General features: G+C 38.2%; 1 protein-coding gene across 4 annotated transcripts; it reads right to left on the bottom strand.

The window, feature by feature from the left end:
• Positions 1-83,960: 83,960 nt before the first annotated feature.
• Positions 83,961-263,888, bottom strand: LOC150076426 (WD repeat domain phosphoinositide-interacting protein 3). Of its 4 annotated transcripts, XM_090388011.1 has the most exons (11): positions 263,698-263,726; positions 240,010-240,084; positions 212,989-213,074; positions 210,037-210,138; positions 162,033-162,120; positions 147,708-147,802; positions 127,953-128,143; positions 123,067-123,152; positions 107,458-107,559; positions 91,108-91,229; positions 83,961-84,778 (listed from the first exon to the last, which is right to left on the bottom strand). In XM_090388011.1, exons 4-11 carry the CDS (start codon positions 210,104-210,106, stop codon positions 84,672-84,674), a joined length of 861 nt encoding a protein of 286 aa, XP_090244137.1. In that variant the 5' UTR covers positions 210,107-210,138; positions 212,989-213,074; positions 240,010-240,084; positions 263,698-263,726; the 3' UTR covers positions 83,961-84,671. The 4 variants fall into 4 exon arrangements, with proteins under 4 accessions (XP_090244137.1, XP_090244135.1, XP_090244138.1 ...); XM_090388009.1 differs by lacking the exon at positions 212,989-213,074 and having other exon boundaries at positions 263,698-263,888; XM_090388012.1 differs by lacking the exons at positions 212,989-213,074; positions 263,698-263,726 and adding an exon at positions 218,159-218,233 and having other exon boundaries at positions 240,010-240,086.
• Positions 263,889-288,358: the final 24,470 nt, after the last annotated feature.

The raw sequence follows: 288,358 nt of genomic DNA, 5'->3' as shown, positions 1-288,358 counted from the left end.
GTAATTCCTGCCTTGGTTGCAATGGCTTTTGGTTACTTTACGGCAGATCCACTTCTGCCTCAGGAATTCCAGGTAAATATTTTAATCGCTGTTTTCATATATGATTACAAAGCATTGCTTGATTATGAATTTATAAAGGTGATTCAAAAGAGTCACAATTTGTTTATAAATGTAAAGATAATTCATAGTTAAAATTATAGTCTCTCTCTCTCTCTCTCTCTCAGAATTTTTTTTTTTTTTTTTTTTTTTAGCCTCGTGTAGGCAGACCAGGTACCTAGTAGTTGATATTTTACTCTGGCAGGCCCTGCCGCCTAGTTACCTGAGATTTCAGTGGATAGGGTCTATACAAAAAAAAAAAAAAAAAAAAAAGTGGGGAAATAATTGCTGAAAAAGGTTTAAGCCGAAAGAGTTTTGCGTGCGCGGTTTGAATTTGAACATGTCTTAATTTTTGACATTGTGTGGGACATGCGCTGGTGTATAGACAGAGTAGGAGAGGGAGACTGAAGACAGGGGGAGAAAGTCAGAAGTATGGGGACAATAGAGTAGGTGTCCTCAAAAAGCAGTGGGGCAGGCCCATGCCCTACCAGGAGTAGAAAAGCAGGGAGTGGCAGGGGAGGGAGGGAACAGGAAACCGTCCCCCCTGCCCGGGGATTGGCGTACCGCAGGTAGTTCCTACATTTATATCCACGCCGGCTTTTTTGTCACTTGGTTTGTTTGCATGCTATTTTCTTTGATCTTTGTATGGTCCTTTGATCCGTTTGTGGCCTCACTTCGGTCGGGATTGTCTTCTTCCATGCGCATTTTGATTTCCTCATACTCTTTTCAGTCTTGTAGGGTGGTCGATTTTCTTCGAGTATGCAGTTTCCTTTCATTCATTGTGGATGGCAATTTCCGTTCTTCTTCGGTTGAAGACTTCTCGTGCAAACCAGCTGAAAGCCACATATTCGTCTTGTGTCCAAGAGATGGTGTTCTTGGTTTTTTGGTATGTATTTTATTTTAGTTATTAGCACGCTTCTGTGTTCCTCATAGTACTCACAGTCATGCATTATACAAAGGGTACTAGGAAAGTTTTGCAATACAGCTTTGTTTATTTAATTTTTTCAAAGTAATTTCCTCTACATTCAATACACCTCTTCATCCTCCGAAACCAATCTTTAAACCGGTTCTGCCAAGTTTCACTAGGGAGTAAAGCACACTCGTTGTCCCAAGCCCGTAGAAGGTCCTCATCACTGGAAAACCGCCTCCCTTTTAGCTTCATTTTCACATGCGGGAACAGTGCAAAGTCGCAGGGAGCAAGGTCGGGACTGTAGGGAGGGTGCTCGAGAAGTTTGTCCTGTCGTGGTCAAATATTCAGTGCAGGCTTTGGCGCGGTGAGCTGTAGCATTATCGTGATGGAGGTACCAGGTGTCCATTCTTGACTTTGGCCGCAGGTTCTTCATAGATCCAATGACTTTAGGCAGGCATTGTTCAGTATACCACTTAGCTGTGACTGTCTTCTGCGTGTCCAAAACGACACGTTCCACAATTCCACTCGATTCGAAAAATACAGCTATCATTTTCTTCTTTACAGATCGGGATTTTCTGACAATTACGGGTGTGTCGTCATCATCAAAGACCCAAACTTTGTTTTGAGCCTTGGTCGGCAGATCGTAATAGTACAGCCAAGTCTCGTCACCTGTCACGATGTTGTTCACATACCGAGATTGTCCCTTATCAAACTTTTTTAACATCTCCCGGCACCAAGTCACACGTCGTGTCGTCTGCTCTTCAGTCAGTTGATGCGGCACCCAGAGAGAACAAAGTTTCTTCACGTGCAAATGATCTTGCAGAATCGAACGAATTGCTGGTGCATTTAGGCCCAAAGTATCCTCTATCTGTTGGTAGGTCACTCGCCTGTTTTCGTCAAGCATTTTCCTCACAGCAGTAACGTTTTCCTCCGTAACTGACGTTCGTGGCCTTCCCGGCATCTCAGAATCCTCCAGAGTGAAATTTCCCCTTTGGAATTCTCTATACCACCTGAATATCGTTGTACGATGTGGACAAGCATCATCTAGTGCAAGAGTCATTTCTTCTAAGCACTGGTCTATGGTTAAACCACGCACGCAGTTATACCACAAAACTGTCCTTATCTCATTTCGTAACCACGATGCCATCTCAAGCACTTGACACTCTCACTACTAATGAATAACTGAGCCCATCGACTTGGCGCGGCGGCTACTATGCACTCAACATTCAGCAACAAGCTTCCTGTGATTCATTGTTGCGTCATATTGCAAAACTTTCCTAGTACCCTTTGTATGGTGCCATGTTTCGGCTGACCGCAGGTGCAAGTTAGCTCCTCCGTTATACCCAGCATGTTCAATTTTGCCTTTAATGGGCCATGGCCCGTTGGTGTGGAGTCTACTAAGGAGGAGAGCTCCTGCCTTAGATGCTGGTAACAATGACAATCCTTGAGTATATGATCAGCAGTTTCAGGCTCTCCACAGTGACACTGTGGTGTCTCTGTTAGGCCCAGCTTGTTTGGCGTTTATACTGCCAAGGCCCGTCATTAGAAAGGAGGCATATAGGCCTGGCGCTACCTATCATTTTTCCTTCTTGATTAGCTTTTGCACGTTCGGGATGTATTGTTTTGCCTTGTTGTTGTTGCTCCCTTTTACGTGATTGTCCAGGTGTTTTGCCATTTCTCCCTAATCACATTCCTTATTCTTGCTCTTTCCGTTTTCTTTTCAGCCTACAGGTCAACAATGATGTCATCAATAGTCGTGGGTATTCCTTTGTTTATTCTGTACTTCAGGTATCTGAATTGTACCTCTAGATTTCCCTAGTAGAGCTTGTAACGCCATTGTTGAAGTTGTTCGGCATGCCCATAACATGGTTAAGAGCGCAAATCTTTGTGCTTGTTCCAGATGTTTGGTTATTATCGCCTTGTTTGCTCTATATCCCCACACACCCGCTCCATAAGTAAGAATAGAATGGAAAACACAGTTATAATATAACCTTAGCATGTGGGCTTTTAGGCCCCATTCTGTTCTGATTATTTGCTTGAGGGCCATCAGGAAGGTCTTGTTCTTTTCTTTTAAGTATTCCATGTGTTCGGGAAGAAGCTGAGTGTTTCAGCCAACATGATGCCGAGGTATCTAGTTGTTTTGTGTATATTTGATCCTTTGATCTTTGTATGAGTGGTGGGCGCCCTCTGTCGAGTTTCCCCTTGATCAGCGTTTGTGTCGGTTTTTTTTTTTTTTTTTTTCGTGGATACCTTCAATTTGTGTTTATCCGCCCATATGGCAAGCTCTTTGAACACCGCTCTGAACCATCAGAGAAGTAATCAGAAAGCAAGGAGAAAAGCGGAGCAGAAATGGCAGCTTCCCTGAAGCTCGCGAGGGCACTCTGCCACCAGAGTGTGTCAAAGGCCCCCTGCAAAGTCCACGAAGATGGCTAGGAGATACTTGGTGTTAGAGTTATCTCTTGTGGCAATCAATTCCGAGATGGCGTCTTCTGTGCTGCGCCCGAGGATGAATCCATACTGCTTTGATGAGTATAGGCCTTTTGTTTTATAAGTGTGAATCAGTCTGGCTGCAATGACCTTTTCCAGAACTTTGCCCATGACCTGGAGGGGGGGGGGGTGGGCTGATATTTAGGTAAAAGTGTTTTAGGTAAAGTATGTTGATAAAGTATGTCAAACGGCACCAGGGGTTACCCCCATCTCCGCGTTGCTTTCATTGTAGGTGAATCAGTTCACTGGGAAGGCCAGATATTTAAAAAGTGTATGGATATTGTAAATGTGTAATGTCATGTACCGTTGAAGAGTTTAGGTACTAAAAAAAAACCCAAACTATTATATTTAGGCCACCCGAATAATTAAATTCATCTGCCGTGCTGTGTCTTATGTCTGTTAATTGTGTGTGTGTTCTATGGTCGATTTCCCTGTTTGCTGGACGAAAAACTCCAGTTTCTGGGGGAAAAAATCTTGCTATCTACACCTGAGACCAACTAACTCAGCCACGGAGTGAAAAAATCCCATTAAAGATCCTCGCGTCATCGAAGGGATTCGAACCCGGGCCTTTTCCACCCAGTATGGGGAGGACGGTGACGAAACCACTATGCTACCTGCACAGACGAAATGTTTAGGTAGTGTAGAGTGTATTTAGTGTCAAGCGGCACCAGGGTTTTTTCCCGTCTCCACGTTGCTTTCATTGTGGGTGTGCAGTTCACTGCAAAGGCCAGAGATTTAAACTGTATGGATATTGTATATGTATAGTGTTTTGTACTGTTGTTCTTCTGGCCATTTAGCCACTGGACCCCTGCTGAGGGCCAACATTGCCCGCACTCAGCCGCGAGGAGGCAGGCCAGGTATACCAGCATTTAATTATTTACTCTGGCAGGTCCTGCCACCTAATTTACTGAGATTTCAGTGGGTAGAACCACTAAAAAAAATTATTTTGCGTGGGGGTTAATAGCGCTAGGATTTGAAAGGCCGAAATTATTGGCAAACAGTAATTTGAACGTGTAGGGCAATCACTTGTGTACAGATAGAGTAGGGGAGGAAGACTAAAGACTGGGGGAAAGAGACAGAAATATGGGATCAATAGGGAAGGCAACCCCAATAGGTGTCATTGGGGCATGCCCATGCCCCACCAGAGGGAAAAAGTGTTTAGGTAGGTGGTACACAGAGTGTTAGGCACATGGATAACTGGACCTAGGGTATCCCAACAGAACACCACCCACATAATGACACCACCGCCACCAGCTTGTTTTCATCCCACGGTGCATCCAGGTGTCATCACTTCCCCAGGTAAACGACGCACACCGACCCGGCCGTCCACATGGTGCAACAGGAAACGTGGTTAATCGAACCAGACGACCTTCTTCCAATCACTCAAGGTCCAGTTTCGATGCTCGCGTGCCCATTGTAGGCGCTGTCGTCAGTGAACCGTGGTTAGCATGGCCACTCAGTGCCCATGCAGCTACGCAGCCCCATTTTCAGCAGGATTCGATGTACTGTGTATTGTGACCCATTACTCCCATCACCAGCATTCCACTTACCGGCGAGTTGCGCCACAGTCACCCTTCTGTTGCCATGTACCATCCAGGAGAGCCCTTGCTCCCCTCAAGCATCAATGAGCCATAGTCGTTCCACACCTCGCCAGCGGTTTGTGGGTTTTTCCTCCTCGGACCACTTTCAGTAGGTACTAACCACGGCTGACCGACAGCATCCCACCAGGCGTGCCGTTTCGGATATGCTCTGATCCAATCGTCTGTCCATTACAATTTGGCCTTTGTCAAACTTGCTTAAGTCTGCTGCCTTTCCCATCTGAAGAACAAGAGTAACACTGATTAACGGAGCTCAGTATCAGGTGTTTTTTATACCGTGTGGTGACCCGCACACGCGGCGTAGTTCACTTGCAGTTGCTTTGATTTGCATAACGACTCGCTGGTCATAAATGTTTTGGCTCATCGGTATACAATTTCAAACAACCTTTTCCGAATGGTTCTACAATCACTTTATCTATACATAAAATCATTCAAAAGGAAAATTTAAATGCAAATGAAAACATTAATTGATGTTGAGCCAAGATCCCGTGTTACAGTACAACAGAGGACCTTTACTAAGCAGGAAATTGCTCAAAACAGCGTACATACATGAAGTCGTAGAACTGGTGCATGCACAGCTTTTATATATAATCAATTTTTTTTTTTTTTTTCAGGACTTTTCTAAAAAAGAAAGCGCCTGTGGTGAATGGGATCGATCCAGTTATATTAAGGGAGATGGCAAAGGAGTAAGCAAACCCTAAGCTATAATTATGAGGGCACCCTTGGAGTCAGGGGAGATCTCTGTTGACTGGAGATGTGCGAATATATCCCCGATTCACAAAGCGGATCAAAAGATGACATGAGTAATTACGGACCCGTTAGCTTTACACCTGTTCAGGGAAAATAATGGAGTCACTGGTTAAAGGAGTCATGTAGGAGATAGGAATGCAATTATATTGCAGTCACAGCATGGATGTGTTAAGGGGCGAACTTTTCTGACGAATCTGATTGAATACTATGATGGAGAAACGCAAAGGAACTGAATGTAAAAAAATAATGTTTACATTATATACATCGATTTCAGGAAGTCTTTCGATACTGTTGCACATAAAGACTACTGTACAAACCGGATCAATGTGGCATTAAGGGCTTTACAGCTACGGATAAAAGGATGGTTGTTGTTGTTGTAGGGTTTTAGGAGCGTAATCAACTAAGGCCATATTGCTCGGTGTATATAAATTGCATGTGTTCTAAAGTTGATTTTCTGTTTTGTTGGACGAAAAACCAGAGTTTCTGGGAAAATAAACCATGCTACTCTCCCCTGAGACCGACTAACTCAGCCACGTTTTGCAAAAGGACCATAACAATTCCTTCCATCATCGATGGGACTCAAACGCAGATCTTTTCCCCCCGGTTGGGGATTACTGCGATTCTACCAACTGTGCTACCCACGAAGGCAAAGGGATGGGTGAGTGGGAGAAGACAATAGTTTTCAATATGCACTTCATGGACTAATGTTATTAGTGGAGTCCCCCAATGTTCATTGTGGCACATTGTTGTTTTCAATATTTATTAATGATGTTGACATAGATATATCAGGCTTAATGTCTGATATATCTACGTCTAAGTTCACAGATGACACAAAGTTGACAGGGTGGTTAATGGCAATCATCAAAGTAAACTACTGCAACAAGGTCTAGAAGAATTATGCCGATGGGCTGAGAAATATCAGTTTAATATTGAGAAATGCAAGGTACTGCATGTGGGTATCAGTAATCCCAGATTAATACACCAACTGTGTGGTATTACACTCAGTTGTATTATACTCAGAGTAGTGGAAAATGAAAAAGACCTGCGGTAAATGCGTAGTCAGATATGAAGTTATCTAAGCAGTGCAAACAGGCTGTCAGAACAGCCCATGGGGTATTGTCAATGATATAGAGGAACTTTGCTAGGGGGGGATAACCAGGGAATTATCCCTTTTTACACGGCCATAATCAGGCAGCATCTCAAGTACTGTATACAGGTTTGCAGGCCTCACTTTAGGAAGAAACGTGCAGAAGGAGAAGAGGCACCTGCAATGAGATCTCATTGAGGTATTTCAGGCCTTAAATGGGTTGATTAAGCTCAATGTTGATGGCATTCTTCCTTTTGCTGAGACTACATACACGAGAAGAAAAATTTTCATTAAGGGAAAATGGTTGCAGGGTTGTTGTAGAGACGTTTTCTTTCTACCAGCAGGTGGTTGATTGTTGGAACCAAACTTCTATCGCTTGTGTACAGATCTGCTGCTGTTGTGAAAGTGGGTAGTTTGAATAAATCCAAGGCATTACGAGACAAATTATCGGTGGAGATGAACAGGTGATGACAGGCGAAGTGGAAAGGGTTTTTTTTTGGCTGATGCTCTATAATTTTGCTTTCTTTCATCATTTATCACCACTACTAATACTCATACCAAGATAATACGATTCAGGAGGGACGTTCTGCATTAGCGATTAACACATTAAAGTTTATTGTCATTGCAATATCGGCACAGCCTCTTTCTATATACAGTTTTGAGCAAAGTGGATTTGGTACTTAATGTATCGTCCTCATTTCGTCATGCCTAGGTATTGCACTACTCTAAACGAAAATCACTGCTCGATGGAGAAGTACTAATGACTATAGTATTAGCAAATGATTCAAGAAAGCAAACTTATATAGCATCAGCCAGAAAAATAAAACAGTTCACCTACCCATTTCCTCCAATTATTTGAATTTATTCAAGATATCCTTCCACAACAACAACAGATGGAAGTTTGTTCCAGTAAACAACCACCTGCTGGTTAAAGGCAAACTTCCACGCGTTTATTCTGCAACCATTCTTCCTCAATTTGAATTCATATCCCCTCATGTATGTAGTCTGAGTAAGAGGAAGAGTCCAGCCAGCATCGAGCTTGCTCAATCCATTCAAAGCTTTAAACACTTCCTTCAGATCACTTAATAGACGCTGCAATTTGGAGAACTGACTTCAATTAACGGCTGCTCTTGGTAAGAGCACCCGTTTATTGAAACTTTGTTGCCCTTACTAACCTGGTCCTTGAGGTTGTCACAGACATTCTCTCAGATATGCCAGACAACTGTACTTGCTACCTGGGAGTCTAAAACGCTGATGGAACTGACATTCGAGTGACACTCAAATCAAGTGGACCCAATTTCGGCGATGTCCGGACGGTCTGTGACAGCCAAATCCTCTACTTACACATTCACGATGGTGGCACTGTTGGTAATCCTGGGTATAACCTCCATGCACAAGTACATGGTGGGTGACCACCCAGGTGTGAACCAACGTAAGCAGGGGTCGAGGTGTGGCGCCCACACCACATGGAGGAACGCTGCCCCTCTTTGTTACCAGGCAGTACTAGGTGGTAGATGACTCTCATCAACGGGCGAAATACCACCACTTTGCTTATTAAAGGCTTGAAGCGGTGGAACCCATGTTTAGTCTCTAGAGCTAAGTTCCGGTCAACCCTTCCCTATCTCTTATATTATGCAGTATGATTGATGACTTTTGAGGTTATGATGAACATCGTGGCGAGATCCAATATTCCTTACATTTCGAGGGTACAGCTATAAAACGGTGTTCGCAGGCCGGCCGCTTGTTAGTACACCAGACCGAACCTATTGGTAACTCTCTAGGAGGCTTCCAGATCAGCTAGTGTATAATCTTGCTACCTCTACTCTGCCAGACAGTGACTGGAGGGAGTCCGAGTAGTGGTGGGGAGCATTGTCGAGGCCACCTTATGTCAAGGATCTGGGTATATTCTTACCACGTGTACACCATATCAAAAAATTTCATTACTTCATACAGCATGTCCCACCCACTTTTTCTTATTATTGAATACACCATGAATTGTCAAACTAATAGAGCAAGCTTATCTGCGAAAAGATCTAAACCTCCCAAGCACTTCCCAATTCATTTCACAAATATACGTGGTCTCAATTCTAATCTCAACGCAGTCCATTTCCACTTGCAGTCTGCCAAACCCCATGTACTTTTTCTGACAGAATCTCAGTTATCGGTTGATTCAACTACTGCTCATCTCAGATGCCCAAATTATTCGCTGTATGATTCTTTTCGTACCAAAGGTGGTACTTGTGCATATGTCCGTTCTGATATTAACTGTCAGAGACGTGGCGATTTGGACTCTCCTCTCTTTGATTTTCTCTGGCTTAATCTCTCTACCTCATTGTGTCAAATTCATCTGTTGTCTCTACCGTTCTCCCAACTCCACTAATCACTTGGAGCTCTTTGACTTCCTCTCTTTACAACTTGACTTTCTTCAGTCCAACTTTCCTAACAGTGAGGTAATTTTCCTTGGTGATTTTAATGTTCACAACTCCAGCTGGCTTCCGTTTTCTAGTCACACCGACCCAGCTGGTCGAGATGCTGAGGCTTTTACAATTACTACTGATCTTGCACAGATTGTTCAATGACCTACAAGAATACCGGACAATCCTAATCATACAGCCAATACGCTTGATCTTTTTCTCACAAACAACCCTTCTAAGTACACGGTCGAAGTGAGAGGTCCTTTAGGCACTGCAGATCACAACTTGGTGATTGTCTCTTCTCCAATGGAACCTTTATCTCATGGCTATTCCCAACCTCGTGTTGTTTGGCATTACAAGAATGCAAAATGGGATGACCTCAGAGACTTCTTTTCTTCTTTTCCTTGGTCGGATTACTGTTTCAAAAGTTCTGATGTCAACGTTTGCTCAGATCGTGTCAGTGGATCGTGTCTTTATCTAAACCTTGGTTTTCCAATAAATGTGCTAAGGCTGCTGAAGAGAAGAATGTTACATATCGTAATTAGCCTGTTTCTAATTCTTCAGTTTCATTTTCTGCCTACACCAAAGCTCGCAACAATTGTAAAGCAGTTATTAATCAGTCCAAACTAGAGTTTGAACAGGCTACGAGTAGAAAACTTGCTTCTTGCCCTAATGGTAGCAGAGCATTCTGGTCTCTTGCCAAAGCTATTGGCCGCAACTTTTGCCCATCTCTGCTCCCACCTCTGTCCAAACAGATGGTTCTGTTGTCACTTCAGCCAAGGATAAAGCTGACCTGCTAGCATCCCATTTTTCTTTCAACTCATGTATTAATGATCTTGGTAAAACACCTCCCACCATTCCAAACACGCTCCATTCAATGCCTCCTGTGGTCTTCCGTCAAAAGGATATCAGAAGGATTTTGATGAATCTTGATACTAAGAAAGCTCCAGGTCCCGATGGTATTTCTCCACTTGTTCTCAAAACCTGTGCCGCCTTTTTTCACTTCCTTATTCCAAAGGTGTTTTTCCTTCTGCTTGGAAATTTGCTCATATCCAGCCAGTTCCTAAAAAGGGTGACAAATCCCTCCCATCCAATTATCGTCCCATTGCAATTACTTCTACTCTTTCTAAAGTAATGGAGAAATCAATTAACCGCCAACTCTTAAACTACCTAGAAACCTTCTGCCTGATCAACGACCGCCAGTATGGATTCCGTCAGTGTGTCGATCCACTGGTGATGTTCTAGCTTATGTTACCCATTTATGGACTAATTCAATGGAAATATTTGGTGAAACACAAGTAGTTGCTCTTGACATCTCAAAGGCTTTCGATCGTGTTTGGCATAAAGGTCTTCTATACAAGCTTCCATCTTATGGTTTGCCAACCGTTTTTAGTAATTGGTTATCCTGTTTTCTCTCTGATTGCTCACTGAGGGTGATGGTTGATGGCTCTCTGTCTTTCAGCTTCTCCACTAATGCTGGTGTCCCTCAAGGTTCAGTTCTTTCCCCCACTCTTTTCCTCTTGTATATTAATGACCTTCTTCCATTGACTGGAAATCCTATCCATAGTTTTGCCGATGATAGCACATCGCATTCCACTTTCCATTTTGAGAAACCTTGTCCTGCTCAATCAGCTTCAACTTCTCGAAAATCTGCTACCAATTCCTTAAATGCCGATCTACAGGTAATTCTCCAGTGGGGCAAAGACAACTTAGTTGATTTCAACCCTTCTAAATCTGTCTTGTCTTATATCTCGCAAAAAGGATTCTTCTGCTCCTATGCTTATCTTTAGTGACACTGCGATTTTTAGGCAAAATGATATATCTCTTTTGGGGATTACCCTGACTTCTAATCTCTCTTGGCACAAGCACATTACAAATATTGCTTCCTCTGCATCTAAAAAACTTGGTTTTCTCTTTCACTCTCGGCGTTACTTTTCTTCCAAACAGCTGCTCACTCTGTATAAATCGCAAATCCGCCCTGCCATGGAATATTGTTCCCACATCTGGGGTGGTGCCCCCAAAACCTCTCTCAGGCTTCTTGATTCCATTCAGAAGAGGGCAGTTAGGTTAATTAATGATTCATCTCTAACAGTCTCTCCCCTCGCTTTCTCATAGACGTACTGTTTCTGCTGCATGCCTTTTCTACAGATACTTCCATGGGCACTGTTCTTCTGAATTGGCTTCTATAATTCCCGCTCTCTTTCAAAACAGTCCGAACACGTGCCGCCACCAGCCAACTTCCATTTACCGTCCAACTTCAAACCCACAGAACCAATTTTTCATCTACCTCATTTATTCATTCAACTGCCGTTTTCTGGAACAACCTTCCTTCTTATGTATTTCCTGAAAATTAGTCTACAGAAGTTCAAGTCCAATGTCAATAAATATCTTCTTTCGTCGTCTCAACCTCCAACCCAAGCATGGTACTAAGTACTATAGGTTCTTTCCTCTCGTGTTTGGGGTTTACATAAAAAAAAAAAAAAAAAGCTATCCTTCCACAACAACAACAACAGATGGAAGTTTGTTCCAGCAAACAACCACCTGCTGGCTAAAGGCAAACTTCTACGCGTTTATTCTGTAACCATTCTTCTTGAATTTGAATTCATACCCCCTCATGTATGTAGTCTGAGTAAGAGGAAGAGTCCAGCCAGCATCGAGCTTGCTCAATCCATTCAAAGCCTTAAACACTTCCTTCAGATCACCTGATAGACGCTGCAATTTGCAGAACTGACTTCAATAAACGGCTGCTCTTGGTAAGAGCACCCGTTTATTGAAACTTTGTTGCCCTTACTAACCTCTGTACTCTGTACCCTTTGCAAGCGCTCACCATCCTTCCTAAAATGAACAATTCAAACCTGTATATTTAGCTTTCTCCTCTTGAGGCTCTCGTCCTGGACTCAACTTAAGTTTATTATTTTAAAAATTGCATTATTCGTATTGTATTTTTGATTGAACTACTTGCATTCCACTGTTTGTTTTGAAAATAAAAATTTCCTTTCATCCTATTTGTTTACTATCGAAATGAGCACATTTTTGCTTGATTATGAATAACTTTTTTGTTTTACGTTTTCTTTTATGTGATTTCACGAAAAGACACTAGAAAACACGAAACTTTCCTCGTTCGATGATATTGATTAACTTAGATTTTTGAAATTTTCTGTTTTAACCAGATATTTGTATTTGCAAATGCAAGCTGGTTCATATATCATGCAGTTTTTGTTTATAAAAGGACTATGAAAAATTATAAATATACTTTAAGTTGGTATATAAAAACAGTTGAAGGCTTACTTTTCTTTGTTATATTAAGATGCTGTTTGTATTCTAAAAATTAAATTGTAACATTTACAATATTGTGAATTTTCGAGATCTCATACTCAGCAACCATAAGATATGCCCTTTTCTGTCTGAAAATGATCTGAACCCTAGCTCCAAATATCAAAGAGAAAATGCATGAAATCCTAGGATTAGTTTCATTGGGCATCAAAAGACAAGTACAGTATATACTAAACAAAGTCAGACTTGCTTTTCAACTGAGGTTGTCGAGGCGAGGCCTGTGTAACAGTTTCACCAAGAAAGGTTTCAGTTCTGCAAATTGCGGCGCCTGGAGACTAAGCAACGTGATTTGATTGATGTGTTTAACGCATTGAACGGATTGAGCAAGCTCAATGCTAATGGCATTCTTTCTCTTGCTCAGACGGTGAGGGGGCATAAATTAAAATTGAGATTGGATAGATTTGTGGAAGTTTTCCCTCAGCTAGTGGGTGGTCGATTGTTTGAACAAACTTCCAACTGTTGTGAAAGTGGGTAGTTTTAATATATTTCTATTCAAATTCTATTCTATTCAATTCAAGGAAGAAATAAACAAATTACTTTAGGGAATGGACAGGTGATGCGAAAATTGTGTTTTTTTTTTTTTTTTTTGATTGATGCTTTATAAGCTTGTATTCTTGCATCATTTGCCACTACCAGTCCTAATACTAACTGAATGCAACACGCGGGATGTTTAACATTGTTAAATTTTATCAAACTATTTCTTGTTTATTTAACAAAGGTTTCCTTCGAAACTTTCGAACTTCCAGCAGATATCTGTGGCAACTTGTCCAGATTTATATGTGAAACATTATTTATCTGAGTGGTTCTCTTCCTGTTTATAGTGATGTAGTGTTAATCTGTAAGCAATGACCCGTTAGATACCTTATAAAAAACTGACCATTTCGAAAGTTTATTTTTCTGTACATACTGTAATTTGTGTTAAAGTCTTACTTCACTTGTTTAAAATACAGGGCGTTTCAAAAGTGATGGTCAATAATTTAAAGGTGAACTGTACAGACTACAATATGCCAAAAACAGCCTAGTAAACATGGGTCCTTAAGTTAATCGTTTTCGAGATATTGCACATTTCTAGTTGGGATCCACCACTGACAAGGTGACAAACTCTACAGAGTTGGGATGCACCACTAACTTGTTTGTTTAGGTTAGGTTATGCTCATTCTCTCCGTTTCCCCTCTCTCAATACTCTGAGAAATAGCAGGCATACTAGTACTTGTCAAAGAGTAGTCAACGTGGAAAGAGGTTACGGCAATGAAGAGTATGCGGACATGCATTTTATGTATGGTAAAGCCAACGGGAGTGCACTCGAGACTGCACGTTTGAACCAAGAAGCATCTCCCTTCCGAAGGCAGCCAAACAGGTGCACATTCATCAGGGTACATCAACGCCTTAGAGAACACGGGCGCTTCGCACATGGTGTACGAGTAGGAAGGCTCAGAAGCATAACAGCTGATGTTGAGGAAAAGGTGTTAGAAAGAACATCCTGTAACATCTGTAAAATCCTGTGGTGTTGAAACCAAATATTAAAAATGTATTATCTTATGTTTAATAAAACCACCCTTACCAAAGGATTCGCAGCAGGATTCATCATCTTAACAGAAAAGGTGTATCTCGAAAACGGTTCATTTGCGGCCCGATGTTCACTGGGACTTTTTTGCTTATTTTACTTTGTACTTTTTACCTTTAAATTATTGACCATCATTTTTGAAACACCCTGTATATTAACTTATCATTTTTAATTAATGTACATTTTGATCTTGATTTTCTAAGGTTAAATGGATTTCTGGACATTTATATAAACTAGGCTTTCATTTTTCAGCCGCGTGGCCCCAAGTGATGCGTAGTCTTGCGAGTAGCCCACTTCGTCCACGTCCTTCGCCGACAGCGGCTTTAGGTGTGGGCTTATGTTTAACTTAGAGACAAATACTATTATCCACGAAAATCTGTCTAGGTTGCTAATATCTTTTTACATTGTATAGCCATCATCTGACCAGGTGAATCCACTATACATTAAAAAAAATCTGAGACTGCTCAGTGCAGCTACTGCAAAGCTACTAGCTCCTTATCAGCTGGCAGGTGGTCTCTATTAACAAACCTATACTGAACTGCGTATCGCATATTTTGTTCCACTGAACAGCTAAGCGGAATATGGAAGTAAAACTTATTTAAACACGTAACAGCTGTTATATGTGCCTATAACTGCTAGAAATGGGATGCGTTTGCCCTGTCAGTAAAATGCTATCAGGAGGGGGGAAGAGTTTGGGAATTTTAATGCAGAAGTTGAAATCAAATAAAATTCGTACATTTTACTGCATTCCATTTTGGATCATTGGGATAATTCTGAACTCACTGAAGGCTGAGGCCGAGTATTGGCGCAATGGCTTGGGCGCTGTTCCATTTAGAAACGAATACCGTCATCCCCATTCTGCCTAAATTGCTACTATCTTTTTAAAATATGTAGCCAAGCACATGTTCAGATAGTGGTTATTTTTTTATTATCTTTACAATTCTTGTTGGTTTCCTAACTTTCACAATTTCAAAATCAAATCCATTTTAATGTATTTATTTTTAATTTTAGGTAGCTCGCCAAAGTTTTATGTCGATTATGATTGCTATGTCGATGGCGTTTGGTCTTCCTTTCTATATTTACACTCTAAACAACCTTGATGAAGCTTGGAGGACTTTAAGAAATGAGAAATACTGCAACAATCGTGCCACTCAAACTCTGTTAGAAAAGGGAAAAACTCACGATGATGACGACGACGACGAGGAGCAGGAGGAATCTGACAGTGCCGAGAATAATGAACGCTCAGGCAGCCATGAGGAAATCTAAGGATGCTGCTCGCACAATTTTTTGACATATTTATATGTACATACATATATACCTTTTTTCTGTTTTTATCCCTGAAAAGTTCTAGCAAAATTAGTGTAAATGCTTTATAATTTTTAAATTCTTTTTAAAAAGTATAAATATGACTTGAACATTACAAAAATTATGCATTATTTGCACAATAAATCGATATCCTAATTTGGTTTTAAATATTTGTTTCTTTTGATGAACTGCAAAAGAACAGCTATAAGCACATGCCCTATTATGAAAATAAACGAGTAGAGAATAGCCATATTCATGGATTTTTTTTTTTTTATGCGCTGTTGCATTAAATTCAAAGTGAGTAACAGAAGATCTAAGTTAGTATATTAATAGTAGCAAATAATGCAAGGAGCACACATATAGCATGACAAAAAAAAAAAAAAAAAAAAACAACCATCTATCCACACCCGTTAATAATTTGTCTAATCCTTCCTTTAAATATATTCAACTCATCCATTTTCAAAATAACAGATCGAAGTTCATTCCCACAAATATTCGCACAATTCGACAACCATCATTTTTCAATTTAAATTTAGGTTCCTTTATGTGAATTATCAGAAAAGGGGCAAAGACGGCATCAGCATTTAGTTTACTGAATCCTTTAAAAACGAAAGAAAACGTCTGTGTAATGAGGAGTGGTGTTGGTTTGTAAGAGATGGATCATTAATTAAACTGACTGCCTTCTTCCACAAAAATTTACAGAGCCCACAGAATTGTCCAGAACAAAATGTAGGGTGCAGTATTCACGGTTCCATGAAGGAACAGGAACCCGGGAGCGAGATTGATGTTGTGGAAAAAAAGACAGCAAGGAATTTTCCTAGCCTGGATTGAGTATCCCTTATTTGGAGTAGGCGCCCATTTCAGCAGACTGGTACACTGCACCCAGAGCCGCCGCAGGTGGGTAGGCGAAGTAAGTTAAAATTACGGGCGGCAGTTCAAGAGGGCGCTGAAATTTTTTTCGATATTGTTTTCTGATTGGTTAACGCTTATCAGTATTCAACATTCAGGGCGGAAAATTTTATTTTGATTATTGGCGGTACACAGAAACGCAGCGCTACTGGGTGGACCTAATGTGTATACTATGAGAAACATTAGTTCCACTCAGTAGCGCTGCGTTCCTATGAGGGATGGGCTGCGTTCCTGTGAATGTTTACTGCCCGAGTGTGTTTAATTACACACTCATGCAGTAAACATTGTCCATTCGCAGTCCATCAGATGGGAAGAGCACGTAGAATGACTTATCGTTATACAGGGCTGATTTTCGCTGAACTACCTTACATCCCCCCCCCTACAAGAATTTATTTTGTTATCAAAGAGATTAGATTAGGTATGAGTTAACTAAAGCCACGAGCTGTCGATATACTATGTCTGTAATTGCGTGCATTCTTCGGTCGGTTTACTGGATAACAAACATGAATATCCGGGAGGGGAAAAGCTCACCTATGCAACCTTTCCTGAAACCGACTAAGACAAAAATTGAAGGGGCAATTCATCATATTATTTACAGGATTCGAACTTCAGAAAAGGCCCGAGTTGGAATCCCAGTGTAGACAATGATTATAACCACTGTACGACCAAGTGCAGATGATATAGCCCCCCCCCATAATTAAAATAATGTCAATTTTTTACTGTTCATAGATTAAAGCTTAATAATAATTCTCTAAACAAACACTGCTTTATCTTCCCTCGCCCTCCTAGAAAATCCTGGGACTGCCACTGGTGCTAGCCACAAGGGCCGATCAAAGACCTGTGGGTCGCGGCTCTTCTGTGAAAATTTATTGCCTGCACCTCTCTACATGTCGTGGAAACATAAACATATACAGATTTACCTGCGGCCACTTTTACCTCCAAACAAATTCACAATGGTGTGATGATCTGATGAGGTGATCAGTTGTCTTAAGATGCACTAGCCCTTAGTATTTTACAATTTACATTTTAATTGGCCATTTCTCGGGCTCAGTATCATCTGTGAACATTCACTTCTTCAGCTTGCTGCCAGTTATCAACTTGAGAATGTGATTTGAGCGCACTTGAATGCAAAATACAGTTGACTCTATTCATTGTCAAAAGGATTAGTTGTAAATTCCTCTGACCATGTATGTGGTCGTGCTGGAGTATACATAGAACAAACATTTCTCTAATTTATTTGACTATCAGTTATTTGTTTTTTATTCTTTTAAAGTTGTACAACGACTTGTTATACAAATTTCTAACAAGTAATATAATGAAAATATCAAAATTTGCAAGTTGTTTTTTTTTTTTTTTAATATAAACATTAAAATAATTTTTTTTTAAACATACAAAAACCAAAATGTACTAGGCTACTAACACTTAAGTTGCTAAGTCCTTTCCATCGCATTGGATACCTGTATCCACTCCAAATGTTTTGGAGTTAATCTCCTGCTATCATCTGTTAATATTCGCTTGTAAGCAGAGAAGGACCTCTCAACATCACAAGATGTGATCGGGGCAAAAATTAAACGCCTTAATCACATCGGGAGCTAGAGGAAGTCCCTCAACGGCCGTATCCTCTAAAACCTGGGAAATTTTGCATATGCGAAAAGCATATCAAAGGAATCTCGTGAGGTACAGAAATGATGAAGGAAAGAAAACGGTACAGAGGGACTTTATTCAAAAATGGCAACATAGCACTGGCTGCCATGATACAGATGCATCACTGCAAAAGGTGAATCTAGCAACATTTGCACGATTAGTTTTATTCAGAACCTTTGATGCAAGGAGATATGATTTAGATGGTTCATCTCAATCAAGCTTTCCAATAATAAAATTAGCTACCGTATAGCCTTCACAATCCCTGGTTTCATCAACTGAACCCCATACACAGCTGCTTTTCTTTACGAATATTGTTTAGACACTGCAAGTAATAAGTAAATAAATAAATTAATTAAAATATAGCCTACACAGCGTTCAGTCTTTTGGATTTTATTAAATAATAAATTATTTAATAAAATCAATGAGAGCATATCGATTTATAGCAGTCCTCAAGGTAATTTTTCCGTAACGTTGATTCGTCAGGAATTTTTCGGAGCAGTATTTTTCCAAGAAGCTTTGAAGACCAGATCGTTCACTTTGTTCCAAGGAATGTTTGCGGCAACTATTGCTTGGCATAAATCGGCAAAGAATGGATCTGGTGTTTTTTGGTTTTCTGCAGTAAACAGCTGCTGTGTAGTACGCACCCATGAAATTCTCCTTCTCCTTACGTTCGCTTCATGCAAAGCAGTAATGTTATGCTGTTGTAATTGGGATACTTTCGTGCATGGAACTTTAAAAATGTATTTATATATTTATTTAAGATTTATAAAAATTATTATTATACGAAAAAACTAAATATGCACGAGTATTAAATTTGGTATGTCCATATATCGAAGCATCCAAAAATAAAAATTATGACAGATCTATTACCAGGTAATTAATTAATTTACTTAAACTAAATGCAACAAGGCATAATATTCAAGAGTTTTAATATTCTATATAATATTGGTGTAGATTTACCAGAGATAACTCTTAAAGAACTACGATAGTAGTATGAAAGGCATCATTTCGTCTGTATCTCATATTGTGCTCTTCCTTCAAAAGGAGTTTCCCATGTATTGCACTACCTCGAATAAGTAACGTTTCACTAATAGAGAAGACTGTTGTTACTTGTCTTACTACCACCCACCGATGAAAATCCAACTAGCATTGAAACGGTGCCGTCTGGGTGATGGTACTCACTGAGAATAAGTAACAATAGTCTTGTCTATTAGTGAAGCGTTGCTTATTTGAGGTAGTGCAATACATAGGCAACTCGTTGTGAAGGAACAGCACAATATGAGATGCAGAAGAAATTATGCCTTTCACGCTACTATCGTAGTTGTTCTTTAAGAGTTATCTATGATGTATCTACACCGATATTATATTTATTATTTAATTTCCGTACCCCTTTATTGCACGCGTTGCAATATTATTTTTCCATCCGTTTGGTATGTTTTTAGACTCTTTCTACAAAAGAAATCCATTTTCTAAAAAAGCTCAATTTTGGCTTCATTTCGCCAACAGCTGAGATTTCTACTGTATAAGATTAAATGAAATTACCACGGTTTTTTAGAAATATCAATTTGAATCAATTTTTTAAATCAATTTGATAAATAACTTGTTGATTATCGTAAGATGAAATATGAAAAAGTTTTATGTCAACAAGTATAAAATATGCTATTAAATATATTTCCTATATTTTTTTTTGAAATTATGACCTAAGTGTAAAATATGATGAAATAATAAACACGCCTCTTTATGATCCTCAGACCATGTAACATGGACACACTAAGTTTCATGCCTTTATGTAAACGAAAAATGAATACGATAATTCTGTACATAAAAATCCGAACCCTAGTGATTACAAACATGGTCAGCTCACGCAGTGCGGAAAGGCCTGATTTCAAATCCAGTTAATTAATGACACAAAGAGCTTTTATGGGCTTTTTTCACACCGTAGACGAGTCGGTCTCACGCAATTGTAGCAAGGTTTCTTCTCCCGGAAATTGCGGTTTTTAATTCCAACAAAATAAGTAAATCGACCAGACGACACCTCCAATTTAAGCACAAATTACACTTAGGGCGCACGAACAACCGATAGGATGGCGTATAACTTAAAAAAGAAAAAAGGTAAAAATGTAGTTTATGGTGCACCCTTCAAAAAGGGGCGAGTAGAAGAAGGGGAAAGCGGTGATTAACGGATTGTGACTTCGTCCACTCACTGCGTTCCCCCTCTTCTTCTCGCCCAGAGAACGTCAAGTGACACGCGGATGGCACGTGGCACAACAACAAATATGGCGGCTGAAAACAGGATAAATTCAATAAATTTAAAAATTCATGTTACAAAAATACGTTTTTCGGGGATCATAAAATGTCACGTGACATTTGAATAAGTCGGATAGGGCCCAAAAGAAGAAAAAAAAAAGGGGGGGGGAGGTAATTTAAAAGGAAATTTCGCGGAAGGAAAGTAGCGGCAAATGAACAATAATTATTAACAATAAAACAAACAAAAATGCACGTTTTTCTTCGCTGTATTTTACGAGCATTAACAATGAGATTGGCTGGGGGGGGGGGAGAAGCAATACGGTAAATTTTAAGGAAATTTCACGATAGAAATGGAACGGCAAATCAAAATTTTTATTGTAGATCAACAATGTGGCAATTCAAAAAGAAAAATAGAACGAACGGAAAATGGCAACTTTTATAAAAATGAAAGTAACAAAAATGCACGTTATTCGGGGATCGCAATATGTCACGAGACATCACAAAAGCTGAGCTGAAATGAAAAAAACGAAAAGGAAAAACTGCAATTTTGTAACAAAAATTCACACGACATGCAACCACTGATTCTTCTCGCTCATACATTACTAGACTATTTCGCAAGCATTAACAACGAGAATTGCTGATGCGAGTCAACACAAATACTTGTTTTTTGTTTTAATTTTTGGTGGGGATGCCGCCCCTACCCCCCGCTTCCCCCGACAAAATCGGAGCTGAAATGAAGAAAAAGAAAAGGCGATATGGCAATTTAAAAAAAAAAAAAATCACACCACGTGCAACCCTGATTCTTCTCTCCCGTACATTACTAGATGGGGGATAGGGGTTCCCGATCCCCTGCTTTTCTGCCCGAAGATTAAAAAACAATTAGCATATTATTTGAAACAAAAATTTTGTTTCAAAATTTTTCAGGACGATTTCACGAGCAATAACACTGAAAATTGCCGATGCCCGTCAACAGAAATACTAAAAGGACAGAAATCACTCACCTTATTAATCGAATTATGTTTTCTAAACGATCAAACACTTTCGCACTAATATTTTGTAGGAATAAATCACCCAGTTGAAGAGACACCTCCACTTAACCAAGGCAAAGCAAAAAGTAAATCACAAGCAATCGAATAATCACTGATAACTACACGATTTCACGCTGAAAATTGCCGATACCCGTCAACAGAAATGCTAAAAAGACAGAAAACCTCATCAATCGATTTATATTTTCTAAACAACTCAACATTTTCGAACTAATATTTCACAGAAAAAAAAAAAAACACACCCAATACAACAGACACCTGTCTCAACCAAGGGAAACTAGAAAGTAAATCACTAGCAATCGAATACGCAAATAGGGGATTTTTTTTTGTGGGGTCTCCGACCCCCACACCCCCGATCAGGGCCGGCCCAAACTAAAGTGGAACCCGATGCAAAGTTTACTTGCGAGGCCTTGATACAAATTTCGTACAACAAAATAATTTATTGCATTTTGATATTTATTACATTGCACAAATTGGTTTAGTAAGGATTACATGAAAATGATAAATAATTAAATTATTTTAATAAAATTAACATTTCAATCACAAAAAAAACTTTAATAAATCAAATAAGAAAAATAACTGCTTCATATACTTATAAAATACAATATGGTATGCGACTTAATCGCATAAGGTCACAATATGTGATTTTGTTTCATTTTCTTACATGTTTTATAGCAAATTCGTTGATAATATCATCATAATTTAGTTTTTTTTTAGCTATTTCGGATTCGTTAGATAAAATGGCTAAGGAGGTAAATCGTTCTTGACTAATGCTAGATCTCAAGTAATTTTTTATTATTTTCAATCTTGAGAAAGATCTTTCTGCAGATGCGACGGTAATTGGTAAGGTTAATATAATTTTCCGAACAGTAACAAAATTTGGATACAATTCAAATAAATTATTTTTCAGCAAATATTGTAATATTGTGATCCTGGAAGGCAATGCAATCAATGTCGTCTTGCAAGGTGGCGTTTAAGTCTTTGCAACATTTAAGAAGATCGTTTTCAGTCAGTTTTTGAATATTATCCGAATTATATAAAAAAAAAACCATATGATGTCTCATGTTCGTGATAAATTTCGAATCTTTTCTTAAAAGAAATAATCGCACTATCGATTATGACTAGAAAATATTGAATTCTGAGATATTCTTCGCCTGATGAAATAGGCTGATCGGTCCCTTCATAACAAAATTGCTTTGTTTTTCGTCCAGTTCTTTGATTCTTAAATTCAGATGGCACTTGTAATTCTTCAGCTATTTCCTTTGAAGTTATTAAAGAAGATTTGAATCCCGATTCACGATACTGTTCAAAAAAATTTAAAAGGCCTTTTAAATGTGAATTTGCAGTACCGATATCTATATTTGAATTTTGAAATATCTTGCTCACAATATTTACTTCATTCAGTATGTCATACCAAATGACCAAACTTAATAAAAATTCAAATGAAGTAAGTTTATTTTCGATTGATTGTATTTCGTTTTCATGTCGCTGGTATGTTTATAAAGGTATTTCAAAGCTAGAGAAAATTGTGGTACATACTTGGTATCTCACAGATTTCACACTTTCGAGCAGTGAAATCTGATTCCCACCTCGTTTCTGACAGTGGTTTTGGAGTAAGATTATTATTATTATTATTAGGCACATGGTGCAAGGAAGCCCGAGGTTTATGCTGCACCAGCCAAAAAAAAAAAAAAATAAAAAAATAAAACAATAATAATAATAATTTCTGAATTACCCTGAGAGAGAGGGAACAAGAGTCAGAAGTAGAACAGAATCATCAAGAAAGAGATGAAGATATGTATATTCCAGCGTATCACAGAACTTGCAAAAATATTATATATGGTTTATAAAGTCCCAAAAAATGAATTTGCAAAAGATGATTTTGAAATGTCTCCAAGAACTAAATTCAAATTGACTTCCGCAGGGCATATACTGTGCTTTGGAATTCTTTTTCAGGATAAGTGCTTGCACGCCTTTATATAAACCTCTCATATGAGCTCCGTTATCGTACCCTTGTCCTCGACAGTTCCCTAAATCTAATTCCTCCTTTTCTAATATGCTTTCAATTTTGGCTGATAACCCTTTTCCTGTCGAGTCTTTTACTGTTTCAAAACAAATAAATCGTTCTTGTATAGTCACATCACTTTCAGAGTTATCTACATTAATATATCTTAAAATAACAGATAATTGTTCTTGATGGCTTACGTCTGGAGTCCAATCTAATAAAATTGTGAAATACTTAGCTTTCCGAACTGTATTTATTATTTCCTTTCTAACTTTTTTAGCCAAAGCAGAAATCAGTTCATCTTGTATTCTATGAGATAAATAGGAACGTGATGCTGATTCTACGCACCGATCCAAATGTTGTTTCATGATTGGGTCAAATCTTGCAAGTAATTCTATGAGACCTAACAAATTACCGTTGTGCGGTTTATTTAAAGCATCGCTACTGCCCCTGAACGCCAAATTATGCTCTGATAAATATAAAATTGCAGCCACTATTCGTTCACAAAAAAATTTTAAACGCTGTGTTTCGTTTTTGATTATTTTTTTCATGTTCCTTGTCAATAGTGTTTCCAAGTTTCAAATTCTTTTCAAGTTGTAACAATTTGTATATAGCTTGTAAATGATATTCTGATCTTTCATGACTTTGTAATCGCGAACTTAAAAATATACCCAATCGTTAAGTCCAGTTAAACACAGAGAAGGTCGCCGTAGCCTAGTGGTCAGGCGCGCGGGTGCATAAGTACACGTGCCTTGAGTGACCGGCGTTCAAGCCCGTGACTACTGAATACGGTGCTGTTTCTTGTATTCTGTCTATCTTGTGAACTCCTCTGACCGTTTGGTCGTCCCGGAGTATAAACAGAAAATTTATTTATTTTAAGTGGTATTTGAAGAGAATAGCTTACACGCATAACACAATGTGTCATCTTTGTACGTTGATTAGAGTAACCACCTTCGTTCTTGACGTTCACCATTCGTTAATTTTCTTAAATAATTTTCAGAAAAACTTCTGTTATTTTTATCTTTCGGAAAATCGTAGTTTTTTACTTGTGTCACGCCATTTTGTACGATAGCCATTCTAAATTTATCAGTTATTATTTCAGGCCAAGTACCAGGTTCATTGATATCGACATTTTCGTCTTCGTCGCTTTGTTGATTCTCTTGAAGATGCGGTCCTCGGAATAATTCATCCTGGTCTTTGTTCGACGCTGACAAAAAATTCTCCATCTGTACGTTTCCCTCTGCTTCATGATCATCTTCCCATTCTACAGTTTTCTTATCATCGCTTTCCTCTTCATTGGGACGTGAGCTGGCTTTATGATGACCAGGATCGTTTTCGTGGATGTCGCACGGCGTAATTTCATTTTCGCGAGTTTGATCTTCCAGTAACTGAATTTTGACATAATATTAACAATGGAGTACGAGATGGATGCATGCGTGACACCGACGCAGCATGGATTGGCGGACACGGTCGAACACATCTGGAGTTTCTATGACAGTAGCAGCAGCGCAGACGAGTCTCGCCACGAGATCCATTTCCGTCTCCGCAGATGATTCTCATACACGATAGATTTGAGGCCCCCCCACAGAAAGGAATCAAGGCTCGATAAATCAGGTGAGCGTGGGGGCCAGGATCGGGTCCACCACGGCCAATCCATTGACGCCCAAAACACCTGTTCAAATGGTCACGAACACACCTTCCATAATGGGCAGGCACCCTGTCATGTTAAAACCAAATGTTGCATCTCACATCTGCTGGAACATCGTCAAGTAACCCTGGTAGAACTTGTTCAAGAAAGATCCGATATTTAGCGGAGTTCATGCGGGATGGTAATAGGTATGGGCCGACTAAGCAGTCACCAACCATACCTGCCCACACATTTATTGCGAAGCAATGTTGTGCCGCATGGAGGCGCACAACGTGTGGGTTGTCGTGAGCCCACACACGAGCATTGTGCTGATTGAATAAGCCTTCCCGAGTGAAATAAGCCTCATCAGTGAACAAAACATAGGCTGCAAAATTCAAGTCTTGAATACTTTCTTGGAGAAACCACTGCGCAAAAGCCACATGTGCAGGATGATCTTGGGGGAGCATAAGGAATCGTCGTGCCAGACACGCTGTACACTGCAACGAGACACTCCTAAGGCAGTGGCAACGGCACGTGTGCTGGTAGTAGGATTATTCTGGACGGCATTCAACACACTTTCTTCCATAGCGGGAGTTCGCGTCGAACGTGGTCTGCCCGCACTACTCCTGTTACCTCTAAATGACCCATAAACGCACAAATTTTGATGCACACGGAACAAAGAAACGGTGGTCCGGTACATGTCTGTCTGGGAAGCGTTCTCCATAAATTCGTTGAGCGGCTCGTCCATTGCCCTCTGATAATCCATACACTAGGTGCATGTCTGCCAGCTCACAGTTCGTATATCGATGCATGCTCTTCGTGCGGCGAATACTGCTTGAATGAGTAAACCAGAAATTTTCCCTCTCGCGAACTGATGAACAGCTCCAGCTACCGACCTACGGTGACGTTTCCGGTTATTGGTTCCTATGCGATTCACATTCCTTTAGATGTTAACTACCTCCCCTAAACGTTTGTACCAATATTTTTGAGACACCCTGTATATATATTCGTATTTGTGGGGAATATTTATTCAATAATTTCAAATGAAACTCCAATAAATTATTATATAATTTATTATATAATTATTATTATATAATTATTATTTTTATTTGTAAGGAGAGATATTTTAATATATTTGAAAGAAAATATATTTTTCTGTGTTCTTTGGAGAATTCTTGGCGGGCTTTCAGATAATGTTAATAACATGATTATTGACATTTTATTTCTTATGTATGTTAAAAATATGGCCATTTTATGGCGATGTCGCTAGATTTTGCGACAGTATTAAAACAAAACAAAAAAAAAAAGCGAAACAATTTTTATTTTGTAAAAATCAGTCAGCGGTGATCCCTTCAGAAACGTGGGGCTTTGTGCGCTCTCACCCCACTCCCCTCGGGCCGGCTCTGTCCCCGATATGCGCATTATTCAGCCTTTTCCAAAACCAAACTTTTATTTTTTTTGTTTTCAATTACGCATCCAGAAAATTAAATAATCGGGCTAATCAAATATTAACACCACGTGACATTTCTAACAGCGAAGTTCATAACCTGAACATATGGAAACATGACACATGTGATACGCAACCGTCAATCACGTCTGTATCGCCGAGTTTAGGTGTGGTCTCCACCCATCAATCACTGCCATGTCAGCGAGTCTAGAGAGTGCACGCCATATACTAAATCTCAGCCATTCGGGGTAATTGTTATTATTATTAGCCATAATGGTACAAGGAAGCCTGAGGCTTATGCTGCACCAGTCAAAAAAAAAAAAAAAAAATCCTGAGTTACCCGCTGAGAAAGAAAGAAGAGAGAGGAGGAGGAGGAGGAGAGAGAGAGAGAGAGAGAGAGAGAGAGAGAGAGAGAGAGAGAGAGAGAGAGAGAAGTACAAAGGAATCACCAAGAAAGAGAAGAATGATGATATCCAGCTCAGGACCCTGGGTTTGCCAAGCCCATACTCACCAGATGTGAGCCCCCGGGGAAATTCGGTGAATACGGTTGAAATAAATTCTTAAACAACCGCTGCCCACCTTTATAGGCTAAATGCCTGCATCAGGCCTGGCGCTAGAGGTGCGCAAGTGAGGCACTTGCCACAGGTGCCGCCTAAATCTGGTCAGGACTGGCCATAAGACTTATCGAGGAAACTCCAGGTGGGCCGGAGGCTGTTGTGATTTTGGCCATAAACGTTAGTATGAGGCCACTACAAGTTTTGCCCGATAAAAATTTTTGACCGCCTCTGGCCCTGGCCTGAATATTTCGTAGTGCTTTCAATTACTTTTTACTTAATAACTGTCATATAAAATAACTTTTACTAGGATAGTGTAATCTTTATGGATAAGTCATATTTATTTTAAGTTTAAGAATGGGGTAATTCGCTTTGATTTGCTTCTCATTTAGTGGCGTATCATTTTATGGTGCAGCGGAAGCAGTGCACTAGGAGGGAGTGAACTCGGGTGGGGAAGTCTAAAATTAAAAAGATCGTAATGATACATCATTGTTCAAGATGGCCCTAATGGAGTGCAGGCACACAGCAGAATATATGATTTTAGGTGCTAATGTGCTATACAGTATAAGTAATAATACCAACAACTCAGCCTGCAAATAGGTCTGTGATAACCATGCAATATAGCCTTACACACTATATGCACACCATACATGAAAGAACTTTAAGTACTGTCCCCACACCAGGTGGAAAAGGCCTGAGACTGAATCTCCTCAATTACACGAGAAATTTTTATGGGCTTTTTTATTTCACAATGTGACTGAGTTGGTTCGGTCTCAGAAAAAGGGTTACATGGTTCTCTTCCTCCTTGAAACTCGGGTTTTTCGTGCAGGAAACACGCAATCGACTACAGAATACGCGAAATTTACCAAAACAATATACCGACTCCTCATAACCTCAGTAACCTTGATGCTTAATACATACTGTTAAGAATATTCAATGTATAATGCTTTTATGCGCAAACTTATGTTTTTGCCTTTCTAGCTATGCATGGAATGCCTGATATGCTGGCTATTAAATGCATATTACAAAAAAAATAAATACAAATAATACTTGTAATTTCAATAACAATGTTTAAAATACTTTAAACCGTTAAGGAGAGCTTAAGCTTCAAAAAAATAACCGCTGAAGCAGAAATAAGGATACATAAAACAAATAATAAAATTACACCGTGGAGCGTACGTGCACAACTCATGATGGCGAAAACCCTACCGATGTCTGAATATGAGTAGATGCGAGCGATTCCTATGATGCCCGATTGATCATGGGGTAATCATATAACCGTCTTGTGGCGGTAGAGTTTTGACATGCAGTTCTGCACATATGTGACCGTAGTTTTAACGTTTTTATTTGAATGTGTACACTATTGCTTGCGCAGTTCTAAAATTCTCAAAAAAAAAAAAAAAAATTTACAGGCGAAAACTCGTACCTCGAGGGTTGCTTGTATAACCAGTGGAAACAATGTGTTTAAATAGCCAAGTCATTATTCTGAAAAATTCTGCGTAATTACCGTGAATACCTTGTTTGTTGATATAAAAACCGTCTCTGGAATTTTTCGATCCTGCCTTGTATGAGTGAAAAATACCAGCAGATATAAAACATGAGTTTACTTTCTGTGATTTCAACGAACTGTGCAGAGTTCGTAAAAGATTACGGCATTTATTAACTTTTTTATGGCTTTCATATTTTGAATGCGTTTATATTCAGTAAGTTTAATTTACTGCAATATTAGAATTGTACTAAACACAATATGAAATGCATTTGCGCTCCTCTCCGTTTTCAGTTTCGAACAGTCGATTTTTTTCAAAATGCCACAAATAGTGTTGGGTTAATTTATAGAGCTGCTAAGAAGAAAGGTAATTAATCTAAAGGATATTATGGTAAATTGTACGTTATGTCATGAAACAGCCCAAATTTAATTATGATTTCATAAGGAACTGCATTCGTAATCGATTAAAAATTATGGTGAATTTCGGACGCATGGTCGACGGCTTGCAGGCGCGAAGATACAAAAGAAAGTCGCAGTCTGTGCGAACGCATAGCATGCTTTTAATAAAAAACGAAAAAGTGTTACCTGAACCATACCAGACAAGATATGGATTGCTGCTTACAGGCCTCTCAGTAGGAGTTGGAATTATAATAGGCGCTCTATCAACAAAATTTGCTTGTTCATCTGTACAAAAATTTTTGCATTCCGTGAAAGATGGATATGACTAGTAAGTACCAGTTTTATCTTGTCCATTGCGTTTCACTTAAAATAGAATTTTATTTTTTAGGCGCTCTCCCGAATATCCGATATTATACAGAATATTCACCAGTACTGAATTTACACTAGCACATCGTTCTTTTATAATATACCCAAAGTTTTCGGTGATATATCGCATCACCATTCCCAATTATTTCAACATTTTATCGCTAGCTGCCGCCATCGTCAGTTTTGTTTATTGTCGAAAACAGAGGTATGGCACCAATTTAAAAACGGAAAGTAAAGTAAATATAGGAAAGTAAAATTAATTTTATTATATTTTAATTTTAAGCTGCCATAAAACTGCAGAAACGGCGTATCCGCATTTAAATTTTAAAGAACGATAACTTAAAAAAATAATCATACTGTAAATTTAAATAAATCACAGTACCACCTAAATGTTATTCTGGGCTCTTCCCTATGTGGCTATAGACCAGACGTGATGATAGTTTCACCACTGCTGGTGATGAAGAAAGCAAACTTATATGGCATCAGCCAAAAGGGGAAAAAAAAAAACCAGCCTTCCCATTTCACCAATCAGGTCACTACAGATATTTATCTAGTTCGACCTTAAATTTATTTAAGCTATTAACTTCGACAACAACAGATGGAAGTCTGTCCCAGCAATCAACTACCTGCTGGCTAAATGCAAACTTCCACACATCTATTCTACAACTACCTTTCCTCAATTTGAATCTATGCCTCCTCAGGTTCTTAATCTGAGCAAGCAGAAGTATCCATTAGCATTCAGCCTGCTCAAACCATTTAAGGCTTAATACACTCAATCAAATCACCATGCAGGTGCCTAGCCACCAGCTGCTGCAACTTGCAGAACTTAAGGCCTCTTTTGGTAAGAGCACCCCTTTGTTCCTCTCACCAATATTGTTGCCCTTCTCTGTACTCATTCTAGCAACTCTATATCCTTCCTAAAATGAGGCATCCAGACCAGTACACAGTACTTAAGATGTGGCATGACCATTGCCTTATACAAAGGGATAATCACCTCCTTCTCTCTGCTAGCAAAATTCCTGTATTTCATTGACAAAACTCCATGACCTGATCTGGCAGCTCGTATACACTACCCAGAAAACTTCATATCTGAATGCACAATTACCCCCAGGTCTTTTTCGTTCTTCAGCTTACTGAGTGTAATAACACAGTTTGTATGCTTCTCTTGGGTTACTGCTACCCATATGCTGTACTTTGTATTTGTCAATATTAAACCTCAGCTGCCACTTCTCAGCCCATCTGCCAAACTTTTCTAGATCCTGTTGCAGTAGTATATTGTCTTTAGTGTCATTAACAACCATGCCAACCTTTGTATCATCTGCAAATTTGGACATTAAGCCTGATACACCTTCATTGATATCATTGATAAATACACAAAACAACAATGGGCCCACCACCGAATCCAGGGGGGACTCACTAATAACACTGGTCAACGTATAGCAGTGTCCATTGCTTACCACTCTGTCTTCTCCCCCTTCAACCACCCCTTTATCCATAGCAGCAATTTACCTCCAATGCCACATGCTCCAATTTGTGCAGCAGTCTTCCATGTGGAACAGTATCAAAAGCCTTTCTGTGATCCAAGTATATAATATCAAAGTTATTCCCTGCATCCAGTTCTTTTGTGACTGCATCATAATATTCAATCAAATTGGTCAGGCAAGACTTCCCCTTAACAAAACCATGCTGTGTCCGAGCTGTAACTGAAGTCTTGTCTAGATGATCCTGCAGTGTTTCTCTAACGAGTGCCTCCATTAATTTTCCTGGAACAGAAGTTAAACTCACAGGTCTATAATTACTTGTGTCAGCCTTTGATCCTCTTTTGTGAATTGGGGTGACATTTGCACATCTCCAGTCTGTGGGTACCTCCCGTGAGTCCAAGGAAGCTCTCATAATTATGGCTAAGGGTTTGCTTACTTCCTTTGCTGTCTCCTTTAATATAACTGGATAGATCCCATCCACCCCAGGTGCCTTTCTTGTGTTTATCTTCAACAATTTCTCCTCCACTTCACTCTCAGTTATTACAAGATTCTCCAGCTTACTGCCAGAGTTCAATACACCTCTGGCATTCCCCTCGCTGAATAACTCCTCATGGGTGAATGTCGATGCAAAATATTCATTTAGTTTGTTAACTACCTGAGCAGGATCATCAACAGTTGACCCATCGAAATCAAGTGGACCAATCTGATTCATCCGCTTCCTTCTAGAGTTTACATAAACAAAGAACTCTTTGCTGTTTTTCTTTGCATCCCTTGCCAAAGATTTCTCGTAATCTACCTTTGCCTGCCTAACCTCCTTTGTAACTTGGTTACAGATCAACTTGTATCTATTATAGGCTTCTGTGTCATGTGTTAATTTATATGTATCCCATGCATTTTTCTTCTCTGCTACATTGTCTCATTGTTCATCTGACATTCCTTTAGGCCTAATCCTTTAACAATATTTCTTAGTTGGTATGTAAAGCTTACTAGCTTCCAAGATAAGTTCTTTGAATGCTCCCCATTTTGAATTTGCTGTTGGTAACATCATCAGTTGGTCCCACTGTATAGAATTTAAATACTGTCTCAGTCCATCGTAGTCGCCTTTACGAAAGCAATAACCCTTCCCTTTACCCCTAATGGTAGTTACCTCTTTGAGTAAATCCCACTTCAGCACACTGTGATCACTGCCACCTAGTGGTTCCTTTATCTGCAGATTCTTAACGCATTAAGAATCACTACTGATAATCAAATCAAGAGTATTACTCCCTCTAGTTGCCTCTCGAACATGCTGCTGTAGAAAACAATCATCCAATAAATCCACCAAAGCCTTGCTAGTGGGCAAGTGACCAAGCCACAAGTTCCAGTCAATATCTGGGAAGTTAAAATCCCCCATTATAAGTCAATCTGATTTACTGGCCCACTCTTATTTCTCTGTATGGTTGTTTGTTGTATTCAGAGTCATCAGGCATAAACACACTCCTACCCCTAATCACAAACTGACTCAACAGTGCACTGACCACCCATGTCAACTGGATGCACTTCCTTAGATTTTGTGTTTCTTAACTAACATCAGCGCCCCTCCTGTCCTTTCTGTACACATTCTACTCCCCAAATTCCAATTCTGCATTCCTTTTCTCTCTGTGACACCATGTCTCTGATATCACAACATCAGCCAGCCTTTGATATCTTCACCAGCACCTCAAATTTATTTACTATACTCTTAGCAGTATTATAACTATTATTAGCTATATGGTGCAAGGAAGCCTGAGGTTTATGCTGCACCAGCCAAAAAAAAAATTCCCAAGTTACCCTGAGAGAGAGAGTCAAAAGGGAATCACCAAGAAAGAGAAGAATGATGATATCCAAGTGAGTCCCTGGGTTAGCATTAGTAGAGGCAAATAATGCAAGAAAGCAAGCTTACACACTATCAGCCAAAAATAAAAATAAAAAACTATTCCCATTTCACTGATCCATTCATTCCAAATGTTTGTCTAGTTCTGCCTTTAATTAATTTAAGCTATCAACTTTCACAATAACAGATGGAAGTTTGTTCCAACAATCAAGTACCCGCTGGCTAAATGCAAACTTTTGCACATCTGTTCTTCAACTATCTTTCCTCAATTTGAATCTATGCCCCCTCAGGTTTCTAATCTGAGCAAGAGGAAAATTCCCATCAGCAAGGAGCCTACTCAATCCATTGAAGGCCTTATACACCTCAATCAGATCACCTCGCAGGTGCCTAGTCTCCAGAAGCTGCAATTTGCAGAATTTAAGCCTTTCTTCATAACAATACCCTGTTGTTCCCTTCACCAGTCTTGTTGCCCTTCTCTGTATTCTTCTAGCGACTCTACATCCTTCTTAAAATGAGGCTTATAGACCTGTACGCAGTACTCAAGGTGTGGCCTGACCACTGCCTTATACAATGGAGATAATCACCTCCTTATCCCTGCTTGCGAAATTCCTGTATATCATTCACAAGACCCAGTGATACTGCGCAATTACTCCCAATTCTCATTCATTCTTCATGAATCTGAGTGTAACACCACATAGTTGGTACATTTCTCTGGGGTTACTGCTACCCATGTGCTGTGCTATGCATTTGTCAATGTTAAACTTCTGTTGCCACTTCTCAGCCCATCTACCCAACTTTTCCAGATACTGTTATTAACAACCATGCCAACCTTTGTATCATCTGCAAACTTTGACATTAAGCTTGATATACCTTCATCAATATCACTGATAAATATACAAAACAACAATGGGCCCAACACGCCTCGGTGGGTAGCACAGTGTGTAGCATACGCTTCTTGATTAGACCGGTGTTCAAGCCCGTGCCCACCAAATACGGAGGATGCGGAAAGGTTAGAGAATGACCACCGCATATCCGCGGAGCAATATGGCCTTTGTTGCTAATGCTCCTATAAAAAAAAAAAATGGGCCCAACACCGAACCCTAAGGGACACCACTAGTAACACTAGTCCAATTAGAGCAGTACCCATTGATCACCACTCTGTCTTCTCCCACACAGCCATTCTTTTATCCATTGTAGCAACTTGCCATTAATGCCATACTGCTCCAATTTGCACAGTATTCTTCCATGTACAACAGTATCAAAAGCTTTCCTGAAATCCAAGTATGTATATGATATCAAAATTATTTTTTTCATCCAGTGCCATTGTGACCACATCATAGTATCCAATCAAATTGGTCAGACAAGACTTTCCCTTGACAAACTCATGCTGTGTCTGAATTATTACTGCTATCTTGTCTAGATGATCCTGCAATGCTTCTTTAATCAGTGACTCCATTATTTTCCCTGGAACGGAAGTCAAACTAATGGGTCTGTAATTACTCCTGTCACCCATTGATCTCCCTTTGTGAATTGGAGATACATCTGCACATCCCCCGTCCATGGATGTTCTCATAATTATGGCTAAGGGTTTGCTTACTATCTTTGCTGCCTCCTTTAATATAACTGGATAGATCCCATCCACCACAAGTGCCCTTCTTATGTTTAACTTCAACAATTTCTCCTCCACTTTGCTTTCAGTTATTACAAAATCATTTCACTACCTGCTAGAGTTTGATAAACATCTGGCACCCCTCCTCCTCCTTGATTAACTCACGTGAATGCAAAATACTCATTTAGTTCAGCAGCTATCTGAGAATGATCATCTACAGTCAAACCATTGATATCAATTGGACCAATCTGATTTTTAGAGTTTATATAAGTAAAGAAGTCTTTGCTGTTTTTCTTTGCATCCTTTGCCAAAGATTTTTTCATAATCTGTCGTCACTTGCCTAACCTCCTTTGTGACTTGATTACAGACTAGCTTGTATCTACCATAGGCTTTTGTGTCACCTGACTATTTATGTGCATCCTGTGCATTTTTCTTCTCTGCAGGGAGTCTCAGTTCATCTGACATCCACTTGGGCCTGAACCCAGAGCAGTATTTCTTAGTTAGAACAAAAAGCCTAGTAGCTTCCAAAATTACTTCCTTGAATGCTTTCCATTGAGAAATTGCTGTTTATAACATCATCATTTGGTCCCACTGTACAGAACCTAAAAAATCTCTGAGACCACTATAATCACCTTTACAAAAGCAAAATCCCCCTTTACCCCTTATGGTAGCTACATCTTTTAGTAAATCCCACATCAGTACACTGTGATCACTGCCACCTAGTAGTTACTTTATGTCCAGATTCTTAATGCATGAATAATCACTGCTGATAATCAGATCAAGAGTATTACTACCTCTTGTTGCTTCTCAAACAGCTGCTGCCGAAAGAAATCATCCAATAAATCCACAAAAGCCTTGCTAATGTGCAAGTGATCAACCCACAAGTCCCAGTCTACACCTGGGAAGTTAAAATCCCCCATTATAACATACAGTACTCTGATTTCTCTGTGTTCATTGTACTCATCAGAGTCATTAAGCCTATAACAAACTCCTATCCTCATTTTTGCTTTCCTAGTGCTTATTTAATGCCAAACTGACTAATCATTGCAATGTCCATCTATGTAAACTGGATGCACTTCCTTAGATTTTTTGTGTTCTTAACTAACAGCATAACCTCTCCTCCCTTCCTATCCTTTATGTATTCCAATTCTGCATCCCTTATATCTGAGTGGCAGCACGTCTCTAATATCCCAATAATATCTGCCAAGGTTGGATGCCTTAACCAGCATTTCAAATTAATCAAATTTATTTACTATACTTCTAGCACTGGTGTACATGCAAGTATACATGCGCCTGTTCTTACTCTTAGTTACTCTAACCCAGCCCATGTATTTACTTGTTTCATGACCCACAGCAGTTCCTGAAATCCCCAGCAACTGGCTTTTTAGCATTAGCATTAGTAGAGGCATTTGATGCAAGAAAGCAAGCTTATGCAGCATGAGCCAAAAAAAAAAAAAAAAAACCACTTCCACTTCACCCCTCTGTTCGTTCAAAATACCTGTCCAGCTGAGCCTTAAACTTATTTAGGCTATCAACTTCCAAGGGATGGAAGTCTGTTCCACCAACCAACCACTCACTGGCTAAAGGCAAATTTTCGCACGTCTATCCTACATCTGTCTTTCCTCAATTTGAATTTATGCCCTCTCAGGTGATTATTCTGAGCGAGAGGAAGAATCCCATGAGCACTGAGCATGCTCAAACCATTCAATGCTTTATACACCTCTATCAGATCACCTCGCTGGTGCCTAGTCCCCAGACAGATTTGCAAAACTTAAGCCTTAATTCGTGAGAGCACCCCTTTATTTCATTCACTAACCTTGTTGCCCTTCTCTGTACTCGTTCCAGCATCTCTACATCCTTCTTGAAATGAGGCCTCCAGACCTGAATACAGTACTCTAGGTGTGGCCTGACCATTGCCTTATACAAGGGAATAATCACCTCCTTATCCCTGCTAGGAAAATTCCTATATATCATCGACAATACACCATGAGCTACTCTTGCAGCCCGTCTGCACTGCGCAGAAAACTTCATATCTGCCTGCACAACCACCCCCAGGTCCCTTTCATTCTCTACCACTGTCAGTGTAGTACCACAGAGTTGATACATTGCTCTGGGGTTGCTGTTTCCCATATGTAGTACTTTACATTTGTCAATGTTAAACTTCATTTGCCACCTCTCAGCCCATCTGCTCAACCTTTCCAGATCCTGTTGCAGCAGCATAGTGTCAGTAGTGTCCTTCACAACCCTGCCAACCTTCGTATCGCCTGCAAACTTGGACATTAAGCTGGATATACCATCATCAATATCATTTATAAATACAGAAAACAATAATGGACCCAACACTGAGCCCTGAGGGACTCCACTAATAATTAGTCCACGATGAGCAGTGTCCATTGATTACCACTCTCTGTCTTCTCCCCCTCAACCACCCCTTTATCCATAGCAGCAATTTGCCTCCAATGTCACACTGCTCCAATTTGTGTAGCAGTCTTCCATGTGCAACAGTATCAAAAGCCTTTCTAAGATCCAAGTATATAATATCAAAGTTATTCCCTGCATCCAGTTCCTTTGTGACTGCATCATAGTATCCAATCAAATTGGTCAGGCAAGACTTCCCCTTAACAAAACCATGCTGTGTCCGAGCTATAACTGAAGTCTTGTCTAAATGATCCTGCAGTGCTTCTTTAACTAGTGCCTCCATTAATTTTCCTAGAAAAGAAGTTAAACTCACAGGTCTATAATTGCTTGTGTCAGCCTTTGATCCTCCTTTGTGAATTGGGTCACATTTGCACATCTCCAGTCTGCGGGTACCTCCTCTGAGTCCAAGGAAGCTCTCATAATTATGGCTAAGGGTTTGCTTACTTCCTCTGCTGCCTCCTTTAATATAACTGGATAGATCCCATCCACCCCAGGTGCCTTTCTTGTGTTTATCTTCAACAGTTTCTTCTCCACTTTACTCTTAGTTATTACAAGATTCTCTAGCTCACTGCTAGAGTTGAATACATCCCTGGCTTTCCCCTCGCTAAATAACTCCTCATGTGTGAATGTCGATGCAAAATATTCATTTAGTTTGTTTGCTACCTGAGCAGGATCATCAACAGTTGACCCATCGATATCAAGTGGACCAATCTGATTCATCCCCTTCCTTCTAGAATTTACATAAGTAAAGAACTCTTTGCTGTTTTTCTTTGCATCCCTTGCCAAAGATTTTTCGTACTCTGCCTTCGCCTGCCTAACATCCTTTGTAACTTGGTTACAGATCAACTTGTATCTATCATAGGCTTCTGTGTCACGTGTTAATTTGTATGTATCCCATGCATGTTTCTTCTCTGCCATATGCCTCATCAGTTCATCTGACATCCATTTAGGCCCAAACCTTGAACAATATTTCTTAGTTGTTATATGTAAAGCCTAGTAGCTTCCAAGATAAGTTCTTTGAATGCTTCCCATTTTGCATTTGCTGTTGGTAACATCATCAGTTGGTCCCACTGTATAGAATTTAAATACTGTCTCAGTCCATCGCAGTCGTCTTTACGAAAGCAATAATCCTTCCCTTTACCCCTAATGGTAGTTACCTCTTTGAGTAAATCCCACTTCAGCACACTGTGATCACTGCCACCTAGTGGTTCATTTATCTGCAGATTCTTAATGCATGAAGAATCACTACTGACAATCAAATCAAGAGTATTACTCCTTCTAGTTGCCTCCCGAACATGCTGATGTAGAAAACAATCATCCAATAAATCCACAAAAGCCTTGCTAGTGTGTGAGTGACCAGCCCCCAAACTCCAGTCAATATCTGGGAAATTAAAATCTCCCATTATAAGACTCTCTGATTTACTGGCCCACTCTATTTCCCTATACAGTTTCTTATTATACTCATCAGAGTCATTAGGCCTATAGCACACTCCTACTCTCAATTTTGATCTCCCAATGCTTATGTCACACCAAACTGACTCGACACTGCACTGTCCAGCGATGTCGACTGGCTTCACTTCCTTGGATTTTATGTATTTCTTAACTAATAGCATAACCCCTCCTCCCTTCCTATCCAGTCTATCCTTTCTGTAGACGTTGTACTCCCCAAATTCCAGTTCTGCATTCCTTATATCTGTGTGACACCAAGTCTCTGATATCCCAACAATATCTGCCTTTGATGTTTTGAGCAATACCTCAAATTCATCAAATTTATTTACTAAACTCCTAGCATTGGTGTACACGCAAGTATACATGCACCTATTCTATTCTTAGCTACCCTAACACAACCCATGTGTTTACTTGTACCGCAATGACTCCCAGCAGTCTCTGAAATATCCTGAATCTTGTTTTTCAGGCTTCTGCTCATTCCAATAGAAGCAGTGCAAGAATCTCTTTCACCTGTGCCATTCCAATAGAAGCAGTGCAAGAATCTCTTTCACCTCTGCCATTCCAATAGAAGCAGTGCAAGAATCATTTTCACCTATGCCTGCGGCTACTGTTAATCGATTAGTCTGTGAATCCCCCAAAGCTAGAGTTTTCAGACGCACCTGACACTGCCTCAATAGCATCAGCAAATATTCTTGTACCCTTTCTATTTAAGTGTGTCCCATTCTTGAAGAAACAATCTCTCTTGTTAACAAGCACAGATCAAGCTGAGAAAAATTTTACTGTATGAGCCTTGCACAATCTCTCCAGGGCCGAATTGCTTGTCAAGGCTCTCATCATATACTCCCTCCTATCGTGTCTGGGCAGGATTGCAGACACTTTCAAATTTAACCCTTACTCGCAACTTTTTTTCAGCATTGACCTGTACTTGCTTAGTAAATCCACAGATCTCCTACACTTAATGTGCAACATGTACGATATCACCTTTTGTGCCTTTAAAAGATATCTGCTCTATGTCATAAACTTTTGCCCCTGACAGACATAGCCTGATATTATATGCACCTGTTCTTATTCTTAGTTACCCTAACACAACCCATGTATTTATTTGTTCCATGATGACTCCCAGCTGTCCTTGAAATCTCCAGTATCTCAACTTCCCAGGCTGCTGCTCATTCCAGTAGAAAGAGTGCAAGAATCACCTTCACCTCTGCCTATGGCTACTGTTAATCTACTAGTTGGTGAATCGACCCAAGATAGCAGTTTTCCAACCCACCTAACACTGACTCAATAGGATCAGCAAATATTCTTGCACATTTACTATTTAAGTATGTCCCATTCCTTTAGAAACACTCCTGTTAACAAGCACAGACCAAGCTGGAAAAATTTTACTGTATGAGCCTTGCACAATCTCTCCAGGGCCGTAATGATTGACAAGGCTCTCATCTTATACTCCTTATTGTGGCTGGGCAGAATTGTAAACACTTTCAAATTTAATCCTAACTCAACTTTTTTCAGCATTGACCCATACTTGTTAAGTAAGTACACAGATCTCCTACTCTTAATGTTATTAGTGCCGTGTAAAATAATATAACCCTTTATGCCCTTAAAAGATGATATCTACTGTACAACCTCATCAACTTTTGCCCTCAGCAGACATACCCCAGTCCTATTCCACCTATCCTTTTTGCACAATATATTTCCCATCTGGTACCTCCGTGGGCAGGAGCAGCAGTGCATAGCACACGCTTCTTGATTAGACCTGGGTTCGAGCCCGTGACCACCAAATATGGAGGATGCGGAAAGGGCAGGGAACCACCGCATATCCCTGCAGCAATATGGCCTTAGCTGCTAATGCTCCTAAAAAAAAAAATTTCCATCTCCCCTGACAATAGTCACCGACAATAACTAGCTCCTGCGGAACCAGTCCATTTTGCCCTGAAGGTTGCCGCTTTGTTGCCTGATGCATGAGTGGCATTGAGTTGGGCAACTCAGAGCTTGATGAGCATGATTTCCATTTAAATACGATGTGATTAGTTAGCAATGAAAATTAATAAGGGTAATAATCTTAATTGATTTCAGTTCTTTCGACGGTATCAAACCGACTCTTCGAACTCTCATAGGTGCACATCAGAACTGAGTTGCTGTGTGGTAGGTGCACACTGTGTACCTAGCATACACAAAGACATCCTCCTTGGCTAGATCATGTCCTGTTCCAGAAAGGCCTGCAAACATTTCACAAGTTGCTCATTTTTTTTTTAGGCTGCGATGCATTGGAGAATCGCTCCCTTCTGTTCGCCCCCAAGCCACAGCAGTCCTGCTACTTTCCACATGTTGCTTTGCTGCTCTAGTCTGGGGGCATGATTTCCATTTAAATACGATGTAATTAGTTAGTAATGAAAATTAATAAGGGTAATAAATTTAATTGATTAATTTACTATACTTGACTACACAATACTATATGAAGCTAATACAGTAATACATATTCCGCTATATAGTTTAAGTTATACCTTAGTTATCAAGCTCGAGATATACGCTATAAAGTTATGCTATACTGTAACGATCACAATGTTTTTGTTAAAAGGTACTGGAAGTTTTAGCTTGCTCAAACCATTCATGCAAGAGAATTGAATGGTTTGAGCAAGCTCAATGCTGATGGGATTCTTCCTCTTGCTCAGATTCCTCACCTGAGGCAACAAATTAAAATTGAGAAAAGACAGTTGTAGAATAGATGTGTCGAAATTTGCCTTTAGTCAGCGGGCAGTTGATAGTTGGAACAATAAGTTCAAGGCAGAACTAGACAAACATTTGCAGTGAATGGATGGGTCAAATGTTTTTTTTTTTTTTTTTTTTTGGTATGCCAGGGGCATATGATCTTGCATCATATGCCTCTATTAATGCTAAAAATGTTTCTCTTTGATTTCACTGAAAAGTTCAGAAATCTCTATTAATTATAACACACACAAGAAGAATGCAGGATCAAGTTTAGCCTATTCTTGATAATTATATGCACATGTTGAAAAAATTAATTTACAATTAGCAGTATCTTTTACACCCTATTACTAAAGTGCATGCTCTTTACATTCCATGGCAGCATATTCAACAGGTAAATTCTCTGACTTTGCATCATGGAAAAGTCTTGCTAGCATCCAAATGTTGAAGTGCACAGGGTTTTTTGATTGACATTTTGCTCAGTGTCACTCAAAGGTAATAAGGGAGATAATAGTCAAAACTCCCAAATAAGAGAGGTGATGAAAAATGTCTAAAGCAGTGAAGAGGATTTTATTTTCAAAAAATTATTTAAAATGTTTTTAATATAAAAATAGATTTTTCACAATTATTCATAATTGATTGAAAATAAAGATGTCAAAAAAGTGAACAATCATAAAACTATTTTTTGCTGATTTTTAAGGTTATAAATGGGATAACTTTTTACCCCATTTAATCAAGAACATGTGTGTGCGCACACACTAGTTCACAAAAACACTGCCACGACCAGTTACAATTTAAAGAGTTTATTATATATCTCTTTACTGTTTTCCGATAACTGCTAACAATGACAAGTAGGGTGAGTATCATTAGCCTTGGAGTGCTGGAAGTTTGGCATTCACTTCTTTACCAAGCATAAGTCTGGATTTCTATTTTGAAATCATTTCAATTTTTATTTTTTTATTTCTCTCTCTCTGCACTTTATATTTTGGCTATTCTATCCACAGTTATTTTTTCAAATACAAAACTATTATAAAGACCAAACAGGCTGGAATATGGGTATAAAATGACCTACTTGTGAATAATTGATGCATATAGCCTGCAGGTGCTACATCAAAGAGAAGAATAATCTTTTACACTAGTAGTAAATGAGGGCAGTTGCATGCTGACTATTCTGGTACAATGTTTTATTGTACCAGATTCTAAAAATTATTAAAGTAGTTCCTTCTTGAATAATTTTTTCTCTTTTCCTTATTTTTTCCCATACTTTACATATATACTGATATTTTCTTTATTAAATTTTCCTATGCTTTTTTTTATATCTGGGCTGATGTGCAGAATATGAAGTCAAGTAATTTGTATCCATAATAAGTTTGACCTCCATATTTGTTTCATATACGAAATGGAACTTTTAATTTAAGAAGGGGGGGGGGGGGAAGGCAATTTTATTAATCTTAAATGCTTTACTACAATGTTCATTTAGCCCATTTTTCAGTTAGAGAATAATAAAAGGAACCAAACAGTGGGTGGCTAAGAACATTCTAACCAAATGATTGCCACAAATTCAGTTTGAAATTGAAGAATCACTTCACAAAACAAGTCCTATTTGTCTGATGGCTTCCCAGTCTTCACATTCCACTTGTTCTATGCTTGATTGTTAACTGTCATTACTTTGCCTCCTCTGACTATCAGGGCTGTGGAGTTGGAGCTAGTAAAAAAAAAAAAAAAAAAAAAACTAGCTCCGTGGCTCCAACTAACTTGGTCAGTCATAATCATGAGGGTGACACATATGCTTTGATGCTTCATGGTGTAGTTTATTTCCCTATTCTTTTTGTTTACTGTTTCTTTTTAATGTCTAAACTAGCAAGTGGTTTTTGAATAATGCACATTTTATTTTTTCAGAAATGATGAACAAAGGATCTGGAACAAAGTTTAATGTATTTAAATACTTCAGACACTGAAGATGATAAATACTATATTTGCACATGCCAAGTGAATGACACTGATCACAAGATTTTGACTTGTGGAGCAAAAATTGGTAGACCTTTGACCAATAAGACCAATGTTTCAACAAGAGCATTCAATTTGAAGCGTCACATAAGTCGTAATCATCCTGCAGTGTTTAAGAGTACAGAAGAGGAAGAGAGACTCAAGCTTAATAAGGCAAGCACTTCTAGTTTTTCATCATCAGTCAAAAGTAAATCAATCAAACATTTTAAAATATTTTGTTAGTCAAAAAGTCAATGTCCATGACAACAGATCAATTCAAAAATTACATTATTGAGTTAGTGGTGAAGAATTCTTTATCCCCAGCGTCTTTTGTAAGCCAGCCATGCTTGGTTTGATAGAAATGGCCCAAAAATTCAAAATCAGTTTGGACAGAGGCAGTATTCGAAGTTTTCTAATAGAGAAAGCAAAGGAAGCAAACTTTGCTCATATAAATGATCTAAAAGGATGTTTTGTATATTTGAAAATGGATGTTTGCACACATTGTAGAATAAACTACTTTGCAATAAACGTTCGATTTGTTGATGCCAACAATAAAATCATTACACATACGTTAGCATTAAGAGAAATTCTCATACCTTACTATAGGAATGCTCTTCAACCACCACTCACCCACAACTTATCCAGTTAATCCATTATGAAAAAAAGATTAAAGTTAGTAACGTGATATTATCCATAAAATTTATTATCAATACATACGGTTTTATTAAAAAAACTACTCTTGTGTTCAATTCCCATTACTATCAATGCTAAGCAAGGAAAAGCGAAGCGTAGGCGATGCACACTGAACCACCCAAGACTAAACCAACTCACAATCACAGACCGGGAATCGAAGACAATTGTAAAATTTTCCTCATTAATTTTAATTAAACTTCTTTGTAAGTTTATTTCGGTTGAAATAAACTTCTTTAAAAAAAAAATCTTTATTTCAGTTGATATCCATGCTCACAAGAAGTAAAATGACAAACTTAACAATTTCCATTCTCTTATAAACCAAATTTAATAACTACCCAGCGTCAAGATTATTTATGTTAACCAATGTTGTTTGTTATTTGGTTTTTAGGACCATTAGCAACTAAGGCCATATTGCTCAGGGGATATGCGGTGGTCATTCCCTGACCTTACCACATCCTCCGTATTTGGTGGCTCATAGGCTAGAACCCCGGTCTAATCAGGAACCGTGTGCTACGCACTGCTGCACCTGGCTACGAAGGCACCATTAACCAATGTAACCTATTCACACATGTGCGTGAAAGTTCAATGAATCCGAAATGATGTATGGTCTACGAACATTTATAGAATTAAAATTTACCTTAATTTCAAGTGTTTCAATTATTAAGAGTTTTATATATTCATTTTGTATATTAATAACTTTAGCTTCATTAAAAAGAAAAACATTGTTCTCAATGATGGCACGAAAGGAAAGTTCAGAAGCACTTGTTCTTTTTTGCCCTCACAAAAAAAAAAAAAAAGGAAAAAAAAATTCAATTCATCTGATTTTTATGTTGAAAGAATCAAGGAATATTTTGGGGGAGGAGGTGAAATAAAGCCAACATTGAGATTTGATCTTGTATAGCCAAAGTAATAAAAGCACATAGGGAACTATTTTATCCACTACACCAGATTCAACTGTTATCTTTTTGGTTATAATATCCTGATTTACAATGTCAGTCATTTGCACAAACATATTAATTACTTTACTTCATATTTAAGAATTAACTCATTAAGTTCTGATTAATTCTCAAATCCTGGTTGAGATTTTTTAAATGATTTATCTTTGTAGATGCATAACTCAGGCCGATAATCATGAAAGAACAGATATTCAAGAACAGTTTTGACAATCTGTTATGCCAAAGAATTACTCTGTCAAACTAAAGTCCAGGTCATATTGTCTGATGGCTTCCCACAGTCTTCATAACACCTCTCTTGCTCTACTGTTAACTCATTCCATATGCCTCAGATCTAGAAGAATCATTCCAAAACTGTCTGAAAACAATGATGACAGAATTTTTCTGACTAATGTGCATATTCTGAATTTTTCAAGTTTCAGTAAAAATATGTCTCCTTTCTGCTGTTGCTGGTTTGGTTTTGGAAATAAAGTGAATCCATATTTCATCACCTGTCACCACATTACACACAACTCTTTTCCTACTGTCTACTGCTAAAGAAGTGAGAGATAAGCTGTAAAACAGATGATAAAATTAGTGCAAAATGTTTCTTGACGCTTCAGTTTACAGTATTCATTAGCAAAAGTGTTAACACTAAAGGAAACTGAAATATGCATAACAAGTAACAACCACCAGGAAGTTGTTTCTTTCCCCCAACACACTTCACACACAATGATGTTACAATAACTATTTTACAAACTGGGTATATTAAATAAAGGATTTAATATGCAAAAATATACTTTTTTTGTCAGTTTAAAATTTCAAAACTGAGATATGTGTTCTGGTAAATTAGAAAAGAAATAATAAAATAAATACTTTATATATTACTTTTGATAAGCATTTAATTTGTTAGCATTATACAATATATCAAAAGTACACAACCATTGAATAGAGTATATAGAAAATGTATCCTTTTCAAATTTGGATGTAGTTAGGCCTAATCTTATTAAAAATGAGAGAAAAGCAATAACATGAAAGGTATACATGCCTTTACAAAAATAAATGTTTGACAAAATAAATAAATGAAGGTTAAATATTTATATAAATAATTATTTATATAACTATTAAATAGTTATATAAATAACTATTTAACCTTCATTTATTTCACTATTTAAAAAAACAGGTTACGGTTTTTGATTCTTTTGAAATATATAAATAACTATTTAACCTTCATTTATTTATTTTGTCAAACATTTATTTTTGTAAAGAAAGGTTTTCCAGCATATATCAATCTCAAGTTTTCACTCCTTAAAGCCTGCATATTTTTTGACATCAATCAGAAATGCTAAAATATTATTGGATGGCTCCTTGATAATTAATTTCTGCAATGTATGTTTCTCATGGGTTGATCATAATCAGGAGTGACAGCTATTATCAGTATAACTGCATGTCACAGACATTCTCTCAGATATGCCAGACAACTGTACTTGCTACCTGGAAGTCTAAAACACTGATGGAACTGATATTCGGGTGACAATCAAGTCAAGTGGACCCAATTTCGGCGAAGTCCGGACGGTCGGTGACAGCCAAATCCTCTGCTTGCACCTTCACGATGGTGGGACCGTTTGTAATCCTGGGTATAACCTCTATGCTCAAGTACATGGTGGGTGGCCACCCAGGTGTGAACCAACGTAAGCAGGGTTGGAGGTGTGTTGCCCACACCACATGGAGGAATGACGCCCCTCTATGTTACCAGGCAGTACTAGGTGGTAGATGACTCATCAACCGGTGCAATACCACCACTTTGCTTATTGGAGGCTTGAAGTGGTGGAAATCATGTTTAGTCTCCAGAGCTAAGTTCTGGTCAATCCTTCCCTATCTCTTCCATCATGCAGTATGATTGATGACTTTTGAGGTTATGATGAACATCGTGGCGAGATCCAATCCAATATTCCTTACATTTCGAGGGTACAGCTCTAAAACGGTGTTCGCAGGCCGGCCGCAAGTTAGTACACTGGACCAAACCTATTGGTAACTCTCTAGGAAGCTTCCAGATCAGCTAGTGTATAATCTTGCTACCTCTACTCTGCCAGATAGTGACTGGAGGGAGTCCGAGTAGTGTGCATGCGGGGAGCATTGTCGAGGCCACATTATGATCTGGGTATATTCTTACGATGTGTACGCCATATCCAAAAATTTCAATACTTCATACAGCATGTCCCACCCACTTTTTCTTACTATTGAATACACCATGAATTGTCAAACTAACAGAACAAGCTTATCTGCAAAAAGATCTAAATCTCCCAAGCACTTCCTAATTCATTTCACAAATATATGTGGTCTCAATTCCAATCTCAACGATGTACATTTCCACTTGCAGTCTGCCAAACCCCATGTACTTCTGACAGAATATCAGTTATCGGTTGATTCAACTACCGCTCATCTCAGATGCCCAAATTATTCGCTGTATGATTCCTTTCGCCTCAAAGGTGGTACTTGTGCATATGTCCATTCTGATATTCCCTGTCAGAGACTTGGCAATTTGAAATCTCCTCTCCTTGATCTTCTCTGGCTTAAAATCTCTCTACCTCATTGTGTCAAATTCATCTGTTGTCTCTACCGTTCTCCCAACTCCACTAATCACTTGGTGCTCTTTGACTTCCTCTCTTTGCAACTTGACTTTCTCCAGTCCAACTTTCCTAGCAGTGAGACAATTTTCCTTGGTGATTTTAATGTTCACAACTCCAGCTGGCTTCCATTTTCTAGTCACACCGACCCAGGACGAAATGCTGAGGCTTTTGCAATTACTAATGACGTTGCACATATTGTTCATTTACCTACAAGAATACCGGACAATCCTAATCATACAGCCAATACGCTTGTTCTTTTTCTCACAAGCAACCCTTCTAAGTACACGGTCGAAGTGAGAGGTCCTTTAGGCACTTCAGATCACAACTTGGTGATTCTCTTCTCCAATGAAACCTTTATCTCATGGCTATTCCCAACTTCGTGTTGTTTGGCATTATAAGAATGCAAAATGGGATGACCTGCGAGATTTCTTTTCTTCTTTTCCTTGGTCGGATTACTGTTTCAAAACTTCTGATGTCAACGTTTGCTCAGATCGAGTCAGTGAAATTATTCTTGGAGGAATGGAATCCTTTACTCCACACTCCACTTTAAAATCTCGTCCTTCATCTAAACCTTGGTTTTCCAATAAATGTGCTAAGGCTGTTCAAGAGAAGAATGTTGCATATCGTAATTGGCTTGTTTCTAATTCTTCAGTTTCATTTTCTGCCTACACCAAAGCTCGCAACAGTTGTAAAGCAGTTATTAATCAGTCCAAACTAGAGTTTGAACAGGCTAAGAGTAGAAAACTTGCTTCTTGCCATTATGGTAGCCGAGCATTCTGGTCCCTTTGCCAAAGCTATTGGCGACAACTTTTGCCCATCTTAGCTCCCACCTCTGTCCAAACCAGATGGTTCTGTTGTTACTTCAGCCAAGGATAAAGCTGACCTGCTAGCATCCCATTTTTCTTCCAACTCATATATTAATGAGCTTGGTAAAACGCCTCCCACTATTCTCAACATGCTCCATTCAATGCCTCCTGTTAACTTCCGTCAAAAGGATGTTAGAAGGATTTTGATGAATCTTGATGCTAAGAAAGCTCCAGGTCCCGATGGTATGTCTCCACTTGTTCTCAAAACCTGTGCTCCTGAACTTACTCCTATTCTTTGCCGCCTTTTTTCACTTTCTTATTCCAAAGGTGTTTTTCCTTCTGCTTGGAAATTTGCTCATATCCAGCCAGTTCCTAAAAAGGGTGACAAATCCCTCCCATCCAATTATCGTCCCATTGCAATTACTTCTACTCTTTCTAAAGTAATGGAGAAATCAATTAACCGCCAACTCTTAAACTACCTAGAAACCTTCCGCCTGATCAACGACCGCCAGTATGGATTCCGTCAGTGTGTCGATCCACTGGTGATGTTCTAGCTTATGTTACCCATTTATGGACTAATTCAATGGAAATATTTGGTGAAACACAAGTAGTTGCTCTTGACATCTCAAAGGCTTTCGATCGTGTTTGGCATAAAGGTCTTCTATACAAGCTTCCATCTTATGGTTTGCCAACCGTTTTTAGTAATTGGTTATCCAGTTTTCTCTCTGATTGCTCACTGAGGGTGATGGTTGATGGCTCTCTGTCTTCTAACTTTTCCACTAATGCTGGCGTTCCCCAAGGTTCAGTTCTTTCCCCCACTCTTTTCTTCTTATATATTAATGACCTTCTTCCATTGACTGGAAATCCTATCCATAGTTTTGCCGATGATAGCATTGCATTCCACTTTCCATTTTGAGAAACCTTGTCCTGTTCAATCAGCTTCAACTTCTCAAATTTCTGCTACCAATTCCCTAAATGCCGATCTTCAAGTAATTCTCCAGTGGGGCAAAGACAACTTAGTTGATTTCAACCCTTCAAAATCGCAGTCTTGTCTTATATCTCGCAAAAAAGGATTCTTATGCTCCCGTGCTTATCTTTAGTGACACTGCAATTTCTAGGCAAAATGGTATATCTCTTTTGGGGATTACCCTGACTTCTAATGTCTCTTGGCACAAGCACATTACAAATATTGCTTCCTCTGCATCTAAAAAAAACTTTGTTTTCTCTTTCGCTCTCGGCGTTACTTTTCTTCCAAACAGCTGCTCATTCTGTATAAATTGCAAATCCCACATCTGGGGTGGTGCCCCCAAAACCTCTCTCAGGCTTCTTGATTCCATTCAGAAGAGGGCAGTTAGGTTAATTAATGATTCATCTCTAACAGTCTCTCCACTCGCTTTCTCATAGACGTACTGTTTCTGCTGCATGCCTCTTCTACAGATACTTCCATGGGCATTGTTCTTCTGAATTGGCTTCTATAATTCCCGCTCTCTCTTTCAAAACAGTCCGAACACGTGCCGCCTCCAGCCAATATCCATTTACTGTCCAACTCACAGAACCAACTTTTCATCTTCCTCATTTATTCATTCAACTGCCGTTTTCTGGAACAACCTTCCTTCATACGTATTTCTTGAAAATTAGTCTACAGAAGTTCAAGTCCAATGTCAACAAATATCTTCTTTCGCCTTCTCAACCTCCAACCCAAGCATGGTACTAAGTACTATAGGTTCTAATACCTCTCATGTTTACACAAAAAAAAAAATAAATAAAAATAAACCAAACTTTAACATTTTAAAAAATGTTTAGAACATTATGCTGTTTCTTTGGCAAATTTATTAATTAAATGAATTTTTGGAATCAAGTTTATTGTAAAACTTACTTTTTCTATATATATATATATACAGTAAACCCCCGCTATTCGCGTGGGTTACGTTTCTGAGAAATGTCACGAATACAGAAAACGCGAATACTGAGTTATGGCTCCCATAGTAATAAAGGGGTTCCGTTCCAAAGTATGAAATATATAAGAAAAACTAGTCTAAAATTTTGTCTATGTATGTATTATATGTACCTTCATAATATGACTATGTACATAGACAGTACATAGTGAAATGCAAGCATATGGCATCGAAATGAAAATAAGAAACAGTTTAATATTAAATGTAATATTTATTAGAAATTTCACACAAATCTTTCAAACCAGCATCTTTGCTAGCTAAAAAACTTACCCTGCCAGTGCTATCACCAGTTTCGCTAAAGTGTTGATAAAGGAGTTTTGCCTTTTCACGAATGATGAGTGAACCTAACAGAATTTTATTTCGAGTTCGGTCTTCTATCCACAGATTTAAAGCTTTTTCAATTTTTTCTAATTTAAAATAACGAGTTACAGAGCAAATTTTTGAAGCAATAAGCGCATTTACACAGACACTACGGCGGATTTTTACTTCCGATTTTTTGATTGATCGTACCGTTGACTCATTGATTTCATAATGTTTTGCCACTGAGGAGACACTTTCACCATTAGAAATTTTGTCTAATAAGTCAATTTTATTCACTAATGTCATCACCTTCTTTCATATTTCTCTTGTTATTCGTAGCCATATTTTTGTATGGGTTAGAAAGAATTTGTGCACAATAAAGTCACTTTCTTCCGTTAACACACTCGAAAAAGTCTGTTTTACACTGCAAAACGGTAGATTTATCACTTTTATAAGCATATCAATTTATAAATTGATAAATTTATTCAATTTATAAGCATATAAATTAAAAGCAAACGACGAAACCTTCCATGACAAGCGCATAACACATACTGAACAAGGATTAGCGAGAAACATCCATGCTCACGATTTTGTCGCCCCTCTCCCCACACTCACTGAGCACTGTTTTGACTGGGAAAGATAATTTTAGCCACGCCCATGTTTTTGTATGGCAAAAAATATTCACAGCGCTTTAAAATTCACATTTTTTAAGGTTTCATTTTATATTAAATCAGCGATCGCAAATACGCGAAAACAGATACCGCGAATAGCGGGGGTTTACTGTATATATATAAAAATGTGGATTATGAAAAGGCATTTGACTCCATACAGCATAAGGCAATGTTTCGGGCACTGTAAAGACAAGGCATAGATACCCCATATATTATGATTTTGAAGAAAATATACGAGAGTGCTACCTCCTTTTATTAGACTAGACAAAGACAGTAGGAAATTTAAAATCGAGAAAGGAGTTCGACAAGGAGACACAATATCTGCAAAGCTATTTACTGCTGCCCTTGAGGAAGCTTTCAGAAGATTAGACTGGTTGCAGAAAGGAGTCAATGTGAACGGAGAGTACCAAAACCATTTACGATTTTCAGATGACATTGTGGTCATAAGCCACGATCCCAAAGAATTAGAGGAAAATCTTAATCAGTTATGCACAGTTAGTAAAAATTTTGGACTAAAGATAAATATGGCTAAAACAAAAGTAATGATGAACAAGTATGCCACAGAAAGGGAAATAATGATTGAAGGAGCAGTAATTGAAAAGGTGGAGTCATATACTTATCTGGGACAAGTTATTAGCTGTAATAACGATAAATGGCTAGAAGTCAAGAGAAAAATAAATTTTGGATGGATAGCATTCAGGAAATATAGTCACATACTGAAGAGTAATATCCCAGTTTGTCTGAAACATAAAATAATGAACCAATGTATACTCCCCACCATGACTTATGGAAGTGAAACTGGGCACTCACCAAAAGAATGGAAGAGACGCTGAGAACTACACAGCGAAGAATGGAACGAATTATATTGGGAATCAGACTGTTAGATAAGAAGAGAAACACATGGATTAGGCAGCAAACTCAAGTAAAGGACATTCTTATCAAAACTAAAGAACTAAAATGGTCTTGGGCAGGACACATAGCTCGAAAACATGACAGATGGACTAAGAAAATAACAGAATGGTACCCAAGAGGAGCTAGAAGAAAACCTGGAAGACAAAGGTGTAGATGGATAGATAAAATTCATGAGTTTTTGGGTAGTAAATTGATGGCCAGTGCTCAAAACAGAAGGAACTGGAAAGTTGCTGGAGAGGCCTTCATCCTGCAGTGCATTGAAAATGGCTGATAATGATGATATAAAAAAGGTGGAAGGAATGAAAGCAATGTAATTAAATTTCACAGAGTATACTGCAATAAAAGAGCTGATTTACAATATTCTGTTTTTGGGAAAGTTGTGGCTTATTGAACTTGATCATGCTGGGCAAGCTCAGTATTCCCCCCCCCCATGTTAATTAGAAATAAAATCTTTATCTTCTCACTGTTTAATACTTCAGCCAATTACCGTAACGTAATATGAAACAGTTTTGTTACAATTTGTTACTTAAGAACGATTTAGGAACAAGAAGGCTAAGAAGCAAAATAGAAATGAACACACACCCAAGTTGGAAAGAAAACTGCTCATTCACCTGAATGTCCATATGTATTTTACTAATTGTCCTTTTTTGTAAGTTTCTCTAACCTATCTGAATGCAACATTTTATTTTTAAAATATATGAATTACTTAATTTTATGCATATAAATGGATGCTGATTACCAATATAACCAACTGCCAAGCATTAATATTTGTACAGCTATTTATTTGTTATTCACTCCTTCAGCAGCATATAAATGTTCATTTCAGTAATTTAAACATTCATGGGTCTGTAACAAAATCACCATGTTGACATTTGGTTATGTCACCCATAGATAAACATATCCAATATTCACAAGTTAGTTATTTGGTTTTTAGGAGCATTAGCAACTAAGGCCATATTGCTCCGGGATATGTGGTGGTCATTCCCTGACCTTTCCGCATCTTCCATATTTGGTGGTGATGGGTTCGAACCCCGGTCTAATCAAAAAGCGTGTGCTACGCACTGCTGCTCCTTCCCACCTGGCTATGGAGGCGCCTATATTCACAAGTAAAGGAATTCTCAGAGAAATTAGTCACATACCACATGAAAATATTTTAGCAATGGTTTGAGAGGATATCCTCATGCCATTGGTTAATTTTACAAAATTACACCAACTTTTGAAATTAGAAAGTCACGTATCACTTGGGATTTTTTTTTTAAATAACAGTAGGATATTATTTGTTATTATATTCTGCACAGAACAAAAGTTAAACTCTACGTATAAAATAAACATGATATCTAACCTGGCAGCGATTGCACACAAAATGTAGCAAAAACAGTGGCAGGCCACCTGACAGGTTCCCAACTTTCTCATTTCTGGAAATTATTTTGGATTTTTTTTAATTCTATTTAAACAATGCTAATAATTTACCTTTTTGTACTGGATTGCAGTAGTTATTGTATATACTTTTTACATTTTAATAAAAAAATTAAAACATGTTACATGTTTTATACCTTTCATTTTCAACAAACAAAAAATCATTAATTCTGATGCAAATTGCAAAAATAAATTTTAGACAAAACAGAAACATCAATCTCTTAGCCTCTTCTAGTTCTCTTAGCCTCCTCTAGTTTTCAGTTTAAAAAAACCATTAAGTGCAAAACATTTCAAATCTGCACAAGTATTTCTCTGCTTATTATGTATATAAATGTAAAAAATTCAAAAACATTGACAGAAGTATTTAATGCTATTAAATACTTCTGTTTTCATAGGTTTATTTCAAATTTTGTGCACTTCACAGTGTGTGAAATTTGAAACTACATATTTTGCTTCCCACAGTATTGTGGCCACATGGAGAATACTGGATTTTATTTTCAAATCCCTATTCTGTGAAAACAGGAATAAATCTTTCAAAAACAACTAAGGTAAGACTGTAAATGTTTACTTAACTAGTGGGAGAAGAAAAACAACTAACCTGAAACTTTAAACAAACACAGTATAAGTGCTTGTTTGGTATCACACTATTCCTCAAGCAAAAAGCCAACAAATATTGTAAAGTTTGACTATGTTTAGGAAGACAGAAAAAATTTTCGATTTTTAATCACTAACAGTTAACATGTGAACATTATTTTCGAAGGTCACCTGTCAAGTGATCTGCCACTCCACCAGGTTAAAGTAATTATGTTCATTCACTGTAACTGAATCAATGATATACCAGTGATCCAGTTAAAATTATCAGATCCACTACCTACATCATCCCAAGCTTCAACATAGGCAAACAGCCTGACTTGATTTGGCAAGAATTTGATTATACTATGGCACACATTGCTCAAATAAAAATTTTTAGAGCATTGAGCACAGTTGAAGTAAATATCAACCACTTTTGTTAAGGCACAAATATCCACTAAATTGACAGAAAGAAAACAATCATTTAGCCCAAGCTTTTCAAATTAGTCCAAAAGAGATTTTGGACAGTTTTCACTTCAGTTAATAGTGAGAGAATTTTCTGGAAAGAAGCACAGACAATTACTAATAAGCATAGTAGGTTGACAACTGACAAAATATCTAAAATCATTTTTCTTAATTTGAATCTAAAAAAAAAAAAAAAATTAAAAAAAAATTTTTTAGTACTTTGTGTTCCTTAGCTTTTTCCTGTACTGCACTATCTAGGCATTGTATTTTTATTATTAGTATTTTGTTATTTCTCTATGCATTAATTACAATGCATAAACAGAATACAAAAAATTGGGAAGTCTTAGAGGAAAACACAGGAAAAGTCCTATTTGTATGAATAATAATAAAAAAAAATTAAAATAAATATTCAATAAAATTTGTAGGTTTACAATGTGGCCATGTTTCTTCATTCAAATATTTAAAAAATGTTAAAGAAAACATGCAATCAATACGAGAAAGATGCAGGGACTGTCTATGGGGAAAGGTCAGACATATAATGGGAAATTATCCACTATTCTAATTTAGAATGATATATTAAAAGTATTTGTGAAGATATCTTTGGATATTTTATTTTCCTATACTTTTATTCCCCCCCCCCCAAAAAAAAACATGAAAGGCTAGATTTGCCCTTGGGAATACCAAATTATTTTTCCAGGGGCATAACAGACAATATGCCTGCTCCAAGCAAAAACTACAAGAACAGTTCACAGCTGAGAATAGTATATGGAGGCTAGCAGTGATGATGAAACTGAAATGGGTTACCACATGTTACCTTGTTGCTATGCTAAATAATGGAATAAATATTTGGTAGGTTTCGATTGGCTAGTAAACAGCAGAATGTCTGAAATACTGCTTTAGTTACCTTTCTTTTAACACTTACAGAAACACAGCCAAATAGTTCAATAATTTTTTTCATTTCACTATTTGATGTGCAGATTGCATCAATAATATAATATACCTAATATTTTCCTAATACCAAGACCAACACAAACCACAAGTTTTTGTTTCACCAAAAATTTCATTTTGTCCACTACATTGAACTGTTCATTTACATTAACTTATTTCTTATCTAGGAAATAAACTCATACACCGACCATTGAAAAAAATTTACTGTAACTAAAATTTTTACAAATAGTATAAAAATATAATATAAAACAAATTATTTACAATAAACTAATGACTGTACATTACGGAATACTAAAAACTGTAATAAAAGATGGTTTACAATAAAATAAGCTAAAATATAAAATTAAAATAAGCTAAAATATAAAAAATTTATATTTTAGCTTATTTTATTGTAAACGATCTTTTATTACAGTTTTTAGTATTCCATAATGTACAGTCATTAGTTTATTGTAAATAATTTGTTTTATATTATATTTTTATACTATTTGTAAAAATTTTAGTTACAGTAAATTTTGTTCAATGGTCGGTGTATGAGTTTATTTCCTAGATATGAGTTTTCCCGACCTCAGAGGCCTCTTTCAGGAACTTATTTCTTTTGGGCAAGTTTTTCTTCCCTCCCCCTCCTTCCCTTTATTTTCCTTCTTTCTTTCTATTCTTTTTTTCTTCCTATATTGAGCATAATTTTGTCAAGATGTTGCATGAAATGATTTTTATTGTGCATCACAAGACAATATGATACTTAATTGATATCACATAATATACTTTAGAGTTAAGAAAGAAACACTGTCTTGAAAGGCACCATTTGTTTATTATATGCTTTTAGCACTATTTTTTTATCAGTTCTTGTTTTTTTATTTTGTTTTTATTGTTCTTTCATTCTCTATTTATTTAGTTCATTAAATATTCTATTTCATTTCCAATTGTGTTTAAGTGAGTGGATGTAAGAACATGTTACTAAAATTAAACATATGAAATGAATATTCCCATCCCACCACCACTTTCCAAATGTAAAGCTCAGACTGGCAACTGATCTCTTATTTTGAGCAATCTTGTAAATGAATAGCAGTCTTAATTATAAGTAACATTTTAATCATTTGATCATTATTTTCAGATTTTTTTTTAAAAAAAAATTACCTGTGTTTATTTTTTTACCTTTTACTTTATTTCACTGATTTCATTAGTTTTGTTTCACTTTTTAAAAAAAATTAAAACGTGTAGGATTTTTAACAGGAATAATATGTGTACATGTTTTTAATATGAAAACTCATTTTTATTATCCCATGATCTTTTCCTTAAAAACTTATAGTAGTAGTTTTCAAACCTTTTTGCCCTGGCAGAATCCTGGTAATTAAATTTCACATCCTGCAGAATCCAAGTAATTAGCCCACTTGTTTGATCACCACAAACTAGAAGGGTATGAGAACCTATAGCACACTTGCCAACTTTTGGTAAGCTAGAGATCAGGTGAATTTAAGTAGGTGAAAAGTAGATTTTTTAAAATCCAGATGTTGGCCTTGAATTTAAATTTTGCTGGCAAATATGCATTTTATATTAAAATGCAATCATAGGATTGTTTACAAGTACAGTATGCTTTAAAACATTAGCTCAGCCAGGATTTTTCTATCTGTGGATTTCTGTTTGGAATGTTCTGTTAGACAACTTATTATGGCTGCTTAAAGAAAAATACTGTTACAGACTTCACCCTCTTCAAAAACATTGAGTCAGGTTTTTTTTTTTTTTTAAACAATGGCTCTGTTGTCTGGACTAGGATGTGAAGAGCATTTCCAAAGTTTCATCAGATAGATGATTTGAACTCCCCCCCCCCGACCCTGGCTGAAAATCTCACACTCGGCAATAATCCTGTTAACATGCCAAGCATTAGTAGAGGCATTTGATGCAAGAAAGCAAGCTTATGCAGCATCAGCCAAAAAAATAAATAAAATAATAATAAATAAATAAATAAATAAAAAATAACCACTTCCACTTCACCCCTCTGTTCGTTCAAAATACCTGTCCAGCTGAGCCTTAAACTTATTTAGGCTATCAACTTCCACGACAAGGGATTGAAGTCTATTCCATCAACCAACCACGCGCTGGCTAAAGGCAAATTTCCTCACGTCTATCCTACATCTGTCTTTCCTCAATTTGAATTTATGCCCTCTCAGGTGATTATTCTGAGCGAGAGGAAGAATCCCATCAGCATTGAGCATGTTCAAACCATTCAAGGCTTTATACACCTCTATCAGATCACCTCACTGGTGCCTAGTCCCCAGACAGATTTGCAAAACTTAAGCCTTTCTTCGTGAGAGCACCCCTTTGTTTCATTCACTAACCTTGTTGCCCTTCTCTGTACTCATTCCAGCATCTCTACATCCTTCTTGAAATGAGGCCTCCAGACCTGTATACAGTACTCTAGGTGTGGCCTGACCATTGCCTTATACAAGGGAATAATCACCTCCTTATCCCTGCTAGGAAAATTCCTATATATCATCGACAATACACCATGAGCTACTCTTGCAGCCCGTCTGCACTGCGCAAAAAACTTCATATCTGCCTGCACAACCACCCCCAGGTCCCTTTCATTCTCTACCACTGTCAGTGTAGTACCCCAGAGTTGATACATTGCTCTGGGGTTGCTGTTTCCCATATGTAGTACTTTACATTTGTCAATGTTAAACTTCATTTGCCACCTCTCAGCCCATCTGCTCAACCTTTCCAGATCCTGTTGCAGCAGCATAGTGTCAGTAGTGTCCTTCACAACCCTGCCAACCTTCGTATCGCCTGCAAACTTGGACATTAAGCTGGATATACCATCATCAATATCATTTATAAATACAGAAAACAATAATGGACAATAATATACTGAACCTTGAGGGACTCCACTAATAACATTAGTCCACGATGAGCAGTGTCCATTGATTACCACTCTCTGTCTTCTTCCCCTCAACCACCCCTTTATCCATAGCAGCAATTTGCCTCCAATGCCACACTGCTCCAATTTGTGCAGCAGTCTTCAATGTGCAACAGTATCAAAAGCCTTTCTAAGATCCAAGTATATAATATCAAAGTTATTCCCTGCATCCAGTTCTTTTGTGACTGCATCATAGTATCCAATCAAATTGGTCAGGCAAGACTTCCCCTTAACAAAACCATGCTGTGTCCGAGCTATAACTGAAGTCTTGTCTAGATGATCCTGGAGTGCTTCTTTAACCAGTGCCTCCATTAATTTTCCTGGGACAGAAGTTAAACTCACAGGTCTATAATTACTTGTGTCAGCCTTTGATCCTCCTTTGTGAATTAGGGTCACATTTGCACATCTCCAGTCCATGGGTACCTCTCCAGAGTCCAAGGAAGCTCTCATAATTATGGCTAAGAGTTTGCTTACTTCCGTTGCTGCCTCCTTTAATATAACTGGATAGATCCCATCCATCCCAGGTGCCTTTCTTGTGTTTATCTTCAACAATTTCTCCTCCACTTTACTCTCAGTTATTACAAGATTATCTAGCTTACTGCCAGAGTTCAATACACCTCTGGCATTCCCCTCGCTGTATAACTCCTCATGTGTGAATGTCGATGCAAAATATTCATTTAGTTTGTTAGCTACCTGAGCAGGATCATCAACAGTTGAACCATCGATATCAAGTGGATCTATCTGATTCATCCCCTTCCTTCTAGAGTTTACATAAGTAAAGAACTCTTTGCTGTTTTTCTCTGCCTCCCTTGCCAAAGGTTTCTCGTAATCTGCCTTCGCCTGCCTAACCTCCTTTGTAACTTGGTTACAGATCAACTTATATCTATCATAGGTTTCTGTGTCACGTGTTAATTTATATGTATCCCATACATTTTTCTTCTCTGTCATATGTTTCATTAGTTCATCTGACATCCATTTAGGCCTAAACCTTGAACAATATTTCTTAGTTGGTATGTAAAGCCTAGTAGCTTCCAAGATAAGTTCTTTGAATGTTTCCCATTTTGAGTTTCCCGTTGGTAACATCATCAGTTGGTCCCACTGTATAGAATTTAAATACTGTCTCAGACCATCCTAGTCACCTTTACGAAAGCAATAACCCTTCCCTTTACCCCTGATGGTAGTTACCTCTTTGAGTAAATCCCACTTCAGCACACTGTGATCACCGCCACCTAGTGGTTCCTCTATCTGCAGTTTTTAATGCATGAAGAATCACTACTGATAATCAAATCAAGAATATTACTCCCTCTAGTTGCCTCCCAAACATGATGTAGAAAACAATCATCCAATAAATCCACAAAAGCCTTGCTAGTGTGTGAGTGACCAACCCACAAATTCCAGTCAATATCTGGGAAATTAAAATCCCCCATTATAAGATACTCTGATTTACTGGCCCACTATTTCCCTGTACAGTTTCTTATTATACTCATCAGAGTCATTAGGCCTATAGCACACTCCTACCCTCACTTTTGATCTCCCAGTGCTTATGTTACACCAAACTGACTCGACACTGCACTGTCCAGCGATGTCGACTGGCTTCACTTCCTTGGATTTTATCTGTTTCTTAACTAATAGCATAACCCCTCCTCCCTGTCTATCCTTTCTGTAGATGTTGTACTCCCCAAATTCCAGTATTGCATTCCTTATATCTGTGTGACACCACGTCTCTGATATCCCAACAATATCTGCCTTTGATGTTTTGAGCAATACCTCAAATTCATCAAATTTATTTACCAAACTCCTAAGCATTGGTGTATACACAAGTATACATGCACCTGTTCTTTTTCTTAGCTACCCTAACACAACTCATGTGTTTACTTGTACTGCATTGACTTCCAGCAGTCTCTGAAATATCCTGCATCTTGTTTTCCAGACTTCTGCTCATTCCAATAGAAGCAGTGCAAGAATTACTTTCACCTCTCCCAGTGGCTACTGTTAATCTATTAGTCCTTGTATCCCCAAGCTAGCAGTTTTCCGACCCACCTAACACTGCCTTGATAGCATCAGGTACCACTTTGTTTCCTTCAACAATCTTGTTGCTCTTCTTTGTACTTGTTCTAGCAACTCTACATCCTTTCTAAAGTGAGGCCTCCAGACCTGTACACAGTACTCTAGGTGTGGTCTGAACATTGCCTTGTACATAAGGTATGTTCGTATCAAATGGCACCTGGGATTTCTCCCAACTCCACGTATGTTTCGCTGTATCGAGGACAGTACACTGTCAAGCCAGAGACTTTAAAGTGCATGGGCCGTGTCTGTGCAGTGTGATATGTTGTGCCCACTGTTTAACTGGATTATTGGCCGCCAGGCCCCTAGTGGGGCCTGACATTGCCCATATCCTGCCACGTGGAGGCTAGCCGGGTGTATCCAGTATCACAACAAATTGCTCTGGCAGGTCCTGCCACCTAGTTTCCTGGGATTTCAGTGGCTAAAACCTTAAAAAAATAAAAATAAAATAAAATAAAATAATTATGCATTTGACATTAGTGCTTAATGGGATTGTTGTTTGGGACTGAACGCTAAAGAGATGTGTTAAAGACCTAATAGGTCAGGCAAAATTTTGATGTTATTAAATTTAGACGATGCTATACGCTAGATAAAAGCTAATAGTGTTTGTTGTCTTAGAGATTTAGACGAAACCAGTGGAATTTAGACGTTGATTAGAATTTCGCGGCATTGTTAAGGGTGTACCTTGATCGATTTAGTGAGAGGGGGGAGAGAGACTGAAGACTGGGGGGAAACAGATAGAAGAATAGGGATGATAGAGTAGGCATCCCAAAAGAGGTCAGGGAGACGAGCCCCACCAGGCGAAGTATGGGGGGGGTAGGCAGGGAGGAGAGGAGATGGAGATCAGTCTCCCCCCCCCTGCCTGGGGATGGGGTTTTAAAGGGAACCAGGTTAGATTATCCAGTTCAGATCGCCAATGCCGTGTTGGCAGCAAAGCCGCAGAATGTCTTCGTCAGTGTCGAATCTGGTATGAAGGTCAAGCTGCCCATCCCGCTCCGGGGGTGGGATATGTTAGCTGGCAGTGGGGAACCCACCAGGCGAGGGGGTGGGAGAGTGAGAGACATTTATTTCATTCATAATCTGCATTCTCACTCTACTTTCATTTTTATATATATATATATATATATAAGGGGAGAATGCAGTGAAAGTGTTTATGTGGTTAGTAAATGTTTGTTAGTACAGTATATGTAAAGTAACGTAAGTTTTTTTTAACTTTGTATTCTTTCGGCCAATTACATTTGCTCTTCCACTCATTCCCATTTACTCTCTCTCTTTCCCTCATGCTAAGTCACTCTTTCTTTCACCAAAACTGCCATTTATTCCCTTTTACCATAATTCCTAGTTCACTCAGTGCCCAGCCTATTCATTCTATCTTTCATTTTCATTCATTCTTCTTTCATTCTACATTGGATCCCCTTGCTACTAGCTTACTGATATTTTTCAGTTAATCTGCTTCCCTGGCTGCCTGTACATCTCCCTCCCTTGCATGGTTACTTATTTGGTGTGGGGCCGTAGGTTCCTACACATGGCAGGGTAGTCCTGGGGAGTTTTGTTATATCAGGTTTCTGTCAGGGTGCAGAATACTGCTGTCCTAATAGTTTTTAAGTCATCATCTGGGCGTGGTGGGAAACTTGGGCAATTTTACTATTGATTATTGTCTAATTGCTGGGGGCTGAATTGCCATTCTTTGGATTGCTCTGCGCATTTGAAATACTTTCTGTGTGAAAGATGTAAAAGCTTTATAATTTTGCTCTTCTATGATGAACAGATGTTCTTCTCCCCAGGGAAGGGGAACAATCTGTGCTATTAGCTCTGTTCTGGGGATGTCATATATTATACATTCATATAGACTGTGCTCAGTCTTCACTTTCGCCACAGGTGGTTTGGGTCATCAGTCAGGCCTAAGGAGGTTAGTTTCGCCTTTAGGGAGTCGTGACTTGTCAATATAAATGTTGTAAAAAGTCCAGGGGCATACCACTTAGGTGGCTCTGGGCTAACCATTGACACCTGTGGCAGAAACCGTTTGGTAACCAGACCTCTGGTTTCCTGCTCCCACTTTGTTTGCCCTAGCTCATGGAGCTTTGTGGCTATTCTTTTTCTTTCATCATTGAAGGTGTTGGTTATGTCAAGGGCTACCCCCAGAAATTCTGTGGGTATGCCCTTTTTAAATCTATAATACAAGCCTCTGTTGGCTACTTCCAGGTAAAGTGGGAGAGTTCCGGCCAGCAACTGTAGTGCAGGTGTGCTTACTGTGCAACATGCTCTGGTAATAGTGAGTAGTATTGTCCTTTGTATTGATTCTAATTTATTCCTATTTCTTACTATGGCCGAGCAGATGAATCACGCACCGGCTCCAAAGGTGATAACAGGTAGGAACATTTCACGGTATATGACTACCAGGGTCCTTCTTTTGAGCCCCCAGTCTGCTCGACTGATCCTGGCAATCATATCTGCATAATTTCTCACTTTCCTCACCAAGTAGATCAAATGGGGGTAAAAAGTTAGTTTTGAATCAAAGATCACTCCAAGATATTTTAGTTCTGTTACCATTTTTATAGTGGTTGTGTTAATTTTGATTTGTGGATGTCTGCTTATGTCCAAATTGCCTTTTAGAAATATTTGTTTGGTTTTTTCAGGCGATATTTTGAGCATGTGCATTTGTGCCCACTCCTGCAGCTGCAAGAGGGCAGCGTTTGCTCTTTGCTATACAATCACTCGTGAATTACGTTTTACAAGGAAAATCATGTCATCTGCAAAGGCCAGGCTTTCCACGGGGCCCAGATGCAAGGACAGAAATTCTTCCAGAACAATTTTCCAAAAGAAAGGGCCAAGGATTGAACCCTGTGGGCAGCCTTTATTCACAGGGCATGTCAATTCCTGGAACCTTGTGCGTATTGAGACACTTCTGTCTATAAGATAGCTGTTTATTACCTTATAGAGGTTTTGTGGGACATTTGCCTGGTGAAGTCTCCTAAGGACACTAGGCCACCAGAGTGAGTCAAATGCCCCAGCAAAGTCAATGGAGATTGCCAGCATATATTTCTCCTCTGTTTTTAACTGTTGTCAGTAGGTGGTCATGGCATCCTCCATGGAATTGCCCTGCTTAAAATCGTACTGATTGTTGGAATGCAAACCTGCTTCTGTGTAATATTGAGCTAATCTGCTATATATTAGTCTTTTCATATATTTTCCCTGGATCAGTAGGGAGTTTTTCAGGGTTTTTGAGAATTAATCTTAACACAGCTTGTTTCCATATTTTTGGGAATATACCTTCTGTCATACAGTTATTATATAGTGCTATTAATTTATCTGGTGCTATTTCTGCTAATTTTTTTATAATCTCAACCTCTAAGAGGTTAAAACCTGGGCATTTATTGTTTTTGGTTTTAGATAGTGCTATTTCTAAGTCTTGTATGGTGAACAGAGGTTCAATATTGGCATTGTCATATTCAGTTGTTGTATTTGGGTTTTCTGGCACAAGGGCCTCTTGGGCCATATTGTGCTTGTTCAATATTTGCTTATCACAAATTTCTCTTGTTATTGTGATCATAGGCTATTATAGAGATTTATCTGTTTCAAATAAGTAAACAGTTCCTCCAAATTTGCGTAATTGCCAAGAATCTGCAATAAGGTTATCGGTTCCTTCAAATGGGACAGGGAGGTAAAGCTTGATTTTCTGGTAGTTGAAAGTTGGGGACATTCAATGAGAATATGATTTATTGTCAACTGCGACTGGCACAACAAACACTGAGGAGGGTTCTCTCCCATAAGCAAATACAGATGAGTTGGATGTGAATGTCCGATGCGGAGCCTTGCTAGAATTACTTCTTGTCGCCTGCTTTTCCTGATACTAGATGTCCACAGTTTGGCTTTTTTTTTTTTTTTTTATCTGCAACAGTTTATTATTTATTTGAGCTTTCCAGAGGTCAGATCATTGCTTTCTACATGATGTTTCAATGATGGATTTGTAGTCTGTGTAGGACACTGTTTGTTGCCTGGAAGTGCTTGAGTCAGGGTGTTTAGCGGTGGCATCCGCTTGTTCATTACCTGGAATGCCTACATGACCAGGTATCCAGCAGAAGGTAACCTTCTGGTTGGCATGGCTTTTTGACAGTAAAATAACTTGGACTGTATCTCTTTAAGAATCGGATGAGAGGGCGACATGGTAGTTTGAATGGCAGTGATTGCGCTTAAGGAGTCTGTGTATATCAGAGATTGCTTTATACAGCTGTTGTGTATTCTATCTAGAGCTAGTTTAATTGCAAATAATTCTGCAGTATAGATGGTGCATTCCGTAGGAAGAGACGCAGCAACTGAGAAGGCGGAAGAAACTGCTGCAGCACCAACGGCTGCATCTGTTTTGGAGCCATCAGTATAGATAGGTACTTTATCTGAGTTTTACAACAAATGAGTTTTATGGAGCTGTTGATAGTTTATATTTGCCAGAGAGGATTTTCCCCATCTTAAAAAGAAATTGTCGCAGAGAGGTGAGAATTCAGTCCAGGGAGTTTCAGGAGTAGCAAGGTCTTGGAATATGTTGTGAAATTTAATATCCCAACTGATCATGAGTTCTTGCAGTTGAATCCCTGCGGGGCAGTTTTCATTAGGCTTATTGTGATATAATTCAGCATATTGGGGATCAAACAGGTACTGCCAGCTGGGGTGGGATGGAATGCTTTTAATTTTTGCTGCATAATTACACAATAAGGATTTTCTCCTGAGATGCAAAGGGGGTTCATTTGCCTCAATATACAGGCTGTGGACCGGAGATGTTCTGAAGGCTCCCACAGCTATCCAAAGAGCACTATGCTGTATGGTGTTCAGACGTAATAGTGAACTTTTCCTAGCGGAGTCATAGACAGGTGATCCATAATCTAAGCGTGATCTTATTAAAGCTCTATACAGATGAAGGAGAGAGCTTCTGTCAGCACCCCAGGACTTAGCAGAGACTGCTCTCAGGGAGTTCAGTTTTTTAAGACATGTAGTTCGAAGGAAAGCAATATGGGAAGCAAAATTAAGTTTGTTATCTAAATATAACCCCAACAGACGGAAATTGTTAGTGACAGGAATCAGATTGTTTTTTAAAAATTTTTTTGGATCCGGGTGAAGTTTACGTTTTTTACAAAAATGAATTGCACTAGATTTCTTTTCTGATAGGGAATAGCCATTCCGCAATGCCCATGATTCAATTTTAGCAATGGAAATTTGAAGTTGTCTTTCAATGGTGTTCATGGTTTGGGATTGACAAGAAACAACGAGGTCATCAGCGAACATATACGATTCTACTGTATTAGGTACATCCTGTGTCATGTTTGTAATTCTTATTGAAAATAATGTCGGACTAAGAATGGACCCCTGAGGAACACCCTCCTCCTGTTCAAATGATTTGGATAAATTGTTCATGTATCTGACCTGAAATGTTCTGTGGCATAGGAAGTTTTGTATAAAGTGGAGTAAATGACCTCTCAAGCCAAAAGAATGAAGATCTTGAAGTACACCGTATCGCCAGGTGTTATCAAAGGCTTTCTCAATATCGGGATTGATCATGACCAGATGTTGTCCCCTTATGAAGGCATTTCGGATGTTTGCTTCTGCTTTTATCATTACATCTAACGTGGACCGGTTCTTTCGAAACCCGTACTGATTGCTATTTTGCAAGTTGTTAGTTTCCAGGAACCACGTTAGCCGCCTGTGAACCATTTTTTCCAGGACTTTGCCTAAGCAGCTGGTCAGTGAAATCGGCCTGTAATTATGTGGAAAGCTGCAATCCTTTCCTGGCTTTGAAAAGGCTAGTATAATTGAGTGACTCCAGGAGTTTGGGTAAGTATTTTCTAGAAATATTTGATTGTAATATTTTAACAATGCCCTTTTTGTTCTGTTGTTTAGTTGGCTTATCATGACGTAGTAGATCCCATCTGGACCAGCAGCACTACTGGAAGTTTTATTGAGCGCCCCTAAAAGTTCTGTTAATATAAATGGCTGGTTGTACGGGTGTGAAACTCTAGTGGAGAAATTGATCTTATGCTGCTCTGTTGATTTTTTAATTTTCTGAAAGATTGGGTTGTAGGTGGATACGCCTGATATACTGGCAAATGATTCGGCTAAGGCATTTGCAATTTCTGCCGGAGAGGACAACTCCTTTACTTTCCAGTTTAATATTGAAGCCGGGGACTGGACATATTTGCCATCAATTGTTTGTATTTTCTTCCAGATGAGTCTGATATCTGTGTCCTTGTTTATACTAGAGGAAAAGCTAATCCATGCTTCTCTTTTTGCTTTCCTTCTTATTTGGCAGAACTTAGCTTTCATTCTTTTAAAACTAATTAGGTTACTGGTTGTGGGGAATTTGCGGAACAAATTCCAAGCCCTATTTTTTTCCTGTTTAACGTATGTACAATCCGGATTCCACCAGTAATTATTGTGTTTGCATTTCCCAGGCAAGAACTTTGGTATTGTAGAGTTAGTAGTTTGTAATATTTGATTATTTATATGTTGTGTGACAATCTATGGGCTGAAGTTGAATTATTTCATCATCTAACTGAACATTTGAAGCATATTCATTCCAGTGTGCCCTACGAAATTTCCATTTGGAGCAACCCGGCAAAGGGGAGTTTACCCGTCTTTGCAGCTTGCAGAGAATTGGAAGATGATCACTATTTAGTGGATTTTCAAGAACAGACCACTCCGTATTAGTACATATGGAGGAAGAGCAGATTGAAAGGTCTATTGCACTCATGGATCCTGTAGAAAAATGTATATAGGTAGGCTCAGCAGTATTCAAAAGGGTAAGTTGACACACATCGAGAAGATTTTCTATTTGTTTACCTCTTTTGTCGATTGTTGGAGATCCCCACAGCAAATGATGAGCATTGAAGTCTCCGAGCAAATAGAAAGGAGGTGGTAGCTGGTCTATTAGATTTTCTAAGGAATTTGGGGGAATATATATAGATGCTATTGTAATAGTCATGCCAATTTCTGCGTGCATTGCGACTACCTCAAAAGGAGTCTGAAGAGCAACAGGTTTAGATGGAATATTATTTCTAACAAGAACCGCCACGCCTCCACAGGCCGGCAAGTTGATACTCCTATCTCTTCTGAACATGGTATAATTTTTAATGGTAGGACACACTTGTGGATTTAAATAGGTTTCTTGTAGGGATATACATGCTGGTTCACAGCGGTTTACGAGATCATGCAAGTCATCTTTTGCATTAAGAAAGCCTCTACAATTCCACTGAAGAATTTTTTCCATTATGCGTTCTTGTTAGTTGTTTTTGCTTCTGACAGTTTTTTGGTTGTAGCTTGTTTATACCTCTCTATTTTTACTTTGTCTTTCTTAGGAAAGAAAGGACATGTCGTGTCCATCTCATCAGTTGCGTGGAGTTCTAAAATTCCATCATCTGAATTTTTCTGCTGATCAATATCCATTTCCATTAAAATCCGTGGATGCACCATTGGGGTTTCTGTAGCTTTTGGTTTCACTGTTGACACATCGGCTGGAATGGAGATTGGAGTATTGCTGGCTTGTTCAGTTGTTTGTTGTAAAGGACAATGTTTGGGAGAAGCGATATGGATCGTGCCCAATTCACGATAGATGTATTAGGAGGAACTGTAACGTCTGTTTGGATACTTACTGATTGCACCTGTTTGGCAGCTGTGGCATACGTACGCTTTGGCTCCATTTTAATTATTTCTCTTCTCGCCTCTGAATAAGTGACTTTGTTCTCCACTTTATATTTCTGTATTTTTTATATAGTTCGCATATTTTGGAGAAAGCTGGGTGATTACCTTTACAATTTGGGCAATGAGGAGTGGTAGCATTGCAATCGGACTGTTAGTGGTCCTTCGATTCGCAGTTAGGACATATTGCCTCACCTCTACATGAAGTCTGAGAGTGGGGTCGGACACGGCAATGGAGATAGCCTGCTTTGACAGATGTTGGTAAGATGGGAGAGCTAAAAGTGAGGATTATGCTCCTTGTTGGAATGAGAGTACCATCTTTACGAGTCATGATTCTCCTGGTTTGGATGACTCTTTGTTCTCGTAGCTCTTTGACTATTTCCTCCTCTGATACGGTTAATAAGTCCCATTCTGCAATTACTCCCTTGGAGGAATTTAAGGTGGCATGGGGAGTGACTTTTATTGGATGTCCGCCAAAAGTTGTCAGATTTAATAACTTTGCAGAATGCTGGGATTTCATGGTCTCTACTAGAAGATCCCCAGACTGGAGTCGCCTTACTGATTTTGGTGAACCTGCGACAGCCTCTAAGCATTTTCACACAAGGAATGGGGACAATTTACTCAAAGGCTGGTCTGATGTAGAGTGCAGTATGAGGAATGCTGGTATCTCCTCTTGAGGATTTGTTTTCAACTTGGTTTGGGAAAAGTCATCATCGGTGTGTTTTGTCGCTAGTTTTGAGCTCGGAGGCTCTAAAGGTGGGAACGTATTGTTATCCATCTTTGCTCCTTTCAGCCCCGGGAGAGTGGATTTCTTCTCCCAGGTTACCTGCCCCGCCACAGGGAAGCAGGAGCAGTGCCGCTAGAGTGACCAAGCAGTATAAAGGTTAGTATATTTGTTTAAATGGAAAAAAGAAAGGTGATTTGCCTTTCTGAAACTTAGTTACAGATCGTAAGTCTAAATTTACTATTATTTAATGAAAACGTAAGAAAACTTTTATAACTGAACAAAAACTGCAGCTTCGAGAAAAACTCTATAGAAATCACTGAGAATCACTTGATCACTATAATGCTTGGCACCCGGGGCCGTCATATTCAGTATTTTCTTTTATAATGTTTAAGCTGGGTGGGGGAATGATTCCCAGTTTCAGTCTGAATGATACTGTCTAGGATGTTATTTACAGAATCCACCCAACACAGGGTTGGGGTTCCATCTGGTTTGACAGTAGTTTCTAAGACATCTCCTCTTGGCAGCTTGTTGGTCACTATTCTGTAGACTACTCCCCAGGGGTTATTGTTTCCAGTAGTTCCCACCAAGTGCTTCCAGCATTCCCTTTTCTTCTCTCTTATGAGGGCTGTATACTGATTCCTGAGAGTTCTATAAGAATCTCTCAGTGCATCCACCTCATTTTGTGGCAAGATGTTCTGGCTCTTTGAAAATGTCTCCTCGCCTGGTGTACCCTACTTCTGATTATAGTCAGTACGAGGCACCACCAGGGAACTGTCTGCTTCCTCGGTTTTTTTCCGTGGGATAGACAGGGTTGCTGTTTTTGTTAAAATGTTTGTCATAGTCAGTGTTTGCTCGTCCGGGTTACAGTTGCCTGATCTAGACCACTCATTTTCCTGTTTTTGCAGCTCAGCTCAGCTGCTGTATGTTCTGCAAAAATCTGCCAGTTTGCCTTTTTAAGGTTATACCTTTTAATATCCAACAGGGAGTGTTGGGTTGTTTGTAATTGCCTGTTTAGTTTGAAGGAAATGGCTCTGTGATCTGATGTGGCCCAGGCTGGCTGGACACACCAGTCTGTGATTTTATAAGCTATTGAATTGGTAGCAAGAGTAACATCAATGTCACTCTCCCACATGGTACTGATAAAAGTTGGGAGGTTATTTGGTTGGTTCAGCACTTGAAAGGGTGAGGTGGCTATATAGTCTGAAAGTATCTGGCCAATGTGTGTGCCTGCTCTGTCTTCCGTATGGCTATGCCATAAGACTGACCGGCAGTTGAAATCAGCACACACACTATGATATTTGCAGTAGGTAGTGAAGTTTGCGACTACTTGTAGGTGTTCAATGGTTGGGTTTATATCTTCCCCTGGTCTGGAATATAGTGAAATAATGTAAAACTGTCCTACAGCACTGGTGATATGGGCACACACTCCCACTGGGGAGCAGAGGTGACCCACCTTTGTGACTGTAAGGTCAGTATTTTTAACTACTATTGCTTTAGAAGGGACACCTGAGGTGTATTTTATTATTTTATAGCCTCTTGGGTATCCTTGAACCCTACCCATGTGTGTAGGGTTCTTGGATATCTATATTTATTGGATATCTTGGATACCAAGATACCTATATTATTTTCTTCCAATTTGAGTTTGATCTGATCTACAGCGGTTCTAAGTCTTCGTTTGTGATTTCTCATTGTTTAGTACCTGTATCCCACAATCAGGCAGGTCCTTCAAGTTAGGATCGTGATCGATATTTTTTTGATTTTTCAGTTTTTTCCTGTGAGCTTTGGTCTTTGCCAGTCATTCTGCTGTTATTATAACGTTTCTTATATCCAGAGGAGTAATTTAAGGTATATTTTATCGTGGGCCTATTAAAACCCAAGATGCAACCTTTTCCAGTTTTGGCGGGAAAACTGTCACACACAAAGAAAGGTATTCTTAAACGCAAGAATATGTTTAATCTATGTGAAATTTACATTTCCCCTCACAAATAACACGTATCCAGCTAATTTCATTAGCTGGATATGTGTTATTTGTGAGGGATAAATTGACAAATTTATCCCAATTTTTGGAATTTTGAGGCGTTGCAGTATCAAAATCGGCAATAATAGGATTGCTAGCACTGTAACAATCGTACTGTGTGTAAACGCATTCAAAAAAGTCAACAATAGCTTTTTTTATTTATTTTTTTTTTTTTGTAGTTGTTGGCTCATCGGCTTCTGTGGCCATAATGCATCTCCCAAGGTTTTTTTTGTAGTACTTTGATCCAAGCCCGAGGCAGGATTCGAACCTGCGACCTTTGGATTGCCAGGCAGGCACTTTACTCACCCGGCTAGCCCAGTCGGCCCAACAATAGCTAAAAACAACTATAACTAACAAGCTTGCGTGAATAATACTAGTTGTTTTCATCTGTACACAGCATGTAGAATCCAAGTTTTATGGTTTTTGAAGTCAGAAAATCCAAGAAATCCTCTCTGCCGCCATCGGTTACTATCCACCATTTACATCAAGTGGAGTGGTGTTCTTGCGGATACGTCCGTTGCCTTGTACAATGGGATAATCAGCTCCCTGTCCCTGCTAGCAAAATTCCTATATATCATTGACAAGACTCCATGACCTGCCCTGGCAGCCCACCTGCATTATTCATCGAACTTCATATTTGACTGCACAATTACCCCCCAGGTCTTTTTCACTTTCCACTTCCCTGAGTAGAGTACCACATAGTTGGTACGTTTCTCTTGGGTTATTGCTGCAAATATACTTTGTACTTTGCATTTGTCAATGTTAAACTTCAGTTGCCACTTCTCAGCCCATTTTCCAAACTTATCTAGATCCAGTTGGAGTAGCATACTGTCTTTACTGTCATTAATAAACCTGCCACCTTTGTATCATCTGCAAACTTGGACATTAATCCTGATATACCTTCATCAATATCAATGATGAATACAAAAAAACAATGGTCCCAGCACCGAACCCTGGGGAACCCCAGTAATAACATTTGTCCACAGAGAGCAGTGTCCACTGATTACCACTCTGTCGTCTCCCACTCAACCATCCCTTTATCCATTATAGCAATACCCTTAATACCATACCTCTCTAATTTGTACAGCAGTCTTCCATGTACAACAGTATCAAAAGCTTCCCTGAAATCGAAGTATATGATATAAAAATTATTTTTGACATTCAGTTCCTTTGTGACCACATCATAGTATCCAATCAAATTGGTCAGACAAAACCTCCCTTTAACAAACCCATGCTATCTTAACTATTACTGCAGCCTTGTCTAGATGATCCTACAATGCTTCTATAACCAGTGACTCCATTATTTTCCCTGGAACACAAGTTAAACTAACAGGTCTATAGTTACTAGTGTCACCTTTTGAACCCACTTTGTGAATTGGTGATACATTTGCACACCTCCAGTCTGGGGACCTTCCCTGAGTCCAAGGAAGCTCTCATAATTATGGCTAATGGTTTGCTTACTTCCTTTGCTGCCTCCTTTAATTTAACTGGCTAGATCCCCGTCCACCCAGGTGCCTTCCTTATGCTTAACTTCAATAATTTTCCCTCCACTTTGCTCTCAGTTTTTACAAAATCACTTAGCTCCCTGTTAGAGTTTGATAAACGTTTGTCCTTCCTCTCATTGAATAGCTCCTCATGTATGAATGTAGATGCAAAATACTCATTCAGTTTATCAGCTACCTGAGCATGATCATCAATAGTCAACCCATCTATGTTAACTGGTCCAATCTGATTCATCTCTTTCCTTCTAGTTTACATAAGTAAAGAACTCTTTGCTCTTTTTCTTTGCATCCTTTCTTTGCCTAACTTCCTTTATGACTTGATTACAGACAAGCTTATATCTGCCATAGGCTTCTGTGTCACCTCATAATTTATATGCATCCCATTATTTTCTGCCATGAGCCTCATTAATTCATCTGACATCCATTTAGGCCTGAACCTTGAACAGTATTTCTCAGTTGGAATGAAAAGCGTAGTAGCCTCCAAGGTTAAGTCCCTGAAGACTTCCCATTTAGAATTCAATGTTGGTAACATCATTAGTTGATCCCACTGAACAGAATTTAAAAACTGTCTGAGACCCCTGTAGTCATCTTTACAAAAGCAAAAGTCCCTTCCCTTCCCTTTAGCCTTGATGGTAGTTACATCTTTAAGTAATTCCCATATCAGTACATTTTGATCGCTGTCACCCAGTGGGTCCTTTATCTGCAAATTCTTAATGCATGAATAATCACTGCTGATAATCAGATCAAGAGTATTACTCCCTCTGGTTGACCTACTCTCATTTTTCCTTTCCCAGTGCTTATGTCACACCAAACAGACTCAACATTGCATTGTCCACCAATATCAATTGGATGCACTTCCTTAGATTTTGTGTTTCTTAATTAACAGCAAAATCCCCCCCCCCCTCCCTTCCTGTCCTGTCTATCCTTTCTGTACATATTGTACTCCCCAAATTCCAATTCTGCACTGCTTATATCTATGTGACACCACATCTCTGATATCCCAACAATATCTGCCTTTGATGTCGTGAATAGCACTTCAAGCTCATCAAATTTATTAACTATACTCCTAGCATTGGTGTACATGCAAGTATGCATGCACCTGTTCCTGCTCCTAGCCACCCTAACACAGCCCATTTATTTATTAGTTCCACTAAGACTCCCAACAGCCCTGGAAATCTCCTAATTTCTTGACACTCTAGAACACACAAAGACATCCTCCTTGGCTAGACCATGTCCTGTTTTAGAAAGTTCAGCAAACATTTCACATTTTGCACATTTTTTTTAGACTGTGATGCATTGGAGAATCGTTCCCTTCATTTCTCCCCCAAGTCACAGTATTCTTGCTAGTCTGTGATCTTTTCTTTGCAGCTCTAGTCTGGGTCATGATTTCCATTTAAATACAGTTTAATTAAGAATGAAATTTAATAAGATTAATAAATATTTTTGATTAATTGATAATACTATACTAAGCAAACAGCTTCCTAATACAGTGCTTCATATTACGTTATATAATTTTAAGTTATACCTTATGCTATCAGTTCAAGATATATATGTTGCGGTACTTCTTATCGATTACAATATGGTGGCTATTTCAACAATATTGGTGCCAACATCAGGAGTCGTAAATTCCAAAGATCACTAGTTAAATTCAAAATAAGAAGCTAAAGAATGCTACTAAACCTATTTAATATAATTTTAAAATATAATGTAGTATGTTAAATTAACGAAAAATATGGCAAAACTATCAAAAATAATCAAACAGCAGCCAAAAATCCACCAACTGTTCTCTTCCGTGACCAGAGCGCCGTCTAAATATTGTGAAAGACCATTACCATCTAAAAATGTAATTACACCCAGAGATTCGGTGGGAACTCCCCACCCCCTGAGAGGGCAAAGAAAGTAAAGGTGTCTTTAGTATGTTTCCTTGTAATTGAAAAATGGAGAATTATTGTCTAAGCTTGGAGATTAAGTCGCTTATCTGAAGAAGTGGCATACTTGTTACTATTTTCTAATAAATTTCTTTGGCTGCTAGTCACCACTTTGTGAAGGAATAACACAAAAGTGTGTTTTTTTTTTCTTCCCCCTGTAAGTCATATTTAAGTTCATTATAAAATTCAAAAGTAGCACACAGTGTTAATATTAAGTGAAGAAGCTCACTTGCAGAAATCAGAGTATAAAGTTATGAAACTAAAGTTTTTATGCATTTATAAAACCAAAAATTTACTCTTTCTTTGTTTCATTAATAATGCTTTGTATAAGCAGAATTATGATTGCATTATATTCATACTGCTTTGGTTCTCAGAATTAAATATTAAATGTCAGTTTCTTTGAAGAAAAAAATAAAAATGAAGAAATTTTCAGATAATTGAATTACTAGATAACCAAAATTGCACTTTCCCTTTTGAAATCACAAGAGTTTCTCAAATTAGCATTAGTAGAGGCATATGATGCAAGAAAGCAAGCTTATGCAGCATCAGTCAAAAAAAAAAAAAAAAAAAACCTCCCATTTTATCCCTCCATTTGTTCCAAATGCCTGTCCAGCTCAGCCTTCAATTTATTTAGGCTATTAGCTTCCACAACAAAAGATGGAAGCCTGTTCCACCAATCAACTACCCGATAGCTAAAGGCAAATTTGTGCACATTTATTCTACAACTACCTTTCCTCAATTTGAAACTGTGCCCCTCAGGATCTTAGTCTGAGCAAGACGAAGAATTACATCAGCATTCAGCTTGCTCAACCCATTCAGGGTTGAGCAAGCTGAATACACCTCAATCAGATCACCTCGCAGGTGCCTACTCTCCAGGCACTGCAATTTACAGAACTTAAGCCTTTCTTGGTAAGAGCACCCCTTTGTTCCCCTCACCAATCTTGTTGCCCTTCTTTGTACTCTTTCTAGTAACTCTACATCCTTCCTAAAATGAGACCTGTACACAGTACTCTAGGTGCGGCCTTGTATAACAGGATTATCACCTCCCATTATATTTAATGTAACTTAATGTATTTAAGTACTGTATTATATAATTAAGTATATAATTCATTATTGGCCAAATTGATAACCATACAGTTTGCAGGACAAAAAAAGCACAATGGGTAAACAAAAAATGGGTCCAACAAAAAATACTGTAATGAATGATGGAAAAGTATGAGAGATGGACAAGAAATGTCCATCTCTCATACTTTGTCATAGAAATGACAAATGGACATTTGGTATCAGATGGATAATACAATTAATAAATGTGCTTCATTTTAATAAATTGGGACAGTGGCATATCTATTGAAATGAATTGCAAACACCATAAAAAACAACATTAATGAATATAAATAAACAAATGAGGAAGTAAAACGCAATCAGCAAAACACTAATGTTGTCAGGGAAATGTAATGCAGACAAATCATACCTGTCCAAGTGCACTGTTGGTAAATGATACCTGTCCAAGTGCACTGTTGGTAAATGATACCTATCTGGCAAGCATACTGTTGGGCAATTGGTGTTATGAAATCATACTGTAATAAGAATGTAATAAGCAAATAGACTTTCAACTCTATCAACTGGGTCTTGCAACTGGAAATCTGAAACCAGCTGTGAATATGAACATTAAAATCACAAAGGAAAATTAGTTCACCACTGAGAAAGTTAGATGAAGGAAGTTGTTTCAAAGAAAGGAAGTCAAAAATGATTTGTAGAGTTAAGAGAATGATAGTGATAAGAGATGAATTTGATAGAATGAGGTAAAGAGATTTTAAATCAGAGGAGATCAAAGAGGAAATTCCAGATCAGGAAGTCTCAGACAAGGGACCACAGAATGGATATATACCGTATTTCCCCATGTATAAGACGCACCTTAATTTTGGGGGCATAAATTTGAAAAAAAAAAAAAATGTATTACATAAAGTTATTGAACTCAAGTTTTATTCATCATAAAATTCATACAACTCATCACTGTCAAAACTCCCATCCATTAGCTTGTCCTCATCTGTGTCTAATGACGAATCACTGTCTTCATATATTGCCTCATCCTCAGTTCCATCTATGGCATTTGAAATGCCACACTTCTTAAATGACTTGACAACGATCTCAATCTTGATATTATCCCAGGATCTTTTCACCCAAGTACAAACTTCTCCTATAGTTGGCTTCTTCACTCTTCCTGCTGGTGTCAAATTGTCCCCAGAAGACTTCGTCCATTGGTTCCATTCATCTCTCATGGCAGCTTTAAAGGGTTTGTTAATGCTATCAAGTGGTTGGACCTGGGATGTCAAGCCTCCAGGTATGACGGCAAGTTTTGTTTTTTGCTTTGCAGCAATCTTCTTTGTATTTTTTGTTATGTGTGCCCTGAACTGATCAAGCACCAATAGGGCAGGTTTGTTTAAGAGCCCATCTGGTCTCCTGCTCCAAACTTTCTCAAACCAGATCTTCATCCCATCCTGATCCATCCAACCCTTGTCATGAACATGGAAAATCACTCCTCGAGGAATGTCTTTTTTTGGCATTGTTTTCTGTTTGAAAATCAGCATAGGAGGCAGCTTGGTTCCGTCGGTGCAACAAGCTAGAACAACTGTATAATGGCTCTTTTCATGTCCACTTGTCTTCACGGTTAGTTTTCACCCCCTTCTTATCAACAGTTCTGTTACTTGGGACATCAAATTGAAGGGGGATTTTGTCCATATTTGCAATCTATCCCAACTCAAACTGATGTGTCTTCCGACATTGAATGACAAAACGATGAAATTTAAGGACCTTCTGCTCATAGCTTTCAGGCATCTTTAGCTGGGGTGTGTACGCATGCTAAGTCTATTCCTTTCATGAACCTGAAGCACCAATTGTGTCCTCCTTTGAAATCAGTAACTTCTTTTTCATCAGCAATTGTTCTTGCCTCATGCTGAACCATCTTTGTGGACACAGGAATTCCAATCGCCCTTTGCTCCTCAATCCATATCTTCAATTCCCTCTCTAAATCAGGCCATTTTGCTGACTTGCCTCTAATGGCCTTCTTCTGCCGTGGCGTTTTCAGTAGGGTTTCTTTTGCCCGTAGCCAGTCTCGGATTGTTTTCTCAGTTGGGGAGGACTAAACTTACGTTCAGCAGCACGATTTCCATTCACTTTTGCAAACTGGATCACTTTTAACTTGAATTCAGCACTACGAAAATCTTTTCTGAGCAGAACGTGGCAAAACGTAACCTAATATACCAGTAACAAGTGCGAAACAATGAGCACAAAGACAACAAGCACGAAAAAGTGGGAAATTAAAGTAAAAAAAAAAAATCTACAACCACTGTATAAGACGCACGCAGTTTTTAAACCCCAAATTTTTCGAAAAAAGGTGCATCTTATACATGGGGAAATATGGTACACAAGTATCCCTATGAAGTGAAGGGAATCATAAAGAGAATAATTAAGGCACCTAAGAGGACTGGTAGTTGAGGCAGCCAGTAACTGAAATTTGGTAAGAAAAAAGTAAGCAGGCCTTAGCACATTGTAGGTAGAGATGGACATAAAAGTGCAACAGAGACCACATATATTTGTTAAAGGAATTAGAAAGTTTTTTGGAGGGTTATTTACAGTCGGACCTCCATATAACGAAATTGTTCGCCTGAAAAAATTCGTTATACAGACATTTCATTAAAGAAATATGACCTTTTCAACAATGAAAAATACTAATTCAACATTCATAAATAGTAAAATATGGGAAATAAATCAGAAATATGTGAGAATGAATAAATTTTCTAACATTTTAAAACAATTAATTTAATGACTACTTGCAGGATGCACACAATATATTAGTACACTTTTAAGAATTATGTTGTAAAATATTTGGTTATTTTTTGTTGTACACTGGATTTTACTGTGCATCATTCATAAAAATGTTCACATTTGTTTAAGCACTCAAATATATTTTCTGGTACATTTTATTCACACTGAAGGCATGATCAGATTTCCCATTAGGCACCATAGGCACAGTGTCCACAAAGGAAGGAAAAAATTTTAAAAAAGCAACAGTTCGCTCTTTTTACTGTGGCTAGTGAAAAACGAGCTGAAAAAAACACGTGCAATCGACTCTAGGAGCTTCAATTCAATACACAATTTACCGACTGTTCTCGAAACTAGAAAAATCGAAGTGATGGTTGCTCCATCAATTGGAGCTGTTTATCATTTATTATAGTTGAATCTTGAGTCACGTTAATTGACGTGATTCGGAGTAAAAGTGTTAAAACAGAAGAAACACTTTATCTCCTTTTTTTTAGCACATTTCAGAATAAAAGTGCCTAGGCACCTATGAACCCCAAAATCTAGCCCTGAAGGCCTTAACACAGTTTCAAATGCTGCCAGAATTTCATGTTTGGAAGGTTTAATATTGCACTCATTGCCCTCATTTTCATCCAACTCATTGTCGATATTGTCACTAGTTCTTTGAATACTCTCCAAAATGTTGGAGTTACTCGGATATTCGGCTACTATGACATCGTTATCAACTCCTAAAGTTCTTCAAGAACAATTTTTCCACTGATCAAACCTCTTGCTTAGAGTTCTTCCCAAGATTGCTCAATGTCTTGTAGCAGTTCACCCCTCTCATCACTGTTAATTGGCGTTTTAGAAAAACCTGCTTTTGTGAAAAAATTCTTATTGTTTCTGTCAACATCTTGACTCCAAACTTTTGCCGACTCTGATATGCACATCTGCAAATCTTTAACAAGATCTATAGGTTGGTTTCTATTCTCAATATAATTTTTTTCAGTATGCGACTTTGATAATGCATTATCAAATTCTTGATAATGCCTTGGTCCATTGGCTGCAGTTTAGACAAGATATTCGGAAGAAAACAAGCTTCACACTTGTAGGTTTCGAAAATGGGCAGGAAAGTTGTCGACAATCAAAGCGATTTTTCTGTGTTCTTTCATATTTCTATCGAAATTTCAAATCCACTGTTCAAAAATTTCAATTATTATTCAAGCTTTTTTTGTTGTAGTCCAACACTAATGACTTTACTCCTTTGAAACATCAGGGTTGTTTACTTTTGCCTATTACCAAAAGCTTCAGTTTTTCATTACCAGTCAAATTTGCACCAACCAAGCCTGTAATTATCTCCTTTTTTTAACTCTGTAATTACCTCCTATTTTTAACATCTACACATTTATGACCTTTAAAAGTCAGTGTCTTGTTCAGCAAACATTCAAAAAATAGACCTGAAAAATAGATTTCATCAACGTTGAATATGTCTTTTGGGCTTGTAGTCATTGGACTGTACCCATTTTTCAATTTGGACTGTACCCATTTTTCAATGGGTACAGTCTTCTTCAATTACAACCCCACTTTCACCAGAAATAACTTATTCGAGTAAGCCATGGTACTTTTTAAATTGGTCCAGCCAACCAGAACTGGCTTGGAATGTTTTATGCCATTTTCTTTTAATAATGGTCCTGTTATCTACATGTTTTGGTCTCGAATCAACTTCACCCACTTAAAAACAGCTTCATCCACATCTTCGTACAGACATAATTTTGCATGCTGCTGACTGGGTCCTGTTTCCTCTAACAGTTTGAGAATCGAAACACGTTTTTTCAGAATGGTTGGCATTTAATGGTTGGAAAATTTTAAAGTGATTTCTTTTTTTCTTTAATGCCCTGATCTACACTATTAAGCACTTCTACTTTTTCCACTACACACAAGGCCTTCCTCTTATATATTGTATAAGGTTACTTGCACAGCAGCAGCTTTTTTTCATTTTTTTTCTATTTTGTTGGCGCATAGGCTTCTGTGGCCATAATGCACCTCCCAAGGTTTTTGCAATACATTGATCCAAGCCTGAGGCAGGAGTCGAACCCGCGACCTTTGGGTTGCCAGGCAGGCACTTTACCCACCCGGCTAGCCCAGTCGACAGCGCACAGCAGCTAAAACAAAACTGGTTTAGGGATCATTTGTAGAAATCTTTGGCGAAATTTAGTGAAAGTGTGGACGACTTATTTCTGTGAAACAGATGAATTTCCAGGATAAAGGAAAATCACTCTCTCCTAATTCTCTAATATGGTGCTTACAATAGAAAACAGGTTGACCAGAGCCAATGTCTGAGTTGGGAATATGCCTTAATCTTTGCCAATAACTGAAAAAAACATAGCAGTTAACCAGCATGAGTTCTCAGTACAGTAATGGCTTTATGGGACAATAAATTGTGGATTGCTCTTAAGAATTAAACCTTTAGCTATTAAAAGATAAAGTGATTAATTCTTATCCTTTTAGCTCCTAATTCATGCTTTCTACAGCGTCAGCTCTATTGCCTAAAGGCCAGAGGTGCAAACAATCTGTACCCAGGTCTCTCGAAATCAGTTGATTATATGGGAATTTTCTTCGTTATACGGAAACTATTTTTAATATAATGACCAAGGGGAAATCAAAAAAGATCGCTACATAGAAAAATTCACTATATGGAAGTTCATTAAAGAGAGGTCCGACTGTATATCTTTTCACAGATAGGTTTTATGTTAGTTTGACTATTCATAATACATTAGTAGACATGAGGTAAAAGTTGGCGGGGAGGATAACGTGTATGAATTGATGACAATTTTTGGATATTGTGTACAACAAAACAAGAATATGCCCAGCTTTGTTCTGGAAACAAAACAGTTTTCACCACTTCCAGCCTCCAATGAGCAAAGTGGTGGTATTGCATCATGTGAAGAGTCACCCACCACCTAATACCCTAATGACACAAATAACTGGCTATTCTTCTGTGTGACATGGAGGCCACACATTGACCTTATGTACGCTGGTTCACAACTGGCTGGCCACTTCCCATATACCAGGTGCAGTTTTTGGACTTTGCAAATGGAGATATAGCATTAGCAGATACATGTGATGCCAAAAATCAAGCTTATACAGCATCAGCAAAAAGGAAAAAAAAAACCCATTTCACACATCCATTAGCTCTAAAAGTTTGTCCAGTTCTTCCTTGAATTTATTTAAATCAAAGAAGAACTGAACTTTAATATCAACTTCCACAACAACAGATGGAAGTTTGTTCCAACAATCAACTACCCGCTAGCTAAAGGCAAATTTCTGCATGTCTATTCTACAACTGTCTTTCCTCAATTTCAATTTGTGCTCCCTCAGGTTCGTAATCTGAGCAAGAAGAAAAAATCCCATCAGCATTGAGCCTGCTCAACTCACATTCAAGGCCTTATACACCTCAATCTAATCATCTTGCAGATGCTTAGTCTTCAGATGCTGTAATTTGCAGAACTTAAGCCTTTCTTGGTAAGAGGACCCCCTCCTCGTTTTAGCAACTCTACATCTTCCTAAAATGAGGCCTCCCGACCTGTACACAGTGCTCAAGGCATGGTCTGACCAGTGCCTTATACAAAAGGATAATCACCTTTTCCCTACTAGCAAAACTCCTGTATATCATTGATAAGACCCCATTGACCTGCTCTGGCAGCCTGTCTGCACTGCTCAGAAAACTTCATATCTGACTGCACAATTACTCCTAGGTCTTTTTCATTCTCTACCACCCAGTTGTTACATTTCTCTGGGGATTACTTCTACTCATATGCAGTTCTTTGCATTTATCAATGTTAAACATTGATAAATGCAAAGGATTATGAGCAGCCAAGGATTATGGTTTGTTTGGTTTTTTTTTTTTTAGGAGCATTAGCAACTAAGGCCATATTGCTCCGGGATATGCGGTGGTCATTCCCTGACCTTTCCGCATCCTCCGTATTTGGTGGTGACAGGCTCGAACCCCGGTCTAATCAAGAAGCGTGTGCTACGCACTGCTGCTCCTTCCCACCTGGCTACGGAGGCGCCCCAAGGATTATGAGCAGCTTCACCATCATAAGGTACAAGAAGAGGATTTGGTTGTTACAGTATAACTAGATTTTTCTGAAAATTCAGCCCACTTAATTCATAAATGAGACAAACAATGCTCAATGCTGATGGGATTCTTCCTCTTGCTCAAAATAATCACCTGAGAGGGCATAAATTGAAATTGAGGAAAGACAGATGATGGATAGACATACGGAAATTTGCCTTTAGCCAGCGGGTGGTGGGTTGGTGGAAGTTGATAGCCTAAATAAATTTAAGGCTCAGCTGGACAGGTATTTCAAACGAACAGAGGGGTGAAGTGGAAGTGGGTTTTTTTTTTTTTTTTTTTTTTTGGCTGATGCTGCATAAGCTTGCTTTCTTGCATCATATGCCTCTACTAATGCTAATGCTAAGATTAGCTCCATCAGAATTTTAAACTCAGTTAGTAGCCTTAGCCATTACAGCTGGATGACTGTTTGCAATAAACCATGGGACAGTACTTGGTTTGATTTTGTTGAATGTAAAATTAATTTGTAAAAGGTATATACTACATAAAAATTAAAAGAAAATATTTTATATTCATAATTTTTATTATGAATATAAATTTGTATATACTATTTAATTTTTAATTTAAAGTTGACATTACTGGCACCTTACTTTGTATTAATAAAGTAAGGTATTTTATAAAAATATATAAGTAATGTATTCATTATTTACCCTCATTTATCTCCATTTAATACAAGTTTTCATAAACATAATTGCAACATGTTTTATTCCGCAATACTTAAATTATAAAATAAAACATGAACGTGACAAATCTTGCACAGATGCATTATACATTTGCATAATGCACAGGCTATTATTATTATTATTATTTTAATTAGCCATATGGTACAAGGAAGCCTGAGGTTTTTGCTACACCAGCCAAAAAAGAATTTCTGAGTTACCCTGAGAGAAAGAGAGAGCAGCAAGAGTCAGAAGTAAAAGGGAATCACCAAGAAAAAGAAGAATGATGATATCCAGCTCAGGAGCCTGGGTGTGCCAAGCCCATACTCACCAGATGTGAGCCCCTGGGAATAAATATTTGCACTAAAGTACAAATACAACCTGCACAATCACTAGCATTACAAAATGCTATGTCACCATAGATATAACAATCTGCTATACCAAAACCAAATAACAGTTGATAAAAGAGTAGCTAATAAAAATTAGCCATGCTAGAATGAGAAATACAGTAATAAATCTTTTGAAAGACAGCTTTTAAGGATACTGTGATACCGTTTTTAAAACAATCTTGTCCTTAAATTACTATTCCATAATAAATGCATAAGGCAGATTCATAAGCTTTCTTACATGCCTCATTCACAAAAGTATCAAAAGGAAGATGTGCAAAAAAAAAGTTGTCATTACTATAAATTACAACATGGAATCAATTAACTTATGACTAGAGTCATAAGTTAAATGTTTTGAGAAAATAGGAAAAGATAATGGGAATTACAGCATTAAGAATTAATTTAGTTTTTTCATCACTTAACATATTTATTAAAGTATTTTAATTAGCTATTTGAGTGTTTACCACCACATTAACACTGAAGCTTCTTTGCAGTGAGTCTTAATATATCAGGATGTAAATATGATTGCATTAAGATACAATTAACTATACAAATAATTTAATTTGAAATTTATCATCTCTGTAATTCATCTCTTTTGTTTAAAAAAGTAATAAAAATACAAATCTTAAATAGAAAAGAGCAGTTTTATAGAAATTTCAATTAATTTTACTTGCAAAAGTGAAGAATTCACATATTACTGTACACTGTGTACTGTACATTCACATATTGCAGTACACTTTTACAGCCCTAATCACACAGTACATAAAGTTAAATGAACTTTGTATATAAAGAGTTAAATCAAATTTTTTGGTGATATGGTTTCACATTGTGATTATTGTTCTTATACAGAAGTAACAAATAAAGTATAAATAACTATCTCGATGTACGATTATGTTAATTCATTAAGCACATCCTATAAACCGAATAATACAGACCTTGTGCAGATACATGGGTATCTATATATATATATATTTTGTAACAAAATCTTTAGATTAAAAGTAATAATTTTAATCTGGCATAAAATTCCCATTTCATGCCAACACAAACTTGATAAAATGTTAGCTTGTATTTAAAGCTAGCGACAGATATTGAAAATTAGGAAAGAAATTGGAAGTGATTAATCAATTACAAAAAATTAATTTTAATGCGGTATACAAGTAACTCTTTGTACTTTTTTTTTGCACTGTAAGCTTTTTTCACTGTATGTAACATTGTACAAGAAAATTCATCAGAACCAAGACAATGATCAAACAATCCTCTTTTTTTTTTCTGACTGCCATAAATGAATTCTTCTCAACTATTACTTAAATAATTTAAAACAATATGTTCATTATACAATGAAATTTCTGTACATGCATGCAACAGGGCAAAGTCACTTTGTTCTTAACGTATGCACACAGGTATGTAAGAACTCTCCATTCAAACTACTCCAACAAAATTATATACAGCCTATATAAAGAACAATTTATTCAAAATATTTTTTTTTTTACGCTTTGATTATAAAACTGAAATATTCAGACACATGCTCCTCACCGGAGTGCACTAATCCTCTGTAGTTGGCATTTAAATTACAGGAGTAGCCTTCTTATTTTTGGCAGTTCACTGTATACTTTGTATACATATCCTTCAAAAAAAACAGCCACTTATACTTTGCTAGTCAGATATTCATAACTTCCAAATCTAGAAATTACCATGCCACACATTGGATTACCTGATAGTTTCCAGCTAACACTTGGTTGATCACTGCTGCTTCATACAAGTTTGTTTTTCAGTTCTTTTGTGGAATGATATTTATGATTTATCATCTGTCATTTCCAGAAATTGTGCATATACATCACGAGTACATTCTCCTTTGGTATTGAATATGAACCTGTAATAGCTTCCATCTGCACAGATTGCTGTGAATCAAAAAAAAAAAAAAAAAAAAAAATTTAAAGATAAATGTTAATATCTTTGCACTTTGCATGTGAAACAAATTTCTTTGATTAAAAGTAGATAAATAAAATAAATGTTTATTGAATGTACCATAGCCAATAAATAACAAGTAAAAGGTACATAATATTCATCATGACAGGAAGCCATGGACTAAGAAGAAGCAAAACTGATGTCTAATACATTGAAAGATTTTTTTTTTTGTAGTTGTTGGCACATCAGCTTCTGTGGCCATAATGCACCTCTCAAGGTTTTTGCAGTACTTTGATCCAAGCCCGAGGCGGGATTTGAACCTGCGACCTTGGGTTGCCAGGCAGGCACTTTACCCACGCGGCTAGCCCGGTCGGCCATTGAAAGATGACTAAAAATATACAAACAAAGATACATACATACAATCTAAGTACACATAAGCTTCAAAAATTATACAAATAATAATCATCTGGTTTATTTAAAAATTTTGTTCCCATGATTAGTTCCCTTCCACTTATTACAATCAATTAGAGGCTCTTGTTATACTCTCCACAATCCTCTGGTCTGTAGATTACTCCCACTCTCATTATACCTTTGCTTCAAACTAACTCTGTGTTGGGTCCATTGTTGTTTTGTATATTTATCAATGATACTGAGAAAGGTATATCGAGCTTAATGTCAAAGTTGGCAGATGATACAATGGTTGGCAGGGTTGTTAATGACAGTGTGCTGCTGCAACAGGATCTGGAAAAGTTGGGTAGATGGCTGAGAAGTGGCAACTGAAATTTAACATTGATAAATACTACACATGGATAGCTGTAACTCCAGAGAAATATACCAACTATGTGGTGTTACACTCAGGGTAGTGGAGAATAAAAGAGACCTTGGGGTAATCGTGCAGTCAAATATGAATTTTTCTGAGCAGTGTACACAGGCTGCCAGAAGTCATGGGTATCTTGTCAATGATATACAGGAATTTTGCGAGCACGAATAAGGAGGCGATTATCCCCTTGTATAAGGCAATGGTCAGGCCACACCTTGAGTACTGCATACAGGTGTGGAAGCCTCATTTTAGGAAAGATGTAGAGTTGCTAGAATGAGTACAGAAAAGGGGTGCACTTACAAAGAAAGGCTTAAGTTCTGCAAGTTGCAGCAGCTGGAGACTAGGCACCTGCGAGCTGATCTGATTGAAGTGTATAAGGCCTTGAATGGTCTGAGCAGGCTCAATGCTAACAGGATACTTCTGCTTGCTCAGATTAAAAGCCTGAGGGGACATAGATTCAAACTGAGGAAAGACAGTTGTAGAACAGATGTGTGGAAGTTTGCCTTTAGCCAGCAGGTAGTTGATTGCTGGAACAAGCTTCCATCTGTTGTTGTTGTGGAAGTTGACAGCTTAAATAAATTCAAGGCAGAACTAGACAAACATTTGGAATGAATGGATCAGTGAAATGGGAAGGGATTTTTTTTTTTTTTTTTTGGTCGATGCTGTATAAGCTTGCTTTCTTGCATTATGTGCCTCCACTAATGCTAAGTCACATCACACAGTTTCTATGATGGTAAGCATAACTTCAAACTCAGCAAGAGCTATTTTTGCAGTCAGGACCACTTTTAATAATAAGCAGGACTCCATCACTACTTCTATCTTCCCTAAATACATTAACATACTCTAATGGAACTTGTCATACCTGATTTCCAGGTGGAAACACATTTCTGTCAGCATTACTTGTCCTAACTAGGAGTTCAAATTTACCCAATTTATTTACATCACTTCTGACATTACTGTAAATACAGTTAAGACTAAGTAATCTTTACAGTTTACTACCCTGACCCACTCCTTTACGTTATTTAGGCTTGTTTCCTTAGTTTTATCTTCTTGCTCATTTCAAACACTGCTACTCTCAGAACATCTTTCCAACTTCAGCTATTGCAGCAACAACAGCGAGATGTGTGCAAGTTTCACCCATATCATCAGGTAAATGTGTCTATATTATCCTTCTCCCTGAACCCTTAAGATATCTTCAATAATATTGGCAAAAACCCATGCACTATCTTTGTTCACAGGAATATCATTTATCTACAAGTGCAGGCCATGACAATAAAAATTTTTACCCTAAAACCCAGAGTAAACCCACAAGGCTTTTACCATATAATCTCTCCATCGTGTCTGAGCAGAATTAAACAAATATCTCTTGTATATTAATGATCTTCTTCCATTGACTGGAAATCCTATCCATAGTTTTGCCGATGATAGCACACTGCATTCCACTTTCCATTTTGAGAAACCTTGTCCTGTTCAATCAGCTTCAACTTCTCGAAAATCTGCTACCAATTCCTTAAATGCCGATCTTCAGGTAATTCTCCAGTGGGGCAAAGACAACTTAGTTGATTTCAATCCTTCTAAAACTCAGTCTTGTCTTATATCTCGCAAAAAGGATTCTTCTGCTCCTATGCTTATCTTTAGTGACACTCCGATTTCTAGGCAAAATGATATATCTCTTTTGGGGATTACCCTGACTTCTAATCTCTCTTGGCACAAGCACATTAGAAATATTGCTTCTTCTGCATCTAAAAAAACTTGGTTTTCTCTTTCACTCTCGGCATTACTTTTCTTCCAAACAGCTGCTCACTCTGTATAAATCACAAATCTGCCCTGCCATGGAATATTGTTTCCACATCTAGGGTGGTGCCCCCAAAACCTCTTTCAGGCTTCTTGATTCCATTCAGAAGAGAGCAGTGAGGTTAATTAATGATTCATCTCTAACAGAGTCTCTGCACTCACTGTCTCATAGACATACTGTTTCTGCTGCATGACTCTTCTACAGATCCATGGGCACTGTTCTTCTGAATTAGCTTCTATAATTCCTGCTCTCTCTTACAAAACAGTACGAACACGTGCCGCCACCAGCCAACATCCATTTACTGTCCAACTTCAAACTCACAGAACCAACTTTTCATCTTCCTCGTTTATTCATTCAACTGCCGTTTTCTGGAACAACCTTCCTTCTTACGTATTTCCTGAAAATTACAGTCTACAGAAGTTTAATGTCAACAAATATTTTCTTTCGTCTTCTCAACCTCCAACCCAAGCACTGTACTAAGTACTGTCGGTTCTAATACCTCTCTGTTTGGGGTTTACATAGGGGAAAAAAAAAAAAAGTAACACTGATTAGCAGAGCTCAGTGTCAGGTGTTTTTTATACTGTGTCCCAACCCGTGCACTCGCTGTAGTTCACCTGCAGCTGCTTCGATTTACATAATGACTCGTGGTCATAATGTTTTGGCTCATTATCAATCCTCTGCAGGATGGAAGGCTCCTCAACGATTAATGTTTAGGGAAATGGACCATAATCTGCCACGCTGGTCCAGTACGGATTGGCAGATTGGCTTTATTTAGCAGTCAGGGGCTTGAACCCCGGCTACTCAAAGAGCATGTACTGCTGCACTCCTGCTCCTAACCACTCAGCTACAGAGTGTCTCCATTGAGGAGGAGTCCACTGATTACTACTCTGTATCTTCTCCCACTCAACCAACCTTTTGTCCATTGTAGCAACTTGCTCTTAATGCCATACTGCTCAATTTGTTTCGTTGTCTTCCATGTGCAACAGTATCAAAATCTTTCCTGAAATCCAAGTATATGATATCAAAATTATTTTTTGCATCCAGTTCCTTTGCGACCACATCATAATATCCAATCAAATTGGTCAGACAAAACTTCCCCTTAATAAACCCATGCTGTGTCTGAATTATTACTGCTGTCTTGTATAGGTGATCCTGCAATGCTTCTTTAACCAGTGACTCCATTATTTCCCCTGGAACAGAAGTCAAACTAACAGGTCTGTAATTATTCGTGTCACCCTTTGTAAACTGGAGCTACATTTGCAATCTCCAGTCTGTGGGGACTTCCCCAGAGTCCAAGGATGCTCTCATAATTATGGCTAAGGATTTGCTTACTACCTTTGCAGCTTCCTTTAATATAACTGGATATATCCCATCTGCCCCAGGTGCCTTTCTTATTTTAACTTCAATTTCTGCTCCACTTTACTCTCAGTTATTACCAAATCATTTAACTCCCTGTTAGAATTTGATAAGCATCTGGCCTTCGCCTCCTTGAATAACTTCTCATGTGTGAATGTAGATGCAAAATACTCTTTTAGTTTGGCAGCTATCTGAGAATGATTATCTACAATCAAACCATTAATATCAAGTGGACCAATCTAATTCATCCCCTTCCTTTTAGAGTTTATAAGTAAAGAAGTCTATGCTGTTTTTCTTTGCATCCTTTGCAAAGATTTCTCATAATCTGCCTTCGCTTGCCTAATCTCCTTTGTGACTTTATTACAGAGTAGGTTATATCTACCATAGGCTTCTGTGTCGCCTAATAATTTATATGCATTCTATGCATTTTCCTTCTCTGCTACGAGCCTGATTAGTTCTTCTGACATCCATTGGGGACTAAACCTAGAACAGTATTTCTTAGTTAGAACAAAAAGCCTAGTAGCTTCCAAGATTAATTCCTTGAATGCTTCAAGGTTTAGAATTTGCTGTTGGTAACATCATCAGTTAGTCCCACTGTATAGAATTAACCTAACCTAATTTTACATCAGTGTCCTGGTATGAACTTGTCCCATTTGTCTCAATGTTGCACAACAATGTTCTTCTGTTGCAAGGCTATTCCACAAACACAAAAAACAACATTTAAACCCACATTGAAACCCCCTTAAGATCACTGGATGTGTTCTAACCATAATCCTGGTATTTTATAGCATGTAGAACGTTAGACATGCTTTCATGTCCACCTGAATGAAACACAGGAACTAATGGAAATTCGTTGTCATTATGAAGCAAAACTGCTTTTAAACTTAATTTTGAGGCATCTATGAATAAATGGTATTCATCTGACTTATGCAAGACACTAGTTCTTTCAGAAGTCCAATAAGATCTTTGCAAAAACACATACTATCCTCTGTAGCAAAATATGTCACAAAGTTGTCTTTTCAAAACACTGAAATCTTTGAAATTGAGTATATTCCACTGCTGTAACCTAACAATTCAGCTTGTTCTTTCAGCAAATTTAAGTCTCAAACCAGCCAGCTCTTACTGGTTGATACCAGAACTTACTGGCTGATAGTCGACATGTTGTGAGGCTTCCAGGGAATCCTCAACTTGGACTCTCGAGGGGCTGATTATGTTTGGATGATAGATTTACAACCCTGAGAACATGTCACGATCAATTAATATGGGAAAACCTTGGCACAGCCTACAAAAATCCTCACCAAAATTGCTGTGTACTCTCTTCAAATTGTAAATTGTTGCTTCGGAATTTAAACCCAAGAGGTAGAAGTCTGATTATGTCTATCACAAGAAAAGAGGCCAGAATCAATTGCTAAAATTAAGAGAATTAATTTATATCTGTTAAAAAAATGAGTATGTCATACATTACTGGCTAGATTATTCAAAATTGGCATATTTTGGTAAAATGTAACTCCCTCTATATTTAAAAAACTGTGATGTTATGTGAAACTATCATAGTGATTTTCGAAATCTATGCATAAAAACTGGTTAAAAACAGCATTTAAGTTCTTGGAGGTAAAAATTGTGTTGGCTAGTGTAATTATTAAACAAACAGCAACTGTACCTTAGGTTGCAGTATGTTGATACTATTTCGCCAAGGCACAAATCAGTTAAAACATTTAGAAAATAGAATTTTTCCAATAGTCAAATTATTTTTTAAGTATTGGATGCTGTTCTAGTTCATTGTATGAATCAGTAAAGTCATACAGATACTTGATTATTTGATTATTAAAAATAAGATAGTTTATTAATGAGCATTCCATTTTTTAAAATTGTGTTGTTTAAAGGTTATATGATAAATTTTTAACACAGAAAACAAAGATGAACTTTCTTGAAAGGTACTGTGAGTTACAGCTAGGTGGGTAATGTGTTGAAGAGCAGGAATGTTTCACATCACTGTAGGCCTGCCAGCCTTCTGAACACCTGCCATATATTTCATATTGCTGATCCAAATTATTTTTATATTAAATGATATTTTCACGTTATCTGTTTCATATAACCAATATTTGGTCTTATCCGTTTTCACGTTAACCAGTTTCCACTTTAATACTGTTTTTTTATATTATATCTAGAACCAACACATTAAAATATAATAAGGTTAAACTTGTAGGGATCAACAACAACAAATATGTAACTTCTGAGAAACACCACAAGAACAGCTATGCGATTATTGCAGACTGTTGATACCCGAGCATCTAAAAATTTGTCATATGCTATTCAATTTGATGGAAGTTTCAAACATGTTATTAACTTACCAATTACAGAATTGGTCTCAGCTCCAAATGCACAGATACAATATGCTCCACTAGGCACTTGAAATTTGGAAAAACTCCATTTTGAACTGAAGTACTTGGGAAGAAAAGATGCAGATGCTAAACTGTAAAATATGCAATTTTTTTTAAATTAAAAAAAAAAAAAAAAAAACAGGAAAATTTTAAATTCATGATCCAATAATTTAAAAAATGTTCTAAATTGTTCTACATCTTTTAGTAACAGATCCTTTAAGCGCAGAGGCTTACACAAGTCAAACTAGTAGAAATGCACTAATAAAATCAATTAGTGTTTAGAAAAACTTTCAGTTTTGGAAAATCCATATCAAAGCAGAACCGAGCAAAGTAAAGGATGACAAGGCTATAACATTAAACCATTCAATCCAATTACACCATCAAAACAAGTTGTACTATGCTGCTGTAACTAATTTAATAATTAAACACATTGACTGTCATTTACCAAATATAACTTAAGATAATTTCATTAATGAATAAATTAATAGCTATTACAATATCTAAAACACTTCAGAACAATATGGTTCCTTAGACTGAGAATAAATAATTAAAAACTTGTTTAGATATCGACACACTGCAGAATCCTCCATTGAAAACTTGCCAGACACAAAGCTAGAGAATAAACAGACAAGTAAGAGACAGACACAAGACAAAGCGGTCATAAAAAATATTTTATTAACAGTCCCCAAGCACATGCTCAAAACTGTACCGAGTTTTTCCATTAAGAAGCCCAAGGGCTTGTATTTGGTTTTTGCATTTTTAAGGTTCTCATGTTCTCCCTAAATAGAAGCCCATGGGCTTCTTAACGGAAACAGGTTTATTTTGAAATAATATTTATTTGATTAATGAAAGGTTATTTTTATTTTAAATATTGCAACAATAGAACAGTATGAAATTAAAAATTATTCTAAAAATTTTAAGAATATACTTATCTTAAAAATATATAAATATATAAGACATATAATAATTGCAAGAAGAGAATTATTTATATTAGTAATTTTCATTCAGAACCTGTTGTATCAGAGCAATCCAAATTAGTAGTGGAAGAATTGTTGTTTTCGTCTTCATCCAATTCCATTAATTCTTCATCACTTCCATCACTAGCAGCCAGATCATCAGATTTAATTTCAAGTCCATGATTGTTTACAAGGATAATTCACAATTTTTGATTTAATATATTGGTCGCTGGTACTTCTTGTCCATTTGCAGCAACACTGCAACATTCAAATACTCTTTGAATTGATTTTGATTGGATTGTATTATAGGCAGAAATAAGCATTTCAACAATCTTTTGGTAAGATAGTCTTTTTCTATATCCTTTTGGAGTAAATTCAGCAGTTTCTTCTCTTACCCAATTATCCCATTCCTTTCTCATAGCAGCTTTGAAACTGGAATTTATGGCAAAATCTAGGGGCTGCGTGTAGTGCTCTATCTTTCCTGGAGTTATTACTGCCTTTGAGCCATAATTTTTAAAAAGATATTTTAAAATTTCTTCTTTCTTATGAGTTCCATAAGAATCCCAAATAATTACTGATGGAGTGTTACTAAAATAAGATCCTCTCTTGCAGAAAACAGTATCCATCCATGTCTTCAGTAGATTTGTGTCCATCGATCTGCTTTTGTTTACAGCAACAACTGCTTTACCACTGGGGATTGTTACTTTGGGAATTTTCTTTAAGCCATGAAAAATAATCATAGGTGGGAGTATGCGTCCATCCAATGATATTGTCAAATAGACAGTGTATCGATTTTTACTGAACCCTGTATCCGCACCATCAACATTTTTGCTCCCAACAAAGTGAAGAGTGCAATCTCTTGCCATGTCAAAGTAACATGGAGTTTCATCCGTATTAAAAACACGATCACTTGTCATTTCTGTTGTAGCTTTATTTACTTGAATTAAGTATTGCTTTACTTGTTCCTGCGTTTCCTTTGGATCACGATTATCCAGTTGTCCATGATGAGTTATTTTACGTGATCTAATCCGATGTCAGAAGATCGGTGGTTATTTCGTTCCTTTTTGAAAAATTCAAATAGTTTTTTTCTCAATTTTGGGATAAAACACCTTCCTTCCTGCGCCCTCAAGACGTTTGTGTTTACGTTTTTTAACCGACAAGAAGCAGAATTCAATAATTCTGCTTCTTTTTGCAACCAACGGCAAAGATTTTTCCTGTCAATGCCTGTTTGTTGCGATATTGAATTTTGACTTTCCCCCACTTTTAAACATGTCACAAACTGTAGTTTTTCCTGGATAGTATACGATTTTAGTTTACTAGAATTTTTATTTTCCATTTTTTAGGGTTAAATATTCTGACAACGAGTAAAGATGCGCAGTTCACGTCTATTGCAATGACATCTCGGGCATGCGCAGAGCCCTGATATACGGGACGTTAAGAGAAAGCGCGTTATTATTTGTCCCCAATAAAAGCCCATGGGCTTCTATTTGGAAAACAAAATCCTAATATAGGCCCAGATGGGCCTATATTTGGGTGGGCCTCTTAACGGAAAAACCCGATAAGTGTATTATGTCCGTAGAAATGCACACGTGTGTAATCAATCAGGCCAATTTGCATGTTTTGTAGGCTGAAACCCTACCCCATCTGCACGAGATTAACTAAGTACAGCCTGGAATTTATTAGCATTAAGTACTATATTCATTTTAGCAAGGACTTATAGTACTATTGTTTATGTCATTAAATTTTTAGCTAGAACTTATGCTTTTATGGTATTCACCTCAATCTGTGTGGTTGAAGATATCAAATTCAAGTGAAGAAAAACAAATTAAAAATTAAAATTAAAGTTAAAAATGGCCCGAGGAAAAAATAAGTGAGAAGAGTGCAACCACTCTTTTGATATCTGAGGTCAGTGTTCAAAGCTTTTGTAATTCTGTAAAGACCAGAGAGTGTGAGTTATTTTGTTGTTTGTATAGTATGGTGTTCGGTTATGTTGGCCTGCTGTTCATTATGCTCTTAGCCACTGGGCCCTGGAAAACCAAGAAACCAATATTACCTGTCCAGTACTGCGAAGTGGGCTGGGTACAGTAGGATAATGTGATTCTCTGGCAGGAAGAACCCCTGCCAGAGAATCACATTACCCGGCATTACCAAGGGCTTGACGGGCAGGAGGGAAAAAAATTTTTATTTGAAACAAGCACAGGGATAACAGTTGGGACAAAAGGTGAAGAGAAACAGAGTGAATGTTAGGAAGGTACAGACAGGATAGACAAGATAGAGCAGGGGGTTAATTAAGAAGTACATCCGGTCAATATGGGATGCCAGTGCAATGTTGAGTCAGCTTAGCGCAACATAAGCACTGAGAAATCAAAAATGAGTGTGTTATAGACCTAATAACCATGATGAGCAAACAAACAAGTTTGTTTACAGATAAAAAGTGGACCAATAAATCAGAATGCCTTATAATGGAGGATCTTCCAGATACAAAGTTTTCTGAGCAGTGCAAACAGGTGGCAAGAGTAGCTCATGGGGAGCTTGTCAATGATATACAGGAATTTTACTAGCAGGGATAAGGAGATCATTATCCCTTTGTATAAGACAATGATCAGGTCACACCTTGAGTACTGCATACAGATCTGGAGGCTTCAATTTAGGATAGATGTAGAGCAGCTGGAATGAGTACAGAGAAGGGCAATGAGATTAGTGCGTGGAACAAAGGGTTGCTGTTACCAAGAAAGGCTTAATTTCTGCAAATTGCAGCATCTGCAGACTAGGCATATACAAGGAGATCTAATTGAGGTGTATAAGGCCTTGAATAGTTTGAGCAAGCTCAGTGCTGATGGGATTCTTCCTCTTGCTCAGATTCCGCATCTGAGGGGACAAATTCAAATTGAGGAAAGACAATTGTAGAATAAATGTGCGGAAATTTGCCTTCAGCCAGCGGGTGGTTAATTGATGGAACCTACTTCCATCTGTCATTGTGGAATTTGACAGCTTAAATAAACACAAGGCTGAACTAGACAAACTTTTGGAGTGAATGGATGGGTGAAACGGGAAGGGTTTTTTTTTTTTTTTTTTGGCTGATGCTATATAAAATTGCTTTTTTGCATCATATTCCTCTGCTAATGTTGTAACAATGCATTTGCACTAAATGTCAGCAGACGCGTAGCTAGGTTTTTGGCGTCCTTGCCAAATTCGTGACTATGCGCCTTTTTACGATAATTAGTAGTCGAGTTGGTCAACTACCATCGTAAAAAGGCGCGTAAATAAAATTATCATAATAAATAATAATAAGTACAGTCTGACCTTTGTTTAACGAACTTCTTTATACCAGATTTTTTTTTTTAGCGAATTTTTTTTAAATTCTCCTTCGCAATTATATTTAAAATAGTGTTTGTAGAACAAAGAAAATTTTCTATATGAGATTATGTGGTTAACGGATTAAGCATTGTTCGCCCCTCTCGTCTTCAAGAAATTTAGGCACCAGTGCTGTTGCTAAGCACAATAACTAATCTCTTTGGCTTAAAAGATTACCATCGGCAACTTAGCGGTACCTGTAAAACCTATCTAACTTCCTGTCCCACATTTGATTGGATACTAAGATGTGGTCACAAAGGAGCTGGAAGCAAAAAATAATTTTGATGTGATATATTTGGATTTCAAGAAAAGCTTTTGATACTGTTGCACATGGAAGACTACTGTAAAAATTGGAGCAGTATGGTATTAAGGGCAAGTTGCTACAATGGATAAAAGGATGGCTGAGTGGAAGACGACAGAGTGGTAACCAATGGATGCTGCTCTTTGTGGAATAATATTATTAGTGGAGTCTCTCAGGGTTCGGTATTGGGCCCAATGTTGTTTTGTATATTTATCAATGATACTGTTGAAGGGACATCAGGCTTATTGTCCAAGTATGCAGATAATACAATGGTTAGCAGAGTTGTTAATGACAGTAATGGCAGTGTGCTACTGCAACAGGATCTAGAAAATTTGGGCAAATGGGTTTAGATGTGGCAACTGAAGTTTAACATTAACAAATGCAAAGTACTGCATATGGATAGAAAAGGAACCCCAGTGAAACGTACCAAATGTGTGGTATGGTTCTTAGGGTGGTAGAAAATGAAAAGGACCTGGGAGTAAATGTGCAATCAATAATGAAGTTTTCTGAACAGTGCTGAGCAGGTCATGGGATCTTGTCAATGATATAAAAGAATTTTGTGAGCAGGGATAAGGAGGTGATTATCCCCTTGTATAAGTCAATGGTCAGATCATATCTTGAGTACTGCATACAGGTCTGGAGACCTCAATTTAGGAAGGATGTAGAGCTGTTGGAGAGAGAAGGGCAACAAGATTGGTGAGGGGAACAAAGGGATTCTCTCTCTTACCAAGAAAGGCTCAAGTTCTGCAAATCGCAGCTTCTGGAGAATAGGCACTTGTGAGAGGGTGATTTGATTGAGGCATATAAGGCACTGAATTGGTTGAGCAGACTTAATTCTGATGGGATTAAGATCCTATTGTTCAGATTACAAGCCTCAGGGAGCATAAACTCAAATTGAGAAAGATTGTTATTAGCATTAGCAAAAGTACAGGCATATGATGCAAGAAAGCAAGCTTATGCAGCATCAGCCAAAAAAAAAAAAAACCACTTCCATTTCACCCCTTCGTTCATTTAAAATAAACTGTCCAGCTGAGCCTTAAATTTATTTAGGCTATCAGCTTCCACAACAAGGGATGGAAGTCTGTTCCACCAACCAACTACCCGCTGGCTAAAGGCAAATTTCCGCACATCTATCCTACATATGTCTTTCCTTAATCTGAATTTATGCCCACTCAGGTGATTATTCTGAGCAAGAATCCCATCAGCATTGAGCATGCTCAAACCTTTCAAGGCTTTATATACCTCTATCAGATCACCTCGCCGGTGCATAGTTTCCAGACACTGTAATTTGCAAAATGTAAGCCTTTCTTCATAAGAGCAACCCTTTGTTCCATTCACTAATCTTGTTGCCCTTCTCTGTTCTCGTTCCAGCAGCTCTACATCCTTCTTGAAATGAGGCCTCCAGACCTGTATACAGTACTCAAGGTGTGGCCTGACCAGTTGCCTTATACAAGGGAATAATCACTTCCTTATCCCTGCTAGAAAAATTCCTGTATATCATTGCCAAGACAACATGAGCTACTCTTGCAGCCCGTCTACACTGCTCAGAGAACATATCTGCCTGCACAATTACTCCCAGGTCCTTTTCATTCTCTACCACTGTCAGCATAGTACCACAGAGTTGATAGGTTGCTCTGGGGTTGCTGTTTCCCCATATGTAGTACTTTACATTTGTCAATGTTAAACTTCATTTGCCACCTCTCAGCCCATCTGCTCAACCTTTCCAGATCCTGTTGCAGCAGCATAGCGTCAGTAGTGTCCTCAACAACCCTGCCAACCTTTGTATCATCTGCAAACTTGAACATTACGCTTGATATGCCATCATCAATATCATTTATAAATACAGAAAACAATAATGGACCCAACACTAAACCCTGAGGGACACCACTAATAACATTAGTCCACAATGAGCAGTGTCCATTGATTAACACTCTCTGTCTTCTCCCCTTCAACCATCCCTTTATCCATAGCAGCAATTTGCCTCCAATGCCACACTGCTCCAATTTGTGCAGCAGTCTTACATGTACAACAGTATCAAAAGCCTTTCTAAGATCCAAATATATAATATCGGAGTTATTCCCTGCATATAGTTCTTTTGTGACTACATCATAGTATCCAATCAAATTGGTCAGGCAAGACTTTCCCTTAACAAAACCATGCTGTGTCCAAGCTATAACTGAAGTCTTGTCTAGATGATCCTGCAGTGCTTCTTTAACCAGTGCCTCCATTAATTTTCCTGGAACAGAAGTTAAACTCACAGGTCTATAATTACTTGTGTCAGCCTTTGACCCTCCTTTGGGTATTGGGGTCACATTTGCACATCTCCAGGCTATGGGTACCTCCCCTTGAGTCCAAAGAATCTCTCGTAATTATGGCTAAGGGTTTCCTTACCTCTTTTGGTGCTTACTATAATATAACTGGATAGATCCCATCCACCCCAGGTGACTATTTTATGTTTACCCTCAACAATTTCTCCTCCACTTTCCTCTCAATTATTACAAAATTATCTAGCTCACTGCCAGAGTTTACTTCACCTCTGGCATTCCCCTTCCTGAATAACTCAGGCGCCTCCATAGCCAGGTGGGAAGGAGCAGCAGTGCATAGCACACGCTCCTTGATTAGCCGGGGTTCGAGCCCGTCACCACCAAATACGGAGGATGCAGAAAGGTCAGGGAATGACCACCGCATATCACGGAGCAATATGGCCTTAGTTGCTAATGCTCCTAAAAAAAAACCAAATAACAAATCCTGAATAACTCCTTATGTGTGAATGTAGATGCAAAATACTCATTTAGTTTGTTAGCCACCTGAGCAGGATCCTCAACTGTTGAACCATCAATATCCAGTGGACCAATCTAATTCATCCCTTTCCTTCTAGAGTTTACATAGGTAAAGAACTCTTTTCTGTTTTTCTTTGCATCCTTTGCCAAGAATTTCTCATAATCTACCTTTGCCTGCCTAATCTCCTTTGTGACTTGGTTACAGACCATCTTATATCTATCATAGACTTCCATGTCACCCATTAATTTATATGTATCCCATGCATTTTTCTTCTCTGCCATATGTCTCATTAGTTCATCTGAAATCCATTTAGGCCTAAACCTTGAACAATATTTCTTAGTTGGTATGTAAAGCCTAGTAGCTTCCAAGATAAGTTCTTTGAATGCTCCCCATTTTGAATTTGCTGTTGGTAACATCATCAGTTGATCCCACTGAATAGAATTTAAATACTGTCTCAGACCACTGTAGTCGCCTTTACGAAAGAAATAACCCTTCCCTTTGCCTCTGATGGTAGTTACCTCTTTGAGTAAATCCCACTTCAGCACACTATGATCACTGCCACCTAGTGGTTCCTTTATCTGCAGATTCTTAATGCATGAAGAATCACTACTGATAATCAGATCAAGAGTATTATCTTGATCTGATTATCTCCCTCTTGTTGCCTCCCAAACATGCTGATGTAGAAAACAATCATCCAATAAATCCACAAAAGCCTTGCTAGTGTATGAGTGACCAACCCACAAATTTCAGTCAATATCTGGGAAATTAAAATCCCCCATTATAAGACTCTCTGATTTACTGACCCACTCTATTTCTCTATACAGTTTCTTATTATACTCATCAGAGTCATTAGGCCTATAGCACACTCCTACTCTCAATTTTGATCTCCCAATTTCTTATGTCACATCAAACATACTCGACGCTGCACTGTCCAGCAATGTCGACTGGCTTCACTTCCTTGGATTTTATGTGTTTCTTAACTAATAGCATAACCCCTCCTCCCTTCCTATCCTGTCCTGTCTATCCTTTCTGTACACATGCACTCCCCAAATTCCATTTCTGCATTCCTTATATCTGTGTGACACCACGTCTCTAATATCCCAACAATCTGCCTTTGATGTTTTGAGCAATACCTCAAATTCATCAAATTTATATACCAAACTCCTAGCATTGGTGTACACGCAAGTATACATGCACCTGTTCCTATTCTTAGCTACTCTAACACAACCCGTGTGTTTACTTGTACCTAATGACTCCCAACAGTCTCTGAAATATCCTGCATCTTGTTTTCCAGGCTGCTGCTCATTCCAATAGAAGCAGTGCAAGAATCACTTTCACCTCTGTCAGTGGCTACTGTTAATCTATTAGTCCTTGTATACCCCCAAGCTAGCAGTTTTCCGACCCACCTAACACTGCCTCGATAGCATCAGCAAATATTCTTGCACCCTTTCTATTTAAGTGTATCCCATCCCCGTAGAAGCAGTCTCTCCTGTTAACATATAAGGCCTTGAATGGGTTGAGCAGGCTTAATTCTGATGGGATTAAGATCATCCTATTGTTCAGATTACAAGCCTGAGGAAGCATAAATTCAAATTCAGAAAGACTGTTATAGAATAAATGTGCAGAAATTTGCCTTAGCCAGCGGACAGTTGATTGCTGAAACAGACTTTCATCTGTTGTCACAGAAATTGATAACTTAAATAAATTCAAGGAGGAACTCGACAAACGTTTAGAGGGAATGAATGTGTGAAATGAGGTTTTTTTTTTTTTTTTTTTGGCTAATGCTACATAAGCTTGCTTTCTTGTATCACATACCTCTACTACTACTACATACTGAGAAGTCTAGTTGGTCCACTAGCCAGTGGGCAGATCAAGGGTATTCCATTCAGACAATAGGCTCTTGTCAATCTTCTACTGTAAGCACCCCGTTAAGAGTTTTATGAGAGTGGTTTTTCTGTACACCAACAAAGGGTGATCTGTTGTTTCGCTGAAGTGAATATCTGAATCGTCTGGAAATTTAGATATTAAGCCTGATATAACTTCATCAATATCATTAATAAATACAGAAAACAAAATGGAACCAACACTAGACCCTGGGAGACTACACTAATAACATTAATCCACAAAGAGCATTGTCCATTGATTACCACTCTATCTTCTCCCACTCAACCATCCCTTTATCCATTCTAGCAACTTGCCCTTAATGCCACACACTGGTAAGGTTTAAGAAATTGATTGAATTGCACATGGAAGACTGCTACACAAATTGGAGCAGTGTGACATTGGAGGCAAATTGCTGCTATGGATAAAGGGGTGGTTGAGGGGGAGAAGACAAAGAGTGGTAATCAATGGACACTGCTCATCGTGGACTAATGTTATTAGTGGAGTCCCTCAGGGCTCAGTGTTGGGTCCATTATTGTTTTCTTTATTTATAAATGATATTGATGATGGTATATTAAGCTTAATGTCCAAGTCTGCAGACGATACAAAGGTTGGCAGGGTTGTCAAGGACACTACTGACACTATGCTGCTGCAACAGGATCTGGAAAGGTTGAGCAGATGGGCTGAGAGGTGGCAAATGAAGTTTAACATTGACAAATGTAAAGTACTACACATGGGAAAAAGCAACCCCAGAGCAACGTATCAACTCTGTGGTACTACACTGACAGTGGTAGAAAATGAAAGGGACTTGGGGATGGTTGTGCAGGCAGATATGAAGTTCTCTGAGCAGTGCAGACGGGCTGCAAGAGTAGCTCATGGAGTATTGTCAATGATATACAGGAATTTTTCCAGCAGGGATAAGGAGGTGATTATTCCATTGTATAAGGCAATGGTCAGGCCACACCAAGAGTACTGTATACAGGTCTGGAGGCCTCATTTCAAGAAGGATGTAGAGCTGCTGGAACGAGTACAGAGAAGGGCAACAAGATTAGTGAATGGAACAAAGGGATGCTCTTACGAAGAAAGGCTTAAGTTTTGCAAATTACAGTGTCTGGAGACTAGGCACCAGCGAGGTGATCTGATAGAGGTGTATAAAGCCTTGAATGGTTTAAGTATGCTCAATGCTGATGGGATTCTTCCTCTAGCTCAGAAAAAGCACCTGAGAGGGCATAAATTCAAATTGAGGAAAGACAGATGTAGGATAGACGTGCGGAAATTTGCCTTTAGCCAGCGGGTGGTTGGTTGGTGGAACAGACTTCCATCCCTTGTGGTGGAGGTTGATAGCCTAAATAAGTTTAAGGCTCAGCTGGACAGGTATTTTGAACGAACAGAGGGGTGAAGTGGAAGTGGTTTTTTTTTTTTTTTTTTTTTTTTTTTGGCTGATGCTGCATAAGCTTGCTTTCTTGCATCAAATGCCTCTACTAATGCTAATGCTAATTGTCTATTTCTGTTTCGAGGGTAAACGTAAGTCTCTCGTGTATCTTGTTGAATGTGTTAAGCTATACATCGATAGTTTCCTTGTTACCAATTAGAAGAACGTCATCCGCATATCTCATGTAAAGTCTAAGATTAGAGGGAAATGGTTGAAGCACTTTTTGTTCGATGGAAGCCAAATAAATTTCAGACAAGAGGGCTGATATACTTAGACCCATAGGGAGACTGTATACCTGTTGGTAAATTTTGTCCAGAAAACAAAATAGTTTTGCTTTAAGTAAGAACGACATCAGTTCCAAAATACTACTAATATTTAAATTAGTCTATTTAAATTAAAGTGTCATCTCTGGTTAGTAATTTCCTTAAGGCTTGTAAAGCACCTTCTATGTGTACGTTTATGTAAAAATATATGTCAAAGGATTGTTTGTTGTTTGTTATTTGGTTTTTAGGAGCATTAGCAACTAAGGCCATATTGCTCCGGGATATGCGGTGGTCATTCCCTGACCCTTCTGCATCCTCTGTATTTGGTGATGACGGGCTTGAACCCCGGTCTAATCAAGAAGCGTGTGCTATGCACTGCTGCTCCTTCCCACCTGGCTACCGAGGTGCCTACGTCAAAGGATGCAAGAATATCGCTGTCTGAAATGGTAATGGAATTGATATATTCATGTGCTTGTTCAGTTTTATATACTCGAAATTTGGAAAACCTCATTAGAGGTGAAATGATTTTCACCAGAAATGCAGATAAATTCGCATATGTGGAACATTTGAATGATACAATGGGCCGTAAAGGATAATCCAATTTATGCAGTTTAACAATACCGAAAATGTGAGGGAGAACATTTTGCATATTCCAATTTGTTGAAGTGCACATAAACAAATTTGCTTTTCACTCCTAAGACTCCTTAGTTTTATGTCTAATTTATTCTTAAGTTTATTAATATTAAAATTGTCATTTATTCTATATGTCGTTGTATCTGAAAGAATGTGTACCATTTTATCTATATACATGATTTTGTCCATAATTACAATGGTGTCTCCTTTATCTGCCTTTTGTATTACGATAATCGGATTCTTTCTTAATGTCCGAATATCAACCAGCTGTTGACTAATGTTAGACTTATTAGTTAATTGGGAGTATTAATCTTTACAAGCCTTAAGGGAATTACTAACCACAGATGACACTTTGATTAAATGGACTAACTTAAATATTAGTAGTATTTTTGAACTCATGTCATTCTTACTTAAAGCAAAACAATTTTGTTTTCAGGAAAAAATTTATGAATAGGTATACGGTCTCCCTATGGGTCTAGGTATATCAGCCCCATTGTCAGAAATTTATTTGACTTCCATCGAACAAAAAGTGCTTTTTGTTCAGTTTAATCAATTTCTTAAACCTTACCATTTATAAAGTGGGCACAAGATTGTGCCTACTTTAAAAATGGTAAATGGATACCAGGATTTACAGAGAAAAAAATACAACCAAGTAAATTTCTACATTTTCATTCACATCATCCTCTATACATTAAAGAAGTGGTTCTTTTTAACCAGATCCATAATGCCATTAAATATAGTTATTCACAGGTTGATTTTGGCATTGAACTTAAAAACCTCATGGAAAAATTCTTAGATAGGAAGTATCCACTACGGTTGATAAATGACACCATTGTCAAGGTTAATAACAGAATTAATAACCCACATCAATGCAACAATCGTTATGACGGGAAACTAGGAACCCAATTCGTTCTCCCTTACCACAGGCAATTTATGAAACGCCTTAGGCAAGTCTTTGCAAACACAAATATAACCATAGTTTTTTTGTCATATAATAAACTAGGTTCCAAATTCAATATATATTAGAATACACAAATACATTACACAGGATTATAATATTATATATCTAATTCAATGCCGAATTGACTGTAATGCCTGTTATATTGGGAGCACCATGCCTAAATTTGGTACTTCCAAAATCTCTAACAAGCACATGTATTATCATTTTAATAGTTTTAAGTCTAACCTATTTAGTACAGCATGTCCATTCCCACAATCATAATCCACTGATTGAGTCAGCTATTACTATAATTAAATTGGAATGTAATTATAAAACTCTCCAAAATGAAGCTTTAGTTATTGAATGGTTTCGTCTACACACATCATTGAACGTATTAAACACAAAACTCCCAATCAACCTCTCCCCTATTTGGGACTTGGCACAAATAAAGTTCCCACATGCTCTGAATTGCATCTTGGATAATAGCTCTGCTTATTAATAATGTTCGCATCCTCTTCTCACAATGCTAACTGAAGACGAACGCTGAATGTTGCTCGTGCACAGCTATTGGTTTTTCATTAATAATTAATCTATTCAAGGTTATTACCATCTTTATGGTTTTAACTGACAACCATGAAATGGAATGTACATTCCCTTTCTTACACGTATATTTTAATGGGTTTAATTAATTTCATGTTTTTATTTCTTAAAATTTAAATTGAACCACGGCTTCAGTAATGATTCAGTACAAGTAAGTCTCTCATTCTTATTAACTATGTGTCTTCTATAATCTCATCACATCCAAGCGGATTCATCAAGAGGTGAGAGCTGAAAATTAAGCGGTGCTACTTTAATATATTTAGTCATTATAACACAGCACATAAGGAGTCCTTAAACTTAAAGTTAGATGGATATACACTTAATAGTTCAAAACAGGAATATATGATAAAGAATTAAAGACCATAAAGTGCTATCAACTGCTTTTCCTTGATGATTTGCACCCTAACATCAAGCTGTTTTTTGCCATCTAACATGATATTCCTCATCCAGCCTAAGGACAAGTCATCTTTTGCAACATTTAAAGCCTATATCTGAGGGCAACATTTAGATAGGCTGTTACGGCAAGAGAAGATGATAGTGGGGGAGTGATGTTAAAGTTTTGGAAAGAATTGAATATTTTAATGTTGTTGTGGGCTTTTTTTTGGCATAAGGGCTACTATAGCCAAATTACACCTGAATATTTTAAAAGATATAAAGAACATTGGTGCTGCCTGGAATGATATTAAAGAACAAATATGAATTGGGTGTAGATGAAATTGAACCCACAATTTACAACTGACTTCAAAAAATTTGAAGAATGTGTGGAGACAGTGACCAACAGCCTGGAACCTTGTAGGCAACTGAATTTTCAAATGGATGTAGCTAAACATTCAGACATTTATAGATAGCCACAGAAAGGAACTCACCAACCAAAAACTGATAACTTCTATCAGAATAGCACGATGACATCAGTCAAGAAGAAAACATGAATGATCAGCTCAAAGGGTTCAAATGCAAGGATATGGCTTAAGATTTTAGGCATGTCCACTTTGAGGAGTGTCTTGACTATGAAAAACAAGATCCCGATGCTGAACACCTTTCCAAGGTTTTTCAAAGGCATTCCATGATGTCCTTGCCTGCTATTGGGCCATATATGTGGAAAAAAAGAGGACAACTGTTCAGACATTCTTTGATGTGTTCTTTAAGAAAATAGTAGCTATAGAATCAGTATTATCTAGATCAGGCTCTACTACTTTTTAAGCCAGAAGCCCAGAAATTGTTTCCTCAGACCCTGATAACTCCAGCCATTACCCTCACTTAGTCTTCTAATTAAACATCCCTCATCATCAAGCAATATTGGACTCGGCAATCAAAAAAAAAGTATTATACAGTAGAACACGGATAAAAAGTTTAAGGGCCTGGAGGTTTAGAACTTCTTACACGGGAAAACGACCTAAGGGTATGAAATATTAACTTTACAAATAAAAATGAAAAGATATACATACATAATTTAAAAATGATTGTTAAGTACTATTTCAGAATTTATAAATATTTTACTTTGCCTATGGGAAATATTTTTAAACTGAGAATTTCTTAACATTCTGTTCATTAAACTCATTACCAAGTTGGAAGAACGAGCTCCTTTGGAGTTTAAATATACTTTAAAAGATCACAATTACAGTAAAACAGAGCAACAATCCACTAAGTAATTCAGAACTGTTCACAACCGTTAACACTTAACGTGGTCAATGTATCCAATTATGGATATTGTTCAAAACAATTGCAATATGTCATTTCCATTGTATCAAATTGTTTATACTAAAAAGGTTTTAGAGCTGAAAGCCTCAGACTACAGAAAATTCACAATCAAACAAGTTAGTGCCAAGCATCATTTTAGTTCATAGTAAACAAACCAAGTAGGTGAAATGGCATCATTTCTGTTATATCTCATATTGTGACTGCCTTTGTGGGTGGTGGTATCTGCCAAGAATCCACTAGCAAAGTGTTGCCTATTCGAGAATCCATTGTCGAAGCGTTGCTCGAGGTAGTTCAATATCGGGGCAACTCATTCTGAAGGCATTCACAATACGAGATACATGAATATCAAAAACTATGCCATGTCACTTACTTCGTTGGTTTACTATGAACTAAAATTATGCTTGGCACTCACTTGTTCGATTACAAAATGTTTATATTGTTTAATATTAAAATAAATAATTTCTATATTTAAAAAACATTAAGTGGGAAAATATCATTATAATAATACACTGTGTATTCTTTATCAGGAACTTTTTATGCTGGAAAACTTTTTATCTGGGAAAATAATACATTACAACACAGAGTTGAAATTGGGACTTAAGAAACTAAACCTAGTGCAAGGGAAAACTTATGCGGGAATTTCTTATCCGGGTTCTACTGTATTTATTGTATAATATAATACATTTTAATAATTTTATATTTTTAACAGATTAATATAATTTTTACTGTAATATTTTTTACAGTATAATATAATTTTAATACAGTAGACGCAGTAAAATTATTAATATAATTATTAATTATATTAATAATTTTACTGTACATTACAATGTACAGTAAAGTACATTACACCGTATATACGGAGCATTTGGTACCGATAAAAGAAATTTAAAAACAATTTAATCTATGAACGAACTCCAGAAATGCATTCAGGTCTGAAGAATGCATCTAAAGAGATGTTACGCTTCTTGGAAGATCCAAATGTCTGACCTCTTCAATTGAGATTAGAGATATCCATATAAGGAGAGACCAAAAAGATGTGGTGCTACAGAGCTGGGAAACTAGGCTTGATTGGGGGTTTCAGATGTACAACACACTAAGGTGGTGGAACCATAGAATTCTCACATCAAAATTGGACACAATCCTAGGAATGTAAATACAAACTATTGGGGGGAAAATATTGTTAGAATGGACTTAAGAAAGTTTACATTTAGTCAGCATGTTATCAACAACTGGGTTTTGAGTGGCTGCTAGTTTGATTCAATCAGACCCAAGATTCATTTTACAAAAATAAAAAAAATTTCCATGACAGCTGCAGGAGCTGTGAGATTCACTTCACATCTACTACACACTCTCCAAATTATAAAATATCAAGCCCACTCACAAAATTTGTATGCTGTTGCCTGGCATCAACAGTTACCTATATATATCTACACAAATAAAGCTTTGTCTATGCAATATACACATAAAAACACCATCCTTACCTGGACTGTCTATTCCTCTTTGAATCTTCAAGATCAAATATATGAACTGTGCCATGGTCACTGGATACACACATATATCTAGAATCATTATTAAAATTGATGCTAGGGAGAAAAAAAAAAAAAATTTTTCTTTTTATTTCGTTTCTGATACTATAATAAAGAAAATTTATGAAAATAAATGAATTTAAGAAAGTAAGAAATTTAGATGATTAAATGAGGTTTAACAGTTACTGGAAAGTAGAAAGAAATAGAAAAAACAGAGGAAGGGAATAAAACCAAGACATTTCTGAGGAATGAAACATCTAAACTGAAAAGTTAAACTAAAGATGTGCGGAAGCTTGCCTTTGGCCAGCGGGTAGTTGATTGCTGGAACAGACGTCCATCTGTTGTTGTGGAAGTTGAAAGCTTAAATAAATTTAAGGCTGAACTAGCAAACATTTGGAGTGACCAAATGGGTAGTTTTCTTTTTTTTTTTTTTTTTTTTTTGCTGATGCTGTATAAGTTGGCTTTTTTGCATTATATGCCTCAACTAATACTAAAGTTAAAATGAACATACACCATTAAAAAAAGATTTAAATAAAAGAATGTGCAAAAGTGAAATTTGCTGCCAGAAAAACCCAAATTTATTAGAGAAATTCAATTTGTTGACTAAAAAATTAATGCATGCACACTGAAATTATTCAATCAACAACTTGCCCTGTGACTATACAAGTAGGTAGAGTGGGTCATTGCACTATGTTTTTTTTTTTTTTTGATAGTTGTTTGTGCATCGGCTTCTGTGGCCATAATGCACCTCCCAAGGTTTTTGCACTACTCTGATCCAAGCCCGAGGCCGGATTCGAACCCGCGACCTTTGGGTTGCCAGGCAGGCACTTTACCCACTCGGCTAGCCCAGTCGGTGCTATTGCACTAGTTTGCCACCTTATGAGACAAGTTGTAAACAACACTGAAAGCACAGGGGAGAACTATTTAAATTTTTCACCACATCACAGGTGTCCTACTCTATCATAAGTTGAAGTGAGCCACTTGATGGGTTATCTACTGATATTACTGAAGTAACACACCTATGGTGTGGTAAATAAATTCAAGCAATTTCTTTTTATATTTTTTTTTATGAAAACCTCAAACATAAGAGGTATTAGAATCTATAGTCCTTAGTACCGTGCATGTGTTGGAGGTTGGGAAGACAAAAGAAGATATTTGTTGACATTAGACTTCAACTTCTGTAGACTGTAATTTTCAGGAAATACATATGAAGGAAGGTTGTTCCAGAAAACGGCAGTTGAATGAATAAACAAGGAAGATGAAAAGTAGGTTCTGTGAGTTTGAAGTTGGACAGTAATGGATGTTAGCTGGTGGCGACACATATTCGGACTGTTTTGAAAGAGAGAGCGGGAATTATAGAAGCCAATTCAGAAGAACAGTTTCCATGGAAGTATCTGTAGAAAAGGCATGCAGCAGAAACAGTATGTCTGTGAGACAGCAAGTGGAGAGACTCTGTTAGAGATGAATCATTAATTAACCTAACTTCTCTGTTCTGAATGGAATCCAGAAGCTTGAGAGAGGTTTTGGTGGCACCAATCCAGGAACAATATTTCCATGGTAGGGCAGATTTGCAATTTGTACAGAGTGAACAGCTGTTTGGAAGAAAAGTAATGCCAAGAGCAAAAGAGAAAACCAAGTTTTTTAGATGCAGAGGAAGCAATATTTGTAATGTGTGCCAAGAAAGATTAGAAGTCGGGGTAATCCCCAAAGGAGATATATCATCTTGTCTATAAATCAGAGCGTCACCAAACATAAGCATTGAAGCAGAAGAATCCTTTTTGCAAGATATAAGACAAGACTGAGTTTTAGAAGGATTGAAATCAACTAAGTTGTCTTTGCTCCACTGGAGAATTACTAGGAGATCGGCACTAAAGGAATTGGTAGCAGATTTTCGAGAAGTTGAAGCTGATTGAGCAGAACAAGTTTTCTCAAAATGGAATGCAACGTGCTATCATCGGCATCACTATGGATAGGATTTCCAGTCAATGGAAGGTCATTAATGTACAAGAGGAAAAGAGTGGAGGAAAGAACTGAACCTCGGGGGAACACCACAATTAATGGATAAATTTAAAGACAGAGCACCATCAATGTTAGTGAGCGATCCGAGAGAAAACTGGATAATCAATTACTAAAAACTGTTGGCAAACCATAAGATGGAAGTTTGACTAGATCTTTATGTCAAATACAATCGAAAGCCTTTGAGATGTCAAGAGCAACTGCTTGTGTTTCACCAAACTTTTCCATTGAATTTGTCTATAAATGGATAACATTAGCCACCATATTACCAGTGGATCGACACTGACGGAATCCATACTGGCGGTTGTTGATCAAATGGAAGGTTTCTAGATAGTTTAAGAGTAAGTGGTTAATTGATTTCTCCATTACCTTAGAAAGAGTAGAAGTAATTGCAATAGGACGATAATTGGATGAGAGGAATTTGTCACCCTTTTTAGGAACTGGCTGAATGGGCAAATTTCCAAGCAGAAGGAAAAACACCTTTGGAATAAGAAAGTGGAAAAATACCATCAGAACCTAGAGCCTTCTTAGCATCAAGATTAATCAAAATCTTTCTAACATCCTTTTGATGGAAGACCACAGAGGCATTGAATGGAGTGCGCTGGGAATGGTGGGAGGTGTTTTACCAAGATCATTAATAATTAATACATGAGTTGGAAGAAAAATCAACCAATTTTATCCTTGGCTGAAGTGACAATAGAATCATCTGGTTTTGACAGAGGTGGGCAAAAGTTGCAGCCAATAGATTTGGCAAGAGACAAGAATGCTCTGCTACCATTAGGGCAAGAAGCAAGTTTTCTACTCTTAGCCTGTTCAAAATCTAGTTTGGACTGATAAATAAATGCTTTACAATTGTTGCGAGCTATGATGTAAGCACAAAATGAAACTGAAGAATTGGAAACAAGCCAATTACGATATGAAACATTCTTCTCTTGAACAGCCTTAGCACATTTATTGGAAAACCAAGGTTTAGATAAAGGACGAGATTTTAAGGTGGAGCGTGGAATAAAGGATCCCATTCCTACAAGAATAATTTCACTGACACAATCTGAGAAAACGTTAACATCAGAAGTTTTGAAACAGTAATCCAACCAAGGAAAAGAAACGAAATCTCACAGGTCATCCCATTTTGCATTCTTGTACAGTAAACCCCCGCTATTCGCGGGGGTTACGTTCCTGAGAAATGTCGCGAATACCGAAAACGCGAATACTGAGTTATGGCTCCCATAGTAATAAAGGGGTTCCGTTCCAAAGTATGAAATATATAAGAAAAACTAGTCTAAAATTTTGTCTATGTATGTATTATATGTACCTTCGTAATATGACTATGTACATAGACAGTACATAGTGAAATGCAAGCATATGGCATCGAAATGAAAATAAGAAACAATTTAATATTAAATTGTAATATTTATTAGAAATTTCAAACAAATCTTTCAAACCAGCGCCTTTGCTTGCTAGCAAAAAAAAACATCACACCAGTGCTATCACCAGTTTCGCTAAAGTGTTGATAAAGGAGTTTTGCCTTTTCGCGAATGATGAGTGAACTTAACGGAATTTTATTTTGAGTTCGGTCTTCTATCAACAGATTTAAAGCTTTTTCAGTTTTTTATAATTTAACATCACGAGTTACAGAGCAAATTTTTGAAGCAATTAGCGCGTTTTCACGGACACTACGGCGGATTTTTCTTCCGATTTCTTGATTGATCGTACCGTTGACTCGTTGATTTTATAATGTTTTGCCACTGAGGAGACACTTTCACCATTAGAAATTTTGTCTAATAACTCAATTTTATTCGCTAATGTCATCACCTTCTTTGATATTTTCACATTTCTCTTTTTATTCGTAGCCATATTTTTGTAGGGGTTAGAACGAACTTGTCCACAATAAAGTCACTTTCTTCGTTAATACACTCGAAAAAGTTTGTTTTACACTGCAAAACGGTAGATTTATCATTTTTGTAAGCTTATAAATTTATAAATTTATTCAATTTATAAACATATAAATTAAAAGCAAACGACGAAACCTTCCATGACAAGCGCATAACACATACTGAGCAAGGATTAGCCAGAAACATCCACGCTCGCGATTTTGTCACCCCTCTCCCCCCCACCCACTGAGCGCTGTTTTGATGGGAAAGATAATTTTAGCCACGCCCATGTTTTTTATGGCGGAAAATATTCACGGCGCTTTAAAATTCACATTTTTTAAGGTTTCATTTTATATTAAATCGGCGATCGCGAATACGCGAAACCGCGAATACAGATACCGCGAATAGCGGGGGTTTACTGTAATGCCAAACAACATAACGTTAGCAATAGCCATTGCAGAAGAGAATCACTAAGTTGTCATCAGAGGTACCTAAAGGACTACTCACTCCGACCATGTGCTTAGAATGGTTGTTTGAGAGAAAGAGATCAGGCATGTTGCCTATATGGTTAGGATTGTCAGGTATTCTGGAAGGTAAATGAACAATCTGCGCAAGGATCATTAGTAATCACAAAAGCCTCAGCATCTCAACCAGCTGTGCCTGTGTGATTAGAAAACAGAAACACTTTTATGAACATTAAAGTCACCAAGGAAAATTATCTCAATGTTAGGAAAGTTGGACTGGATTGTTCTTGTTATGTGAGTTTAATGGCGCATAAGCTACTATGGCTATAATGCGCTTTGTTGGACTGGAGAAAGTCAAGCTGGAAAGAGAGGAAGTCAAAGATTTCCAAGTAGAGACAACATATGAATTTGACAGAATGAGAGAAATAGATTTTAAGACAGAGAAGATTGAAAAGAGATTCCAAATTACCAAGAACTCTGACAGGGAATACCGGATCAGTTTTATGCACAATAACTGAGATTCTGTCAGAAAAATTACATGGGGTTTGGCAGACTGTAAGTGGAAATGGACATCATTTCCACTTACTAAAAAGGAAGGATATGAATCTGATTGGTCCACTTGATATCGATGGTTCCACTGTTCATGATCCTGCTCAGATAGCAAACAAACTGAATGAGTATTTTGCTTCTACATTCACACATTAGGAGTCATTAAGGTTTGAAAATGCCACAAGGTTATCAAATTGTAACAGTTTGCTTAATGATTCTGTAATAACTGAGAACAAAGTGGAGGAGAATTGAAGTTAAACATAAGAAAGGCACCTGGGATGGATGGGATCTATCCAGTTATATTAAAAGGAAGCGGCAAAGGAAGTAAGCAAACCCTCAGCCATAATTATGAGAGCATCCTTGGATTCAAGGGAGGTCCCCATGGACTGGAGTTGTGCAAATGCGTCCCCAATTTATAAAGGGGGATTGAAGGGTGACACGAGTAATTACAGACCAGTTAGTTTAACTTCTGTTCCGGGTAAAATAATGGAGTCACTGGTTAAAGAGCATTGCAGGATCATCTAGACAAGACTGCAGCAATAATTCAGACACAGCATGGGTTTGATAAGGGAAAGTCTTGTCTGATAAATTTCATTGATTATTATGATGTGGTTACAAAGGAACTGGATGCAAAAAATAATTTTGATATCATATACTTGGATTTCAGCAAAGCTTTTGACTCTGTTGCGCATGGAAGACTACTGTACAAATTGGAGCAGAATGGTATTAAGGGTAAGCTGCTACAATGGATAAAAGGATGGTTGAGTGGGAGTAGACAGAAAGTGGTAATCAATGGGTGCGCACCTCTTGGACTAATGTTATTAGTGGAGTCCCGCAGTTTTCGGCGTTGGGTCTACCGTTGTTTTGTATATTTATCAATGATATTGATGAAGGTATATCAGGCTTAGTATAAAAGTTTGCAGATGATACAAAGGTTGGCAGGTTTGTTAATAACAGTTTAACGTTGAAAAATGCAAAGTACTGCATATGGGTAGAAGGAACCCCAGAGAAACATACCAACTGTGTGGTACTACACTTAAGTAGATAGAAAATGAAAAAGACCTGGGAGTAATTGTGCAGTCAGATATAAAGTTTTCTGAGCTATGCAGACAGGCTGCCAGGGCAGGTCATAGGGTGTTGTCAGTGATATACAGGAATTTTGCTAGCAGGGAAAAGGAGTTGATTGTCCCTCTGTATAAGGCAATGGTCAGGCCACGCCTTGAGTACTGCATGCAGATCTAGAGGCCTCATTTTAGGTAGGGTATAGATTTGCTTGAGCGTGTACAGAGAAGGGCAACAAGGTTGGTGAGGAGAATGAAGAGATCCTCTTACCAAGAGACTTAAATTCTGCAAATTGCAGTAGCTGGAGACTGCGTTTGTTTGTTTGTTTGTTATTTGGTTTTTAGGAGCATTAGCAACTAAGGCCATATTGCTCCGGGATATGCGGTGGTCATTCCCTGACCTTTCCGCATCCTTCGTATTTGGTGGTGATGGGCTCGAACCCGGGTCTAATCAAGAAGCGTGTGCTACGCACTGCTGCTCCTTCCCACCTGGCTACGGAGGCGCCTGGAGACTGCGAGGTGATCTGATTGAGGTGTATAAGGCTGAATGGGTTGAATACGCTGAATTCTGATGGGATTCTTCCACTTGTTCAGATTACGAACATAAGGGGGCATAAATTGATATTGAGGAAGTACAGATGTAGAATAGATGTGCAGAAATTTGCCTTTAGCCAGCAGTTGGTTAATTGCTGGAACAAACTTCCATCTGCTGTTGTGGAAGTTGATAGGTTAAATAAATTTAAGGAGGAACTGGACAAACATTTAGAGGGGATTGTTTTGTAATTTTTTTTTTTTTTTTTGGCTGATGCTACATAATACTGATGTAGTAGCTTGCATCACATGCTACTACTACTATCGAGATTAGAACTGAGACCACGTATATTTGTGAAATGAACTACAAGTGTTTGGGAGGTTTAGATCTTTTGGCAGATAAGTTTGCTCTATTAGTTTGACAATTCATGGTGTATTCAATAATAAGAAAAAGTGGGGGGGGGACATGCTGTATGAAGTAATGAAATTTTTGAATATGGCATACACATGGTAAGAATATACCCAGATCCTTGACATAATGCGGCCTCGACAATTTCCCCACATACACATTACTCGGACTCCCTCCAGTCACTATCTGGCGGAGTAGAGGCAGCAAGATCACTAGTGATATGGAAGCCTCCTAGAGAGTTACCAATAGGTTTGGTCCGGTGTACTAAACAGCGGACAGCCTGCAAACGCCATTTTAGAGTTGTACCCTCAAAATGTAACAAAGTTTGGATCTAGCCATGGTGTTCATCATAACCTCAAGACACATCAATCATATTGCATGATGAAAGAGATAGGGAAGGGTTGTCTGGAACTTTGCTCTGGAGAGTAAACATTGGCTCCACCACTTCAGGCCTCCAATAAGCAAAGTGGTTTTATTGCACAGGTTGATGAGTCATCTACCACCACTAGGTGATAGATGACTCATCAACCTGTGCAATAAAACCAAATTGATATGCACACAATCATATGAAAATGCACGTGCCAATATTAATTACAGTGATGGATGGTGAAAATAAATCACATAAAACAATTCGACACAAAATTTGTTGGGTTTTTGCTGGTTATATATTGTTATTTTTGGTTTTTAGGAGCATTAGCAACTAAGGCCATATTGCTCCGGGATATGCGGTGGTCATTCCCTGACCTTTCCGCATTCTCCGTATTTGGTGGTGACGGGTTCGAACCCCGGTCTTATCAAGAAACGTGTGCTACGCACTGCTGCTCCTTCCCACCTGGCTACGGAGGCGCAGTTTTTGCTGGGAAGACATATGAAATACGTATAAGAAAGTGGACATGCGCACATGCATACGAAATCAAACATTCGCACGCGCATACAAAAATGCATATTCAGTGTGCATATTAATTAGTTAATTATTACATTACAGTTGAAAATAAATCACATAAAACAACTCGACAAAATTTGTTCAGTTTTGCTGGGAAGAAATACGAAATGAAAGCAAACATGCACAAGCGCATACGAAAATGCACATGCGTGCGCACGCGCATACATAAATTGATATGCGCACATACAAAAATGCATATGCACGTGCACATATTAATCAAAGTGGTGGATGGGCAGTGCAAACAGGCTGCCAGATCAGGTTATGGAATTTTGTCAATGATATATAGGAATTTTGCTAGCTGAGACAAGGAGGTGATTATACCTCCTTTGCTTGACCTCCTGACCATTGCCTTTGTATAAAAGGCAATGGTCAGGCCATGCCTTGAGTACTGCGTACAGGTATGGAGGCCTCATGTTAGGAAGGATGTAGAGTTGCTAGAACGAGTACAGAGAAGGGCAACAAGCTCGGTGAGAGGAACAAAGGGGTTTCTCTTACTACGAGAGGTTTAAATTCTGTCAGTTGCAGCAACTGGAGACAATGCAACCTGCGAGGTTGGTGTTGTTATTTGGTTTTTAGGAGCATTAGCAACTAAGGCCATATTGCTCCGAGGATATGCAGTGGTCATTCCCTGACCTTTCCGCATCCTCTGTATTTGGTGGTCACAGGCTCGAACCCCAGTCTAAAAAGAAGCGTATGCAATGCACTGCCGCTCCTGCCCACGGAGGCACCTGAAAGACAGTTGTAGAATAGATGTGCGGAAGTTTGTCTTTAGCCAGCAGGTAGTTTTTTGCTGGAACAGGCTTCCATCTGTTGTTATGGAAGTTGATAGCCTAAATAAATTTAAGGCTGAACTAGACAAACATATGGAGTAATCGGATGGGAGAAGGTTTTTTTTTTTTTTTTTTTTTGGCTGATACTCTATAAGCTTGCTTTCTTGCATCATATGCCGCAACTAATGCTAATGATTACCTACCTTGTAGTTCTACACTTACCAGATAATACTATAGAAATCTTTTGAAAAAGTTACGCGTTGAAGGTGAAAAGTCATGGAATGCTAACCAAAGGTGTCTGTCAACTGTCAGACAATGCACCAGCTCACACAGCCATTGCCACCATCAACTTTGTTGCCCAGTGTGGCTTCGAACTACTGCAACACCCACCCTTTTCTCCTCACCAGCACCGTCAGACGTCTTGTTCTGAGAAATGAAGAGACCATTGCGTGGAAGCCACTTTGATTTGTCTTAGGAACTCATCAATGAAGTGGAATTGTGGTTTCAAGCAAAAAAAAAAAGTTTAGACTTCTATGATTAGGCATTAAACAACTGATCCATAGATGGGAGAAATGTGTTACTACACATGGAGAGTACATAGAAAAGGATTAAAGTTCCTGTGAAGTTACCCCTTTCTTGGGCTATTTATTTTTTGGTGTAGGTATGAACTTTTTATCCAGTGCAGTGTCGAGTCAGTTTGGTGTGACATAAGCATTGGGATATCAAAATTGAGAGTAGGAGTGTGCTATAATCCTAATAACTCTGATGAGTATAATAAGAAACTGTACAGGGAAATAGAGTGGGCCAGTAAATCAGAGAGTCTTATAATGGGAGATTTTAATTTCCCAGATATTGACTGGAATTTGGGGGCTGGTCACTCACACACTAGCAGGGCTTTTGTGGATTTATTGGATGATTGTTTTCTACATCAGCATGTTCGGGAGGCAACTAGAGGGAGTAATACTCTTGATTTGATTTTCAGCAGTGATTCTTCATGAATTAAGAATCTGCAGATAAATGAACCACTACGTGGCAGTGATCACAGTGTGCTGAAGTGGGATTTACTCAGAGAGGTAACTACCATTAGGGGTAAAGGGAAGGGTTATTGCTTCCGTAAAGGCGACTACGATGGACTGACACAGTATTTAAATTCTATACAGTGGGACCAACTGATGATGTGACCAACAGCAAATTCAAAATGGGAAGAATTCAAAGAACTTATCTTGGAAGCTACTAGGCTTTACATACCAAAAAAGAAATATTGTTCAAGGTTTAGGCCAAAATGGATGTCAGATGAACTAATGAGGCATATGGCAGAGAAGAAAAATGCATGGGATACTTACAAATTAACACGACACAGAAGCCTATGATAGATACAAGTTGATATGCAACCAAGTTACAAAGGAGGTTAGGCAGGCGAAGGCAGATTACGAGAAATCCTTGGCAAGGGATGCAAAGAAAGACAGCAAAGAGTTCTTTACTTATGTAAACTCTAGAAGGAAGGGGATGAATCAGATTGGTTCACTTGATATTGATGGGTCAATTGTGTTGATGATCCTGCTCAGGTAGCTAACAAACTAAATGAATATTTTGCATCGACATTCACACATGAGGAGTTATTCAGCGAGGGGAATGCCAGAGTTGTATTCAACTCTAACAGTAAGCTACAGAATTTTGAAATAACTGGGAGTTAAGTGGAGGAGAAATTGTTGAAGATAAACACAAGAAAGGCACCCGGGGTGAATGGGATCTATCCAGTTATTAGCATTAGTAGAGGCATTTGATGCAAGAAAGCAAGCTTATGCAGCATCAGCCAAAAAAAAAAAAGAAAACCCACTTCCACTTCACCCCTCTGTTCGTTCAAAATACCTGTCCAGCTGAGCCTTAAACTTATTTAGGCTATCAACCTCCACTACAAGGGATGGAATTCTGTTCCACCAACCAACCACCTGCTGGCTAAAGGCAAATTTCCGCACGTCTATCCTACATCTGTCTTTCCTCAATTTGAATTTATGCCCTCTCAGGTGATTTTTCTGAGCTAGAGGAAGAATCCCATCAGCATTAATCATGCTCATCCGTTCAAGGCTTTATACACCTCTATCAGATCACCTCGCTGGTGCCTAGTCTCCAGACACTGTAATTTGCAAAACTTAAGCCTTTCTTCGTAAGAGCACCCCTTTGTTCCATTCACTAATCTTGTTGCCCTTCTTTGTACTCGTTCCAGCAGCTCTACATCCTTCTTGAAATGAGGCCTCCAGTATACAGTACTCTAGGTGGCCTGACCATTGCCTTATACAAGGGAATAATCACATCCTTATCCCTGCTGGAAAAATTCCTGTATATCATTGACAATACTTCATGACCTACTCTTGCAGCCCGTCTGCACTGCTCAGAGAACTTCATATCTGCCTGCACAACCACCCCCAAGTCCCTTTCATTCTCTACCACTGTCAGTGCAGTACCACAGAGTTGATATGTTGCTCTGGGGTTGCTGTTTCCCATGTGTAGCACTTTACATTTGTCAATGTTAAACTTCATTTGCCACCTCTCAGCCCATCTGCTCAACCTTTCCAGATCCTTTTGCAGTAGCATAGTGTCAGTAGTGTCCTTGACAACCCTGCCAACCTTTGTATCGTCTGCAAACTTGGACATTAAGCTTGATATACCATCATCAATATCATTTATAAATACTTTAAATATATTAAAGGAGGCAGCAAAGGAAGTAAGCAAACCCTTAGCCATAATTATGAGAGCTTCCTTGGACTCAGGGGAGGTACCCATAGACTGGAAATGTGCAAATGTGACCCCAATTCACAAAGGAGTATCAAAGGCTGACACAAGTAATTATAGACCTGTGAGCTTAACTTCTGTTCCAGGAAAATTAATGGAGGCACTGGTTAAAGAAGCACTGCAGGATCATTTAGACAAGACTTCAGTTATAGCTCGGACACAGCATGGTTTTGTTAAGGGGAAGTCTTGCCTGACCAATTTGATTGGATACTATGATGCAGTCACAAAAGAACTGGATGCAGGGAATAGCTTTGATATTATATACTTGGATCTTAGAAAGGCTTTTGATACTGTTGCACATGGAAGACTGCTACACAAATTGGAGCAGTGTGACATGGAGGCAAATTGCTGCTATGGATAAAGAGGTGGTTGAGGGGGAGAAGACAGAGTGGTAATCAATGGACACTGCTCATCGTGGACTAATGTTATTAGCGGAGTCCCTCAGGGCTCAGTGTTGGGTCCATTATTGTTTTCTGTATTTATAAATGATATTGATGATGGTATATCAAGCTTAATGTCCAAGTTTGCAGACGATACAAAGGTTGGCAGGGTTGTCAAGGACACTACTGACACTATGCTGCTGCAACAGGATCTGGAAAGGTTGAGCAGATGGGCTGAAAGGTGGCAAATGAAGTTTAACATTGACAAATGTAAAGTACTACACATGGGAAACAGCAACCCCAGAGCAACGTATCAACTCTGTGGTACTACACTGACAGTGGTAGAGAATGAAAGGGACTTGGGGGTGGTTGTGCAGGCAGATATGAAGTTCTCTGAGCAGTGCAGATGGGCTGCAAGAGTAGCTCATTGAGTATTGTCAATGATATACAGGAATTTTTCCAGCAGGGATAAGGAGGTGATTATTCCCTTGTATAAGGCAATGGTCAGGCCATACCTAGAGTACTGTATACAGGTCTGGAGGCCTCATTTCAAGAAGGATGTAGAGCTGCTGGAACGAGTACAGAGAAGGGCAACAAGATTAGTGAATGGAACAAAGGGTTGCTCTTACGAAGAAAGGCTTAAGTTTTGCAAATTACAGTGTCTGGAGACTAGGCACCAGTGAGGTGATCTGATAGGTGTATAAAGCCTTGAATGGTTTGAGCATGCTCAATGCCGATGGGATTCTTCCTCTAGCTCAGAATAATCACCTGAGAGGCATAAATTCAAATTGAGGAAAGACAGATGTAGGATAGACGTGCGGAAATTTGCCTTTAGCCAGCGGGTGGTTGGTTGGTGGAACAGACTTCCATCCCTTGTCGTGGAGGTTGATAGCCTAAATAAGTTTAAGGCTCAGCTGGACAGGTATTTTGAACGAACAGAGGGGTGAAGTGGAAGTGGAGTTGTTTTTTTTTTTTTTTGGCTGATGCTGCATAAGCTTGCTTTCTTGCATCAAATGCCTCTACTAATGCTAATGTCCCTAAAAACTTGAAAATAATTTTTTGCTTTTATCATATAGCATTCTTGTTTTAGTTAAAGTAATGCATTTGTAATCATAACTCCACTATTCATAAGCACAGGAGCATAATACTTTTAAAAGATGAAGCCAAAATGTGACTTTGAAAGTCCATTTTAATATACATAAAAATATCAATCACAAGCTCAGCGATATTTGAAAAACCCATTAAAAAAAAGTAAACTTTCTGTAAAACTGCAAAACCGACAAAACACCTGTTTTGCATTTGGCAGAAAACTGTGTATAAGATCAAAAGTTCATAAACTAGTATACAGTGAAACTTCCCTTTAACGGACAGCCATGGGGAACGAAAATCTGTCTGTTAGAGAGAAGTGTCCACTAACAAGAAGTCTGAGGGAGAAAAAAAAAAAAGAAAGAAAAATCGTTAAACGTTTAATCTAAAATTAAATTAAAATATATACAGATTTTGAACAATATATTTGTAAATAATATACAATTACATACACAAGAGATAAATAAAAATCGTTAAACGTTTAATGTAAAATTAAATTAAATTATATACAGATTTTGCACAATATTTTTGTAAATAATATACATACAATTGTGCTATGCATATTATGACTTTATCTTAAGAAAAATACATACAGTAATCACTTATTTTCTTCTGCACCTTCTTCCGGCTGATAATTTTGTTTTCAACATTTGTTTGGAGTGAAGAAACTATCGAAAGTCCTTCAGTATCTTCTTCAGCGGCGAAAAACATTTTTAAACAATTGATTTGTATGAGCGCTTCTTCTATTTTCATCGGTGGTTCGTTGTTAATATGTTCTTCAACAGAATGATCTCCTTCCATTTCTTCATCGTCATGAGGAACTTCTTGAAAAATATCGATGATAATGTCGTTGATATCTAGAGCACCATCTTCTGGTTCGAGTCTATATCTTTGTAGCCAGGGTCACTTGTAGCGTAAGTATCGTACATTATCAATAGATGTTGAAGTTCTTGTTCTTCTTGGTGCTCCACATTGCTGTTCACAACTTCAATTTTTGCATTTGAGAAGCCAGACTTTACAAAACAGTTCACGACAGCTTGTTTTCTAATTGCGTTTACTGAAGAGGAAATCCACTGAATCGCATCTAGGATGCTGAGTTTCTTTGCAAGGTCACTCGCACATGTTACATCGTTCATGTTTGCAATGAGATGTCTTAAAACACGTTTTCTGTAGTGAAGTTTAAAAATTTTTATTATCCCTTGATCCAATGTGTTTGGTGGCAGAAAAACGATTTGAATGTTGGACAATTCAATGTGCGGGTGAGATGCAGCATTATCCATGAAAAGAATAATTTTTCTGTTTTGACGAATCATGTTTTGGTTAAAGTGACTTATCCATTCGCCCATGATATCACATGTCATGCACGCTTTTTTATTAGACTTCCAGTCAACATTCAAAAGATTCAACTTTATGCCCTTGAAACAACAAGGATTTTGTGGTTTTCCTATAACAAGAGATTGTTCAAAGTCTCCCAGTATATTTGTACACAATACTATAGTCAAGCGTTCCTTATAAATTTTTTGGCCCTGATACTTTTCGTTTTTTAGACTCATTGTTTTTTCAGGAAGAGCTTTAAAAAACAACCCTGTTTCGTCACAGTTGTAAATATCCTTAGCTTCAAAATCACGACATAAATCTTCCAATTTGACGGTCCACTCTGTTATAACCCCAGTATCGACAGATCCACCTTCACCACTTATGGTTTTCCAAGAAATTTTATGACGAGTTTTGAACTTGTCTAGCCATCCCACAGAAGCTTTGAACTCATTTACTCCCATAGATTTCGCAACCACCAAAGCCTTTTCCTTAATAATAGGCCCATTAATGGGAATTTTTTTAGCACGTGTGCGACAAATTTGAAGTCCAACAGTTTTCGTGAATGATTTTTGAACCTGATCATTTACGTTTTGCCAAAATTGTTTGAGCAGTTAATTTTTTTTTCTTTAGGATGTCGCTTACCTGCGTCTTCCCGATTTTGAATTTTGCAGCGAGACTGCAAACACTATTTTTTTGCCGATCATACACATTAATGAGTTCGACTTTATCTTTTAAAGTTAAATGTTTCCGAGAAGACATTGTGCACTTCACACGACACTGAACAAAACTGAAAACTGAAACTCAAAAGATGAAAGGCCGACAAATTCCCCCCACCCCCTACTGCACACACCGAATTCATCAGAAGTTTTACACGTGCCTTAAAATTCTTGAAAAAGGGTTTAGAACGGCGACATAAACCTTGATAAAATTCAGAGAATCGGAAATAGAAAATAAACACACGATTGAGACAATACGTGAAAGAAACGTTCCTAGAAAAAGGGCCATGAGCTCGCCTGCTGTCCGCTATTGGGAGATGATCGAATTAAGTGCTAATCTAAACGAAACAGTGCAGATTGCCTGTCCACGTCTGTTACAGAGAATGCCCGCTAGACAGAAGCTGACAACACGTTAAAACCAATAGAGGAGAGTTGGGGAATTTGAAAATGTCCGTTGTAGAGAGATGTCCGTTAAAGAGAGGTGTCCGTTAGAAGTTTCACTGTATACCCAAAAAACAGGTGTCATATGGAGACTGAATATCTCATTATTAACTCTTATATAATTAAAATTATAAACAATTCAACTTGAGTTAAATGCTTTTCTTTTATGTAAATAAACTTCGTGCACCACAAAAAATAAAATTAAAATATCATGACTTACCAATAAATATTGGCACTATTTGCTCCTCTCCTCAGCTCATGCAACAAAGTTCCAGATGCTGTGTCAAATACTCTAATTAAAGTACCCTGCCAGAAGGAGGCAAAAATGCAAATTTACAGTTATATGACTATTTGCTACATGTAGACAAAAATCAGTAACTAACTAGTACCTTTATATGTTATAGCTGAATTTCATAACGTTTATCATGTTACTACTTGTTCTATTTAGTGCACTCTTACATTTAATCCTAGTTGTTATCAGTGAAAGGTAAATATACCAAGTAATTCTACTTCTATTTGAAGCTCATTGCTATGATAAGGCCAGCTCAAGTAATGGATAGCATACCATTAAAACTAGGTGTGTCATTCAAGCAATGAGTGCATTACTGAGTCATGAACAAATTAATATAACTACCATTTTTTCCAGACTATAATAAACAAAGCACCTAGATTTCAGAAAGCAAAGTTTGAGAAAAACATTTTATTTAAAATCACAAGGGCCTAGCAAACAAACTATGTGTAGTACAAATTTACTTTTTTAAAATCTCAAAACCTTGGTGTAGTCACACTGATCGTTACCAAAAAAATGATCTGAAATTTCTACTTTTTTCAACAAGTTCGTCTTCAGTGCACTCAAAGGCTTTGCTGATATCATATTTCTTGAAAGATTTCAAGTTTCTAGAAAGAAGCAGAGTTTGATTTTTTTTGGCAATAAAAGGATGAGTTTTAATGAGACATGCAAAATGCTTCACTCAGATATGACAGGCAACAATAAAACAGCCTGATTAAAAAGACTGTATCACTGCATACACCGAATAGACATTCAATATTGCCTAAAAGTGAGTTTTAGGCAATATTTTCCAAGAAAACGTCTTATAGTCGAGAAAATATGGTAATTACCTCTACTATACAAAAAATATACAGAATGCTGCTCTCCTATTCTAAAATTTAACTGTTTAGATATAAAAGACTACTGGCTGAAATCCTATTTTTTGGAAAATTTAACATTAGAAAAAGGCCTTGAGGGTGGCGACAAGCTTTAAGCCTCTATTTTATGTGGATTCAAGTCAGTTTATAGTACATTTCCTTAACATCAGTTTGTTTTCCTGGTTAAAATTCTCTCCAGTATAATGTTCCTGACATTGAAGCAATTTTTCTTGGTGATTTTAATGTTATGGAAAACTTGTTTTGGGAACCCAGCTTAGTTGAGAATCTGAGGGGCCTTTATGAATACTTACAACTTTACATAACTTGTACACTTACCTATTGGAATACCAGACAATACTAACCACAAAACCAACAATCTCGATCTTTTCTTCACCAACCACCTTTTTATGGTTCTCCAGGTACCCCAGATCATAACTTGGTAGTCTGTTCTGCAATGGAGGCCTCCCTCCCTCCCTCTCTCTCTCTCTCTCTCTCTCTCATGGCCATTCTCAGCCGTGTCATTTGGCATTACAGAAATGCAAAATGGGACAATCTGCACAATTGCTATTCTTCTTTCTTTTTGGTTGGATTTAAATTTTAAATCTTCTGATCCCAACATTTGCTCTGATTCTTTAAAATCCTTTATTCTACATTCTCCCCTACAATCTCATTCTTTATCTAAACCTTAGTTTTCAATAAATGTGCTAAAGGCTGTTCATGAAATATGAATGCAGCATATCACAAGTGGCTTGCATCTAAATCTCCAGCTTCATTCTCTGCCTAACACTAATTTTCACAAGAACTGTAAAACAGTTATTAATCAATCAAAACTCAATTCTGAACAGGCTAACTTGCTTCTTGTCCAAATGGTAGTCAGACATTCTCTTCTCTTGCTACAGCTATTCACTCAACTTCTGTCCATCTATACTCCCACCTCTTCCACAACCTAATGGTTCTACTCCATCCTCAGATAAATGTAATGTTGACTTACTTTATATGTTCAGTTCTTTCTCCTATTCTTTTCCTCTAATCAAACCAGATAGATTGCACTCAATTCTACCTATGGTCTTCCAACAGATGTACATTAAAAAAATTCTGAACAATCTTTATGTCAATAAATCTCCAGATGGCATTTTTCCACTTGTTCTCAAAACCTGTGCTCTTGAGCTTGCCCCTGTTGTCTGTTTTTTTTTTTATACTTTCTTATTCCACTTTCTTCTTTTCTTCTGCTTGGAAATTTCCTCATATCCAGCCAATTGTTAAAAAAAGGTAGCAAATCCCTCTAATCCAATTTGCACTCCACCATGCTTACCTCTACTCTTTCCAATTTTGAAATTCCATCAACTGCCAACTTTTAAAAACTATGTCCATCTGATTAATGACTGCCAATGTGGATTCCACTGGTGTTAATCGATTGGTGATATAATAGCCCATATTACTCATCTTTTGACTGAAAATCTCGTGAAACTCATTTGATTGTGTTTAGCATGAAGTTCTCCTAAATAAGCATCCATTTTATGGCCTGCTGGCTGGTTTTTTTTTTTTTTTTTTCCCAATTCGGGTATCCAGTTTTCTCTCTGACCAATCATTGTGGGTGATGATAGATGGCTGTGTCTTCTAGCTTCTCCATTCCCCTAAGTTCAGTTTTCTCTCACTCTTTCCTCTTATACATTAATGTCCTTCCATAGAATAGAAATCGTATCCATAGTTCTGCTGATGGTAGCACACTACATTTCAGCTTCCAGTTTTAGAAACCTTGCCTTTACAGAAGTATAGATTCAGCATAGGCCCCTTTTAACATTCTATATGTTTCTGCTGATATTTTCTTGAAACAAACAAAATCTGAGAGCAGCATACCATTCCCTACATGTCACATCCATTATTAAGTAGGCAAAACTGAACAGGCATAAACTTGACCAACTGCAAAGGTCACACCCTGTGCACGAGTCAAGAAGTACACTTGTTTCTGGAAAATTATGTTCATTCTTTATTGAACTGCCCTCATAATATTGTTTCTACATCCAGGGTGTTGCCCAACCAAAACCTCTTTCAAACTTTTAGACCAATGGTTCTCAAGGTGGAAATGCTTATTTAATAAACATACAGAAGACACTGAAATTTTCAATGCTTTCTTCAAGCCTAAATCAGAGGTATCCGACCTTTTTGTGAATTAGATATATTCAAACTTTTCAGCTAGTGTACAGAGTACAACTTTACTCTAGCTGAAATTGTGCCAGAATGGTATGAATATTTCTTTAATCAAGCTTATGCATTAATTGCTTAAATTAAAAAAAAAATAAAATAAAAAAATTTCAGCAATAAAATGACCAACAGCACCGCCAAAGTAAGTCTGAGCATGGTGTGATCATAGGTGTCAGAGATGCCAGTGCAAATCTCACACTGCCACTCCGCTAGGATGTAGCCTCACAACAGTGTCTGAAGTGTAACAACACACTGTTGTGAGTAAGCAAGAAAATACATGTAAATACAAAATACAATGGCTGTCCTATGACCACACAGCTTATTGATGCAAGGCCACCAGAGAGTGAAAAGAACTATGCAGTCAACCGACAGTCAAATAGTAATACAATCATCACTGGAGTACAATCAGTGCAGTACAACAGTGGTGTGCAAAGGGTTATATCAGAATGCACAACACATTGGACCTTGTCACAGATGGGTATAGTATAGCAGTAGATGACCTAAACAAGTTCTGCTCTTTTTAGCTAAAAACAAGCAGCTACAAATACAGTGGGCATAGAAACACCAACACTGCACATTTCAGGATTTTAACAGGTCACTTGATCTTAAAAATCATGGTTCCAGGATTTACAAGATTAGTACCGTAAAAAAAACCATGGCAATAGCAGCAACATTAATCAATGGACCCACCATGCTAGGTGTCAATATTGTAGGCTGGTTGTGAAAACATGATGGTTAAGTAAATTTTTGGTGGCATATGTTATGTCTTCTGATATCAATATGAATGCTACAGCCTAATTAAACACTCTACTGACCAGGTGCATCTTCATGCTTACCAAGTTTATCCATCTGGTAAGTTATTTCTAGCAGAATATGCCATGTCGCAAAGCATATACTGTTTGGAAATAGTTCTGGAGGCATGAGGGTGACTTTAATATGCATCAGTGGCCTGCAGTCATTACCAGATCTCAACCTGATTGATTGAGCATTTGTAGGATGAAGTGGAATTAGCTGCTCGTGGCAAGGTCTGTTGTCATCCAATCTGGCAGAAATAACAGGATGTGATTCTAGTCTGCATGGGTCATGTGGATTCACAAACAGCCTCAGGATTTAAAGGTATGGAATTTGAAGTTTTCGGCACCTCAATGAGTCTATGATGGCAGCCTGAGGCTGTTAGGGGGAATAAAGAAGCCCTACTTACTATTAGGTCAGTGTACCTAATAAACTGAGCATTCATGCCAGCCTTAATTTTTTATATTTTCCATGACAAAGAACGAAAACTGCTATCTATTTACAAATCACTGTTTGTTCACAAAACAAGAAGCCTGCTGACTGTACACAGTATTAAACTCACAGGCCACAATTTCATTTGTGAACATCTGTTAGTTGAAAGACATGAGTAATTCAAACTTCAATGTACACACAAAGCACAGCTGTGACGCTTTCAAAACAAAGCCACACACTAACTGAAGAGTTTGTCTTCCTAATAATGAAGCCACCCAATGCTTAAGGATGTAGTGTAGTTTGTTCTTTCCTATTAATGCCATCCACTGCTGCCATACAAACGAAAAAAACGGACCTAGAATGGAAAAAAAGAAAAGAAAAATATACTTCTCAAGATTATCCAAGGGATACAGAAAACACCAGGACACCACCACCATTTGTTGAAGGGCATGGAAAATTAAGTCATTCTGTATGCATACATTTTGTACACACCTAAAAAAAAAAAAAAAAAAATCCAGAAAATGAAAGAATTACCTTTTCTGAGGCTGTTGCTAATTTTGTACCAGGCAAGTTCAGAGCTATACAACTTAGAGCTGCTTCATGGGCTGTTATATCTAAGGGAGCTTTCTCTGTGTTTGCAAGGTCTACAATTTGTACATGACCTGTTTTTCGACCAGGAAATGCCAGAAGAGAATTGTTGCTATTTGGACACAAGACGCAGAGACCTACAAATTAAATACATTTATTTAATTTGCTGTACAAAGCAGTGCTTTAATAAAGGCAAACATTATATATTTATAAAAAAAACCATAAGAAATATATATCATATTTGAAGCTGAAACCAATGATAAATTTTGGCAAGCAGATACACTGGTGTTCAAAGAAAGTGCATCACACCTTAAAATTGAATAATGTAAGTATATGGCAATATTTCTTATAGATTGCATCAGATAAGATTGACACACGTAGGTGATGGCGCAATATTGCATCAGCTGTTACTTTCAGCATTATAAGCACAATCTGCAAGAGTTGCAGTCATTCCTTGCTTGTGTCAGGATGGCGAGTTATGTGCAGTTGATGCCAAGAAGAAAGAGTGCTATTGTTGCTTTACATGAGGAAGGATGTTATTCCCAACATATTGCTTATAGAGTGTCTTGTAGAGTGTCAGTCGACAGCTAGTAGATTTCTTTCCAAACTCAAGAATACTGGTTCTGCTGATAAGAAAAAAAGGAACTAGGCGCAAACGAGTCTCTAAACCAAAACAGAGCCGCGCTTTGAAGCGCTTATGCCTTAAAAACTGTAAAGCTTCTTCGTCTGAGCTGAAAAGAGAATAGGAAGAACATACAGGAGTGGTAGCAAATGCAGTAACAGTCAGAAGATGCCTCTTCAAAAATGGACTTATAGCCCATCATCCTAAGAAGGCCCTCCTCACACAAAAAATGAAAAGGGCCCGATTAATTTGGCGTAAAGAGCATGTCAAATGGATCCCCGAGCAGTGGAAGTCAGTTATTTTCTCGGATGAGAAGAAATTCAACCTGCGTGGCTCTTATGGGAGACAAATGATTCGCTGTAGATGTGGTGAAGAATACCATTCAGACTGTATGGTGTCTACAGTGAAATTCCCTGCAGCCAAATGATATGGGGGTGCATTTCGTATCATGGAGTAGGTCACCTGCAGTTTATAAAAGGTTCCGTAAATGCCAATGGATACCTGGCTATATTGGCAAGCAAATTGCTGCCAACCATTAGAGACCATTTCAACCTGCCAAGTAACTGCATATTTCAGGGCAACTCTGCTCCTTGTCATTGGGCGAAAAGTGTAAGTAGGCACTTCTGTAGTTACTTTAGCTTCATTTCTGCATTATAGGTTTGATAATGCATTTACATTTGTTACAGGTGAAAAAAATGGTTGGAAGAATGGTCCATTACAACTCTTAGCTGGCCAGGAAACAGCCAGACCTGAATCCTATAGAGAACTGGAATCTGCAGTTGCCAGAAAGAAACCAAAGACCCTTTGTAAACTTCAAGGAAGCCATAAATTGTGTTTGGAACCATGAACTATCAGTTGATTATCTTCGGAAATTCATCTTGTCAATGCTTCAATGGTGTTCTGCTGTCATCAGGGCCAGAGGTGGTTCAACTATTAGTTTGCACCTGGTAAACTTTTCATTGTTTTCCATTTAAAATAAAGCAAACTAAGGGCTTCTCATAACGTTTAAACCATAATTGTTGTGTTTACGAAAACTGTTGTATAAAGGTTGCAAATGCTCATTTTGGAATATTTTGAGAGCACCTGTCAAATATTACTTAGCTTTTTGCCTTAACTATTAATAAATATCTTTTGTTTATATTTCTGTTTGTGATGCTAGTCATTAATATAATATACCATAGCGAAAAAGGGTTAGAAATGTGAAATTCCTAGGTAATGCACTTTCTTTGAAAACCAGTGTATAAAGAAAAAATATTTTATAAACATTCTCTCTCTCTCTCTCTCTCTCTCTCTCTCTCTCTCTCTCTCTCTCTCTCTCTCTCTCACCCACCTACCTTAAAAATAAATTAAATTACATTTCTTTTATTCTTAAATTTTTATTATAAAAGAATTTATAAGTGGTGATACTTGTGAAACTACTTGGAAGCCCTGCATTTCATTCCATTTGTTTGGTTTTTTTAATTGTGATCTGCTTTATGTTAATTGTTGTTCTAATTGATTTTCGAATCATACTTGCCAGAGTTCGTGTCTTTTGCTGTTTGGCATTATCTTTCCTTACATTTGAGTTTCTTTTTAAATGTCACCTGTAAAACAAAGGACCAAGTCCTCCCTGCTATTGCACTGTTAATATTGTGCCTTAGCACAAAGAAGATTATGATTTACAGAAATAAGTATGCTAAGATCAAGCTCAAAGAAGTCTTTTGGAAAAATCTCAGTTGTGGAGATCACTCCCATATCCATTAATGAACTGGAATTTAGCATTAGTTGAAGAATATGATGAAAGAAAGCAAGCTTATATACAGCATCGGCCAAAAACCACCCTTCCCATTTCAAACATCCGGTCACTCCAAATGTTTGTCTGGTTCAGCCTTAAACTTATTTAAGCTATCAACTTCCACAAGAACAACAGATGGAAGCCTGTTCCAGCAATCAACAACCCGCTGGCTAAATGCAAACCTCCGCACTTTATTCTACAACTGTCTTCCTTCAATTTTAATCTATGCTTCCTCGGGTTCTTAATCTGGGCAAGCGGAAGTACCCCGTCAGCATTGAGCTTGCTCAAACCATTCAAGGCCTTATACACCTCAATCAGATCACCTCGCAGGTGCCTGGTCTCCAGATGCTGCAACTTGCAGAACTTAAGCCTTTCATTGTAAGTGCACCCCTTTGTTCCTCTCACCAATCTTGTTTCCCTTCTCTTTACTCATTCTAGCAACTATATCCTTCCTAAAATGAGGCCTCCAGACCAGTAAGCAGTACTCAAGGTGTGGCCCGACCACTACTTTATATAAAGGAATAATCACCTCACTGTCTCTGCTAGAAAATTCCTATGCAGGCACTCCCTGGCTTACATAATACTTCATTTACGTAAATTCGACTTTACGCAAGTTTTTGCCAGCTGATGCAAACTTAAAAAAAATCATGGAAACGTATTTTGCATCCCATAGGAATTAGCATTAGCATAGCCATATGATGCAAGAAAGCAAGCTTATGCAGCATCAGCCAAAAAAAAAAAAAAAAAACCACTTCCACTTCACAACTCCGTTTGTTTGAAATACCTGTCCAGCTGAGCCTTAAATTTATTTAGGCTATCAACTTCCATGACAAGCGATGGAAGTCTGTTCCACCAACCAACTACCCGCTGGCTAAAAAATTTCCGCATGTCTATCCTCAATTTGAATTTATGCCCTCTCAGGTGATTATTCTGAGCAAGAGGAAGAATCCAATCAGCATTGAGCATGTTCAAGCCATTCAAGGCTTTATACACCTCTATCAGATCACCTCGCCAGTGCTTAAGTCTCCAGACATTGTAATTTGCAAAACTTAAGCCTTTCTTCGTAAGAGCACCCCTTTGTTCCATTCACTAATCTTGTTGCCCTTCTCTGTACTTTTTCCAGCAGCTCTACATCCTTCTTGAAATGAGGCCTCCAGACCTGTAATAGTACTCTAGATGTGGCCTGATCATTGCCTTATATAAGAGAATAATCACCTCCTTATCCCTGCTAGAAAAATTCCTGTATATCATTAACAAGACACCATGAGCTACTCTTGTAGCCCATCTGCACTGCTCAGAGAACTTCATATCTGCCTGCACAATTAACCCCAGGTCCTTTTCATTCTCTACCACTGTCAGTGTAATACCACAGAGTTGATACATTGCTCTGGGGTTGCTGTTTCCCATATGTAGTAGTTTACATTTGCCAATGTTAAACTTCATTTGCCACCTCTCAGCCCATCTGCTCAACCTTTCCAGATCCTGTTGCAGCAGCATAGTGTCAGTAGTGTCCTTCACAACCTTGCCAACCTTCATATCGCCTGCAAACTTGGACATTAAGCTGGATATACCATCATCAATATCATTTATAAATACAGAAAACAATAATGGACAATAATATACTGAACCTTGAGGGACTCCACTAATAACATTAGTCCACGATGAGCAGTGTCCATTGATTACCACTCTCTGTCTTCTCCCCCTCAACCACCCCTTTATCCATAGCAGCAATTTGCCTCCAATGCCACACTGCTCCAATTTGTGCAGCAGTCTTCCATGTGCAACAGTATCAAAAGCCTTTCTAAGATCCAAGTATATAATATCAAAGTTATTCCCTGCATCCAGTTCTTTTGTGACTGCATCATAGTATCCAATCAAATTGGTCAGGCAAGACTTCCCCTTAACAAAACCATGCTGTGTCCGAGCTTAACTGAAGTCTTGTCTAGATGATCCCGCAGTGCTTCTTTAACCAGTGACTCCATTAATTTTCCTGGAACAGAAGTTAAACTCACAGGTCTATAATTACTTGTGTCAGCCTTTAATCCTGCTTTGGGAATTGGGGTCACATTTGCACATCTCCAGTCTGTGGGTACCTCCCCTGATTCCAAGGAAGCTCTCTTAATTATGGCTAAGGGTTTGCTTACTTCCTTTGCTGCCTCCTTTAATATAACTGGATAGATCCCATCCACCCCAGGTGCCTTTCTTGTGTTTACCTTCAACAATTTCTCCTCCACTTTACTCTCAGTTATTACTCTCAGAGGTTGATAGCCTAAATAAGTTTAAGGCTCAGCTGGACAGGTATTTTGAACGAACAGAGGGGTGAAGTGGAAGTGGGTTTTCTTTTTTTTTTTTGGCTGATGCTGCATAAGCTTGCTTTCTTGCATCAAATGCCTCTACTAATGCTAATAACTGGATAGATCCCATTCACCCCGGGTGCCTTTCTTGTGTTTATCTTCAACAATTTCTCCTCCACTTTACTCTGTTATTACAAGATTCTCTAGCTTACTGCCAGAGTTGAATACGTTCCTGGCATTCCTCTCACTGAATAACTCCTCATGTGTGAATGTCGATGCAAAATATTCATTTAATTTGTTAGCTACCTGAGTAGAATCAACAACAGTTGACCCATCGATATCAAGCGGACCAATCTGATTCATCCCCTTCCTTCTAGAGTTTACATAAGTAAAGAACTCTTTGCTGTTTTTCTTTGCATCCCTTGCCAAAGATTTCTCGTTATCTGCCTTCGCCTGTCTAACCTCCTTTGTAACTTGGTTACATATCAACTTGTATCTATCATAGGTTTCTGTGTCACGTGTTAATTTATAGTTATCCCATGCATTTTTCTTCTCTGCCATATGTCTCATTAGTTCATCTGACATCCATTTAGGCCTAAACCTTGAACAATATTTCTTAGTTGGTATGTAAAGCCTAGTAGCTTCCAAGATAAATTCTTTTAATGCTTCCCTTTTTGAATTTGCTGTTGGTAACATCATCAGTTGGTCCCACTGTATAGAATTTAAGTACTGTCTCAGACCATCGTATCGCCTTTACAAAAGCAATAACCCTTCCCTTTACCCCTGATGGTAATTACCTCTTTGAGTAAATCTCACTTCATCACACTGTGATCACTGCCACCTAGTGGTTCCTTTATCTGCAGATTCTTAATGCATGAAGAATCACTACTGATAATCAAATCAAGAATATTACTCCCTCTAGTTGCCTCCCAAACATGATGTAGAAAACAATCATCCAATAAATCCACAAAAGCCTTGCTAGTGTGTGAGTGACCAACCCACAAATTCCAGTCAATATCTGGGAAATTAAAATCCCCCGTTATAAGACTCTCTGATGTACTGGCCCACTCTATTTCCCTGTATAGTTTCTTATTATACTCATCAGAGTCATTAGGCCAATAGCACACTCCTACTCTCAATTTTGATCTCCCAATGCTTATGTCACACCAAACTGACTCGACACTGCACTGTCCAGTGATGTCAACTGGCTTCACTTCCTTGGATTTTATGTGTTTCTTAACTAATAGCATAACCCCTCCTCCCTTCCTATCCTGTCTATCCTTTCTGTAGACATGTACTCCGCAAATTCCATTTCTGCATTCCTTATATCTGTGTGACACCACGTCTCTAATATCCCAACAATATCCGCCTTTGATGCTTTGAGCAATACTTCACATTCACTCAAATAAATGGAGGTATTGTGAAAATATCGTAATGTGAACCCAATAACACAGTGTTTTTTTTTGATAATTAGTTCCAAGACCTTGGAAGTTGAAATTTTCACCATTCAGTATAATTAAGCGATTTATCTCTTTAAAAAGTCATTTTTATAATGGAAATTGCACTACACTTTCATCGTTATCATATGTTCCCTCATAAGAATAAATTTTGAATGTCTTTGTGATATTTTTCTAAAACACAATTCTGGAGGTCACTACCATAAAACAATAAAAATAATTTGCCCTTTCTGTTTTATCAGGCCTTTCTGTTAGCGCACTATATTATAAACAGGTAGTAAACTTGATCTTATTGCATTTGCAATAATACCGATAACTAGAATTCTGTGGGTTTTTACATTACGGTATTATGGTGAAAAGAGTTCCCCTTCACTGAAATCTTCAATCATATAAAAAACAAATCTTCAGAATCTTCTCTTCATTCCTATTTACTTATTACAATGGTGAAGGGAAAGGGACAAACAAGGAAGTTCAAGTGCTGGCAGTGCTAGGAAACTAAACAAAATTGATCTAGAAATAAAGATGATTAATTAAGAAGTATGAAGCATGACAAAGTTTGTCATCTATTTCACAGAATTAGGTCTTGCTGCTTCAACAGTGAATACTATTTTAAGGGACGGCACGCATACAAAAGAACATGTTAAAGGATTAACGTATTTAAGATCAAGTGATCACAAAACAGCATTCAGGTGCTATATCGAAGATGTAAAATCAGATTCAGTAGCTAATGCACCTGAATCCAATGGCCAATTAAGAAAAAGCAAGAACTATTTATGAAGATATTAAGGATAAATACGGCAAGCCCCAAGCCAAGTTCGTGGCAAGCAATGGGTAGTTTAATAGGTTCAAGCATCAGACTAGTTTCCAAAACAATAAAGTATGCAGTGAATTCTCCAGTGCTGATTCTGCAGCTGCAGAGAAATTTTATGGTGTTGGAAAAACCCCTTCTAAATCTCCACAGGTTTCAATTGCACATTGGCATGCTCATCAGCTGGAGAGTTAATTCTGGCAATGATGCCTGAAAGGTAAAACTTGCTGATGTTATGACTATCTCCTCTTTCTTTTTGCAATTTTATTATTTTGAAATTTTTGTAATTGTGTATACTTTTGTAATTTTTCCTGCACGAGACAAAAAAATTGAATGAATAATTCTATTTACATGTTCGTTGAACATTTCTCTTGTGCTTCTATGATATTCAGCACGCATAGTTGAGTGCTGCATAAGCATTTAGGGAAATTCCGACAGGTAAAATTAGACTTATGTAGATTTCTGTGGAATGCAACACTTACGTAAGTCAGGGAGTGCCTGTTATCATTGACAAAACTCCATGACCTGCTCTGGCAGCCCATCTGCATTGCCCAGAGACCTTCATATCTGACTGCAAAATTAACCCCAGGTCTTTTTCATTCTCCACCTCCTTGAGTGTAGTACCAACTGTGTGGTACTACACTCAAGGAGGTGGAGAATCGATATCATTGATAAATACACAAAACAACAATAGGCCCAGTATTTATTCATATTCCCGCTATATTATCAACTAACAGAGTGACTAATAAACTGTTATTTAAACTATGAAAACTTTGGCAAAAAAACAAAACGAAAAAACACCATAGGAAATATTAAAATTGACTGAAACAGCATTATATAAATGAAGCTTTGTCAATGTGCCTCTAGTCTAAAGAAGAATTATCTGAAGGGTTGCTCTTAAGAAGAAAGGCTTAAGTTTTGCAGATTACAGTGTTTGGAGACTAGGCACCTGCAAGGTGATCTGATTGAGGTGCATAAAGCCTTGAATAGTTTGAGCATGCTCAATGCTGATGGGATTCTTCCTCTTGCTCAGAATAATCATCTGAGAGGCAATAAATTAAAATTGAGGAAAGACAGTTGTAGGATAGATGTGCAGAAGTTTGCCTTTAGCCAGCGGGTAGTTGATTGGTGGAACAGCCTTCCATCTTTTGTTTTGGAAGTTGATAGCCTAAATAAATTTAAGGCTGAGCTCGACAGGGATTTGGAACAAATGGAGGGGTGAAATCAGAGCTTGTTTTTTTGGCTGATGCTGCATAAGCTTGCTTTCTTACATCGTGTGCCTCTACTAATGCTAATAAGTGAAGCTGAATTTGAATATGGGGAGTACAAGGTATACAGGAATGACATGCAGGAGAAGAGAGGTGGAAGGGCTCTTAGTTAAGAAGCATATTAAATATAAAGCAGTGCATCAAGGTGACAAGTGCAATGTTGAGTCACTTTGGTGTGATATAAGCACTGGGAAAACAAAACTGAGAATAGGAGAGAGTTGTAAGCCTAATGACTGATGAGTATACCAAGCAGCTATATAGAGAAATAGAGTGGGTCAAAAATGTATCATAAATCAGAATGTCTCATAATGGAGGTTTTAACTTTCCTAATGTTAACTGGAATTTGTGGGTTAGTCACTAACAGACTAGCAAAACATAGATTTCTTGGATGACGGTTTCCTACAGCAGCATGTTACAGACACTACAAGAGGAAACAATACTATTGATCTCATTATTAGCAGTGATTCTTCATGCATTAAAAATCTACAGGTAAAGGACCCACTGAGTGGAAGCGATCACACTAATGTAGTATTTAATTAAAGTACTGTCAAGGGAAAACTTTTGCAAGGATCTCAGAGTATTTATATATTGTGCAGTGGAACCAACTGATGATATTACCAACAGCAAATTCTAAATGAGAAGTATTCTGAGAAGTATCAAAAGAAGCTACTATGCTTTTCATACCAACTAAGAAACTCTGTTCAAAGTTTACACTTAATTGGAAATCAGATGAACTAACGAGATTTGTGGAAGAGAAATGCTTGTGATGCATATCAGGCAATACAGTAGATGTAAATTAGTCATAATCATGTCACGAGAGGTTAGGCAAGCAAAGGCAGATTATGAGAAGTCTCTGGCAAAGAATGCAAAGAAAAATAGCAAAGACTTTATGCTTATATTAACAGTAGAAGGAATGGGTTGAATCACATTGGGCCACTTGAGATATGGGTTAACTGTTGTTTCAGGTTGCAGACAAATCAAACAGGTATTTTGTATCTATATTCACACATGAGGAATTCTTTAGGGAAGGAGATGCCAGAAGATTTTCAAACTCTAATGAGGAGCTAAATGACTTTATGACAACTGAAAAGAAAGTGAAGGAGAAATTGTTGAAGATGGACATAAAAAAGGCACCCGGCATGGATATGAATCTATCCAATTATTTTAAAGGAGGAAGCAAAGGAGGTAAGCAAACCCTTAGCCATAATTATGAAAGCATCCTTGGATTCAGGGGAGGTCCCTATTTACTGGAGATGTATGAATGTATTCCGAAATCATAAGGGGGGATCAAAAGTCGGCACGAGTAATTACATACCTTAGCTTAACATCTGTTCCAGGGAAAATAATGGAATTACTGGCTAAAGAAGTAATGCAGGATATGTGGACAAGTAGGTAATTATACTGCAATCACAGCATGGATTTGTTAAGGGGCAGTCTTGCCTCCGTAGCCGAGTGGGCAGGAGCGGGAGTGTAGTAGCACACGTTCTTTGAGTAGACCGGGGTTCAAGCCCCTGACTGCTGAATACGGTCGATCTGCCAACCCGCACTGGACCAGCGTGGCAGATTACGGTCCATTTCCCTCAGCATGAATTGTTGAGAAGGCTTCCACCCTGCAGTGGGTTGATAATGGCTGCACTTTACTTTTTTTTTTTACTTGTCTACCCAACCAGACAGGTTACTATGATGCAGTGACCAAGGAACTGGATGCAAAAAATAATTTTAACATCATATACTTGGATTTCAGGAATGCTTTTAATACAGTTGCACATAAGAGACTGCTATACAAACTGGAGCAATATGGCATTAAGAGCAAGTTACTGCTATAGATAAAGGGATGGTTAAGTGGTTATCAATGGGCACTGCTCTTGGACTAATGTTATTAGTGGAGTTTCCCAGGATTCAGTGCAGGGTCCATTGTTGTTTTCAATATTTATAAATGTTATCAATGAAGGTATATCAGGCTTAATGTGTAAGTCTGCAGATGATACAAAGGTTGGCAGGGTGGTTAATAACAGTCATCAGGGTAAGCAACTGCAACAAGATCTAGAAAAATTGGGTCAATGGGCTGAGAAATGGCAGTTGAAGTTTAACATTGACAAATGCAAGGTACTGCATATGGGTAGTAGTAATCCCACAGTAACACATCAACCGTGTGATCAACCAAACTCAGGGTAGTGAAGAATGAAAAAAAACTGGGAGTAATTGTGCAGCTAGATATTAGCATTAACATTAGCATTAGTAGAGGCATTTGATGCAAGAAAGCAAGCTTATGCAGCATCAGCCAAAAAAAAATAAAAAATAAAAAATAACCACTTCCACTTCACCCCTCTGTTCATTCAAAATACCTGTCCAGCTGAGCCTTAAACTTATTTAGGCAATCAACTTCCACGACAAGGGATGGAAGTCTGTTCCACCAACCAACCACCCGCTGGCTAATGGCAAATTTCCTCACGTCTATCCTACATCTGTCCTTCCTCAATTTGAATTTATGCCCTCTCAGGTGATTATTCTGAGCAAGAGGAAGAATCCCATGCTCAAACCATTCAAGGCTTTATACACCTCTATCAGATCACCTCGCTGGTGCCTAGTCTTCAGACACTGTAATTTGCAAAACTTAAGCCTTTCTTCGTAAGAGCACCCCTTTGTTCCATTCATTAATCTTGTTGCCCTTCTCTGTACTCGTTGCAGCATCTCTACATCCTTCTTGAAATGAGGCCTCCAGACCTGTATACAGTACTCTAGGTGTGGCCTGACCATTGCCTTATACAAGGGAATAATCACCTCCTTATCCCTGCTGGAAAAATTCCTGTATATCATCGACAATACACCATGAGCTACTCTTGCAGCCCATCTGCACTGCTCAGAAAACTTCATATCTGCCTGCACAACCACCCCCAGGTCCCTTTCATTTTCTACCACTGTCAGTGTTGTACCACAGAGTTGATACGTTGCTCTGGGGTTGCTGTTTCCCCATATGTAGTACTTTACATTTGTCAATGTTAAACTTCATTTGCCGCCTCTCAGCCCATCTGCTCAACCTTTCCAGATCCTGTTGCAGTAGCATAGTGTCGGTAGTGTCCTTGACAACCCTGCCAACCTTCGTATCATCTGCAAACTTGGACATTAAGCTTGATATACCATCATCAATATCATTTATAAATACAGAAAACAATAATGGACCCAATACTGAACCCTGAGGGACTCCACTAATAACATTAGTCCATGATGAGCAGTGTCCACTGATTACCACTCTCTATCTTCTTCCCCTCAACCACCCCTTTATCCATAGCAGCAATTTGCCTCCAATGCCGCACTGCTCCAATTTGTGCAGCAGTCTTCCATGTGCAACAGTATCAAAAGCCTTTCTAAGATCCAAGTATATAATATCAAAGTTATTCCCTGCATCCAGTTCTTTTGTGACTGCATCATAGCATCCAGTTAAATTGGTCAGGCAAGACTTCCCCTTAACAAAACCATGCTGTGTCCGAGCTATAACTGAAGTCTTGTCTAGATGATCCCGCAGTGCTTCTTTAACCAGTGACTCCATTAATTTTCCGGGAACAGAAGTTAAACTAACAGGTCTATAATTATTTGTGTTGCCCTTTGATCCTCCTTTGTGAATTGGGGTCACATTTGCACATCTCCAGTCAATGGGTACTTCCCCCGAGTCCAAGGAAGCTCTCATAATTATGGCTAAGAGTTTGCTTACTTCCTTTGCTGCCTCCTTTAATATAACTGGATAGATCCCTTCCACCCCAGGTGCCTTCCTTGTATTTATCTTCAACAATTTCTCCTCCACTTTATTCTCAGTTATTACAAGATTCTCTAGCTTACTGCCAGAGTTGAATACACCTCTGGCATTCCCTTCGCTGAATAACTCCTCATGTGTGAATGTCTATGTAAAATATTCATTTAGTTTGCTAGCTACCTGAGCAGGATCATCAACAGTTGACCCATCGATATGAAGTTCTCTGGGCAATGGAGACAGACTGCCAGGACAGCTCATGGAGTTTTGTCTATGATATATACAGTAACTTTGCTAGCAGGGATACGAATGTGGTTATCCCTCTGTATAAGGTCATGGTCAGGCCTCATCTCGGGTTCTATATACAGCACTCCAAGTAACAAAACATTTGAGCTAATGGTACATTAAGATCGAATGTTTACACACGGTGCAGATGTCTTGCAGTGACGGAAAAAAGAAAGCGGAAAGTCATGTGATTGCTGTATTTGTTTATGTCCACCATTTTTAAAGTGAATGCTGTACTGATATCACGGATTACCGCTGTTTTACATTTATTTTAAATTAAAAACTCCTCACTATAGCTCCTAAAGTTAATACACCTCATACAGAGAAGAAAAGAAGAACAACATTACAGTTTAGTGACAAATTTGATATAATCCAAACTATTACATTAATGTCACCTGGAAAGTTAATTCATATATCCATATGTATTGTGTAAATTGCATGTGTTCTCTGGTCGACTGTGTTTTGCTGAACGCAAAACCCCAGTTTCTGGGGGGGAAAACCTTGCTATCTACCTGAGACCAGTTAACTCAGCCACAGGGTGTAAAAAGACCAAAACAAAGTTCTTCATGTCATCTATGGAATTCAAATCCGGGCCTTTTCCACCAGGGGTGGGGAAGACCGACGATATCACTGTGCTACTGCGCATATAATATAATATAGAAATAATAATAAAGAAAATAGAACGGGGTGTAAGCGAGAGTGTATTGAATCCAGAAAATAACATTAGATCTTCAACATGTTTATGTTTTTATGTGCAGTTAATAAAATTGCATTATTAATCTTGCTGTTTTTTTATTTAGTCTCATTATTTCTGCATTAAATATATTAAAAATAAAACTTTCTAGATAACAAGAAAATCTAAATAACAGCACCCTGAATCTCCAACTGTGCCATTATTCTGAAAGTCTACTGTACAGGAAAATAACGGAAAAGTACAGGGCTGGAGGCCTCTTTAGGAAGGATGTACATCTGCTGGAATGAGTGCAGAGAAGGGCAACTAGATTGAAGGGAACAAAAGGGTACTTTTACCTAGAAAGGCTTCAGTTCTGCAAATTGCACTGTCTCGAGAGTAAGCACCTGCAGACAGAATTGAAGTGTTAAAGCTTTGAATGGATTGAGTAAGCTATATGATAATGGCATTCTTCCACTTGCTGAGACTGCACACACGAAGGGGCATAAATTCAAGTTGAAGACGGATAGTTGCAAGATATATATGCAGAGGTTTGCCTTCAGTCAGCAGCATTATCAGAACGGGCTTCCATCTGTTGTGAAAGTGGATGGGTTGAATAAATTCAAGGAAGAACTAGATAAATTCTTGAAAGGTACGAATGGGTGAACTGTAGTTTTTTTTCTTTTTTTTTTTCTTTTTTGCTGATGCTATATAAGTTTGCTTTCTTGCATCATTTACCTTACTACTACTACTACTTCCCTACTGAATGACTGACTATTGTTTTCTCTTAAAACTTAAAAAAAAATTTCAGACTGCTTGATCTTTCTCTCTTCCCAAGAGATTTAAGATGCTGCAATAGCAAAGCAGTGAAACGCAAATGCACAGAAGTACATGCACTTTGAGTGACAATGGTTCAAGCCTGCATTACTAATAAATACACCGAGTGGACAGAAATCATGGGATACCTACCTAGTAACAGGTAGGCCCACCTTTTGCACAGATAAGGGCAGTTACATGGCAAGGCATTGAGTCCACTAGTTCACTAAAGCATTTCACAGGTATTTCCATCCATGCTTGCTGCACCGCTGTCCATAATTCCATTGCATTCCTGGGTGTAGGATCCAAACTCAAACAGACAAGTATCCCAAAGATGCCCCACAGGGTTCACATCCAGTGAAAGGGGAGGCCATTCCACCGTGATAAAATCTGTGACATGCCCTTCGAACTTGCCCTCTGGATGCATGATGACCATGAAGAGGATGCTGATGGTCTGCACGGATAGACACGTAACCTGGACCATTCAGAGATGTGTCTAGACATAAAAGAGGTCCCAACATGTGCCACTTGAACACACCCCAGACCATTACCGACCATCCACCTGCCCAAACAGTTCCTGTTGACATGACAAGTGCACAGCTTCGTGCAGTTTCTCCCAGATATGCATCATCCGATCCACTCAAAACAACTGGAAATGGGACTCATCGGACGAGGAGACCTGTCTCCAATCATCCAAGGTCAGTGCCAATGTTCTTTCACCCAGCTGTCCAGTTTCTTTCAATGTTCTTTCGCCCAGTTTTACCCAGAGTCCTGTGTCGTGGTATTAGCGATAGTGTGGTGGTGGTTCCCACAACCTATTGAATCTAATGACTGCCTGATGGTCTTGGTGGAGACATTTCTGGCACCTCCCTCATCGAAGTCAGTGGTGATTTATGCCATAGTTGCTCTCTATTTGGCTGACACGTGAGACAGATGTCAACAGCCACATTCACCCACAACCTTTCTCCACCCACAGTGCTGTCCACAATGAAATGTTATTCAGGAAATAATGTATTCCTGATACTGTCGAATGGGGATAGTGCAATTTCTGTACCACCTAAGCGATAGAGTGACCCATGCGTTGGGCACCCACTATCATCCCTCTTTCAAAGTCAGTTAACTGATGACACTTATCCATACAGACATCAAATTACCGCCTACATGAATGCAGTGTACCTATATACCTGCCAAGCGGTGGGTTCATTCAGTAGCAATAGGGATGAAAGCACTGCGTTGCCAAGGAACCAGGTATCCCATGAATTCTGTTCTTTCGGTGTACAATAATGTTCCTGTGTATCTCTATCTTGTTGAACTTCTCTAGCTTTATGCAGTCATCCTGGAGTATAAACAAAAAATTTATTTGTTTGTTAGTAAGTTGTCTACTGGATCTTGCTATGGAGCTCATCAAAATTGCTTACTTGCATTGCAAGAATGAATGCTGTAAGGATACAGCCTAAAGTTACTAGTAAAACTAAACTCTGGTAGGACAACGAATTAGATGCTACATTCAAAATTAAATAGAAGTTGTTCAGACAAAAACAGAGAGGTAAATTTTAATTATATACAATTTGATAAACAAAAATCCCCCCTGCAAATTATGAAAGTTATATAAGTAAACTAGAAATAACTGTGTTAGTATTAAGAAAAAAAATTATAAAATTTTGGGATACAAAAATATACCCCAATATACGTAAAAAAACTTTTGAATTTTTTTTTTAATGTACTAAATACTGTAAGTTCTAATACCTCTCGTTTGAGGTTTTAATGAAAACCTCAAACAAGGTATTAGAACCTACAGTATTTAGTACCATGCTTGGGTTGGAGGCTGAGAAGACGAAAGAAGATATTTGTTGACATTACACTTGAACTTCTGTAGACTGTAATTTTTGGGAAATATGTACGAAGGAAGGTTTGTCCAGAAAACGGCAGTTGAATCAATAAACAAGGAAAATGAAAAGTTGGTTCTGTGAGTTTGAAGTTGGACAGTAAATGGATGTTGGCTGGTGGCAGCACGTGTTCTGACTGTTTTGAAAGAGAGAGTGGGAATTATAGAAGCCAATTCAGAAGAACTGTGCCCATGGTAGTATCTGTAGAAAAGGCATGCAGCAGAAACAGTACGTCTATAAGACAGCAAGTGGGGAGACTCTGTTAGAGAGGAGTCATTAATTAACCTAACTGCCCTCTTCTGAATGGAATGGAATCTAGAAGCCTGAGAGAGGCTTTGGGGGCACTGCCCCAGATGTGAGAACAATATTCCATGGTAGAGCAGATTTGTGATTTGTACAGAGTGAACAGCTGTGGAAGAAAAGTACTGCCGGGAGCGAAAGAGAAAAGCAACTTTTTTAGATGTAGAGGAAGCAATATTTGTAATGTGCTTGTGCCAAGAGAGATTATAAGTCAGGGTAATCCCCAAAAGAGATATATCATCTTGCCTAGAAATCGGCGTGTCACCAAAGATAGGCATAGGAGCAGAAGAATACTTTTTGCGAGATATAAGACAGGACTGAGTTTTAGAAGGATTGAAATCAACTAAGTTGTCTTTGCCCCACTGGAGAATTACCCAGAGATTGACATTTAAGGAATTGGTAGTGGATATTTAAGAAGTTGAAGCTGATTGAGCAGGGCAAGATTTCTCAAAATGGAAAGTGGAATGCAATGTGCTATCATCGGCAAAACTATGGATAGGATTTCCAGTCAATGGAAGGTCATTAATATACAAGAGGAAAAGAATGGGAGAAAGAACTGAACCTGGAAGAAACCAGCATTAATGGAGAAGACAGAGAACCATCTACCTTCACCCTTAGTGAGCGATCTGAGAGAAAACTGGATAACCAATGACAAAAAACAGTTGGCAAACCATAAGATGGAAGCTTGTTTAGAAGACCTTTATGCCAAACAGGATCGAAAGCCTTTGAGATGTCACGAGCAACTGCTTGTGTTTCACCAAACTTTTCCATTGAATTTGTCCAGAAATGAATATCACCAGTGGATCGACACTGACGGAATCCATACTGGCAATCGTTGATCAGACGAAAGGTTGCTAGGTAGTTTAATAATTGGCGGTTAATTGATTTCTCCATTACTTTAAAAAGAGTAGAAGTAATGGCAATGGGAAGATAATTGGATGCAAGTGATTTTTCACCCTTTTTAGGAACTGGCTGGACATGAGCAAATTTCAAAGCAGAAGGAAAAACACCTTTGGAATAAGAAAGTGGAAAAAAGGTGGCAAACAACAGGAGTAACTTCAGGAGCAGATGTTTTGAGAACAAGTGGAGAAATACCATAGGACCTGAAGCTTTCTTAGCATCAAGATTCGTCAAAATCCTTCTGACATCCTTTTGACGGAATGGATATGTTCAATCTTTTCTTGGCTTTATCATGTGTGTAGAATTTGATTTTCATAGTGACTCTGTTGGCATAATTTGGCCCATTAATCTGCACTGTATCTCTGTATTGGGGGATATAATATATTAATAGCGGGTTAGAGTCCTGTGCGGGTCAATTGCATTAGACTCACTCCCACACTATTTGTATCTGCAACACAAAAAAAAAAAAAAAATTTTTACATATTAAGAAAATGCCTTTATTTTTTTATATATATCAATAATAATACAAATCACTTGGATCAATAATACACAAAACTTTAGAAAAAAATACTAAAAATATTTTAAAAGCATAATTAATTTTACACATTTTTTTTTCAATTGCTCAGAAACAGGACATCATGAACAGTTTGAGTTCAACTGTGTCCTTCTTTCTGGATGAGAAATCCCACTGCAGAAAAATCTTTCACTATCTGCACTGCTGACAGAGATTGCAAGAATGAAATGAGACACAGGTTCAAGGTTTTGAAAAAATTTACAAAAAGCAGTTAGAAAATGGCACAAGTGAATGTTCTTAGAATTGAAAGTAGGTCAACCTAAAATCTCGGATGTAGAACTAGGGATTAATGGTATCAGACGTTTAAGAAATACTGTACACATACAACTAAAAAAGGGCCCAGTGCCAGAATACAATGACTCATATCATACTCTTGATGTAACATAAATTACAACTTAACGTCCACTTAAGGGTAAAGACTACTTTACTCAGCAAATATACAGACCAGGTCATTTCCACGAAAAAGTACAAATTTCGGTGAATTTTGGAGAAGTTGGTGAAGTTTATTGTTGTTTTGTTATTTGGTTTTTAGGAGCATTAGCAACTAAGGCCATATTGCTCCGGGGATATGTGGTGGTCAATCCCTGACCTTTCCGCATCCTCCGTATTTGGTGGTCACGGGCTCGAACCCCGATCTAATCAAGAAGCGTGTGCTACGCACTGCTGCTCCTGCCCGCCTGGCTACGGAGGCGCCAGTTGGTGCAGTGCGCCTTATTGGTCAGTTAGAAGTGTCAGCATACAAATATTACACATTTTTCTAAAAAAAACCTTAAAGAATTTACAGAATCCAGTCACAATATGACCCCCCCCCCAAATGCAAACATCACACACGCCTAGCGAATCATACAGCGCACATGTCAAGTTCGCACACAGCAAGCATATAAGGCTTGATGTTTGGCATCCGTGAACACTAACAGCTTCTGTCATGGGCAAAGCACGCGACCTATCAGACCTGGAAAAAGGCATGATCATCAGCTATCAAGCCAGGGGTGCCAGCATTTCCGAAACAGCAGACTTTGTGAAATTTTCACGTGCTGCAGTGGTAAAAATGTATCAAGACTGGATGAACAGGACAGTTTTGACGACCTAACGTGCCAATTGTGGAGCCCCGTGCGGCATTGATCCCAGAGGTGAATGCCGACTGAAACAGTTGGTCAGGACCGATCGGAACACTACTGTTGCTCAACTGGCCATCCAAGTGAACTGTGGGAGCCACCAGAAAGGTCTCCAACACAACAGTGCAGCAAACCCTGTTGTGCAATGAGCTCCGGAGCAGATGCTTGGTGACACCACCCATGCTGACGGCCTTTCATTGCAAACAATGCCATCAGTTTGCACAGCAATACCGACACTGACCCAGGGCGAGTGGCAACGGGTGGCCTTCTCCGATTAGTCATGACTTCTGCTCCACCGAGTGGATGGGCGGTGGTGTATGACGCGTGAAACCTCCGAGAATAGACACCAGGGCAATTGCTGGCAGAAAGCAAGCTGGTGGGGGAGGCGTTATGGTCTGGGGAATGTTTTCATGGCATGGCTTGGGTCCGCTGATACTTCTTGAGGAGCCCCTGAATGCAAATGGTTACCTATCGATCATCGCCGATCAGGTACACCATTACATGTTGACTGTGTTCCCTGGGGGTGATGGTATCTATCAGCAAGACAATGCACCATGCTATGTTGCCAGAATTGTCCGTAAGTGGTTTGAGGAGCACGACGAACATTTCAAAGCTACTCCCTTGGCCACCGAATTCCACGGATCTTAACGCAATTGAAAATCTATGGGACCACCTCGATCGACACATCACATGGATGGATCCTCCACTAAGGAACCTACAGGAACTCCGGGGTGCACTGCAGTCTACATGGTCACAGATACCCGAGCAACATCCCACGGACTTATTGAGCATGCACCGCAGCCAGCTCCCTCCCACAGCAGCTGGCAGCGGTGCATGCTGTGAAAGGTGTATATTCTGGATACTAGGTAGGTGGTCATAATAATGTGACTGGACCCTGTAAATACAGAAAAAATATTTAAAAAAAAAAAAAGTGTAAGAAGTAGCTCGAAAAAGTCCAAAATGTTTGAAATAACAATTCATTAGGATTATTTGTACTCTAACCAAGGCCAACCATCATTCATATTACCCAGGCCAAGGGCCAGGCAGACCTTAGTGTAAGAGCGTGATTTCTGTCCCAAATAAAATTGGTAATTTTAACCTTTTCCATTGTGCCACTTAATTTCAGTAAAGTTACACACAAACCACCTGCGATAAACCACCTGCGAAAGAAATGCGATAAACCTTACCTTTAGGATTTGAACAAGTCTCAAAAACATGAAGCTGCTGAGGATTCTGTGTGAAAGTATAAACTTTGATCATACCCTCCAATATTACTACAATCCTAAAAAAAAAATAAAATAAAATAAAATAAAATCTGTCTAAAAAAAATTGCAGCATTCATTCTCACATCTACACTTTCAAATTTGCTCACAATTCTGTCTTCATTCATTCTTAATGCCATATACCATATTTCTTATTTATTGTATTGCTGATAAAATCAATTCTCGTTAGACATTTCTCAAATTGCTAACTCCATTGCCATCTATCATCTTTAACATGTAGTGAGACACTACCAAAATATCAACCTTACTTTACCACTGCACTATAGAAGTAATTTGCTTGAATCTACTCTTACAAAGAAGTATATACCACCAAATACTAATATTCATTGGAAGAAGGCAATTTGGCCAGAATGGTGAGTTATTTTTCCAGCATAATGGTTTTCTTTTAAGTGGTTGTCACAAAGTGTAGTTCTGATTAATAAGAGTTTTAAGGCAGTTCAATTGTTTTTGGTTCCTTCAGATTTGAATTTCCAGATTTAATCTTTAGTTTAATGAATGCTGACAATTTTTATAAATATGTTCATAGCAAAGGAGGTTTACCTGGTCTAATCGTGCTTCCATGGACATGGACGGCATGAAACTGGTAATTTTTTAGTGATTCTGCACCCATTATAAAAATTATTTCTTTAACATTATTTTAAAGGCAGGCCACCTTAGCTGTATATTTATGATTAAGCTCAGACTATTTTTGAACAATGCACTGAAACAAAGTAAAAATATATTTCCTGTTATCATACTCGTTGGCGAGCAGCACCTGAAAATTTTCACCATATCACTTACTATGGAAAATAATACGAATTTAATTTGCATAATATAATGAACTGGAAGGAGGGGAGATGGGATGGCTCACCATTCAAGGAAAACAGTTTCATGGTTTGGATCTGCTAAACAGAAGTTTTTAAGTGGCTTATGAAGAATCTGAAATACTGAGTAGCTGAAGCTGGTATCATGAGACAATTCTACACTTATCTTTTCATTTTCAAAGATTCCTTTACATTTTTTAAAATTGTGAGAGCACACAGAGCTAGAAACTACCTCTGGTGAGGTAGTTTCTAGTGCAGTGCAAAATTTTCACAGGGGTCAGATTCTGTACCTCAATACATTTAATATCAAACTATCACTTTTCTTTTAAAAGTGCACAAAAGAGCAGAGAAACATTTGTTAATGCTTTCTTAATGCCCTTCCCCAATTCCCAGTGGGAGTGTTTTGCGATCTCATTTAAATTAGGGGCAAAAAAAATGAATAATAATAAAATAAAAATTTAATACTGATGTTTAATGTTTCCTCACCAAAAAAAAACCTTTTTAGTAAAAAAAAAGTATTACTTCAATATCTGCATTCTAACAGTACCCTGCTTCTTTACTAAATTACTTCATTGGACTAATGCAGCCCTGTAAAATAACAAAAGTTACAATTGCAATTTTGGAACTTTTCTTTTACACATTACTTGGCTGCTCATTTATATCCAATACATTTTATGCATTGGATATAAATGACTGATGTCATTTATATAATTGATGTAAGGTTGCTGGACTACCTCTTGTCTGATGATAGAACCAAATAATACCAAACTGGTCAAAACAGTGCTTTCAGATCAACTCACAGATAAACTAAAGGGCATTTTAAGTCCAAGCTCTGTCACTGAAAGGATAGTAGCATCCCTAGACAATAAAGATAGAAAAACAACATAGTAGTACTATTTTTTCAAAATAACCTTTCTTTAAAGTCCATTGCACAATGCCTTCTTTTGTTAATTAATTTAACTTGTTTTGTGTGGAACAATAAAGAGAAGGTCAATATATCAAGCAACATTTGCTTGTGTTATTCTTAAGCAAGGGTTGGACATCCCCCCCCCGGTGTGTGTGTGCACGGGTAAAATAAAGGAATTCCCATTTCATATTCATAAAATGTTCTCCACTTTATATATGGCCTTTATCGCGTATCTTATATATGTCTACAAACATGTATTCATAGGTCAATGTTTGTGTTATGCAAGCTGAAGAACCCAAAGTAAACTCATAAAGATGGCTCATACCCAAGCATAGCTAACTATAGCCTCGAATGAGTCTAAATATTCTTTCAACCTCTGAAGGGATTCAAAGGAAAGAGCTGGACCTGTCCAAACAAGAGAAAAGCAGTGAAACCACTACGCCATCACTGAGAACACATTTAAAGTCTGTAATTACCTAGACAGGTAAATCCAGACTGCTGCTCTTCTATACAAAAGAAGTTGTGCTTGATGCTTTTATTTGAAAATCTTGCTAATAATGTGAAATCCACAAATTTTCAGCTGAACACATCCTGTGGTTTTATGTAGTTGCACAACTATGGAGCAGGCTTCACTAGGCTCAGGAAAGGTTGAAATTGGCATGAATTAAACCTAAGCAATAAAAGAATAAATTTAATATTGATGGAATGATACTTACACTTGGCTTTCACAGTAAAAAACATATACATGCTGAGGGAAATAACTGTAATAGGGCATAATTTAGACATATATACTAGGTTCATTTGTGTCCAGTACAATCTTTGTGTTTTATGAAATGAAACTGACAATGTCAATCAACTAGAATAGACACTGTTGAAACTGAAAATGCAATGTAATAATTTGGTGCCCCTCAACTAGCAGAATGATTATGGTTGCAGTCCTTGCACACTAAATGGAAAGGCCTGGGTTTGAATTCCATCTACACAATTTTCATGGTCTATTTACACACTGCAGCCAAGCTGTTCAATTTTATTGCAAAATTTTTCCAAACAAAAACTAGAGTTGTGGATCCTGCAGAAGAAGCAAACTGACCATAAAATACACAATTTACAGATACTTCACATGGTCTTAACTCCTCTGGCAAATTAATTATATATTCAAAATATCTCAGCAAAAAAAAAAAAAAAAAAAACATTAAAGCAGTTAAACAGCAGTATGTTTAAAACATTTTACTATCGACATAATCCAAACCTGCGAATTACTCTGATAGTACAAATCAGTTCTGGACTGAATCACTATTTATTCCCTCTATGCTGTCCTATTCCCTACTAGAACTTTAGCCCTAACCAGAGTAAGCCCTCTTTCCTCTAGACTTGACGCCATCAGTCCACCTTTCTCTTGGTCTGCTTCTGTGCTTTTTACCATATATTTTTGCTCCAAATATCTGTTCAAACTTATTTTCCTTTTCCCATTCTTTCTAAATACAAGAGGTGGTCATTTAATTTGCAGACTGGTACAAGATTTTATGGTTACCTCGCAAACTCTTTCCATAAATGCTGCTAGAGGCACTCCCCCTGATCGCTACTAATGTTGTTATTTGGTTTTTAGGTGCATTAGCAACTAAGGCCATATTGCTCTGGGGATATGCGGTGGACATTCCCTGACCTTTCAGCATCCTCTGTATTTGGTGGCTCACGGGCTCGAACCCTGGGATTGCTACTGAGCAGACTGTGTTCGCATGCCAGTACTTGTCAAGCTAGTGTTGCACAAAGAATTTTTTAGCCACATGCCACTGACGATAATTTTGAAGGAAGTATCATGTCAAACATACATATTGAACACTGATATGTGATTAGTTATTGTAATACACAGGGCTTAAATACATTGGAAACAGTTAAAGAGATGAATGAAGCATATGGTACTGGGTGTCTTGGTAGTACAGCCATACTTAAATGGTACAAGCAATTCAGTGAAGGATATGAGTCTGTTGCAGATAACCCAAGACCTGGTCAGCCTTCCTCCTCAACAACTCTTGAACAAACCACAAAAGCCCAGAAAACCTTGGATGAAGACAGGTGAATTACACTTCATGTAATTTGTCTAACACGGTAGTGCTCACAATATTGTGAAAGGTCAAATTGTGTGGAAACACAATTTGACTGGAGTCAAAATTTTAGACACAATTCTGGAGGCACAATTTTAGTTCTGGAGTCAAATTGTGTGGAAACACAATTTGACTCCAGAACTAAAACAGCAAAGAATAGACTTGTGTAAAGAAATGCTTAATCGTTTTGAAACACAAGGTAAAAACTTCTTAAACTGAATAGTGACTTGTGATGAAACTTGGATTTCTCACTATGATCCAGAGACAAAACAACAGTCGAGTGAGTGAAAGCATTCTGACTCACCAAGACCTAAGAAATTTCGAACTTCTCGTTCGGATGAAAACAAACGGTTCTTGTGTTTTTTTGACATAAAAGGCATTCTTGTTGCACATTTTGTGCCTTGTGAAACAACTATGAATAAGGAAGCATACTCTGAGGTTTTCAGAGTCAAACTTTGGCATGCCATTTGTAAGAAATGTCAAGAACTTTCCGGTGTGAAGTGGTTTCTCCATCAAGACAATGCCAGGCCCCACACAGCTAATATTGTGCAGCCAGTGTTTATTGCCACAGGTGCCGAGATTCTGCCACATCCCTCTTATTCACCATACTTATCCCTGTGTTGTTGTTGTTGTTATTTGGTTTTTAGGAGCGATAGCAACTAAGGCCATATTGCTCCAGGGATATGCGGTGGTCATTCCCTTACCTTTCTGCATCCTCCGTATTTGGTGGTCACGGGCTCGAACCCCAGTCTAATCAAGAAGCGTGTGCTACGCACTGCCGCTCCTGCCCACCTGGCTAAAGAGGCGCCTTAGCCCTGTGTGATTTCTTCCTGTTTCCGTGTCTGATGAAAGCTCTGAAAGCTCTGCGAGAATTGTTTCACATCCAACAACGATGCTTACAGAGCCACAACAGAAGCACTTCAGTCTTTCAAGCATTTATTATGTGAGTGTGATCGTGGCAAAAGTGTGTAAAGTTCAAGGGAGAGTATTTTGAGAGGAGAAATCCACAGAAGATTCAGATGATGACAATTAAGATAAGATTTTACATGAGTCCATAAATTAAATGATCATCTCTCATACATATACCATCTTAAATTTGATTCACCTTAACCATTGGTTGAATGTTTGTGATTACATTTTTTTTTTTTTTATTAATCCCCCAACCGGATGCAAGAATTGGTTGACTGTTTTAGAATTTTATGGTACATCAGCGTCTAAGGCTATAATGTGCTAAAGTCAACTGATGCAAGGAACTCAATGAACTAGGCACATGAAGTGGAGCACTGAATTCTGAGGCTGTTGTTGTTATTATTTGGTTTTTAGGAGCATTAGCAACTAAGGCCATATTGCTCCGGGGATATGCGGTGGTCATTCCCTGACCTTTCCGCATCCTCAGTATTTTTTATTTATTTATTTTTTTATGTGAACCCCAAACATTTGGTGGTCATGGGCTCAAATCCCAGTCTAATCAAGAAGTGTGTGCTACGCACTGCTGCTCCTGCCCACCTGGCTACGGAGGCACCAAATTCTGAGGTTACTGTTCCTGTAGGGGAGAGGAGTAAGCAGTCATTGTCATTGTGAGATGTCTAAAGGAAAATAGTAAGTTTTAGTTGCCAGCCAAATTGGTCACAAGGGCTGGGGAAGCACCTGAGAGCTTGCTTAAGATGCAATGCTTTGGCCGCACAACAGTGGTTTCCTGTTGTTATTTACAGGTTGTGGCTGCTCCTCTATACTCTGCTGGCTTACTTGGTCTAGTCTGTCTGTGGACAATATAAGTGTGTATCTCTGCTAGTTATTCTTGTTGATGGAGAATTAAGTTATTCATGGAACAGGGTGGCCATGCTGGAGGGGATGGTTATCCTCCCAACGTTTCCATCAAGAGGATTTAATTCTCTTGGATGTGCCATTTTCAACCTTTTCTGATTGTGAGATACAAACAGGATTTTGGATTCTTTTACATTACATCTGATTTTTCTCTGATTCAATGCTTGATGTGCTAAATCAGCAAAAAATGTGATGCATTTTCCCTGACCCTTTTCTGCACTTTTTGCACGTTTGCTCTACTTGAACTACATTCCTCATCTCTAGGGAGGAAGGAGGTGGGCAGGACTGGAAGAACATTAGTAATTGCTTAAAAACTGCTTAAGATTATTGTTGCCTGTAAAATGAATGCAAAAATTGTACTATTTTTCCAATTCTACTAATTGTGCAACCTATCCCTGGACAGAAGGGGAAAATGAATAGTGGCAATGTTATTACACGCAACAAGAATCATAATTAACACTTTTACCCAGTTACAGTTAGCTATCACAAAAAATATTAATATTGTTTTAAATTAAGTTTTCACCACATGCAATACAGACCTCTGAAATGTATGTGTACGTGTAAATAATTGTAGTGGTCGTGTATGATCTGATAGGTTCTGCTCTGAAACACTGATTGCACATTAGTTGTTAGTTTGAGATTAATTGCTGAAACAGTGTCCTCCTAAATGCAGACAGTTTTAGGAGCTAACAGTTATTGTAAACTCATAAGCAGAAAGCACACAGTGACACGTTTGTTGTTTGTTTTTTTGGAGCATTAGCAACTAAGGCCATATTGCTCTAGGGATATGCGGTGGTCATTCCCTGACCTTTCCGCATCCTCCGTATTTGGTCAGTGACACGTAACCATTTTACTAAATTCTGATGATTTTCAGAATTTTGAAATTTTGCACCCTCACCAGTTTTATAAACCTGAAAATTAAAGTGACTAATAATATCTAATAAAATAGGCAGAAACATGTGTGCCCACTTAATTCTGTAGTTTGATGCTTAACAGTTTTATGTTTATAACCAGCAAAATTAATAAAAATTTTGTTTCATTGAAGATAACAGGTTTAAGAAAGCACATTTAAATTTTATAAGTTTTCATTAAAAAATAAATTAATAAGTATTGCAATCCATTAGCAAAAAATCAAGCACTGGTATTTTACAATTTCAAAAAATTTTAAAAATATATATATTTCTAGAAATAGAAAAGAAAATTGGGCACCTGACAGATGCTATGACTGTTTTTGTTACAACTGGAGGTACGACCACTGATGGGATAAGTAACTAATTTGTGAAATTATGAAAAAAAACAATGCAATGCAGTACAGCATGCTCATTTATATATCATTTCTTTCTGCTCCTACATTTCAGATATCTTATTTTTCTTATTTCCTCAATTTTTAAATAATCTTGCCACTGCTTCCATCCATTAGTTAATTCTTTCTCTTAAAATTCTGATTTTTTGAAATAAAAAAAATAAAGGAAGATTTCTTCCTATTTTTTACCCAGCCCATGGACCCAACCAACAGGTCAAAAACAGGCTCAAAAATTTTTGCAAACTGAAAATTTTGTCTTTTGACAAATCTCTCTTTTGCTACACTTGTAAGTAAAGAAAAAATATCTAATTTCTCCTTAGCTATAAAGAAAAGCAAAGGAGAAATTGGCTTCTCTTTTGCTTTACTTATTCTTTTGCTTATTTCCATGTCTAATCTTCCATCTTAATTAAACCTTTCGGTAGCATGTATAAAGATTTAAGTTTTTCATATGTGGATTCTGGGGAGTATGTATGTGGATCTGTTTTTCGTGCGTGGATGCTGGGGAGTATACATAGATATATATTTTTAAGAATGCTTCAGTGTTTTTGTTAATGTACAAACTATTTTAATTTTCCTTGGGTGTAGTGCCATCAGTACTTACCTGCATTTCCAACTAATTTAAACATATTTATAATAGATAGTATTAAAACAGCTTTAAAAACTGGATGAGGAAAAATCATATCCAGTGACCTCAATTGTCCAATTTGGGCTTAGAAAATCCAAATTTTAAGAATGTCTGCAGAATTCTGATCCAAACTTTGATAAAACTAAATCAAGAAATACATAAACAGCTAGTGGATATTACTACATCAAAATAAATTATGGAAGGTTCTGTTCATAAAAAATAAATAATGGAGGGTTTCTGTTCATAAAAAATAAATTATGCTTTTTTTTTAATTTTATTAAATCAAAAGATGAGAACAGGATTGAAAGTGCTGAAATGAAATTTATTCACCAAACCAGTGGTTATAGATTATTGGACAAGAAGGAAAGTTCTGATATTCGCAAAGAATTAATTACAATTTTGATACTTATCCAATAATAAATAGAATCTACAAATACAGAGGCAAATGGATTAATCATTTTGATAGGATGCATCCAGCAAGATTACCAAAGAAAATTATGAAATATCAGCCAGTTTTAAAAAGATATCCAGGATGTCCGAAGAAAAGATGGACTACTTCTTTGTAGTGGAACTGGAAATTTCATTTCCTGTTCCACTACAAAGAAGTCAGGCTCCTTTATGAGAACAGAGAAAAAACAAAACACCAATTCACTGAGGTGGATAAAACAAAGGAAGTCACTTTCAGTTAAAAAAAAAACTGGTTAGTATCAAGTTGGATGGATCTTTTCTTTATTTCTTAAAGTTTAAAATATATTGGTACAGTCTTATTATTAGTTGGGCTTCATTCTATAAAGATCAGCAAGCAATATGAAAATTTGTCAATATAAATATACATCATTATAGATAATCAATATATTATAAATATGCACCATTATATCAGTACATTTTTCATCATTATATGCAACTTACCTGTTTGCAAAACAAATGCATTAAACTGCAATGTAGAGATAATTTAGAAATTTAACTAAATAAACATCACTATATAAAACAAATGTCTCAGAACTTTTTGGATCATTCTGTAACGAATAACATGAAAGTCTAAACAGGTCAATAAATGCTGCATGATTTTACTCTGACAATCATAAAGAAAAGAAAGGAAATAGTAGTAGTGGCATGTGATGCAAGAAAGCAAGTGTATGAGCCTATGCAGCATCAGCCAAAAAAAAAAAAAAAAAAAAATCACACCATTCCCTCCAAATGCCTGTCCAGTTCCAACTTAAATTCATTTAACCTATCAACTTCCACGACAGATGGACGTTTGTTCAAGCAATTAACCACCCGCTGGCTAAAGGAAAATTTCCGCACATCTATTCTACATCTGTCTTTTCTTAATTTGAATTTATGCCCCCTTAGGTTCGTAATCTGAACAAGTGGAAGGATCCCATCAGAATTCAGCGTGCTCAACCCATTCAAGGCCTTATACACCTCAATCAGATCACCGCACAGGTGCCTAGTCTCCAGCCACTGCAATTTGCAGGACTTGAGCCTCTCTTGGTAAGAGGATCCCTTCATTCCCCTCACCAATCTTGTTGCCCTTCTCTGTACACGCTCAAGCAAATCTACATCCTTCCTAAAATGAGGCCTCCAGACCTGTACGCAGTACTCAAGGCGTGGCCTGACCATTGCCTTATACAGAGGGACAATCACCTCCAATTCCTAACATTTCAAAATGTTAGGAATCTCAGATTTCTCAAGTCCTGAAATAAAGAAGTCAGATCTTTGGCCCCACATTCTGAATAGACAACTTGATAGGATTGGATCAACTAATGTAGCTGCAAGTTGTATTGAGTGTTTAGGGGAAGGGGTGCATAGAGATCTTGAGTGATGTCGGTTTCATCAGTGTTGTGCTTGCTTTGGGAAGAGGTCCCATAATTAGTAGAAACCAGGAGAATTGCTTGCTAAGTAACAAGAATCCAGACTACTGTCTGATTAGTGCTGGACATATTACTATTCTGCTTATTTGGTAAAGAAGATGGGGTCTCTGGCTGTGTGGTTTTGTTTTGTAGAAGAGAACCATGATGTGAGGGATGAAATTTATGTTTCTGTCTAGTGTTGGTATAATCCTTCAAGATCCAGTATGCATCTAAAAAGTCCTTTCCCTCATGGTGGTGCACAAGATTCAGCACTGTGGAGTTGAGATGTTGAAGCTATAGTCCTCTGTGAGAGTGCAGTATGCCACTTCTTCACTGGATGCTCTCCCCCCCCACTTTCTGATATGGTTTGCATCCTTCAATCTTTGTTCTTAACTGGGCTCTCTGCAAAGCCAACTATGAGTGGACAGCACCCAGAAGCAGACTCTAACCAGATGGCTAAGGAGATTTTTATCTTTGTCTATCCCAATCCCCTTAACCATTAAGAACTTCTTAAATTTCATTAATTAAGTCCAACAACTACAGTTCCAGGACGAGGACATCTTGTTTCGCTCTGATGTGTTAATGTTCCTCTATAAAATATGATTAAGATCGTATCCTTATCAAAATGAATAGTTGTAACCTCCTTTCATACCTTCCTTGTGTTCATGCCGCACACGCGCATTCATGATAATGGCTATCGACCATAGTGAAGCTTAATAAAGTTTTTTTGATTACTTTCTTTCATTTCAAGAAGTGTTGAAGGTAAAAGGCAGTAAAGGGTTATTAGCTATGGGTAATAGAAGGGGGAAAAGGGAGGAGAAAGATTTAATAAAGGTAACTGCAGTTGAGAGCCACAGTTGTCAAAAATTGAAGGGAAAAGAGCAAATGATTAAGCAGAAAGAGGTAAAGAATTAGGAATCATAAATGCCAGAACTCTTAATGAGATCGTGGCTAGTTATTTTATTGAGTGCTAAATCATAAGAAATAATACAGCTACAAGGAGTTTACAGTGGTAATTTGAGCATGAATGCTAAGTGCTTCAGATATATATATAATGTGGTAAATGAGAAATGACAATCTGGAATTTAAAGTATGGTTACAATTGGGAGGATATTTCTCAGAAATGATATGGGCAGCAAGTTCACTTATGCCAATGCATTTTGAAGAACTAGGCATACAATTGTTTAAAATTGTGTTGTTTAAAATGGAATGAATGCACAGAATTAAATAAATGACATTATTATAGCTGATATAATTAAGGGGGGGGATCAACATTTAAATGCAAAATAATTGGATTATTTGCATACTGAAAAGTATATGAGGGAATTTGGTGTTACTGAATATGTTTGAAACCAGTATGAAACAAATGGTAAACATGTGTATTGTTTAAATGATTGTTTCTTATGAGAAAAAAATAGAACTAAAAGCTTTTGGTTGTAAATGAGCAATGATATAATTAATTGATGAGGATAACCCCCCGCCTAATATTATGGATCAGTAAAGGCAATTCATTCTTGTCCTCTTAAGTAGTAACAAAACTAAAGGCACAGAGAATTTGAACAAAACATATCAATGGTATGAGAAAGGAAAGGGTAACGGCTAAAATGTAAGGAGGCATCAACTTTAGAAGACTTGTCAAATTTTAGTATGTATTGTATTTGTAATGTGACAGAGTTAAATTTTAAAAAAATTAATAACTTCTGAAAATTCAGGTTCAATAGTAAGTTGAAAACTGATGACTATTATAATTAGAGGACAGGTTATTTATGGCATTATTTAATGAAATGCAAAACACATCATAAAAAATATGTACAGGGGACATTTGAAAGATTCGTGCCCGAGTATGAAGAATTCATTTAAGGAATCTGGTAACATGCTACTTTTCGATTTAGTCCCCTTTGGAGTCAATACACTTTTTCCATTGATGCTTAATTCCCATTGATGCATTGCAGCTGCGAAGAAAGTTTTCTCTTGGACCTCCAGGAATGCATCCAGTTCAGCAATGACATCCCTGTCAGTGGGAAAATTGATGCCAGCCAGGTATTTTTTCAAATAAGGAAACAGGTGAAAGTCTCATGGTGCAAGACATGGTGAATATGAGGAAATGTCCAAGATTTTAAAGCTTAAAGCTGCACTCATGCAGTGCAGCAATGGCAATGAAGACTTGTGAGCAGGTACCTGGTGAAACAAGGCTCCTTTGCTGACTTTTCCTAAGCATTTGTCTTTGTTGTTTTCCCACAAACACCTCACAAGGTCTGTGTAATATGTCCCTGTGACTGTCTGGCCTTTCTGAAGGTAAACTACAGGTAACACTCCATCAGCATCCCAAAAACTGATGCTATCACATTGCCAGCAGAAGGAATCAATTTGGCTTTTTTTTTGGAGGGGGGAAAAGAGCTGTGCTTAAACTGTTTGGATTGCTCCTTTGTCTCTATTTGAAAGTGATGGACCCACATCTCATTCATGTTCACAAACCTTTGCAAGGAAATTTGCTGGATCTTCTTGAAAATGATGCACGTTCACTTGACTTGACAACTTGGTGTATTTTTCAAACTGCTAACAACCTTAGGCCCCCTTAATGCTGACCTCTTTTCATAGCAAGAACCTTTGTTATTATATGGTACACACACTCAGATGAGATGCCCAAGTTCTGAAAATGTACTGAAACTGTCAATTGTCAAAATTTCATCACCAGATCATACGTGCTGCCAACTTTTGGAGTGATGGATGTTGCAGTCTTCCAGTGTGAGTCATCTTCCAGGCTCTCCCTCTCTCATTTAAATTCTGCTGTCCATTTCTTAGCCATGTAATAGTAAGGGGATATGGTTACACTCAACGTTGTAACCATATCCTCATGAACTGCCTTTGGCATTAGTCTCTCTTTCTTTAAAAATATTGGATGACTGTACAGTGACTGATTTTGTTCATCTTTCCTCATTCACAACTCTGTTGACTTCAGCACCTGTAATTAAAAAGACATTACTGAAATTGCATGAAACTTGGTGAGTTACTATTTGAAATGTCATACACTTAAGTACAGAAATTTTTAACACTGTACTATTATACTTTCATACTTAGGCCATGAACTTTTCAACCCCCTCAGAGAGATATGGATGAGTGCCATATATTTAAGGTAGTTAAATATAATCAACCCCTAAGTCCACCAATGCTTAATCCATAGGTAGTCCAAAAACAATTTTGGACCCCTAAGTCCACCAATGCTTAATCCATAGGTAGTCCAAAAACAATTTGCAGCTGTGTTTTAAAAGGAAAAAAAAATTGGTAGGAAAGCGTGCGAATTCATTTTATTGCATGAGCTGGTAATGGTTTAGTTCTTTTTGATAAATTGGTATCTGTAAGTAGATATCTGTATTACCAATGATAGAATTTTTGATTAAAAATATCACAGATTTTCATCAGAAACTGAAAACTGTCACCTTATGCTAATAGATATTCATATTTTTGTATCACAGTAGCAAGCAAACTGTGATTTGTGGATGCCAGAGGAACTATAGAGAAGTCTATGAGGTCTGCAAGATGAACTCGCTGCTCATTATGTGCACCACAAATGAGTAATATAGAAAAGATAAAGCTTACTAGTCATAATTTTGAGAGTTAAGTTGATTTTTTTTTCTCTAGAATTTCTGGAAGATGATATATAAACAATTATGTATGAGAAAGAACACAACTCTGCATGAATGAATACAAAATACTCATTTAACAGCAAGTGCCATTCTTCAAAGTAAACAGGATGAAATAATAAACAGAAATACAGTTAAAATAGAGAAAGTGAGTAAACCAAAAAACTTAAGGAGAGGGAAAGTTACCATACATTGTTTAAAGTGTTATGGCTTTCAATAACAGATTTAGGATATTTCTAGAAAAAATGAAAAATGGCACAGGACACAATTTGTGAGCAACTAGGTCTGCTGGTAACAGCAAATGAAGTATAAGGAAGATTCTGATAGTTCCCAAACTTATGCTGGATGTCTGCGGGAGTTGTAAACACTCAGCAATCAGCAAGTTATAGGAATTTGGATAATCTACGTACACCAACACTGCCTTGAGAGAAAGCTTTGGTTGAGTGATTACTCACTGGCTATGGCTTGTCTGTTTTGAATGTGTTGAGAATATGCCGGATACATATCTCAGCATATTCAAAGGTATAAGGTTCTAAGATTTTGTTTGAAATGTCATTAGAATAATCAGAGGGGGTATATTTGCCAACGTTTCTATTGATGTTAGCACCTTGAGCTATACTGGATGGCCCAGCCTTTTTAATGAACTCTCTAAAGGGGAAAATGTGTGAGACCTGAAGGACCTTGGATCTCTTGAGATTAAAAATATGACTTTCAAAGATGCTGCGAAATAGACTGGATATATAAAGGTAGAGAAATTTTTTATTTTTCTACCTTTATATATCCAGGGCAAGTTGAAAATCTACCTGGGCAAGTTGAAATATGGAAGTTCAAATTTTAAAGGTGAATTAGATACATTTTTGTTTGGTAATTGCAATGTTTTGTTATTTGGTATAATAAAACAAAATCACATTTTATTTTGAGAGTCCTCCAATAAAAGATAGAGTCCTCCTCTAAGAACCAAAAGGAGTTTCAAGACACCGTGCTAAATCATGATCTACATGAAAGTTTCTTGTTCTGAACATTCTAACAAAGATACTGCAATGTTTAAATCTTCTCAACATAATAGAAATATGACTTCAAAAATTGATAATGTGAATATCAATGTAAAAAAATATAAATATAAAAACAGTAGTTAACATTCATTATTATTCAAAGGGCAAAACATAATTACCTATCCCTCCTTAGTTTAACTGCTTTCACATCACTGGAAAAATCCAGTTCTATAACATCTTTCTTTTTTAAATCATCCCAGACCATTACTAAAATTAAATAAAATGAGAGCAGTTGAGCAATGTATATACAAATTTAATTCTGAATATAATCCAATTTATGCAGCTTAAATCAATTGATTCTACTTTAATTTTAATGAATAACAGTAATTAGAACTGCTAAAGAAAGGAGCAAATGTTATGAGGAAACAAAAGTACCAAATTTCAGACACTGACATTATTATAGGCAAAATTATCAAAAATTCAGTTATCTAGCTTATAATTTTCTTGAAATTCAATAAATCAGCATCTGAAAATAAAGCCAGAAATATTATGTAGAAGTGTGTGCCGCAATATCCCCAACTCAAACGTTAATGTGCAGGATGATGATTTTGCCTCGCAGCAAAATCCTTGCAGTACTCACACTTTGAAGTATGTATATATTTCTATAATTAATGTATGCCATAACGGAAGTCTGTTTAAGTCACTGGATTGCTTCTTACTAGTTCTGGGAGGAAAAAATGACATTGATAATTAGCAACTTTTTAGCATTAGCATTAGTTGAGGCATAGGATGCAAGAAAGCATGCTTATACAGAATCAGCCAAAAAAAAAAAAAAAAAGAAACACTTCCCATTTCACCCATCCAGTGACTCCAAATGTTTGTCTAGTTCAGCTTAAATTTATTTAAGCTGTCAACTTCCACAACAACAGATGGAACTCTTACAGCAATCAACTACCCACTGACTAAAGGCACACTTCCACACATCTGTTCTGCAACTGTCTTTCCTCAAATTGAATCTATGCCTCCCTCAGGTTGGGTAATCTGAGGAAGTGGAAAAATTCCATCAGCATTGAGCCTGCTCAAACCATTCAAGGCCTTATACACCTCAATCAAATCACCTCGCAGGTGCATAGTCTCCAGATTAGCATCATTAGCGGCATTTGATGCAAGAAAGCAAGCTTATGCAGCATCAGCCAAAAAAAAAAAAAAAAAAAAACCTACTTCCACTACACCCCTCTGTTTGTACGAAATACCTGTCCAGCTGAGCCTTAAACTCATTTAGACTATCAACTTCCACGACAAGAGATGGAAGTCTGTTCCACCAACGAACCACCCGCTGGCTAACGGCAAATTTTCGCACGTCTATCCTACAACTGTCTTTCGTCAATTTGAATTTATGCCCTCTCAGGTGATTATTCTGAGAAAGAGGAAGAATTCCATCAGCATTGAGCATGCTCAAACCATTCAAGGCTTTATATACCTCTACCAGATCACCTCGCTGGTGCCTAGTCTCCAGACACTGTAATTTGCAAAACTTAAGCCTTTCTTCATAAGAGCACCCCTTTGTTCCATTCACTAATCTTGTTGCCCTTCTCTATACTTGTTCCAGCAGCTCTACATCCTTCTTGAAATGAGGCCTCCAGACCTGTATTCAGTACTCTAGGTGTGGCCTGACCATTGCCTTATAAAAAGGGAATAATCACCTTCTTATCCCTGCTAGAAAAATTACTATATATCATTGACAATACACCATGAGCTACTCATACAGCCCGTCTGCACTGCTCAGAGAACTTCATATCTGCCTGCACAACCACCCCCAGGTCCCTTTCATTCTCTACCACTGTCAGTGTAGTACCACAGAGTTGATACGTTGCTCTGGGATTGCTGTTTCCCCATATGTAGTACTTTACATTTGTCAATGTTAAACTTCATTTGCCACCTCTCAACCCATCTGCTCAACCTATCCAGATCCTGTTGCAGCAGCAGAGTGTCAGTAGTGTCCTTGACAACCCTGCCAACCTTTGTATCGTCTGCAAACTTGGGCATTAAGCTTGATATACCATCATCAATATCATTTATAAATACAGAAAACAATAATGGACCCAACACTGAACCCTGAGGGACTTCACTAATAACATTAGTTCCTGATGAGCAGTGCCCATTGATTATCACCTCGGTCTTCTCCCGCTCAACCACCCCTTTATCCATAGCAGCAATTTGCCTCCAATGCCACACTGCTCCAATTTGTGTAGCAGTCTTCCATGTGCAACAGTATCAAATGCCTTTCTAAGATCCAAGTATATAATATCAAAGTTATTCCCTGCATCCAGTTCTTTTGTGACTGCATCATAGTATCCAATCAAATTGGTCAGGCAAGACTTCCCCTTAACAAAACCATGCTGTGTCCGAGCTATAACTGAAGTCTTGTCTAGATGATCCTGCAGTGCTTCTTTAACCAGTGCCTCCATTAATTTTCCTGGAACAGAAGTTAAACTCACAGGTCTATAATTACTTGTGTCAGCCTTTGATCCTCCTTTGTGAATTGGGGTCACATCTGCACATCTCCAGCCTGTGGGTACCTCCACTGGGTCCAAGGAAGCTCTCATAATTATGGCTAAGGGTTTGCTTACTTACTTTGCTGCCTCCTTTAATATAACTGGATAGATCCCATCCACCCCAGGTGCCTTTCTTGTGTTTATCTTCAACAATTTCTCCTCCACTTTACTCTCAGTTATTACAAGATTCTCTAGCTTACTTTGTTAGCTACTTGAGCAGGATCATCAATAGTTGACCCATCGATATCCAGTGGACCAATCTGATTCATCCCCTTACTTCTAGAGTTTACATAAGTAAAGAACTCTTTGCTGTTTTTTTTCGCATCCCTTGCCAAGGATTTCTCATAATCTGCCTTCGCCTGCATAACCTCCTTTGTAACTTGGTTACAGATCAACTTGTATCTATCACAGGCTTCTGTGTCACGTGTTAATTTATATGTATCCCACGCATTTTTCTTCTCTGCCATATGTCTCATTAGTTCATCTGACATCCATTTAGCCTAAACCTTGAACAATATTTCTTAGTTGGTATGTAAAGCCTAGTAGCTTCCAAGATAAGTTCTTTGAATGCTTCCCATTTTGAATTTGCTGTTGGTAACATCATCAGTTGGTCCCACTGTATAGAATTTAAGTACTGTCTCAGACCATCGTATCGCCTTTACGAATGCAATAACCCTTCCCTTTACCCCTAATGGTAGTTACCTCTGAGTAAATCCCACTTCATCACACTGTGATCACTGCCACCTAGTGGTTCCTTTATCTGCAGATTCTTAATGCATGAAGAATCACTACTGATAATCAAATCAAGAGTATTACTCTCTCTCTAGTTGCCTCCCGAACATGCTGATGTAGAAAACAATCATCCAATAAATCCACAAAAGCCTTGCTATTGTGAGTGACCAACCCACAAATTCCAGTCAATATCTGGGAAATTAAAATCCCCCATTATAAGACTCTCTGAAGTACTGGCCCCCCACTATTTCCCTGTACAGTTTCTTATTATACTCATCAGAGTCATTAGGCCTATAACACACTCCTACTCTCAATTTTGATTTCCCAATGCTTATGTCACACCAAACTGACTCAACACTGCACTGTTCAGCGATGTCGACTGGCTTCACTTCCTCGGATTTTATGTGTTTTTTAACTAATAGCATAACCCCTCCTCCCTTCCTATCCCCTCTATCCTTTCTGTAGATGTTGTACTCCCCAAATTCCAGTTCTGCATTCCTTATATCTGTGTGACACCACGTCTCTGATATCTCAACAATATCTGCCTTTGATGTTTTGAGAAATACCTCAAATTCATCAAATTTATTTACTAAACTCCTAGCATTGGTGTACACGCAAGTATACATGCACCTGTTTCTATTCTTAGCTACCCTAACACAACCCATGAGTTTACTTGCACCGCCGTGACTCCCAGCAGTCTCTGAAATATCATGCATCTTGTTTTTCAGGCTTCTGCTCATTCCAATAGAAGCAGTGCAAGAATCACTCTCACCTCTGCCAGTGGCTACTGTTAATCTATTAGTCTTTGTATCGCCCCAAGCTAGCAGTTTTCCAACCCACCTAACACTGCCTCGATAGCATCAGCAAATATTCTTGCACCCTTTCTATTTAAGTGTATCCCATCCCTGAAGATGCAGTCTCTCCTGTTAACAAGTACAGTCCAGGCTGAAAAAAATTCTACCCCTTGAGCCTTGCACAATCTTTCCCGGGTAAAATTGATCGACAAGGCTCTCATCATATACTCCCTCCTATCGTGTCTGGGCAGAATTGCAGACACTTTCAAATTCAACCCTAATTCATGGCTTTTTTCAACTGTGACCTGTACTTGTTAAGTACAACTAGATCACCTTTTGTGCCCTTAAAAGATGATATCCACTCTACGTCATCAACCTTTTCCCCTGGCAGACATACCCTGGTATTGTTTCACCTATCCTTTTTACAAAGCATGTTCCCCGTTTCCCTGACAATAGTCACCAACAACTACTAGTTCCTGTGGGACCAGCGCATTTTGCCTTGGGGGGTTGCCACTGTGTTGCGTGATGACCAAGTGATGCTGCAATTTACAGAACTTGAGCCTTATTTCGTAAGCGTACCCCTTTGTTCCTCTCACCACTCATTGCTCTTCTTTGTACTCATTCTAGCAACTCTACATCCCTCCTAAAATATGGGGCCTCCATGCCTGTACACAGTACTCAAGGTGTGGCCTGACCATTGCCTTATACAAAAGGATAATGGCCTTGTCTCTGCTAGCAAAATTCCTGTATATCATTGACAAGACCCCATGAGCAACTCTTGCAGCCTGTCTGCACTGCCCAGAAAACTTCATATCTGACTGCACAATTAGCCCCAAGTCTTTTTCATTCTCCACTACCCTGAGTGTAGTACCACACAGTTGGTACGTTTGGCTTGGGTTACTGCTACCCATATGCAGTACTTTGTATGTCAATGTTAAACTTCAGTTGCCACTTCTCAGCCCATCTGCCCAACTTTTCCAGATCCTGTTGCAGCAGCATACTGTCATTAAAAACCATCCCAACCTTTGTATCATCTGCAAACTTTGACATTAAGCTTAATATAACTTCATCAATATCAGTGATAAATATACAAAAGAACAATGGGCCCGGCACTGAAAGCCAGGGGACTCCACTAATAACATTAGTCCACAAAAAGCAGTTTCCATTTATTACCACTCTCTGTTGTCTCCCACTCAACCATCGCTTTATCCACTATAGCAACTTGCCCTTAATGCCATTCCACTCCAATTTGTACAGCAGTATTCCACATCTAATGGTATCAAAGGCTTTCCTGAAATCCAAGTATAAGATATCAAAATGATTTTTTGCATCCAGTTCCTTTGTGACCACATCGTAGTATCCAATCAAATTGGTCAGACAAGACTTCCCCTTAACAAACCCATGCTGTGTCTGGACTATTACTGCAGTTTTATCTAGGTAATCCTGCAATGCTTCTTTAACCAGTGACTACGTTATTTTCTTCAGAACAGAAGTTAAACTAACAGGTCTATAATTATTTGTGTCACCTTTTGAACTCCCTTTGTGAATTGGGAATACATTTGCACATCTCCAGTCCATGGGGTCCTCCACTGAATCTACAGATGCTCTCATAATTAAGGCAAAGGGTTTGTTTACTTCCCATGCTGCCTCCTTCAACATAAATGGATAGATTCCATCCACCCCAGGTGCCTTTTTTATATTTAACTTCAATTTCTCCTCCAATTTGCTCTCTGTTATTACAAAATCATTTAGCTCCCTGTTAGAGTTCAGTAAATTTCTGCCCCCCCTTCTTTATTGTTCTTCATGTGTGAATGTAGATGCAAAATACTCATGCAGTTTATAAGATATCTGAGCAGGATTATCAACAGTCGAACCATCAATATCAAGTGGGTCTTTGTTTTTCTTTGCATCCTTTGCCAAGGATTTTCTCTTAATCAGCCTTCACTTGTGTAAGCTCCCTTGTGACTTGATTACAGACTAGCTTATATCATATCGTATTAGATTATGATTTTATTGGAGCATTAGCATCCAAGGCTATCATGCACCAGAATAAACTAGCTTATATCAGAGGCTTCCGTGTCACCTGATAACTTATGTGCATCCCATGCATTTTCTTCTCTCCCATGAGCCTCATTAGTTCATCTGACATCCATTTAGGTGTAAATCTTGAACAGTATTTCTATGTTGGTATGGAAAGCTTAGTAGCTTCCAAGACTAATTCCTTGAAGGCTTACCATTTAGAATTCGCTGTTTCTAACATCAGTTGATTCCACCGTATAGTATTTAAAAACTGTCTGAGACCACTGCAGTCACCTTTACGAAAGCAAAAACCCTTCCTTTCCTTTTACCCTTGATGGTAATTACATCTTTAAGTAAATCCAATCAGTACACTGTGATCACCATCACCTGGTGGTTCCTTTATCTGTAAATTCTTAATGCATGAATAATCATGCTGATAATCAGATCGGCTAAGGTAAAGAAAGCCTGCACGAGAATGACCTGAAACGTCGGATAACTTACGCAGAAAATTAGTTTCCCGACACCAGATTCTAGCGCTGCTCACTCGGTAAACAGACGCTAGGTGTTATTGGTCTGGAGCAGAAATCGAGAAGGATATATTGATTGACAGGTAGGCGTGGCAAACAATGAAATGATTGGTGGTGGGCACGACAGACAAAAAGCTACTGTGTAGTCACTGATTGGCATTATGATGTGTATTTAATAGTAAAGAATGGTGCATAATAGTTTTGTAATGAACGGTGAACAGGTAATAGTAGCAACGAATCTTTTAAAGATGGAAGAAATTTGTAAGGAAATAAAACATTGCTTGATTTTTTGATGAAAACTAAATTGATAAGACCGAAATTGTACTGTTTTAAGTGCAATGATTATTTTCAACTAACTGAATCACGAACAGAGTCATGTGGAAAGTTGTAGTGTTGTAAAAAATGTTCTTCGCAAGTTTCTTTATTGAAACATAGTTTTATGGAAAATATAAAACTTTGAAAAAGATAATGTACATTATATACTTTTGGTCAATGTGCACACCAGTAACTACGACAGCATTCCATCTGGAGATGTCGAAGGTGACAGCAATTAAGTTTTATAAGAAACTAAGAGATATTTGCGAATTGCAGTTAATAAAAAAAACCCATTAAGTTGGGTGGATCGGGGAAAAATTGTAGAAGCAGACGAAACTGTATTGGTAAAACCAAAACATCACAGAGGATGAAATTTAACTGCTAAGAGGAAAGGGTGTTTGGTGTGTTCTGCTAAGAAGAAATAGGTGTTTGGTGTGTTCGAAAGGGAATCTAAATTCATCTTCATGAAACTGATAAAAAAAATCGGAAAGCAAAAAGTCTTTTGCGCATTATTAGAAAAGTAGTGAAGAAAAATACTATCATCATAACAGATGAATGGCATGCATATAGCCGTATTACGGCCTTAGAAAAAAAGAATTACAAACATTTAACGGTGAAACACAAGGAACATTTTGTAGATCCACATACAGGAGCAAATACGAATAATATCGAAGCCCAGTAGAAGAAACTAAAAAGTGTAACTAAAAGAGTAAATGGCAGCTGTAAACATATGTCGTTGGGTCACATCAATGAATATATGTGGCATCAAATTTATGGGAAAAATCATGAAGACACTTTTCACAATATTGTTACTCAAACTGCAAATTCAGGTCCAACTGTATGATTTGTACTCATGAATTTTTTTTTCTGAGAAAGTTTCATTCCATTCATTTTTATGTTCTTCATTGTGTTTTTTTTTTTTCTCATTATTAAAAGCAGATTTTTGGAGTTGACTGTTTTTACTGTATTATTGATTTAGGTTTGGTTACAAAAAAAGAAAATATTTCTTTGTTTTTCATAACGTGAGCTTAAATGGCAGGTTAGCAAATAAAAGAAAAGTTTTCCTTGTATTTCGCGACCAAAACTTAAACATTAGGTTGGGAAATAATAGATAGGTTGGGAAATAATAGAAAAAGATTCTTTATATATATATATATATATACACACACACACTGAATGGCTATTAATGTGCTGATTGACGTTATGATACTGTGTATCTGCACGAGTGTCTTTAAAAATAAAAGTACAGTAATAAAAAATTAATATTTTGTTAATAAACAATTTATGTGCTAGTCCACCCATGATTCTAAAGAAAAGGTTATGTTATCCCCTCCATTTCAGGAGGGATTCAAGCTCCCATGGGATTCAAGTGGAGGTAACCTGACCTTTTTTTTCACCATTAAGGCATATTATTGAACAAGAAAATAAAAAAACAGTCATAAAAAAAAAATTTATTTTTTTATGAATGTATTTCTTTTTTTTTTTTTTTTTGGTAGTTATTTGCGCATTGGCTTCTGTGGCCATAATGCACCTCCCAAGGTTTTTGCAGTACTTTGATCCAAGCCTGAGGCGGGATTCGAACCCGCGACCTTTGGGTTGCCAGGTAGGCACTTTGCCCATCCGGCTAGCCCGGTCGGCCGAATGTATTTCTAAATATGACTGATTCTAAAGAAAAAAGGTTAGGTTACCCCTCCACTTTGGGAGGGGTTCAAGCTCGCATGGGATTCAAGTTGAGGTAACCTGACCTTTTTTTCACCATTACTAAATACTGTAATGGTGAAAAAAAGTTAGAGCATGTGTCATTAGGATAAGTTACCATTAGTGCTGCTAAAGTGATGCTAAACCGATGTTATCATGTGTTGTGTTCCACCAATCAGCACATCGTTTGCCATGCCTACCTGTCAATCAATATATCATTCTCGACTTTGCTCCAGACCGATAACACATTCCATCTGTTTACCGAGTGAGCAGCGCTAGAGTGCCGTATCGGGAAACTAATTTTCCGCGTAAGTTATCCTACGTTTCTTGGCGCTCTCGTGCAGGCGTTCTTTACCTTCATCATCAGATCAAGAGTATTACTCCCTCTGGTTGCCCCTCGAACATGTTGCTGTAGAAAACAATCCTCCAATAAATCCACAAAAGTCTTGCTTGCGTGTGAACAACCAACCACAAGTTCCAGTCAATATCTGGAAAGTTAAAATCCCCCATTACAACACATTTTGATTTACTGGACCATTAACTGTGCACAACTGTTCATTTTACTCATCAGAGTCATTAGGCCTATAGCACACTTCTACTCTCATTTTCCATTTCCCAGTGCTTATGTCACACCAAAATGACTCAACATTGCACTGTCCACCAATGTCAACTGCATGCACTTCCTTAGATTTTATGTTTCTTAACTAACAGCATAACCCTCGTCCCTTCCTACCCTGTCTACCCTTTCTGTACACTTTGTACTCCTCAAATTCCAATTCTGCACTGCTTATATCTGTGTGACACCATGTCTCTGATATCCCAACAATATCTGCCTATGATGTCTTAACCAGCACTTCAAATTCATCAAATTTATTTACTTTACTTCTAGAATTGGTGTACATGCAAGTATATATGCACTTGTTCTTACTCTTAGTTACACAACCCATGTATTTACTTGTTTCATGATTGACTCCCAGCAGCCCTTGAAATCTGCAGTATCTGGCATTGCTGGCTGCTGCTTGTTCCAATAGAAGCCGTGCAAGAATCGCTTTCACCTCTGCCTGCAACTACTGTTAATGTTTTAGTCTACGAATTCCCCCCCCCCCACCAAGCTTGTAGTTTTGCGAACCACTTAACACTGCCTTGATAGCATCAGCATATATTCCTGTACTCTTTCTATTTAAGTGTATTCCATCCCTGTAGAAGCAGTATCACTTGTTAGTAGGCAGAGACCAGGTTGAAAAAAATTCTACCCCATGAGCCTTGCACAATCTCTCCCGGGCCAAATTGATTGACAAGACCCTCATCATATACTCCCTCCTAATTGAAAACATTTTCAAATTTAACCCTAACTCATGACTTTTTTTCAACACTGACCTGTACTTGTAAAGAAAATCTGCAGATCTCTTACTCTTAAGGTCATTAGTGCCAACTGTACGACAATATCACCTTTTGTGTCCTTAAAAGATGAGATCTGCACAGCGTCAACTATGTACCCCTGACAGACACCCTGGTCCTGTTTCACCTATCCTTTTTGCATAATATATTCCCCATCTCCCTGACAAAATAGAGTCACCAACAATAACTAGCTCTTGTGGGCATTCTGCCTTGGAGATTGCCACTGTGTTACCTGATACACAGGAGTGAGCTCTGCCATTGTGTTGGGGAGTTCAGAGCTTGATGAGGCCCTCACATTAATTTCTTAGAGGGCATCTACCCTACACCTCTCATAGAAGCCCATTAGAATGCTGAGTTGGCACCAAATTTCTTGAAACTCTCTGCACCTAGCAGGCACAAAGATATCCTCCTTTGCTAGATCATGTCCTGTTCCGGAAAGTTCCGAAAACATTTCACATTTCACACATTTTTTTAAACTGTGATGCGTTGGAGAATTGCCCCCCTTTGGTTTTCCCGAACCACAGCACTCCGACTACTTTTTGCTCATTTCCTTTGCTGTTCTAGTTTGAGTCATGATTCCATTTAAGTACAATTTAATTAACAATGAAATTTAATAAGATTAATAAATTTTATTGATTAACTGGTAATACTATACTAAGCTAACAGATTTCTAATACAGTGCTACGTATTACACTATATAGTTTTACATTATACTTACGCTATCAAGTTTGGGATATATGTTATGCTGTTCCATATCGATCTGATATTTACTATAACAATGACAGCAAATTATGGATGGGGGCTCTAAAGAAACTAAGTATTAACTTTAAAAATCTCTATCTAAATTCAAAATAAACTGACGAGCGTGACTAGGACTATAAGCTAGTTCTAGAAAATAAATTAATATGACAATTAAATCAATAAAATGGCTATAAACTGTATTTAGCATTAGCAGAGGCATTTGATGCAAGAAAGCAAGCTTATGCAGCATCAGTGAAAAAAAAAAAAAAAAAAAACCCACTTCACCCCTCTGTTCGTTCAAAATACCTGTCCAGCTGAGCCTTAAACTTATTTAGGCTATCAACCTCCACTACAAGGGATGGAAGTCTGTTCCACCAACCAACCACCCGCTGGCTAAAGGCAAATTTCCGCACGTCTATCCTACATCTGTCTTTCCTCAATTTGAATTTATGCCCTCTCAGGTGATTATTCTGAGCTAGAGGAAGAATCCCATCAGCATTGAGCATGCTCAAACCATTCAAGGCTTTATACACCTCTATCAGATCACCTCGCTGGTGCCTAGTCTCCAGACACTGTAATTTGCAAAACTTAAGCCTTTCTTCGTAAGAGCACCCCTTTGTTCCATTCACTAATCTTGTTGCCCTTCTCTGTACTCGTTCCAGCAGCTCTACATCCTTCTTGAAATGAGGCCTCCAGACCTGTATACAGTACTCTAGGTGTGGCCTGACCATTGCCTTATACAAGGGAATAATCGCCTCCTTATCCCTGCTGGAAAAATTCCTGTATATCATTGACAATACTCCATGAGCTACTCTTGCAGCCCGTCTGCACTGCTCAGAGAACTTCATATCTGCCTGCACAACCACCCCCAAGTCCCTTTCATTCTCTACCACTGTCAGGGTAGTACCACAGAGTTGATACGTTGCTCTGGGGTTGCTGTTTCCTGTGTAGTACTTTACATTTGTCAATGTTAAACTTCATTTGCCACCTCTTAGCCCATATGCTCAACCTTTCCAGATCCTGTTGCACAGCATAGTGTCAGTAGTGTTCTTGACAACCCTGCCGTATCGTCTGCAAACTTGGACATTAAGCTTGATATACCATCATCAATATCATTTATAAATACAGAAAACAATAATGGACCCAACACTGAGCCCTGAGGGACTCCACTAATAACATTAGTCCACGATGAGCAGTGTCCATTGATTACCACTCTGTCTTCTCCCCCTCAACCACCCCTTTATCCATAGCAGCAATTTGCCTCCAATGTCACACTGCTCCAATTTGTGTAGCAGTCTTCAATGTGCAACAGTATCAAAAGCCTTTCTAAGATCCAAGTATATAATATCAAAGCTATTCCCTGCATCCAGTTCTTTTGTGACTGCATCATAGTATCCAATCAAACTGGTCAGGCAAGACTTCCCCTTAACAAAGCCATGCTGTGTCGAGGCTATAACTGAAGTCTTGTCTAAATGATCCTGCAGTGTTTCTTTAACCAGTGCCTCCATTAATTTTCCTGGAACAGAAGTTAAGCTCACAGGTCTATAATTACTTGTGTCAGCCTTTGATCCTCCTTTGTGAATTGGGGTCACATTTGCACATTTCCAGTCTATGGGTACGTCCCCTGAGTCCAAGGAAGCTCTCATAATTATGGCTAAGGGTTTGCTTACTTCCTTTGCTGCCTCCTTTAATATAACTGGATAGATCCCATCCACCCCGGGTGCCTTTCTTTTGTTTATCTTCAACAGTTTCTCCTCCACTTTACTCCCAGTTATTTCAAGATTCTGTAGCTTACTGCTAGAGTTGAATACGCCTCTGGCATTCCCCTCGCTGAATAACTCCTCATGTGTGAATGTCGATGCAAAATATTCATTTAGTTTGTTAGCTACATGAGCAGGATCATCAACAGTTGACCCATCAATATCAAGTGGACCAATCTGATTCATCCCCTTCCTTCTAGAGTTTACATAAGTAAAGAACTCTTTGCTGTTTTTCTTTGCATCCCTTGCCAAGGATTTCTCGTAATCTGCCTTCGCCTGCCTAACCTCCTTTGTAACTTGGTTGCATATCAACTTGTATCTATTGTAGGATTCTGTGTCATGTGTTAATTTGTAAGTATCCCATGCATTTTTCTTCTCTGCCATATGCCTCATTAGTTCATCTGACATCCATTTTGGCCTAAAGCTTGAACAATATTTCTTAGTTGGTATGTAAAGCCTTGTAGCTTCCAAGATAAGTTCTTTGAATGCTTCCCATTTTGAATTTGCTGTTGGTAACATCATCAGTTGGTCCCACTGTATAGAATTTAAATACTGTCTCAGTCCATCGTAGTCGCCTTTATGAAAGCAATAACCCTTCCCTTTACCCCTAATGGTAGTTACCTCTTTGAGTAAATCCCACTTCAGCACACTGTGCTCACTGCCACCTAGTAGTTCATTTATCTGCAGATTCTTAATGCATGAAGAATCACTGCTGATAATCAAATCAAGAGTATTACTCCCTCTAGTTGCCTCCCGAACATGCTGATGTAGAAAACAATCATCCAATAAATCCACAAAAGCCCTGCTAGTGTGTGAGTGACCAGCCCCCAAATTCCAGTCAATATCTGGGAAATTAAAATCTCCCATTATAAGACACTCTGATTTACTGGCCCACTCTATTTCCCTATACTGTATTTATCAAAACCTTAGTGTTTGCAAAAGCAGCAAAATCTTGTCCAACACATAGATTGATCCACTGGATATCTCACATTCTCAGAGAACTTTCTCGGTCTCACAGTAAACCCTGGTGCTGTCAGACAACTACACAAGTTCTTATATAAAGCATTAGCATAAACACAATGCATTTTGATTACTCCATATATAAACACCAATACAATATAGCAAATTTCATTCATTTATATTTGACCCAGAGAAAGAAAGAAATATTGAAACTGTTCATTCATTCATGAGAGTATTTGTAATTAATTCAGCATTTGAATAAAAGTTAAATCACAATGAAATTTAAGAGCTTTTAATTTCCAGTGGACATTAATTCATATCATAGGGCAACTTTAATTGGCATCGGGTAAATGCACTGCTTTGGAAAACTATATCAAAGTTTTCCATTGAGATCAAATTGTTATATAAAACTGGTTAAAATCAGCATTATCATGGCTGGGGTTAATGTCAGCTCTCTTAAACCATGTATGATGTTAAAGTTTAATATCCATTCGAAGTGTTAAACACATCAATCAGATCAAGTGCCTAGTCTTCCAGACTTCATCAATGTTAAAGATGTTAACACTAACAAATGCAAAGTACTGCTACCCATGGTATAATTTTGCTAGTAGGGATATAAGGAGGTAATTATTCCATTGTACAAGAGAATGGCTGGAAATGGTCAGGCCACATCTTGAATACTACTTGAATACAGGTCTGGAATCTTCATTTTAGAAAGGATGTAGAACTGCTGGAGCAGGTACAGAGAAGGGCAACAAGATTGGTGATCTCTTACCAAGAAAGGATTTAGTTCTGCAAACTGCAGTTTCTGGAGAACATGCACCTGCAGGGTGATCTGATTGAGGTGTTTAAGGCTTTGAATGGATTGAGCAAGCTCAATGTTGATAGGATTCTTCCTCTTGATCAGACTATACACAAGGGGGCATAAATTCAAATTGAGGAAGGATGGTTGCAGAACAGATGAGTGCAAGTTTGAATTATTATATATACCTGTATACCTGCAAGTATACAGGTATATATAATATATATATTTTTTTTTTTATGTCAGGAACCAAAGGAGTATGAATACATTTTGAATGTTCTTTCAATGCAGTATCAACAAATTATATCTGTATAATTTACATATTCAGGTGTGTTTAGTTGTAACAGTAGCTGCTTTTAAATTTATGATGCTTTGAAAAATAGCATAGCAGGGTATGCTATTCTAACAATGTATTTGTTAGAATAGCATATTCAAAACTCTAGGGAATGTGACAAATCTGAGGGGACGGTTATAAGCATCCTCCAAGAACATTTGGGGATGACTAAGGTTAGTTCAAGGTGGGTTCCCAGATTATTTCTGACCCCTATGCAAAGCAATTCAGGATACAGCATTGTGAGGAGAATTTAGAGATTTATGGAAGGAATCCTGAAACTTTCATCTCCAGAATTGTTATGGGTGATGAAACATGGGTTCACCACTAGGATACTGAGACCAAGCAAGAATCAATGCAACCACCAAAAAATTTTTGGTACAACCTTCAGCTGGCAAGATTATGGCCACCATTTTTTGGGATGCTGAGGAAATTTTTTATATTCACTACTTGGAACGAACACAAGCATACAGTCACCGGGGAGCTGTATGCATTCCTACTGTACAACCTATAGGAAGCCATAAAGGAAAAATGCTGGGAAACACTTTCCAGAGGTGTGCTGCTTATTCACAACAATGCACCAGTGCACAGGTCACATGCTGCTGCTGCTTTGAGAGACTGACTTCACAGAACTTACTCATCCACTTTACAGTTCAGATCTGGCCCTAATGACTATTTCCTGTTACAACACCTCAAGAAAAACAAACGTGGACATCGCTTTGCTGATGATAATGAACTGAAGTCTGCTGTTTCTACGTTCTTTGATAGACAAGACAAAGAATTTTACTTATCTGATATTTTCTCATTGCCAACAAAATGGAACCAGTGTATTGAAGTTCAGAGTTGCATTGAAAATAAAAACATATTTTTCCCTCTATCTCATTTCCTTCATAGGTAGGTAGATAATTTATTGAATGCCCCTTATTGGGTGTATAAATATATACATATATACTATCATTGAATTATATTAAATATTAAAATAAATTAAATTATAATAAAATGAATAAATAAATAAATAATTAGGCGTTCATTAGAGGCAGCAACATGCAATTCCTCCATATGAAGCTGAAATACATCCAATATTTTAAATTAAATAAAACATAAGCCAGTAGTATGGCAAAAACTGTAGAGCGAAAATTAACATAAAAATAACCCAAATAAACAAACAAACGAAAAAAAAAGGATAGACATAATAGTAGCCCGATAACCCTTGTATAATTTCGAGTTTTAAATCCGAATTAATAAAAACTATACAAATTTTAGGATAATGCCAATTATATAATAATAAATAATTTTTTGCAGTACTTTGATCCAAGCCCGAGGCGGGATTCGAACCCGCGACCTTTGGGTTGCCAGGCAGGCGCTTTACCCACACGGCTAGCCCGGTCGGCATCTAGCCAACTAACTACTAAATTGGGATATATTAATTTTAGTTAACCGTAATATATTTTGGTTTTGTTATCTAATACTACATTACCTTCATTTGGTATTGCTATCATATACTACCTAACTATCTTCTGGACACTGTTATGCTGGACGATGACAACAGAAACGGATAGCCTGTTAATTATGGTTGATACATTGAGAGGGTTAGCCCTCGAAAAAGTCCCTTTCAATGTATCTATATACTTAGAATTAACATAATTTTATTTTATAATATAATTTTGATATGCAAGGTTTTCCTTATGTTTACGTGTAGGGCTTACATTGGTTTTTATGTTTCTTGGGCTGTTATATCGTACTGGTTTGTTTCTCAGTATACACTATAACCTGCTAAATTTTGATTATAACTACACCATTAGACTCTACCACTATAACTAACATCTTAAATAATAAAATAATAATTAAAAACACACACACACGAAATGGGAATCCTAGCAGTTAAACTGCTATTGCAGTTTAACTGCTAGGATTCCCATTTTCCAACATTACAAAGGACTACACCAAAATTAAGTCACAGTAAGAAGGAAAGCTTTTGAATTTTAGCAGGCTTGGATTTACAATTTTAATACTAACTTGATTTTTTTATTATTTGTTCTATTTTCGTATCTTCTAAATTTATTTTCTGTTATATTTTGTAAATTTAGTTCTTCCCTTTTGTAAAGCTTCCCTCTTGTAATGATGTTGGCTTAATTTCTGTAATATTTTGTAAAATTGTTTTATTTCATAAATTTAATTCTTACCTTAATAGTGTTTGTTACAAAATCTACTTTGAATGCTTCATTATAGGATATAATGATTCAGAAGAGAACAGCTATGGATAATTCCCCTGTGAGCCACATGTTCATTGCTTGCACAATCTGAGGCACATAGTCAAAGTCAATCTAGCAAATAATCCTTACTCAAATGAGGATTCTTTTCTTTGTCCCTGATGTAAGTAGCATGTCTATCTTAAATTAAAATTGATTATATTGCAGATAAAACAATCACTGAAGAGTTGTGTATACACCCTAGGGACAAAACTGGAGACTCAGAGACTGAAATAACTAATGAACTTTGAGGTGATGACCCCTGATTTGGGCCACAGAACAGAATTTGAGGGCATACTGTTCCAGTTCAAAGGGATTTAAGATTGTTTATTGGCAGGCTATTGTCAGGAAAATGGGTAACACATTTTCAATAAGGATAAGTGGATTAGAACCATGGTATATCTGCCAGAAACTATAACTGATGATATTACCTAACAGGTTGTCAATTTGACAACTGGATAAGTTAGGGACACTTTGGAAAAAAACCTGTAAGTTAGGACAGAATGTATTTGTGTCCACAATTCTGCCCAGGTGCAACAGAAAGGATTATAAGCCTTTTGGATTAACTCAAACACTAAAAAATCTGTAATGCTTTTAAGGGAAAATTTTTATCAGCATAGACCACCCTATAGGCAGAAGTAATCTCTTTTGTATAGAGGCAATACACTCGAATAAAGACTGCATAATATCACTGAGGGTGTGAAGAAAACTGTTAACTATGGGAAAACATGGCTAATTATAAATACTTATCTGACCAGGGTCAAAGTGATGCTTATACATATCTCAAGATACCTTTAAGCTCCAATACCTGGAGCTCAAAGGAAAAGAAGCTTAAATAACTTTAAAAGATGGATCAGGGTAATAAATAATATGCTGTCTGAAAATTCAGTCTGAACTGTGTCTACAGTCACGTAGAAAGTGTTTTCACTAAAATCAGTGTTTGAGCTACTGGTTAGGATAATAAATAATATACTGTCTGAAAATTCATGGGAGAACACGGGTAATTATAAATACTTATCTGACTGGGGTCAAAGTAATGCTTATACACATCTCAAGATTGTATAAAGTTACAAAAGCAAACATCTAAAGATATGCAGGTGACATCGTCTGAAATGAACTAGAAGCTTAAAGGAAAAGAAGCTTAAATAACTTTAAAAGATGGATCAGGGTAATAAATAATATACAGTCTGAACTGTGTCTACAGTCATGTAGAAAGTGTTTTCACTAAAATCAGTGTTTGAACTACTCGTTAGGATAACTAACATTGACATAATAGGACCGACAAAAACTTGAAGAAATAGGGGTATAATGAGTTTCACTACAGCAATGTGTGATGTATTTAAGAAGGATAGCAGATCGTGCTCCTTATCAAAAGCAGCCTGCATACAACAAAAGCATTCCCAGATTCTGAAATTATGCATGACTGTACAGAAAAGCAAGGGAAAATGAGTGGGAGTATGCTACATGCCAGAAGATTGTGAAGGGTATGATGAGAGCCTCTACACAGTTTGATCGTGAATGACTTGTTATGGATGATTTCAATTTTCCTCTTACTGGGATATGAAATTTTTAAATCAACTAGACAACTGCTATTTATATCAGCATGACAGGGAACATAGTAGGGACAAGAATATTCTATGCCTGATCATCACCAACAAACCAGGGCAACATTTTATGACTGGCAATGCAGGAATCATTGGCAGAGCATGATCACAGAGTTCTAAAGTAGATGAAGATTCTGATGTCACACCTGGTATCCTTCTATCAATATCACTTAAGTAAATTATGAACGACAGTGGTCCATGCACCAATCCCTAAGGGACTCCACTTCGATCACTAGCCTCACCTGAAGAATAATCATTAAGAGTATAATTAGTATTAGTATTAGTATTAGTAACGGCCGTATGGTGCAAGAAAGCCTATGGCTTATGCTGCACCAGCCAAAAAAAAAAAAAAAAAAAAAAAAATCCGAACAAAACAATGATAAAAACAAAAATTAAATAAATAAATAATAATAATTAATAAACAAATAAAAATAATAAAATGAAATTAAAAATTAAATAAAAAGGAAATTAATCCTATCATCCTATGCGCTTCCCTTACCCGAAAGTACTATCCAGATGACCTTTGAATTTCCCCAAACTGTCGGCCTCCACCACCCATGAAGGCAACTTATTCCAGTAATTTATAACTCGCTGGCTAAAATAAAACTTCCTGCAGTCCAATCTAAACATTTCCCCCCCCATAACTTGAATTTATGTCCCCTAGTTCTAGCATCATTTATAATCTTGAGAATTTTGTCCTCATTCATTTTACTGATGCCTCTCAGAGCCTTAAACACCTCAATCAAATCTCCTCTAAGGTGTCTAGTTTCCAAACTCTGCAACCCACATATTCGAAGTCTTTCTTCATAAGGACGCCCTTTTGCCGATCTCACCAGGCGAGTTACCCTTCTTTGCACCCTTTCAAGAAGCTCGATGTCTTTCTTTAGGTGCGGTCTCCATACTTGAACACAGTATTCCAAGTGTGGTCTAACATAGGCCTTATATAATGGGATTATCACGTCCCTATCTCTACTTGCAAAAGTTCGATAGATCATCGATAGGACACCATGGGCCTTCCTTGCAACCTGTTTACAATGCTCAGAGAATTTCATGTCTGACCGTATCGTAACACCCAAGTCCCTTTCCTCCAGTACTGGGTTTAGTTGAACTCCACCAAGTGAATAAGTTATTTTGGGATTACTGTTTCCCAGGTGTAATACCTTACACTTTGTTGGATTAAAGCACAGCTGCCATTTTTCTGACCATTCTTGAAGTCTATCTAGGTCTCTCTGAAGAAGCTCAGCTTGACAGTGATCATTAACTACTCTACCAATTTTAACATCATCTGCAAATTTAGACATCACGCCCTCTATCCCTTCATCAATGTCGTTTATGAAAATTAAAAACAACAGTGGTCCTAATACTGATCCTTGGGGAACCCCACTTCTTACATCAACCCAATCTGAGGAATAGCCATTTATCACAACCCTCTGCCTCCTGCCCTGAAGCCATCCTTCTATCCATCTAAGGATTTTCCCAGTGATTCCAACCTGTTCCAGCTTATAAAGCAACCGCTCATGTGGGACTGAGTCAAAAGCTTTGCTGAAATCTAAATAAACAATGTCGAAATTATTTCCTAAATCCAGCTCGTGAGTGACCCTTTCGAAATAGCGAACCAGATTTGTTAAACATGATTTTCCCTTTACAAAACCATGCTGAGTATCCTTGAGAATTTCAATTCTATCCAAATGATCCTGAATTCCACCCTTGATCAATGCCTCCATGATTTTCCCTACTACTGAAGTCAGACTGACAGGTCGATAATTTCCCACTTCACTTTTAGAGCCACCCTTATGTATGGGAGATACATTTGCACTTTTCCAATCCAAGGGAATCTCCCCAGAGTCTAGTGATGCTCGCATAACCAGCCTCAGTGGTTCAATGCACTCGCTTAATTAAGAATAACCAACCCACTCCACCTAAATAGCTGGCCAAGTTAGTTAAACAAGTTTTTCTTTACAAAACCCTGCTGTGTGCTTCAGAATACCTTTTCTATCCGCACAACACACCCCTGTAGTATACTCTTAATCACAGTCTGTAATTTTTTTTCCTACCACTGAAGTGTGAGTAGTCTGCAGTTACCAACTTTGCTCTTATAACAACCTATATGTACTGGCAATACATTGGAACCTCTCCAGAACAAAGGAATTTCTCAATGTTGCCTTCATAATTAATATTAACTGGAAGCAGTGGTGCCTTGTCTGACAAGCCCAAATTCTGTTTAGTTCTGGAAAAAAAAAAAAAAAAAAAAACAATGTGAATTCTGCTTGGCGTATACAGAGGCTCAACCTTTTTCTAATGGATTATAATGTTATTAAACCTACTCAATTTTTTTTTAAGATAAAGTTTTATTTTCATCTTTTATAAATTCAGATGAGAAACAAAACGAACACACAAACATAAATGTGAAATTATCAGTGTCTTCCATTTTCAAGTTTATAAAAATTGTTAAGCACATGAAACTTCTCTGAGCATGCAAATGAAATAGGAAAGACCAGAACTTGTGAATGGCAGATGCCATCAAGCATCTCAATCTGTTTATGGATGCTCACCATTATCTTTATGTGCTTGTCTGTGCTCAGTTTCTTTATTATAACCTCACAGTGTATCATCATGTGCATCATAGTAAAAAGCACTGCTTTTCTAACCCTATAGCTTAAAGAGTTTCTAACTCTATAGCTGTGGCACTACACCTATGAGGTATAACTGAAAACAACAAGCCTGCATTAATTGTTGGTTGAAGATAATAATATGAGATTTTATGTACAGACAAATTTTTACTTGGTATGGTTTTTGATTTTTTATTTATTTTCTCAGAGTTATGGCATGACTGCACCCGGCAGGTACAGCCCTCCAGTTTTGTTCTACTTTTAATTCATAGTAACACTAGCATTTGAAACTGATTGCTACCAACATTACAAAGCTTAGAATTGTGTTTGTTTCTAGTTCACATTATGAAACTCTCATGTGATCTAACAATTATTAATGGTTTCCAACTTTTATAAACTATGTCTTCTTGAAAGAGCCATTATTATTTTTGAATAATAAACCTTTAAACATGGAAAGCAATAATCACTAAGGATAGAGAGTTGGGGACATGCATAATGTTCAAATTGTGTGTGCTTTACAGCACACCAAATTCAAAATAAAATTTGAAATGAAGGGAATAATACAGGTGACCCCCGCTTAACGCTGTTAATTCGTTCCGGAAAAACAGAGCACTAAGTGAATCCGCGCTAAGCGAGCGCCGCATTCCCATAAGGTAACATATGTATTTGTGAATTGAAATCGGTGCCATAGGATATTTCCTAATCAATAATAAACGGTAGTGAAAAGATGCACAAATGTCAGTCAAAATATTTAATATTCAAATATTTGTACATATAAAATATTCTGCATTACATACGTATATAATTATGTGGTTAACTACTTATGTATCAAAATTAAACTTAAAATTCCAATTAAAATCATGAATTTAATTGATCTAAATTGATTTAATTTAATTGATGAATTTAATCATGAAAAACGTGTCGATTTTGGGTTGAACTTTGGCTCTCTTCCAAATAAACTAAAAGGGGTATTAATTTTAAATCCCCCGCAGCATTACCACCCAACAATAAAGTCAACTGATCTTTCGCCGCTTTGAAACCTGGCATGTTTTTTTTCCTTCTTTCAATATGAAACTTCTTTTATGCATTCGTTTCCACAAAAGTCTTCATCTATGTTAAAAACTTGTTGAGAAGTATAATACATAATACCCCTCTTCAATAATTTTAACAAGTTCTTTTTTTGAAAGTTTCGACTCCGTGATCTGCACTTGCGGCTTCTCCCTGGATTTGAAATCTATTCAACCAGCCTTACTAGTTTTAAATGGTTCTACATTTTTTTTTTTTAGGTGAGTTTTCTTCAGATCATCATATTGGGGCTCTCTCTCTCTCTCTCTCTCTCTCTCTCTCTCTCTCTCTCTCTCTCCCCCTCTTTTAAATAATATTTAACTTAACTGAATTCTGCATTGGATATTATCTTCAATAAAATTAGTTAAAGTCTTTCCATTTCTCCTAATAGCCGCCTAGCCCTAGCTGCTTGCAGTGGAACAGCTATCTTTCCCGCTGCTAAAATTAATTCTTTATAATTGTTCTTACAATTAAACTTGCAACTCCTAAATTATGGCATACATCTGCTTGTCATTAACTGGAATCGATTCGCTTCACAAAGTCTAATTTAATTTTAAAATTCAGTCTTTTTCATACATTTATAGTCTTCATCCTGCACCCAGACATTAGTTGCTTTTTCATTCTTATCGGCCATTATTAACTCTTGGAAAATATAACTGCGTTGGTTGCATTAATTACAATACAATGTTCAAGTAAACTGTCCGTTATGCACGATGTCTAATACTGTACTGAGTGATGATGACTTTGGATAAATGCATATAACGCAAATGTTACAATATACTTGATCATTTTTTAAAATGTCGATCTCGGAACTACGTAACAAGTCACTGCACTGCAATTAAAATTAGTGTGCGAGAAAATTTCACTGAGCTTGGGAAAATTTCTCAAGTCGGCATGGGAAACGTTTTAATGCTGTTTTGCTATTCATTTTCTAGCTATCGACTCTATCGAATGAAATGATGTCGTAAAATATGGCAAAAATGCAATCTGTAAAAGAGCGTTATAGTGATCTGTCACAGCGTTATAGTCAGATATGGGTTAAAATATAAGAACAGCGTTATAGTGAATCAGCGTAAAGCGAACCGCTTTATATCGGGGGCCTGCTGTAGTATCGAAAATATGCATTTTTTAAAAAAAAATTTTAAACTACTTATACCTGTAATAAGCAGAAATTTATGTGCATGCATTTTAAATTTCACACATTCAAGATTTTTTAACTGGAAAATGGAAGAAGCCAATAGCTTCATTTTTGTTTCATGCCTAGAATGATTTTTAATTTTGAACAGAATTCATTTTTTTGCTTTTTGAAAATAAAAGGTGTAAAAAAACAACAGTAACTATTTAAATGTCTCATTAAAAGCTAAAAAAATTCATACAAGTACTGCAATCAATTAAGAAAAGATGAAATCCTGGAACACTCCAAGCAAAATTCAAAAAACCATAAAATTTCCCAGAAATTAAAAAAGAAGCTTACACCTGTGAAGTGTACTGCTACCATGTTTGTAATAATTAGGGTGGCTGCAGAGTGAAGTTTGACTGAAGATTCACCAGTATCTCAACTTCAGCTTCGACTCTGAATAAATTTTTCCAGGCACTACTATGTGGTCATGGTAAATTAATTTCTACAGACTAAAAATTGTCGATTATATGGGATAAAGATTCTCTAAAAAAAACTTTTGATTTAACAGGCATTTATCAATAATGGACCCCCCCCCCTCCCATTAGTCTAACTTTCATGAATGAACAACCTTTTGAATATTTTTTCCCTACTAACCAATTAATAAAAGGATATCTTTCCCATATCAAGGCTGAATAAGAATTAACTAATTACAAAATTCTCTCTAGGTAACATTAATGTACAAGCTATCCTAACAAATCCAAGATATTATTGAGTGGACCATTGTTCTTTATTATGTTCTTTCAAATCAATGACATTTTTTCTATAAAATTAATACTGTCATATAGCCAAGAATCTCTGGTATGAGTCCAATGTATGGCAGCTTTGCAAAGAGCAGTAGAAAGGATTTCTTCAGTATGTTAGCAGTAAAAGGAAAGGAATAAATCATATTGGTTTACCTGTGTTAACAATGTCAATGATTCTGAAATGGTTGCTGATAAGCCGAATAAATATTTTGATTCCACACCCACATGTCAAGAAGATTTTAAAGTTGAGGATACTATTGATCTAGCTAGTATTAATTTGCAGTTGAATTTTTATTATAATAACTGAGAAGAGACCAGAAACAAAATTATTACAATTAAAAGTATTTAAAGATGAAATGCACAGTCATAATTATATATGGGTTTTTAGTAATTAACTATATAATATTGGTGTAAACACATCATAGTTTACCCATAAATTTAAATTACATATGTAGTGTAAAAGGCATTGTTTTAATCGTATCACATATTGTGGCTGCCTTCACAATGAGATATCAGGTATCGCACAACTCTGAATAACATAAGCATTAGCACAGGCATACGATGCAAGAAAGCAAGCTTATGCTGCAACAGCCAAAAAAAAAAAAAAAAAAAACCGCTCCCATTTCATCCCATTTCATAAATTTAAGGTTGAGCTGAACAGGTATCCAAATACCTGTTCAGCTCAACCTTAAATTTATTTAGGCTATCAACCTCCACAACAAAAGATGGAAGTCTGTTCCACCAATCAACTACCTGCTGGCCAAAGGCAAACTTTGGCACATCTATCATACAACTGTCTTTCCTCAATTTGAATTTATGTCCTCTCAGATGATTATTCTGAGCAAGAGGAAGAATCCCATCAGCAATGAGCATGCTCAAACCATTCAAGGCTTTATACAACTCAATCAGATCACCTTGCAGGTGCCTAGTCTCCAGACACTGTAATCTGCAAAACTTAAGCCTTTCTTCGTAAGAGTAACCCTTCATTCCATTCACTAATCTTGTTGCCTTTCTCTGTACTCATTCCAACAGTTTTTTTTTTTTTTTTTAATGAAACCCCAAACACGAGAGGTATTGGAACCTACAGTACTTAGTACCATATTTGGGTTGGAGGTTGAGAAGACGAAAGAAGACATTTGTCGACATTAGACTTGAACTTCTGTAGACTGTAATATTCAGGAAATATGTATAAAGGAAGGTCGTTCCAGAAAACGACAGTTGAATGAATAAACGAGAAAAATGAAACGTTGGATCTGTGAGTTTGAAGTTGGACAGCAAATGGATGTTGGCTGGTGGCGGCACATGTTCGAACTGTTTGGAAAGAGAGAGTGGGAATTATACAAGCCAATTCAGCAGAACAGTGCCTGTGGAAGTATCTGTAGAATTATACAGAGAGTGGGAATTATACAAGCCAATTCAGAAGAACAGTGCCTGTGGAAGTATCTGTAGAAAAGGCATGCAGAAAAAACAGTACACCTATGAGACAGCGAGTGGAAAGACTCTCTTAGAGAGGAGTCATTAATTAACCTAACTGCCCTCTTCTGAATGGAAACTAGGAGCCTGAGAGAGGTTTTCGGGGCACCGCTCCAGATGTGAGAACAATATAGTATAGTAGGGTGAATTTGCAATTTGTACAGAGTGAACAGCTGTTTGGAAGAAAAGTAACGCTGAGAGCAAAAGTGAAAACCAAGTTTTTTAGATGTAGAGGAAGCAATATTTTTAATGTGCTTGTGCCAAGAGAGATTAATTTCCCAGATATTGATTGGAATTTGTGGGTTGGTCATTCACACACTAGCAAGGCTTTTGTGGATTTATTGGATGATTGTTTTCTACATCAGCATGTTCGGGAGGCAACTAGAGGGAGTAATACTCTTGATCTGATTATCAGTAGTGATTCTTCATGCATTAAGAATCTGCAGATAAAGGAACCACTAGGTGGCAATGATCATAGTGTGCTAAAGTGGGATTTACTCAAAGAGGTAACTACCATCAGGGATAAAGGGAAGGGTTATTGCTTTCGTAAAGGCAACAACGATGGTCTGAGACAGTATTTAAATTCAATTCAGTGGGACCAACTGATGATGTTACCAACAGCAAATTCAAAATGGGAAGCATTCAAAGAACTTATCTTGGAAGCTACTAGGCTTTACATACCAACTAAGAAATATTGTTCAAGTTTCAGGCCTAAATAGATGTCAGATGAACTAATGAGATACATTTCAGAGAAGAAAAATGCATGGGATACATATAAATTAACATGTGACACAGAAGCATATGATAGATATAATAATAAATAAACAAATTTTCTGTTTATACTACGGGATGACCAAATGATCAGAGGAGTTCACAAAATAGACAGAATACACGAAACAGCACCGTATTCAGCAGTCACGGGCTTGAAACCCGGGCACTCAAGGCACGTGTACTTCTGTATGCACCTGCGCGCCTGACCACTAGCTCGTCTGTAACCAAGTTACAAAGGAGGTTAGGTAAGCAGAGGCAGATTACGAGATCTCTTTGGTGTAGTAGTAGTGGCATGTGATGCAAGAAAGCAAATGTACGAGATTATGCAGCATCAGCCAAAAAAAAAAAAAAAAAAATCACACCATTCCCTCCAAATGCCTGTCCAGTTCCTCCTTAAATTTATTCAACCTATCAACTTCCACAACGACAGATGGAAGTTTGTTCCAGCAATTAACCACCCGCTGGCTAAAGGCAAATTTCTGCACATCTATTCTACATCTGTCTTTTCTTAATTTGAATTTATGCCCTCTTAGGTTTGTAATCTGAACAAGTGGAAGGATCCCATCAGAATTCAGCGTGCTGAACCCATTCAAGGCCTTATACACCTCAATCAGATCACCGCACAGGTGCCTAGTCTCCAGCTACTGCAATTTGCAGCATTTAAGCCTCTCTTGATAAGAGGATCCCTTCATTCCCCTCACCAATCTTGTTGCCCTTCTCTGTACACGCTCAAGTAAATCTACATCCTTCCTAAAATGAGGCCTCCAGACCTGTACGCAGTACTCAAGGCGTGGCCTGACCATTGCCTTATACAGAGGGATAATCACCTCCTTTTCCCTGCTAGCAAAATTCCTATATATCATTGACAAAACCCCATGACCTGCCCTGGCAACCTGTCTGCATTGCTCAGAAAACTTCATATCTGACTGCACAATTACTCCCAGGTCTTTTTCATTTTCTACCACCTTAAGTGTAGTACCACACAGTTGGTACGTTTCTCTGGGGTTACTTCTACCCATATGCAGTACTTTTCATTTGTCAAGGTTAAACTTCAGCTGCCACTTCTTAGCCCATCTGCCCAAATTACCTAGATCCTGTTGCAGTAGCACACTGCCATTGCTGTCATTAACAACCCTACCAACCTTTGTATCATCTGCAAACTTCAACATTAAACCTGATATACCTTCATCAATATCATTGATAAATATACAAAACAACAGTGGATCTAACACCGAACCCTGTGGGACTCCACTAATAACATTAGTCCAAGAAGAGCAGCACCCAATGATTACCACCCTCTGTCTTCTCGCACTTAACCATCCTTCTATCCATTATAGCAACTTACCCTTAATACCATTCTGTTCCAATTTGTACAATAGTCTTCCAAGCGGAACAGTGTCAAAAGCTTTCCTGAAATCCAAATATATGATATCAAAATTATTTTTTGCATCCAGTTCCTTTGTAACCACATCATAATATCCTATCAAATTTGTCAGACAAGACTTTCCCTTAACAAACCCATGCTGTGTCTGAATTATTGCTGCAGTCCTGTCTAGATGATCCTGCAATGCATCTTTAACCAGCAACTCCATTATTTTACCCGGAACAGAAGTTAAACTAACTGGTCTGTAATTACTCGTGTCACCTTTCGATCGCCCTTTGTGAATTGGGGATACATTTGCACATCTCCAGTCCGTGTGAACCTCCCCTGAGTCCAGGGATGCTCTCATAATTATGGCTAAGTGCTTGCTTAGTTGCTTTGCCCCCTCCTTTAATATAACTGGATAGATCCCATCCACCCCAGGTGCTTTTCTTACGTTTAACTTCAAAAATTTCTCTTCCACTTTGTTCTCAGTTATTACAAAATCATTAAGTATCCTGGTGCAATTTGATAACCTTCTGCCATTTTCAAACCTTAATAATTCCTCATGTGTGAATGTAGATGCAAAATACTCATTCAGTTTGTTTGCTATCTGAGCAGGATCATCAACAGTCGAACCATCAATGTCAAGAGGACCAATCAGATTCATCCCCTTCCTTTTAGAGTTTATATAAGTAAAGAAATCCTTGCTGTTTTTCTTAGCATCTTTTGCCAAGGATTTCTCGTAATCTGCCTTCGCCTGCCGAACCTCCTTTGTGACCTGATTACAGATTAACTTATATCTGCCATAGGCTTCTGAGTCGCTTGATATTTATATGCATCCCATGCATTTTCTTCTCTGCCACAAGTCTCATTAGTTCATCTGACATCAATTTAGGCCTAAACCTTGAACAATATTTCTTAGTTGGTATGTAAAGGCCTAGTAGCTTCCAAGATAAGTTCTTTGAATGCTTCCCATTTTGAATTTGCTGTTGGTAACATAATCAGTTGGTCCCACTGTATAGTATTTAAATACTGTCTGAGACCATTGTACTCACCTTTACGGAAGCAAAAACCCTTTCCTTTACCCCTGATGGTAATTAAATCTTTAAGGAAATCCCACATCAGTACACTAATCACTGCCACCTAGTGGTTCTTTTATCTGCAAATTCCTAATACATGAATGATCACTGCTGATAACCAGATCGAGAGTATTACTTTCTCTGGTTGCCTCTCGAACATGCTGCTGCAGAAAACAATCATCCAATAAATCCACAAAAATCTGACTAGTGAGCGAGTGCCCAACCCACAAGCTCCAGTTAATATCTGGGAAGTTAAAATCCCCCATTATAAGACATTCCGATTTACTAGCCCACTCTATTTCTCTGTACAACTGTTCATTGTACTCATTCAAGTCATTAAGCCTATAACACACTCCTACTCTTATTTTTGCTTTCGCAGTGCTTATGTCACACCAAACTGACTCAACAGTGCACTGTTCATCTATATCAAGTGGATGCACTTTTTGATTTTATGTTTTTCTTTATTAACAGCATAACACCTCCTCCGTTCCTATCCTGTCTATCCTTTCTATACACATTGTACTCCCCAAATTCCAGTTCGGCATCTCTTATATCTGTGTGACACCACGTCCCCGATATCCCAACAATATCCGGTTTTGATGTCTTGACCATCACTTCAAATTCATTTACTATACTTCTAGCATTGGTATACATGCACCTATTTTTATTCTTAGTTACTCTAACACATCCCATATACCCACCTGTTTCACGATGACTGCCATCCGTCCCTGAAACCCCCAACACCCCTCGCTCCAGGTCGCTACTTATTCTAATAGAAGTTGTGCAAGAATCACCTTCACCTCTGCCCACGGCTACTGTTAAAATATTAGTCCTTGTATCCCCCCAAGCTATCAGTTTTCCGACCCACCCAACACTGCCTCAATAGCATCAGCAAATATTCTTGCACCCTTTCTATTTAAGTGTATCCCATCCCTGTAGAAGCAGTCTCTCCTGTTAACAAGTACAGTCCAGGCTGAAAAAAATTCTATCCCTTGAGCCTTGCACAATCTTTCCAGGGCCGAATTGATCGACAAGGCTCTCATCATATACTCCCTCCTATCGTGTCTGGGCAGAATTGCAGACACTTTCAAATTCAACCCTAATTCACGGCTTTTTTTCATCAGTGACCTGTACTTGTTAAGTAATTCTGCGCTCTCCTACTCTTAATATCATTAGTACCAACGTGTACAACTATATCACCTTTTGTGCCCCTGAAAGATGTTATTTGCTCTACAAATCTTTGGCAAATGATGCAAATAGTTCTTTACTTATGTAAACTCTAGAAGGAAGGGGATGAATCAGATTAAAGAGTGGGGGAAAGAACTGAACCTTGGTGGACACCAGTATTAGGGGAGAAGACAAAGACAGGGAGTCCACTTGATATCTATGGTTCAACTGTTGATGATCCTGCTTATGTAGCTAACAAACTAAATGAATATTTTGCATTGACATTCATACATGAGGAGTTATTCAGCAAGGGGAATGCCAGAGATGTATTCAACTCTGGCAGTAAGCTAGATAATCTTGTAATAACTGAGAGTAAAGTGGAGGAGAAATTGTTGAAGATAAACACAAGAAAGGCACTTGGGGTGGATGGGATCTATCCAGTTATATTAAAGGAGGCAGCAGAGGAAGTAAGCAAACCCTTAGCCATAATTATGAGAGCTTCCTTGGACTCAGGGGAGGTACTCACGGAATGGAGATGTGCAAATGTGACCCCAATTGACAAAGGAGGATCAAAGGCTGACAAGTAATTATAGACCTGTCAGTTTAACTTCTGTTCCAGGAAAATTAATGGAGGCACGGATTAAAGAAGCACTGCAGGATCATCTAGACAAGACTTCAGTTATAGCTCCGACACAGCATGGTTTTGTTAAGGGAAAGTCTTTCCTGACCAATTTGATTGCATACTATGATGCAGTCACAAAAGAACTGGATGCAAGGAATAACTTTGATATTATATATTTGGATCTTAGAAAGGCTTTTGATACTGTTGCACATGGAAGACGGCTGCACAAATTGGGGCAGTGTGGCATTGGAAGCAAATTGCTGCTATGGATAAAGAGACGGTTGAGGGGGAGCACACAGAGTGGTAATCAATGGACAGTGCTCATTGTGGACTAATGTTATTAGTGGAGTCTCTCAGGGTTCAGTGTTGGGTCCATTATTGTTTTCTGTATTTATGAATGATATTGATGATGGTATATCAAGCTTAATGTCCAAGTTTGCAGACAATACAAAGGTTGGCAGGGTCGTTAAGGACACTACTGACGCTACGCTGCTGCAACAGGATCTGGATAGGTTGAGCAGATGGGCTGAGAGGTGGCAAATGAAGTTTAACATTGACAAATGTAAAGTACTACATATGTCAATGTTAAACTTAGTTAAAATTACTAGAGCAACGTATCAACTCTGTGGTACTACACTGACAGTGGTAGAGAATGAAAAAGAACTTGGGGGTAATTGTGCAGGAAGATATGAAGTGCTCTAAGCAATGTAGATGGGCTGTAAGAGTAGCTCATGGTGTCTTTTCAATAATATACAGGAATTTTTCTAGCATGGATAAGGAGGTGATTATTCCATTGTATAAGGCAATGGTCAGACCACACCTTCAGTATTGTATACAGGTCTGGAAGACTAATTTCAAGAAGGATGTAGAGTTGCTGGAACGAGTACAGAGAAGGGCAACAAGATCAGTGAATGGAACAAAGGGTTGCTCTTACGAAGAAAGGCTTAAGTTTTGCAAATTACAGTGTCTGGAGACTGGGCACCAGCGAGGTGATCTGATAGAGGTGTATAAAGCCTTGAAAGGTTTGAGCATGCTCAATGCCGATGGGATTCTTCCTCTTGCTCAGAATAATCACCTGAGAGGGCATAAATTCAGATTGAGGAAAGACAGATGTGTGGAAATTTCCCTTTAGCCAGCAGTTAGTTGGTTGGTGGAACACACTTCCATGCCTTGTTGTGGAAGTTGATATAGCCTAAATAAATTTAAGGCTCAGCTGGACAGGTATTTCGAACAAACGGAGGGGCGAAATGTAAGTATTTAAATTCTATACAGTATTTAAATTCTATACAGTGGGACCAACTGATGATGTTACCAACAGCAAACTCAAAATGGGAAGCATTCAAGGAACTAATCTTGGTGGCTACCAGGCTTTACATACCAACTAAGAAATATTGTTCAAGGTTTAGGCCTAAATGGTTGTCAGATGGACTAATGAGACATGTGGCAGAAAAGAAAAATGCATGGGATACATACAAATTAATGGGTGACATGGAAGCCTATGATAGATATAAGTTGGTCTGTAACCAAGTCACAAAGGAGATTAGGCAGGCAAAGGCAGACTACGAAAAATCCTTGGCAAAGGATGCAAAGAAAAACAGAAAGGAGTTCTTTACATACTTGAACTCGAGAAGGAAAGGGATGAATCAGATTGGTCCACTGGATATTGATGGTTCAACAGTTGAGGATCCTGCTCAGGTGGCTAACAATCTAAACGAGTATTTTGCATCTACATTCACGCATGAGGAGTTATTCAGGAAGGAGAATGATGTAGGTAAAGTAAACATTGGCAGTGAGCTGGATGATTTTGTAATAACCGAGAGGAAAGTGGAGGAGAGATTGTTGAGGATAAACATAAATAAGGCACCTGGGGTGGATGGGATCTATCCAATTATATTAAAGGAGGCAGCAAAGGAAGTATGCAAACCCCTAGCCATAATTATGAGAACTTCTTTGGACTCAGGGGAGGTACCCATAGACTGGAGATGTGCAAATGTAACCCCAATTCACAAAGGAGGATCAAAGGCTGACACAAGTAATTATAGACCTGTTAGTTTAACTTCTGTTCCAGGTAAATTAATGGAGGCACTGGTTAAAGAAGCACTGCAGGATCATCTAGACAAGAATTCAGTTATAGCTCAGACGCAGCATGGTTTTGTTAAGGGCAGGTCTTGCCTGACCAATTTGATTGGATACTATGATGTAGTCACAAAAGAACTGGATGCAGGGAATAACTTTGATATTATATATTTGGATCTTAGAAAGGCTTTTGATACTGTTGCGCATGGAAGACTGCTGCACAAATTGGAGCAGTGTGGCATTGGAGGCAAATTGCTGCTATGGATAAGGGGATGGTTGAGTGGCAGAAGACAGAGAGTGGTAATCAATGGACACTGCTCAACGTGGACTAATGTTATTAGTGGAGTTCCTCAAGGTTCAGTGTTGGGTCCATTGTTGTTTTCGGTGTTTATGAATGATATTGATGATGGGATATCAAGTTTAATGTCTAAGTTTGCAGATGATACAAAGGTTGGCAGGGTCGTTAAGGACACTACTGACGCTATGCTGCTGCAACAGGATCTGGAAAGGTTGAACAGATGGGCTGAGAGGTGGCAAATGAAGTTTAACATTGACAAATGTAAAGTACTACATATGGGTAACAGTAACCCCAGAGCAATGTATCAACTCTGCGGTACTACACTGACAGTGGTGGAGAATGAAAAGGACCTGGGGGTAATTGTGCAGGCAGATATGAAGTTCTCTGAGCAGTGCAGACGAGCTGCAAGAGTAGCTCATGGTGTCTTGTCAATGACATACAGGAATTTTTCTAGCAGGGATAAGGAGGTGATTATTCCCTTGTATAAGGCAATGGTTAGGCCACATCTTGAGTACTGTATACAGGTCTGGAGGCCTCATTTCAAGAAAGATGTAGAGCTGCTGGAACGGGTACAGAGAAGGGCAACAAGATTAGTAAATGGAACAAAGGGTTGCTCTTACGAAGAAAGGCTTAAGTTTTGCAAATTACAGTGTCTGGAGACTGGGCACCGGCGAGGTGATCTGATAGAGGTGTATAAAGCCTTGAAAGGTTTGAGCATGCTCAATGCCGATGGGATTCTTCCTCTTGCTCAGAATAATCACCTGAGAGGGCATAAATTCAGATTGAGGAAAGACAGATGTGTGGAAATTTCCCTTTAGCCAGCAGTTAGTTGGTTGGTGGAACACACTTCCATGCCTTGTTGTGGAAGTTGATATAGCCTAAATAAATTTAAGGCTCAGCTGGACAGGTATTTCGAACAAACGGAGGGGCGAAATGTAAGTATTTAAATTCTATACAGTATTTAAATTCTATACAGTGGGACCAACTGATGATGTTACCAACAGCAAACTCAAAATGGGAAGCATTCAAGGAACTAATCTTGGTGGCTACCAGGCTTTACATACCAACTAAGAAATATTGTTCAAGGTTTAGGCCTAAATGGTTGTCAGATGGACTAATGAGACATGTGGCAGAAAAGAAAAATGCATGGGATACATACAAATTAATGGGTGACATGGAAGCCTATGATAGATATAAGTTGGTCTGTAACCAAGTCACAAAGGAGATTAGGCAGGCAAAGGCAGACTACGAAAAATCCTTGGCAAAGGATGCAAAGAAAAACAGAAAGGAGTTCTTTACATACTTGAACTCGAGAAGGAAAGGGATGAATCAGATTGGTCCACTGGATATTGATGGTTCAACAGTTGAGGATCCTGCTCAGGTGGCTAACAATCTAAACGAGTATTTTGCATCTACATTCACGCATGAGGAGTTATTCAGGAAGGAGAATGATGTAGGTAAAGTAAACATTGGCAGTGAGCTGGATGATTTTGTAATAACCGAGAGGAAAGTGGAGGAGAGATTGTTGAGGATAAACATAAATAAGGCACCTGGGGTGGATGGGATCTATCCAATTATATTAAAGGAGGCAGCAAAGGAAGTATGCAAACCCCTAGCCATAATTATGAGAACTTCTTTGGACTCAGGGGAGGTACCCATAGACTGGAGATGTGCAAATGTAACCCCAATTCACAAAGGAGGATCAAAGGCTGACACAAGTAATTATAGACCTGTTAGTTTAACTTCTGTTCCAGGTAAATTAATGGAGGCACTGGTTAAAGAAGCACTGCAGGATCATCTAGACAAGAATTCAGTTATAGCTCAGACGCAGCATGGTTTTGTTAAGGGCAGGTCTTGCCTGACCAATTTGATTGGATACTATGATGTAGTCACAAAAGAACTGGATGCAGGGAATAACTTTGATATTATATATTTGGATCTTAGAAAGGCTTTTGATACTGTTGCGCATGGAAGACTGCTGCACAAATTGGAGCAGTGTGGCATTGGAGGCAAATTGCTGCTATGGATAAGGGGATGGTTGAGTGGCAGAAGACAGAGAGTGGTAATCAATGGACACTGCTCAACGTGGACTAATGTTATTAGTGGAGTTCCTCAAGGTTCAGTGTTGGGTCCATTGTTGTTTTCGGTGTTTATGAATGATATTGATGATGGGATATCAAGTTTAATGTCTAAGTTTGCAGATGATACAAAGGTTGGCAGGGTCGTTAAGGACACTACTGACGCTATGCTGCTGCAACAGGATCTGGAAAGGTTGAACAGATGGGCTGAGAGGTGGCAAATGAAGTTTAACATTGACAAATGTAAAGTACTACATATGGGTAACAGTAACCCCAGAGCAATGTATCAACTCTGCGGTACTACACTGACAGTGGTGGAGAATGAAAAGGACCTGGGGGTAATTGTGCAGGCAGATATGAAGTTCTCTGAGCAGTGCAGACGAGCTGCAAGAGTAGCTCATGGTGTCTTGTCAATGATATACAGGAATTTTTCTAGCAGGGATAAGGAGGTGATTATTCCCTTGTATAAGGCAATGGTTAGGCCACATCTTGAGTACTGTATACAGGTCTGGAGGCCTCATTTCAAGAAAGATGTAGAGCTGCTGGAACGGGTACAGAGAAGGGCAACAAGATTAGTAAATGGAACAAAGGGTTGCTCTTACGAAGAAAGGCTTAAGTTTTGCAAATTACAGTGTCTGGAGACTGGGCACCGGCGAGGTGATCTGATAGAGGTGTATAAAGCCTTGAAAGGTTTGAGCATGCTCAATGCCGATGGGATTCTTCCTCTTGCTCAGAATAATCACCTGAGAGGGCATAAATTCAGATTGAGGAAAGACAGATGTGTGGAAATTTCCCTTTAGCCAGCAGTTAGTTGGTTGGTGGAACACACTTCCATGCCTTGTTGTGGAAGTTGATATAGCCTAAATAAATTTAAGGCTCAGCTGGACAGGTATTTCGAACAAACGGAGGGGCGAAATGTAAGTATTTAAATTCTATACAGTATTTAAATTCTATACAGTGGGACCAACTGATGATGTTACCAACAGCAAACTCAAAATGGGAAGCATTCAAGGAACTAATCTTGGTGGCTACCAGGCTTTACATACCAACTAAGAAATATTGTTCAAGGTTTAGGCCTAAATGGTTGTCAGATGGACTAATGAGACATGTGGCAGAAAAGAAAAATGCATGGGATACATACAAATTAATGGGTGACATGGAAGCCTATGATAGATATAAGTTGGTCTGTAACCAAGTCACAAAGGAGATTAGGCAGGCAAAGGCAGACTACGAAAAATCCTTGGCAAAGGATGCAAAGAAAAACAGAAAGGAGTTCTTTACATACTTGAACTCGAGAAGGAAAGGGATGAATCAGATTGGTCCACTGGATATTGATGGTTCAACAGTTGAGGATCCTGCTCAGGTGGCTAACAATCTAAACGAGTATTTTGCATCTACATTCACGCATGAGGAGTTATTCAGGAAGGAGAATGATGTAGGTAAAGTAAACATTGGCAGTGAGCTGGATGATTTTGTAATAACCGAGAGGAAAGTGGAGGAGAGATTGTTGAGGATAAACATAAATAAGGCACCTGGGGTGGATGGGATCTATCCAATTATATTAAAGGAGGCAGCAAAGGAAGTATGCAAACCCCTAGCCATAATTATGAGAACTTCTTTGGACTCAGGGGAGGTACCCATAGACTGGAGATGTGCAAATGTAACCCCAATTCACAAAGGAGGATCAAAGGCTGACACAAGTAATTATAGACCTGTTAGTTTAACTTCTGTTCCAGGTAAATTAATGGAGGCACTGGTTAAAGAAGCACTGCAGGATCATCTAGACAAGAATTCAGTTATAGCTCAGACGCAGCATGGTTTTGTTAAGGGCAGGTCTTGCCTGACCAATTTGATTGGATACTATGATGTAGTCACAAAAGAACTGGATGCAGGGAATAACTTTGATATTATATATTTGGATCTTAGAAAGGCTTTTGATACTGTTGCGCATGGAAGACTGCTGCACAAATTGGAGCAGTGTGGCATTGGAGGCAAATTGCTGCTATGGATAAGGGGATGGTTGAGTGGCAGAAGACAGAGAGTGGTAATCAATGGACACTGCTCAACGTGGACTAATGTTATTAGTGGAGTTCCTCAAGGTTCAGTGTTGGGTCCATTGTTGTTTTCGGTGTTTATGAATGATATTGATGATGGGATATCAAGTTTAATGTCTAAGTTTGCAGATGATACAAAGGTTGGCAGGGTCGTTAAGGACACTACTGACGCTATGCTGCTGCAACAGGATCTGGAAAGGTTGAACAGATGGGCTGAGAGGTGGCAAATGAAGTTTAACATTGACAAATGTAAAGTACTACATATGGGTAACAGTAACCCCAGAGCAATGTATCAACTCTGCGGTACTACACTGACAGTGGTGGAGAATGAAAAGGACCTGGGGGTAATTGTGCAGGCAGATATGAAGTTCTCTGAGCAGTGCAGACGAGCTGCAAGAGTAGCTCATGGTGTCTTGTCAATGATATACAGGAATTTTTCTAGCAGGGATAAGGAGGTGATTATTCCCTTGTATAAGGCAATGGTTAGGCCACATCTTGAGTACTGTATACAGGTCTGGAGGCCTCATTTCAAGAAAGATGTAGAGCTGCTGGAACGGGTACAGAGAAGGGCAACAAGATTAGTAAATGGAACAAAGGGTTGCTCTTACGAAGAAAGGCTTAAGTTTTGCAAATTACAGTGTCTGGAGACTAGGCACCGGCGAGGTGATCTGATAGAGGTGTATAAGGCTTTGAATGGTTTGAGCATGCTCAATGCCAATGGGATTCTTCATCTTTCTCAGAATAATCACCTCAGAGGGCATAAATTCAAATTGAGGAAGGACGGATGTCGGATAGATGTGCGGAAATTTGCCTTTGGACAGCGGGTGGTTGGTTGGTGGAACCGACTTCCATCACTTGTTGTTGAAGTTGATAGCCTAAACAAATTTAAAGCTCAACTGGACAGGTATTTCGAACGAACGGAGGGGTGAAATGGGAGAGGGTTTTTTTTTTTTTTTTTTTTTTTGGCTGATGCTGAATAAGCTTGCTTTCTTGCATCATATGCCTCTACTAATGCTAATGCTAATGCTAAGTGTGTTTTGTTTTTTTTTTTTGTTTTTTTGTCTGATGCTGCCTAAGCTTGCTTTCTTCTTTCATATGCCTCTACTAATGCTAATGCTAATATACAAGAGGAAAAAAGTGGGGGAAAGAACTGAACCTTGGTGAACACCAGTATTAGTGGAGAAGACAGAGAGCCATCTCCATCACCCTTAGTGAGCAATCAGAGAGAAAACTGGATAACCAATTACAAAAAACAGTTGGCAAACCATAAGATGGAAACTTGTTTAGAAGACCTTTATGCCAAACATGATCAAAAGTCTCTGAGAGGTCAAGAGCACCTGCTTGTGTTTCACCAAACTTTTCCATTGAATCTGTCCATAAATGAGTAACATAAGCCAGAATATAACCAGTGGATCGACACTGACGGAATCCATACAGGCGATCGTTGATCAGACAGAAGGTTTCTAGGTAGTTTAAGAATTGGCGGTTAATTGATTTCTCCACTCCTTTGGAAAGAGTAGAAGTAATTGCAATGGGACGATAACTGGATGGGAGGGATTTGTTACCCTTTTTAGGAAGTGGCTGGATATGAGCAAATTTCCAAGCAGAAGGAAAAACACCTTTGGAATAAGAAAGTGAAAAAAAGGTGGCAAAGAACAGGAGTAAGTTCAGGAGCACAGATTTTGAGAACAAGTGGAGAAATATCATCAGGACCTGAAGCTTTCTTAGAATCAAGATTCGTCAAATTCCTTCTGACATTTTGATGAAAGACCACAAGAGGCATTGAATGGAGCGTGCTAGAAATAGTTGGCGAGAGGTGTTTTACCAAGATCATTAATACGTCAGTTGGAAGAAAAATGGGATGCTAGCTGGTTAGCTTTATCCTTGGCTGGAGTTACAACATAACCATCTGGTTTTGACAGAGGTGGGAGCAGAGACGGGCAAAATTTGTGGCCAACAGCTTTGGCAAGAGACCAGAATGCTCGGCTACCATTAGGGCAAGAAGCAAGTTTTCTACTCTTAGCCTGTTCGAAATCTAGTTTGGACTGATTAAAAACTGCTTTACAATTGTTGCAGGCTTTGGTGTAGGCAGAAAATAAAACTGGAGAATTGGAAACAAGCCAATTATGATATGAAATGTTCTTGTCTTGAACAGCCTTAGCTCCTCCAAGAATAATTTCACTGACACGATCTGGGCAAACGTTGACATCAGAAGTTTTTAAACAGTAATCTGACCAAGGAAAAGAAAAATCGCAGGTCATCCCATTTTGCATTCTTGCAATGCCAAACAATACGAGGTTGGGAATAGCTGTGAGATAAAGGCTCCATTGGAGAAGAGACAATCACCAAGTTGTAATCTGAGGTGCCTAAAGTACCACTCACTTCAACCATATACTTAGAAGGGTTGTTTGTGAGAAAAATATCAAGCATGTTGGCTATATGGTTAGGATTGTCCGGTATTCATGTAGGTAAATGAACAATCTGTGCAAGGTCATTAGTAATTGCAAAAGCCTCAGCATCTCGACCAGCTGGGTCAGTGTGACAGGAAAACGGAAGCCAGCTGGAGTTTTGAACATTAAAATCACTAAGTAAAATTACCTCACTGTTAGGAAAGTTGGACTGGAGAAAGTCAATTTGCAAAGAGAGGAAGTCAAAGAGCTCCAAGCAATTAGTGGTGTTAGGAGAACGGTAGAGACAACAGACGAATTTGACACGGTGAGGTAGAGAAATTTTAAGCCAGAGAAGATCAAAAAAAAAGACATTCCAAATTACCAAGTCTCTGACAGGGAATATCGCAACGGACACATGAACAAGCACCACCTTTGAGGCGAAAGGAATCATACTGCCAATAATTTGGGCAATTGAGATGAGCAGTAGTTGAATCAACCGATAATTGAGATTCGGCCAGAAAAAGTACTTTACACCTCGTGCTGCTGACAGAGGACGCCAAGATCTACGACTCCTGAAGTAGAGAACGAGGATGTTGTGCATGCAACTCCTGGAATCAGCACACGCAAAATAGCAATGCAACTGGCTGTTCAACGTTTGACTATTTGGAGAGTGTTGTGAGAACACCAACTGTATCCTTACCATCTGCAACGGGTACAGGTCTTGTCACAAGCAGATTACCCTGCGTGAGTAATGTTCTGCCAGTGGTTCTTGCAGCAGTGTGGTACACCTCCTCACTTTCCTGCCTTAGTGATATTCACAGATGAAGCACAGTTCACATGACACGGAGTCCAAAACTTTCACAATCAGCATGTATGGGAGGAAAACCCACTTGCAATTCTTCCATCATATCACCAACAGCGGTTCAGCCTCAAAACCTGGGTGGGTGTTTTTGGTGTTAAGTTATTTGGGCCCCATGTACTTCCAAACAAACTCACAGGTCAGGCATACAGAAACTTTCTGGAAAACAACATGCCTGATTTCTTGGATGACATGCCACTGATCATCTGTCAACAAGCACACTTCATGCATGATGGTGCTCCCACACATTTCAGCCACCTAGCCCACAATTACCTGAATCGAAGGTTTCCTGGTTGGTGGATAGGTAGAGATGGACCAACTGCTTGGCCTCCACACTCTCTTGATTTAAACCTACTAGATTTCTTCTTGTGAAGCCATTTAAAGTCATTGGTGTATTCAACTCGGGTAGCTGATGTGGAAACTCTCCACAATCGAATTGTGGCAGGTGTGAGACAATACGAAACATGCCAGGAAAATACAGCTGCGAGTTACAGGCTCCGAAAAAAACGATAAGTTTTTGCTTATTATTTATATAATTGTTATTTTATATTGTACTTAATACGTTGTCTTATAGTTCTAATTACGCTGGTTATTTTTATTTGTATAAACAGTTTTTGTAGATATACGTAATACTTTATAAAACCGTTATTTCATTCGAATATTGCAGGCATTGTTTTGCATATAGTGATCAGGAATTCAAATTTTTAATTGACGTAGTTAGGTAGCTCTAACGTATAATTATAGAAACAGTAATACGCTTCACTGTTTCTATTAGATAGCGTAGTATTGACATTTAATTTAATTTATTGATCTTATTAATTTAAAATATCATGCCCCAAACTAGAGCAGCAAAGCAACGAGCACAAAGTGGCAGGAGTGCTGTGACTCGGGGGAGAACTGAGGGGGGCGATTCTCCAACGCATCACAGCCTTAAAAAATGTGCAGCTTGTGAAATGTTTGCCGAACTATCTGGAACGGAACATGATATTGCTAAGGGGGATGTCTTTGTGTGTGCACGATGTAAGGAGTGCAAGGAAATCAGGCGACAACTCAGCGTTGTTATGGGCCTATATGAGAGTTTGAAGGACAGGGTGGATGCCCTCGAAAGATCTAAATTGAGGGGCCCATCAGGCTCTCAGCTGCCCACATCAACGCCAGAGCTTGCACTTGGTCATCACGCAACACAGCAGCAACCCCCAAGGCAGATTGCGCTGGTCCCAAAGGAACTAGTAGTTGTTGGTGACTCTATTGTCAGGGAAACGGGAAACATCCTTTATAGAAAGGATAGATGGAACAGGACCAGGGTATGTCTGCCAGGGGCAAAGGTTGATGACGTTGTAGAGCAGATATCATCTTTTAAGGGCACAAAAGGTGATATAGTTGTACACGTTGGCACTAATGATATTAAGAGTAGGAGACCGGCAGAATTACTTAACAAGTACAGATCACTGATGAAAAAAAGCCATGAATTAGGGTTGAACTTGAAAGTGTCTGCAATTCTGCCCAGACACGATAGGAGGGAGTATATGATGAGAGCCTTGTTGATCAATTCAGCCCTGGAAAGACTGTGCAAGGGTCAAGGGGTAGAATTTTTTTCAGCCTGGACTGTACTTGTTAACAGGAGAGATTGCTTCTACAGGGATGGGATACACTTAAATAGAAAGGGTGCAAGAATATTTGCTGATGCTATCGAGGCAGTGTTAGGTGGGTCGGAAAACTGATAGCTTGGGGGGATACAAGGACTAATAGTTTAACAGTAGCCGTAGGCAGAGGTGAACGTGATTCTTGCACAACTTCTATTAGAATAAGTAGCGACCTGGAGCGAGGGGTGTTGGGGGTTTCAGGGACGGATGTCAGTCATCGTGAAACAGGTGGGTATATGGGATGTGTTAGAGTGGCTGGGAATAGGAATAGGTGCATGTATACCAATGCTAGAAGTATAGTAAATAAATTTGATGAATTTGAAGTGTTGGTCAAGACATCAAAGGCGGATATTGTTGGGATATCAGAGACGTGGAGTCACACAGATATAAGGAATGCCGAACTGGAATTTGGGGAGTACAATGTGTATAGAAAGGATAGACAGGATAGGAAGGGAGGAGGTGTTATGCTGTTAATAAAGAAAAACATAAAATCAAAAGAAGTGCATCCAGTTGATATAGATGAACAGTGCACTGTTGAGTCAGTTTGGTGTGACATAAGCACTGCGAAAGCAAAAATTAGAGTAGGAGTGTGTTATAGGGCTAATGACTCGAATGAGTACAATGAACAATTGTACAGAGAAATAGAGTGGGCTAGTAAATCGGAATGTCTTATAATGGGGGATTTTAACTTCCCAGATATTGACTGGAACTTGTGGGTTGGGCACTCACACACTAGTCAGACTTTTGTGGATTTATTGGATGATTGTTTTCTGCAGCAGCATGTTCGAGAGGCAACCAGAGAAAGTAATACTCTTGATCTGGTTATTAGCAGTGATCATTCATGTATTAGGAATTTGCAGATAAAAGAACCACTAGGTGGCAGTGATCACAGTGTACTGACGTGGGATTTACTTAAAGATTTAATTACCATCAGGGGTAAAGGAAAGGGTTTTTACTTCCATAAAGGCGAGTACAGTGGTCTCCGACAGTTTTTAAATTCTGTACAGTGGGATCAACTGACGATGTTACCAACAGTAAATTCTAAGTGGGAAGCATTCAAGGAATTAATCGTGAAAGCTACTAAAAGTTTCATACCTATTAAGAAATATTGTTCAAGTTTAGGCCTAAATGGTTGTCAAATGAACTAATGAGACTCGTAACAGAGAAGAAAATTGCATGGGATGCATATAAATTATCAAGCGACTCAGAAGCCTATGGCAGATATAAGTTAATCTGTAATCAGGTCACAAAGGAGGTTCGGCAGGTGAAGGCAGATTACGAGAAATCCTTGGCAAAAGATGCTAAGAAAAACAGCAAGGATTTCTTTACTTATATAAACTCTAAAAGGAAGGGGATGAATCTGATTGGTCCATTTGACATCGATGGTTCGACTGTTGATGAACCTGCTCAGATAGCAAACAAACTGAATGAGTATTTTGCATCTACATTCACACATGAGGAGTTATTAAGGTTTGAAAATGGCAGAAGGTTATCAAATTGTACCAGGATACTTAATGATTTTGTAATAACTGAGAGCAAAGTGGAAGAGAAATTGTTCAGGTTAAACGTAAGAAAAGCACCTGGGGTGGATGGGATCTATCCAGTTATATTAAAGGAGGCGGCAAAGCAACTAAGCAAACCCTTAGCCATAATTATGAGAGCAGCCTTGGACTCAGGGGAGGTTCCCACTCATGTCACCCTTCGATCCCCCTTTGTGAATTGGGGATACATGCAAATGTATCCCCAATTCACAAAGGGGGATCGAAGGGTGACACGAGTAATTTCAGACCAGTTAGTTTAACTTCTGTTCCGGGTAAAATAATGGAGTTGCTGGTTAAAGATGCATTGCAGGATCATCTAGACAAGACTGCAGCAATAATTCAGACACAGCATGGGTTTGTTAAGGGAAAGTCTTGTCTGATAAATTTGATAGGATATTATGATGTGGTTACAAAGGAACTGGATGCAAAAAATAATTTTGATATCATATATTTGGATTTCAGGAAAGCTTTTGACACTGTTGCACATGGAAGACTATTGTACAAATTGGAGCAGAATGGTATTAAGGGTACGTTGCTACAATGGATAAAAGGATGGTTAAGTGGGAGAAGGCAGAGGGTGGTAATCAATGGGTGCTGCTCTTCTTGGACTAATGTTATTAGTGGAGTCCCACAGGGTTCGGTGTTAGGTCCACTGTTGTTTTGTATATTTATCAATGATATTGATGAAGGTATATCAGGCTTAATGTTGAAGTTTGCAGATGATACAAAGGTTGGCAGGGTTGTTAATGACAGCAATGGCAGTGTGCTAACAGGATCTAGATAATTTGGGCAGATGGGCTAAGAAGTGGCAACTGAAGTTTAACCTTGACAAATGCAAAGTACTACATATGGGTAGAAGTAACCCCAGAGAAACGTACCAACTGTGTGGTACTACACTTAAGGTGGCAGAAAATGAAAAAGACCTGGGAGTAATTGTGCAGAGATATGAAGTTCTCTGAGCAATGTAGACAGGCTGCCAGGGCAGGTCATGGGGTTTTGTCAATGATATATAGGAATTTTGCTAGCAGGGAAAAGGAGGTGATTATCCCTCTGTATAAGGCAATGGTCAGGCCACGCCGTGAGTACTGCGTACAGGTCTGGAGGCCTCATTTTAGGAAGGATGTAGATTTACTTGAGCGTGTACAGAGAAGGGCAACAAGATTGGTGAGGGGAATGAAGGGATCCTCTTACCAAGAGAGGCTTAAGTTCTGCAAATTGCAGTGGCTGGAGACTAGGCACCTGCGCGGTGATCTGATTGAGGTATATAAGGCCTTGAATGGGTTCAGCACGCTGAATTCTGATGGGATCCTTCCACTTGTTCAGATTACGAACCTAAGGGGGCATAAATTCAAATTAAGAAAAGACAGATGTAGAATAGATGTGCGGAAATTTGCCTTTAGCCAGCGGGTGGTTAATTTCTGGAACAAACTTCCATCTGTCGTTGTGGAAGTTGATAGGTTGAATAAATTTAAGGAGGAACTGGACAGGCATTTGGAGGGAATGGTGTGATTTTTTTTTTTTTTTTTTTTGGCTGATGCTGCATAAGCTCATACATTTGCTTTCTTGCATCACATGCCACTACTACTACTACTACTATTACTGTATTCAGGCAGAAGGTGGACATTTTAAACAATTACTATAAGGTGACATGAACAGTTAAGTGTGATAGACAGACCTTCAAAACTCGGAAACCAAGCATTTCCAGAACTATGTTGATATAAAATATTTTTATTGTCTGCATATGAGGAACTCATTCTTGAAGTTATGTAGTGTATTTTTGAGACACCCTGTATATGTTATATATATATAATATATATGGACCCAATATAATATATATATTATTTTTTTTATTATTAATAATATATATTATTTTTTATATATTTGTGTACACACACACACACACACACACACACACACACACACACACACACACACACACACACACACACACAAATATATAAAAAAATAACTACCATCTTTACACTGATGTGTACTTCAAGGACCAACACCTATCAATACAATAATAAAAAGAAATTAGGTGGAACTACAGATAGCAGTATTACTTTTTATTTATGTACTTGTAGGTGCTGATCTCTGTCAAAGTACTTATCAATGTACCCCAGAGAAATGTACCAACTATGTGGTACTACCTTAGGGTGGTAGAACATGAAAAAAATCTGGGAGTAATTGCAGTCAGATATGAAGTTTTCTGAGTAATGCAGACAGGCTGCCAGAGCACATCATGGGGTGTTGTCAATGATAAACAGGAATTTTGTTAGTAGGGAAAAGGAAGTGATTATCCCTCTGTACAAGGTAATGGTAAGGCCAAGCGTTGAGTACTGCATACAGGGTTAAAGGCCTCGTTTTAGGAAGGAAGGATGTAGAGTTGCTTGGGTGTGTGTGTGTGTGTGTGTGTACAGAGAAGGACAGCAAGATTGGTGAGGGGAACGAAGGGATCCTCTTACAAAGAAAGGCTTAAGTTCCGCAAACTGCAGTGGCTGCAGACTAGGCACTTGAGAGGTGATCTGACTGAGGTGTATAAGGCCTTGAATGGGTTGAGTATGCTGAATTCTGATGGGATTCTTCCGTTTGCTCAGATTACAAACCTGAGGAGGCATAAATTCAAATTGAGGAAAGGCAGTTGTAGAATAGATGTGTGGAAATTTGCCTTTAGCCAGCAGGTGGTTAATTGCTGGAACAAACTTTCATGTGTCATTGTGGAAGCTGATAGCTTAAATAAATTTAAGGAGGAACTGGAAAAACTTTTAGAGGGAATGGATGTATGAAATTGTATTTTTTTGGGCTGATGCTACATAAGCTCATACACTTGCTTTCTTGCATCACATGCCTCCATTATTGCTACTACTAATGTAAGGCAGTAATTAGTTTTTTTTTTTTACATTTTTATATATTTGTGTGTGTGTGTCCATGTACATACACCGATGAGCCAAAACATTATGACCACCTACCTAATATGATTTTGGCCCTCCATATGCAGCCAAAACAGCTCGTACCTAGCAAGGCATGGATGCTACAAGATTTCTATATGTGTCTTGTGATATCTGGTACCAACACATAACCAGCAGATCCTTTAACTCCTGTAAGGTCCGTGGTTGAGATGCCACAGATCGGAGTTGCTGTTCCAACACAAACCACAGATGCTCGATGGGATTGATGTCTAGGGATTTTGTAGGCCAGCACAATATCTGGAAGACTTCCTCGTGTTCCGCAAGCCATCCTGAAAAAATCCGGGCAGTGTGGCATGGTGCATTATCTTGCTGAAAGACGGCACCCGCCACAGGGGAAGACCGTTGCCATGAAAAGGTGTACCTGATCAGTAATGATGTTTAGGTAAGTGGTAGAAGTAAGAGTGTCCAGCACATGGATGACTGGACTCAGGGTATCCCAGCAGAACATCACCCAAAGCATGATACTGTCGCCACCGGCTTGTTTTCATCCCACGGTGCATCCAGGGGCCATCAATTCCTCAGGTAAGCGATGCACAGGTACCCTAACATCCACGTGGTGCAACAGGAAAACGTGATTCATTGGACCAGACAACCTTCTTCCAATCACTCAAGGTCCAGTTTCAATGTTCTCATGCCCATTGTAGGTGCTGTCGCCAGTGAACCATGGTTAGCATGGGCACTCGGAGCAGCCTGCAGCTACGCAGCCCCATTTTCAGCAGGATTCGATGTACTGTGTCCTGTCACCAGCATTCCAATTACCGGCGAGTTGTGCCACAGTCGCCCTTCTGTTGCTACATACCATTCGGGAGAGCCTTCGCTCACCTCGTGTATCGATGAGCTGTAGTTTCCAACAGTTCATGGGTTCTCCCTCCACAGACCACTTTCGGTAGGTACTAACCACAGCTGACCACGAGCATCCCACCAGCCGTGCCATTTCGGATATGCTCTGACCCAGTCGTCTGGCCATTACAATTTGGCCTTTGTCAAACTCACTTAAGTCCGCTGCCTTTCCCATCTAAAGAAAAAAAGTAACACTGATTAACAGACCCTCAGTATCAGGTATTTTTATACAGTGTCCTGACCCGTGCATGCGCTGTAGTTCACCGCTTCAATTTGCATAACAACTCACTGGTCAATGTTTTGGCTCATCAGTGTATATATAATTTAATTAATCTAATTTGATCTTATTTAATATGCATAGCTTTGTGTCATTACTTAGCATGGTTCACCACATCAGTATCAATTACACTGCTTTGTTACTTGTGCTTTATTTCATTACATTAGATTGCCACTATAGCCATATTAATTTGGCTATAATGACAATCTGCTGTATTAAATGTTTCGTATTTTTTTTAAAGTTATACTGTATAAGTCACATTACACAATATACACCGATTTAATTTTTAAACAAGAAAACACGTGACACATGCAAACAATCAAAATAGCATGCAGTTTAGAAAGAATATAATTCTTATTCAGTAAGGTTCATTAAGGCTCATGAGAGAGAGAGAATTTTTCTGGGCTTAAAAATTGTAAAAATTGAATAAAACATAAATAAACAATGCAAAAATGAAAAAAATGAATAGCTATAATTTCTTATACTATTAACTTTAGATCAAATTACAATACAAAACTGATTATGTATTTTAATTAAACACAGAGGGAGATTGTTATACATAAATTTTGAATTAAAAATTATACTTAACAATTTTAATCACCTTTATTTGGTGGATATTTATGTCTTTTACCACCGCCAACAAGGGCTAAATAATTGCAACGAAACAACATTTCCACATATCCAATTCCTCCCTCAGTAAAAGCTAGAAAAAGTGAAAATTAATAAATTAACCATTTTGACACTAGTTCCAATTTATTTTATTTGGTCACAAAATGTCATCTCAATATGTTTATAATTATTCTAAATCAAATCAAGACTCAAAATAAAAATAAAGCAGCAACATTCACTACCTCAGTGTGCAACTTTTTTTTTTAAGGCACATTCACATATATATGCATAAGCACCTATTGTCTTTGCCACATTCACTTTTCAGGTAACAAAACTCCCAGTGGATAGATTTTCATGAAATTTTATATTTGGACCGTTTAAAAAGTATTTGTCAAGCCATGCCAAATTTCATTAAAACTGGATAAATAAAAATCCGGCAATTACTTCTTTTTTTCAGATGTGTAAAAAATAAATTCATATATTAAATGTTGTTTTAATGCAGTACAGTTAGCTTTAGACAGTCTATGCATGCTTCATGTACTGTTATGTTAAGACAAACAGAGAGAGAGAGAGAGAGAGACTTAAAAAATAGTATTTGGGAGGAGAGTAATAAATATTATACAGTTTAGAATTAAATGAACAGCTAAGTTTGGAGAATGTAAAATTATAGAGTCCCATAAACACAGTTAGGGAAGGACATTACGTGGTTGTTTTCCATTAAGATTATTACTATATTTAATACCACTCATATACCACATGAAATTAATAAATAATATAGTTTATTAAGCAATAGCCAAACCACTATACATTAAGGTGACGACGTTTCAGGCATCTTGCCATCAAACTTTCTATTGGGGGGCAGAACAATACAAAGAGTTACAAATCTGACTATATTACAATAACGATTACAATTATTACAATAACTTTGTAATTAATTTTGTAATTGTTATTGTAATATTATAATATAGCCATTCTGTAATTACAATAACTTTGTAACTGTAATAATGGTTATTGTAATATTTAATATAGTCAAATTTTTTAACTCTTTCTATTGTTCTGTCCCCAACAGCATGGTCTGATGAGGGATATAAGCAAGATGCCTGAAACATCACTTTAATGTACAGTGTTTTAGGTGACTGCTTAATAAATTAATTTCATGTGGTACATGAGTGATATTAAATAGTAAAAATCTATTCTATAAAATTATAATATTAGTATTTAATTGATAAGGAGATAACTATATTTTTCACTTCTATTAATAAAAAAAAAAAAAAAGAAAAATTTATTTTAAAACATTTGAACCATGTCTGAAATGTAATACACTGCACGCATTAACTAACTTGCTGTAATCTAAGTACATACACATAAAAATAATTTTGTCACAAAATTTTAAAGTGGTAAACTAACTCTGAAAAAAAAAATTAATAAAATAATCATAAAAGTATGAAAAATACAAATGTCAAAATTCTCACTCTGTCATTCGTCGTTACGTGATAAAGTTGTGTCAAATTTAGGTCTCTCTAGAATTGTGAAATTTAAGTCTCCACTAATTCTGGTGCTTGCTTTAAAAATGCATATAGTATTGATCTAGCTCAGGTAGTTTTTATATTAGAAAATCAATCAAGAGTTGACAAAAAGTCTATTATAACATGTTGTGTGAATGGATTGGCATAGGTGCAATATATTAAATTATTTGTAAAATAGAAATGCTAAGTTTGTGATAAAAATTAATTACTAAATACTGGAGAATTTACATTTAAAAACTGAAATCCAACACCAAGTATATCCAATTGGTTAAACAAATTAACTTGCAGGTGAGACTTCTCATTCCTTCTTGAACTATCATCAGGACTTTAATTATCTGTTCTAACCACTGACCTCTCTTACTGATGACTAATTCCAAGCAGACTGACATAAAATTATTCTATTTTTCAAGTTGACATAGTACTTTTAACCAAGAAGACAAAAATTAGTGAAAAAAAATATTCAAAAATGGTCATATGATAAGCACTTAAATTCATGGGACTACTAAAGTAATTTTTTGGAAACATCTTAAAGACAGGTGCTTCCAAAGAGTTAAAGGTATGACCAAATCTGGCAAAACCATTTAAATGTAATGGTTAATTTCAAATCTCTTTATATCAATTTTATGGAACAAAGAATATCAGCACAGATAAGATCATTGAACAATTAACTGCGATGATGAACAATGACAATATTCTTTCTCTTTCTCAGACAACACACAGGAGGGCAAACTTAAATTGAAAAAAGGATGGCTGGAGATTAGATGTGTAAAAATTTTGTTTCAGCCCAAAAGCAATTAATTGTTGGAACAAAATGTCATCTGGCATTGTTGAAGTAGCTAGTCTGAACAAATTTAAGGAAGAATTATACATATTATCAGAAGTGATCGACAGTTAAGGGGTCTGCGCGCGTATGTTGTATAAGCTTGCTTCCTTGTATCATTTGCCACTAATAATAATAAATTGGTATGTAAGGTACCATTTAGTTAATGACTAAACAAATAACAGTTACATTATCCTATTTTTGAAAATAGTGAAAGACATTTTTTATCCCTCAATTTACCAGGATACCAGTTGCAGAACACCATTCTAAGCAACATATAACTGCAGCAGTTATTCTTTAAAACAATTTGCACAGCATAAGTATTTTATAACATTTATAAAGTAGTCAAGTATGAATATTTCTCACATTCCCCACCTAAATCCACTAAACTACCAATATCACAAGAACTGGAAAAATAAAATCTGTATGCAATGGCAAGTTATTTTATAGAAAAAATTTTTCTTATCACATCTGTCCCATCTTTAGAGGTTTATAATGAAAATAAAAATGTAAGTATGTAGATGAAGTGAAGACATTATTTTCAAAACAAAATCTACCAGCGAGCATTTTTTTTTTTTTTTTTTTTTTTGTCACATACCTAGATTTCATTAAGGCTTTTGGGTACTGTTCCACATGAATGATTGTTGTATAAATTGGTGGAATGTGGCATTAAGGGCAAGTTACCTATATTATGGATAAAGGGATGGTTAAGTAGTAGAAGATAATGTGTTGACTTAAGAATATTGTAATTTATGTACACTCTGTCACTGAAACAAACCAACATTTATCACTGTCCTCAATTTGTACTGTATTTACTATATATTTATATTATATGTACTGTATACATTTTTATCCTGTAATAAATTTTCAAAATCATTATCAGATATGCATATTAAGTGCAATATTTCAAAAAATGTTTGCTCTTTAAAAACTAAATATTATTTTAGTTGCTTCAAATATAATCTAAAAGAAAAGAAATCAAGACATCCTGTCAGAACTGCAGACAACCTCAGTACTGAATCATATCGACTTATACAGAAACAGATGGATACAGCATGTAATGGAGAACGGACATTATCCGAAAGAGATACTAAACTACAAACTCCAGGGAAGGAGAGAGAGGCACACTCCTGCAAAGATGGAGAGACCGTAACAGGCCTCTAAGCCTAATACTGGACAGGAAGAAGAAGAAATATAATCTATATTTGTAAAATGATTATTTTTTGCAATTCTATTGATTCAGGCTATTCACATGATTTTTATTCATTTATTATTCATTTTGTAAATATTTTTTTATTTTTTTTTTTTTATGAAAACCCCAAATGTATCAAAACCTACAGTACTTAGTACCATGCATGAGTTGAAAGAGATGGGTAGGGGATGCCAAAATTTTGCTCTGGAGACTACACATGGGTTTCACCATTTCAAGCCTCCAATAAGCAAAGTGGAGGTATTGCATTGGTTGATGGAAGTCGTCTACCACCTAGGGTTAGTATCAGTAAGTATTAGTATTATATTAAAGTATTATTATTAGTGTTATATTATATTAGTAGCGGTACTGGTTGGTATTAGTAGTACCATGCATGGATTGAAGATGGGGAAGCTGGAAACTTTCTCTGAAGGCTAAACATGGGTTTAACTTCACATTTCCAATAAGCAAAGTGGTGATATTGCACCTGTTGATGAGAATCATCTGCCTCCTAGTGTTAGTATTAGTACTATTAAGTATTAGTAGTACCGTGCACAGGTTGAAGGAGATGGGAGGAAATGCCTGAAACTTTGCTCTGGAGACTAAACATTGGTTTCACCATTCATGCTTCCAATATGCCAAGTGGTGATATTGCACCAGATGGTGAGAGTGATTACTACCCAGTGTTAGTACACTGCTAGAAAAAATTAATAGAACAAAATGTTTTTCATGAATATTTTATTGTGGACAGTGTCGCCAAAGTAGAATATCTGATATAATAGGCATCCTGGCACGCAAATTCCAAGTATCCAACAGAAATTGATCTACCACCTTACAGATCTGCATGTCATGCAAATTATTTATGCCAATAAAAACATGGGTTGTGACCACATCACTTCAATCCTATATTTCGGCTTGATCAGTGTGATAGCCACATCTCAATACTCAGAAGGGAAAATCATCGTCATCTAGATGATTCTTTGAGATGGCAGACTGTTGAATGACTTAAAACTGGGCAGTCGCAGGTGGTATGCTGGCTTAATGTGTTCCCAATGTCATCTTGGCACTATGGAAGCAATTTCAGGAGTCAAAAACCATTACAAGAAGAGCTGGTCAAGGTCGTCCAAGGGCTACGTAAGCCGGAACAGACTGCTATCTGGCTCTAACAGCAAGACTGAACCCTATAATATCCTGTCATCAAATGTCTCTTGAGGTTGTTGCAGCCACAGGTGTAAACCTTTTCAACTCTGCTGTGTTAAAATGCTAAATTCAAGTGGACCCTGTGCAATGAAGCCAGTGGTTTGTACCCTATTAATTCCAAACCACCACCACAGAGCGCATTGAAATTGGTGCCATAGAGTAAAAAAATGTGGAGGTCCTAAAGTCTCGAAACTTTAATAGACAGTTGGACAGACAACTTGAGTAGTCGAGACCCGCAAATTTTTGTAAAATCGGACAAATGCTAATAATTTTTTATTAGATCCTCTACAAGGAAAAATTACAATAAATTATTAGCATTTGTCCGGTTTTACGAAAATTAGCGTGTCTCGACTACTGAAGTTGTCTGTCCAACTGAAATTGGTGCCACGAATGTGACTTGGAGCTCTGACAAATGGGGTACAATTCTGTTCTCTGATCAATTCAGCTTTAGCTTATAAACAGATTCTAAATATTATTTCATCTGGAGATAATGAGGAATACAGTACCATCCCTCAAACATCAGAGAAAGAGACATGGTGGAGGCAGTTTCTTGTGTGGGTCGGAATAATGATCAACAGCTGCACCCCTTTTCATGTTTTGATAGGGTACCATAACTGCGAAGAGATACTGAGAACAGATCCATGAACCTTATGTGTAACTTTTAAGGGGATGTGGTTGGACCAGATTTTCTTTTCATGCATGACATTGCCACTACACACAGAGCTCAAGTGGTAGAGGAATATCTTTAAACTGAAGATATCCATTGACTGCCATGGCCAGCGACGATCACCAGACTGAAATCTGATCGAATATGTGTGGGATGCCCTTGGGCATCGCATTGCATGCCAAGAGCGAACTCCTCAGTCACTAGGTGAGCTAAGGTCTGCACTGGTGGAAGAATGGTATTTATTGCCACAGAACCTTATAGACACCCTTATATTGTCAGGCCTGTTTAGCCGTTGCAGAGATCATATCCAATGCTGACATGTTATTGTTATTTGGTTTTTAGGAGCATTAGCAACTAAGGCCATATTGCTCCGAGATATGCGGTGGTCATTCCCTGACCTTTCTGCATCCTCCGTATTTGGTGGTGATGGGCTCAAACCCCGGTCTAATCAAGAAGTGTGTGCTACGCACTGCTGCTCCTTTCCACCTGGCTACGCAGGTGTCTCATGCTGACATCATGTGACCATATTTTCAAGCACCTTGTATTGACTTCTATAATGTAACCTTTTTGGTAACTCATATATAACCCCTATAAATGTCTCATACCTGCCCACAGTTTCTCACCGTCTCCTCATTTCACTGTTATTCTATGGTACGGTACACCATCATACCAAATTTTGTCCAGCTTCATCACAAACTACACAAGTTACACCATGTTTTCTACATGTTTTGGTAATTTTGTTCAGCAGTTTATTAGTAAGCATCAGTATTATATTACTATTATACAAAGGGTACTAGGAAAGTTTTGCAATACAGCTTTGTTTATTTAATTTTTTCAAAGTAATTTCCTCTACATTCAATACACCTCTCCATCCTCCGAAACCAATCTTTAAACCAGTTCTGCCAAGTTTCACTAGGGAGTAAAGCACACTCGTTGTCCCAAGCCCGTAGAAGGTCCTCATCACTGGAAAACCGCCTCCCTTTTAGCTTCATTTTCACATGCGGGAACAGTGCAAAGTCGCAGGGAGCAAGGTCTGGACTGTAGGGAGGGTGCTCGAGAAGTTTCAGTCCTGTCGTGGTCAAATATTCGGTGCAGGCTTTGGCGCGGAGAGCTGGATCATTATCGTGATGGAGGTACCAGGTGTCCATTCTTGACTTTGGCCGCAGGTTCTTCATAGATCCAATGACTTTAGGCAGGCATTGTTCAGTATACCACTTAGCTGTGACTGTCTTCTGCGTGTCCAAAACAACACGTTCCACAATTCCACTCGATTTGAAAAATACAGCTATAATTTTCTTCTTTACAGATCGGGATTTTCTGACAATTACGGGTGTGTCGTCATCATCAAAGACCCAAACTTTGTTTTGAGCCTTGGTCGGCAGATCGTAATAGTACAGCCAAGTCTCGTCACCTGTCACGATGTTGTTCACATACCGAGATTGTCCCTTATCAAACTTTAACATCTCCCGGCACCAAGTCACACGTCGTGTCATCTGCTCTTCAGTCAGTTGATGCGGCACCCAGAGAGAACAAAGTTTCTTCATGTGCAAATGATCTTGCAGAATCGAACGAATTGCTGGTGCATTTAGGCCCAAAGTATCCTCTATCTGTTGGTAGGTCACTCGCCTGTTTTCGTCAAGCATTTTCCTCACAGAAGTAACGTTTTCCTCCATAACTGACGTTCGTGGCCTTCCTGGCCTCTCAGAATCCTCCAGAGTGAAATTTCCCCTTTGGAATTCTCTATACCACCTGAATATCGTTGTTCGATGTGGACAATCATCATCTAGTGCAAGAGTCATTTCTTCTAAGCACTGGTCTATGGTTAAACCACGCACGAAATTATACCGCAAAACTGTCCTTATCTCATTGCGTGACCACGATGCCATCGCAAGCACTTTACACTCTCACTACTAATGAATAACTGAGCCCATCGACTTGGCGCGGTGGCTACTATGCACGTATGAACATGTCTCAACATGCAGCAACAAGCAGCTTCCTGTGATTCATTGTTGCGTCATATTGCAAAACTTTCCTAGTACCCTTTGTACTATCATTAGTAGTGGTACTGGTTAGAATTATTAATGCCATGCATTAGTTGAAGGAGATGGAGGGGATATGCTGGAAACTTTGCTCTGGAGACTAAACGTGGGTGTCATTTTATGCCTCCAATAAACAAAGTGGTGGTATTACACGCTACTAATACTACTACTATTAGTACTAGAAGTACCATGCATAGGTTAAAGCAGATGAGGATGTTGGGGTGGGGGGGACAGAAACTTGGAAACCAAGCAAAGTGTCGGTATTGCACCGGTTGATGAGTCATCTAGTGTTAGTATTAGTACTAGTAAATATTAGTATTATACTATATAGTGTTAGTAGAGGTACTAGTTAGTATTAGTAACCATAGTATCATTCTCAAAACAAAGACCTCACTCTAACATTTTGTTATTGGTATGTAACATCCTTCACATCTGGTCCAAAACTTAAAAAACTTCTTCACATATGTAAAATTATAAAGTGAGAATAACTGTCTAATTGGGGAGTGATTAAACTTTGAAAAAAAAAAAATAATAATATAAATAAAATAATAATAATAATAATCATCTGTCCATTTATTTGCAGTTTAAAGTTTCAATATTGGTGGTACCTACTTTGATGATTGTCTCAGTTGCATATTTAGCACTGTGTCCTGATTCCCTAATAATCACATACCTGATTTACAAGACTGTTCTGAAAGTTCATCCCATCATCGACCTCTGATTTTTATGCTGATTTCAATATTTTTCTCTGAAACCAAAAATTCATTTAAAGAATAATATATATGATTTGATAGGCTTAAACTTGTAATCAACAATGACTATCTTAATCTTTTGGAATACTTTTCTTGGAATTTTATCAAACAGAACACTTTGCACATAATACAGTGCAATATGGCTTCAGATGCTAATATACTGTACAAATGATAACAACGGCATAATACAAATAAAATAAAGCAAACTTATCACTGGTGAATTTAGAACTTCATGTTTTTAAATAGTTTTATTAAATGCTGTAAGAAAAAATAAAATTATAAATTTATTAATTTAGTTCATACTACATATAATGCACATTTCTGTACAGCATTTTGTTTAATAAAATTTTTTTCAAAATTATTCTATATATACTTTTTATTGCAATTACTGTAGGCAATAAATATTGTACAAGAATAAAAGAATCTCAAATCCCCATAAAAACTGGCTACAAATTCTGTTATCTGCAGCAGTTTTGGTCTCGTTCACCTCTGATAATCAAAGTCCCAGTGTATTTGCTAGAGTACCAAATTTAACTTACACAAACTAAAATGAAACCTCAAACCAGTACAGGATGTCATGTCATTTTGACAAATGTAAAGTACTGCACATGGGAAACAGCAACCCCAGAGCAACGTATCAACTCTGTGGTACTACACTGACAGTGGTAGAGAATGAAAGGGACCTGGGGGTGGTTGTGCAGGCAGATATGAAGTTCTCTGAGCAGTGCAGACGGGCTGCAAGAGTAGCTCATGGTGTCTTGTCAATGATATACAGGAATTTTTCTAGCAGGGATAAGGAGGTGATTATTCCCTTGTATAAGGCAATGGTCAGGCCACACCTAGAGTACTGTATACGGGTCTGGAGGCCTCATTTCAAAAAGGATATAGAGCTGCTGGAATGAGTAGAGAGAAGGGCAACAAGATTAGTGAATGGAACAAAGGGGTGCTCTTACGAAGAAAGGCTTAAGTTTTGCAAATTACAGTGTCTGGAGACTAGGCACCAGCGAGGTGATCTAATAGAAGTGTATAAAGCCTTGAATGGTTTGAGCATGCTCAATGCTGATGGGATTCTTCCTCTCGCTCAGAATAATCACCTGAGAGGGCATAAATTCAAATTGAGGAAAGACAGATGTAGGATAGACGTGCGGAAATTTGCCTTTAGCCAGCGGGTGGTTGGCTGGTGGAACAGACTTCCATCCCTTGTCGTGGAAGTTGATAGCCTAAATAAGTTTAAGGCTCAGCTGGACAGGTATTTTGAACGAACAGAGGGGTGAAGTGGAAGTGGTTTTTTTTTTTTTTTTTTTTTGGTTGATGCTGCATAAGCTTGCTTTCTTGCATCAAATGCCTCTACTAATGCTAATGCTAATATAGTTTTCAGAATGTGAGTGCCTTTTATTTGTAATTCAGCACCATATGTTGCCACCCTGCCCAATGCTCCAGTAATTTTGCCATCTCATCAAAGGATGGCAGATACCACTTGGCAAAACAATTGTTCATTTAAAGATATAAATAAAGATATATAAATGACAGTACAGGAAGTCCTCAATTTACACCAGTTCAATTTACATCAATGTGCAATTATTGTATTATATATGTATTACATATTTATTTATTATTACATATATTTAAATAATATGGAGAAAAATAAATTACAGTCGGACCTCTATATAACGAAATCGATCGTTCCCTTGAAAAAATTCGTTAAACAGAAATTTCGTTATAAAGAAATATGACCTTTTCAACAGTGAAAAATACTGTAAAATCAGAAATATGGTAAAAGATGGGAAGTAAATCAGAATAAGTGGGAATGAATAAATTTTCTAATGTTTTAAAACAATTAATTTATTAATACATACTTATTAAGAAATGACTACTTACATGATGCACACTTTTAAGAATTATTTCGTAAAATACTTGGTTATTTTTTTGTTGTACACTGGATTTTACTGTACATCATTCATGAAAATATTTGCATTTGTTTAAACAATCAAATATATTTTCTGGCACATTTTCTTCCCACTGAAGGCCTCAATGCAAAGTTTCAAATGCTGCCAACATTTCTTGTTTGGAAGGTTTAATATGGCCATCATTTTCATCCAACTCATCGTCGATACTGGCACTAGTTCTTTGAATACTCTCAAAAATGTTGGAGTTACTCGGTTATTCAGCTGCTATGATATAATTATCAACTCCTAAAAATTTGTCAAGAACAATTCTTCCACTGATGAAACCTCGCTTGGAACTCTTCTCAAGATTGCTCATTGTCTTGTAGTAGTTCATGCCTCTCGTTGCTGTTAATTAACGTTTTAGCAAAACCTGCTTTTGCAAAACAATTCTAAATTGTTTTTTCCGTTACATCTTGACTTCACACTTCTGCCAACTTTGATATGCACATCCACAAATCTATAATAGAATCTATAGATTGGCTGGTTTCTATTCTCAGTATAATTTTTTTTCAGTATGCACCTTCGGTAGTGCATTTTCAAATTCTTGATATGCCTTGGTCCATTGGCTGCAGTTTAGACGAGGTATTCGGAGGGAAGAAAACAAGCTTCACACTTGTAAGTTTCAAAATTACCAAGTGAAGGTGGGCAGGGCAGTCGCTGACAATCAACGTGATTTTTCTATTTTCTTTCATCACCTTTCTATCGAAATTTAAAATCCACTGCTCAAAAATTTAACTTGTCATTCAAGATTTTTTTTTTTGTGGTTGTAGTCCAACTCTAACAACTTTACTCCTCTGAAACAATGGGATGTTTACTTTTGCCTATTACCAAAACCTTCAGTTTTTCATTACCAGCCATATTTGCACCAACCAAAACTGTAATTGTCTCCTTACGTTTTTTATCACTTAAACATTTATCATCTTTAGAAGTCAGTGTCTCTTTTGGCAAACATTTAAAAAGATACACGTTTCATGAAAGTTTGATGTCTTTCGGCTTGTAGTCCTCCATAATTTTTTTCTAAACTGTTTCTTTCCAATGGGTACAGCCTTTTTCGATTGCAACTCCACTTTCATCACAAAATAACTTTTTCGAGTAAGCAAGCCATGGCACTGTTTAAATTTCTCCAGAACTATCTTGGAATGTTTTATGCCCCAGAAAAGATGTGTACTCCATAGCCTTTTCTTTTATTAATGGCCTTGATTTTGGTACATTTTGGTCTAGAATCAACTTCATCCACTTAAAAACTGCTTCATCCACATCACACAGGCATAATTTTGCACACTTCCGATTAGATCTCATTTCCTCAAACAGTTTGAAAACAAACAGTTTTGCAGAATTATTAACACACTACTGGCAAGAATAACAAATTTTAAAGCAATTTCTTTTCATTTTTTTTAACACCCTGATCTACACTACTAAGCACTCCCACTTTTTTGCATTACACTCAAGGATTTCCTCAGACACTGTAAGATTACTCGCACAGCAGACAAAACTGATTTAGGGACCACTTATACCTACCATGTAAACGGAGACAGGTGAAATTTAGTGAAAGTGTAGATGACTAATTTCTTTGAAACAACAGATGAATTTCCGGGATAAAGGAAAATCACTCTCCTAATTGTCTAATAGGATGCTTACAGCAGAAAACAGGTTGACCAGAGCCAATGTCCGAGTTGGGAATATGCCTTAATCTTTGCCAATGGCTGTGGACACAGCAGTTGACCAGCATGACTTCTCAGTACAGTAGTGTATAGGTTGTATCAGTTTTACTTCTTCCTTTTAGCCATTGCTGACCCACTGCTGGGCAAAGGCCTCTCCCAAAACCTTCCATCTTTTTCTATCCCATGCTGTGGTTGGCCAGTTTCCTCCTGCAGGGTTTTACAGGCACCACTAAATTGTAGAATGTTTTAGCTCTTAATTCGTGGAATTAATTCCTTTAGCTCTTAAAAGCTAAAAGGATTAATTCTTAATCCTTTTAGCTCTTAATTCATACTTTCTACAGCATCGGATTTATTGCCTAAAGGCCACAGGTGCGAACAATGTGTACTCGGGTCCCTCAAAATTAGTTTGTTATATGGAAATTTTCTTCGTTATACAGAAACTATTTTTAATGTAATGACCAAGGGGAAATCAAAAAAGTTGGCTGCATAAAAAAATTCGCTATATGGAAGTTCATTAAAGAGAGGTCTGACTGCATTTATGAAATGAAACTTAAATGAAAATGAATTTCCAACTCGGCAATTAACTATGCACCTAATTTCACTTGGTCTTCAAATAAAAGCCTTGCTTTGTAAAGTAAAATTCTTTTTCTGTTGGCATATTTTATCAAAAAATTGTTCTCCATATTTTAAATTCATCTGGCACTGTCAATAAATATTGCCACCAAAAGACAGAGATAGCACTGTTTAGTATTATAACATACGTATGTTTTATCAGCGCTACAACTAAGAGCATGGCAAATTTAGCCAATGCAACCATAGTTAACAATTCATCATAAACATTAAATGAAGTTAAAGAATGATTCAGAATAAGTGAATTTATCTTAAACAGATGGCTACAACTGTTATCATTAAAATCAATTATTTTAAAAGCTACAAGTTTTTAATTAATAAATTAATTAAAAATCAAGGATGAGTTTGATATTTGGCCACATGTGCCAAAAATAGTTACAGAACTACATTTCGTTTCATAAAGAATTATAAATATGTAGAACAAATGGGTTATTAATATTACTCAGATTCCTTTTCATAAGGCGCCAACCGAACCTAGGCTTCAAATGAAGTTTAAAAAACATTCATAACTGAATTCATATTTTTTTTTTTAGAAAAGAAGGCTACAACTGTTACAATTATTATAAAAGCTATATTCTTCTGAATAACAAACTAGAAATGCTACATTTTTAAACTTGTAAGATAACATTTTTTACTTTTAATATTTACACACAGGCTGAATAACCTCAGTATACTGGGTTATTCAGCCTATGTGTAAATAATCAATGAACCTTAGAATGATTAATAAAGTTTTCAAATTGCAAAAAATTATTTCATATGCATATTGAACAGTTTTTTTATGAGCATAAAATTTGCATCTAATGTGAATACATCAGGTGGGGAGGGGGTTAAGCATTACTAATTGCAAGGAAGAAAGGTGGGATGTGGCATAACTTTGTTAAACCCAATGTTCAGGTGATATCCTAAATACTATACAGTTTCGGAAAGGTGCAGATCTGTTAGAAAGGGTATACAGAAAAGAGCAGCATGATTAAATTAGGAACACAAAACATATTCTTACCAAGGAAGACTTAAATCTGTAAATTGCAGTTTTTGTAAACTAGACATCTGCATGGTGACCTACACATAAGTGTTTAAGGACTTAAAAAGGTCGAGTAAAATAAATGCTATTGGCATCTTTACTCCGCAGGCAACTCTCAAAAGGGGGCATAAATTTAGGTTGAAAAAGGATGGTTGCAAAAACAGACATGTGGAAATTTGAATTCAGAAATGGAATAATTGACAGTTGGAATAAACTTCCAATTAGTGCTGTGTTATTAGAAGGAAAGGAAGAATGGAGTAGGTAAAGGATATTTTTTGGCTGATTGGATTTCTAGTATCATTTTGCAAACAATACGGTTGCGATAGAACTTTCCTAGAGAAAACAAAGAAAATTATTTAAAATAATCTAATTTTACCATAACATAAATCAATTAGAACTGAATAGTAGAGCCAGTACATTTCTGAGGATGAGGCTCATGTGATTTGACATTAAAACAATATAATCTGCAAGATTCCTATTCTCTTTTCCCTAGCTGGATTATTGTTTTAAATATTTCAATTCTAATGACTGCTTGAAACACATCATTGAAGTTATTCCTGTAGGGATGAAATCCTTTATTTCTCAATTCCATCCTAAAATCTTGTCCTTCATCCAAACCTTGATTTCCCACTAAATGTGCAAAGGCTGTGCAAGATAAGAACATAACACAGTGCAATCAGCTGGTACCTAAATCTCTGGCATCATTTTCTACCTATGTTAAAGTTCGCAACAGTTCCAAAAAAAAAAAAAGTTATCAATCCAAACTCAATTCTGATCAGGCTAAGAATAGGAAACTTGCTTCTTGTCCAAATGATAGGCCATTCTTCTGGTCTTTAACCAAAGCTATTGGCCACAACTTCTGTCCACCCAAAATTTTCACCTCCATCACCTGGTGGTTCTGTTGCATCTTCAACCAAAGACAAAGCTGAATTATTTGCATCCTAATTACTTTTCTTTACTTTTCTTCTAACTCTTGCACATAAGCTTGGTAAATCCAAATACATTCCATTCATGCTTCCCTTGTTCTTCATGCACAAGAACATTACACCCTTATTACACTAGTGTTTTCCCTAGGCATGGAAATTTGTTCATATCTAACAAGTTCCTAAGAAGAGTGACAAATCTTTCACATCAAATCCAGTTATCATCCCATTACATATCTCTACTCTTTCCAAAATAATGCAAAAATCCATCACTTGCCAACTTTATACTATCTTGATACCTTTCATCTATACAACGATTGCCAATATGAATTCTAACAGTGTCGATTCACTAGTAATATCTTCACTTCCAAAGCATTATCATATTTGCCATAGAGGTCTTTGTCTTTGGTTTTTTCCTTTCTTTTTGTAAATGGATAGGTTTTCTTTCTGTCCACTCACTACAGATGATGGCAAACAACTGTCTTTAACTTCTCAACCAATGCTGGTGTTCCCCAAGGTTCAGTCCTTTCCACACACCTTTCACTCTTGGATATTAATGATCTTTCACTGACTTGAATGTCATTAATATACAAGAACGTCAATATCCACAATCCACATATGCTCTGCACAAACATCTTCAACTTTTTGAATATCCATCAGTAATAATTCTTAAATATCTCCAGATAATTCTTCAAAGGAGCAAAGAAAACTTGGTAAACATCAAAACTTAATTGTATCGTATTTCTCACCAGAAAGGGTCTGCTGCTCCCCTGTTCATCTTCAATAACAATCAGATTTCTGGACAAGATAGGCGCCTCCGTAGCCAGGTGGGAAGGAGCAACAGTGCGCAGCACACGCTTCTTGATTAGACCGGGGTTCGAGCCCGTCACCACCAAATACGGGGGATGCGGGAAGGTCAGGGAATGACCACCGCATATCCCGGAGCAATATGGCCTTAGTTGCTAATGCTCCTAAAAACCAAATAACAACAACAACTGGACAAGATCACATACCTTTATTGAAGTTTATCCTGACTTGAAATTTCTCTCTTGGCATAAGCACATCACAAATTGTTTCCTGTGCATCAAGAAACCTGTTTCCAGCACCCAACTCTCATTTTGCTTTTCTATAAACAGCTATAGACTTTACACAGTTGTGTAAAGTCAATAATGGTCTCAAATTTGCCCATCCATGAAATATTGTTCCCACCACATCTGGGGTTCCCTCAAGTTCCCAAAAAGGGTGACACACTCCTCATTTCCAATTATCATCCGTTCAATTATTTAAAATTCTGTGCTGACTATCCAAAAGATGGCAATCGGGTTAATTAATGATCCTTATCTTACAATCTCTCTCTCTCTCTCTCTCTCTCTCTCTCTCTCTCTCTCTCTCTCTCTCTCTCTCTCTCTCTCTCTCTCTCTCTCCACAACAGTTTCTGCTGCTTGCTTTTTCTATAGTTATCTCCATAAGCAATGGTCTTCTGAATTGGCATCAATAACAAGGTATAATACACTTAAAGTCCAAGTTTGCAGATGATACAAAGGTTGGTAATGACAGTAACAACAATACGAAGCTGCAAGATGGCCTAGAAAAGTTGAGCAGATAGGCTGAGAGGTGGAAACTGAAGTTTAACATTGACAAATGCAAAGTACTGCAAATGGGCAGCAGTAACCCCAGAGTAGTAGTAGTAGTAGTAGCATGTGATGCAAGAAAGCAAGTGTATGAGCTTATGGAGCATCAGCCAAAAAAAAAAAAAAAAAAAAAACACACCATTCCCTCCAAATGCCCGTCCAGTTCCTCCTTAACCCCAGAGTAGTAGTAGTGGCATGTGATGTAAGAAAGCAAGTGTATGAGCTTATGCAGCATCAGCCAAAAAAAAAAAAAAAACACACCATTCCCTCCAAATGCCCGTCCAGTTCCTCCTTAAATTTATTCAACCTATCAACTTCCACGACAGGTGAAAGTTTGTTCCAGCAATTAACCACCCGCTGGCTAAAGGCAAATTTCCACACATCTATTCTACATCTGTCCTTTTTTAATTTGAATTTATGCCTTAGGTTCGTAATCTGAACAAGTGGAAAGAATTCAGTGTGCTCAACCCATTCAAGGCCTTATACACCTCAATCAGATCACCGTGCAGGTGCCTAGTCTCCAGCCACTGCAATTTCCAGAACTTAAGCCTCTCTTGGTAAGAGGATCCCTTCATTCGCCTCACCAATCTTGTGGCCCTTCTCTGTACACGCTCAAGTAAATCTACATCCTTCCTAAAATGAGGCCTCCAGACCTGTACGCAGTACTCAAGGCGTAGCCTGACCATTGCCTTATACAGAGGGACAATCACCTTCTCCCTGCTAGCAAAATTCCTATATATCATTGACAAAACCCCATGACCTGCCTGGCAGCCTGTCTGCATTGCTTAGAAAACTTCATATCTGACTGCTCCCAGGCCAATTACTCCCAGGCCTTTTTCATTTTCTAGCACCTTAAGTGTATTACCACACAGTTGGTACGTTTCTCTGGGGTTACTTGCATTTGTCAAGGTTCAACTTCAGTTGCCACTTCTTAGCCCATCTGCCCAAATTATCTAGATCCTGTTGCAGTAGCACACTGCCATTACTGTTGGTATGTTATTAAAGTAACGTACCAACTGTGCAGTACTACACTCAGGGTAGTGGAGAATGAAAAATACCTCGGGGCAATTGTGCCATCCGATATGAAGTTTTCAGAGCAGTGCAGACAGGCTGCCAGAGCAGCTCATGGGGTCTTGTCAATGATATACAGGAACTTTGCTAGCAGGGATAAGGAGGTGATTATCCCTTTGTATAAGGCAATGGTCAGGCCACACCTTGAGTACAGCATACAAGTTTGGAGGCCTCATTTTAGGAAGGATGTAGAGCTGCTGGAACGGGTACAGAGAAGGGCAGCAAAATTGGTGAGGGGAACAAAGGGATGCTCTTACCAAGAAAGGCTTAAATTCTGCACATGGCAACATCTGGAGACTAGTGCGAGGTAATCTGAATGAGGTAAAAAAAGGTAAACTGCAGCCCTTATCAACCCACTGCAGGATGGAAGTTTCCTCAACAATTCATGCTGAGGGGAAATGGACCATAATCTGGTCCAGTGCGGGTTGGCAGATCGACCATATTTAGCAGTCAGGAGCTTGAAACCCGGTCTACTCAGAGCGTGTGCTACTGCACTCCCACTCCTGACAGCTTGGCTATGAAGGCACGAATGAGGTATTTAAAGCTTTAAATGGTTTCAACAGGCTCAATGCTGATGGGATTCTTCCTCTTGCTCAGATTATGAATCACAGGGGACATAAATTAAAATTGAGGAGACAGTTGTAGAATAGATGTGAGAAAATTTGCCTTCAGTCAGTGAGTGATTGATTGTTGGAACAAACTTCCATCTATCATTGTGGAGGTAGAAAGCTTAAATAAATTCAAGATACTTTTGGACATACTTTTGGAGCAGATGGCAAGGTGGACAGTGAATGGAAAGTGGGTTGTTTTTTTTTTTTTTTTGGCTGATGCTGTATAAGCTTGCTTTCTTGCATCATATGCCACTGCTAATGATGCCACTGCTCTATTCAAAACCAGTTCAAACATGTGTCTTGAAGAGTCGATATCCATTCACCGTCCAACTCCAAACTTGCAAAATTAACTTTTCCTCATTCATCCATTCTGCCTCTGTCTCCTTCGGAATGAGCTTCCTTCACATGTACTTCCTGAAAATTACAACCTACCAACAGGTGCTTCATGCAAATAAATCTCTACAGAAATTTAAGTATAATGTTAACAAGTAGTGAATGGATGGGTGAAATGGGAAGGGTTTTTTTTTTTTTTTTTTTGGCTGATACTGTATAAGCTTGCTTTCTTGCATCATATGCCTCTACTAATGCTAAAGTACCTTCTGTCTTCTCAGCTTTCAACCCATACATAGTACTATGAGTTTTTATACCATCTGTGTTGTTTGATGTTATCATAAAAAAATATATATTTAATGTAGACAGCGTATTACTTCAACAGCATTAGCAATAGTAACAATGCATGATTTAAAAAGAAATTAGCAAAAAGCAGTGACTTAAGTGCAAATGGAAAACATTTCATTTTTTCTCATCTGCCAAAAATCTTCATTCATTCTTCCAATCAGGGCAAGGCAACAAACATAATATCCACTGCTTCATCTACAATATACAGCGAACAACCTATGTGACATATGAAAACAAAAAAAACAAAAAACAAAAAAAAAAGTCAGATATCTATTAGTTCAATTTTAATGAAATTTGGAAAGGCTTGAAAAATCGTTCTAACATAAAATTTCATAAAAATCTATCCACTGAGAGTCAAGTTATTATATGTAGATGGACAAAAAAAGGATAAGTGTCAGATTTCTTTTAATCTGATTTTAATGAAATTTGGTATGGCTTGACAAATCTTACTAAAATAGACAAATATAAAATTTTATGAAATCCATCTGCAGACAGGAAGACCACAAAATGAGAATTGCTGGACTTCTATCGATCCAATTTTAATGAAATTTGGGTGGTTCAACAAATACTTCTAAAGAGTAAACTATAAAATTTTATGAAAATCCATCCACTGGGAATCAAGTTATTATATGCAGATGGATGGACCTCACAGACAATAGGTGCTATATGCAGATATGATGACACACCTAAAAAAAATGATTAGAGGTTGCACCATATAAAGATTTGTATCAGCACAGGCAGCAGGGCTATGCTTTACAGACAGTTGACCATGGATCACTGATTTGTCATGAAATTACTCTGACATGTGGCAAAGTTTAGGTCATCTCAAATCTTTTCGTATTACTTAACCAATTTCATGAAAAAAAAATTCTCGAAACATGCCAATATTCCTGAAGTGCAACCAAGGAACAGTTGCTATTCTGGAACAGAACTTACTCAATGCATGATACCTCATTGAAATACCTTGTTCACCTTCTCTGCCTGCTTTGTAATCATCTGCCATTACAATGTTAACAACATCTAAGCTTGCATACAGATTACACCAAATTTGCCTTGGTATTGCATTTTGGAACTTTTTATGTCTTTCATTTCTGCATGGTCTGGATATGGTCCACCTCTAAATTTCACCTCTGTACCATTAACAGTTATCGGTCTATAATCCAAAGAATTTTTTTTTTAAAATAAGAGTAATTATAATCATCCTGTACAAAAAATGTTATTTTCTAATACAGGCAACCCTCGTATAACATGATACTTCTACAACATGGTTTCGCTCTAACACGATTGTTAAATTGCAACAATCATCGCACAAGACGGTACTTCCATAACAAGGTTTCACTCTAACACAGTTTGAGAATTGCAGGAAATCCTGCATAACACGTATTTTTGAGTTTTTGTGCTGGGAAAACCCTGCTGTTATGTTAGATGTAATTTTCAACAGTTTCATTCCTTTTTGTGAATCCCTGCTATTGACTCGCTAGTCGTTATCACCTTCATGGTACATTTCTAGAGGTCACTACCATAAAACAATAAAAACAATTTGCAGTTTCCAATCTATTGTCCTTTTCTGTTAGTGTAATCAATTATAAACAGGTAGTAAACTCTTATCTTCTTGCATTTGCTATAGTACTGACAGGTGGAATTCTGTGGGCATTCACGTTATTATGGTGAAATGTGTTTCCGCTTCCATCAAATATTCAATCATAAAAAAACAAATTTTCAGAAACTCATTACTCTGTATCTCACTTGTGCATATCGTGTTTGTTGCAACTTGTGCGTGCCATGTTCTTTGTTATTAATTGCTTATCATTTTTACTGTTTTAAGTTTTACAACCAAAAAAAAGTCAGTGAACAGAAATATCAATTAGTATGTACATATTACATATACATATATGTGCATACACGATTTTCAAGTATCATTTAAAGCTGGAGGGGGGGCACTGTATTTTGTTGGGAGATCCCTGGGTTAGGTTCTGTGCTATTGAACTTGTGCTTGTTTGAGACCATAAAAAAATAATTGCGACATCAAAGAGTGCAGATCGTGGCTTTTATAGAGAGCAGAAAGAACACTAAATCCAGATGCTGCAGAAGAGATTGTGCTTAGTAGCGATGAAGAAGAAGAAAATTAAATGAACTTACATTATCTGACATAAGTATCACAGTTTGTAAGGTAAGATGTTTGTTCAGTTATTACTATTTAAGTTAGTACTATTATAAAAAAAGATAAAATATTAAGTTATTGCTATATAAAAATTAAGTTTCCGATACTTTTAAAAAAAAATGGTGTATTTTTGTTAGCTTTTGGAACATAACCCACCCCCCCTTTGTGTATTGGTTCTTAGTGCTGTATAACACAATTTTGCATTATACAAGATTTTGAAGGAACCAAACTACCATGTTACACGAGGGTTACCTGTACTTAAAATCAAAGTTACACGTTACTTATGCAACTATTGATGCAATATAATAAATCTCCAACTCAACAAAAATTGAAACTTCTTTAATTATGAATGAAAATTTTCATTTATAAATAATAATAAAAATATCAACATTTAAGACTATATTTCATAAAATTTGCTAAGCTATCAATTTACAAAAACTGCATCACCATATCACATATATACAGGAACTCCACAACTTAAGTAAGGGTTACATTCCGGGGAACGCTACGTAAGTCGGGCAATTTCCCTATGCTTGTGCAGCATTTGCAACTGTGCTCGCTGAATTGATTGAACAAAAAAGAAATGTTCCACGAACACGTATATAGAATTATTTATTGTATTTATTCAATTTTTTATCTCATGCGCAGGAAAAATTACAAAAGCGTGCAATTTAAAAAAATTTCAAAATTATAAAATTACAAAAGAAGAGAGGAGACAGGCATAATGTCAGTCAGTTTTACCTCTCGAGCATCATTGCCAGAATCGACATCTTCAGCTGATAAGTATGACGCTGTGGAGATTTAGAAGCTGCTCAACCTTACGAAAGAATATTAGAATTAGTAGAGGCATATGATGCAAGAAAGCAAGCTTATGCAGCATCAGCTCAAAAAAAAAAAAAAATCCACTTCACCCCTCCGTTCATTCAAAATACCTGTCCAGCTGAGCCTTAAATTTATTTAGGCTATCAACTTCCACAACAAGGGATGGAAGTCTGTTCCACCAACCAACTACCCACTGGCTAAAAGCAAATTTCTGCACATCTATCCTACATCTGTCTTTCCTCAATTTGAATTTATGCCCTCTCAGGTGATTATTCTGAGCAAGAGGAAGAATCCCATCAGAATTGAGCATGCTCAAACCATTCAAGGCTTTATACACTTCTATCAGATCACCTCGCAGTGCCTACTGTAATTTCCAAAACTTAAGCCTTTCTTTGTAACAGCAACCCTTTGTTCCATTCACTAATCTTGTTGCCCTTCTCTGTACTCATTGTAGCAGCTCTACATCCTTCTTGAAATGAGGCCTCCAGACCTGTATATAGTACTCAAGGTGTGGCCTGGCCATTGTCTTATACAAGGGAATAATCACCTCCTTATCCCTGCTAGAAAAATTCCTGTATACCATGAGCTCGTCTTGCAGCCCGTCTGCACTGCTCAGAACTTCATATCTGCCTGCACAATTACCCCCAGGTCCTTTTCATTCTCTACCACTGTCAGTGTAGAACCACAGAGTTAATGTTGCTCTTTCCCATATGTAGTACCTTACATTTGTCAATGTTAAACTTCATTTGCCACCTCTCGGCCCATCTCTCAACCTTTCCAGATCCTGTTGCAGTAGCATAGCGTCAATAGTGTCCTTAACAACCCTGCCAACCTTTGTATCATCTGCAAACTTGGACATTAAGCTTGATATACCATCATCAATATTATTTATAAATACAGAAAACAATAATGGACCCAACACTGAACCCTGAGGGACTCCACTAATAACATTAGTCCACGATGAGCAGTGGCCATTGATTACCACTCTGTCTGCTACCCCTCAACCACTCCTTTATCCATAGCAGCAATTTGCCTCCAATGCCACACTGCTCCAATTTGTACAGCAGTCTTCCATGTGCAACAGTATCAAAAGTCTTTCTAAGATCCAAGTATATAATATCAAAGTTATTCCCTGCATCCAGTTCTTTTGTGACTGCATCATAGTATCCAATCAAATTGGTCAGGCAAGACTTCCCTTAACAAAACCAAGCTGTGTCCGAGCTATAACTGAAGTCTTGTCTAGATGATCCTGCAGTGCTTCCATTAATTTTCCTGGAACAGAAGTTAAACTAACAGGTCTATAATTACTTGTGTCAGCCTTTGAACCTCCTTTGTGAATTGGGGTCACATCTGCACATCTCCAGTCTATGGGTATCTTCCCTGAGTCCAAGGAAGCTCTCATAATTATGGCTAAGGGTTTGCTTACTTCCTTTGCTGCCTCCTTTAATATAACTGGATAGATCCCATCCCCCAGGTGCCTTTCTTGTGTTTATCTTCAACAATTTCTCATCCACTTTACTCTCAGTTATTACAAGATTATCTAGCTTACTGCCAGAGTTGAATACACCTCTGGAATTCCCCTCACTGAATAACTCCTCATGTGTGAATGTCGATGCAAAATATACATTTAGTTTGTTAGCTACTTGAGCAGGATCATCAACAGTTGAACCATCAATATCAAGTGGACCAATCTGATTCATCCCCTTCCTTCTAGAGTTTACGTAAGTAAAGAACTCTTTGCATCCCTTGCCAAAGATTTCTTGTAATCTGCCTTCGCCTGCCTAACCTCCTTTGTAACTTGGTTACAGATCAACTTGTATCTATCATTGGCTTCTGTGTTACGTGTTAATTTGTATGTATCCCATGCATTTTTCTTCTCTGACATATGCCTCATTAATTCATCTGACATCCATTTAGGCCTAAACCTTGAACAATATTTCTTAGTTGGTATGTAAAGCCTAGTAGCTTCCAAGATAAGTTCTTTGAATGCTTCCCATTTTGAATTTGCTGTTGGTAACATCATCAGTTGGTCCCACTGTATAGAGTTTAAACACTGTCTCAGACCATCGTAGTCGCCTTTACGAAAGCAATAACCCTTCCCTTTGCCCCTGATGGTAGTTACCTCTTTGAATAAATCCCACTTCAGCACACTGTGATCACTGCCACCTAGTGGTTCCTTTATCTGCAGATTCTGAATGCATGAAGAATCACTACTGATAATCAAATCAAGAGTATTACTCCCTCTAGTTGCCTCCCGAACATGCTGATGTAGAAAACAATCATCCAATAAATCCACAAAAGCCTTGCTAGTGTGTGAGTGACCAACTCACAAATTCCAGTCAATATCTGGGAAATTAAAATTCCCCATTATAAGACTCTCTGATTTACTGGCCCACTCTATTTCCCTGTACAGTTTCTTATTATACTCAGCAGTCATTAGGCCTATACAGGGCTTTTTTTTTTTAACGGGACGCAACGGTATGGCATACTGGCACCTTTTTTAACAGCGTATGACATTTGCATGCAATACATTTCAAAATTTGAAATATTCAGTAATTTTGTTTTCACATGTTTAACCATTATTCAAATACACACACTTAAGTTATTTAACTAAATTTGCATTTTTCACTGTCAATTGTTAAGATATTATCTATATAAAAAACTTTATAACCATTTTTGGAATTTTAGATTACTCAGTCAGTCCTCTGTTTAACAAACTTAAAATAGTTTCGGTTGAGTGAAAAAAAATTTCATATAACAAACAGATTAGGGAGACGCGATACACACTGTTCACACTTCTAAATTGTTCAGGCAATTTAGGCAATTAGTGCTGCTGCACGAATTAAGAGAGCTAAAGGGATTATTCCACTTAGTGATACTCGTAAATCCTATCCGACCACCTGTCCCACATACCAAGAACTTGCGCTGGTCATCGGGTATTCCCAATGAGAACAATGGGCTCTGGTCAACTTTCTACTGTAAGTGCCCTCTTCAGGAATTAGGAGAGAGTGGTTTTCTTTGCAAATAATCAACTGTTGTTTCGCAGAAGCGTGTTTTTTTCCGTAAATGTTTCTGTAAATTTTTCATCTCTATTTACAAGGTTACAGTACCTCAATGACTTACACATTTTGAACAGTTTCACGAAAAAAAAAAAAATTCAAATTTAAGAACTAGTTCAAAGAGGTAATGACAATATCGATGACAAGAAAAGAAAAATGAGGATAACGAAGGTATTAAACCTTCTAAACATGAAATGTTGGCAGCTTTTGAAACTTCGTCGTGGCGTGCAGTGTGAAGATGTTCCTGAGAATACAAAAGGTACGTTAAAACAAATGCAAAAAAAATTTAAATGATCAATGTACAGTAAATACAGTGTACAACAAAAGATAAGAATTATTTTTCAAAATATCTGGTTAAGTGTACTAATGTTGTGTGCATCATGTTGTATGGAAAAAAAAAAAAAAATCTATCTTAATTTGTTATGTATTAATAAATTGTTTTGAAATGTTAGAAAATATATTTACCATCTTTTACTGTATTTCTGAATGTTCAATTATTTTTCATTGTGTAAAAGGTCATATTTCTTTATAACGAAATTTCTGTTTAACAAATTTTTGCAAGGAACAATCGACTTAGTTATATAGAGGTTCCAACTGTAGATTTACTTTATTGGGTATTATCTCACTTTCGCAGGTGTTCTGTTCATCTAAGAAGTACCACCAACTTCGGGAAACTCATGTACCTCCTTGACTCTTCCCCCCCTATGGAAATTCCATTTCATAGGGGTTCCTATTGGTTTGCCACTAATGTTTCTGTGGCTTTTGTTACAATGTAAAAGTTTGTTCAACATAACCTTGTATTTGTGCATTTTCAATTCAGACGCAACAGTTTTATTTATTTGCCCGTACAGTAACGAGATTGTAAGTGAATTAGTATTAAAACAAAGCTATCTTGAACCATAAAGTACAAAATGAAAAGAATTACTAGTTTCTTCTCACCCTCCATAGTTAAGAAATTAAAAACAAGTGAAAATGTGAGTGAAGACCTAATTACAGAAACTATGTCAAACACTGCTTTTGTTCCTGATAGTATCCGCGTCCAACAGCAAGGGATGACTGACATAAATGACTGGCCAAGTTGCTGGACTGTTGATCAAAAAAATGATTTCTGTGCGAAATATAACTGGCTAAATTATTAAAATAAGAGACTTGGCTGTGCATTATGTAAACAAATTGGAACTCTTGGAGTGGAAAAGAAGATGGGCATGAAGATTTCTACGGAATGGGCAAATAATGAAGTTAACTATTTTGGCAAAAGCTGACAGCAACAGCTATTGTCTTTAAGAAAGACAATTTTCGATCACAAGGAAACAGCAGGACATAAAGCAGCTATAAAACTGCTTGTGGAAGCTGAGAAAGGGACCCTTGAAAATCTGTTTAAAGAGTTTATTGCACGAAAAATTAATAAGAGCAAAAATTTTTTCGCACCACATATATGGTGGCCAAATAAAATCAGTCTTTTCATAATTTTGAATCAGAGACTGACCTTAGTGATGAAATGAGAAAACATTTGGTTAATAAAATCATTATGTCGAACAGTAAAATTTCACTGATAATTGACGAATCGACCACAGTGATTAGGAAATCCGCGTTGAACATTTACGTTCAAACTTGTATATTTGACTGTGGAATGAGATCTCCCGTAAATTTGTTCCTGGACTTGATTGAACTCTAAAGTGTTACTGCAAAAGGGATATTTCATTCTCTGCTCGATTAGTCACAATATGACGGAAAACTATTTAAAAACTCACTTTGTTAGTGTCATATGTGATGGTGCAGCTGTTATGATGGTAGTAAAAGTGGCGTTACGAAACTAATGAAACAAAAATTCCCTTCTTTAATAGTGTGGCATTGCGCTAATCACCAATTAGAACTATCAGTTGGTGATATTATGAAATCCGTTGTAGGTATCGATAGATTTAAAGCATTTATTTATAAACTTTATGTCATGTATAACGCATCGCCAAAAAATGCCAGAGAATTGAAGGTGTGTGCCAAATCGCTGGATATTGAACTATAAAAAATTGGCAGAATTTGAAGCACACGATGGGTGGCATCGAGCTTCCGGTCTGTTTCAGCTGTTTGGAATAACTATGAAGCGTTAGTTAATCATTTTCAGGAAGCAAAGAATGACTCAATGCGGGACCAAAAAGAAAGATGTACATAGGAAGGATTTCAGAAGAAAATTACGACTACAAACTTTGGTAGGGATTCAGTATCAGGTACAGCGTTCCAACTGCTAGCGATCGGCCATGATTGACAGGTGCTGATTCCGCCCAGTGTCACATGATCTCCCTAACAGCTGACACCCACTGCGTGTCACCCGTGCCGGCACGGAATTTTTCCTGATAGCAAAGAATGAGTACCGGCACCAATTTTTTTACAAAAAAAAAAAGCACTGGGCCTATAGCACACTCCTACTCTCAATTTTGATCTCCCAATGCTTATGTCACACCAAACTGACTCGAAACTGCACTGTCCAGCGATGTCGACTGGCTTCAATTCCTTGGATTTTATGTGTTTCTGAACTAATAGCATAACCCCTCCTCCCTTCCTATCCTTTCTGTAGACGTTGTACTCCCCAAATTCCAGTTCTGCATTCCTTATATCTGTGTGACACCACATCTCTGATATCCCAATAACATCTGCCTTTGAAGCTTTGAGCAATACCTCAAGTTAATCAAATGTATTTACCAAACTCCTAGCATTGGTATACACGCAAGTATACGTGCACCTGTTTCTATTCTTAGCTACCCTAACACAACCCATGTGTTTATTTGTACCGCAATGACTCCCAGCAGTCTCTGAAATATCCTGCATTTTCTTTTTCAGGCTTCTGCTCATTCCAACAGAAGCAGTGCAAGAATCACTTTCACCTCTGCCAGTGGCTACTGTTAATCTATTAGTCCTTGTATCCCCCCCAAACTAGCAATTTTCCAACCCACCTAACACTGCCTCGATAGCATCAGCAAATATTCTTGCACCCTTTCTATTTAAGTGTATCCCATCCCTGTAGAAGCAGTCTCTCCTGTTAACAAGTAATGTGTTAATATGTTAACAATTAATATGTTAACAACATATTAATGGATGACTGGATGGTTGGTTTTTCCTTTTCATCGTAGATTTCTTTGTAGCAAGCAAGCATATCATTCATCCTTCTGTTAACTTTTAACAATTGTTCACTGTCAGGATCCATCTTCACAAACCTTACCATTGCCGATGCAATTTCACAAAATGCCATTGCCATCTCTCTGGTGATGAAGTGTCTCAGCTCCTCATTTGGTTCATCTTGAGCTTTGACAGCATTTTCTTCTTTCACTATTGCTGCCTGCAAGTCAGTAAGTTCTTCATTAGATAATTCCTTTTCTTCTTCCTCTATTAACTTCGTCCACATCTTTATCATCAACCTCCAACTGAAGTAGCATTGCAACCTTTACAATCTTATCTGTAACCGCTTCATATGATTTGTCTTTTTCAAATCCTTCGAAGCCTTTTATGTGCTGTGGGCATATTTTCTTCCATGCACCAGTTAAACAACTTTTAGTAATTTCTGCCCAGGCCTTATTAATGTTTAAGATGGCATCATAAATATTGTAAGATTTCCAAAAGTCTCTTAACATAAAATTTTTCTCACCGTCTACTGCAGACAATGGCTGAGCAAATGTTGTGTGTAAATAGTATGCTTTAAATTCGAAATAATACCCTGATCCATAGGTTGGATGAATGAAGTCATGTTTGGTGGTAGAAATATGACTCTCACATTCGAATTGAAATCATCTAGATGTGTAGAATGTCCAGGAGCATTATCTAATAGAAACTAAATCTTGAAAGGAACGTCGTTGTCTTTACAATTTTTTTTCAATCTCGGGAATGAAGCAGCATTGAAACCAATCCTCAAAGAGAGATACTGTTATCCATGCTCTCTGGTTCGATCGGAAATGCACGAGCTTGGGGCTAATCCACCCGCATTAGGCCCAAGCAAGAGCATGGCCCTATCTTTTGATGCCTTGAAACCTGGCATTGTATTTTCCTCTTTGACAATGTATGTTCGATCTGGCATTTTTTGCCAATACAGAGCAGTCACGCCAATGTTAAAAATTTGCAGCATTGAATAGCCGCTATCATCAATCATTTTTGCCAACACATCACAAAATTTCTCTGCAGCTGCAGAATCGGCACTGGCAACTTCATCACATACTTTAACATTGTGGAATCTAGTGTGATGCTTGAACCTATTAAACCACCAGATGCTTGCCACAAACTTGGGTTGGGGTTCGGTGTACTTATCCTTAATATCTTTATAAATACTTGTTGGTTTTGCTTAAATGGTTATTATACTCAGGGGCACTAATTTCTGAATCTGATTTTCAATCCATATTATTAACAGCTGTTCCATCTTCGATATAGCACCTGAATGCTGTTTTGTGATCACTGGTGATCTTAAGTGCATTGATCCTTTGACATGTTCTTTTATACATGCACTGTCCTTTAAAATAGTATTCGCTGTTGAAGCAGCGGGACCTAATTCCCTTCCAATAGATGACAAACTTTGTCCTGCTTCATACTTCTTAATCATTTTCATCTTCATTTCTAAATCAATTTGTTCCGTTTCCTGTCACTACTACCACTTGCACTTTTCGTTGGTTGCTTTCCCTTCATCATTGTAATATGTAAATAGGAATAAAGGGAAGTTCCTGAAAATTTGTATTTTATATGATTGAAGATTTCAGTGAAGGGGAAGCACATTTCACCATAATAGAGTAAAAACCCACGCAATTGCAGTTATCAGTATTATCACAAATGCAATAAGATCGAGTTTACCAGTTTATAAACAGGAAAGCCCAATAAACCGGAAAGTGCAAATTGTTTTTGTTTTTTGGTCGTGACCTACAGAAACATGCTTTAGAAAAATATCACAAAGGCGTTTAAAATTGATTCTTATAATGGGAACATATGATAACGATGAAAGGGTGGTGCAATTTCCATTATAAATATGACCTTTTCGAGAGATAAATAGCTCAGAAATATAGCGAAATTTTCAACTTCAAGGACTTGGAATGAATTAAAAAAAAAAAAAAACAGAAGAATGTGTTATTGGGTTCACATTATGATATTTTCACGATATCTCCATTTATTTCTACGGGATGTAAAATACATTTCCACGATTTTTTTAAATTTGCACGGGCCGGGAAAAACTTACGTAAAGTTGAATTTCCGTAAGTCAAATATTACTTAAGTCGGGGAGTTCCTGTATATACAGAATTAATGGTGAAATTTAACATACAACTTGGCCATTTTTCCCAATGCACTGAAACATCATTTACAGCTAGATGGGTTAGCCAGGATAAAAATTTTTCGAAAAGCTATCACACAACTTAATTGTGAACGATCAGCCTTATGTGAAATGTGGTATTGCAAACAATGTATCCCATATAAGAAACTGTGGAAAGATCAAAAAATCAAGATATTTCAAGAAAATAATAAATCTTTAAAATAAACTTTTAGTGTGGCAGTCTAAAAAGTACATATTTATAATGACACCTACAAGAATTACCAACCTTGTTTTTCTTTTTCCTTCAGAGGATCAGAATTATATACACGAAAGCCATTTTCCATACCACAGGCAAAGCACCCTAAATACCAAGGGGAAAAAAATTAACATTTTCCATAAAACATTCTGAATGACAAAATAAATGAAACAACCTTCTTTCCCAAAGACATATCTGATCAACAACAGTAATATAGAATAAAATTTAAATTCCTCACAGCAAAACAGTGACCCACTGAAGGGTGCACAAATTTCCCTCTTACAAATGCACCTATGGACAAATGTGCAATTTTATAAATGTAAATTTAGTAAGAAGTAATTTTAAATTGTTCATTCATTTTTTGATGCCACCCTTTATTTTCAATCTATTATGAACAATATTGTGAGTCATCAATTTTTTATAATAAATAGCATATTAAAAATTTTTTTAATAAAATTCCTTCCTTATGCCACACTTTCGATGTGTTTTAAATGTGTAAAATAATCCACATTTGGGCATTATCTCCAATGTTAAAAGAAACAAAATTCAAAAAATCAGTGCACCACAATGATAAAATGCCAGCAAGTCTCAAACATCTGAAGAAAGCATTGTTACTGGGAGATGCAGGGGTCAAACAGACACTAATGCAAATCAACTACATATATGCTACAGATGTGAGCTAATTTAAATTTTTTTTTTTTAAGCAAATTGTTTTTCTTGATAATTACATGCAAGAACAGGCTTAAGAAAAAGACTTTGTTCTTATTTTTTTATGGCCAAACTTCTTTAATAACAAAACAATTAATGAAGACCAAACAAAAACAATAATTGAGGAATTCGTAAACTGACATCGATGTCAGTATAGATTTAAATTATAAAAAAATGGCTCTGGCATACTCTATACTCAAACATTCCATTTTGAGAATTAAAGATGTTAGGAAATAAAATATAAATTCACAAGTGACATTATTTTATTTCCTAATCATATCTATTTCATTTATGAGTCAAAAACAAACTCAGAGTAAAAAGAACAAATTTTATACACTGGCAGGCAGAAGAGTCACTTTTTTTTTTCTCCTACTAGCACCTTTTGCACACTAAACCCACTCCATAGATCTTCATTAAGAATATTAAGAGTAGGAGACCGGCAGAATTACTTAACAAGTACAGGTCACTGTTGAACAAAAGCCGAGAATTAGGGTTGAATTTGAAAGTGTCTGCAATTCTGGCCAGACACGATAGGAGGGAGTATATGATGAGAGCCTTGTCGATCAATTCGGCCCTGGAAAGATTGTGCAAGGCTCAAGGGGTAGAATTTTTTTCAGCCTGGACTGTACTTGTTAACAGGAGAGATTGCTTCTACAGGGATGGGATACACTTAAATAGAAAGGGTGCAAGAATATTTGCTGATGCTATCGAGGCAGTGTTAGGTGGGTCGGAAAACTGCTAGCTTGGGGGGAGACAAAGACCAATAGATTGACAGTAGCCACTGGCAGAGGTGAAAGAGATTCTTGCACTGCTTCTATTAAAATGAGCAGAAGCCTGAAAAACAAGATGCATGGTATTTCAGAGACTGCTGGGAGCCATTGCGGTACAAGTAAACACATGGGTTGTGTTAGGGTAGCTAAGAATAGAAACAGGTGCAGGTATACTTGCGTGTACACCAATGCTAGGAGTTTAGTAAATAAATTTGATGAATTTGAGGTATTGCTCAAAACATCAAAGGCAGATATTGTTGGGATATCAGAGACATGGTGTCACACAGATATAAGGGATGCAAAACTGCAATTTGGGGAGCACAATGTCTACAGAAAGGATAGACAGGATAGGAAGGGGGGAGGGGTTATGCTATTAGTTAAGAAACACATAAAAACCAAGGAAGTGAAGCCAGTCGACATCGCTGGACAGTGCAGTGTTGAGTCAGTTTGGTGTGACATAAGCATTGGGAGATCAAAATTGAGAGTAGGAGTGTGCTATAGGCCTAATGACTCTGATGAGTATAATAAGGAACTGTACAGGGAAATAGTGGGCCAGTAAATCAGAGAGTCTTATAATGGGAGATTTTAATTTCCCAGATATTGACTGGAATTTGGGGGCTGGTTACTCACACACTAGCAGGGCTTTTGTGGATTTATTGGATGATTGTTTTCTACATCAGCATGTTCGGGAGGCAACTAGAGGGAGTAATACTCTTGATTTGATTATCAGCAGTGATTCTTCATGCATTAAGAATCTGCAGATAAATGAACCACTAGGTGGCAGTGATCACAGTGTGCTGAAGTGGGATTTACTCAAAGAGGTAACTACCATTAGGGGTAAAGGGAAGGGTTATTGCTTCCGTAAAGGCGACTACGATGGACTGAGACAGTATTTAAATTCTATACAGTGGGACCAACTGATGATGTTACCAACAGCAAATTCAAAATGGGAAGCATTCAAAGAACTTATCTTGGAAGCTACTAGGCTTTACATACCAACTAAGAAATATTCTTCAAGGTTTAGGCCAAAATGGATGTCAGATGAACTAATGAGGCATATGGCAGAGAAGAAAAATGCATGGGGTACTTACAAATTAACACATGACACAGAAGCCTATGATAGATACAAGTTGATATGCAACCAAGTTACAAAGGAGATTAGGCAGGCGAAGGCAGATGAGAAATCCTTGGCAAGGGATGCAAAGAGTTCTTTACTTATGTAAACTCTAGAAGGAAGGGGATGAATCAGATTGGTCCACTTGATATTGATGGGTCAACTGTTGATGATCCTGCTCAGGTAGCTAACAAACTAAATGAATATTTTGCATCGACATTCACACATGAGGAGTTGTATTCAACTCTAGCAGTAAGCTACAGAATCTTGAAATAACTGGGAGTAAAGTGGAGGAGAAACTGTTGAAGATAAACACAAGAAACGCACCTGGGGTGGATGGGATCTATCCAGTTATATTAAAGGAGGCAGCAAAGGAAGTAAGCAAACCCTTAGCCATAATTATGAGAGCTTCCTTGGACTCAGGGGAGGTACCCATAGACTGGAAATGTGCAAATGTGACCCCAATTCACAAAGGAGGATCAAAGGCTGACACAAGTAATTATAGACCTGTGAGCTTAACTTCTGTTCCAGGCAAATTAAAGGAGGCACTGGTTAAAGAAGCACTGCAGGATCATTTAAACAAGACTTCAGTTATAGCTCAGACACAGCATCGTTTTGTTTGGGGGAAGTCTTGCCTGACCAACTTGATTGGATACTATGATGCAGTCACAAAAGAACTGGATGCAGGGAATAACTTTGATATTATATACTTGGATCTTAGAAAGGCTTTTGATACTGTTGCACATGGAAGACCGCTACACAAATTGGAGCAGTGTGACATTGGAGGCAAATTGCTGCTATGGATAAAGGGGTGGTTGAGGGGGAGAAGATAGAGAGTGGTAATCAATGGACACTGCTCATCGTGGACTAATGTTATTAGTGGAGTCCCTCAGGGCTCAGTGTTGGGTCCATTATTGTTTTCTGTATTTATAAATGATATTGATGATGGTATATCAAGCTTAATATCCAAGTTTGCAGACGATACAAAGGTTGGCAGGGTTGTCAAGGACACTACTGACACTATGCTGCTGCAACAGGATCTGGAAAGGTTGAGCAGATGGGCTGAGAGGTGGCAAATGAAGTTTAACATTGACAAATGTAAAGTACTACACATGGGAAACAGCAACCCCAGAGCAACGTATCAACTCTGTGGTACTACACTGACAGTGGTAGAGAATGAAAGGGACTTGGGGGTGGTTGTGCAGGCAGATATGAAGTTCTCTGAGCAGTGCAGACGGGCTGCAAGAGTAGCTCATGGAGTATTGTCAATGATATACAGGAATTTTTCCAGCAGGGATAAGGAGGTGATTATTCCATTGTATAAGGCAATGGTCAGGCCACACCTAGAGTACTGTATACAGGTCTGGAGGCCTCATTTCAAGAAGGATGTAGAGCTGCTGGAACGAGTACAAAGAAGGGCAACAAGATTAGTGAATGGAACAAAGGGGTGCTCTTACGAAGAAAGGCTTAAGTTTTGCAAATTACAGTGTCTGGAGACTAGGCACCAGCGAGGTGATCTGATAGAGGTGTATAAAGCCTTGAATGGTTTAAGCATGCTCAATGCTGATGGGATTCTTCCTCTAGCTCAGAAAAATCACCTGAGAGGGCATAAATTCAAATTGAGGAAAGACAGATGTAGGATAGACGTGCAGAAATTTGCCTTTAGCCAGCGGGTGGTTGGTTGGTGGAACAGACTTCCATCCCTTGTGGTGGAGGTTGATAGCCTAAATAAGTTTGAGGCTCAGCTGGACAGGTATTTTGAACGAACAGAGGGGTGAAGTGGAAGTGGTTTTTTTTTTTTTTTTTTTGGCTGATGCTGCATAAGCTTGCTTTCTGGCATCAAATGCCTCTACTAATGCTAATATTTTAAGTTTCTTCACATTTCTCTATCAAATCCTCAAAGTTTACCTGTGATGTGCCGTCAAAACCTGGATGGACTGACTGATAGGTGTCATTTTGTTTTACCTAACAATATGAAACCACTCACAGTTCAATGAACTATGGTAACCATCCAGGAACTGCAGTGGGAAGTGACTAGACATCTTCTTAATGAACAGGACTTGTCTTGTGATTTTCATGTTTTGGAAGAATAAAAAATGAGATGGAAGGCTGCAGATTTCACACAGACAATGGAGTGAAGGAAACCATCAAATAATTATGCAAACAGAAACCAAGTCTTTTATGAGTAAGATATAAAAAATTTGGTGGGATTTGTATCTAACCATGGCAGAAATTTCTTTGAAAATCAAGCACCAGTTATTGGTAAAAAAAAAAATAATAATAATAATTCTCAATTTCATTTAACACATTTCTTAATTTTATTTGACATCCTCACATATGTTTAATAGAAATTCTGAGGTAAGCATCTGAATTTGCAGTGGATTTGTATTAGCTTTGAGTTTCAACCTTGATTGTTGATTTATTATTTTTTTTATTCAAATAGTACCGTATTTGTCGGCTTATAAGACAGCCTAATTTTGGAACAGTAAATTTAAGGGGGGGAAAAATTTTTTTAATTTATTGCTAATACAATGGAAATTTAAAATTCAATAAAAATAAAACCCAAAAGCCAATTAAGAAAGGTATAGGATTACTGCTCTTATTAATTTAGTATTATTCAACTTCAGATTCATTACTGATTTTATCATCATTATCCTCAACATCATCCTCTTATTATTAGCCATATGGTGCAAGAAAGCCTGAGGCTTATGCTGCACCAGCCAAAAAAAAAAAAAAAAAAAAAATTTCTGAATTACCAAGAGAGAGAGAGTAGAAGGGAATCACCAAGAAAGAAAAGAATAATGATATCCAGCTCAGGCTCCTCAGTGTGCCAAGCCCATACTCACCAGATGTGAGACCCTCTTCACTAGTATAACTGCCACTTTCATACAATAAATGATCTTCCATGCCATCCATCGCATTGCATTACACATTTTTTAACGGACTTGACCACAATTTGAGTCTTAACATGATGCCATAACTTCAGCACCCATTCACACTTGTGTTATTGATGGACGTTTCATTCTTCCCATACACATTGTAACATGGTTCCCCTCTATCATCCATTTATTCCACTGCTCTCACATATTATTTCTGAATGGCTTATTGATGTTGACATCTAACAGCTGTAACTGGGAAGTTAAGCCACCCGGAATTACCGCCAATTCTGTGTTCATCATTTCAGCCAGTTGTTTGATGTTTCCAGTCCTATGTGCTCTAAATTGATCCCATACTAATAGTGCATTTTTACGCAATATTATACCAGGAAGCTTGGGCCAAACTTTTACAAACCAATCCTTGATACATTCTTCATCCATCCCTTCACAGTTGTACAAGTACATTTTTTTTTTTTTTTTTTTTTTTTTTATGAAAACCCCAATCACGAGAGGTATTAAAACCTATAGTACTTAGTACCATGCTTGAGTTGGAGACTGAGAAGACGAAAGATAGTTGTCGACATTAGACTTGAACTTCTGTAGACTGTAATTTTCAGGAAATACGTATGAAGGAAGGTTGTTCCAGAAAATGGCAGTTGAATGAATAAGTGAGGAAGATGAAAAGTTGATTCTGTGAGTTTGAAGTTAGACAGTAAATGGATGTTGGCTGGTGGTGGTACGTGTCCTGACTGTTTTGAAAGAGAGATCGGGAATTATATAAATCAATTCAGAAGAACAGTGCCCATAGAAGTATCTGTAGAAAAGGCATGCAGCAGAAACAGTACGTCTATGAGACAGCAAGGGGAGAGACTGTTACAGATGTCATTAATTAACCTAACTGCCCTCTTCTGCATCTAAAAGGCTAGAAGCCTGAGAGAGGTTTTGGGGGCACTGCCCCAGATGTGGGAACAATATTCCACAGTAGGACGGATTTGCGATTTGTACAGAGTGAACAGCTGTTTGGAAGAAAAGTAACGCCGAGAGCGAAAGAGAAAACCAAGTTTTTTAGATGCAGAGGAAGCAATATTTGTAATGTGCTTGTGCCAAGAGAGATTAGAAGTCAGGGCAATCCTCCAAAGAGATATCATCTTTCCTAGAAATATGAGTATCACCAAAGACAAGCATAGCAGCTGAAGAATCCTTTTTGCAACATATAAGACAAGAATGAGTTTTAGAAGGATTGAAATCAACTAAGTTGTCTTTGCCACACTGGAGAATTACCTGGAGATCGGCATTTAAGGAATTGGTAGCAGATAGTTGAGAAGTTGACACTGATTGAGCAGAGCAAGGTTTCTCAAAATGGAAAGTGAAATGCAATGTGCTATCATCGGCGTCACTATGGATAAGATTTCCAGTCAATGGAAGAAGGTCATTAATATACAAGAGGAAAAGAGTGGGGGAAAGAACTGAACCTTGGGGTACACCAGCATTAGTGGAGAAGTTAGAAGACAGAGAGACATCTGCCATCACTCCCAGTGAGCAATCAGAGAGAAAACTGGATAACCAATTACAAAAAACATTTAGAAAACCATAAGATGGAAGCTTGTTTAGAAGATCTTTATGCCAAACACGACTGAAAACCTTTGAGATGTCAAGAGAAACTGCTTGGGTTTCACCAAACTTTTCCACTGAATTTGTCCATAAATGGGTAACATAAGCCAGAATATCACCAGTGGATTGACACTGACTGAATCCATACTGGCGATCGTTGATCAGACGGAAGGTTTCTAGGTAGTTTAAGAGTTGGCGGTTAATTGATTTCTAAATTAATTTAGAAAGAGTAGAAGTAATTGCAATGGAACTATAATTGGATGGGAGAGATTTGTCACCCTTTTTAGGAACTGGCTGGATATGAGCAAATTTCCAAGCAGAAGGAAAAACACCTTCGGAATAAGAAAGTGAAAAAAAGGCGACAAAGAACAGAGTAACTTCATGAGCACAGGTTTTGAGAACAAGTGGAAAAATACCATCAGGACCTGGAGCTTTCTTAGCATCAAAATTCGTCAAAATCCTTCTGACATCATTTTGACGGAAGACCACAGGAGGCATTGAATGGAGCGTGTTGGGAATAGTGGGAGGTGTTTTACCAAGATCATTAATACATTAGTTGGAAGAAAACTGGGATGCTAGCAGGTCAGCTTTATCCTTGGCTGAAGTGATAATAGAACGATCAAGTTTTGACAGAGATGGGCAAAAGTTGGGGCCAATAGACCAGAATGCTCGGCAACCATTAGGGCAAAAAGCAAGTTTTCTACTCTTAACCTGTTCAAAATCTAATTTGGACTGATTAATATCTGCTTTACAATTTTAGCGAGCTTTGGTGTAGGCAGAAAATGAAACCGAAGAAATGTAAACAAGCCAATTATGATAATCAACATTCTTCTCTTGTGTATTCCATTTGGAAGTTTATCTTCCGGTAAAGTTTTTCTTTTAAAAATTAACATTGGCAGAAGTTTGGTCCCATCAGCACAACAAGTTAAAACTGGTGTGTAGTGTGTCTTTTCATGTCCAGTGGTTTTAATAGTTATAGATTTTGTCCTCTCAGATTTAGGTTTTATTGCATGGCACATCAAAACTCAACAGAATTTCATCCATGTTCCTGATTTGGCTAAGGTTACGTGTCCATCTCTGCAGATCATCTGCATTAAGGACAAATTTACCAAAATCTAATATTTTCTGTTTGTACTCAGCAGGCATTCTCTAGGCTATTCCAATTCTTGTGCATAAACTTAACTAGTTTCTTTTCATGAAGCAATTACACCAAAATTCAGTTCCTTTTAATGTCGTGTATCCCAATATCAACTGCTCATTTCTGTGCTTCTACTATTATCATTTTAGTACTCGCTGCAATACCCACATCTCTAAGTTCCATTATCCAACTACATAAGTTTTCTTCCAAATTTGGCCATTTAGGTGAATTTTGAAGTTTGTGCTTTGTTTTATCAGTTTCTTGTAATAAAACTTCCTGCTTCCTCCACTGATGAATTATCTTCTCAGTAGGCGGTGGTCCGAAATTTCATTCTGCTGCTCTGTTCCCGTGTTCTAAGGCATATTGTACTATTTTTAGCGTAAATCCAATCTGTAGAATAATTTTGCCTTCTTGATGTGCTTGTCATTGATTTGGGCTTAAACTTATAACTGGAATTCACATATTACTCCAATAACAGCCTGGTAATTACTGAAAAGTGTACTAACGTATAGTAGTTAACTATCCATCAACTCTCAGTTTTGTGCATGTGCTGTATTTGCCAGTTTCGGAATCTAAGACATAGGGTGATTTTTTAAGGTATTTATAAGGAAAAAAAGTGCATCTTATAAGCTGACAAATATGGTAATTATTTTAACTCAGATAATAATTTACCCGTTATTACAAGTTAAATTGAATTGTAGTGCTTGTCAAGTTTCTTTGCATATTGTTTTATTTCTGTTATAAATTATAAAAAATTTTGAGTAAGTAAAAAAATTTGCATTGAAATGTTTGAATGATTTACTCATTTTGAAACCAAATTCAATTTCATCTGTTTGGTTAAACTTTGAATAGTAATTCTGATATGCCTGATGGTTATTTGTGTTTCTGACTTTTTTCCGCCCCATCACTGAAGATGTAAACACTTTTCTAAACTAGCTTTACATGATAATTTCAAATATGTTCTCAATTTTATTCAAGCAATAAAATACAGTTTCGTTATAAAACACGTGAGACTGGTTAAAATACTTTTATCACTTTTACAGTTTAAACCCAATATACACTGAAAGGACAGAATTCATGGGATACCTGGTCCCTGGGTAATGTGATGCTGTCACCCCTCTCACTCGTGGATGAACCCACCACTTGGCAAGTATATAAGTACACCGCATTCACGTAGATGGTAATTCAACGTCAGTATGGATAAACATCATGAGTTAACTGACTTTGAAAAGGGGATAGTGGGTGCCCGATGCACGAGTCACTCTATCGTGGAGGTGGTACAGAAATTGCACTATCCCTATTCGACAGTATCAAGAGTGTATCGGGAATATGCCATTTCCGGAATAACATCTCATCGTGGACAGTGCTGTGGGCAGAGAAAGGTGGTGGATAATGTCTGTCTCGCATTGTTTCTGCCAACCAGAGAGCATCATCATCATCATCATCAGCCATTTTCAATCCACTGCAGGATGAAGGCCTCTCCAGCAACTTTCCAGTTCCTTCTGTTTTGAGCACTGGACATCCATTTACTACCCACAAACTCATGAATTTCATCTATCCATCTCCGCCTTTGTCTTCCAGGTTTTCTTCTAGCTCCTCTTGGGTACCATTCTGTTATTTTCTTAGTCCATCTGTCATCATGTCTTCGAGCTATGTGTCCTGCCCAAGACCATTTTAGTTCTTTAGTTTTGATAAGAATGTCCTTTACTTGAGTTTGTTGCCTAATCCATGTGTTTCTCTTCTTATCTAACAGTCTGATTCCCAATATGATTCGTTCCATTCTTCGCTGTGTAGTTCTCAGCTTCTCTTCCATTCTTTTGGTGAGTGCCCAAGTTTCACTTCCATAAGTCATGGTGGGGAGTATACATTGGTTCATTATTTTACGTTTCAGACAAACTGGGATATTGCTCTTCAGTATGTGACTATATTTCCTGAATGCTATCCATCCAAAATTTATTCTTCTCTTGACTTCCAGCCATTTATCATTATTACAGCTAATAACTTGTCCCAGATAAGTATATGACTCCACCTTTTCAATTACTGCTCCTTCAATCATTATTTCCCTTTCTGTGGCATACTTGTTCATCATTACTTTTGTTTTAGCCATATTCATCTTTAGTCCAAAATCCTTACTAGCTGTGCATAACTGATTAAGATTTTCCTCTAATTCTTTGGGATCATGGCTTATGACCACAATGTCGTCTGCAAATCGTAAATGGTTTAGGTACTCTCCGTTCACATTGACTCCTTTCTGCGACCAGTCTAATCTTCTGAAAGCTTCCTCAAGGGCAGCAGTAAACAGCTTCGGAGATATTGTGTCTCCTTGTCGAACTCCTTTCTCAATTTTAAATTTCCTACTGTCTTTGTCTAGTCTAATAAAGGAGGTAGCACTCTCGTATATTTTCTTCAAAATCATAATATATGGGGTATCAATGCCTTGTCTTTCCAGTGCCCGAAACATTGCCTTATGCTGTATGGAGTCAAATGCCTTTTCATAATCCACAAATGCCAGGCATAATGGTGTTTTATATTCATTTGCTTTCTCCATTAGCTGTGATATTACGTGAAGGTGATCCATAGTTGAGAATCCTGTCCTAAAGCCAGCTTGCTCTTTCGGTTGATTCTCATCAAGTATTCTTTCTAATCTGTTAGTAATGACCCTTGTGAACAACTTGTAGATGTGGGATAACAAGCTAATTGGTCTATAATTTCCAATTTCTGATTTATCTCCTTTCTTATGCAGCAAAACTATGATTGCATTATTCCACTGCTTAGGCGTCACACCTTTTCTAATGCACTTTGTGAAGAGCCTTGCCAGTTTTTGTGTTATGTCTCTTCCTCCCAATTTTAACAACTCTACAGTAACTTCATCTTCCCCCGGGGCTTTCTGATTCTTCATTTTCTTCAATGCATGTTCTACCTCATCAGGAAGAATATTGGGTATGTCGTATGTGTTGCTACTTTGCAATCCATCTTCCCCACTGCTGGCATCATTCCCCTGCTCCTTGTATAATTCTCTATAGTAGTCTTCTGCTGTTTGAATTATGCCTTCTCTGCTGTTTATAAGTACACCATCGCTATTCTTCAGTTTCAGTATCATTTGTCTTTCTGTATTACTGCTCATGGCTGCTGATTTAAATCCTTTGTTTTCCCTTAATGCTTGTTCTACTTTTCTTGTGTTAAATCTTCTTATGTCCTCTCTGAGTCTCTTTCTAATGGCTTTGCATAACTCAGTATACTCAATTTTCTCCCTGTCAGTGTTTTTCTTGCTTTTCATTTGTCGTCTTCGGTTCATCATGACAAGTGTTTCTTGACTAATTTTTTCTTCTTTGGATTTCCTTTTCCCTATAGGTTTCTTGGGCTTTATCACTTTCAAAAAGTTGTAATATTCCTCGTCGATATCTTGGTCCTCAGCAGTCTGCAGAAGCTCATACTTGTTCTTAAGTTCCAGTACATACTGCTTTTTCTCCTCTTCTGTTATCTCAAAGACCTTTGTATTATTTACTCGAGTCAGTTTTTTCCTTTCCTTTCCTACATCTATATCAAGTGTACATCTTACCATTCTGTGATCACTTCCAACATTTACCTTATTCAGGATGGTAACATCATTCACAATATATCTTCTGTTAGTGAGGATGAAGTCGATTTCATTAGTAGTTAATCCATTTGGACTCTTCCATGTCCACTTTCTGTTCACCCTTTTCTTGAAAAAAGTGTTCATTACTGACAGTCCTTGAGATTCTGCAAATTCCACAAGTCTTTCACCTCTTTCATTTCTTTCACCAATTCCAAAATTTCCTATAGTTCCCCTTTCTGCGCTGTTTTGTCTTTTTCCAACCTTAGCATTGAAGTCTCCCATAGTAATAGTGTAGTGGGTTTTCTGCTCATCCAGAAGACTCAATTTCGGTGTACATTTCTTCAACCTCTTCATCATCATGGCTCGATGTCGGTGCATAAATCATTATAATCTTTAGCTTGTACCTCTTAGAAATCTTGAGTATTAGTCTTGACACTCTTGGTGATGTACTTTTGAATTCCAAAATGTTGTTTTTAAAATCTTTATGGACCAGAAACCCAACTCCACCTTCACTCCTTTCACTGTTTCCATTGGTGTACAGCAGATTTCCACTTGATAAACTTATAAGTGATTCATTTCTTCTTCTTGTTTCAGCCAAACCAATGATATTCCAATTCACATTTTCTAATTCCTTTTCCAGCTCTAATATCCTGTCTTCACCGATGAGTGTTCTTACGTTATAACAGGCCAAGTTCAGTTTCCGTGCATGGCAGCCTGGTCGTACCCAGAGATTCTTAGCACCCTCTGCTTCCACTCTAATCCTCTCGCTGCCGTAAGAGGGAGAGTGAAAGCTGCTGGGGACTGAGGGCCATTTGTTTCGTCGTGCTTTCATATTGCTGGAGGGTTTGGTCTTTTCCTCTTCACGCTGACCAGGCGTCTTGAAGAGAACCACTCTACACGTTCGTTGCCACCTAAGTGACGTAACAGGGCTTACCATCGAGAAGGTGTGCATGAGTGGATTTTAGGGAGGCAGGCCAACCGGACTTCTCCTAAATCTTCTGTAATAGAGAGATATTGGATCCATCAGTGTTTTAGGCTGAGTGTCTGATAACACACAGGATACCTGTTCCCCTCTAAGCCCCAGAGAGCAACAGTGGCACAAATCACCACCGACTTCAATGAGGGAGGTGCCAGAAACGTCTCCACCAAGACCATCAGGTGATTATTAGCCACAATAGTTATAGCAAATGCCGACCCATCAGAATCTCATTGCTAACACCACAACACAACACAACACAGGACTCTATGCCTCAACTGGGCAAAAGAACATTGGCACTGTATCTTGGATGATTGGAGAATGGTCTCCTGGTCCAATGAGTCCCATTTCCAGTTATTTCATGGGGACGGAAGTGTGTGTATCTGGTGGAAACCACAAGAAGCTATGCAACCATCATGTCAGCAAGGAACTGTTCAGGCATGTGGACAGTCAGTAATGGTCTGAGGCATGTTCAACTGGCATACATTGGACCTCTGGTACATATAGACTCATCTCTGAACGGTCCAGGTTACGTGTCCATCCTTGCAGATCATCTGCATCCCTTCATGGTCATCATGCACCCACAGGGCAATGGGCTCTTCAGACAGGAAAATGCATCTCCCCACAGAGCCGTGGTGACTAGAAAATGGTTCAAAGAGCATTCTGCAGATTTTACCACCATGGAATGGCCTCCCTATTCTCCAGACATGAATCCTGTGGAGCATCTTTGGGATGCGTGGAAAGGTCCATTGAAGCTTTGGATCCTCCACCCAGGAATGCAACAGAATTATGGACAATTTTTATGGATTGTGCAGCAAGCATGGATGGAAATACCAGTGGAACTCTTGTGAACTAGTGGACTCAGTGCCTCGCTGTGGACAGTAAAGTGTAACTGCACTTATCGCGAAAGGTGGGCCTACCCGTTACTAGGTAGGTATCCCATGATTTCTGCCCATTCAGTGTGCTTTCTATAAAGTATATTTAAGTATACAATTAAAATAATAATGGTACACCATTGTGGAAAGATATGTGTAATTTAAAAATGTTACGTGGATGATATCTTTGATGAACTTTGTCTGGAAGGTCATGGTACAACATCCAACAGTAGTCTGCTAACTCATTCATTTGTTCCAGAAATCTTGATAGCAATTTTCTATTGACTTCAGGTCTTGATGGAATTGGTCTCTGTGCTCATTACTTACAATGCCAAGGTTTACAAAAAATTCAAAATGCGAGGAACGAGGTCAGCAACATTCAACATCCCATTTCTTTATATGGATTGAGCAGTTTCTCAACTATCTTTGTATGTGTGAAACTTGTGATTACTCTAAAAAATTTCCACAAAGTCATTCAAAAGCCTGCCATGCACTTAGTTCTAAGCCAGGCAATTTTCAAAACTTTCATCTTGCAGAAAGTCTCTGATTTAGGAAGTTCTTTCACTTTTGGAACACAGATCTTAGGAAATTTCTTATTTAATTAATAAAATCCTTTCAAATTCATCTTACCCATCAATTTCACAAAGCCCTTCATTAGACATTGTTTATTAATGTGGATAGGCAGAAATATAATTTTCATTGGATCCACTAATGGAACATACTACACACTTCCTGGCTCATAGAATGAGTAGTTTGCATTTTGTGAACCTTCCTTGAAATAAAGTTGTGAATTCTCCTGGGCTTCAGCCATAGAGTATAAACAGACATTTATTATTATATATCTAATGAGGTCATTCAACTCATTTGAATAAACAGCTCCACCTCCAATGTCTCCTCATCAAATGTGTATTCAGGATCAGCTGAATTGTAAATTCCCCACCAACCACACATTGACTGCATTCCATTTCATCTTCTGAAGCGTTTCCCAACCTGTGGTTCATGTAACTTATGAAAGTAGTCCTGCAGGAATGACAATAAAACAGAACATTTTTGTGTAGGCAACAATCCCATTAAGTGATAGGAGATACAGGTATTCTTAATAACTTAATGTATATTAGGTATTTTAGGTGCAAGTACATATCATTGTATTTAAAAATATAGTTAATATATTTGCATGTATAATTTATTTTTTATGGTCTTTGGCCTCTGCCTGAAATATAAAAACGGCCCATGGTTTCCACTTCAAATATAAAAGTGGTCCATATCTGAAAAAAGTTTAAGAAACACTGTTCTAAAGAATCTAGTCCATGCTGTGGAGGTACCGGAACATTAGCATTAGTAGAGGCATTTGATGCAAGAAGGCAAGCTTATGCAGCATCAGCCAAAAAAAAACCACTTCCACTTCACCCCTCTGTTCGTTCAAAATACCTGTCCAGCTGAGCCTTAAACTTATTTAGGCTATCAACTTCCACGACAAGGGATGGAAGTCTGTTCCACCAACCAACCACACGCTGGCTAAAGGCAAATTTCCGCACGTCTATCCTACATCTGTCTTTCCTCAATTTGAATTTATGCCCTCTCAGGTGATTACTCTGAGCGAGAGGAAGAATCCCATCAGCATTGAGCATGCTCAAACCATTCAATGCTTTATACACCTCTATCAGATCACCTTGCTGGTGCCTAGTCTCCAGACACTGTAATTTGCAAAACTTAAGCCTTTCTTCATAAGAGTACCCCTTCGTTCCATTCACTAAACTTGTTGCCCTTCTCTGTACTCATTCCAGCAGCTCTACATCCTTCTTGAAATGAGGCCTCCAGCCCCTGTATACAGTACTCTAGGTGTGGCCTGACCATTGCCTTATACAAGGGAATAATCACCTCCTTATCCCTGCTAGAAAAATTCCTATATATCATTGACAATACACCATGAGCTACTCTTGCAGCCCGTCTGCACTGCTCAGAGAACTTCATATCTGCCTGCACAACCACCCCCAGGTCCCTTTCATTCTCTACCACTGTCAGTGTGGTACCACAGAGTTGATACGTTGCTCTGGGGTTGCTGTTTCCCATGTGTACTACTTTACATTTGTCAATGTTAAACTTCATTTGCCACCTCTCAGCCCATCTGCTCAACCTTTCCAGATCCTACTGCAGCAGCATAGTGTCAGTAGTGTCCTTGACAACCCTGCCTACCTTTGTATCGTCTGCAAACTTCGACATTAAGCTTGATATACCATCATCAATATCATTTATGAATACAGAAAACAATAATGGACCCAACACTGAGGCCTGAGGGACTCCACTAATAACATTAGTCCACGATGAGCAGTGTCCATTGATTACCACTCTCTGTCTTCTCCCCCTCAGCCACCCCTTTATCCACAGCAGCAATTTGCCTCCAATGCCACACTGCTCCAATTTGTGCAGCAGTCTTCCATGTGCAACAGTATTAAAAACCTTTCTAAGATGCAAGTATATAATATCAAAGTTATTCCCTGCATCCAACTCTTTTGTGACTGCATCATAGTATCCAATCAAATTGATCAGGCAAAACTTCCCCTTAACAAAACCATGTGTGTCCGAGCTATAACTGAAATCTTGTCTAGATGATCCTGCCGTGCTTCTTTAACCAGTGCCTCCATTAATTTTCCTGGAACAGAAGTTAAACTCACAGGTCTATAATTACTTGTGTCAGCCTTTGATCCTCCTTTTTTATTTTGGGTCACATTTGCACATCTCCAGTCTATGGGAACCTCCCCAGAGTTCAAGGAAGCTCTCATAATTATGGCTAACAGTTTACTTACTTCCTTTGCTGCCTCCTTTAATATAACTGGATAGATCCCATCCACCCCAGGTGCCTTTCTTGTGTTTATCTTCAACAGTTTCTCCTCCACTTTACTCTTAGTTATTACAAAATTCTCTAGCTTACTGCTAGAGTTGAATACACCTCTGGCTTTCCCCTCGCTAAATAATTACTCATGTGTGAATGTCGATGCAAAATATTCATTTAGTTTGTTAGCTACTTGAGCAGGATCATCAACAGTTGACCCATCGATATCAAGTGGACCAATCTGATTCATCCCCTTCCTTCTAGAGTTTACATAAGTAAAGAACTCTTTGCTGTTTTTCTTTGCATCCCTTGCCAAAGATTTCTCGTACTCTGCCTTCGCCTACCTAAACTCCTTTGTAACTTGGTTACAGATCAACTTGTATCTATCATAGGCTTCTGTGTCATGTGTTAATTTGTATGTATCCCATGCATGTTTCTTCTCTGCCATATGCCTCATTAGTTCATCTGACATCCATTTAGGCCTAAACCTTGAACAATATTTCTTAGTTGGTATGTAAAGCCTAGTAGCTTCCAAGATAAGTTCTTTGAATGCTTACCATTTTGCATTTGCTGTTGGTAACATCATCAGTTGGTCCCACTGTATAGAATTTAAATACTGTCTCACTCCATCGTAGTCGCCTTTACGAAAGCAATAATCCTTCCCTTTACCCCTAATGGTAGTTGCCTCTTTGAGTAAATCCCACTTCAGCACACTGTGATCACTGCCACCTAGTGGTTCATTTATCTGCAGATTCTTAATGCATGAAGAATCACTGCTGATAATCAAATCAAGAGTATTCCTCCCTCTAGTTGCCTCCCGAACATGCTGATGTAGAAAACAATCATCCAATAAATCCACAAAAGCCTTGCTAGTGTGTGAGTGACCAGCCCCCAAACTCCAGTCAATATCTGGGAAATTAAAATCTCCCATTACAAGACTCTCTGATTTACTGGCCCACTATTTCCCTGTACAGTTTCTTATTATACTCATCAGAGTCATTAGGCCTATAGCACACTCCTACTCTCAATTTTGATCTACCAATGCTTATGTCACACCAAACTGACTCGACACTGCATTGTCCAGCGATGTCCACTGGCTTCACTTCCTTGGATTTTATGTATTTCTTAACTAATAGCATAACCCCTCCTCCCTTCCTATCCAATCTATCCTTTCTGTAGACGTTGTACTCCCCAAATTCCAGTTCTGCATTCCTTATATCTGTGTGACACCAAGTCTCTGATATCCCAACAATATCTGCCTTTGATGTTTTGAGAAATACCTCAAATTCATCAAATTTATTTACTAAACTCCTAGCATTGGTGTACACGCAAGTATACATGCACCTATTTCTATTCTTAGCTACCCGAACACAACCCATGTGTTTACTTGTACCGCAATGGCTCCCAGCAGTCTCTGAAATATCCTGAATCTTGTTTTTCAGGCTTCTGCTCATTCCAATAGAAGCAGTGCAAGAATCTCTTTCACCTCTGCCAGTGGCTACTGTTAATCTATTCGTCTTTGTATCCCCCCCAGGAATACTGTCATTGTGAAAGATTGGTCTCATCAACGAATCCAAGTTCAGATAAACAATTTTATGCTTATTCTTCACTGAGAATCCAGTTACAGTCACATTACAAAAGTAACAATTACCATTGTGGTCTTTTGCCTCCCTCCACATCATGGGTATGGCAAATGGAATTCATTTTTTTCCTACTTTTTTTTCAACCAGTCAAATAATTCATTAGAACATGCTGTACAAATAACATGCAGTGCCCATGCATTATTCTAGTCACCTAGAGGACGGCCAAAGTATAGCCAGTAAATATTCTAAACATCTTTCATGATTGTACACCATTGTGATTTAGTTAAGAAAGATTTGCATATGTAACAGAATTTGTTGGAGCAAGTTTTACACTTTTGAGGCATGACGATGAACATGTTTCAGTAATTCATTTAATCTTGCCCAAATTTTTTACCACAATTCATTGAATCTTACCCAAATTGTTTTACTCCAGTTCACTGAATCTTTCTAGAGGAAAACTGAAAACAGATTTGAAATCAGTACCCAAAAATCTATCCGGTCCACATATATTTTTCTTTCCATGATGAAAAATATTTGTTAATCTGTGTATTTCACTTAACCACAATTCTCATTTTAAAATCTATTTTAAAACTATTTTAATATAAATTTTCTGCTTTTAAAACTGATAATAAACAGACCAATCAACATAATAGATACATTCATTCAAATACAATCTTCTAACTTCATGATTTTCTTTCTTTGATGGGGATAATACTTGATACCATAATTAGCCATAATACAGGTAGAAAATGCTTCATGTCTTAGAACAATGAGATTTTTTCTAAATGTTACTATTCATGTACTAATTCCTCTGATGTTCAGGTGACAGAGCAGTCTTATATAGACTCCACCTATTGTGATTAAAGTTTTTGATCGACTCTATGCCACCCTCAAAGCTAATGCTCAATCACCACTGAAATCAGTGCATCAATATTCAAACAGTTAATTCCTCAACAGATATGATTGAGAGGTTGCCTGATTTAGTGGTGTCTAATAATTATGGTAACTTGTGGAAGTATTTCCTCTAATCAGCGTAGAGTTGCACCTCCTGTTTATCAATCACTTTCATTTTGTATCCATTTTATGGTGATCATTTCTTTCTCAACACTTACTGGTAGGTTGGTACTGCCATATCTCTAGAAAATTTTCAAGCTTAATTGGCAATACTGAAAAAATTGCTTGCATTATCTTTTGTATGCCTCATTAACCTAACAGCGTTGGCATAAGGGTATAATTTTTTTCTAAATATATTTATTTGTTCCCAGGGAAAAAAATATATATTTCATAAAAATTAAATAAAATAAAAACTTTTCCAGTTCAACTGTATTCTTCAGTGCCTCTCAAGGATTGTTCAATAGCAAAAAAAAACACTCCATTTAAGTTCCACAACTGTGGTGAGAGGCATGATCAAAAACGGCACTAGGTAGATTTTATCCTCAATCTTTACTCATCAACATTTTGTGAATGGGCTTGGCAGGGCTTCCCACAGTTTAGCAATTTGTTTACAGCAGTAATGTTCAACTCTTCCCACAATGGGTGCCACTTGTAGGGATGCAAAAACTTGAAAATTGACTAATATATCCCTGCCACAAGAAATCTGGAAACATGAAAATTTTAGAGTTCTTGCGGCAACAAAACTTCTTATATATCCACAATCAGTTCCTTACACAATGATCTGTACAGGAAGAAAACTTAGGTAACTTCAATACCCCTGAAACCCAGTCTTGGTCTTCAATAACAAACACTGAAATTTCTAGACAAGATCACATCTTTACTGTGAATAATCCAGATTTCTAATTTTTTTTGGTACAGTATATCAAAATATTGCTACCACTGAAGGTCAGCTGCATGCCCTTACTACGATGGGTACTATTCTGAATTACATTCCTACCTCTTTCACCTAAAAACTAGTCAGAACACATCCGTTGACTAGTCAAAATCCATTCACTGTTTGATTAGCTTTCGTCTGTAATTTATCCTTTATTTTTTGGAATTTTTCTCATGTACTACCTGAAAATTACAATCTACAGATATTGTAGTCCAACATCCAACTTAAGTTTTCTCAACCCACATAAGGGTGCTGTAGATTCTAACACCCTTCACATTTAGGATCACCAAAAAGTATACTTTGCAATTAGCAAGATATAATTTTCCTTTCTAAATTAATAATTGCTAGAGAAGGGGGTCTGAGTGCATTGCTTATTTATTTGAAAGTAACTGCTTTATAAGTGATTATAAGAGGAAAATTTTACTAAAAAGTATTTTTTTTTTCTTTTAAAAAATAAATTATAGTAAATACATATACAGTACTATATTACAATATTTTATAAACTTCTGAAGGTGGCATGAAAATTGGCAGGTATAACCAAAAATCAGCACTTACTACAAAATTAAACAAGAGCAATAAATACTAGCTTCATGATTATACAGTATTTTAATATTATACAGCAAAACACTGTATTGGCTAGAAAAAAATTATTAAAACTAGCTTCAAAAATAGATTGTTTGTTTGTTTTGGGATTTATTGGGGGCACTGGCAACTAAGACAAAAACAGATGTCACCAACAGAGGGTATGAGGGTGTTTGCACAGAACAGCCTAAAGAGGTCAGGGATATTAATAATGCTAATTTAGGCAAGGGAAAGGCCACTGGAAAGATGCAGATTCTTGAGGTACTTCAAATTTCCCCTGTTTGGACATAAAATTTAGAAAGAAGTAGGAGTAATGCAACTAACTGAAATCTGTTATAATACTAAACAGTGGGAACTGCAAGTGACTGCAGGACTATAGGATCATGGAAAAGTATTTGGTAATTACTAAAAAGTTATTCAGAAAATGTTACCACTAATCTAATATTCATTATTCAAAAAATTCCTGTGGACAGTTTTGCCACAAGCAACATGGGATGTGTTAAGGATACAGAATGTCCGAAAACCTCTAACATTTTGTATACTAATACATCTAGCATTAGCATACAAAATGTAAAATATATTCAATGAATGCCAATATAACAAGGGGATTAGAAACAGTGATTGTGATATGGATGCAGAATTTGGATATGTAAATTATAATGTGCACAAGAAAGAAAAGCATGACAGAAGGGGAGGAGGGGCAATGATACTAAACAGAAATCATATACAATAGATCCAAACAGATTATATTCATTGCCAGGGAGCATAGAAATAGTGTGATATAAAGAGTGAAACAATACAACTGAAAGAAAAGGGCCACATACCTAATGATAAGCTATACGTAACATGCAACCACACTTGGAAAGCAAATGAAAATGTTTTATTATGAGACTTCAACTATTTAGATACAGAATGGAACTTATGGATTTAATGGAACATTAGTAGAGGCATATGACACAAGAAAGCAAGCTTATACAGCATCAGCCAAAAAAAAAAATCCCATTTCACACATCCATTCGCTCTAAACATTTGTCCAGTCCTCCCTTGAATTTATTTAAGCTATCAACTTCCACAATGACAGATTGAACAAGGCCTCCAGACCTGTATGCAGTACTCAAGGTGTGCCCTAACCATTGCCTTATACAAAGGGATAATCACCACCTTATCCCTGCATATCACTGACAAGACCCCATGACCTGCTTTGGCAGCCTGTCTGCACTGTAGAAAACTTCATATCTGACTGCACAATAATCCCCCAAGGTCTTTTTCATTCTCTACCACCCTGAGCGTAGTACCACACAGTTGGTACGTTTCTCTGGGGTTACTGCTACCCATATGCAGTACTTTGCATTTGTCAATGTTAAACTTAAGTTGTCACTTCTCAGCCCATCTACCAAACTTTTCTAGATCCTGTTGCAGTAGCATACTATCCTTAACAACCCTGCCAACCTACAATCATCTACAGACTTCGACATTAAGCCTGATATACCTTCTTCAATATCATTGATAAAGATACCAAACCCTGGGGGTCTCCACTAATAACATTAGTCCACAACAAGCAGTGTCCATTGATTAGCACTGTCTGTCTTCTGCCACTCAACCATTCTTTATCCATTGTAGCAACTTGCCCTTAATATCATACTGCTCCAATTTGTACAGTAGCCTTCCACGTGCAACAGTATCAAAAGCTTTCCTTAAATCCAAGTACATATCAAAATTATTTTTTGCATCCAGTTCTTTGTGACCACATCATAGTATCCATTCAAATTGGTCAGACAAGGCTTCTCCTTAACAAACTTGTGCTGTGTCTGAATTATTACTGCAGTCTTGTCTAGATTATCTTGTAATCTAGTGACTCCATTATTTTCTCCAAACAGAAGTTAAACTAATAGGTCTGTAATTACTCGTGTCACCCTCTGACCCCCCCCCCTTTTCAATTGAGAATACATTTCCACATTTTCAATTTGTGGGGGATCTCCCCTGAGTCCAAGGATGCTATCATAATTATGACTAAGGGTTCACTATTTCCTTTGCTGCCTCCTTTAATATAACTGGATAATCTCACCCTGGTGTCTTTCTTATTATTGTATTAGCCATACGGTAAAAGGAAGCCTGAGACTTTTGCTGCACCAACCAAACAAAAATTTCTGAGTTACCCTGAAGGAGAGAGAGAGGGGTATGATAATATCCAGCCAGCTCCGTACCCTGGGTGTGCCAATCCCATACTCACCAGATGTGAGCCCCTATGTTTAACTTCAACAATTTCTCCTCCATTTCCCCATTATTACAAAAAATCATTTAGCTCTCTGTTAGAGTTTAATAAGCTTCTGTTCTCTACCTCTGACATTAAACTCATCACCCTCAACTTTTTTTTTGGAAATGACTTTGTAAAATGAAACGAAAATTATTATTACATTTGTTGGGGGTTTTGGAGATTAGCTGATGATTATTTTTTTGGATTTCCTTTGTGCACTGACAACTTTGGTCATAATGCCCCAATTCACAAAGCACTAGATGTCATCTTGTAGTGTACTTCCCGTACAACCACGTTTACAGGCTGATAAGGCCAGGAATGGATCAGTGAAAATTGCCCTCAGTCGTGGATTGAGGAGGGCCCATCCCAAACAAGTGGCAAACCTGCTGAGACAGATGAAGAAAACTCAAGTGAATCAAGCAAATTAAAAGTAACATACATGGCCAGTGGCCATAATGTTGATACAGAAGTTTGCTCAAATAGTGAATCTGAATATACGCCCCAATTAGTCATATGGAATATAAGCACCCCAACTACTAGTTTAATTTAATTTTATTTATTTTTTTGCACACGCCTTCCACGCTACTCAGTAATGTAGATCTGAGTGCACTTCAAAACACATCAGAAAACTGACAAATTCTTAACTACGTACATTCTTAATCTATCTCATTAGTTCACTCATGAAAAGGTAGTTTTACTAAACAATTTTAAAAACACACATTTTTCGCAGGGCATTAATAATTTTGAACTAGCGCAGATTTGATCTTTCCGTTTCATTTTTATGTGTGTGTATTATATATAAAAAATACAGTTATCGCAATGCTCTCTGGTATGATTTCATTCGAATACGTGACCATGACTTAGTCTTACTGAAAAATTGAGGTGACTAGACTAGAAACAAGGGAGAAAATGCCGTCAGAGGCGTATCTAAGACTGTCATTATACCCGGACTCATAGCACGACAGACCAAAATAACCGCTTGGAATTCTAAATTACCTTGATCTTGGTTGAAACCAGCATATAACAATCCATTGCCGTAAGAGTTTGACAGTCCAAGATTCATTATATCTATGCTCGGTAAGTAATGACACTACAATAACAACGTTCGGCGCACACACACACCGCCTTAGCTTGTTACGAAGTGGCAAGATGACATATCAGCCATCAAGACTAACAAACCCTCGACTGGAATAGTGAAATGCGTACGATATTCCTGTCCTCAGTGATGATTCGACACAAACGTCAAATGTCAGATGGAATCTAACTTGATAGGCGTCGTTTATTCCTCGGCTTCAATTAAAAAGTGAATCCTTTGTATATTATGTTATTTTGTTTCTGTGCAAATACAGTACTTTCACCTTTTCTGTCACTTCATAACTGGCAACAATTCAAAAATTTTAATTAATAAAAAATTTTAAAAAATCAAAATAAGCAGATATCATTCTAGTCTACATTTCAATTCCTATCGAGGAATCGGTATTGCAATTCTGCATTACATAATTAACTTGCACGATAGTTTAGTTACGTGTGCGCAATAGTTCTCCTTAAGTTCTACAAATAGTGGTTTCGTTATTGCCCTACAACGCAAGATACGGTCTTCGCTCTAAGCATATAGAAGTTGTATTTTATGTCTCCTCGCAAAAATTTGATATACGGTTTCCTACCAAAAAAAAAAAAAAAAAAAATGTTGTTTATAAACAGTTGGAGTACATATACGAGAGTGGGTTTGCCTCTTATAGCGGCTAGGGCGGTGAATACGATCGCTGCTCTTCAACATCCTGTCCCTCGCGACTTGTCATTTATCTGGGGAGGACTGGGTTGGAGTCCCGTCAATAACTGGAGGAATTTCTAAAAGTCTCGTCAAGTGGGGCTATAGTTAACCGATCTCAGGTGGAGGGTATTAGGTTTTCCCTGTGAGTTATTCGGGGTTTCTAAGACCACACAAAGCGAAAATCGACTAAACAAACACACTTTGTGTTTGTTTAGTCGATTTTAACAAACACAAACAAACTAAACAAACACAAAGTGTGTGTGTTTAGTAGATTTTCATAGACATAATAACAATGGCTTAATATGGCCTGAATTGCGCGCCTAAAAGCCAAGAGTAACAACAATTTCCTATGTCCTCTGTAAAAGGTCTAGATTCAAATCCCATTCCAACAGAAAGAATCGTTATGTCTTTCTTTTTTTTTTTTTTTTTTTTCTTTTTAGTCAGTCTAAGGCCAAAATAGTATGGTTATTTTCTCACGGAAGTTGGATTTTTCATTCCATAAATATGTTAATTCGCCTAGAACACATGCAATTTGAAGGTACCAAATGCTAGTGTCGTTAGTTGCTTCGGCGTAAGTATAAGGCAACAAACAGAAACGGCCTCTTTTGCAGGATGAAAAATCCGACTTACCAGTATTAAAAACCCATGCAATCAGGGATTAGAATATGCATTATCGATGCATATGATTTCTTCATAGGCGTTGATTATCGTGTATACGAAATAACTACCATCTGCATATTATATTATCCTTATGAGCGTTCCGCTTCGTAAAATTTTCGAGACCTGCATGGTGAGTAGTAAAGAGGAGTTTCTGCGTCGGGATGGAATAAAAGATTTGCTGAATCTCAAAGACAGAAGCACAGATCTGACATCAGGCTTGCCTGAGTGTGTCCAAGAGCAGAGAGAGACAGAAAGAACTCCGGTGGCAGGGCCGGATTTACATATAAGCTAACAAAGCTACAGCTTAGGGCCTCACATTACAAGGGGCCTCGCTCCATCTTTAAAAAAAATCCTTTTTTTTTAATTGTCACAGGCGAATTGTAAGAGGGAAAGGCCTCATACATGTTATAGCTTAGGGCTACGACAAGTTTAAATCCGGCTCTGTCAGGTGGCAAAAGGAAAGAATAGGAGAAAACAAGATTATAAAAAATTTGTACCAAATAAATAAATGAAATTTTGCACATAATGGTATATGTATATGAGTCTATACTGTAGCACCCACACCCTCGCGGTTAGCACAGTTCTCTCCAAACCGGGTGGAAAAACCTGAGTTCGAATTCCGTCAATGACGGGAGGAATTTTTATTTGCTTCTTTCACAATGTGGATGAATCAATTATTCTCTAGCCAGGTTAGCTTTGTATTTTGTCCAGAAAATTTTGTTTTTTTATTCAACAAAAGAATACACGCCAATTCGATCTCGGAATATGGTTCGATTCTAAAGTGCTCTTCCAACAACACAGAAACCTACTCATGAAACCGGGCTTCTAAGTTCAGACTTGGGTGGTCCTAATAAGACGATTTTTTTTACCCTAGTCCCACGGTCCGCGCAGTTAGCAAGCTGGTTATAATCACCATCCTCCTCACACCAGGCAGGAAACGCCCGAGTTCCAATCCCGTCAATTACGGGGAACCTTATGAGCTTTTTTCACCTTGTGGCGCCCTCGTGGGTAGCACAGTTGTTACAATCAACGTCCTCCACTCACTGGATGGAAATGACTTAGTTGTACTCCCACAGTTTGTGCATCTTGTACCAATATAACATACTTCAAAAAATTATCTCATGAGTTTAAATCATGCGATAGATGCCATGATTTCAAGAACGCTACGTCTAAACCACCATATACAGATAATCAACAGTTAGAACTGGACAAAGATGAATTTGAAAATGACTATGCTACCTCCCACGATATCATCGATCAAGAAACTTCTCCAACTTTACGGCAGTCATCGAGCCCTGAATTACAATAGGAACTCAAAGTCTTTTTGGACTATTTCCAGGAATTTTGTACCGATCATTTTTAAAAAGGACAATCACAAAAATAATTATTGGGACATTTAATTGAATTTAATTTAATTGAAGATGGATTCTCAAACTATCATAACAATTAAGGAATTACATAATAATTATCGAACCCTCAACAATAACTTTAATAAAGATGTGAGAAGAAATAATATCCTGTAAATCGCATAACATTTTGTCTAATAATTTAACTGATAAGTTTAGCTAAACTAAACTATGATTTAATGTCTGATTATAAAAACACTTTAATCATAAATAAGCTGACTAATCATGAACATAATGATCAAATATATTGTAGAAATCTCATAGATTCTCATTCTGTTGACATCTAAATTTTAAATGTTAGTACTGATAACAATACATTTGGTGAGTATAGGCTTGGCAAACCCAGGGTCCTGGGATATCATCATTCTTCTCTTTCACGGTGATTCCCTTCTCTCTCTCTCTCTCTCTCTCTCTCTCTCTCTCTCTCTCTCTCTCTCTCTCTCTCTCTCTCTCTCTCTCTCTCTCTCTCTCTCTCACACACGGTAACTCAGAATTTCTTTTTGGCTAGTGCAGCATAAGCCTCAGGCTTTCTTGCACCATATGGCTAATAATAATACTATGTCTACAAAATCTAATATAACTTTCTTACCTTTGTCTTCTAGTAAAGCAATGTAATATATTATCCACAACAGATTCGATCTCACAGATGGCCTTATCCAGCAAAACGGAAAGTACAGATTCATCCTATAAGGTTAAAACTAACGCACACTCACATACCACAAAGTTCTCAAGTAACTTTACCCATCGAAACACAACAGTCTTAAACCTCTCAACTCCCACAAAGTTTTTTTCTAATCAATTTTGTGACACTGAAACTATTCCTAGATTATTGTATAATGTACCAGAGGCGTTTCCACCTCCCTCAGTCCAGTTACTTCCATTGATATATCACATGCAGTTCCATCAAACAGCTCATCTCAACTTAACCTATTCTTAAATTACTCAGTTACCCTCAATGGTTTCCAATAATTTATCTAATGCAACGAGCCTACATAATAATAAACCCCAAAAAATTTAATAAAGTTGCAAAATAAACACAAATTAAAATCAGTTCAATCTAAAAGTTAGCTTTTCGTTTCGAGTTTCGAATCCAGACATAACAATTGATCAAATATCATGTTTTTTTATGGAACATTCAAATTTCTGTACCCACCAATTGAAGACAAAATACTCTAATTATAGCTCATTCTGCTTACACTGTCTTCCTGATCACCATCACTAAATCAGTAATCCTATGAAGGGGCACTCAGGAACCTTAATTAACAAGTTTAAAGAATCATCCGAAACTAGTATATCTACCCTTCACCCCAACACTTTTTAGCAACTATAGCACGTATCAAATCATCCCCATTCTCGCAAACACATTGATTTTCTACCTACATAATTGTAGAAATATTGTGAGAGAAATACTTACGTTATTAATTTCCTAATTAACAAAAGATTATGACATATTCTTTCTCACCGAAACTTCTCTCTACTCCTCTGTTCTTGATAGTGAGATTATTACACCTGAGTATTGTGTACTTCGAAGAGATCGAACTCGAGATGCTCTCTACTTTTCCAATCAATTTCTTACTCCTATTACCCCATAGATACTGGGTCCATTGGCCTTACTTGACTTCTTATTAATTCTTCTATCTTCTGCTTCAGCAGAAGATAGTCTTCTATCTCCTATCTTCTGTTTCAGCAGAAGATGGAAGATTAAGAGTGAAAAAGAATTAAGTGAGTGAACAATGAATAAAGACTTCTTTCCCAAGGTGGCGGTTCCTTGTTTTTTCGTTTCTTCTGCTTCTGGTCTCTCATTTCTCTTCCATTAATCCTAATGGCTGCTACAGCAGCAGAGTATACGGCTGCGTGGATGGTCTCTAGTGTTGCACCGTTGTTTTTGAAGTAATGTAGTATTATTTGCCGAATGAGGGAGGTTTGATTTTTCACAAGATTCTATTGGGTCTATGCGTCGAAATCGCGTGGGTCTTTGTCGTGTCCATTCCCTGGAATTTTCGTCCATTCATCTTCTATTCTGTGTATCATGACCTCGTTTCTTTCCGCTGCAGCTACTCTGGGTTATATTTCTTCTTGCTCGTCCTCCTCTGGTTCCACGTTATGCTCTGTTCTTTGTAGTTAGTCGCTCATATTCTGCTTTTTTTTTTCCACGATTGCAGGAACTATCAGGTCCTTCGTGACGATTGTCTTCTCTGGTCCGCTATTTGCTGTTTGGTGACCTGAACGTCTGGGAATCGTTCCAACCACTTGGTATGTAGTCTCAGCCTGTACATTGTCATATCAGTCTCTAGCTTGGTTATTTTGTAGTACGCATGTTCGCATGATGAACGTATTCATTTAGATGCTCCACTTCATGCTTTGGCGTTTTCTTCCTTCCTTAGTGGTCACTATCGCAGTTGTGCAGGAAGCACTTCCAGTTGGTTCTGCTGGATAGTTTTGCCATTCCCTTGTGGTAACCATACATTTGCGCTGCCAGTCCTCACCGTTCTCCCAATACCGGGTGGAAAAGCCCGGGTTCAAATCCTGTATATGACGAGAGGAAATTTAATGGGATTTTTTCACTCCGTGGCTGAGTTAATCGGTCTCGTTCATGGACCGTGAGGTTTCCCCCCAGAAACTGCGTTTTTTTTTTCGTCCTGTAAAACAGGCAAATCGACCAGAGATCACACGTAATTTACAAACACATCACATAAATGGGTATATAGAAGAAATTCTGGGTGACTCTGATAAAATAATTTGAATTTGAAATCTGTGATAACCGTAAGAGAGACACTGCCAGTTGCTCTTCTGTTTTCGAACTGATCCCTCTGCCTAAGGCCTGAACGCGAGTGACTTTATCCTGCGCCCCACTCGGTGCAGTATGATTATTACTTCTCTTTGACATCATCATCCACCCATGGAGGTGGACCTGTTTGGCTTCGACTTACGCCCAGTTTCTATTGTTAGTTCTTTGGAGCGACACCAGATGGTGCTACTACCTGCCTCAGTCGTCACTTCGACCTTGGGAAAGGTAGGTCCCCCTGAAGTGACTTTCGCGATTTTTATTATTATTATTATTATTATTATTATTGTAATTTATTACTCTTATTATCATAATCATAATGCCTGTCTCCCAGTGAAATGGAGACGCGTTCGCTTCCAGCAAGACGGGACTGAAACCCGAAACCCATCGGGCTGGGAGTCCAGTGTCATTACCACTGGGCCATCGCGCCCTCATTATTATTATTAATTTATTTATCCAAGAGGATTCGCCTCTGGGCAACCATAAGCTAGGAAAACGTTACTACATACGAATAAGTGAGTTAACAGGCATTGAGGGATTCCATTTCAGTACATGTGGCCCCCCCTCTGCAGAAATATTTACATGGGTTTCATTTACAACTGATTATATCATTCGGTATACCTTCATATTTACTAATGAGAAGGTACTGATTTAGGTGGAAACCATTATTGGGTGGAGCGCAAGCAGGATTAACCTGATGAGACAGCCCACATTAAACCATACTCCCTCTCAACATGGAAACTTTAACTTGAGCGAGATCTGCTTTCCAATTATTCCTAGAGTTTATATTTGGGGATATATTGAAGTATGGCCCTCTATCATGCAGAAACACAGGTCTATTATAGTTAAATGCATGGAGACACTGAGCAGCGACACCAAGAGAACATGAATTTGGTGGTATTCTTCATAAATGGGTGAGAAGAAAAGAGTCCCAAAAAACTTGTCTTCTATATGTGGTATCTTCAAAAAGCTTATCGGTGTCAGTCTTCACACTATTTGGAGTGTGTTTGCTGGAAACACAAACTTTTAAATAAAAAAAAAAATGACATGTAGATAATTTGACGAAATCAAACAAATCTGGCATCTGACACAGGAAAGCTTCTTATATATGATCGTCTTAAGCGAACTGTATTGTTTACCACACCTCACAACTATTGCAATCAGCTGTTGCTGTTGGTTGGCACCACAGACTTTCAGTAGTGAGGAGACAAGGTCAACAGCAAAATTTTTCCTGGGAGGGAAAAGTGACAACGTTATGATAGCTGGTATTTGGCTAGGGGGAAAAAATTAAATATGTAAAGGGCGATACTGACGAAAATGAAATGTGGACAATGCTTCCCACCCATTCCGCTGCCATGTGAGAAGATCTATAGTACGTGCCCTTCCTTATCAAGGCATCATTATGAGGAAGTGATGGAGAAAACCCAGAAATGGAAAGCTTCCCTTTTTTAATGAAATAAATAGTGTAAATATTATTATTTATAATATTTACTAGGGGGCTGCCCGCTGCTTCCTTTTCTCTCCAATCCCCTCGCATGGTTGTCTATGTAATATATAGAGGTATGACAGAGTAAGTCAAATCTTTTCTACATAAAAGACACACCTGTCGAAACGCAATGATCGATATTTAATCACGAATTGATCTAGTAATTATTTAACAGTGCATTTGTAGTGCGCGGAATTTTCAAGGCCGAATAAATATCATTATGTAATTATTTTCCTGCATTTACATACGTCACTTAGGAAAAGGCCTGATAAAAATTCAGATCTTGGACACCACTCCATACTTCGACTAAAGTCAGTAAGAAGGCAGGTGCCACTCATCGTTTAGCCCCCCCCTTTCCTCCTCGGTTGACATGCCTAGAGTATTTATATCTCCACTTTCCGCTGTTTTAAAATCGTTTTCCGATTTTAAAGCAGCGGGATGGGGGGGATAAACACCCTACCTATGCTAAGCACCCTCTCCTCAACGACACAAAACGATCAACAACAAAACGCATTCACAATAATCACCCAATCACAGAACTCGACCGTACAATCACTCCGTTCTACGACCACGCCCACTGCGTGGGGCCAAGTGGTACCCAAATAATAGATTTTAGCCAAAGGCCTTTCGCTTTGGGTTCCATAATGCATGAGGAATATTGTTGCATCCGAAAGAGCAGGACTAAAATATGTAACTGAAATATTTACAAAGTATACAAATATTTAAAATATTTACAAAATAGTAAACTATTCACAAATATACAATATTCATTAATATACAAAAAACGTTACAATGGAACATCAAATGTTAGACAGTGAAGCACGTGCACGAGGTTGTGTACGTTATGGAGGCATTGTCAATAATTAATTCCATTTGTAGTGACGTAATTGCCTTGCCCTCTTCTCCCATTGGTTCGAATAAATATCACTACGAGGAAAACGTTTTTAATGTATAGAGAGATATTATAATTTTTATTTATAATATTTATATTTATTTGTTTTCATATTTAATATAAGATCTACCGCAGTGGTATTTACTTCGAGGGAGACCAGCAGACTACTTTTGTGTAGATATCAGCCTTCTCAGAAAAGCAGCAGTAAGTCAGCTTTCACCACACGCTCGTGCCAACCTTGAATATTTTTGCCCATAAAACTCAAAATGACAGCAAAATGTCAATAATTTGTCAATGTCAATCAATAATATTTATATAAAGTGAATTAAGCAGTGTAACTGTTATTTTATTTATTATTATTATTTTTTTAATTTAACGTTCACTCAACAGCAGAGGTATTTACTCAGCGGTCGAGTGAAGCCCGCAGGCTGCTTGTATGTGGTCTTCGCATCTCTCTAAAAAGTACTGGTCAAGTCAGATAGGATAATATAAGAGGCACGTCTTGGCTTAAATCATTTCATTAACAACATAGTTTGACTTTAGTGGTAGAGAAAATCTTAGAAGCAGTGATTAAGAGTGCAATTCAGGGACAGATAGATATGGCATTCTGTTAAGGGTAAATTACACTTAATTAACTTAGTAGGCTATTTTCAAACAGTTACTCATGAGCTGAATTTAGAGAATAATTTCGACATAGTTTATTTGGATTTTAGTCGAACATTTGACTCGCTCCCTCATGAGAGGTTACTGTATAAGCTTGAACAGGTTGGAATTACTGATAAGATTATAAGATGGATTTTTGGGTGGTTGCAGGGCAGAAGGCAGAGGGTTGTGATTAATGAATATTCTTCAGATTGGGGTAACGTCGGCAGTAGGGGTACCTCAAGGATCGTTTCTTGGATTACTGTTGTTTCCCATTTCCTTAAATGGCACGGACGAAAGGATAGAAGGCGTGATGTCAAAATTTGCAGATGACATAAAGATTGGCATAGTCATTAATGATCATTGCCAAGCAGCGCTCCTTCAGGGTGATTTGAACAGACTTCAAAGAAATGGCATGTTTTAAGCTGCTAAATCCAAGGTCTCTTACGATTGGAGAATGGCAACTCCAAAATAAATTATACACTTGGTGGGATTTGAATTAAATACGGTGGAGGAGGAAAGGGATCAGAGAGTTACATACAGGGTGTTTCAAAAGTGATGGTCAATAATTTAAGGTGAACTGTACAGACTACAACATGCAAAAAAGCCTAGTAAACCTGGGTTCTTAAGTGAATCGTTTTCGAGATATTGCACATTTCTAGTTGGGATCCACTACTGACAAGGTGAACTGTACAGAGTTAGGATCCACCGCTGATTTACCATCAGTAACGAGTGCTTTGGTAATAGCGGTTCTGCCATAAATTTCAACTTTATGAAGTTCTCGCAGAATTGTTTTACTAGAAAATGGATTACTGAGACTCATATTAAGTTCGGTAGTTATTTCTGAGGGTAGTTTTATCTTTTCATGCTACAATCCTTTCAGTGTTCAGCAGTGTCTTTCAGTCGGCTTCGATTTCCTGCCACAATTCGTCCTATCAGATTTTGCTTTTCCATACTTGGTGAATGCAGACATTACTTTTGACACAGTTGCTCTTGATGCATTAAATAAATCAGCAATTTTAATCACCAACGCCCCTGCTAAACGTGCACTAACAATTTGATCTCTTTGGAAGTCAGACAGGTCGGTCATTTTCTTCTTGTGAACCTTTTTATATCACCTCTAAATAAACATCAGCATTTAAATAAATTTTCTGTTTATACTCCGGGACGACCAAACAGTCAGAGGAGTTAACAATATAGACAGAATACAAGAAACAGCACCGTATTCAGCAGTCACGGGTTTGAACCCGGTCACTCAAGGCACGTGTACTTATGCACCCGCGCGCCTGACCACTAGGCTACGGCGACCTTATTGTCTTTCCTTCACAGTACTACATGCAAGAAACAAAAAATAAAAAAATAAAAAAAGCATCATCACTGCATGTTCATAAATACGTCATATAACACTACAAAAACTGCCAACCGGGCTAGCCGGGTAGGTAAAGTGCCTGCCTGGCACCCCAAATGTCGCGGGTTCGATTCCCGCCTCGGGCTGGATATCACGATGATGCCGAACCAACCGGTTGGTTGGATATCCCGGCCACGATACACGAAGGAAGCAAGAAAAAACTGGTTCCTCCGTGTATTGATTACATCATCCTAAATAAATAAATTACAAAAACTAATACTTTCATATCAGGGGTTTCCATTATTTTGCCCACCCTTTTATTTGTGTATGGTAATTTATATTCTCTTCTTATGCGTACAGACAGTTTGGTGTGCTTTCAATGTAAACATCTCTCTCTCTCTCTCTCTCTCTCTCCCCCTCTCTCTCTCTCTCTCTGTTATTCATTAACTAAATAGCTTGGATGCAGTCCAAACTGATACCTGATAGTAAATACAAAGGAATGCACTTAAGCTCTTAGGAAAACAGCTGAATAACAATAGAGTGAAAGCCAAAAACGGAAAGGGGTGAAATATTCTTGCGTAATACAATATTTTATTATTTAGTATAAACTGCGTGGTATCCTTTCTATAGCATCGCTCTGTGATTTTGTTTAAAGTATTTATATCGAATACTACATCTTTTTAAATAAGAATAAGGCTTTCCTAAATTATAAATAGAAATGGATCATTGTTGTTGTTAGTTAGTTATTTGGTTTTTAGGAGCATTAGCAACTAAGGCCATATTCCTCCGGGATATACGGTGGTCATTCCCTGACCTTTCCGCATCCTCTGTTGCTTCCGCATCCAAGTTGGTGGTGACGGGCTCGAATCCCGGTCTAATCAAGAAGCGTGTGATACGCACTGCTGCTCCTTCCCACCTGGCTACGGAGATCAAGAAGCATGTGCTAAGCACTGCTGCTCCTTCCTACCTGGCTACGGAGGCGCCCAAATGGATCATTTGGAAGTTTAATACGAAATTGCAACTTAATTTTGCAGGCTGAAATTTACCTCTGGAATAATTTACCACTCAATTTACCTCTACTTTTTTTATCATTTTTATTTTATAACAATCTAGGCGGTTGCTAAACAAAAAAAAAAATAAATAAATAAATAAATTCTTTATGGAAAAGCTTAGTAACTATTGAAACGGTCATAGGAGGAAAAATGGCGGATCTAGCCTTCATTTGGGGGTAGGGGGCAGGTGAACAGCATTGGAAAATTAGAGCAGTTCAGTTTTCATGTTTTGCGGGGAGAAGACAGCATATAGAAATCGTTCTGTTTACAAAAAAAACAGAAGCAGAACATGCAAGGAATGCTTTTGGAATATTTGGTGTGTGTGTGGGGGGGGGGGTTTATATCCTATTAGTTCCATGGATTTGCCTTTGTGAGGCCACACCTGGTGGTTATGATCCAGAACTAGAGGATGGATCATAACCAGTGGCGTAGCCAGGGTAGGGTCAGCAGGTACACTGTACTCCCCTGATGCCGAAATCTAGTATTGTGGCACTTTTTAGCATTAGGCAATTGGCACCTCTTTTTTTTTTTTATTGTACCTGCTCACAAAAAATCCTGGCGATGCCTCTGATCCCTCCAGGTTGCAACTAGATCAAAAAATGGAACAAGCAATAATTGGATAGTGGAGTTAGCCCCCACGGCCTGGCAAGTTTTAAAACATCAATTCAGGGTGTATATTGAATGGGCAAGCCACCGCGGCCATGAATTTGTGGCCGTGCCGAAGTGCTACAAATGCTGCAGGTTGAGCCACACTTCGCATACATGTGCTCAGACAACCGCCACATGCGGCCATTGTACAGAGAGGGGGGCATGAATACAATTCATCTCCTAACAGAGATAAAAACCCACAGTGCTCCAACTGCAAGCTTAAGATACAAGAATAGAATCGACTATGACGACACGCCCTAAACCGTTTAATTCTACAAAGCTCAAGATACTCCAACAGAATGCCGAACAGTCAAAAGCAGTTGCAGAACAACTCAAAATTAAGGCCAATGAAGTGAATGCAGACGTCATCATCCTCCACGAGCCCTACACACACTTAAAGAGTGTGAGAGGATATCTAGTGACATACAAGGTCATCCAGGTGGAAGGCGACACGCCCTGGGCAGCTGTCCTGGTGTGCAATCCAAATGTAACAGCAACGAAGCTCACACAGTTGTGCACTCCCTGGGAAGCCTGCATCCACCTAATTACAGCCTTGGGGCCTATCTATGTGGTTTCGATATACTGCAGGCGAGGAGACGAAATATTCTTTGCAACCCGGTACCTACAGACACTCCTCGATACATTGCCCAAACAGAGGATTCTCATTGGTGCCGATGTAAATCGCCGGTCCCCGACCTGGCATTTCTTGTCCCCCGGCGGTCCTGGCCACACAGGACCGCCGGGGGACAAGAAATGGACAGCTCCTTAAGTACTTCCTGGCAACCACCCCTCTAGTACCAATCAACAGACCAAATCAGCTACCAACCTTCTGTAACACCCTGTGGGAGGCAACTATAGATGTCACCCTAGCAACTAACAACATCGCCAGCTACATCTCTGACTGGGAGGTGCAGGACTCCTGGACGACTTCCGACCACAGAGTGATTACATTCCAGATCCTCTGAACCATAACCAGATCACTGCTAATCAAACAGGCCACTAATAGGTTTGCAACTAAAAAAGCTGATTGGGAACTCTTCAAGGAACACTTGATTGCCGCTACAAATGAACACCTTCGACAGGACACTAAGGGAACCCAATGACCTACAAAGGGAAGTCATAAGGATCATCACAGTAGCTTCTGAAGCGGCAATAAAAAGAAAGAATCCGAGGCCTGGTGTTGTCCCTAGGTGGACACTTCAAATCCAACAGCTGAGAACAGAAGTAATCACAAGACGGAAGCAGTTTCAAATATCCCCACGTAGCTGGCCCGTAACCGAGGTCACTGCCCTGAGGGAAAGCTATAGGAATGCCAGGAACCGCTACGCCAACCTCATTCAAAAATCGAAGCAGAAGGCCTGGAAACAACTGGTCTCCACCACCGGAAACAACGATCCCTGGGGAGTGGTGTACAAAATTACCACTAACAAACTCCCCAGAGGTGAAGTCATCACATCAACATCAACAATAACGCCACAGGGTAAATTGGCCACAACGTGGGACGAGTCAATAGGAAATATATTGAACACAGTCTTTCACGAACTAGTTCAGCCTTACACACTGAAGCAGCATGAGATCTGCCAAGCCAATGACGAATACCACACGGAGCAACTGGAGGCGCCCTTCGCAGTTGAGAATCTCCAAACAACAGCTGCATACATCAGAAACAATAAGTGTCCAGGACACGATCTCCTGGAACCAGAAATCGTGAAGAAAACAGTTTAAACCGCACCACAATTACTGCTACAACTGTTCAATACATGTCTTTCTACAGGCACCTTCCCAGAAGACTAGAAGACAGCAAATGTAAAGTTAATCATCAAAAACCCAACGAAACCACCAGAGAAACCAGAGTCGTATCGGCCAATTGCCCTGCAAACAGCGGCAAGCAAACTTCTAGAGAGGTTGCTACATAAAAGAATTCAACACCACTACAATGCGACCGGACTCTCAAACCCGAACCAATTTGGCTTCAACCCTGGAACCTTGCCCATTGATGCGCTAAAGACCCTTCTGGATGCTGCTGCTCCTGTGTGTGACAGGCAATACTTCCTAGTCATCTCAATAGATTTTGTGGGGACGTTTGACACAATATGGTGGCCGAGCGTCCTCGCCAGACTCAGGAAAGCGTCTATACCAATGAATGTATGTACGAATGGATGAATGAATGAATGAATAGAGCATAATGAAAACGTACCCGTCTGGAAGAAGAATACAAGTAAATGCACCATACAGGAGTGTGGCTAGACCTGTCTTCAGGGGTTGCCCCCAAGGATTTGTCCTGGGGCCGCTCCTGTTGAACATGGTTCTGGATGAATTCCTGGCCATGACTTGGGAGAAGCTCGCACCCAGGCCTTCACAGATGACCTTATTTTGACAATAACTGCAGACTCCAGGGCCCAACTAGAAGCCATTGCAAATCCATACTACAAGGAATGAGCCTTAACCCACTGCTTGCAGATCTCTCTGGCAAAGACTTGCACAACACTCCAGAAAGGAAAACTACAAACCCCAAGACGCCACAGATCAAGATTGGCAACACAACTCTCAAACTTAACACCCAGATCAAATATCTGGGCGTCATCCTGGACCCCAACCTCTCGTTTCGACCCCAATTCAAACACATAAGACGCAAAACAAGGAATTATTCAGTCCTCGTCGCCAGACTTACCAGAAAAGACTGGGGACTCAACAAGTGCCCTCTAACCCTCTACAATAAAACCACCTTTCTTCCTATAATCATGTATGCATCACCAATCTGGTACCAGAAAGCCACAACTGCAGTCAACAGAAGAACTCTTCATACCATCCACAGATCTGTCCTCCTTTTGCTTTCTCGTGCCTGCCACACAGTGGGTACGCATGCCCTCCAGGTGCTGGCGAGTGCTCTCCCACTGAATCTTGAAGCTGCTAGAACAGCAATGATATATTACCTTGCCAAAGGAGTACAAATTACACATGCAGGACACACCACCAACCCCGCAAACAACCATAAGATGGAGAAAACTAAGCTGATTAAACAAATGCGGCAGGAATGGCACAGTAGATGGGCCCACTCCACCAAGGGAGAGGTCACAAGAAAATTCATCCCTGACATTGACAGGGTGCACCCCCAGTCTCCTCCCTGGTTCCTATCTGATAACAGGACATGTCCCTTTTAATGCGAAATTGACAGCCCTTGGGCTGGTTGATAGCCCTCTCTGCTTCTGTGGAGAGGCAGAGACTGGCATCATTTAATGCATAGATGCGAATGCTACGAGGACCTACGATGCCTCCTAATTACCAGAATTAGACATACGCTGCAGGACCAGGAGCTATATTTCCTAGACACAGAGGAGGAATACAGGGCACTTTCGCGATTTGCCCAAGACTTGTTCTCCAGAAGAAGAACACCACTTGCGATTCACGGACCAGACTAATTAAAACAAGATAATTAACACCTTATAACTTATGCTAGGCTGACTTCATCCTTAGACCTACCACAGCTTGATTAAGACAGCAGCTCTGCTGCCACCACCGAACCAAAAACATCATCTCCTGGACACAGAAGATGAGCACACACCATTCAGCCGATATGCGCAAAATGCCTACAGCTGAAAAAGAATTGAACTTGCCTTCCACAACGACCGACAAACCAGGGCATTGACTTTTCCTGGCCAAAACTGAAAGGAACAGGAGAAAAACCCAAATTGATGAGAAAACATACCCACTAGGACAAGAGTGAACGGATGCTACCCCAAAATGATGTTAGACGGAGTGCAAACTTCAACCCTCGGATTGCACACTGGGACACAGGGTTCGACTCGGTCTCAAATCTAGAACTCAGATAAGCAGACTTGATCCTGAAACTGACTGAAATAACCTTTGAGAAAACGAAACATAAGCCAACCAAGTGGACTGGAAACCCAAACATCACAACCGAACTGAACAGCAGCGATTGCTGCTACATGCCCTATTGGCGCCCTGTGCTGGGCTCTAGCCCAACACACTTTCATTCCCTTCCCTGGCAGGGGGAAGCTACAGTGCTCCTGTCCCCTCCTCTCCGCGCCATATTTTTCTCATGGTGGGGCACAGGCATGCCCCAATGTTCTGCCTTGGAGTCACTTTCTCTATCGTCCCCATACTTCTGTCTCCCCCCCCAGTCTTCAGTCTCACTTCCTACTCTGCCTATATCACCAGCAACGCCCCACACACAATGAAAAATTTTTAAAAGTGTCCAAATTCTCACCGCATAAGTGAACCCCTTTCGGCTTAACTAGATTCTAGCGTCCATCAACCCCTATTTTTTTATATATATATATATATATATATCTTTTTTTCTTCTTCTTTTTTTCCCACAGACCCTAGCCACTGAAATCTCAGGAAACTAGGTGGCAGGGCCTTCCAGAGTAAATAATTTGTCAATACTGGTGTACCTGGTCTGCCTCCACGGGGCCAAGTGTGGGCAACGTTGGGCTCCAGCAGGGGTCTAGCGGCTAAATGGCCAGATGAACAATGATACACAACACTCATACAATATCCATACACTTTTAAATCCTGTGGTCTTCCGTCAAAAGGATATCAGAAGGATTTTGATGAATCTTGATGCTAAGAAAGCTCCAGCTCCTGATGGTATTTCTCCACGTGTTCTCAAAACCTGTGCTCCTGAAATAACTCCTATTCTTTGCCGCCTTTTTTCACTTTCTTATTCCAAAGGTGTTTTTCCTTCTGCTTGGAAATTTGCTCACATCCAGCCAGTTCCTAAAAAGGGTGACAAATCCCTCCCATCCAATTATCGTCCCATTGCAATTACAGTACTTCTACTCTTTCTAAAGTAATGGAGAAATCAATTAACCGCCAACTCTTAAACTACCTTCTGTCTGATCAACCATCACCAGTATGGATTCCGTCAGTGTCAATCCACTGGTGATATTCTGGCTTATGTTACCTATTTATGGACTAATTCAATGGAAAGGTTCGGTGAAACACAAGTAGTTGCTCTTGACATCTCAAAGGCTTTTGATCGTGTTTGGCATAAAGGTCTTCTAAACAAGCTTCCATCTTATGGTTCGCAAACTGTTTTTAGTAATTGGTTATCCAGTTTTCTCTCTAATCGCTCACTGAGGGTGATGGTAGATGGCTCTCTGTCTTCTAACTTCTCCACTAATGGCGGTGTCCCACAAGGTTCAGTTCTTTCCCCCCACTCTTTTCCTCTTGTATATCAATGACCTTCTTTCATTGACTGGAAATCCTATCCATAGTTTTGCCGATGATAGCACATTGCATTCAACTTTCCATTTGGAGAAACCTTGTCCTGCTCATTTAGCTTCAACTTCTCGAAAATCTGCTACCAATTCCTTAAATGCTGATCTTCAGGTAATTCTCCAGTGGGGCAAAGACAACTTAGTTGATTTCAACCCTTCTAAAACTCAGTCTTGTCTTATATCTCGCAAAAAGGATTCTTCTGCTCCTATGCTTATCTTTAGTGACACTCCGATTTCTAGGCAAAATGATATATCTCTTTTGGGAATTACTCTGACTTCTAATCTCTCTTGGCACAAGCACATTACAAATATTGCTTCCTCTGCATCTAAAAAACTTGGTTTTCTCTTTCGCTCTCGGCGTTACTTTTCTTCCAAACAGCTGCTCACTCTGTATAAATCGCAAATCCGCCCTGCCATGGAATATTGTTCCCACATCTGGGGTGGTGCCCCCAAAACCTCTCTCAGGCTTCTTGATTCCATTCGGAAGAGGGCAGTTAGCTTAATTAATGATTCATCTCTAACAGAGTCTCTCCACTCGCTTTCTCATAGATGCACTGTTTCTGCTGCATGCCTCTTCTACAGATACTTCCATGGGCACTGTTCTTCTGAATTGGCTTCTATAATTCCCGCTCTCTCTTTCAAAACAGTCCGAACACGTGCCGCCACCAGCCAACATCCATTTACTGTCCAACTTCAAACCTACAGAACCAACTTTTCATCTTCCTCATTTATTCATTCAACTGCCGTTTCCTGTAACAACCTTCCTTTATACGTATTTCCTGAAAATATTAGTCTACAGAAGTTCAAGTCCAATGTTAACAAATATCTTCTTTCGTCTTCTCAACCTCCAACCCAAGCACGGTACTAAGTACTATAGGTTCTAATACCTCTCGTGTTTGGGGTTCACATAAAAAAAAAAAAAAAAAAAAAATCTCTGGCTATCGCAGTGAACTGGCTATCCTGGTGCCGTTTGACACTAAATACACTTTATACTTTACACTTGATCCCTCCAGGTGTGAAATAATTGCACTTGCGACTTCATTTTGGTCAGTATCGAGGGAGAGTTTCCCTGTTTTCGGAAACTTGGGTTTTCAACCAGCAAAAGAAGCAAACAGACCATGGATTACAATTTATAGACAGAAAATGCTGATACTTTTTAAGTTTAGTAGCTCTGTTGCAAAAATAAAATTGACAGAAAAACAAACGACGAACTGCTCAGTATCTTGCATCAAGTGAAGCTGTGTCCTACGTATTATACCGTACAACATAGGAAATATAAAAAGTGTAAGTGTTTTTAGGATCAAGCGACACCAGGGGTTCCTCCCATCTCCGCGTAGTTTACGTTATGGTGTATTACAGTACACTGTAAATGCCAGAGATTTAAAAAGTGTATGCATCTTGCATCGTGTAATGTCGTGTACCGTTGTTCTTCTGGCCATTTAGCCACTGTATCCCTGTTAAGATCCAACGTTGCTCCACTTACGCCCCATTGAGGCAGGCCAGGAACTCAGTAGACTTAGTTTACTCTGGCAGGTACTGCCGCTTAGTTTCCTGAGTTTCGGCGGCTAGGACCAAAAAAAAAAAAAAAAGTGATTTTATTATTCGCGTAGGCGTGGGGGTTTTATCGCTTTAATTTGTTATGCCGAATGTTGGGCCTAGCAAATGATGCATTAAATTTTGATGTGTAGGACTTTCGCTACCGTGAAGATGAGGGAGGGGAGGTAGAAGACTGGGGAGGAAAGGCAGAAGTATGGGGCCAATAGAGAAGGTGGCCCCAGTTTCACCAGAGAGGAAACAGGGGACGGGGGGACCGTGGGGTCGTCCTCTCCTACCAGGGAGATAGGAATTATAGGTTAAGGGGATAGAGTGCCCTCTTCGCCAATATGGCCTTTGTCTCATGTCTGTTTCCCTTCATTGTCACTCATGGGGCAAGCCCCATCCTTGTGTTCCTCTTCCTTGGGCTTAGCATCCTTGTTTGGTAGTATGGTAGCTTTTTTTTGTTTACTTCCCGATCAGGTGGGTTCTGTTATCTTATGCGGGAGGCGTTCCGTTCTCAACTTTGGGTGACGTATTCCGATGGTCATCAATCATGGGTTGATATCCCATCCTTAGTTTCTCCTATTCTTTGGTGTCTGAGCGGGTATCACAGTGGTATCGTCACCGTCTCCCTAAATCGGGTGGAAAAAAGACCCGGGTCCAAATCCCGTCGATGACGCGAGGAACTTTAATGGGCTTTTTTCACTCAGTGGCTGAGTTAGTCGGTCTCAGGCATAGATAGCAAGGTTTTTTCCCTAGAAACTAGGGTTTTTCATCCAACAAACAGACAAATCGACCATAGAACACACGCAATTAACAGACATAAGACACAGCACCGCAGATGAATTTAATTATTCGGGTGGCCTAAATATAATAGTTTTTTTGTCATATTTGGTTTCATGACTCCTGTTCACATTGGTGGATGGTTATTTGTAGTTTTCTTCTGGAGAAGGCGTCCTGTGCAAAGCGACTAAAGGCCGCAAATTCCACTGGTATATCCAGGAGATGATGTTCCTGGGTATTAGAGATGTATTTAATTCTCGTGATCATTTGACGTCTGATGTCTTCGTATTTCACACTGGTGCATAACGTGATGCCATGTTTCTAGTTCGCCGAAGAGAAAGTGTGATTCTTCGATAATGCCCAAGGCATTTAATTTGGCCTTGAACGGCCCGTGGCCAGTGAGTAGAAAAGCAGTGTTTAGGCTTGGTTACTTGGGGAATAAAATTTTTTGTTATCGCTCTTTTTAACGTCTGTCCATCTTCTCTGCCAAATTTGTACGAGGTGGTCTACTATTTTTTGTTTCTCGTTTTTCCTATTATTGGTGATGTCGATGGTAAGACCATTGTAGGTGGTTTTGGTTCCTTTGGCTAGTAGATACGAGTCCACAGCGGGTTACCTCTAAATCCAACGGTAGCGTCTGCACAAGGACCTGTAGAGCATTCGTACTAACCGTGTTACATGCTCTTGTTATTATTAATAAAAAATATGTTGCGTTGGATCGTGTCCAGTATCCTTTTATTCACTGCTGTTCCTGATTTCTTGTACCATATGGGAGATACATATGTTATTATCGGGATGAAGATGGCTTTATAATACAGAGTTCTCCCGTTTAGCCCACAGCCCCTGCATGTAACCCTGGCAACGAGCACTGCATATTTCCGCAGTTTCTCTTTTAGATAGATTAGGTGTGGTTTAAATGATAAATTCTGATCGATGATCAGTCCCAGATATTTCATTTGCGTTGACAGTTTGATTGTTTGTCCTGCCAACTTGATTTGCGGTGGTCTGCTAAGGTTTGGCCTCCCTCTGAGTAGTACTGAGTTCGTCTTCGTTGGCAAGATTGTTAAGGTATGTAGTTTTGCCCAGTCCTGCAGGATTTCAAGAGCTTGGTTTGCAAGCGTTTCAAGGTTCTGTCTGGAATCCGCCGCGACCGTCGGAACAAGGTTGTCTGTGAAGGCCTGGGCCTTCACCTCGCCCAGGTCCATGGTGAGGAACTCGTCAAACACCATGTTCTACAGGAGCGGCCCCAGGACAGATCCCTGAGGACAGCCCCTGCGGACAAGCTAGGTCAACTTCTTGTTCTTCTTGAAGCTGTATTGCTTGGGTGAATTCAGGTTTATCTCATTATAGTGGTTGTGGATCCTTTTATGTAATAATCTTTCGTAAAGCTTGCTGAGTGTCGACAATAGGACTATGGGTCTATATGAATTGGGATTTTCCTGGTGTCTGTTTGGATTTTTGAGGATCAGTTTTAGATTAGCCGTGCTCCAGCTAGTGGGGCACTGGCTCTCTTTGATACTGGTGTTGTACAGTCGGAGGAGGAGTCCGGCATAACCTCCGCTGCTTTCTTGACTATTTCCAATGAGAATGGGGCCGGGAAACTTTTTGTTCCTAGTTTGTGATACCGCTTCTTGTAGTTCTTTGGTTGTGAATGGGGGGCTCTAGTTGTTGGGTCTCATATTCTTCGTTTACTTGGCAGATGGCTTCTGGTTCTCTGTTAGTATGCCTGGTGGGTCTTGGATTAGATTTCTGAGTATGTTCTTTATTGAGTCCTGCCATGTTGCAGTGGGCGTTCCTTGCACTGTCTTTGTTGTGGTCACCACTCCGCCTCTGGGGAGTTTGTTTTTTGGCGATTTTATACACCACTCCCCAGGGTTCAATATATTCTTCTGCCCTTTGATACTGCTTTCTCTTATCCTGTACTTGTCTTCTCATTCTTTCCAGCTCCGTGGTCCACCATGGCATGGTTCCCGTCATCGGAGTTTTCCTTTTCATGGCCGCTTCCGCTGCATTGGTGATTATGCGGCGGAATTTCTTGTGTATATATCCTGTGCGAACTGGTTTGGGTCTATCCTTTCGCCTTCGGTCTCACGTCTGTCCAAGTCCTCCATATACTGTCTCCCTTAGTGGATAAGTAATTGCAGTAGGCGTCCCAATTTGCTTTTCCGATTGCGAATCTGTTTGACAGGTATTTTATGATGACTGTTCTAACTTGATTCCTTTGTATGCTGTAAGTGATGGTTCGGTGGTCAGGCATAGCCCATGCGTTTTCTGCAGTCCAGTGGATGTTAAAGTTATGTCAATTGTTTCTTCCGATAGCATGTTACAATACGTTGGGAGACAGAATGGTTGGTTTTTGATGTAATTGCTAGGAAGTCTTCTAGTTTCCGTCCGTTTGAGGTTCCCCTGAGGTCCAGTGTGGCACTGTGCCAGACAGGTGACCGGCAGTTAACATCCACTCCAATCAAGATTTTATGCCCTCCCAGGGTTGTCTGTACTGATTGTAGATATGTTATGGCAAAGTCGATTTTTATTCCAGGCCTACAGTAGAGAACTGCTGTATTATGTAGTAGCTGCCTATGGAACATATAATATGGGTACAGGCTGTCCGGGGTGTGCAAAGTTGTGGAATCTTTGTAACTGTTATCTCTGGATTTCTTACTAGTACTGCTGCCCAGGGGAGTGTCTTCGTTGCTTTGCACAATTTTATAATTAAGCTGGTAGGCCCTTAATTGTTTCTGATTGGTATAGGGGTCTAGGATTATGATAACATCGGCATTATCCTCATCTCCTTGGAGTCGTACCTACTCAAAAACCGCTCGAGTTCGCTGGGCGTTTAGTTGGTGTATCTTTAGTATGCCGTAATTGTATTTTTTATTGTGTATTCCCATAATCGATTCTTTGTTGGTAGATGCCTTTTACCTTGAGGCAAGTGGGACAGTTTGCATCTCGGATGGAGTGGTTCTGTTCCATTCTGAGGCTTTTGCAATTGGTGCAGATGGGTTCCTTAGTTTTGTTGAGGCACCCCTCTCTGAGCAGTGGCCACAGGTTGGTTCCATTTGGTTGCAGGTGTGAGTGGTGTGGCCATATCTGCAATATCTAGAGCACGTCGGTATGGCCACATACTCTCTAAAACGGAGACGCTCCACTCGATAAAAATCCTGCTTTGGTTTTTTAGGACCTGACAGGCGGGCGGAGTCAGCTGAACTGTACAGTTATATCCTCCATTTGTTTTGGACTGGGTTCTGTATTTCGGGGTCAGCAGTGCCGCCCTTTCTTGATTCAGTAGGTGGCTTTTTAGGTTTCTTCTATATAGTTCTTCTGTGAGTTGTTGTGGTTGTAAATTTTGGTCCACATTGAAAATAACTATTGATGGGCCTTTCTTTTTTGGTGCATCGGCCGTGAGTCCCAGGGCATTTAGCTTGGGGTTAGTTATTATCCCCTCAGCTTCCTCCTTGCTTTCCGTCTCGATTACGATAACAGGACTTCTTGTTTTCCGGATAGACTTTATCCTAGTGTCTTCCAAGTTCTCTTTGAGATTGTTTGTGACTTTTTGCTTTATTTGTTCATTGGAGGACCTCTCTTCTCTGGTGGGTCTCAGAACGACAATATTCGGGGTTTTCAATAATGCTTTCTTTTGTTGGATTTCCACTTTGTTTGTTTTCTCTGCCTCATTTGATATATTCCTCAGCGCTTGGGCATATGTGGGGGCACGCTGTGCCATTTTGTTTGCCCCCACATTCCTTGTAGGCTTGAAGCCGTGTGGTGGCTCTCTTGCTCTCCAAGTATGTACAAATGAATTAATGTTTCCATTTTGTGGAAAATGGTGATGATCTTAGCCCTGTGGACACTCTATTGGAGTACTTCTTGAAGATGTTTTCGAGGGCCGTTTTAAGAATGAGAGTTTTCTCATAAATGGTACCCTCCAGCAGTGTGGGATCCAAGGGTGGCTCCTGCTGTTTGTCATCGTTTTGGGATGTGGTGGTTTGTGCCTGTTCCTTTGTCTCCACCTGGGAGCGCATTTCCGACCTTGTAAAAGCCTTTATGCGGTTTTTCGTCTGGTTTGGGGAGGCCCCGATCGGGTATCCTTCTCTTCCTCTGGTTGATCGATGATGACGTCATGGTCTTCGTCCAGGCTCACGGTCAGGGGATCCCAATCTCTGTTTGTTTTTTCCTCCATTTCCACTTGCTCCGGATAATCGGATAGTTCGGATTATCGGGTTACAGGTGCTATATGCCGAACGACTGCTTAGAATGAAGGGAAATGATGCCCACTACAAGTTCGTAGCACAAACAGATGGCGAGTTATGTGCCTTGGGCTATCCCCGCAGCCTTTATTGGGGGGAAAGGGTCAGGTGTGAAAACGGTCCTAGAACAACAGCACTACTTCCCTGTGGGGGTTTCCGGGGGCGACAGTTACAATGGTAGCATTAAGAAGTCTGTAAAATCGTCCAGAAGAAAGTTTGGCCCTTACCACAGACAGTTTATAGCAAAGGGGGGGGGGGAAATCACAGCTATCGTCATTTCTGGGCAGGATAAACATTTTGATCGGTGAAGTTTGGGACTCCAGTTCAGTCCAAGGTAACAGTTCGGTACCACCCCAGTCTAGGGCCAGACTTCAGCGCGGCAACCGCGTTATATCGGTGCACTTCCCTATTTTCCCGTTGTGAGATGCATGGTGACCATACAGTCTTACAGAAAAAAAGTAAACAGAGAATATCACTGAAATCTGGTAAATATCCCAGAAGAATCACAAAATTTTTCTTACCACAGCGTTCCACTAGTTGAGATCTTACTGTGTGCACAAAAACTTGATTGAAATCTGCAAAAAATACACATTTTCAAAGCAAAATTTGCGGAGCGTTAAAGAACGTGTCCTCACTGCATCGTAGCCATATTGGCTTCCAGCAAAAATAGAATATGAAATAAATTATTTCTCCTTCCAAAATATGCCGCACACAGTTAATCTACCAACACGTTTACAAAGTCGCTTCAACGAAATCTCGCTGTACTTGCGTTAACTTTTGAACCCCACACTCCTCTGGGCGACATATATAAGAGGGAAATTCAGGACAAATACACAAATACCTCCCAAACTACGAACATCGATACATTATTCCATGGGCTCGCATCTGGTGAGTATGGGCTTGGCACACCCAGGGTTCTGAGCTGGATATTATCATTCTTCTCTTTCTTGGTGATTCCCTCTCTCTCTCAGGGTAACTCGGGATTTTTTTTTTTTTTTTTTTTGGCTGGTGCAGCATAAACCTCAGGCTTCCTTGCACCATATAGCTAATAATAATAAAAAATAATAATAATAATACGCAAACAATGAACAATGCTCTTTTTAAGATGTTGATATTATTATTTTATTCTTAGTGAGCAATCTTTTACTTTTTTTCTTG

Source organism: Mastigoproctus giganteus, chromosome 13, assembly GCF_048544385.1.
Source record: "Mastigoproctus giganteus isolate SK-2022 chromosome 13, ASM4854438v1, whole genome shotgun sequence".
NCBI classification, from domain to species: Eukaryota; Metazoa; Arthropoda; class Arachnida; order Uropygi; family Thelyphonidae; genus Mastigoproctus; species Mastigoproctus giganteus.
Note: the sequence above shows the minus strand (reverse complement) of the source record. Positions and strands in the feature narration are given on the sequence as shown.

Coding starts and splice junctions, on each gene's coding strand:
- LOC150076426 (XM_090388009.1), bottom strand. CDS start 263,764: ATGAATCTTGGACTGTCAAACTCTTACGGCAATGGATTGTTATATGCT. Junction 162,121..210,036: donor TAAATATCCACCAAATAAAG/GTGATTAAAATT, acceptor ATTTAATTTTAG/TAATGGTCTGGGATGATTTA. Junction 123,153..127,952: donor TAGCAACAGCCTCAGAAAAG/GTAATTCTTTCA, acceptor TCCTTCTGGCAG/GGTACTTTAATTAGAGTATT.